The following is a 288,358-nucleotide window of genomic DNA, read 5'->3' on the forward strand; positions in this document are numbered from 1 at the left end:
TGAAGGGGGGCAGAGCCAAGATGGCATAATAGAAAGATGAACCTGTAGAAGCTCCCCCGCATAGCCCATAAAATATCTGTAAAAATGACTCTAGACAGATTCTAGAGAAGCAGAAGCCACAAAACGACAGAGTGAAAGAGATTTCCAGCCCAAGACAGCCTGGAAAGCTGACAGGAAAGGTCTATTGCACTGGGCACTGAGCAGAGTGCAGCCCAGCATGGACTGCATGGCAGCAGGGACAGGAGCCAGAACAGGCTTCAGGGTGCAACTGGCAGCAGTAGTTCTCAGATTGCTCAACCCACAAATGCCAAAGACAGCTTCAAAGGACAGTGAGAAAGCTCTTTCACTTAGAAGGGAACATGGTCTGAACCACCAGTAGCAGCCACTGCAGTGGCATCATCCATTTTAGGAGCCCTCAGCCTAAAGCTCCTGTGGGAACTGAGCAACTGATCTGAATCTCAGCCCTGAGCTGGGCCCTTGGGTGAAGAGGAGTGCTGGCATGGTGGAGTTGGAGGCAGTTGTGGAGAGGGAATTCTATTCATAGATCCTGGGAAGAAAAGTTTTTAGTTGCTCCCAGACCACAGCACAGGCCAGGAGAGGAGTAAACTCCTCTCCCTTGATTGTGCCACCTTGGAGGAATTAAGAACTTCCAGGTCCCCAGAATATATCCTCCTTTTGACAAAGGACTCAAAAGTCAAGTAACTGACTGGGAAAATGCCCCCAAAAGGGGAAAAAAATAAGACTATAGAAGATTACTTTCTTGGTGAACAGGTGTTTTCTTCCATCCTTTCAGATGAGGAAGAACAATGCATACCATCAGAGGAAGTCAAAACTTTTGCATTCAAAACCTCCAAAATAATTATGCAATGGTCTCAGGTCATGGAAGAGCTCAAAAAAGGATTTTGAAAATCAAGTAAGAAAGGTGGAGGAAAAATTGGGAAGAGAAATGAGAGCAATGCAAGAAAATCATGAAAAGTGAGTTAGCAGCTTGCTAAAGGAGACCCCAAAAAATGCTGAAGAAAATAGCACCTTTAAAAATAGGCTAACTCAATTGGCAAAATAGGTCCAAAAAGTCAATGAGGAGAAGAATGCTTTCAAAAACAGAATTAGCTAAATGGAAAAAGAGGTTCAAAAGTTCACTGAAGAAAATACTTCTTTAAAAATTAGAATGGAGCAGATGGAAACTAATGACTTTATGAGAAACCAAGAAATTACAGAACAAAACCAAAAGAATGAAAAAAAATAGAAGACAATGTGAAATATCTCATTGGAAGAACAACTGACATAGAAAGTAGATCCAGGAGGGAAAACTTCAAAATTGTGAAATTATCTGAAAGCCATGATCAAAAAAAAGAGCCTAGACATCATCTTTCATGAAATTTTCAAGAAAACTGCCCTGATATTCTAGAACTAGATGGCAAAATAAATATTGAAAGAATACACTGATCACCTTCTGAAAGATCTGAAGAGAGAAATTCCTAGGAATATTGTAGCCAAATTCCAGAGTTCCCAGATCAAGGAGAAATTATTACAAGCAGCTAGAGAGAAACAATTTCAGTATTGTGGAAGTACAATAAAGATAACACAAGATCTAGCAGCTTCTATATTAAGGGATCAAAGGGCTTGGGACATGATATTCTGGAAGTCAAAGGAACTAGAATTAAAACCAAGAATCACCTACGCAGCAAAACTGAATATAATACTTCAAGGGAAAAAATGGTCATTCAATGACATAGAGGACTTTCAAGCATTCTTGATGAAAAGACCAGAAGTGAATAGAAAATTTGATTTTCAAACACAAGAATCAAGATATCTTCTTCTGAAAACTGTCTGTTCTTGTTCTTCGACTATTTATCAGTTGGGGAATGACTTGTATTCATATAAATTTGACTCATTTCTCTATATATTTGAGAATGAAACCTTTATCAGAGACAGTTGCTGTAGCTTTCCAGCTTTCTGCTTTTTTTTTAAAATCTTGGTTGCATTGGGTTTTTTTTGTACAAACCCATTTTAATTTAGAATAATAAAAATGACCTGTTTTACATTTCATAATGCTCTCTATCTCTTTTTTGGTCCTAAACTTCTTCCCTTATCCATAGATTTGACAGGTAAATAATTTCGTGCTCCCCTAATTTGTTTATGGTATCACTTTCATGTCTAAATCATTATAATGTAAAGCATTTTAAAACAGGGAAATATTGTGTGAATAAAATCTATTATTAAAACAAAATTTATTTAAATTTATTTTAAAAACAGGCAGTAAAATACTTTTCTTTTGACAGAATTTGATGCTCACAAAATTCAAGCAATGAATGACTTCATGCTGCAGGAAAAGGTCAGAGAATTTGGTGTTAGATATACTTTATTTAAATCCCAGTTTTGCCTGTTCCCATCTGTATTATTCAAGTTATTCAACCTCCCCAAACTGTAGTTTCCTTATTTGGGGACCAGTTGATTTCTTTGGTTCTTTCCAGATCTAAAATAAGGCTAAAATTTCACGATTAATTTGCTGCAACCTCTAAAATATTGGGACTTTCTAGAAGATTTTTCAAATCAATTTTCCACCTCAAAGCTTGAGAGACTAAAAGATATGTGCTCATCTGGGAATGGGGAAGATGTCAAGTTATCCTTCCCAAGAATACTCTTTCCCTTGGGCCCACTGGAGTGGATGGTAGCCCCACCAAAGTAGCAGTAGGAATAGTTTCTTTATAGATTTCACAAGTCAGACAGACCCACTGAGGAATTACACAAGTGAAGTAACATGAAGAACATCATCAGAGAAATGTGTGATGGGGGTGGGGAATGAAGTGGTTGTATCATGGGAGTGAGGGATAACTGAAACACACCTACATGCTGTATTGGTATCCATACAATGTGAGGAGAATGAGGGGAAGGCCCTCAGCAACTTGGGCAGACTCTCTTTGGAAGTCATCCTGGAGCATGAGGACAGGGATAGCGTAGGATGTACAGGCATGGCTGTGGTCTGATTTGCATCATTGGTGGGGATAACCATATTAATGAGATCACAGATCCACTGGAGAGTGAATAAAAAGGATTGCTCTCTTTGGGTCTCTAAAGTCAGGTCTGAAGACTTTGGGGTGGGGGGCAATGTGAGACTTATTTTTCTACTTAGAGGAATTCATAATTGAAAAAAAAATGGAAGTTACTGACCTAGATCTCCCAGCTAAAATTATGGCTTATATGAAGCTCCTGACCCGAACCTGCCCTCAACTGCTTTCTGCAATCAGCTATGACTTCTCAAAGGACTCCTTCATATCTTCATGCTGTTGTCTAAACTCAACTTCCTACAGCTTGAGTAGTGAAGGAAGACAGGAATAGGAGAAGCCCTGGGCAGCAGCTCAAATACAAGATTGGTGCCTTAAGACAACTGCCTCCTCTGGCCCTATGGGCAGCCTGAAGGATTCTCGCTCTATACTTTCACCTGGGCTCGTAGTCATCCTTGCCCAGGCCGACCATGGTGGGCAGAGGTACCTTGTACAAGGTGAGGTAAGGATAATGCATATGTCCTTAGAAACCTTTTCTCCTCCTCTGCCATCCCCCATCTCAAACCCCTCTCTGTTCAGGATAATTGCACTCATTAATTCCTAATGTACACTAAAAGTATTCACAAACCTTGCCATCAAAAAAGGAAGTTAGCTTCCTTATGTCAACTGGGTTTAATACGTTTCTTTTAAAAATATAGAAGGCCCAGTAGGTCACATTATTATTTTTGTTTGTTTAACTAGCAAGTGGTAAATTTTCACCCATTGCAAGGGATAAGAGAACTTGTATCCCTGCCTGTTTGGTTAAGAAGTACTGACAGTGTAAACATTTACTGGGAAACATTAATAACCCTGAAAACTCACTTAAAAAAAGAAAAGGAAAAGGACTCTGCTTCTAAAGTTTTTGCCAGGGCTCCAAAGTGAGAAGCTCGTTGGTCAGCCATTCCAGTAAGGGAGAGAACACCAAGTCTTGCTAGAGTTTCTGAAAACCTTAACTGTTAAATAAATAGTTAAACGTTCAGTGCAAGGCATAGAGAATTCTTCACAGTGCTCTTGCATGCCATAACTCTTGAGTTTGAAGCACCACAGCAGCTAATAAAAAAATAAAATAAAATGGTATTAAAATGTTAATGACTTGCCAGTATTTCCATTTATATATACGTATGACAGTTTCTGAACCCACTGAATTGTAGAGAATGGTTTAAACCTCACCACAGTTGGAACAAAGTCATACTAAATGCCGAGCATTTCAAATTCAGAAGTGTCTTCCTTCTAACTTGCATTTAAATGAGGATCACAGCAGATGGAAAGATTGCATGTGATGTCAGGAGACGAGAAATCCAAATCAGGGAGTGCCTAGGAAGAGGAGGAAAGTTAGTAAGCCACCGGATCATTTGTTGTCTTATCTACCCAACAGGGATACATACTGGCATAGGTGAAGTGCTTTGACCACCTGGGAAGAGAGAGAGACTAGAGAAAGCCCAAGGTGTCTTTGAAAATCATTACCGATGCTTATGCAGTCTAAATTGGGGTGAGGGAGCCCAGAGAATCTCAAATTAGGCGCATTCATGTACTCGCTTATTTATCCAAGTTATCTATTTAGCTAATAAAAAATAAAATAAAATGGTATTAAAATGTTAATAGCTTGCCGATATTTCCATTTAGATATACACGTGATAGTTTCTATTTATTTATTTAGGAGAGCACAAAGTGGCATAAGAAACTCACTTGGCTAGTGTGAAAAATGCACAGCTCTAGGTTTTAGGTTTATGGTTAAAACTTCATTTGAGTGTCATTTGCCGGGCTCAGTTCTCCTCTTTGCCCAATTTTGGTTCCACAAGCAAGATTTTAGCAGGGGCTGAACTGGTAGATACCATCATCAATGTTGGCATCCAGAGTGAATGCCTGAATCTCTCCTACTTTCTATTTTTATCAATTATCACTTATAAAATGATGGTGAAAACTCATTTCTTTGTACCTATCGTGATTTTAATGAATTTGTCTTGAATACAGAACCAGGCTGGGAAGGGCTGGGAATTGGGATCTAGACTGAAGTTTCAACATGGTCGTTGGCTAGCTAGGTGATATTGAATAAGTTACTAGATCTCTCAGTGTTTCATTTTCCTTTTCTGTAAGGTTGCAATAGAAGCAGCGATGTGGGACAGTGGAGTAAGTGCCTGGAGTCAGGAAGACTCATCTTCCTAAGTTCCAGCGTGGCTTCAGACGTTTATTAGCTGTGAGACCCTGGGCGAGTTGCTTATCCCTGTTTGCCTCAGTTCCTAACCTATAAAATGATCTGGAGAAGGAAATGACAAACTGCTCCAGTATCTTGGCCAAGAAAATCCCCAATGGGGTCATGTAGTGTTGAAAATGACTGAAAAACAACCAAAGAGCAAGAAGAAGATGGAATAACAGTATCTGACCTCTTCTAGGACTATTATGAGAATATAATGAATTAAGAGGCTGTATTTGTATTTGCATTTGAATATTGGTTGAATACAAAATACAAAGTACTATAGGCATATAAACATATGCATTATTATTGATGGGACCACACCTCCTGGGATTTTGGCACCTCCATGTTACAAATCTTACCAATCTTTCTGCAACTGGAGGATTAGTAGTAGTAGTAGTGATACTGGGGGCCAGGAGACCAGGATGACAACAGTCATAGCTGCTGGCTCCAAGGGCAGTGGAATGAACAGGAAAAATATCCTAGAGTGTGTCTTCAGAAAAACAATTGACAGAGAGAGGGAAAGAGGGAGGGAGAGAGAGAGAGAGAGAGAGAGAGAGAGAGAGAGAGAGAGAGAGAGAGAGAGAGAGAGAGAGAGAGAGAGAGAGAGAGAGAGAGATGGATCATTTGCATAGTGAGTGAGAGATAACTGCTCCATTAGTATCCACACAATGTCAAAAGAACTAAAAGAAGGCTCTCAGCACATTGAATGGCACCCTTGTTGAAAATTTACAGAAGGGGGTTGGAGGGAATATAGCACACACATCCAAGAACTCAAAGATCTATTGGTTTTGAAATATGAAAGCAAGTGAAACTCTGGTTTTCAGCACCGCACTTCAGTTACCCAGGCAGGTGCAATCCCCAGGGATGAGGAGAATCAGCATTTTAATATCTTTTCCAAATGGCAATTTTTGAATGCAATTCAAGGTACATAAAACTGCCCCCAAACTTCTTGAAGAAAAGAAATCACAAGGCTAAGGCTACTTTCGGACAGCATGAGAAATAGGTGTAGCTATCTGCCTTACTCATAAAGACCTCAACTCTCTTCATTTCAAGGCAACCACTTTTTTCTCCCAGTGATTCTGAAGATACCTGAATTTGCATATTGCATTAAAGAGGCATGGTGTTCAAGAATGGTGTGGGAAATAGATTGTTAATTTATCCAAATCACTGGAACTTTATTTAACCAATATTCGCAGTATGGCATAGCTATAGCATACTTTTATTTCAACTCCTCTTACCACAACTCATCTTCAAATAAGAAGAGTTAGATAGAAAAACGAATTCATAGACAGCCAGAAAAGGAAAGATTATAACCAAAAATTAGGTCTTGCCTTCTTTAGGTTTTGGGTTATTGTTGTTATTTTTTTCTCCCTTTCACATTAACCCACATCTTGCAGTCCTGACATGAGACTTTTTCCTCCCCTACTCTCAAGCATCTATGTATTTATCTAGCAAACTGATCCAAATTCTTTAGATTAGGGAATACTTTTCCCAAAGATGCTCTTCTACCTTCTTTCTTTTATTCATATTTCATTTTTTCCCCAGTTATGAGTAAAAACAATTTTAAACATTTTAAAAAATTTTGAGTTCCAAATTCTTTCTTACCCTCTCTCCTGTTCCTTGATAAGGCAAGCAATTTGATATGGTCCATACATATGCAATCATTGTAACATATTTTCATATTAGTCATGTTGTGAAAGAAACCCAGACCAAAAACAAACAAGAAAAAGAAAGAAAACTTTAAAAAGTATGCTTCTACCTGTATTCAGACTCCACTAGTTCTTTCTCTAGAGGACAGCATTTTCCATTATCCTTTGGAATATTCTTAGCTCATTATATTGTTAAGAATAGCTAAGTCATTCACAGGTGATCAACACAGAATATTGCAGTTACTCTGTACAATGATCGATTGGTTCTGCTTACTTCATTTTGCATCAGTTCATGTAAATCTTCCTAGGTTTTTCTGAGGGCAATCTACTCATCATTTCTTATAGTAAAATAGTATTCCATCACAGTCATATACCACAACTTGTTCAACTATTCCCCAATAGATGGCCATCGCCTCAATTTCCAATTCTTTGCCACTACAAAAAGAACTGCTATACATATTTTTGTACAGATAAGTCCTTTTGGTCTTCTTCAAAAATATCCCAAGTTGATAGTCAAATTCGATTCCATTTTCACTACACCCTTACTTATCATGTTGTGGGATATGCTTGATGCTGACTTAGGTTATCTGACTTTCTGAACTCTGTTGGATATTTGTACAATGTTAGAGAAAATCTGAAAAACTGTGCATCATCTTCCTGAGTCCCACACTCACCTTCTCCCAGATTCAGCACAACTGTTTTAGGGGTTATATCTATTCATACTATGACCAAGTCCTCACCAAATGTGTCACACATCAGAAACATTTATATTTAATAGCAAAATCATATAACTGAGACATGAAGGAAGAAAGGAAGTAAACTAAGGAGTGAAACATATTCTGAATCCATACACAAAAGGATGAAAATCTGGTGTCTCCAGTTTATTTATAATATAATTCCACTTTAATCCCTCTAAATCCCTACCATAATAAGAGGGCATAGTAATTTTGCACCAGAAGTCTGAGGAGTTGGAAATTGAAAGTTGGAAATTTAAAGCTCTGTCTCAGAATTTTTCCTGAAGAAACTTCCTATAGGACAGTGAATCATTGACAGCTTTTGCCTCTTAACTATGCTGGGGTCCAGGATGTCATAACCCTTGACCCACATGGCTGTTCCTCCCTTCCCTTCTTTTCTTCCACATCCACCTCCTTCTCTCTGGTGGGGGAGGGGAAACAACATTATTGGTAACAAATAATCATTGTCAAATAAAATTCGCATATGGTCTATGCCCTCAAATGTCCATCTTATTCTGTATATTAGTCCATCATCTCTTTCAAGACATGGGTGACATTCAAAAATATGAAACCCTTCATAAATTTGTGTGCCATTTTACACAGGGGTACAACGCGAGCTTAGGATGGTTGTCAGTTCATGAGCTGTTTTTTAAAAATCTTTTTGGGAGTTCTGAGTGTCCTAGACTATGGAAACATCTGATGTTGCTTCATCTTCAGTACATAATTTCTATTTTGGAGAGAACTTAGAAATCTTGGGAATTGGGGAATGTTTAAACCTCCATATTGTTGATCCTATGACCCAGAAGGCCTGTAATTTGTTGTTAATGTATGCTTTTTTTCTCCTGGTTCTTCTCTCTTCACTCTTCATCAGTTTTATATAAATAAAAACATTCTTTCCTAATGTAAAAGACAGTCATGTATAATATATTCAGGAAAAATCTGCACACACATCCATTTCCCTTTTCTGCCTTTTATTTCCTTTCTCCTTTTCACAAAATTGGAACAAAATGATTATGTATCCATAGCAATTTAAATCCCATTGTTTAGCTTTTAAATTTCTACACAACCTAGACCAAATCTATCTTTGGATTTTCCTCCCCCTTTCTGGACTCTTGGATCCAGCCACAGATTTCTTTCTGCTCCTCACAAACCAACACTCAATCTTGCATCTCTGTACTTCTGCACTGGACAGCTCCCACGCCTGGAGTGCAGTCCCTCTTTACTGCTATCCCATAGAATCTCTCTTTTTTTTTATGATCTAGCTCAAGTATCACCTACACAAAATCTTTCATGATATCCTCAACCACAGTGCCTCTCTTATGTCATATTTAACCAATATGTCAATTCTCTTTGTGCTTACTCTGTTTACACTTGTCTTTCTGTTAGTATATAAGCTCTTTGAAAGGAGAAATGTTGCTTGTGATTAATATGGAAATATGTTTTCCATGTGTAATGGTATATTGCTTGCCTTCTGTATGAGTGGGGGAGAAGCTGGAAGGGAGAAGTGAATCAGAATCCAAAATTTAAAAAGCAATGTTAAATATTTTTAACATATTTAATTTTAACATAATTAAAATAAATCTTAGTTGTTTAATAATAATGTTCTCTAGAAATAAGACTATAGAATTATAGATGTAGAGTCTAGGTCATCTAGGTCTGACCTCTCCTTTTTATTGAAGAAGAAATGGAAGCTCTGGGAGTTATGTGACTTGCCCAAGGTGCTTCAGGTAGGCACTGTCAAAGCAAAGGATTTGAACACAAGTTCTTGAATTCTAGAGTCAGCACTCTTTCCTGACATAAGAACTGTTTATAGAGAGATAATTCCAATCCAGTAAGTATTCATTAAGCCTGTACTATGTGTCAGGCACTATGCTAAGTGCTGGAGACACAATTACTAAAGGGAAAGAGTCCCTGCCTTCAAGAGCTCACAGTCTAATGGAGAAGGGGTGGGGGGAGACAATGCACAAAAGAAGGCAGGAAAGTAGGGATGGGGACAACCCAGGGTATCCAGTGTGGGAGCACATTATTCTGTGGAATTGAAACCAGGCAGAGCAGCAAATGCAGAACAGAGTGGTCCAAAGAGTCCAGTTTCTGCCCTCTGTAAAGGAAGGCATTGGGAGAAGTTTACTACTCCTTCAATCAGAGGGGAGAGGAGACTGAAGGAGGTGTTGTGAGTCAAGGCTTGTAACGTTAGCAGCATGGTAAGCAGCTGCATGGTATGGTGGACAGTGTGGAGCCTGCAGTCAGGAAAACTCCTCTTCTTGAGTTCAAATCCCGGTTTCTGACACTTACTAGTGGTGTGACTGAGTAAGCCACTTAACTCTCTTTGCCTCAGTTTCCTCACTTGCAAAATGAGCCAATGAAGGAAATAGAAAACCACTCCAGTACCTTTGCCAGGAAATAGTGAAGGCTCCAAAAGACAGACAGGAGTGAAAAACAATAAGAACAGATGAGATAAGAGATGATGAGCTTGCCCTGGGAGGAGGATCTTGCTCCTTGGAGTGGAAACCTGGCAGAGCAGCAGATGTAGAGTGGCAAACATCACAAAAGATCATGACAAGATGGTCTTGTCTGAGGGGGATGGGGGATGGTTATTGTCTTTTACATCACGACTTGCTTATCTGACTGTTTTTGGCTCTAAACCTTAATTTGTTTTTTTGTTAGCCTGTGTTTCCTTTCTTTTGTAACAAAGAGAAATTGTTGAATGGCCTATCTGTCAGAGCAAGAGAATGGGGGCAAACAGTGGAAGCATCTGCTGTCACTCAAGGCCTGTATGGCTTCTACTGGGAAATATCTCTGTCGAGCAAGAGAGGAGCTTTGCATTGTGGCCCTCTCAGTTACTCCCAGAGTTCTTTCTGGTGTTTTCTGCATGGAAACACCATTGTATTTTTAATATACCTTATTCTATTAGGCTGCAAATTGCAATGTCTCACTGAATTTATTTGCAATGCCCTCATTAAATGCATTGTGTAGTAATTGGGAGAAAAAAATCCTGGTACACAAATAAGCTGTGATATTTTATGAATAATCATTATATTATAAATAATACTGGCTGCCAGAAATGAGAAGTCTGCCTACTCACAAATAAAAAATCAATTGACTTTGTGGCAAGGGAGGGAATTTGCTATGTGGTGAGGGGGAGGAGGAACAGAATGAATGACTTCAGATTTTATTCTTTTCTACAGGGAAGCATTTGCAAATCTGTGATGCATCATTCAGATTAAAAAAAAAGCAAACGATTTTTGATAGGTTTTGTTGTTTATACCATAGTCAGTTTTCTGATATGCCCGCACCTCCGGTGAATAAAGAAAAATGGTTTGTGAAACTGGCTCAGTGACAGAATGTGCTCACCTATGCAATAACTCCCCACCTGTAGCCCCACACCTCATTATGGAGAGGAAGAAGTTTTGTTTCATCAAATCCTCTCCAGGACTGAGAATAGTTACTGCAATCAATCTCAGTCTAGTTGCCTCTTAGTGCTGCCTCTGCTTACGTTACTGTGGTCATGGTATGTATTGTTCTCCTGGTTCTGCTCATTTCACTCTTTGACAGTGCACATGAAGCTTCCCACATGACTCTGATTTCATGAGCAAAGTGAAATTTTCTAAAAATAACCATATTTTCCAAGTATGACTTGCTTGAACTCAACTTTAAAAAGAAGAGCATTGGATTTTCCAAAATGGGTTGGAGGAGCTGTATCAGGCTAGCTTGGATTCAGATGTCTGCTGTATTGGGGGTAGGAATGAAGGAAGGAGAGGGCCAGGATATGAACTTGAATAAAATAGGTGAAACCTCTAGAGTCAATCACTTACCATCCCAGAGTCAAACATATTGGGGATGGGGACGAACATTGTATAGCCATTGGATCAGCTGCCAATGGGGCCCCTAAGTCTAAGCAGATATCAGTAGAATGGAGTGGAAGCAGATCTTGATTTGGAATCATAGGACCATGGACAGTATTCTGACTTTGCTACCAAACTACCCATGTGACCTTAGGTGAGTTTCTTAAGCTCACTGGGACCCTGCATCCAGAAAACAAGGAGGTTGGATTAAATCAACTCAAAAGCCTCTTTAACTTCTAAGTTTCTAAACAAGGCCTATATATAGGATTTATAATTCAGGTCCACTAATTCCAGCAGCTAGAGGCATCTGGGTAGTGCAATGGATAGAGCACATTGAGCCTGGAGTCAGAAAGACTCATCTCCCTGAGTTCAAATCTGACCTCAGATCCTTATCTGCGTGACCTTGGGCAAGTCACTGAACCCTGTTTGCCTTAGTTTCTTCATCTGTAAGGATGGAGAAGAACATGCTAAACACTCCAGTATTTTTGCCAAGAAAACTCCAAATGGTTTCACAAAGAGTCAGACACAATTGAAACAGCTCAACAACCTCTCATTCCAAATTCAGTGATCCAAATGAAGCATCATGCTGCCTTTACTCTGTACTAACAAGACATGTTTCTAATGCCTGTCAGTTTATGAAAAGGAAGCTTTAGTTCTGTGCAGAAATGACAAAGTGATTTAGGAAATCACTAAATCCAGATATACATCCAGCAATTAGACTTAGATGGTAATTACACAAGGTCAACTCCAGGCTTTTTGAAGCACTGACATTTATCAGTTTTATATTTACCACCCACTACATCCACTAAGGAAGTCTGATTCTTGTACGATTTGGGGCAGTATCAAGAAAACACTGAATAGTTCTCAATTTTGTTTTTGTTGAGTTTGAATTTTGCCTTCATGATACTTTTAAATAGGTTTCCACTTATCCATTTACTTTGTATTTTCCATGCTATCTCATTGTTCTAATTTTCTATTTTTTCAAATTCAATTTTATTTTATTTTCAGTTGCAAATTCTCTCTCCTTTCCTTTCCCCCACCCATTGAGAAGGTAGGAAAAATTAAAAAGCATTACAAATGTGTATGGTAATGCAAAACAATTCTCCATATTAGCAATGTCCCATCCCTCTATTTCCTCACTCTCATGAAAAAAATATATGAAGAAATAGAAGAAAACTGTGCTTCATTCTGCATTAGGACTCTGTCAACTTTCCTTCTGCATTTGGATGGCATGTTTCATCACGAGTCTTTTGGAACTGTGATGGGTCATCGTACTGATCAGTTACCAAATCTTTCAGAGTTGATGATCTTAATAACATTAGTGATACAATGATTCAAAACAATTCCAAAGAATGTATGGTGAAAAATGCTATCTACCGCCAGTGAAAGAACTGGTGGAGTCTGAATGCAGATCAAAGCATACTTTTTAAAAACCTTCCTTATATTTCTTGCATGTCTGCCTTTTTTTGTCTGTGTTTTCTTTTGCACCACGAGTAATATGGAAATGTTTTACATGACTGTACATGTATAATTTATATAAAATTGCTTGTATTCTCAAGGAGAAGGAAAAGGAGGGAGGAAGAGAATTTGAATGCCAAAATTTTTATAAACAAAATTTTAAAATTATTTATTGCATGTAATTGGAGAAAGATTTTTTTAAAAAAGTAATAATACTGACATTACGATATAAATAGTTCTGGTTCTGCTCATTTCACTTTGCATAAGTTCATAAAATCTTTCCAGGTTTTTCTGAAACCATCCCCTTCATAATTTCCTCTAACACAATAGAATTCATCATAGTCATTGTTCTTGTTTTATTTAATGAGTTTATCTATTATTTCTAGGGTTTGTTCTATGAGCCACCAATTCTTTAGTATTAAGTTGTCTATAATTATTTTTTTAATACTTTCTTCAGCAGTCTTTTACTGAATATAATTTTTTATTGTATTGTGATTAGTAAGGAAATGTTTAATTTTTTAAATGTTTATTTATTTATTTTTAGTTTTCAACATTCATTTCCACAAAATTTTCAGTTCCAAATTCTCTCCCCATTTCTTCCCTCCCCACCCCAAAATGTTATGCATTCTGACTATCCCTTCTCCAAATCTGCCCTTCCTTTTATCACACTCCTCCCTTCTCTTATCCCTATCTTGTCTTGTAGGGCAAGATAAATTTCTATACCCCATTACCTGTATTTCTTATTTCCCAGTTGTATGCAAAAACAATCCTCAGCATTCGTTCCTTAAACTTTGAGTTCCAATTTCCCTCCTTTTCTCCCTTCCCACCCATCCCCACTGAGAAGGCAAGGAAATGTTTAATTTTTCCTGCAATTGTTTGGGATGTTTTCATATCCTGATACATATTTAGGTTAATTTTTAAGGGTGTGGCAACTTTGTACATGCTCATAAATGTGATTATACTTTTCTACTCTCCTTAATCACCAAAGATCTATTACATCTTTTTTTTTTTTTAATCTTGTTTAGGTCTATAGCTTCTTTCTTGTTTATTGTTGTTTTTTTTTTTTTGTTAGATTTGTCTGTGTCTGAAAGGGAGAACACTGAGGTGACCGACTATTATAGTTTTGTTATATATTTCTCCTGTAGCTTATTTAGTTTTTCCTTAAGTATTTAGATATTATGCTATTAGCTGAGCAGTATATATGTGAAGTACTGATACTAATGATCTGTTGTTACCTTTTAGCATAATGTCATTCTCTTATTTACCTGTTTTAATCAAGTCTATTTTTTTCTTTTGCCTTGTCTTGATTTGCTATCTCTAGTTTAATTCCATGTTTATCTTTGTACTTCAAGTATGTTTCTTATAAATAACACATAGTTGGATTCTTCTTTCTAATCCATTCTACTAATCCCTTCACTTAATGTGTGAGTACACAGTCATAGAGTTGAACAGACAGTAATGAGTGTGCATGTGTGTATATATACATGTAGTCTGAACCTGTGATTACACTTGTATAAGGAACTCCCAAAGACGAAATTCCCTCTATCAATATAGACAGGAAGATATAATTTGTAGTCAAGGAAAATTACCTGGGGTATTGAGAAGGTAAGTGATCACACAGACAATATACGTCAGAAATGGAACTTGAATGCAGATCTACCTAACTCAGAAGCCAATTCTCTGTTATGCCACTTGGGCTTTAAAATAATGCTATGAATGATGATTATACTTACTTAGTGCTCTAAAGTTATAAAATACTTCATATATTTTATCTTTTTGGATTTTCTCAAAAACACTTTTAGAAGAGCCCTACAGGCAATAGTATAGCCACTTTATGGATGACGACACAGATGCTCACACAGGTTAATGTGACTTGTCATGATCATGAAACTAGTTAGTATTAGAGATGGAGTATAAACCCAGGCCTTTCCTACCTCAAAATCTCTGATTTTCCAAGGAGGAACATCTAAAGGTCAGGCTTAGGCTAATTTCTAGAAAATCCATGCTAAAATACTCCTCTGGCAAGAGGATTTCTAAAGTTATGACTGATTTCTTGAATAGATAGTCTCTCTATCTGGCCTAAGACCTTTACAATTTGGAAAATATTTCCTTGTTGTCTTGGATATTTTCTTTAAACAATAAGTCTTAAACCAAGAACTGTTCAGGAAGGGCAAGTGCTAAGTAGAGACAGTACAGTGTAGGGGACAGCCAGGGGTGAAAAAGATCTCTCCCCTTTTCCAATGCTGTCCTTCATCCCCCAGTGCTGATGCTTGAATTTATGCCAATGGCTGTGTTCCTTTCTAGTAAGTAAGGTGTTAAAGCATCAATATTTCCTGATGAGAAGGAAGATTCTTCCTATTAGTCATGAACACATAAGTATAAATTAGTTTATAAAGTCATCTCCAGTGTCTTGGCTGAGAGTAAATTTTGTTAAGGGGTCTCCCAGGAATCTCCTATCAGCTTAAGGCAGAGAGGCAAAGTAGAAGCCTGAAAATACTGGATGTTGGGGATAAACTAAGACAAATGTGGAGGAGAAAAATTGAAAGAAAGGACTTGGAGAAGAGTTGAAGACAAATTTAACTCCCTTCCAACTTGAAACATTATTGTTACTATAATTTTGCATTGCTGTTCACTGTTCAATAATACCCTTCTTCCTTGTAACAATGTAAAACAAACTAATGTTTGATAATGCTTGATAAGGTTTGCTTCATTCCACATCTGTATTCCATCACCTCTCTCTCAAGAAGAGTGAGGTAAGTCAGTTCTCTGGAGTCAAGATTGTTAGTATTGTTTTCCTTTATATTATTATGAAAGTTTTGTGTATTGTTCTCTAAATTCTGCTTTACTTTACTCTATCCAGTCATATAAATTTCCCTTGGTTTCTCTGGATTCCTCTTAGTTATAATTTATTATGGCATAATAATTATAGTCACCATGTCACAATTTGTTCTTCCATGCCTCAATTGATGAACATCTTCTCTGTTTCCAGGTTTTGATTCCACAAAAAAATGTTTATATGCATATTTTAGCATATAGGGAGTTTTCTCTTTCTCTGTGACTTCCTTAGGATATATACCTAGGCATGTCGTGGTAGGGTCAAGAATGTGATTGGTTTATCAAATTTTCTGGCACAATTCATATTGTTTTCTGAATTAGTTGGAGAAAATGTACAATTCTACCAATAATGTATTAGTGTGACTTTCCCATAGCTACTGCAAAGTTAACTATTCTTATTTTTTGTCGTCTTAACCAGTGTTCTGACTGTGAGATGACATCTCAGTTATGTCAATTTAAACTTATCTACTTCCTTATCATGTCATTAATAGCAATGTATCCAGTGTCTCAACTGCCATGTGGTATTCAGGAAGAATGGGGTCTTGAGATGGTAGAGAGAAGGAAGAACCTCTATTCTATTGTTTTAATTGCCTAATTCCTACTCCTTTGATGAGAGGAGAGAAAGTTGGGGGCCCAGGAGAATTAATGTATTTAATTCAGTCAGTGAATGGAACTCAAATTAGAGCTTGAGCAACACAGTCCCTATTTATATCTCACTCCAGGCGATGAAGGAACATGTGCAAATGCATAACAGCTGTTGGACCATTTTTATTTTGTTTTGATTTTCAGGGTGTTTTGATTTGTCTGCTTAATCGATTATACTGTGGTATTTTAAAAATGAAAATTTTTCACGGTTCTTGCTACTTTTCCTGTTCATATACAAGAAGCAACAATTGAGTCTTACAATGTTCCTTAAAGGTGCATAGGAACAAGGATTCTCTCTCCACTTCCTATTTCTTTTTTGTTTTTAATATTTTTTATTGGGATCTTTTGTTTTTACATAGCTCTTATTTCTAGATATGTCTTTACCTATCCAGAGGCAACAAAGTGGTCTAGTGGATAGAGTCCTGGGCCCAGATGCATGAAGATCTGAATTCAAACTCATCCTCAGACACTTCCTTTGTGACCCTGGGCAAGTCATTCAAGTTCTGTCTGCATCAGTTTCCTCAGCTGTAGAATAGGCATAATAATAGCACTTATGTCCCTGGGTTATTGTGAGGATAAAATAAAATAATTTTTATAAAGTGTGATGGGCACATAGTAGGTGCACAATGCCTGATGCATAATAAACACAATTATTACCTCCTTTTTTCCGTCCCAGATAGTCATTCTCTATCTCTTTCTGAAAGCAAGAGAGAAAAGGGAGGGAGGGAGAGAGAAAGGGGAATGAGAGAGAGAGAGACAGAGAGAGAGAGAGAGAGAGAGAGAGAGAGAGGGAGAGAGAGACAGACAGACAGACAGACAGACACAGAGACAGAGACAGACAGAGAGAGAGAGACAGACAGAGAGACAGAGAGGCAGAGAGAGAGGGACACAGAGAGACAGAAAGAGAGAGAGACAGAGAGAGAGGGAGAGAGAGAAGGAGAAGGAGGAGGGGGAAAGGAAGAGGGAAAGAGAGATAATTGATAGTTCCAGAAGATCAATACATCAACTGAATGTGAAAGTATATGCAATATTCTGAATTCACATTCCTCCACAGTCTCAACATTCTTTTATCTCTGTATGGTCACTAATTGCACAGTATCTGGGGGTTTTGTCATTTTCTCTCCATTAACATTGTCAATGTGTGTATGTGTGTGTGTGTTTGTATATGTGCATATATATGTGTGTTTATGTTTAGATATGTGTATGCATGTGTATTTCTATGTATATGGTATATATACACACCATATATCATGTATACATGTATGTATCATGTATACATATATGTGCTATGTGTGCATATATCACATATATGTATATGTGCTTATTTTGAATCACTTTATGTGTTTCTTCTCATGCTTCACTGTATCCTTCATATTCGTTGTTTCTTCTGGAGTGATAATAGCCCATAAAATTTAACCATTCCCTCAACCACTGGCCATCTACTTTGTTTCTATTCTTTGCTACTACAAAAAGTGCTGGTTACATATTCCCTTGTTACTTCAAAGAAGATAACATGAAATTAAGCAATCTTGTTGACAGCTGAAAAAGTGAAAATGACATTATAGATGATACATAAAGACTAATAGCCTTTGTCTCATACCTTCTATCCTCTATCCCAGTAGGGGGATAACTGTTTATTAGGTTTGGGATAAACTTGGGAATAAAGAACTTTGTCAGACCAGGACTAGGGAAGAATTTGATGATATGGATCCAACTCAGCTGCCAAAGGCCAGAGTAATAGCTCTGATCTTACATAAAATTGGGAAACAAGTAAATTATGTTGCCCACAGAGGAATACGGGGATGCTCTCTCCTTATTCAACCTCTACTAATCAACAGATCTCTACTAATGTAACTCTTCAAAAAAAGAGTTTGACTGGAATGCCTCACTGTGGTGAAGGTGATCCTGGGTTCTTGAAGGTTTGCAGAAACTTACAATGTAAGGTGTTACTAAATTGGAAAGATTTCAAGATTATATCCACTGATGAATTGTTTATATCTACAGTCCCATGATCAGCCTCACTAAGGTAAGGGAGGCTCACTTATTACCTGGGAGGTCACAGGGTGATGAATATTTTGTCCACGTCAATTTTCAAAGACCACTTATTAAATTATAGGGGGTCTCAATCTATATCAGGAGAGAAACGACCTTAAGAACAGATTATGGGTCAGCTAGGTAGTGAAGTAGTTACAGCATTGGGCTAGAATCAGGAAGACATCTTTCTGAATTCCAATCTACCCTCAGTCACTCATTAGCTGTGTGATCCTGGGTAAGTGACTTAACCTGTTTGCTCAGTTTCCTTATCTGTAAAATGATCAGAGGAAGGAAATGGCACAAATCACTGCAGTATCTTTGCCAAGAAAACCCCAAATGGGATTACAAAGATTCAGACATGACAGAAAAATGACTAAACTGAACTGAAAGAACCAATTAACTTCTTTGGTAGCTGTACAGTGATACTGACTCCTATTGAACTTGCAGTTCAGTATAACACCCTTGTTTTCCCCCATACTCTATTTTTAAAAGTAATTTAGCTTTCTGTTTTCCATGATTACATATCAATACTCTCTTTAAATCATAAGTAAAAATCATAAGTACAGACATAGGATCATAAGTCTAGAGTTGGAAAGGTCTCAGAGATCATCTAGAACATCCTCTTCATTTTATAGAAGGGGAAATAAAAACCTAGGGAGGTTAAAGCAAACAAAGAGGAGGAATTTGAACCTAAGGCCACTGACATGGGAGCAACCTATTCCTTCAAGCAGTTATCCATCAGCTAGTATGCATAAAGTCCTTTCCTAGGCATTAAGTCCATATAATGATGACTGTCACTTAAATAAGCTTCCAAGGGGAGAAAATCCTCAGCTCTTTCCAAGAAGTAGAGCAGCTCTTTAGTCACTTAACCCTGAAATGTGGGGGTGTCAGGGAAATGCTGGTACTGTGGATGGAGTTCTCACTCTGGAATGAGAGGGTATGGCTTCTAATTTTACCTTTGATGCTTGCGACCTTGGGCAAGTCATTGAATGTTTCTGAATGAGAGTTCAGAAAATATTACTATAAAGAAAATATTACTGTCAAGACCATGACAGAGGCTTTGTTTTCCTTTGCTTTTTGAAGAATTCAAATTCACTGAGTGAGGTTTAACAGGAAATAATTTGATTGCTATTCATACAAGTTTTAGTCTTTGTTCAATAGATTTACAGAAAAAGGAAAGTTCCAAGAAAAAGCAGCTTATATTGTCTTAAAATTGTATTTCAATGACATCTTTACACACTTGCATCATTTGATCTTTCTGTATCTGCATCAAATGTTTAATTTTTCTGAAGACTTGTATATGTGCTTACAATTAATGTGATAATTCCTGCTTAAGAAAGAAATGATAGGTGATCTAAAAAACCAAATACCTGAAGATAGTTATACCCTTATGTGCTTTATCATGGCGGTATGCTTTCATTTGTTTGTGCTGAAAAATGAGTACTTTATATAGATGTTGCTGTGCTACTATCTATTGTTGTTGCTTGTCCATCATTCTTGAAGAGTACCATGACATCAGATGGGTGATGTCTTGACTTGTAAAGAAATTGGATTTAAGTGAGGCAAGGCTGTGCATCCGCCTCACTTTCTCCTCCAGAATCATCTGAGTCCAGAGGCAAGACATAGGCCAGGACAATTGGAAATGGCTACAGAAGCAGCGGGAGATGTTGACTTTTTTAAGCTAAGGTCTTTCTCAGATTTCAGTTTCTCTGAGACAACACCCATTCAATGATTTAAGACTGATTTAAGTAGGAAATGAGGCAAAAAGTAGCCTGGTTTGCTTACTCAAAAAACAAACAAGCAATCTGGGAGGGGAAGATCCTCGGGGTTTCTAGCCAGAACAGACACAATTACTATTTACACTCATTGTGAGCCATCAGAACCTAAAAGTTGACCAAGTGAGGCTTGGACCAGTACCTATTATTGGCCAAACAGTGACAGCCAGAGTGATTTGGGTTTAAGGCAAAGTGAAGTAGCTCCATTAAGCCTGCTTTTCCAGAGGTCTATTTCAAGAAATCATAGTTGAAACTACATGGGACAGAAGAATTAATTGTCTCAGTTTAGAAAAAAAAGATATAATAAATAGGTAGAGAAGAGAGAAAAACAATTTAGCCCCCAAACCTGAAGCTATTTTGTGAGGTGTAAGTGATCAAAATTTGTATTGCTTTGTGCAGAATACAGACATGTAGAGGTATGATTCCCTATGTGTATTAGTTGTTCATCCTTCATTCTCAGAGAGGTTCAATGATGTCACAGGGGTGATGTCTTGACTTGTAAGATGTTGCTCTACCACCATTTATAGACAGAATTCCAAAGAGAAGTGGGGGTTGTTGGTTTTGTCCTTCATTTTCAAAGAGGACCATGACATCAGGGAGCTGATGACATGACTTGCAGTTGACTTTGATTTGAATGAGGGAGGGCTGTACAAGGTCATCAGCCTCATTTTCTCCTCCAGAACCATATGGGTCAAGTGGCCAGATATTTATCAGGATGACTGGAGATGACCCAGGATGCAATGGGAAACCCTGAGGGAAGAAGAAGAAGAAGGAAGGTCCCTTCCTTTGGTCCTTTGAAGCAGCTAGGTGGTCCAATAGATAAAGATCTGACCTTGGAGTCAGAAAGATCAGAGTTCAAATCTCACCTCAAATACTTATTAGTTGTGTGACCTGGGCAAGTCACTTAGCCTCTGTTTGCCTTAGTTTACTCATCTGTAAAACAGGGATAACAAAATCAATGATTAAACATTTATTAAGTGCCTGCTATGTACTAGACACTGTGTTAAGTTGAGGGGGGGAGAAAAGGGGATACAGAAAGAAGCAAAAGAAAGTCTTTACCCTTAAGGAGCCCACAATCTAATGGTGATAAAACATGCAACCAAATACATACAAAGCAAGCTATATATAAAACAATAAGGAAATAATTAAAAGAAGGAAAGTACTGAAATTAAGAAGGATCAAGGATCCTTCCTATAGAAGGTAGGATTTTAGTTGAGACTTAAAAGAAGTCAGGGAGGTCAGTAGTCAGATGGGAGGAGGGAGAACCTTCTAGGCATGAAGGACAGCCAGGGAGAATGCCTGGAGCTGAGAGATGGGGTGTCTTGTTCTTGGAACTGCCATGAGACAATGTCATTGGATCAAAGTACGTGTGTTGGGGGAGTGAAATGTAAGAAGTCTGGGAAGGTAGGAGAGGGGGTGGGTTAGGAAGGATTTTAAATGCCAAACAGAGCATTTTGTATCTGCTACTGGAGAGTTGTGAGGATCAAAGAGAAAATATTTGTAAAGCACTTAGCACAGTGCTTGGCAAGTAGTAGTGGTATACAAATATTTAGTTCCTTCACTGAGTAGTTAGGTGAGGAGAAATCAGCTTCCCTAGCCCACTAATAGGAATGGCAGTTGGGGAGAATGAGCCCAGAGACTGTACTAAAATGGAAAGAAATCAGAACACAAAATGGGACAAGTTAGTGTTACTTTGAAAAACAGTGTAGACTAGTGGTTAGAGAGCCTGTTTAGTAATCAGAAAGACTTGTGTTCAGATCTGTCCTTTCCATACTTTTGATGTACTTTTATATACCAATTCCTTTACTCCATTTTGGGGCTTAGGAACAAATTGTCACAAATCAGACAGTTATTCAAATGGGATCTGTTTTCTGGGCTTATTTTTCCTTTGGGGTGTTTGTCTACCAACTGTGACATCTGATCTATCAAATCACTTGTAAAGAATTTGAACAATCATGTAATAAGGTTCCATGTTCACAAATTGAGAAAGTGCCTAAGGGTCATCTACCCCCTTATTTTATATATAGCTTAGGGAAATGAAGTCTATCAAGTAGCAAAGGCAGAGTTCAAACAGTTCAGTTTTCCCTTTACTTTACTGTGCATTTTTTTGAGATCATTAGCTCCCATTCCTTAGTTCCTCATTATGTGATTTTAGATGATACGATTCTAGCAATATAAGGGGCATCTAGCTGGCACAGTGGACAGAGCACTGACCCTACAGGCATGAGGATCTGAATTAAAATCTAGTCTTAGACATTTACTAGCTGTGTGACCCCTGAGCAAGTCACTCAGCCTGATGGCTTCCAAAAAAAAAAGTTGTTTGGGTTTTTTTTTTTTTTTATCAATATAGAGGGATATTAAAGATAACCTAGTCAGCCTCCTCATTTTACAGATGAGGCCACTAATGCTCAGAGAAGTCAATTGATTTTCCAGTGGTCACACAGGTACTAAAGTGGCAGAGTCAGCAAGGATTAGAATCTTGAAGTTTAACTCTCCAGTCCAGGATGCCCTTTCCACTATGGTGAATTATGACTCCAGGTTTAATGACATCACCCTTCATGATGAAGCAAAGGATAAGCCTGAACTGAGTTGTCTTTCTTTTTTTTCCTATTAGCGCACCAACTTTCTCTGCCTCTGCTGGTTGGGTATAGGGGAGTAATTAAACATTTTGGTTTAATGATCCTTTTCTGTCAGTTAAATGTGAAATCATCAGAAGCATCACACCTGAAATCTCCTTCCTTCTGGCTTCTTGCCTGGTTGTAAATGTTGGGATTCAGGGTAAATCAATGAAGTTATATCAACAAAGGAACTAAATAAATAGAAGAGGTGAGAAATACAAAATAAAACTATTTCTCGCCTAAAATCCTTCCATGAGACTAGATTGACTAGAGAAACCAAGACTTTCCAAGAACAATCTGCTTACTGATAAAAGATAAAATGAAGGCTTACTGTAAATACAGTATTTTTGTCTCACTGTATACATTTATAACCAGGGGCTCAGACACACAAATACATAATACATTTATTGTTGTTCAGTCATGTCTGACTCTTTGTAACTACATTAGGGGTTTCTTGGCAAAGATACTGGTGTGGTCTGTCATTTCCTTTTTCAGCTCATTTTACAGATGAGTAACCTGAGGCAAATAGGGTTAAGTGACTTGCTCAAGGTCACACAGACAGTACATGTTTGAAGCCAGATTTGAACTCAGGTCTTCCTGACTCAAGGCTTGGCACTCTATTCACTCAGTCACCTAGCTGCCCCTCATAATAATATACATATGCAAATATACACGCATACATAATATATGTACATGTGTATTTATATATGTATATATGCATACAGATAATTTTACTTACGCCTTGTTTTTCCATCTTCTTTATTTCCAGCTGCTTCCCTCCCACTCTCCTTACCTACAGAATTATCCCTTGAAGTAAAGAATAAAAACGATAGAGGAAAAGCAGTACGGTAAAACTAATCAATACTCTGACAACACAAACATATGCAGTGTTACTTACCTTTAGCATCTCACCTCTGCAACAGAAGAGGGGAGATGCATTTTTTTCAGTTTTGCTCTGGGGCCACACTTGGCCAGTACAATTCCACAGCACACATTCTGCTTTACTTCCTGTAGTTCCTTCCTTTTAGATCATTGTAATATTTCTGTTTATTGTCTCGCTGGTACAGCTTACCTCACTTTGTAATAGCTCATCTAAGTATTCCAGGCTTCTCTGTAACCTTAAGTTCATAATTTCTTAGGGCACAGTAATATTCTATCACATTCATAGGCTGTGATTTGTTCAGCCATTCTCCAAATAATGAGCATCTTCTTTATTTCCAGTCCTGTGTAACTGCTTTTAAAAAAATGCTGCTATACATATTTGAGGACATGTGGGAGTCTTTCTACCTTTGACCTCCTTAGGATATATGCTTATGATAGGAACTAGGGGTCTGGTTGGGGTCAAAGGAGGACAGTTTAATCGCCATCTTAACATAATTCCAAATTGCTTTCCAGAATGGTTGGACCAATTCACAGTTCCACCAAGATGGCATTAATGTACTTATCTTCCCTTAGTCCCTGATGCCATAAATTGCTCCTATCTTTTGTCATTCTGGCCAATTTACTGGGTATAAAGTGAAAATTCAGGCTTGTTTTGATTTTCATTTCTCTTATTATTACCTCACTGTAAGTTTTATTAGCTCAATAGCCTGCTTGACTACCTAGCTAGTAAGGCAAATTAAGCATTCTTTACTATCTTCCTAGTACAGACGAATGGATGACTGACAGCTTCCAAGGTTAGTATAGGTAATTTTCCAGGTGAAGTTATTCTCTGAATACTGCTTTTCCTTTCTTTATAAAATGTAGCACTATACGCTCTTGTAGATAAGTACCAAAAAATGTACAAACCACAAAATACGTTTTAATGAATTTATCCTTATCTACACTTCTAAGTATGTTGCCTAAATATGTGCATATATATTTATGCATATAAACACATACCCATACATATGCATATACATATCACTCATCCAGATATATCTCTTGACACATGTATATGTATTGATACATTATATCTTTAATAATTTGTTTATTATTTATTCTGTTATATTTATATATCAGATTCATATATACACACATAAAGACAGAGAGTGTGTGATAGAGAGAGAGTTTTATGACTCTACGAAGTATAGAAAAATCAGAAATCTTTTCTACAGACCTGCCATGAATATTTATTGTTGGACAAAAAGACCTCATGTAAAATTGCTCTGGTCTGAATTTGATTCTCTTTCAGTTCTAACCCTAGTCCAAGGCTTCTCCACTCATTTCCCTCTTTCTATAAAAATGGAGATTAGGATAAGCCAGATTTTCCTCCTCCATACTTGACTTTCAGGGGGATTTAGTAGTAACTGCATGAAGGCTCATGGTTGGATTAATCTCATCTTTCTCTTGGTAATAGCTCTGTTTGGCCTATCAAACTAATGCATTTATAACCATTGCTAAGTCATGGATCTTATCCCAACACAGGATTTAGAGTCAGAAAGGAAATAGAGAGTACTGGTCATGAAATGGGATAATATAGGAGAGGGCTAGAAATGAATAAGTATCAACTCTAGGCCAGAGCAAGAATTCAAACCAAGGTCCTCTGATTCGTTCCACCATTCACTGGTTGCTGTTAAAATTGCTAGGTCAACATACCAAAAAATCGCCACAAGGTTGAGTGAACTTTTAAGATGATGTAGCATCTAACCCATTTTAAGATTTGTTGCACTGAACTGCACTGCTGACTTTTTCCAAGGCCCAGTCTTCCAATTGCTGTTTCAACAATTATTTCCTGATATTCCTTTCTTCTGCTCTTCATTTAAATCTCTTTTACACTGGAAATCAGAGTCACAGAAAATCACATGTGGAAGGCAGTGTGCTTAATTTGGAGTTAGAGGAACTACGTTCAAATTATACCACTATCTGCATGACCTTGGGGAAGTCACTTCCTCTGTCTTGGCCTCTGTTTTCTCATCTATATAATGTGGGGGTTTGACTCAAGGACCTCTGAAGTCTTTTCCAATCTAAATCCATAATCCTAAAGTCAAACAAAAGGACCTCTGTGATCATCTAGTCAAATTCATGTCTTTAAAGCATTTACTTCCCTCTACAAAATCCCAATGGATCATCTAGTCTTTGATTAAAGACCACTGAGAGGAAACCCACTGTCTCATTCCACTTTAAAACGGTTATAATTGTTAAGGAGTCTTTGCTTATGTCAAAACTAAATTTGCTTCTGCAGCTTCCATCTAGTTATGCCCTCCAGGACCAGAGAGAATAATTTAATTTCTTTTCCTTACTATAGCCCTTCCCATACCAAGCCAGCTATCTATCATGTCTTTTATTTTTCAGACTAAACATCCCCAGTCCTTTCAATCCATTCTGTTTTCTTAATTTATTTATTTAACTTTAAACATTCATTTTCGCAAAATTTTGGGTTCCAAATTTTCTCCCCATTTCTCCCCTCCCCCCACCCCAAAATGGCGAGCATTCTAATTGCCTATCACCAATCTGCCCTCTCTTCTAACATCTCTCCCTTCCCTTGTCCCCAACTTCTTTTTTGACCTGTAGGGCCAGATAACTTTCTATACCCCATTACCTGTATTTCTTATTTCCTAGTAGTAAGAAGAATACTCGACAGTTGTTCCTAAAACTTTGACCTCCAGCTTCTCTTCATCCCTCCCTCCCCACCCATTCCGTTTGGGAAACAAGTAATTCAATATAGGCCATGTCTGTGTAGTTTTGAAAATGACTTCCATAATAGTTGTGTTGTATAAGACTAACTATGTTTCCCTCCATCCTATCCTGCCCCCCATTGCTTCTGTTCTCTCTTTGGATCCTGTCCCTCCCCAAGAGTGTTGACTTCAAATTGCTCCCTCCTCCCACTGCCCTCCCTTCCATCATCCCCCCCACCCTGCTTATCCCCTTCTCCCCCACTTTCCTGTATTGTAAGATAGGTTTTCATACCAAAATGAGTGTGCATTTTATTCCTTTCTTTAGTCGAATTGATGAGAGTAAGCTTCATGTTTTCCTCTCACCTCCCTTCTTTTCCCCTCCACTGAAAAGTCTTTTGCTTGCCTCTTTTATGAGATAATTTACCCCATTCCATTTCTCCCTTTCTCCTCCCAATATATTTCTCTCTCACTGCTTAATATCATTTTTTTAAAGGTATGATCCCATCCTATTCAATTCACTCTGTGCTGTGTGTGTGTGTGTGTGTGTGTGTGTGTGTGTGCGTGTGTGTGTGTGTGTGTGTGTGTGTAATCCCACCAACTACCCAGATACTGAAAAGTTTCAAGAGTTACAAATATTGTCTTTCCATGTAGGAATGTAAACAATTCAACTTTAGTAAGTCCCTTATGACTTTTCTTTGCTGTTTACCTTATCATGCTTCTCTTCATTCTTGTGTTTAAAAGTCAAATTTTCTTTTCAGCTCTGGTCTTTTCATCAAGAATGCTTGAAAGTCCTCTATTTCATTGAAAGACCATTTTTTCCCCTGAAGTATTATACTCAGTAGTGCTGGGTAGGTGATTCTTGGTTTTAGTCTTAGTTCCTTTGATTTTTGGAATATCATACTCCACGCCCTTCAATCCCTTACTGTAGAAGCTGCTAGATCTTGTGTTATCCTGATTGTATTTCCACAATACTTGAATTGTTTCTTTCTAGCTGCTTGAAATATTTTCTCCTTGACCTGGGAACTCTGAAATTTGGCCACAATGTTCCTAGGAGTTTCTTTTTTTGGATCTCTTTCAGAAGGGGATCTGTGGATTCTTTCAATATTTATTTTGCCCTCTGGTTCTAGAATCTCAGGGCAGTTTTCCTTGATAATTTCATGAAAGATGATGTCTAGGCTCTTTTTTTGATTATGGCTTTCAGGTAATCCCATAATTTTTAAATTGTCTCTCTTGGATCATTTTTCCAGGTCAGTTGTTTTTCCAATGAGATATTTCACATTATCTTCCATTTTTTCATTCTTTTTGTTTTATTTTATGATTTCTTGGTTTCTCATAAAGTCATTAGCCTCCATCTGTTCCACTCTAATTTTTAAAGAACTATTTTCTTCAGTGAGCTTTTGAACCTCCTTTTCCATTTGGCTAATTCTGCTTTTGAAAGCATTCTTCTCCTCATTGGCTTTTTGAACCTCTTTTGCCAATTGAGTTAGCCTATTTTTAAAGGTGTTATTTTCTCCAGTATTTTTTTGGGTCTCCTTTAGCAAGGTATTGACCTGCTTTTCATGCTTTTCTTGCTTCTCTCTCATTTCTCTTCCCAGTTTTTCCTCCACCTCTCTAACTTGATTTTCAAAATCCTTTTTGAGCTCTTCCATGGCCTGAGCCCATTGAATATTTTTTTTGGATGTTTGGGATACAGAAGCCTTGACTTTTATGTCTTTCCCTGATGGTAAGCATTGTTCTTCCTCCTCTGAAAGGATGGGAAGAGGTATCTGTTCACCAAGAAAGTAACCTTCTATAGTTTTATTTTTTTCCCCTTTTTTTGGGCATTTTCCCATCCAGTTACTTGACTTTTAGGTCCTTTGTCAAGAGTAGGGTATACTCTGGGAATCTGTGAGATCTCAGTTCCTCCAAGGTGGCACAATCAAGCGTGTACTGGTCTGGATGCAGAGAAGAATTTTTGTGCCCAGAATCTTAGCAGATACCTTTTCATAGCCACTTGGCCTCCAGTTCCCAAGTCAACACTGGGGGCTGATTTTCAAATAAGCTGGATGGGCAGGGTCACCATTCAGTGTGAGACAAAGACTAGCTAGGCCAGGGCCTCCACCTGGAGTGGAGGCAAGACTCAGCTGTTCAGTGCACCCAGGGGTTTTTACACTCCAACAATGGAGCTTCCGTGTGGGCTGCTGTGCAGGCTCTGTGGCTGCTGCCTGCTGCTGGAGCTATGGGAAAGCCCTTCTCCCTTCCTGGCCTGCTGATTAAACCCTGTCACTGACCTTTGGCACCTGTGGGTTGAGGGATCTGAGGACCCGCTGCTGGGACTGGAGATTCCATCCCCGAGGCGTCCTCCTCCCAGAGTCTCCTTGTGTGTCACAGCTCAGCCAAGGCTGGGCTGGGCTGGGCTCTGCACTTGGCTCCATGTCTGGCACAACCAATGTTTCTGTGGGTCTTTCAGGTCACTGTGGGCTGGAAATCTCCTCCACTCTGTTGTTCTCCACTTCTGCTGCTCCAGAGTTTGTTGAGAGTTCCTCTCTACAGGTATTTTAAGGGCTATGGGAAGGACCCTGTGTAAATGTGTCTTTGTAGTCCATCATCTTGGCTCTGGCTCCCCTTCAATCCATTCTTGTATCTCATGAACTCAGGACCCTTCAGTGCCGCCTCTCCCTGCATAACCTCTGTCTTATAAGCATCTTTTCTAAAATGTGATTTTCAGAACAGAACACCATGCCCCAGATAGCTTAGTTTTCTCATCTGTAAAATGGAGATAATAATAATATCTACTTTCCAAGGTGTCAAATGAGATTATAATTGTAAAGCACTTAGCACCATTTCTGGCATATAGTAAGCACTATATAAATGTTATCATCATCACATGTGGTCTGATGAGGGCAGAATGCAGTGAGACTCTCCTTCATATTCCTGAATATGTTGTCTTTCAATGAAGTCGAAGATTCTATTTGCTTTCCCAGTTCTTAGATCTCACTGTTGACTCATAACAAGCTTGCAGGCCACTTTAAGTCTCAGGTTTTTTCAGAAAGGTTGATCTGTCTGCTTTCTTCTCTGCTTTGCTCTTATGAAAATGATGCTTTGAAAATGAGTTTAAGACTTTGCATTTATTCTCATTGAACGTAATCTTCTTGGATTTGGACCAATGTTTGAGCCCTGCAGTATCGTTTTTTGAATCTTGTCTCTTGCCACACAATGAGTTAGCTGTCTCTTTTTCTTAGCTTTGTGTCATCTGAATATTTGTTGAGGACTCCATTTTTCTTTTATCTAAGCCATTGATTAAATGCTAAAAATAAAAAAAACCAGACCAGCAACACAAAGTCAAATAAAGTTATAGTCCTCTGAAAAATTCATTCTGCATTGAAGTGGAAGCAATTATAACTTCTCTTGAGTCCTGGCTATTCAACTTGTCCTGAATCCTCCTAATTGTGCTATCATGTGGTCCATATTTTGTCATCTTTTTAATAAGAGTAGTATGAGAGACCAAGGAATGGATGGTATTGCACTAGAGGTAAGGCCAGTTTGGGAACACCAAATAGGGTATCAGTATTGTAGTCAGCGATGAAGGCAAAGACTGGAAGATGAGCATATTGGAGCTAGGGCCCACACAAGCATCTGCTGTGGTTCAGAATAAGGCAATTGGTTGAAATCAGGTTAAGTTAGGGACCGGACACAAATCTCGATGGATACAAATCTATAGGAACAAGAAAGCAGAATAAGTCAGAGGATTTAGAATTCAGATGGTTATTCTAGGGAACAGATCCAGACTCTCAGCATCTACTGAGCCTTGATGCAGCTGCTTTATCCTTGGGTGCAGAAACCTTTTACATGATTCCTGCTTCAGCAAGAACTAATCTCAGGATGTAAATTTAACTACCATAGTTTGATGTAGCAAGCAGGCCCAGAAATAGAATGACTGCAAGGCTCACCATACCAGGGAGCACCTGACTGTATTTTTAACACCACGAACTATAAAAACTTGCTGGGATTTACTTACCTGTACTTCCTTTCCTTGCCATTCATTTCAGTTCAGTTCAGTTATGTTCAGCCTGGTACTGGGCATACAAACACAATCTTTCTCCTCAAAGAGTTCATATTCTACTAGAGGAAAATAGCACAGATTAGAAAAGTAAATATAAGATGTATGCCTATACTGATTTTGTTGTTTAGGAAATCAGTTGTGTCTGACTCTTTGTGACTCTACTTGGCATTTTCTTGGCCAATATATTGGAGTGATTTGCTGTTTCCTTCTCCAGCTCCTTTTAAAGATGAGGCTTGAGTGATTTACTCAGAGTTACACAGCAAGTAAGTATCTGAAGCTGGATTTGAATTCAGGTCCCCTTGACTCCAAGGAAGGCATTCTATCCACTGTGCCACCTAGTCACAGATTCATATACATGCACACACACATATATGTTTATATACACAGGCATAAACACATGTGCATGTATATACGCACACATGTGTATATGCACATGTATACACACATGTACACACATGTATATGCAATGTATGTGTGCTTATATCTATGCATATATGTCTATGTATTTCTATGTGTGTATATATATATATATATATCTTTATGGGGAAGAAGTATTACTAACAATTGGAAGAATCAGAAAAAGGCTCTTGGAGGTTTTAGTATTAATGTAAGGTTAATAGTGGGTGGGAGGGAAGAGTTAAAGATCTTCCCTGCCCATTAATAGGACACACACACACACACACACACACACACACACACATACAAATATATATATATATATACTCTGAGGTGAAGTTTTACTTTGGGGCTCAATCTTTGGGACAGTGCTCATGTGATTAGGCCAGATGGTACTCTGGGCAGCCCCTAAGGAGCCCCCTGGCTTTGAAAACCCAGATGTTGGTGCTTCCCTTTCTAGTAATGATGCATGTATTGTCTATGGTCAGACAGTTGGAAGCCCTGTCTGTTGGTCTTTTTGTTGTAATTTCTGTTTGTATTTTCTCTGAAGTTCAGGGTGCTAACTTTTTCCCTCTGAACTAAGTGACTGATATATGTGCTTGATTAAAGTAGATTGTTGACCCCTCAAAAGTTGCTTTCCTTTTAGAAAAGCAGATCTAACAACCCATACAGCAGACCCTCCTGTGTATGCCAGGGTCCTTGCTGATACAGAGGTTGCATTTGAGCTGAATGCTAAAGGAATCTAGGGATGCTAAGAGGTAGAAGTGAAAAGGAAGCGCATATCTGACATGGGAAACAGCCTGTATGAAGACATAGAGGTATGAGGTTAAATACCACATTGGGGGAACAGCTAACAACAGTAATAATAGCAGCTAGCATTACAAAGTTCTCTAAAGTTTACACAGTACCCTATTCATATTACCTCATCTGATCTTTATGACTACCTTGGGAGGGAGGTGCTTTTATTATTCCCATTTTACAGATGAGGAAAGTGAGGCTAAAAGAGATTAAACACTTTGCCCATGATCACACAACTTACAAGTGACTGAGGTAGGATTTGAACTCACGTCTTCCTTGACTCCAAGTCCAGCACACTATCCACTGCATCACCTAGCTGTCTCAAATGAGTCACTTTGGTTGAATGTTAAGAGGGGAAATGCTAATGTTACATGTTAAAGTGCTGAATGTTAATGGGGAAAAGAAATAATACAGAAAGACAGGTTGGAACCAGATTGTGAAGGGCTTTAACTGCCCTAAGGAGGAGTTTCTATTTTATCATTAGAAGTGATAGGGAGCCATTAAAGTTTCTTGACCAGGGAGTTGATGCAGTTGGACATGTACTTCTTAGGTAGTAAAAATTTCATCTGGAGGAGAAAACGTCTTGCAAAGTCTCCAAGGTGTTCTGTGTTATTCACTGGGATTTTGCAATTATAAAACCATTACTCTATGTTCCCAAAGGCATTTCTAATGAGTGATAAAACATTCCCATTTATTTTAAATGAGTTGTATCAGATTAAAAGATCTTGAGACTGAAAAACCCTCACAAATAACATAAGACCAAATACCATTCAATACCTTGTGAACGCTAAAGAAATTGTCATTACGTTTAATAATGGTAACTCATGCAAATTGGAAAGGAGACAGACAAAGAAGGCTGGTTGGTTTGTTGGTTAGAGGAAATGGGGATTTGTTCACCAGTGGGTTGTAAGGTGTTTTACTGAAGATTTTGATGTTCTCAGATAAGTTTATTACTTCTGAATGCTCAAATTATTATTTTACTTAGAGACTTGTATAGTGGAAAGAATGGTAGACCAGGAAACCTGAGTTCAAAGACTGTTTCTTCCATTTCCTAATTAGATGACAATTCATTTAACTACTCTGAACTCATTTTTCTTGTGTCTAAATTTCCCCACCTCACAGGGTTGTGATAAATAATATTTCAATGCTTTGGTCAATATGTGATCTCATCAAAATAATTATTCCCATTAACAGTGAGAATTGTGAACTATTCAAACTCTCTCATCCTCTGTTATTTTTGACGTCCCATAAATATTCCATAGACGATCCACCCAATATGCCTTCCTTTGAGTATTTTTCTCTCTTTTCTTTCCTCTGAGTATTTAAAAAAAATGTTCCATGAGGCCCATTTTAACACTTGGCTTGTCCAACTGTTTTCCCTGACTCTAGCTGATTGTTATAAGGAATTTGCTTTGTAAGCTTCCTAACGCTATCCATATACATTTAGTGTTATTTTGTCAATAGCCAATCTTCTTTCTCTCCCTACATCTAGTTTTCTTTATATGTGTAATGTTAATTAGAGAGTTAAAGATCTTCCCCATCCATTTATGGGCCTGCCTATTAAGGGAAACTTGATTAGGGGAGGCCCACACCTTTTGTTAATTTCTAAGGCACTGGTTCTCAAGGGCTGTGATGCCCTCTGGCTCTGAAAAATGTATAAATACTATGAGGTGAGGTTTTACTTTGGGGCTTACTCATTGGAAGTGTTTGTTTGGCCAGATGAAATTCAGGAAGCTGCTAAGGAGCTCCCCTGGTTTTGAAAACCCAGATGTTGGTGCTTCTCTCTCTGGTAGCTACATATGTATGGTCAGACAGCTGGATCTGTCTGTTGATCTGTGATGTATGTATCGTTTATGGTAAGACAGTTGGAAGCCTTGTTTGTTGGTTGATCTTTGTTTCTCTGTTTGTATTTTCACTGAAGTTCAGGGTACTGATTTTTCTTCCTGAACTAGATGAATGATACATGTGCTTGATTAAAGTGGTCATTAACCCCTCAAAAGCTGCTTTCCTTTTAGAAAAACAGATCTAAGAACCTGTACAGCAGGCCCTCCTGTGTATGCTGGGGTCTTTGCTGATACAATAGGAAAACTCAAATAAGAGGAGATCAACCTGGCTTTCTTCTTTTCTTTATTTCTCTAGGTATTTGAATACTATTTAAAAATATAATAGTAATAATAATAATCTTACATGGCAATACTCTTATTCCAGCACAAAAACTAATCATTTTTATCATCCTGTATAATGGTCCAAAAAACAAAATATAAGGTGTCCCAAAAGTTTTAGTGCAGCTGTGTATTGAAAGAAGAGGTTTTTTGTGGCACAAAGAGGAAGGAATGTATTTCAGGCATGGGGAATAAACTCCAAAGGCACAGAGACAGGAAATTCAGTGTTCTGTGTGAGCAACAAAGAGAAATTCAGTCTGACTAAATCACCATAAGGGGATCTGAATAGATCTATTTTGAGACTGGAAAAATAGGTTGGGGTCAGGTTGTGAAGACTTTAAAAACAAAATAAAGGAAATTATTTTTGATTCTAGAGGCAATATGAAAGCACTGGGATTATTGAGAAGGGGAATAATGTGGTCATTTCTGGACTTAAGGAAAAATCACTTTGATAATAATGAGGAAGATGCTTATCTCAGCCACAAAATAGCTAGCTTTTGAACCCTTGGCAAATCATAGGACCATATTTAGTCTTAGTTTCCTCATCTGTAAAAATGTGGCTAGTATCTCATGGCTATTTAAGGAATCAAATGGGATAACATATATAACTTTAAAGTTCTTTGTAAATGTGGCTAGAATTATTATAGTTGTTTGCTTTTCAGCACCTTAGGTAATCCTTTAAGAAAACAAGCTGCAGAGAAAGTACTAATCTCTATTGGCAGAGAGAGTTCATCCTCAAGCTCTCCTTATACTAATGAAATCATATAAAAATGTCATGAAATAAAGAATATCATGGATCATATCAATAACTAATATTTAAAGTAAAAATTAAAAAATAAGCAAAACAAATAAATGGCAAATGGTGATTTAAAATTTGTGAAGTACTTTACATACATTTATCTCTGTCCCATCTGTTCTGACCAACAGACCCATGAAGGTAGGAGCCTAGTCAAAAGGTACTATATTCTCGCCCTGTTGATAGCAGTATTCATCCTTTGTCCCAGTGATACAGAATGATTGTCCAGAAGAGCACTTTTCCCCTCCTGATCCAGCCATTTATGCCTAGAACCTTTCCTTACTTTTTCCTCCCTATCTTCCCAGCCTCCTCCCTTTCAAATTCCTATTTGACTTTGCTCTTGCCTTCCAGCGTGTCTTTTGGAAATCCATCCTATTAGCAATCTTAAACTTTTTATTCTAGCTCCTATTTTTTTTTAACATTCAGAGAAACTTAGTTCCCTCAAGACAATTCTAAACTCCTGACTCCCCTTCTCAATACTGGATACATTTCTCATTTCCCAAAACATAGTGGGCCAGAAAAAGGGAGAAGTACATGTGGTCCTTGCTCCTCATTGGCATTTTCAGATCTCACATTTGCCATCATCATTCCCCAATCTTTTCTCCTTTGAAGGTCCCTACATCTACCTCTATCTACATCTATTTACATAACCTACAGAACTTACATTACTATTTCTATGCAGTTTATTTTCTTAAAGGATTACCCAAGGTGCTGAAAAGCAGGTTGGACCTGATTCAGGCTAGTGTCCTGGTAGTTTAGGTCTGATATTGGAATGATATGAAATAGATGCTGCTCATTGAATAGTTAATAAAAGGAGGTTTCCTCAGTCATTGCTTAGAAAGGATACTCAACAAAGTTTGAGCACTCTGCTTCAGAAGAGATGTTCCGCCCCTCTTTGTCTCCATATTGAAACAACTCTGGTCAGTGGGTTAAAGTATGGTAATGACTCCCATATTCTTGATACATCTGGTATTTTCTAGATTTTCTTAAGGAATTCAGCCCTTAGCTTCCAGTGCTTTGTGCAACTTTAATAATTCCTGCCCTTAGACTGTAATTTCAATAGACATTTCTGTCATCCCTTCAAACATCCTAGACTTTTCATTAGCTTTCTCCACTGCTATGATCTATATCTTCAATCTATACCAGGCACTCAAAGAATGGTCATATCTTTTTATCTCACTGGCATTAATCAGCATTCTACTTTCATGTTTGAGAATTATGAAATTCTATCATGATCATAACCTTCTATCCTTCCATTGTATTCTGGAATGTTTTCCATTATAAAGTGACCTACACTTTATAATCTCATTTTTCATCCTTATCATGGCTCTAGCTGTACCTCTCAATGATTTCTCAGAACATCACTCCTGCTTTGTCCTTACTTTTGTCCCTTCTCAGTCTTGCTCTAAGAGTGAATTAATACAACTCTGTGTTCTTTTCCAATCTCAAACCTCTTACCCCCCTCATCTGATCACCATTTATGCTTTCTCAAATTCCATCATTGGTTGAAATTTGCCTTTTCTGCTCTTATTCACGTACCACTAAATGGCCATAGAGGAAGCCATAGATCCCTGTATCCTGGGTCCACTACAAATCTGTTTTCTACTCTCAATGGGATCTTCACTGATGTATGGAAATCCTTTTATTTCTCTATTATATCCTTCCCAGTCATTTTCCTCAAACTTTCTTATTTTTTTCTCAATCCTCCTCTAACACCCTCTTCCATTCATCCTTTATTAAGATGGAGCAGCCATAGTTATGAGTTATATCTACTTCTCTATTTTATTCCTTAAAACCCTTCAATACCACTTTAATTCCCTCCCCCTTTTCTCTAGTTTCTTACAAAGAAGTAGATCTCTCCTTCCATAAGGCTTACAATCTACTTGTATCCATTATCTCACCCCCTTCCATATTATCTCAATTTTCCACTTCATTCATCACCATTGCCTACAAATATGCACACTTCCACTCAGCCTTAATTTTTTTTACTTACTTTTACTATCTCCTCAAGGTATCAGCTTTTATTGTTTTTTACCCTTTCATAGCCAAATCCTTATCAAAAGCAGTCTATATTTATTGACTCCACTTTCTCATCTTCTAGTCACTTTTTAATCTGCTCTTAAACTAACTTAAACTAACTCATTAACTCAAGTAAAACTCTCTCCCATGCCTAAAGATCTTTTTATTTTTGAAATTAAATGACCTTTTCTCATTTCTTATTTTTCTTGATTTTCTGTGGCATTTGACACTGTTGGCCACTTTTTCCTCCAGGATACCCTAAACATTCAGTGTTCTTATGATATTTCTTTCTTCTTATTCTCATTTTTCCTACCTATCTGACTTCCATCTCCTTTGCTAGTTTCATGTCTCACCCTCCAACTATGATTGTCCTAGATAGTCTCATTTTTGTCTCCATACTCTTTAAATTTTTTTATTTTATTTTATGGTGATCTCATTACTTCCCATGGTAATTTTTCAACTATCACCTCTATGTTGGTGACTCCCACAACTATATATCTAGTCCTAGTCTCTCTCCTCAACTCTACTCTCAATCATCAGCTGTTTGTTGGACATATTCAATTGGAAGTTCTATCTCAAGGTTAACATATTCAGAATAAATCCATTCTCCTTGAGGAAATCTTTCCTGATGAGCTCAGTTTTTCCCATCTCTTCCATTTTCAAATTATTTGCATTTCCTTCTCTGTGGACTTCTTGTCTTCTCTTGGTAGACTGCAAGTTCCATAAAAAAAAATGAATTTTTGTTTTGCCTTTTTTACCTCTAACACCGTGCTTTGTATACAGTGGATTCTTTCTTCATGCTTTTTTAATGTTGGAATGGACGTGAAGCTACTATGAATTTAGTAATATCTTGAAATTAATTTATATTGTATTAATTCCAAGAGTAGAGGCAGTGTGGTACTATGGTTAGTGAGACAGTATTGGAATCAGGAAACTTGATTTCACATCTGGTCTCCAGCATTTGCTAGCTATGTGAGTATGGGCCTGAAGGAAACTTTCTTTTTTTTTTTCCTTAAATAAATTTATTTATTTTCAGTTTTCAACGTTTACTTCCACAAAATTTTGGATTTCAAATTTTCCCCCCATCTTGCCCCTACCTCCAACCCTGGACAGTGTGTATTCTGATTGCCCTTTCTTCCAATCTGCCTTCCCTTCTATCACCAACCTCTATCCACTTCCCTTCTATTTTCCTGAAGGATAAGACAAATTTCTGTACCCCATTGTCTATATATCTTACTTCCTAGTTGCATGTAAAAACAACCTCTAACATTCATTTTTAAAGTTCTGAGTTCCACATTCTTTCCCTTCCTCCCTCCCCACCCATCTTCATTGAGAAGGCAAGCAATTCAATATAGATTATACATGTGTGGTCATGCAAAACACCTCCATAACAGTAATGTTGTGAAAGACTAACCTATATTTTCCTATATCCTGTCCCACACTCCATTTATTCAATTCTCTCCTTTGACCTGTCCCTCTGCAGAAGTGTTTCCTTCTGATTACCTCTTCCCTCAATCTGCGATCCTTTCTATTATCCCTTCTCTCTCATGCCCTTCCCCCTTGCTTTCCCGTAAATAGATAAATTTCCATACTCAATTGAGTGTGTATGTTATTCCCTCCTGAAGTCAAATCCAGTGAAAGGAAGGTTCACTTATTCACTCTCATCTTCCCCTTCTTCCTCTCCATTGTAAAAGCTCTTTCTTGCCTCTTTTGTGTAAGATGATTAACTACATTCCACCTTTCTCTTTCTCATTCTCCTAATACATTCCTCTCAACTCTTAATTTTCTTTTATAGACATCATCCCTTCATATTCAGCTCACCCTGTGCCCTCTCTCTCTCTCTCTCTCTGTCTCTCTGTCTCTCTCTGTCTCCCTCCCTCTCTCTCTCTCTATATATATATACACACATACACACATATATACACATACACATACATATATTTACATACATACATACATACATATATGTATGTATTCCCTCCAACTATCCAAATACTGAGAAAGGTCTCATGAGTTACAAATATCATCTTTCCATGTAGGAATGTAAACAGTTCAACTTTAATAAGTCTTTTATGAGTTCCCTTTCCTGTTTACTTTTTTATGTTTCTTTTGATTTTTGTATTTGAAAGTCACATTTTCTATTCAGTTCTGCTTTTTTCAACAAGAATGTTTGGAAGTCCTCTATTTCACTGAAATTTCATTATCCCCTCTGAAGTATTATACTCAGTTTTGCTGAGTAGGTGATTCTTGGTTTTAATCCTATCTCCTTTGACCTCTGGAATATCATATTCCAAGCCCTCTGATCCCATAGTGTAGAAGCTGCTAAAACCTGTGTTATCCTGATTGTGTTTCCACAGTACTTGAATTGTTTCTTTCTGGCTGCTTGCAATATTTTCTCTGTGACCTGGGAACTCTGGAATTTAGCTACAATGTTCCTAGGAGTTTTCCTTTTGGGATATCTTTCAGGAGGTGAGTGGTGAACCATTTCTATTTTACCCTCTGATTCTAAAATACCAGGGCAGTTTTCCTTTATAATTTCTTGAAAGATGATGTCTAGGCTCTTTTTTGATCATGGCTTTCAGGTAGTCCAATAATTTTGAAATTATCTCTCCTGGATCCATTTTCTAGGTCAGTTGTTTTTCCAGTGAGATACTTCACATTGTCCTCTATTTTTTCATTCTTTTGGCTTTGTTTTATAACTTCTTGATTTCTCATAAAGTCATTAGTTTCCATTTCCTCCATTCTAATTTTTAAAGAATTATTTTCTTCAGTGAGCTTTTGGACCTCTTTTCCCATTTGTCCACTTCAGCTTTTTAAGGCATTCTTCTTCTCATTCACTTTTTGGATCTCTTTTGCCATTTGGGTTAGTCTAATTTTAAAGCTCTTATTTTCTTCAGCTTTTTTTGGGGTTTCCTTTAGCAAGCTATTGATTCTTTTGTCATGATTTTCTGGCATCACTTTCATTTCTCTTCCCAATTTTTCCTCTATTACTCTTACTTGATTTTCAAAAATCCTTTTTTAGCTCTTCACTGAGAAAGTAAGAATTTGTAGTCTGTTTCTTTTCCTCCCATTTGCTTGTTTTCCCAGCCAATTGCTTGCCTTTTGAGTTTTGTTAAGTGGAGGTCTCCAGAAGCAGCCTCCACTTCAGCATCGGCTGCAACTGCCCTGGGTCTGGGGCCAGAGCTGGAGTTGGGGCTGGGAGTGGACCATGCTCCCCTCTTAGTCAAGTGAAAGACCCTTCCCACTGACCTTTGAAGCTCTCATTAGCATTTGTGGGTTGAGAAGTTTGGAAACTGCAGCAAGTGCCCACAATTCAGTCCCCTAAGGGCTGCTCCCAGTCCAGTGCAATAGACCATGCTGAACTGAGCTCTCCTCCCAGGCCAGTGTAATAGATCTTTCCCATCAACCTTCCAGATTGTCTTGGGCTGGCAATTTGCTTCACTCTGTCATTTTGTGGCTTCTGCTGCTTGAGAATTTGTTTAGAGTCATTTTTTTACAGGTTTTTTGAGGGATTTGGGGGGAGATGCTAGCTGGTCCTTGCTTCTACTCCACCATTTTGGCTCTGTCCCTAATGCTTGTCCAAGAAACTTTCTAAAATAAGTTGCTGCTCTGCCTTAGTGGAGAGAATTTTATACTGAAGAAATCATTGATCTAGACTCCAAAACCAAAGATATATCTCCTATACTACTATATTCCATATAGCAATACCAGTACATATGGAACTATTTATTAAGTCTACAATCAATTTGTTTATTTATTAAACCAAGTCATGCTACACATTTTGTTAGAGTTAAATTCAGATTCAAATGGCAAAACTCAGTGACTATGTGGATTTGTAACCCTCTTACAACAATTCTTCAACTCTCCAAGTGTTCAAGGTCCACATATTGAGATCCACTGGGTAAACTCAAAACATCCAGGAGTAAAGATGTTTCCAGTTCACTTCATTCCACAACATGACAGCATATTTGCTCAGGTAGGCACCAAGCTTTAGGTAGGTATTATAGTCACTTAAAAATGACTTTAAGAAGGCATGAAGTAGTTACCTGTTTCAGTCTCAATATGATAGTTTTTGGATAGAGAACACTAACAAAGTAGGTAGTTTTAACTAGCAAACAATAAGGAAAAATCCAATGAAAACCTGTAGAGAGGACTTTAGAGGTCATAATACTCATTTTCACTGAATACCAAACCAGAGAAGAATAGACACAGCAATTATTTCTGGAAATGATACAAATTTATTTACACCATATTCATCCCGGTAATTACATGATTATAGAATGCTTGATAATGAAAAATATGGTGAGTCAGTTCATTTCATTGTAGTTTATAATAAGAAATACTACTGTTTAGGATGTGTAACTTCAGCAATACACTGTTGTTATTAGGAATGAAAACAAGATAGTCTGTCTGTAGATGGAGTGATATTTGTGTTAATCCAAAACTGATTCTAACATTACCACACTCCCTCTGCTAGTATGATTAATACAATAAAAATTAATTTTAAGATATTCCTGAATTCATGATAGCTTTCTGTCCAATCCAACACTAAAAACTTGGGTTAGTCTAATTTTAAAGCTATTATTTTCTTCAGCATTTTGGGGGTTTTCTTTAGCAAGCTGTTGATTCTTTTGTCATGATTTTCTTGCATTACTCTTGTTTCTCTTCCCCATTTTTCTTCTACTTCTCTTACTTGATTTTCAAAATTCTTTTTGAGCTCTTCCATAGTCTGAGACCAATTCATATTTTTCTTAGAGAAAGCATATCAATGCAAGGACTTATATAATTTCCAGTGGTCTCTTAAGGCAAAATGCCTTCCACATCCAGGGAAAGAACTATGGAATTCAATCACAGAATGAAGCAGATCATTTTCTTTTGGTTTGTTTTATGATTTCTCCCATTCATTTTAATTCTTCTGTGCAACATGACTAAGGTGAAAATATATTTAATAGGAATGTGTGTGTGGAACCTATATAAAACTGTATGTCATCTCAGTAAGGGAGTGGTGATGTAGGGGAGAAGGGGGAGGAGGGAGGTGAAATATCTAAGATATATGGAAGTGACTGAAGAACACTGAAAACAAATAAAATAAAATAAAAAATGAAATTATGGTTCTTTGGAGGAGACAGAGCCAAGATGGTAGAGTAAAGGCAGGGACTTGCCTCAGCTTCCCTGCAAACCTCTCCAAATACCTTTAAATGATGACTCAAAAACAATTCTAGAGAAGCAGAACCCACAAAAACATGGAGTAAAACAATTTTCCAGCCCAAGACAATTTAGAAGGTCAGCAGGAAATGTCTGCTGCACCAGGGAAGCTCAGTCCAGCACAAGCTGAGCCAGTGCAGACTAGGCCACAGAAAACCAGGAACAGGCCTGGGGATGACTGGATTAGTGACAGCAGAGGTGAATGCCAGACCTTTCATCCCACAGATGGTAAAGGGATCAGAAAAATGGGTCAGAAGGAGATTTATAGGGGTTCCTTTGCTGGCACCAGGTGCAGGACTCTGTTGCACTGCTCATATTTGGACAAGGGTCACAGTCCTGGGTCTTGCTCCCAGTACAAGGAGGAGCACAAGTAGAGCAGATCTTGTGGCCAGAGGGGAACAGACACCCTAGTCATAACGTTTGTGATCATTCACAAACCAGCGCACAGTACAATAAAGTACTAAATATATCTCTCCCTAGATCATATCACCTTGGAAGAGCCAAAAACTTAAAAGTTCCCAAAATTACCTCTGAAAATAACTGCACAAAAAATCCTGAAGGTTGGAAATATGACCCCTCCTCTTGGGAAGCAAAAGTCAAGAAATAGACTGGAAGATGAACAAATAGCAGAAAAATATTCTTACTATGGGAAGTTACTATGGTGACAAGGAAAATCAAAACACATTCAGAAGAAAACAAAGTTAAAATTCATGCATCTAAAGCCTCAAAGAAAAATATGAATTGGTCTCAGGCTATGGAAGAGCTCAAAAAGGATTTTAAAAATTAAGTAAGAGAAGTAGAGGAAAAATTGAGAAGAGAAATGAGTGATTTAAGAAAAGCATGAAAAAAAGAGTCAACAGCTTGGTAAAGAAGGCACAAAAATACTGAAGAAAGTAACATCTCAAAACCCAGAACAGAACAAATGGCAAAAGAGGCACAAAAATCCAGTGAAGATAAGAATGGCTTGAAAAACAGAATTGGTTAAGTATAAAAAAATATATAAAAACAATTACTGAAGAAAAGGATTTAAAAAGTAGAATTGGCCAAATGGAAAAGGAGGTACATAAACTCACTGAAGGAAATAATTACTTAAGAATTAGAACTGGGCAAATGGAGACTAATGAAATGATCAAACAAAATCAAAAGAATGAAAAAATAGAAGAGAATATGAAGTAGCTCACTGGAAAAACAACTGATCTGGAAAATAGATCCAGGAGAGATAATTTAAGAATTATTGAAAGTCATGATAAAAAAACTGCCTAGACATCATTTTTCAAGAAATTATCAAGAAAAATTTCCCCAATATTTTAGAACCAGAGGATAAAATAGAAACTGAAGGAATCCACCCATCATTTACCTCAAGAAAGAGATTCCAAAATGAAAACTCCCAGGAATATTATATCCAAATTCCAGACCTCTCAGATCAAAGAGAAAGTATGGTAAGCAGACAAAAAGAAATAATTCAAATATCATAAAGCCACAGTCAGGATAACACCAGATTTAGCAGTCTCTACAATGAAGGATTGGATGGCTTGGAATATGATATCCCATAAGGCAAAGGAGCTAGGATTACAAATAAGAATCATCTATCCAGCAAATCAGAGGGAATATGGACATTCAGTGAAGTAGAGGACTTTCAAGCATTCTTGATAAAAAGACCAGACCTGAATAGAAAATCTGACTTTGAAATACAAGATGCAAAAGAAGCATAAAAAGGGAAACAGCAAAGAGATATCATAAGGGATTTGAATAGGTTAAACTGTTTATATTCCTCCATAGAAAAATGATATTTTTAATGTCTGGAACATTTTCCTTATTAGGGCAGTTAGAAGGAATATACATAGAAAGCAGAGATGTGAGTTGAATATGATGGTATGATTATCTGAAAAAATAAAATTAGAGGATGAGAAAGAATGCACTGGGAGAAGAGGAAAGGGAGAGGTAGGATGGGATAAATTATCTGACATAAAAGAAGCCTGAAAGAGATTTTGCAGTGGAGGAGAAAACGAGGGAGGTGGAGAAGAGAGTATATGAACCTTACTCTCATCAGAATTGGCTCAGAGGGAATAATACACATACTCAGTTAGGTGTAGAAATCTACTTACCACACAAGAAAGTAGGAAGGGAAGGGAACAAGAGAAACAGAAGAGATGGAAGCTAGAGAAGGGAGGGAACTTTGGGGGAAGTAAAAGTCAGAAGCAAAACACTTTTGAGAATGGACAGGGTTAAAGAAGAGACAGAGAGCAGGATAAATGGGGAAAAGAGGATGAAGGGAAATATATAGTTTGTAATCATTACTGTATTTACAGTATTTACAATATTTACAGTGAATTTTTCTGATAAAGACTTCATTTCTCAAACACATAGAAAACTGAGTCAAATAGAAATAAGAGACTTTCCTCAATTGACAAATGGTCAAAAAATATGAGCAGGTGGTTTTCTGACAAGTAATCAAAACTATCTATAGTAATATAAAAATGCTCTAAATCACTATTGATGAGAGAAATGCAAATTAGAACAACTCTGAACTACTACTTCACACCTGTCACATTGGTTAATATGGCAGAAAAGGAAAATGACAAATGTTGGAGGGGATGTGAAGAAATTAAATCACTAACATACTATTGATGAAGTTATATGCTGGTTGAACCATTCTGGAGAGCAATCTGGAGCTATGCCCAAAAACCTATAAAACTATGCATAGTCTTTGACAAACAATACCATTCTAGTCTATATCTCAAAGAGATAAAAGCAAAAAGAAAAAAGAAAAAGACTTATGTGTACAGAAATATTTATAGCAGCTCTTTTAGTGGCAACAAAAATTTGGAAATTGAGAGGATATACATCAACTGGGTAATGGCTGAACACGTTGTTGCATATGATTGTGACAAAACACTATTATGCTTTAAAAAACAACGAGCAGGATGCTTTCAGAAACAGATGGAAACAACTTACTTGAACTGATGCTAAATGAAATGAGCAGAGTCAGAACGCCGTACATGGTAATAGAAATATTACATGATGATCTGCTTTGAATATGTTAGCCATTCTCAGCAATACAATGATCCAAGACAGGTCTGTAGCACTTGTGATGAAAGGTGCTGTCCATCTCCAGAACAAAGAACTGAACCTGATCAAATCTCTTATGACTTCTCTTTCCTGTTTACCTGTTTACCTGCTTCTTTTGCATTGTCAAATTATCTTTTTTTCTTCTTCTCTTAAATTAAATTACTTTTTTTCAGTGTTCTACAATCATTTCCATATATCTTAGATTCCCCCCCCTCTCCTTCCCCCCTCCCTTCCCACACCCTCCCTGAAATGACATACAATTTTATATAGGTTCTACACATACATTTCTATTAAATATATTTTCACCTTAGTCATGTTGCACAGAAGAATTAAAATGAAAGGGAGAAATCATAAAACAAACCAAAACATAATACAAAAGAAAATGATCTGCTTCATTCTGCAATTGAATTCCATAGTTCTTTCCTTGGATGTGGAAGGCATTTTGCCTCAAGAGACCATTGGGAATTATTTAAGTCCTTGCATTGCAATGAAGTACTGTGTGCCAGAAAGATTCCTCGCACACTGTGGTTGTTGCTATGTACAAAGTTCTCCTAATTCTGCTCCTTTCACTCAGCTTTAGTTCATATAAGTCTTTCCAGGCCTCTCTGAAGTCTTCCTGTTCATCATTTCTCATAGCACAATAGTATTCCATTACATTCATATACTATAATTTATTCAGCGATTCCCCAATTGATAGGCATCCCCTTGATTTCCAGTTTTTGGCCACCACAAAGAGAGCTGCTATAAATATTTTTGTACATGTATAACCCTTTTCCATTTTTATGATCTCTTGGAGATACAGTCCTAGAAGTGATATTGCTGGATCAAAAGGTATGCACATTTTTGTAGCCCTTTGGGCATAGTTCCAAATTGCTCTCCAGAATGGTTGGATCAACTCAACCAAAAATGAATTAGTGCTCCAAATCTCCCACATCTTCTCCAACACTTATCATCTTCTTGTTTTGTCATGTTAGCCAATCTAATAGGCGTGGTGTGGTATCGCAGAGTTCTTTTGATTTGCGTCTCTCTAATCAATAGTGATTTAGAACACTTTTTCATATGACTATAGATAGCTTTAATTTCTTCCTCTGAAAACTATCTGTTCATATCCTTTGACTATTTATAAATTAGAGAATGACTTATGTTTTTGTACATTTGACTCAATTCTCTATATATTTTAGAAATGAGTCCTTTATCACAGACACTCGTTACAAAAATTCTTTTCCAGTTTTCAGCTTCCCTCCTAAACTTGGTTGCATTGAGTTTGTTTGCACAAAAACTTTTCAATTTAATGTAATCAAAATTATCCATTTTGCACTTCATAATCTTTTCTATCTCTTGTTTATTCAAAGATTTCTCCATTATCCATAAATCTGAAAAATACATTATTTCTTGCTCCCCTAATTTGTTTGTAGTATTAATCTCTGTACCTAGATCATATACCCATTTGGACTTTATTCTTGTGTACAGTGTCAGGCATAGGTCTATGCCTAGTTTCTGCTATTCTGTTATCCAATTTTCCTAGCAATTTTTGTCAGACAATGAGTTTTTATCCTAGAAGCTGGGATCCTTGGGTTTATCAAACAGTAGATTGCTATATTCATTGACTGCTGTGTCTTGAGTATTTAACCTATTCCACTGGTGTACCCCTGTGTTTCTTAGCCAGTAGCAAGTGGTTTTGATAATTTCTGCTTTATTATACAATTTGAGATCTCTTAGGGGTAGGCCACCTTCCCTAGCATTTCTTTTCATTAGTTTCCTTGATATTCTGGAACTTTCGTTCTTCCAGAAGAATTTTGATATAATTTTTTGTGCTCTAGAAAATAGTTATCTGATAGTTTGGTATGGCACTGAATAAATAAATCAATTTAGGTAGAATTGTCATTTTTATGATATTGGCTCAGTCTACCCATGAGCAACTGATGTTTTTCCACTTACTTAGATTTGACTTTATTTGTGCAAAAAGTGTTTTGTAATTATGTTCATATAGTCCCTGGGTTTGTTTTGGCAAGTAGACTCGCAAATATTTTATAGTGTCTACCTCAATTTTATGTGGAATTTCTCTTTCTATCTCTTGCTTTTGTGATTTGTTAGTAATATATAGAAATGCAGAAGATTTGTGTGGGTTTATTTTGTAACCTGCAACTTTACAAAGTTGTTTATTATTTCAAGTAGTTTTTTACTTGATTCTCTGGGATCCTCTAAGTATATCATCATATCATCTGCAAGGAGTGATAATTTCATTTCTGCTTTGCCTGTTCTAATTCCTTCAATTTCTTTTTCTTCTCTTATTGCTACATCTAACATTTCTAGTACCATATTGAATAATAGTGGTGATAATGGAGATCCTTGTTTCATTCCTTATCTTATTCGAAATGCATTTAGCTTATCTCCATTTTATATAGTACTTGCTGAAGGTTTTAGGTAGATATTGCCTATTATTTTGTGAAAAGTTCCATTTAGTCTTATGCTCTCCAGTGTTTTCAATAGGAATGGGTTTTGTAGTTTGTCAAAAGTTTTTCTGCATCTACTGAGATAATCATATGGAATCTGTTAGTTTTGTTACTGATATGATCAATAATGCTAATAGTTTTCCTATTATTGAACCATCCCTTCATTCCTGGTATAAATCCTGCATGATCATAATGTATTATTCTCATGATAAGTTGCTGTATTCTTTCTGCTAAAATCTTATTTAAAATTTTTGTGCCTATATTCATTAGAGAAACTGGTCTGTAATTTTCTTTCTCTGTTTTGGCTCTTCCTGGTTTAGGTATCAGAACTGTATTTGTATCTTAAAAACAGTGTGTTATGACTCCTTCTTTGGCAATTTTCCCAAATAGTCTATGTAGTATTGGAATCAATTGTCCTTTAAATATTTGATAGAATTCACTTGTAAACCCATCCGGCCCTGGAGTTTTTTCCTGAGGCTTGTTCAATTTCTTTTTCTGAGATGGAGTTATTTAAGTATTCAAATTCCTCTTCTGTTAGTCTGGGCAATTTATATTTTTAAAAATAATCATCCATCTCATTTAGATTGTCAAATTGTGGGCATACAGTTGGATAAACTAATTTCTAATTATTGTTTTAATTTCCTCCTCATTGGAGGTGAGTTTACTCTTTTCTTTTTTGATATTGGTTATCTGGTTTCCTTCATTCTTTTTTTAAAATCAAATTGGCCAAAGGTTTATCAATTTTATTAGTTTTTTCATAAAACCTACTATTAGTTTTATTTATTAGTTCAATAGTTTTCTTAATTTCAATTTTATTAATCTCTCTTTTGGTTTTCAGTATTTCTAATTTGATATTTACTTGGAGATTTTCAATTTATTCTTTTTCTGGCTTTTTCAGCTGCATGCCCAATTAATTGATCTCTTCTTTCTCTATTTTATTCATGTAGGCATTCAAAGATGTGAAACTTCCCCTAAGAATTGCTTTCATAGCATCCCATAAGATTTGGTAGGTTGTTTCATTATTGCCATTCTCTTGAATGAAGTTGTTGATTGTTTCTATAATTTGTTGTTTAACCCACTCATTCTTTAGCATTAGATTATCTAGTTTCCAATCAAGTTTTGGTCTATCTCTCCATGGCCTTTTGTCACATATAATTTTTATTGCGTTATGATCTGACAAGGATGCACTGACTATCTCTGCCTTTTTGCACTGGATTGTGAGGTTTGTATGGCCTAGCACATGGTCAATTGTTGTATATGTGCCATGTACTGCTGAGAAAAAGATATATTCCTTTCTATCCCCATTCAATTTTCTTCAGAGATCTATCATATCTACCTTATCCAGAGTTTTATACACCTCTTTAACTTCTTTCTTGTTTATTTTGAGGTTAGATTTATCAAATTTACAGAGGAGGAGGTTGAGGTCCACCACTAGCATAGTTTTGCTGTCTATTTCTTCCCATAACTCCCTTAACTTCTCCTTTAAGAATTTGAATGCTATACCACTTGGAGAATATATGTTTAGTAATGATATTGCTTCATTGTCTATTGTGCCTTTTAGCAGGATATAGTTTCCTTCCTTATCTCTTTTGATTAGATCTGTTTCTGCTTTTGCTTTGTCTGAGATTAGCATTGCTACCCCTGCTTTTTTCATATCAGCTGAAGTACAATATAGTCTGCTCCAACCTTTTACCTTTACCCTGTGTGTATCCCCCCATTTCAAATGTGTATTTTTATAAGCAACAGATTGTTGGACTATGGCCTTTAATCCTTTCTGCTATCCTTCTCTATTTTATGGGAGAGTTCATCCCATTCACATTCATAGTTATGATTACTGTGTCTTTCTCTCCATCCTCTTTCTCACTGCTTGTGCTTTTAGTTCTCCCTTCTCCCTTCCCCTCCACAACAGAGTTTTAATTTTTGACCACCACTTCTTGCAGTCTTCCCTTCCTTCTTTCAGTCCCCATCCTTTTCAATCCACTTTATCCTTACTACTTCTTCCCCCCTTTTTAGCCTCCTCTCTCTTTTCTTTCCCCCTTTCCCTTGTACTGCCTGTAGAGGTAGTTAGATTTCTAAACTTAACTGAGTTTGTTGTTCCCTCCTTGCACCAAATCAGATAAGAGTAATATATCAACCAATGCTCCTCTCCCTCCCCTCTTTCCCTCTACTGTAGTATAATTTTGTGACTCTTCCTGTGATGTGATTTATCATTTTCTGCTTCCTCCTTTTCACATCTGTGATTACAATCCCTTTGTTCCCTTAAATCGCATTTTTGTCATCACATCATTTACTTTTTGCCCACTCCCTCTATGCATATCTTTTTTTTTGTATATCTTGTGACTTGTGTTTGAAGATCAAATTTTCTGTCAAGCTCTGACCTTTCATCAGGAAGGTCTAGAAATCCCTTATTTCACTGAATGTCCATCTCATTGCCTGAAATATTATGCTCAACTTTCCTGGGTAACTGATCCTTGGTTGTAGTCCCAGCTCCTTTGCCTTATGGAATATCATATTCCAATTCCTTTGATCTTTAATGTAGAAGCTGCATGGTCCTGTGTGATGCTGACTGTAGCTCTTTGATATTTGAATGGTTTCTTTCTGGCCTCCTGTATTATTTTCTTCTTCACTTGATAGTTTTAGAATTTGGCAATCATATTCCTTGGTGTTTTTAGTTTGGGATCCCTTTCAGAAGGTGAACAGTGGATTCTTTTGATAATTATTTCACCCTCTGGATCTAGGATTTCTGGATAGTTTTCCTTGATGATTTGTTGGAGGATACTTTCCAGACCCTTTTCTTCATCATGGCTTTCTGATAGACCAATAATCCTTAGATTTCCTCTCCTGGATCTGTTTTCCAGGTCAGTTGTTTTTCTCAATTAGGTATTTTACATTTTCTTCTATCTTTTCATTCTTTTGATTCTGTTTGACTGATTCTTGATGTTTCATAGAGTCGTTAGTTTCTACTTGCCCAGTTCTAATTTTTATCAAGTTGTTTTCTTCAGTTAACTTTTGTATCTCCTTTTCTATCTGTCCAGTTGTCCCTTTTAAGGAGTTATTTCTTCCAGTTAGTTTTTATACTTCCTTTTCCATTTTTCCGACTTTCCTTTTTAAGGAGTTGTTCTCTTCTGTGAATTCTTTTTTTTTTTTATCATATTTTTAAAATCATTGGTCAGTTTTTTTATTTCCCTAATTTGACTTTTAAAATTCTTCCTGAGCTGTTCCAAGAATGTTATTTGGTCTTGAGATCAGTTCATATTCCCTTCTGAAGTTTCAGATAGGTGTATAGTCTCAATGCTGACCTCTTTGATATTTATGTTTTGGTCCTTGTCCCCATAGAAATATTCTGTGCTCTTTTCTGCTTTGATTCTTACTCTTTATGATCATACTTTTCCTGTTTTTTAAAGCAGATCTTTGCTTCTTGGGCACAAGGGGCTCTATCCCTCAGTTCTTGTGCCTTGCACTTGAGGCTTTGTGTGTTGAGACCTCTGGTTCTTTCAGCTAGAAGCTAAAATGCTGCAGCTTACCTTGTGCTGAGCTGGCTGGTGTGAGAAAGCAGAGGTCAACTGAAGTCTTTCTGAGTTTCCCCAGAATTGTTCTGAAACTGTGTTAAATGTGGGGGAGAGGTCGTTTGGCTACAACAGGTCTCCTCTGCTGAGCTAGAGCATAGGCAACTTCAGTGGTTGGTGATCCCTTCTGCGCTAGTGTCTTCCCGATTCCTCTGGGGTGCTGAGGCACGCCTGGGGTCCTGGTGTTGGTGGTTATGGGCTCCACCCCCACTGGGGCTCAGGATCTTTTCCCAGTTTGCTGAGGTGGGCCTGTCTGGGACAGCTCCAGTTCTGCACTGATCCCTTTCAGCTACAGCAAGAGGGACCTTTGTTAGTGATTCTCCTAATCTCATGTGCAAAGAGACATTTTGCCCCTTCTCCTGATCCCACTGTTCCAGGATTTTTCTGGGGAAATATTTTATACATTGTTCGAGGTCAACAAGGGGAGGGAAGAGTATTTACTGATCACTCTGCCCTCTTGGCTCTCAGAAGTTCAAGTAGGTGACTTACAGATGTTTAATCTGTGGGCTGATAATCTCAGGAGCAGTGTCTATGGATTCCTGGGGCTCTGCAGCTCTCACTCACTCGGTTCCACTAGACTCCCGTCCTTGGCTGATGTGCCCGAGATTCCACAGTATCGTCAAGTTATCTATTCATCTCTGGTCTTTTCATCAAGAATGCTTGAAAGTCTTCTACTTCATTGAATATCCATTTTTCTCTTGAAGGATTATACTCAGTTTTGTTGGGTAAGTGATTCTTGGTTCAGAGCCTGAAAGTATCAGAGATACCTTTTCTTTATTTTTCTTGGATTTTTTGTCTGTTTTTTCTTTCACAGATTGACTTACATAGAAATGTGTTTTGCATGACTACACTTGTATAACCTATGTCAAATTTTTTGCTTTCTCAATGGGAGGGAGAGGAGGGAACAAAAAAATTTGGAACTCAAAATTTGAAAAGAAAAGAACATTAAAATTATTTTTACATGTAATTGGGAAAAAATTAAACATGAAATAAGAAGTTCCAGTAGTTTTCTATTGCCTTTAGGACAAAAATATAAACTCTTCTGTTCAGGATGTAAAATTCTTCACAGTCTAATTCCAATCTATCCTTCTGGACTTACTACTGCTTACTAAGCTCCAGTAATCTATATTCCAATTCAATTGATCTATTTGCTTTTACACATGTATGACATTGTATTTCATCTTTCTTGGCCTTTGTATAGAGTATCCTTCAGCCCTCACTCACTCAAAACAAAGTCAAGTGCAAGTCATGTCATCATTCTCTGATGGCATGGTCTTCTTTGGCAATGAAAGATGAACACATACACACACGCACACACACATACACACACACACACATAGACTATCTTTCATACTTGAATTGCTTCCATCTTACCTTCAGTGCTTAGACTCCCTTACTTCTTTCAAGACTCAGCTTAAGGACTAACTCTTACTGAAAGCCCTTCCTTATCCTCCAGTCAATAGGGTCCTTCTCATACAAGCACCTTCCTTCCATATTACTTTGTACATATTTCTTATTTATATTGTATGTATTGCTTCTCCTTCTCTACCCTCTCTGCCTCTCCTTTCCATAAAATATGAGCTTCCTAAGAGCAAACATTAATTTTATTTTACTTTTTGTATCTCCAGTGCACATAACAGGCAAGTAATGGTTTGCTAAAGGAACGAACAAATGAGTGAAAGGCAGGTCCTTTATCCCTTGTACCACAGTGCCTCTTATTACAAGCAATATTATTACAATTTTGCAGATAAGGAAATTGAGGCCCAAATGAAGTCACTTGTCCATAGTTTGTAAGTAGAGAAGACGATACTTGAATTCAAGTGTTTCCCGGCTGTAAACTCAGTGCTTTCCCCACTATACTACAACTGATTCAAGTAACCCTTTGCCAAAATCACAAACTCTGATGAAGTACAATGAAAGAACTGATTTTCATCCCCTTCTCACTTGACAAAGTTTACCTATTTAGATGGAAAGGTATGTAAGGCATGTGCAAATAGAGATCAAGATGATGTTCTCTAAGCGAATGCCAATAGGAAGAAAGTTATTGGTAGTCTACCTAAATGTGAGCTTAGTTTCACTAAGTTGGGATGAGACCTCCACTGAAATGGGAAATCTCTGTTCAGGTAATAGTTAGTATTTGTATAATGCTTTGAAGTTTGCAAAACATATTACAAATATTATCACGTTTGATTTTCACAATAACCCTTATGGACGTACTATTACTATCTATTACTAGATGAGGAAAGTGAGGCACAAGGTTAAGTGACTTGCCCAAAGTCATACAGCTAAGGAGTGTGTAAGGCAGGATGCCAACTCAAATCTTCTTGAATCCAAGTCCCATGCTCTATCCACCTTGCCATGTAGCTACCAGGTAGACTTCTTGGCTGATCTACTATCAAGCAATGAATGTTGAGTAAGTGGAAGTCATGAACTGGTTATCAGGCTAATTCCCTCCCTCCCGCCCTTTTTTTAACAAAGAAGTAAATATTTAATATGTACAAGATAAATACAAAGCATCACAGATAGGGGAAGTATCACAATTGGGGAAACCAGGAAAGGTTTCTTTTAGGAGAAATCTCTTGAATTGAGTTTTAAAAAGTGTGAGTTGTTCCAAGAGAGGGAAGCAAAGAAAGAGAACATTCTGGACATTGAATACAGCTTGGCAAAGGCACAGAGACATAAAGTGAAATGTCAGGTCCAGGAATCAGTAAATAGGGCATGTGTCCAGAACAAAGAATATTGCAGTGAGATCAAAAGATGAGTCAGATTTTAAAATGTCAAATGGAGGCATTTAGGATAGAAATATATTTTATCCTAGAGATGCTAGGAAGTCACTGAAACTCCTTAGACAGGGAGATGACATGGTGAGAGCTGTTCTTTAGGCATTTCAATTTGGTAGCAAAGTGAAGAACTTGATGAAGTAGAGGTGGTTGCAAGGACACCAGTTAGGAGGCTATTTCAACAATCTGAGAAGAGATGAGGGCCTGCAGTAGGTGGTAGTCGTATGAGTTGAGAAAATGGGAAGAATGCAAGAGATACTACAAAGACAAAATCAAGCTAATTGCTTTTAGTGAACATGTGTCTTTAAATAATAGAATCTCAGAGCTTTAGAACCACAAGGGACCTCAGGAGTCATTTGTTCAACTTGAACCTGAGAAAGAATTTTCTCTGTCACTGTTCTGACAAGTGGCCTTTAAAACCTCCATTTTGTGGAGACCCTTTCATTACTGAGGCTACTTATTTTGCTTCCAAATAGTTACAACAGCCACAATTCCCAAACTAATGATTAGAAAATTTTCTCTTTCATTCATCCCAAATCTACCCATGCAACACAAATCACTTCTTTTAGTTCTGAGGCCTGGAGCCAAGCCAAATAAGCCTCCTCTCTCTTTCTTATGAGATAGGCCTTCAGATACTTGATGGAAGTTGTCTAGTTTTCTTTTCTCCAGGATAAGTGGCCCAATTTCCTTTAGCAGTTTCTTATATGTCATTTTCTCCAATCTCCTCAAAATCCTGGTTTCTCTCTTTGGTTCTTCACTAGTTTGTCAATGTCCTTCCTAAGATGTGGATTCCACAAGTGGATACAACCCTCCAAATGTTGTCTAACCAGGATGGATGTACAACTAAACTATCACCTCTATCATTCTGGACACTGGACCCCTCTTAATGGTCTTTGAGATTTTGCCCAATTCCCAAAGAATTCAGTTGGGTTTCCTTATGATCCATGACCATGTTGTTGCACTTGCCCATAATGGTGAACTAATGATGACATGAACTTAGGTGGAATCTCTATGTCTTCTTTCCAATAGGACAAGGCTAGGGCAAGAGATGGGCAATTATAGGAGAAAAGAGGAGTGTTTTCCTTATTTTAGATTGTATTAAATGCTAGCATTTTCCTTTTGAGCTTACAGGATCTTAATTAAGAAGCATATGTAGATGACAGTAGGTAGAGAACTAGATTTAGAGAAAAGAAGACGAGTTCAAATGCTGCCTTAGACATTTACTAGCTTTATGGGAAAGTACTCTAACCTCTTTCACTCTATTTATCTTTTGTAAAATGAGGGGGTTGGACTTCATAGTTTCTAAGGCTTTTTCCAATTCTAAATCAATGTTCCTATGAATGACTTTGTGTGATGAAAAACAAAACAAAATACTGAATTTGGGGTCAAAAGATCTGGGTACAAATCCTGATTGTCATGTATTGCTTGTGTGACTTGTTGTTCAGTTGTTTTTCAGTGTGTCTGACTCTTTGTGACCCTATTTAGGGTTTTCTTGGTCAAGATCCTAGAGTGGTTTGTCATTTCCTTCTCCAGCTCATTCTATAGATGAGTAAACTGAAGCAAACAAGGTTAAGTGATGTGCTCAGGGTCACACAACTAGTAAATGTCTGAGGCTAGATTTGAACTCAAGAAGATGGATCTTCCTGACTCCAGACTCAGCATTCTATCCACTGGGCCACCTAGCTGCTCAGGGTAACTTTGGATGTCATTTAATATCTTCCCATCTGGAAAATGTCCTGTAAAGTCTCTTCTATCTCTAGATCTGATTCTATCATCTCAACAACCTGCCTGTCCTCATATTTTCCCTTTCCTCCAACTTTCATCCTCTTAGTCCTAAATATGGTGGTGGGAAATGAAAGAGTAGTGAAGAAAAAGTAGGTCATTATGATTTTCAATCAGATATTCTGGGGCTTTTGAAAGCTCTGTCCCTTGCTTCATCCCTGACAACTTCTTATTTTCCTGAAGGGAAGGAGGGACGATTTACAATTTCTCTTAACTGAGATGCTATAAAAGACTCTACTTTCTCAGAGATGAAAAAATAATTAATATAGGGATGAGCCAGCACCATATCCTAATCCACTAGCAGACCACTATCCAGAGGGACAGCTTCACCATCTGAACTACATTGATTTTCTTGAGATTATTACCATTCAATAATAGTTATGAAATATCCTTTAGTACTTGGAGAAATCTCTTGAATAGACATTCAATAATAGTTATGAAATGTCCTTTAGTACTTGGAGAGCAGAGGTCAATAGATGCTGCTTTCAACCCTTGCCTTTTAATGACTATATTTTTATGAGTAAGTTTATGCTCTTGGATAAGATGAAATATATATATATACATATATAACACATATACACATATACATGTATGTATTTCTTTTTGGAATATGTTCCTGTTAAAAGATTTTTATTGCATTTTTTGGGGGAATCATTACATGGGCAATATACACACTGGTTTTATAGTCTATTGGTAACTGTTGCTGGGGGATGGGTAGGAGGGATGGAGAAGGAGAGAAAAAACAGCGTAAGAAATATTGACCTGAGAGGACCTTAGGGATCCAGTCTGGAACACTATGTGCTATTTGGAGTGTCTGCCCTCTGTGTCATTGTCAGTGCGGGAGGAATACACCATGGATATCCTGCCATTTTATAAAACTTAATAAGAAATAAACAACTCCCCCCCCCCCTACACACACACACACACACACACACACACACACACACACACACACTAGCTAGAAATATAATAACACACCCAGGAGAGAAAGGAAATTGGGAAAAATACATTACCCTAATTAGAAACAACACTTTTGAGAAAAACAAAATTAGTTTTGTGATTGCATTATGCCTATTACCTTTGGATTTTAAAGCAGTTGGACATTTTCATGCTTTTCTTTCTCTCTCTAAAATGTGATTTTGTATCCTTTAAAAAGGAACTATAATTCAAGTCAACTCAGTTAAAAAATACTTGACAAATGCCTACTATGATCACTCCATTGTGCTTGGTGTTAAGTGATAGAAAGAGAGAAAGGAAACAACTCTTGCTCTCAAGGGGCTTTTACTGTATATATGTGTATATATATGTATATATATATACATACTGTATATATACACACTGTGAAACAATGTTTCAGTATAATAAGTTTCATTGCAACCTTATATATTCTATTTTATGAATTTATAAAAATTATTCTGAAAGAGGATCCATAGGCTTCAATAGACTATTGAATGAGATCTTGACACAGAAAAGGTTAAGAAAACCAGGTATTGGGGAAATAAAACATTGCACTTAAAAATAAATATATGATAGTTTAAAGAGAGAAAGAATTGAGGGGATTAGGGAATGCTTTGTGAAGGACACAGCACCTGAGCAGAGCTTTGAAAGAGCAGAAAGATTCTGAGAAGGAATGGATTATAGGTATGGAGAAGCCATTGCAAAAACAGAGGGAGGGAATGGATTATGGAGTCAGGGGAGCAGTTCATAAATAGGAGTCAGTAAACTATAACCTGAGGGCCAGATTCTGCTGCTTGTTTTTGTACAGCCCCACGAGCTAAGAATGTTTTTTATAGTTTGAGTAAAGTTATGTTTTATTTAAAAATATAAAACCATTCTTGGCTGTACAAAAATAGGATTAAGGGCTGGATTTGGCTTACTGGTTATAGTTTGCTGACCCTTGATCTAGAACAATGTAGCGGGAATGTAGAGTATGTGGAAGGTTAGATAACACTTGATGGGTCAGTTGAAGGCAGATGTAGGAAGACCTTATTCATTACAGTGAAAGGAGTATAGGTGCTCTGGACAGGTTGTATCAAAACTCAAGGGAATAAAGAAAGCTGGAACATCTAGTTTGTTGTTCATTCAGTTGTGTCCAACTCTATGTGACCCCATGCACCATAGAACTCCGGTGCTCCCCACAGCGTTTTCTTGGTTGAGATATTGGAGTATTTTCCCATTACCTTCTCCAGTTCATTTTATAGATGAAGAATTCGAGGCAAAACAGGGTTAAGTGACTTTCCCAGGCTCTCACAACTAGTAAGTGTCTGAGGCCAGATTTGAGTTCAGAAACATGAGTTTTTCTGACGCCAGGGTCTAAACTCCATCCACCATGCCACCTAGTTGCCTTTTCTATGCTATTCCTAAGTACATCTCCCGTTTTTAACTGAAAAATGACCCACAAGTATTTCACTAAACTCCTCCCAATGCTTTCCTTTATAGCGGGTTGGAACCTGAACTTTCCTACTAATTCTCCACTTTCCATCTTCAGTTCTGCTTGGTTCAAACTCCACTGAACATAATGTTTCTGTACTAGGTACACTCTAGTGACCTTTCCAGCTTTCCAGCTTCCTCTTAGGTTCTGTTCCTTCATTAGACTGTAGTTCCCTAGAGGGAAGAGACTTTCTTATTTGTATCCCCAATACTTAGCACAGTGCCTAGATTATACTTAATAATGTCTATTGATTTGAGGTAATTTCATTCCAGTGAACTTGAACTCAAAGGGTATCAGCATGAGTCAGGTTGGCTGCCTCTAACAGGCAGATAGAAAACACATTTGGGGTTTTTAATTGTTTTTTTTAAATTTTTGACATATTGAGTTTGAAATGGGACATCCAGGAAAGAAACTAAGGCTGGACTTATGCATCTAAGGATCATCTGCATATTGAAGATAATTAAACCCATAAAAGCTGAGAGATCATCAAGAAAGAAAGAGCACAGAAGAGTAGAGATGGTAGAATATGGACAATGAACCATCAAGGAAGATCGAGAAGGAATGGTCAGATATAAAAGAAGCATCAAACTATAGTAGTTACACCGACACCCACCCATGCCCTTCACACACACACACACGCACACACACACACACACACACATGCAGACACAAACCATCAAGGAGAGAGTATCTAGAAGGAGAGAGTGGTTACCAATGTCAGGTGCTACAAAGATATCAAGAAGGTGAGCGATACACAAAGCCATCACATTTGACAATTAAGAGGTCACTGTCAATTTTGGAGAAAGCAGATTGCTAAGAGTTAAAAAGTGAGTGAGAAGAGATGCCATAACAGAAAGAAATAGAGACAGCTTCTTCTAGTACTTTGGGAAAGGAACTGGAGCCATCTGATGACAACTTAAGGAGATATTTGCTTAATTTTGGCAAGAAATAATATTACTTTTAACAAGAGACTAGAATAATGGAAAAAATAATGGAGAATGTCAAGGAGCCTTGAAATGTAAAGAAAGAGAAAAGAAGAAACTTATGGTAGAGGGGCTCTATTTCTCAGTAATAGATAAGGAGAGGTCCTTAGCTGAGAGGGCAGCAGTGGTACGGAAGCCTTGAGGAGAGGAGAGGCTTGGAATAGCCACTATGGGGAGTGAAATAGAGAACAAATTAGGGAGGAGTAAAAGTGAAGACTCTAGAAGTGAATGTCTGGTTGAGAAGATTTCTGGACCATGTTGTTAAATGTAAAAATAACAAGGCAAGGATAGAATGAACCTAATAAGGGTTGGTAAAATGTATTTTATGAGAGTATTGCCAATCTAATCAAAGGCCTTTAAAATGCAAAGGAGGGAAGAAGGAGAAAATTTGTCTCTGTATATCAAGCAAGCTAGATGTAGCATGGAGAGTATCTCTAATGTTACAACGTCAGTAAAGATGCCTATAAATTCACAGCCAAGAAAATTCAAGAAAGGATCCAACCATTAAATTCATGACTTCAGATGTCTAAAAACAACTGTATATAGATGAGTTATATGAAAGATGAATGAGATCTCCCCATGCAAGAAGGCAAATTTGAACTCATAAAGGTATAATTGAAGCCTAGTGGAATGAAACACATGACCACATGAGTTAAGGACAGTTATGGATGGGGTGGCCAGCCCTGACTCATACTTTAGAGCAGAAGCTTCAAAATTTGATCACTATTGCCACTGTTGCTAACATGGAACAGGGAATGTCCTCCAGCGGGCACCTTCACTCAGTTTCTGAATTTTATGTGAATTGAACTATAAAAGACATAAGCTAGAAGGTAGGAAAGGCTGTTGGGTTTTTTGTTTATTTATTTTTTAATTTTTGTCTTAGCTTCAATTGTCTGCAGGCCTCCTCCTTTGATGGATGGAATAAGCAATTAATGTGGCAGAAACAGAGGTGATATTGTCAATGAAACATGCTTTTCATTGTTGTTGTTTAGTTGTTTCATTTGTGTGTGATTCTTCATGACTCGATCTGGGGTTTTCTTGGCAAAGATATTGGAGTGGTTTGTCATTTTCTTCTCCATCTCATTTTATAGATGAGGAACTGAAACACATGAGGTGAATGACTTGCTCAGAGTCATATAGCTAGTGTCTGAGGCTAGATTTGACCTAGGAGCAGACTCAATATTGTCTCCACCACTCTACCTATTTACACAACTAAACAGAAGAGGGAAATTGATAAGGAATTCAGGAAACACAGTACATGCATGGAAACACAGTACATGCGTGGCATAGATGGATGATACAGTAGTTACAAGAACTTCAATTATCTGAAATCTGTTGCAGAGCTCTCTCTCTCTCTCTCTCTCTCTCTCTCTCTCTCTCTCTCTCTCTCTCTCTCCCTCTCTCTCTCTGTCTGTCCCCAAATAAGGGAAGCTAATAATTTCTCTTGCTTTAATGATAAATTCATCCTTCCAATGATAGAGGAAGCAATGAGAAGAAATGCTATTCTGGGTCTGATTCACACCAAGAAAGAATGACTTGATGTTGAAGTAAAGAAGATGGTCACCTTGGGGGTAGTGAACATGTCATCATAGAATTTGACATAGAAAAAGAAGAGGAAAAAAATGGACAGAGTCAAGGATTTACTCTGGTCATTAGAATGACATATTTCAAAGATTTCAGAGAAAGAATAGATATTTTATTGAAAAGAGAACTAATTAAGTTGGGAAGAGACAAATTGACTGTTTAAAGTCAGGGTGTAAGAGCAAGAGTTAAAACTTGAAATCAAGTGTTCTGATAACAAATCTAGGGCACTTTCTACTTGTACCATGTTGCCTCCATGATGAAAAAATAGGGAGTTGCCTAAAGAGACCAAGGTACTTACACAGGGAACTCATCAACCAACTTAGAAGTTGGTCATATATAGAAGATAGAAGTAAGAAGATAATTGAATATGTGTTAAAACAACAGACCATGATTTTATAAAAAGAGTATTTGAAGTGAAAAAGCCAGAATAAGAGGGAAGTTGGTGGGAAAACCTAACGGTAACAAATAATTTTGCAGTTACTTTCTTCAGTGTTTGAGAACAAGGGGATACAAAATAGAATAGCTAGGTGCAGTGGATAGAGCACTGGGCTTGGAATCAGGAACACACATTTTAATGAGTTTAAATCTGTTCCCATACATTTATCAGCTGTGTTACTCAAGTCAAATCACTTGACTCTGTTTGCCTCAGTTCCTCATCTATAATGAGTTGGAGAAGGAAATGGTAAACCACTCCAGCATCTCTACCAAGAAAACTTCAAAAATGGGGTCACAAAGAGTCAGATAGGACTGAAATGATTCAACAACAAGAAGAGATGGATCATGGAGTGGATGATGATAACAGATGATGGAGACTAGACAAAACTCAGCTTTTATTTTGCATCTATTTTCTTTGTTGGTAAGCTTGACTTTGATTACTGGCAAAATTTTGGAATAAATTATTAATGAGATAGTTAGTGAATGTGTAGAAAAGGAAGTGATCATTGCAAAGAACCAAATGACTCCAGAAAGAACTGGTCATGTCAAATTTCATTTCCTTTTTTTGACGTTACTAAATTGATAGATCAGTGTAATGTTGATATAATTTATTTCTATTTTTAGGCAAGCCTTTTAGAAAGTCTCCAGTGCTATTCTTTTAGACAAGGAGGAGAGATGCAGTGGCCAACTGTACAGGTATGAGGATCTAGAATGGGCTAAATAGTAAGACACAAAGAGGGAGATACCAATAGCTTGATATCAACTTGGAAAATTTTGGAGACGACTCTATTCTTGACCTTCTTCAGGATGACTTCCAAACTCATCATTCAAGTGAATTTGTCCTCTTCAAAATTACCAATGATCTTTTAGTTGACAAATCTAATGTTTTTTTCTCAAATCTCATCCTTCTTGATCTCTCTGTTGCCTTTGACACTGTTGATCACCATCTTTTCCTTTATACTGTCTTCTCTAGGTTTTCATGCTATTGTTTTCTCTTAATTCTCCTCTTATTCATTTGACACTTTCTTCTTTAGTGACACTTGCTAACCATGAATTTCCACCAAAGGTCCTTTCTGGATCTTCATCTCTTCTCCCTTTACACTTTTACACTCGGTGTTCTCATTAGTAACCATGGATCCAATTATTCTTGTGTAAGTGTAGGTGATTTTCTGTGCAGGTGATTCTCAGATCTATTTATCCAGCCCTAACCTTTCTCCTGACCTCCAGTCTTGTATCTCCAACTGTTTATTAGTCATTTCATCTCAACTGCATGTATTATAAACACATGAAGCTCAACATGTTAAAAACTGAACTCATTATTTTTTCTCCAAAACTCTCCCTTTTCCCTAACTTCCTGCTACTTTTGAGGGCATCACCAGTCTCCCAGTCATCCAGGCTCACAACCTAGCTCTGTCATCCTTGACTCATCACTTTTTCTCAAGTCCCCCTACTCACAAATCTAATTAGTTGCTAAGTCCTGTCATTTCTACATTTCTATCTTCTTAACATTTCTTATAAACTTCTTACTCTTCTATCACACTGCTACCACTCTGGAAAAGGTCTTCATGACTTCACACCTCAACTCCTTAATGGTCTTCCTACCCTAATATCCTCTTTATACTCCAGTCCTATCAAATTGATATTCCTAATGTGTCTGGCTTACCATGTCACCCCACCCATCCCCCCTTCAATAAACTCTAGTGACTCCCTATCACCTTTGGGATCAAATATTAAATCCTGTTTGGTTTTTAAACCTCTTCATAACCTGCCACTTTCCTATCTTTATAGTCTTCTTACACCTTACTCCCAAGATGCTCATCTTTTGATTTTAGGCATTTTCACTGGCTTTCCTTCATGTCTGGAATGCTCTCTTATCTAATCTCTACCACCTGAATCCCCTGGCTTCCTTTAGATTCAGCTGAAGTTCCACTTCCTGTAAGAAGCTTTTCCCCATCTTCTTTAATCTTAATACCTTCCCTTGGGATTATTTCTAATTAACCCTCTATATATCTTACCTTGTTTGTACACAATTATTTGCATGTTGTCTCACATTAGACTGTGAACTCCTTAATACCAGGGGTTGTTCTTTTTTTTTCCTCCTGCCTTTGTATCTCCAGTACTTAGCCCAGTGCCTAGCAAATAATAGGCACTTAAAAATATTTGTTGTCTTGAGTTGAGTGTCACAGGAATCCGTCCACGATCTTAGCTTTTTTCACATTTTTATCAATGACTTGGATGACAGTATAGAATAATGTGCTTATCTAATGAGAGAAAGCTAGGAAAGATGGCTAAAATTTGGGCTGACAGAGTCAGATCAAAATGCATCAATCTCTAGAGCTTAGAATATTGTACCAAATCAAATAAAATGAAAATTTATACTATCATTTCAGTAAAAAAAAAAATACCTCAAGACAAGAAGTACAAGATAGAAGAGGTAAACAAATAAATAAATTTAAAAAAGAATAGTAGAGGTATGCTTAGGTCCTTCTGAAAAGATCTGGTGCCTTTAGTATAAGCTCAAGGAGTCAAATGAGTGATATAAAAGGCAAAAAAAGCTATCATGTTCTTAGGCCACATTTAGAGAAATATGATGACAAGAACAAGGGAGACACAAGTCTCACTGTACTTTGTTTCATTAGACAACATCTGGAGTAATTGTTTATTAGGTTCAGTTTTGGAACTGCATTTAAGCAGGCAGGTAAGAAGGAAAGAAATGTTTTTATTAAGCACCTACTACTATGTACCAGGCACTTGTGCTAAATACTGTTATCTCGTTTGACCCTCACAACAACCCTGGGAAGTAGTAGTATATTATCCCCATTTCAGAATTGAGGAAACTGAGGCAAACAGAGGTTAAGTGACTTGCCTAGAATCACCCAGCTAGTAAGCATCTGAAGGAGATGGGAACTCAGGTCTTCTGAGTTCAACACGCTATCCATTGAACTGTCTAGCTGCTAGTTTCCTCAATTTCCTTATCTGGAAAATGGAGATAGTACTAGAACTTACCTCTCAGGGCTCTTGAGAAGATCAAATGAGATCATATTTTAAAGTGTTTAGCACATTGACTGGAACATAGAAGATAATTGATAAGTTGGGGTAGTTATGGGGTATCCTGAGGAGAGTAACCAGAGGGCATCAGTATTAAAAGGATCCATTGAAAGAACTAGATACTTAATTTGAAGAAGAAATAATTAAGGAGAGTCATGAGAGCTATCTCAAGTATTAGAAGTGGAAGTAGGAATCAGGTTGTTCTGTTTAGTTCCAGAAGGCAAAACCAGGCAAGTGGATAGATGGAGAGGCAGATTTACACTTGGATGTAAACAAAACCTCCTCACAATTTTAACTAATGGAAAGGGTTCCTTTAGGAAGTGAGGGATTCCGCCTCATTCAAGATCCCAAACAAAGACTAGAAAATGACTTGTGGGAAATGCTTTGGTGTCCAGGGGAGAGTTTGGTCAGATGGGCCTCTCAGGTTCCTTACAACACTGAGATCTGGTAATTCTATATTTCTGTGAAGAGGCTGAGGGTATGTTTCCCAAGAGTCAGGATCTCACCTCTAATCTTGGCATAGTCGCTTACTAGCTGGGTGACTTTGGTCAAGTCTCTTAACCTCTTAACCTCAGTTTCTTCTCCTGTATACTATGGATAAAAACACTAGTTCTGCTGGTTGTTGTGAGGTTCAGAGGAGGTTATGTAGATGAATCTCCTGTCCCTTCCCATTGCCAGTGCCTTTCTTCCTTCACTGCAGAGATCACCTTTCACCCACTCTGTACATATCTTTTATGTACCTAGTTATTTGCATGTTGTCTCCCCTGTTAGAATGTTAACACCTTGAAAGTGAGGACTATTTTCGCCTTTCTTGGTATCTCAGCCATTAGCACAGTGCTTGACACATATTATGTACTTAAAAAATGCTTAGCAAATGACAAACTATAAAGTACATCTGTGTACACACATACATACGTATATACATAGATATACGTATGTATGCATGCATGTGTGTGTAGTATATTATGTATGTGTGTATATATAGCTATAGATATATGTGAGTTTTACACCTGCCATTAGAGGACCTATCTACCTAAGTTCAGAGAGGTTCATTACCAGAAAGTCAGCCACTAAATGACATTTTTTTTTCTCTTGTGTTCAGTCACTCATTCTGCCATCTTCTAAGGGGTGAGTGGATAGTAGTGTAATTTGCAAAGGCAGTATTCATACCAATAAAGTCACAGATCCTTAAAAATTCAAGTAAATATCTGTGGTAGGCAAAATAAATAAATAATCAGTCCCTTTTATTTTGGCAGGAGGTAGGGGGTAAGAGAGGAATACTCTTTGGGATTCATAGGGGTTTCTAATAATGCTCTCCCCTCTCAACCCCTCTGTCCTTTGCTGAAATATTACATGCCAAAATCTTCTGTGACCCATGCTTATAGGAGTGGAATGAGGTTCGGTAGGGTTTACGTGTGTATCCCTCCATCTCCCTGCCTGTGACATAAGAGATGGGTAACAAAGACATATCTTACAAAACTCATAACCTTCACCTTCATCATTCTATCCTCATGTGGAGATGACAGAAGGCCTAGGTGTCTCCTCAGATCATTAGAGGAATGATAAAAGCTTAGTGGAAGGTAAGTATACCAACTCCAGAGGCTTATCTCTCTGAGGACAGTGATTAACACCTTTCCTTTACCTGTTGTGATCTAAATACTTGAAGCCCAATGGTTGAAACCTGGCTATATCCTTCCCCCCTCTGGTGATGTGACTTTATCCAATTGGGACAGTATTATTATTAAAATATGTCTTTGTGTTTGGGGAAGAAGATTAAGGTCCTTCCTGAATCTACAGAATATGCTTTCTTCCCTTGTGACAATTTTACTATAAAAAATATTATCATAACCAATAGCAGAGACACCCAATTTATTTTAACTTTATATAGCACTAAAAATAATGCCTCATTTTCCTTTGGTCCCAGTTACTTATGGAACGAAGCTCCCAGACACACATCAACAACTGTTTCTTTCTTAATATACTGTATATTTAGATACAATATTCTGTAATATAATTGTTCATCATTCTGGGACTATCGCCTTGCTAGGAAAGGTAATGAAGCAGATATTCTGTTAATTTTAATGAAACTGTGTATGGCCAAACTGAGTTCCTGTAATAGTGGCCCATTATAAAGTACTCAAGAATGGCTAGTGAATCGGATTACTAGGCTGACTCGACATTCCATAGACTATAATTTCATATGTTTTGGGCTTTAGAACGAAGCGTTCTCCAATTGTTCCATTTTTAACTTGTTGGATTGCATTCCATCTTGAGATCACACTGAGGGAGGGAAAAAAATCTTAGCAAAATTGTTGGTTTAGCTGCTTCGCATTCCATTGCTTTACAATGAAAGGATTTCATTTATGCTTCTTGGCTGTAGAGTACAATATGGTGTACTTAAATAGAGCCCTGAGGGCACTGCTGATTGGTGTTATTGGGTGAGTTATTGACAGGCTGTCTGCAAAAGACCTGTGCTCTATTTGACACCATAGCAATAATTTCCAACTCTGGTGTTTGGATTAGAATGGCTCATTAGGAAATAGGAGCCTTATAGACAGTGAAAAGGACGGTATGATGACACCTTGGGCCAAGAGACCTGAGGCTTTTTTGATTATATGGTTGAGAAATGGCCCTACAACATTAAACAATGTCTTTAGAATACTCTTTCCAGCTCTTTGCCTTCTAATAGCTTCAAATGAAGGATGACCCGGGGAAGAGAGTGGGAAAAGGGGGACCTCTATGTTATGACCTTATTTAATAAACCCCAGTGACTCCCAATTATGACCAGGATTAAATGCAAAATCCTCTGCTTTGCTTTTAAAGTCCTTCACAATCTGTTCCCTTCCTACCTTTGCATTCTTCTTATAGCATCATATATTCTTATAATGCCCTATATATTCTGTGGTGCAGCAACATTGGCCTCTGTGCTGTTCCTCACATATGACACTGCATCTCTAGACTTCAGACACTTTCACTGGGACTCCCCTCCCTTTCCCCATGCCTGGAATTCCTTCCCTCTTCATCTCTGTCTCCTGAGTTCTCTAACTTTCTTCAGTTCCCAACTAATATCTGGTCTTCTGTAAGAAACTTTTCCAATTCCTTTGAGTGTTCATGTCTTATCTTCAATTTACCCTGAATATGCCATGTATGTAAGTAGATTTTTGTACGTCTCCCTGTTAGACTACAAATGCCTTAACAACAAAAGTTTTCTTCTGGGGGTATTTCTTTGTATTTCTAGAGCTTAGGATAGTTCCTGGCACAGAGCAGGTCCTTAATAAATGCATGTTGACTTGAATTAACTCCTAATAAAGACAGGGTCAAAAGTCCCTTTCTGTAGCAGAATCGTTGTGATTTCCTCTTCTCCTGGCCTTTCTCCCCTCATTTCTTGCATCCCCAAAGTGCAACAGGAATATGCTGGGTCTGTATTCAGTATCCCAGTCAATAAACTAATTACTTTGTCTGCAAAGGAATTTCATAAGGGACTATCTATATTTCAAGTGCAAACTTGTATCAGACCAAGTATGAATTCCTATGTAAGCCATTGGCTTGTACTTTAGAACCCAAGAAGTCTGGCTAGTTTAGAAATGCTTTGAGCCTCTACAATCTGAATGGGAAGCTGACCTAGGCCAAGAAAGAATCTCTCTCATAGGTAATAAATCCCCCACAAAACCCCACACTGGACCTACAGTCCTTGAGGGATTCAGGAACTTTTTGGATATGTCATTCAGTAATAATAAGAAGAATAGTTAGCAATTATTTAGCACTGTATTTCATTTGATCCTTATAATACACCTATAAGGTGGGTGTTACACTATCCCTCTTTTGCAGATAAGGGAGCTGAGGCTGAGAAGGCTAAGTGACTTGCCTAGCTAGGGTCCAAAGTGGGATTTGCTTAGCTAGGGTAAGACCTCGGAAGGGTCCGAAGTGAGATTTGAATTCAGATTTTCTTGACTTCAACTCCAGGATTCCTCCTATTCATTGTGCTCCCCATAGTTCCTGGGGCCTCTTTAGATCTACCTTCAGATCTTGTGATATTTTGAAAGGAGCTTGTGGCATCCCTCCAAGATTATGACTGATTTCTCTACCTCAGAAGGTGAGATTAGCAGGGAGAGAAGTCTTCCATTTCATAAACATAAAGTTTATAATGCAAATTAACACTGGGAGAAGCAACCAATGACTTGGATTCAACCATAAAATAACCCCTAGAACTTAGTCTGAGAATAGCTTTTAAAGGAAGGTATCCTTGGAGGGGAAAACTCTAACTTGTTGGAGTCTCAAGGGGGAATCTGAGAAAGAGTGGGGAAGTGCCATTATATCTGTGTAACCTTGGAGAAGTCGTGTAATCTTCCCAGGTCTCAGTGTACTCATCTGTAAAATGAGAGGGCTGATATAGATGGCTTCTGAGGTCCCTTCTAACTCTAAATCTATGATGCTAAGTTAGACATTAAGATCAATTTGCTTCAGATCATCCCTATCCTGGAGGAATAGAGGTAAGGGGGAATGCAAGACACATGGCCTCCAGACAAAAGATGAGGCTTTGAAAGTCCAGGGATGACCTCCTGTACCCTGGATATGGATATTGTTATTGGTCAGCAATTTTTCAGTTGTTTCTGATTCTTTGTGACCTCATTGGGGATTTTCTTGGCAGAGATACTGGAATGACTTACCATTTTCTTTTCCAGCTCGTTTTAAAGAAGAGGAAACTGAGACAAACAAGGTTAAAGGACTTGCCCAGGGTCACACAGCTAGTAAGTGTCTGAGACTGGCTTTTAACTCATGCCGATGAAACTTCCTGACTCCAGGCCTAGCACTCTATCCATTGAGCTACCTAGCTATCCCATGAATAAGGATAGAGACACGTAAACAATTGGAGGGCTGTTCAGGCCAAATAATTTTTCATCTGGTACCTCTTCTAATCCTGTTGCAGTCTCTAGCAGCTATCAGAGCCTCCTAGCATAGGGCAATGTGCAGTAAACAGGTCTTCCCCTAATTAACCAATTAGAATGACTTGCTCAAGATGTAGAGTCAGCAGAAGATGAACCCTCTAAGTCCCTGACCAACCAAACCTTAGATTGAACTGCCCGATTGTTTTCTATCTCTTAGGTCATGTTAAGACTTTGGCTTCTGTCCAGTGTTTGGAAATCTCTGCCTCCTATAAAGAACTTTACTTTTAAAAATATGCCCTAAGTACATTGTCTGAAAAAGGCAACCCAGGCTTTGGTTGCTTTTGAGTTCAAATGAGACACCTGTGATCCTCCATATAGCATCCTACACCAAAGTAAAAGAAGATAAATATGGTAAGGAAAAAAAATAAGCCTTGCTGTGAAAGAGTCTGGAAGGAAAGGAGTTTGTGAATTGGAACTGAGGGAAAACCCAGGCAGCATTGGTTTACCTCAGAAGGCAGGCAGGAATTTGTCGTGTGGTCTGCAGGGCCTACTGTGCTTCTTGGCCTACTTGGAGGTGAGAGAAAGGTCAGCAATGGAATGTTGTTCTAGTAGTCTCAATGTAGTTACCATGTGAGAATCTTCATTATTCACTTCCATAAATATAATAAGAATGAATTTAGCCAGTGAATAAGCAAACTAGACATGGTATCAGGTAGACCTGAGTTCAAATCCCACCTCAGATGTTTACTTGCTATGGGACTCTGGGAAAATTACATAACCTCTCAGTCTGTTTTCCTCATTTGTAAAATATGAAAAATAATAGCATTTACTTCCCAAGGTTGTTGCAAGGATAAAATTAGATAATATTTGTAAAGTATTTTGTAAACTTCAAGGTACTATATGAGTGCTAACATTGCTAACTTAATATAATCAGTTAATTAACAAGCATTTAATAAGCCCTGGGTGTTCTGCTAAGCGTTGGGGATACAAAAACAAACAGAAATTGTCCTTTCATTCTCACAGGGAGATGGCATGTTTATAAATAGCTCCTATATACTAGATACATACAGAGAAGATTGAAGGTAAGGTTGGTGGCACTACAATGCATAGAGTGCTGTGCCTGAACTCAGGAAGACCTGAGTTAAAAATCTGCCCTCAGGACACTTTTTATCTATATGACTATGGATGGGCCATTTTACCTTGTTTGCCTCAGATTCTTCATCTGTAAAATGAACTAGAGAAGGAAAAGGTGAACCACTCCAGTATCTTTGCCAAGAAAACACCAAATGGGATCATGAAGAGTCAGACATAACAAAAAATGATTAAATAGCAACATTGGAGGGGAAGCCATTGACATCTCTGGGGACCTGGAAAGGCCTGCAGTCGGATGGTAGCATCCTACTGAGTTTTGAAGGAAACCAGGAATTCTAAGGTATGGAGGTGAGGAGAGAAAGTATTCCAAGGATGGGGAACAGAAAATGCAAAGGCACAGCAATGGGAAATGAATCATCATGTGCCAGAAACAGCAAGTAGGTGAGTACACCTGGAGCACAGAATTTGTGGAAGGGAGTAAAGTATAAGGAGACTGGGAAGGTAGGAAAAGGGACAGGTGGTGAAGAGTTTTAAACGTCAGAGGATTTTAAATTAAGCTATCTCAATATGTTAGGCACTGTGCTAAAACGTCAAAGACAGAACAAAGAGTCCCTGAACTCAAAGAGCTTATATTCTTCTGGAGCACAAAGAGATCTCGTGTACTTATATAAATATAATACAGGGTAGGGAGTGATAGTGACCAAAGAAAGAAGCCAGTAAAGTGGTCTAGAAATATTTGATGGAGCAGATAATACTTTCAGCAAGGAAAACCTGAGCAAAGTGAGGATGTCTGAGATGAGCTTTAAAAGGAAGAGAATGATTTTGCAAGACTGATTCCAGGGAGGATTGAACCCAGGTCTTCATGTTGGTAGTGATCGTCATCCAACACTTTACTCTAGCATGAAAATAAGACCCTAAAGCTCAGACATAAAAACACTTCAGGGAACTGATAAAAGATTGATTCTCACTGACATAAAGAAATGAAATAAGTGAGCTCTGTTCATTGAGGTTATCAGAAAATGAGAACTTGACCCTCTTACATAGGCACCATTAATCTCAGGTCATTTTCAGGATGTTACAGGTACAGAAATATCAATGCAAATCCTTTCCTTTTATATAATGTATAACTTTTTGATCCTTTTTTAACATTTAATTTTTATTTAACTTTTTCTTAATTATATATAAATCAAAAATTTTAACTTTAAAATAAACAATTCTGTGTTCCATATTCTTTCTTCTTTGAGAAGGCAAGCAATTTGATTTAGATTATACATATGTGGGCGTCCAAAACTTTAGCCATATTGCAAAAGAAAATGCAGACTGAAAAAAAAAACAACCAAGGATAATAACAAAAGTAAAAGTTTGCTTCAGTCTGCTATTCAGACTCCATCAGTTCTCTCTCTGGAAGTAGACAGTATTTTTCATCATGAGTCCTTTGGAATTGTTTTGGGTTGCTGTATTGCTGACAAGAGCAAAGTCACTCGTATCAAGTTGCTGTTACTCTGGACAATGTTCTTCTGGTTCTGTTCATTTCACTTCCTTTTAACCAACTGTATTCAAACAAGGATAAGGATAGAGATTGGACCTGAGATTGCAATTAGCATAGGGAACTGCCTAGCAAAGAAACTTCCACTAACAGTGTTCATCAGTACCTTCTCTACAACTCAGAGAGCTTTGTATATTACCGACAGGATAGGGATTTGGCCAGGGCCACACCACACACACAAGCCATAGATGGGACTTAACTCCTGGACTTCCTACCTTCAAGGCAACCTCTCTATTTACTATGACACACTGCTTCCTTTTCTTCATTGTTCATTCCATTTACTTCCTATATTTATTCTGCCTTCTTATTGAATGGGTGCTGCCTCACTCAAAGTGAGAACCTGAAAAGATCTTAGCCTAAAATGGCCAAGGTCTCCCATTGTACCCTGATGAATATCTGGTCACTGAACTCAGATGACTCTGGAGGAGAAAGTGAGGCTTATGACCTTGGCCAGGCCTCCCTCACTCAAATCAAAGTCATGTCATCATCTCCTTGGTGTCGTGGTCTGTTTCGAGAAAGAAGGACAAACCACAACTTTTAAGATTCTAACCATCTTGACTATTTTCTTACCTTAAAAAAATGTAACAAGTACTTTGGATTTCCAGCAAACTTTAATCCAAGAATGTCTTTGGAAACATTATTTTGTACATCTTAAGAACATAATAGCTGGCACTTAGATAATATGCTTGAAGGTTTGCAAAGCACTTCTCATATGTTATCTCTTTTAAGCCCCACAACAATTCTGCTCGATATAGGTGGGACAGATATTACTATCCCTATAGAGAAGCTCAGAAAATTTACTGAGGTTACTGAGGGTCGGAGAGATTAAATGACCCGCCTACAGTCATACACCTACAAGGTGTCAAAGGTGGGATTTGCTCCCAGGTCTTCCTGATTGTGGTGGCATGGATAGAGCCCTGGCTCTGGAGCTCAAATTTCACCTCATCCTCATGTAAAATGAGAATAATTGTAGCACCCTGGGTTGTTAAAAGACCCAAATGAGATAATATCTGTAAAGAGATTTACATAAGTATATGCTAGCTGTATTGTTTACTATTGAGCACATCCATTTCCCTGGGTCCTATTACCACAGGAGAATGAGAAGAAGTGAGAAGGGTTATCATCTTTGGGGTGAGAAAACTAAGGCTTCAGATTGTGTGACTTATGGGTCACTTCTTTGGTCTTCCCAACCTAGTGAACTAGAGTCATAACCTGGGAGTGTGGAAACAAAAAACAAAGAAAGCAAACTTCCCAGCCACGCAGAGGATTTCCAGAGAATACCAACAGCTGTGGTTACACTAAAGAGTATCGCCATGGAGTGGTTTAAGAATGGCCTTCCTGTGGAGAGTCTTACCGCAATCAGGTCAGGCCTGCACCTGTCTTAGTTCAGTACCTAGGCTTAGCACAAAACACACTGGATGCATACACAACCTGTCTAAGATGTAATATACTGAGGTATTCTAAAGTGGTTTACTTCTAACATTGGCTCCTCGTGGAGCATTTGTCTGGCAGAAGGACTAATAGCCTGGACTGAAAGAATGCAGAACCTTTTGGATACTTCTCATTCCCACTGTAGTGAGTAGATTTGGGGCACTTTCAGAAAATGTGCTTTCCATTAAGAAGGATGGTAAGCTAATGATGGTGGTCTCTCCACCCAAACTGGAAGTAGCACATGGCAGTTGGAGCTTTGCTCCAGGTGCCAACATGAGGAAGGAAGGGAGGGATGCTCTTTTATTCAGGGGAGACTATTCTACCTTCCTTCCCAAAGTTTTCACCATCCCTTTATCATTTTGGAGGTCTCAGATCAATTTCTGTAGGCCTTTGGGGTAAACAGACTCCCCTGCATCCCCCAATATATTCTTCCCCCACATGAATTTTCTTTTGCTTTCTTCCTGCCTTGTCCATGGCTAAATTTGTGCCCCAGGTATTGTCTTATCTAACTTTTGGCCTACTCACCATGAATAATTTTATCAACTTTCCTTGGTCTCATCCTCTAATGCGGTTTGCCTAAAGGCTCAAGGCCCTCCCCACTGTCACATCTTTGGCAGCTAATGATTTTGTAGCAAATGTCAGTGCAGAAAACAAGCTTAGCTTTGTCTCAGCAAGTCATAGGCTGATAAGCTACAGTGGAGAATCCCTAATAGCCCTGGCAACAAAACATGACAAGGTGCATATGACTGGAGACAATTACACACATCTCAGGGGCATTCATTAGACTCTTGGCTACCTTTAATGACCCAAGAATTCACTTGCCCTTTTCCTTCCCACTGTAATCTCAAAGTAATGAAAATATTGAAGTATGTTATTGTAACTATAAAATTGCCATAGAAAGTCCCTTTTCTTTTCTTTAATAAAGGTTGATATATCTTTCTACTTGGAAAACGGTTCATTATATTTCTCTTCAAAGGAAGTGTAAAATTGAGATAATAGAAATGGTCTGGCTGGTCCTGCCTTGGGAGCTTAATACCAGACTGTTAGAATATCAGTTGAGAATGACCAAGTTTTATATATATGTTCTGGAGTTTGAGGCTATTTCTAGGTTTGTTTGGGAGAATATCTCTTAATGTTTTTCTTCATTGGACTCAACCATTGTGGTTACTGATGTCAGTGACCTAAGGAGGCAATGTAATGAAGTAGAAGACATGCAGGATTTAGGGGCAGAATTTTAATCCTGTCTTTGTAATTTATGACCTACATGACATTGAACAAGTCACCCTGACCTCTCTGGATTGCAGTTTCCAAATCTGTAATCAGGAGAATGGACTCAATGACCTTTAATGGTCCTTTCTAGCTCTAATTAGAAGCAGAGCTAGAGATATTCAATGAATGTGTCCTAATGTGTTTGTATGTATATTAAAAAGAGAGACTCTCAGACATAGCAGGTGATTTTAATTCCATGGCAAGATCTGAAGAAAATTATTTTGGATTACTTAATTTATATTACTCTTGTCTCCATCCACCTCTAACACTCTCATTTCCTTAAATGATTTAAAGTTGATTATAAGGCAACTAAGTGGCACAGTGATAGAGTGCTGGACCTGGAGTCAGGGAGACTCATTTTCCTGAGTTCAAATCTGGCTTCAGATACTTACTAGCTGTGTGACCGTAGGCAAGTCACTTAACCCTGGTTGCCTCAATTTCTTCATCTGTAAAATGAGCTGGGGAAGGAAATGACAAACCACTCCAGTATCTTAGTCAGCGATATTTCAAATAGGGTCATGAGGAGTAGGACATGACTGAAAAAATAACCAAACAACAATAACAAGATAAAAACGTGTTTTTATCTATGTGTTTCATTGTGCTCTTTTTTGCATCTGGCCGGGGTGGAGTTCCCTAGGAGTGGAGGGAGTAATATATCAACCTCTTTGATCTGAGCAGTAATGCTGTCTGATGATGGATTTAATAGATACCAACTTAGGTGATTCAGGGCTCCAATTACAAGCAAGGAAGTCATTACCATTTCCCTTGACCCAACAAATCATAAAGTTGGAAGACAGAAAGGCACCCTGTTCATTGTCATTCAGTAACCCGAGGCAGAAAAGGATGAGTTATCTGTACATGACAACATCTTAATAGACTAGCCATCCTTACTGCGTAAAAATCAGGGCCAGCACCAGAGTAGAATGGAGTAATAGCCATAGATTTAAAATTTTTTTATTATTTCTTAAAATTAAAGTTTTAATAGCCATAGATCTTGAATATTTACCTTTACCCAGAGTACTTTCCTATGTATTTCCGTGTACTCAGACATCAGCACTCCTGGACTTGCTGAAGATAATGCATGCATCATAATTGGCGTTGTGTTGTGAGAGTAGACCATAGGTCCCAGCTGGTGATTCCTAGGCCCTTTTGTCAGTTTCCTGGGGGTGCTTGCTCATTTTCTGCTATGGTGGGCAAAGAAATCCTCTCTGCTCCAAGCCGTGGACATAAAGCTACATGCTCTGAGGTAGCAGTCTTCTAACTTTGATCATATATCCCATAAGTAAAAAGAATATTGTGCATACTCCCCAATGTGTGTGTATTTACTTGTTTATAAATTATATACATGAACTACCGTATGCATAATTTTATGCATTATAAAGCTTATACCACAATAAAATTTTAAAAGGATGAGATAAAGAGATAGTATTTGATTCTAGAGTTAATAGGGAGCCATTAGAGTTTATAGAGTATGAAAGTGACATGGTCATATCTACACTTTAAGAAAATCACTTTGGCAGCTATTTGGAGGATGGATTGGAGAAGAAAGAGATGAGAAAGGAGAGCAATTAGAAGGCGATTGAGTCAAGTGATTAATAAATCCCTAAACTAGGAGAACTGAGAGTGAACAATGTCATGATGACCCAGAGAGGAGAGAGAGAGTATCTAGGAAGGGAGAGTGGTCAATAGTGTGTAATGCTTCAGAGATGTCAAGAAGGATGAAAATTGACAAAAAAGACTGTGAGATTTGGCAATTTGGAGATCACTGATAACTTTGAAGATAGTATTTTCAATTGACTGAGGAATCAAGGATAAGGAGGAGGATGAAAAGAGCAGGGACTGGAAGGATTGTGATTTCCTCAGCATAAACAGAGAGTTTCAGAGAAGAGATAGGTTTTAGGGAGAGGGTAATATAATTGTAATCTAGCCATGTCTGATCATTCCGTACTGCTTGCTCACTTTTTTCTACCCCAAAATGAATAGTATGTATGTGAGTGGAAATGGGGAAGCTTACCCACTGATCACTGTTAAGAGTCTGACATTGAAAAGATCTAAGGAACAATGTATGGAAATGCTGGAGCCTAGCGGGTGGAAATTTGCCTTTGTACCTACTTCAGATTCCTGGGTCAAGTTAGGTTATATATACCCCAGAGCCTTATACCACTACAGTATGGAAAGTCAGCTGTAGGAAGGGGCAGAGTAGGGACCTAATGAAGAATGGTGGTGGACAAGCCCAATGTTACCTCTGGGGAAAAGGGTAGGATGTAACACCTATCTTCTCATCCTTTGATTGGTTTTCTCTTGAGGTTAAGTCACAGACCCCTTGGGTTCATTACACAATGCTCCTCTTCACCACCTTTTGGAGACTATTACATATATTCATATGGACATGTATATACAATATTACATGTACACAATATGTATATGTACACATATATACACATATAATATACATATATGTCTATGATAAATATGATCGTGTGTATAAAATGGTTGGAGTTTCTAGCTGAAAAGGTACATCAGAAATTCAAAATATTGTTTTAATCTTCTAATTGAAAAAGACGCCATCAAGGGTACATATCAAGACTTCTGGTAAGATGGCAAAATGAATGTTTATGTTTGGACAAACTCATATTTCTTTACTATTACCTCAAAAATTTGTTGCAACAAACATGAAATTGCACCAAATGAAGCAAAAGATGAACTGGAAGAGGGTAATGAAAAAAGATTCCTACAAGATAACCTCGAGAAAGAACTAAGGGAAGTATTATTGTCTCCCCATTTGTAAAGGCAACCCCATTGGCATACCCAGGATGACTGCTAACACAGGTTCTTGGATCTGTTTTACTAGGAAAGATAGCTTTTTTAAAGGGTCAACAATCCTTTTTAATTACATCCAGAAAACAGAAACAGAGAAAATATAAGCAGAGAAATAAAGACCAACAAACAGGGTTTCTAGCTGTCTGAGGATTAACAATACCTACATCACAGATCAACAGACTGCTCCAGCTGTCTGACCATTACGTCATTCATAGTTATCAAAGACAGAAGCACCAACTTCTGGGTTTTCAAAGCCAGGAGGCTCTGTGATAGTTACCCAGAGTCTCATCTGGCACATGAACCTTCTTCTAAAGAGTAAGCCCCCAAAGTAAAACCTCACCTCAAAGTATATATAACAAAGATTCAGCTTCTGATTGGCTCAGAGTTAGTAGGCAGAAAACCTAAATGACTCAGCACAGCTCTGAGTTATCAGGGTTCAAAGGAGATTGAGCCTTCAGATGCTCACAATTTAACATGAGTCTGGGAAACTGAACTCCCATAAGAAAACAACAAAAAATCCCACTTTGCTTGCTGTTACACCATTCCACCTGGCATTTGTCCCTAATGTCACCCTACACTGAAGGCTGAGTGCTCTCTGCAATTGGTGAACCCATTACAGGCCTAGTACTCAGGGCTGAGGGCTCCTTGCTAACTACACCTACCATAGTCTGAGGTTTCAAACTTCCATGTGGTTGCTCTTGTCTTTCCACTTGCCAGTTTGTTCTCTTGGTCTCATATTGAGGGCTGAGGGCTCTGTGCTGGGGTTCCATGATAAAGGTCAAGGGCTCTAGGGGGCTGCAAATAGTTCTGTGCTCACTATACCTTTTATAGGCCCTATTCTATGGCCCAAGAGCTCTGAACTGAAGGCTAGGGACTCTTTCCTTAGGTCTTGGTTGTCACTACCCCTTACTTGGCACCCTCCTGGATTTCTTCGTTGAAGTCTACATGAAACAGTGGCTCCAAAAGCTTCACTATCGAGAGAAGTTTGGAATGAAAAACTTGTGGGTTTGACTTTCATTAGCCACCTCCAAAGGAGTTACCCTTGAGCAGTTATTTCATCAGAGCCATCCAACCCTGAGTAATGAAAAATTCAGAAGTTGAAACTTCAAGGCAACCAGGAGGGATAGTAGGGAGACTAGGGTAATGAACAAAGAAAGGGAAACTTTCCATAAAGTGTAGAAATACTCGGGACAAAGAGAATCTCAGGTTTATATAAAAACAAAAACAATAGAAGAAAGGGAATAATTATATATCAATTACAAAGGTGAGTCCAGACCATTCAGTTAGTCAAAAAAATTTATTAAGTGCCTCCTATGTACCAGGTACTGTGTTCAACACTAGGGAAGAAGAAAAAGGTAAAAAACTTCTCCACCCCTACCCCCCACCCCCACAACCCTCAAGAAGCTTACAATCTCATGGAAGTTGATTTAAAAGAGAGTTGGAAAGCAAAGGGTAGTGGAAAGGGTCGTGGAATGGGGTCCTGATGGAGAAATACTGTTAAAATTATCTGAAATGGGCAAATAAATAATGACTTAATAGTAATGGTCAACAGGTTATCATTAAATCAGGTCAACTGATTCCTTAGTAATTAGTGACAGAAAAGCACGCATTTTTATAAAAGAAAAGAGCAACAAAAAAATAGGAGCTTGTTTTGAACAGAATTCAATTGGACAAGACAGATCATCTCACTAGTTTGCCTCTCCTAGGGTTTCTTAACCCAAATTTGTACTGTTGGCAACCTCTATCAAAGTGAAATTGCCCCAAAAGTCCTTGCCCTACAGGTGATGACTTTTTGCCACCTGAAAGCTCACTTCTCAGGGGAACTTGAGTTTTCTAGTTATTAATCAGCTCCCTCCTCCCCATCTTCCAGCTGCCAAGATTACATTACTCCATTTATACTTAACCTCTATCTCAAGAAAAAAAAGGAAGTTTGTCTACTAAGACCTGAAAGAAAAACTTATCCCTTATGCATCACCCTTACTTTTTCCAGTTGCCAGAAAGGGAAATCCTTTAAAAAGAATCTTATAATTCTATGACTGTTTTTATTCCTACAAAGATATATGTCTTACTCTACATTATGTGCTACTAACTGGTAAAGTCTTATTAATCTATCTATACACTAAATCTATAGATAACCTAGACTTAAGAAAATATCTGTATTAGTTTGGCTTAGTGTTAGGACTAGCTTTTCCAAAAGGAATATGATTTAAAGGATATTCCTTTCCAGCACAGAGGAGGGCAGCTGGGTGGAAAATGGAGAGATGGCAGGCCTTCTTAGATGGAGATTCTGGGAGACACCCTCCAAGTCCTTCAGTCAGAGAGAGGGAGAGGCCCAGGGCAGTGGGTATTGATGAAGTATGATTTTCAGAAGTGAGGTAATGAAGACCTTCCTGAGGCATAATAGAGTAGTCCAGAACAGAAGAGCATATGGATTGACCATGAGAAGATTGAGAGTGATTGGAAACCCTAATGCAATGAATGAAAGAAGAGATCAGGAATGAAATTAAAGATCTTGAAGAAAAATTCAAAATGAGGATAAACAAAAGTAATCTACACATCAAATGGAAAAAAAGTGATGAAAAAAGAATTTCAAAATTCAGTGTTACCCTTGTTCATTACCCATTACTCAATCACCTCAAATATAAAATCAAATCAAATATAAAATCTGATATTTATCAAATCAAATATAAAAATCATATATAATTTTTTTTATCTCATGGGAATTGATTTAAGAGAGAGTTGAAAAGTAAAGGGTAGTGGGAAGGGTCATGGAACGGGGTCATGATGGAGAAATACTGTTAAAATTATCTGAAATGATTATCTGAAATTCAGTGTAACCCTTGTTCATTATCTATTACTCATCAAATATAAAAATTCTCTGTTTGGCTTTTAAAACTTGTGGCAATTAATCCCTTCCTACCTTTCCAGTCTCTCAGTTTATTCCCCTCTACATACTCGCCAGTCCAGCAACACTTGTTTTCTTGCTGTTCCTTGTACACGACACTCAATCTCTGTAGTCCAGGTATTTTTTACTGGTTATCCCCTATACCTGAAACTCTCTTGCTTATAATCTCCATCTTCTGGCTTCCTTGTATTCCTTCAAAGTCTCAGGTAAAGTCCCAACATCTACAAGAAGCCCTTTTCTGTCTTCTTTTTTTTTTTTTTTTTTTTACTTTCCTATTGAGTATATTTTCACTATAGTCATGCTATGTAGTCAGACTAAGATAAATGAAAGAATCCGTATAACAAATCAGAACATGATACACAAACAGATACACATACACAAACATGATCTGCTACAATATGTGAGTGACTTCCATATTTCTCTCTCTGAGTGTGGAAGGCATTTTGCCTTGAAGTCCACCATTGGGATTTTTTTCTTTTTTTCAGGAGTTCTTGTGTTATTACAAAAATCTAAGTCTACCAGAAAAAACTCTCACACACTGTGGTTGTTGCTGTGCATAAAGTTCTCCTGGTTCTGCTCCTTTCACTCAGCATCAGGTCATATAAGTCCTTCCAGGCCTCTCTGAAGTCTTCTTGTTCATCATTTCTTATGGCACAATAGTACTCCATTACATTCATATACCATAATTTATTCAGCCATTCCCCAATTGATGGACATCCCCCTGACTTCCAGTTTTTGGCAACTACATAGAGTGCTGCTATAAATATTTTTGTACATGTGGGACCCTTTCCCATTTTTATGATCTCTTGGGGATATAGTCCTAGTAGCGATATTGCTGGGTCAAAGGGTATGCACATTTTTGTAGCCCTTTGGGCATAGTTCCAAATTGCTCTCCAGAATGGTTGGATGCGCTCACAGCTCCACCAACAATGAATTAGTGTTCCAACTCTCCCACATCCTCTCCAGCATTTATCATTTTCTTGTTCTGTCATGTTTGCCAATCTTATAGGTGTGATGTGGTACCTCAGAGTTGTTTTGATTTGCATCTGTCTAACCAATAGTGATTTAGAGCATTTTTTCATATGATTATAGATAGCTTTAATTTCTTCCTCTGAAAATTGCCTGTTCATATCCTTTGACCATTTATGAATTGGGGAATGCCTTGTATGATTATACATTTGGGTCAGTTCTCTATATATTCTAGAAATGAGGCCTTTATCCCCGAGCTTAGCTGTAAAAATTTTTTCCCAATTTACTACATCCCTCCGGATTTTGGTTGCATTGGGTTTGGTTGTGCAAAAACTTCTCAGTTTAATGTAATCAAAGTTATCCATTTTGCATTTCATAATGCATTCTATCTCTCCTTTAGTAAAGAATTCTTCCCTTCTCCATAGATCTGATAAATACACTATTCCTTGCTTCTCCAGTTTATTCATGGTATCAATCTTTATACCTAAATCATGTACCCATTTGGACTTTATTCTTGTGTACGGTGTCAGGTATGGGTCTATGCCTAATTTCCGCCACACTGTTATCCAGTTTTCCCAGCAATTTTTATCAAACAATGAGTTCTTATCCCAGAAGCTGGGGTCCTTGGGTTTATCAAACAGAAGGTTGCTATATTCCTTGCCTACTGCATCTTGAGTGCCAAGTCTATTCCACTTGTCTACCTCTCTGTTTCTTAGCCAATACCAAGTGGTTTTGATAATTGCTGCTTTATAGTACAGTTTAAGGTCTGGTAGCGCTAGGCCACCTTCCCAGGCATTTCTTTTCATTAGTCCCTTTGATATTCTGGACCTTTTGTTTTTCCAAATGAATTTTGATATTATTTTATCCAGCTCTAGAAAGTAATTGTCTGAGAGTTTAATTGGTATGGCACTAAATAAGTATATTAATTTGGGTAGAATTGTCATTTTTATTATATTAGCACGGCCTACCCATGAGCAACTAATGTTTTTCCACTTACTTAAATCTGACTTTATTTGTGCAAAAAGTGTCTTGTAATTGTGTTCATATAGTCCCTGGGTTTGTTTTGGCAGGTAGACTCCTAAGTATTTTATACTGTCTACCCTAACTTTAAATGGGATTTCTCTTTCTATCTCTTGCTGTTGAACTTTGTTGCTAATATATAGGAATGCAGAAGATTTGTGTGGGTTTATTTTGTACCCTGCAACTTTGCCAAAGTTGTTTATTAATTCAAGTAATTTTTTACTTGAATCTCTGGGATTCTCTAGGTAAATCATCATATCATCTGCAAAGAGTGATAACTTAGTTTCTTCTTTGGCTATTCTAATTCCTTGAATATCTTTATCTTGTCTAATTGCTACAGCTAACATTTCTAGTACCATATTGAATAATAGTGGTGATAATGGACAACCTTGTTTCACCCCTGATCTTATTGGGAATGCATCTAGCTTATCCCCATTGCATATAATGCTTGCTGAAGGTTTTAGATAGATACTGCTTATTATTTTATGGAAAGTTCCCTTTATTCCTACGTTCTCCAATGTTTTTAGTAGGAATGGATGTTGTATTTTGTCAAAAGCTTTTTCTGCATCTATTGAGATAATCATGTGGTTTTTGTTAGCTTTGTTGTTGATGAGATCGATAATGCTAATAGTTTTCCTAATATTGAACCAGCCCTGTAGTCCTGGTATGAATCCTACCTGATCATAATGTATTAATCTCGCGATAAGATGCTGTATTCGTTTTGCTAAAATCTTATTTAAAATTTTTGCATCTATATTCATTAGGGAAATTGGTCTATAATTTTCTTTCTCTGTTTTGTCTCTTCCTGGTTTGGGTATCAAAACCATATTTGTATCATAGAAAGAATTTGGGAGGACTCCTTCTTCCCCAATTTTCAAGAATAGTGTATGTAGTATTGGAATTAACTGTTCTTTAAATGTTTGATAGAATTCACTTGTGAATCCATCTGGCCCTGGAGATTTTTTCCTAGGGAGTTCATTGATGGCTTGTTCAATTTCTTTTTCTGAGATGGGGTTGTTTAAGTATTCAACTTCCTCTTCTGTTAATCTGGGCAATTTGTTATTTTTTAAAATATTCATCCATCTCATTTAGATTGTCGAATTTGTGGGCATAAAGTTGGGCAAAGTAGTTTCTAATTATTGTTTTAATTTCCTCCTCATTGGAGGTGAGTTCACCCCTTTCATTTTTAATGTTAGTAATTTGGTTTTCTTCTTTCTTTTTTTTGATCAGATTAACCAAAGGTTTATCAATTTTATTAGTTTTTTCATAAAACCAACTATTGGTTTTATTTATTAATTCAATAGTTTTCTTTATTTCAATTTTATTAATCTCTCCTTTGGTTTTCAGTATTTCTAGTTTGGTATTTACTTGGGGATTTTCAATTTGTTCTTTTTCTAGCTTTTTCAACTGCAAGCCTAAGTCATTGATCTCCTCTTTCTCTATTTTATTTATGTAAGCATTCAGAGATATAAAACTTCCCCTAATAACTGCTTTTGCAGTGTCCCATAAGTTTTGGTATGTTGTCTCACTATTGTCATTCTCTTGAATGAAATTGTTGATTGTTTCTATGATTTCTTCTTTAACCCAACCCTTCTTTAGAATTAGATTATTTAGTTTCCAATTGATTTTTGGTTTCTCTTTCCATGGCCTTTTATTACATGTAATTTTTAATGCATTATGATCTGAAAAGGATGCATTGATTATCTCTACCTTTCTGCACTGGATTGTGAGATTTTTATGTCCTAGTACATGGTCAATTTTTGTAAATGTTCCATGTACCGCTGAGAAAAAGGTATATTCCTTTCTATTCCCATTTAATTTTCTCCAAAGATCTATCATATCTACCTTATCCAGAGTTTTATTTACCTCCTTAACCTCTTTCTTGTTTATTTTGAGGTTGGATTTATCTAGTTCAGAGAGGGGGAGGTTGAGGTCCCCCACTAGTATAGTTTTGCTATCAATTTCTTCCTTCAACTCCCCCAACCTCTCCTCTAAGAATCTGGATGCTATACCACTTGGAGCATACATGTTTAGTAATGATATTGCTTCATTGTCTATGGTGCCTTTTAGTAGGATATAGTTTCCATCCTTATCCCTTTTGATTAGATCTATTTCTGCTTTTGCTTTGTCTGAGATTAGGATTGCTACTCCTGCCTTTCTTACATGAGCTGAGGCACAATATATTCTGCTCCATCCTTTGACCTTTATCCTATGTGTATCCCCCCGTTTCAAATGTGTTTCTTGTAAGCAGCATATTGTTGGATTATGGCTTTTAATCCATTCTGCTATCCATCTCTGTTTTATGGGAGAGTTCATCCCATTCACATTCACAGTTATGATTACAATCTGTGTATTTCCCTCTACCCTCTTTCCCACCATTTGTGCTTTTAACTCTCCCGTCTCCCTTCCCCTCCTCAATAGTATTCACTTTTCTCCCCCTCCTCCTGCAGCCTTCCCCTCCTTCTTTTAGCCCCCCTCCCTTTTAGTCCCCTTTACTCTTATTGCTTCTTTCCTCCCTTTTAGCCACCCTCCCCTTTCTTCCCCCTTCCCCTCCTACTACCTATAGAGCTAGTTAGGATTATCTGCTTAAGATTATTGTTCCCTCCTTTGAACAAATCAGATGAGAGTACCTCTCAAACAATGCTCATCTCCCTCCCCTCCTTCCCTCTACTATAGTTTTGTACTTCTTCCTGTGATATAATTTGCCATTTTCTGCTTCCCCCTTTCCACACCTCCTATTACATTCCCTTCTCATACTTAAATCATATTTTTGACATGACATCATTTACTTTATGCCCGTTCCCTCTACATATATCCCTTTTATCATAATAGCTGCACAGTTCTCAAGATTAACAGGTATCATCTTCCCTTATAGGGAGGTAAACAGATTGCCCTAATTGAGTTGCAAGTTTTTGTTTTTGTTTTTTCCCCTCTGTTTACCTTTTTATGATTCTCTGGAGACCTGCATTTGAAGATCAAATTGTCTATTGAGTTCTGGTGTTTTGGTCAGGAAGCTCTGGAAATCCCTTATTTCGTTGAATGACTTTCTCCTTGCCTGAAATGTTATGCTGAACTTTGCTGGGTAGTTGATCCTTGGTTGAAGTCCCAACTCCTTTGCCTTACGGAATATTGGGTTCCAATTCTTTCGATCTTTTAATGTAGAAGCTGCAAGGTCCTGTGTGATCCTGACTGTGTGACCTTGATATTTAAATTGTTTCTTTCTGGCTGCTTGTAGTATTTTCTCCTTCACTTGATAGCTCTGGAATTTGGCAACTATATTTCTTGGGGTTTTGAGTTTGGGATCCCTTTCCGGTGGGGACCGGTGGATTCTTTCGATGACTATTTTGCCCTCTGAGTCTAGTACTTCTGGGCAGTTTTCCTTGATGATTTCCTGGAAGATATTGTCCAGACTCTTTTCTTCATCATGGGTTTCTGGCAGGCCAATAATTCTTAGATTTTCTCTCCTGGATCTATTTTCCAGGTCAGTTGTTTTTCCAATTAAATATTTTAGATTTTCTTCTATCTTTTCATTCTTTAGATTTTGTTTGACTGATTCTTGTTGCCTCATTGAGTCATTAGTTTCTACTTGCCCAATTCTAATCTTGATCATATTGTTTTCTTCAGTTAGCTTTCGCATCTCCTTTTCCATCTGGCCAATTTTTCCCTTTAAGGAGCTATTTTCTCCATTTAATTTTTGTACTTCTTTTTCCATTCGACCAATTTTCCCAGTTAGGTTTTGGGTTTCCTTTTCCATCTGATCAATTTTCCCTATTAGGTTTTGAGTTTCCTTTTCCGTTTGATTAACTCTTCCTTTTAGGGAATTATTCTCTCCAGTTAATTTTTGAACTTCCTTTTCCATTTCTTCAATTTTCTTTTTCAGATTGATGTTCTCATCAGTGAATTCTTTTTTTATAGTTTTAAAATCATTGGCCAGTTTTTCTTTTATATCCTTCTTCAGACGTTCCAGGTAATCTAGTTGTGCTTGCGAGAAATTCATAGTCCCATCTGAGGTTTCAGATGGAAGTACAGTCTCAGCTCTGACCTCTTTGGTGTTTGTGTTTTGGTCCTTATCCCCATAGAAAGATTCTATGGTTTTTTCACTTTTCGTCTGCTTTTTTCCGATTCATGATGTTGGCTGAGTGTTGTAGCTTTTGGTTCTTTCAGTCAGAAGATACAGATCTTTTAAGTTGAGTTGATGTTTGTCTAGGCTAAAAGCAGGCTTTTTGTTGTTGTTGTTGTTGTTGTTGTTGTTGTTTCCCAGATCAACCCTGGAGTTAGCTTGATAGGTGTGTGGGAGGTGTGGTCTGGTCTCAGGATATCTCCTCAGCTGGCCTGAGGCAAAGGCAAGGTCCGGGGATCGTGATCCCAGCTTCCCTATTGTCTTCCCTTTCCCCTGGAGGGCTGGGGCACGCCTAGAGGCTAATGCGTGTTCCCGCCCCTCCTGGGGCTCGTCTCCCGGGCTGAGGCTTGCTTGGGTCTCAGTGCAAATTTTCTCTGCCCTGGGTCGTCTGTCCCTCCAGATAGCCTCCACCACGGTGGGAAGAATCCCCCTTTGCCACTTTTCCAGCCTCTGGTGTTATGAGACCACCCGCCCCCTTCTGGTGTTCCCACTGATCCAGGATTAATCTGGGGAAGAATTTTATGGTTCCCTCACGGTCATTGGGGGGGAGGGGAGAGCACTTACTGATCACTCCGGCATCCCAGCTCCTGGATGTTCAAGTAGTGACCCACTGAAGTCCCGTCTTTAGGCTGAAGATTTCAAAGGCTGTTGCGCTGATATCGTTGGCTCGGCCTGGCTTATCTCCTGCTCCGCTGGTCTCGCCCGCCACTCTCGGGCCCCTCGGGTCGCCTCCGCCCTGCCGCGCCGACTGCGCTGCGCTGTGCGCCGGGGTCTTACCCCCGCGGAACAGATCCCTCCCGTGGACCTTCCAGTCCAGCCTGGGCTCCGAATCTGTCAAAGTCCGTCTCCCACTGGATTCTACACCTCCAAAGTCTGGTCAGACTCTCCCCCCAGAGATATCCAAAGGAGTTTTTCCAGGAGCTTAGGTGAGTCGTTGCTTTCACTCCGCCATCTTGGCTCCGCCCCCCCTTTTCTGTCTTCTTTAATCCTAGCACCTTCCCTCTGAGATGATCTCCAGTTTGACCTGTCTGTATATGATGTTGCTTCTCCCATTAGACTGTGAGCTCCTTGAGTGAACAGACTGCCTTTTACTTTTTTTGTATCCCTAGCTCTCAGCACAGTGTCTGGTATATAGGAGTTGATTAACAAATTTGCTCCTGTTGTCATCCATCATAGTATTGGCTGTTAGGCAGCGTTAAATATATTTTTATTGACTTGATTCCTCCTATCCCTTGATACTCCTTGCCTCATACTCTTTTTACTGTCTCCTCCTCTATCCTTTCCTATTTAAAAAATAGGAAAATTAAAAATTTGAATTAAAAAAAATTTTTTTGATTTAAAAAAATGTTCTATTTGACCTAACTGGTTATTAGGATAAACTGAACCTAGGATAATTATAGAAGGTAATAGACCTACTGTATTTTGCCCTGATCAGATCACAGATAGGATATTTTGTTCAGTTTGGTGTATCATGTGTTAGGGAGAACTTTAATAGGCTAGAGAGTGTCCAGAGAAGGTCAGTCAGAATGATAAAGGGGCTCATATTTATCCAGATGATGAATGGTTTAAGAAACTACAATTATTTTGCTTGAGAAGACAGAATGACAGCTGTCTTCAAACATTGGAACAATTGTCACATGAAAGAAGGATTAGATGCATTCTGTTGGTTTTCAAAGGAGAGAAAAAGGGACAATTGTTAGAAGTTAAAAAGACACCAATTTAGGCTTGAAAATTTAATAATTAGAACTCTCCCCAAATGAAATCTCTCTCTGTTTCATAAGTATTGGTTTCCCCTCATGGGAGGTCATCAGGCAAAGACTCAGAATGTTTTGGGGAATGTATCAGAGAGTTTTTTCAGATATGTGTTGCAATAAAGGACCACTGAGTTCCCATCTAACTCCAATTCTGTGATTTTTATGAAGGTCATGTGAAGGCTCAGCATTGTTTCTACAGAAAAGAGAAAGATGAACACAGACCATTCAAAGCCATTATCTGGTCCTATCCATCCTTAATCTAATAGAAAAACAGCAGATGGCAAATGGGCTCTTTTTCATTCAAATCCTGAGCAGGCAGATACATCACCCAATAAGCCTGATCCAGCAAAGAACATCTGAGTGGTTACCAGATTGTCTTTCTACCTCCATAACATCACCTGCTTACACCCCCTTTTCTCCATACACATAAGCTACTGCTTCACAACCTCAACAAGTTTCTCCTGGACTGTTCTGATAACCTTCTAATTGGTCTCCCTGCTTCAAATATCTCTCTTTAGTATTCATCCTCCACCAAGCTGCCAAAGTGATTTTCGTAGTGTGTACGTCTAAGTGTGACCCCTTCCTCCATTCCCCTCAACACTCCCCTCAATAAACTTCAGTTGTTCCTCATCTTTAGAATCAGATAGAAACTCCTTTATTTGACATTTAAAACTTTTCAAAATCTGGTTATATCCAACCTCTCTGGCCTTCTTATACATCGCACTCCACTCCCTCCACAGATTCTGGACTCTTTGCTATTCCTCACACGTGATTCATTCGATCTCTTCTCCCTATGAGGTTGCCCTGGTTGCCTGCTGTGCCTAGAACATTCTCCACCCTCATTTCCATCTTTTGAAATTCTACTCAATTTAACTGATTCCTTCTGCAGAAGTCCTGCCAGCTGAGTCTCTTCCCCTTTAAAGTTACCTTGTAAAAGTTTTTATTTTATTATTATTTTTAATGAAGAGAGGGATGTGAAAAAGAGGGGCATTAGAAATAGAGTTTCCCCCAAATGGGAAGAGAAAAGAAAACGGCTACAAGGAATCATAGACAAGTACAATAGCTTTGAATGTTACACGTTGTGGCTAACATGGAAATATGTTTTGCATGACTTTACATGTATAATGGTTGTTACATTGTTGTTACATTGTTATGTTACATTGTTATATTACATTGTTATGTTACATTGTTTGACTTCTCAATGGAATGAGGAGGGCCTAGAGGGAGGGAGAAAATTTAGAACTCAAAATTAAAAAAAGAATGTTAAACATAACAAATAAACATATTTTTTTAAAAAAAAAGAGAGAAAGAAAATTACATGTGGATTTTATTTGTTGTTGATAAATCATTTTTTTTCCAGTTGTGTCTGACTCTCCGTGGCCCCATGTGGGGTTATCTTGACAGGGATATTGGAGTAGTTGGCCTCCTTCTCCAGCTCATTTTGCAGATGGGGAAGCTGAGGTAAACAAGGTTAAGGGACTTGACTAGGGTCACACAGCATAAGTGTCTAAGATGAGATATGAAGATGAATCTTCCTGACTCCAGGCCCAGCACTCTATATACCTAGCTAGATTGTATTACATACTTCAAAAGAAAAACAAGATTTCCATAACAGAGATTGGCAGCTTCATGTATTATCCTCTGTTGTTCTACAATGTGTGTGGAAAGGCCAATTTTTTTTTTAGTAAAGAATTTTTCAAAAGAGAAAAAATCCACAAAATTATTTGTATCTACTTTATTTCTATATTTCTATATGTTCCCCATGCCTGGAATGCTCTCCCTTCTCACTTCTGACTTTCCTTGTTTATTTCAAGATTCAGGTCAAATCCCACCTCCTGTAATAGGTTCGTCCCTCCTCCTAGGGCCTTTCCTTAGAAATTGCCTTCCATTTTCACTATAAACATACTGTACAAACATAGCTATTTACATGTTGTCTCTCTCTTTTGCCTTTTTTTATATCTCTAGTCCTTAATACAGTGCCTGGTATATAGTAAGCACTTCATAGATATTTGTTGACCGATTGATGGAGCATTGATATTGAACACCTCCTCAGAGTGTGAGTTCCTTTAAGGCAAGAACCTTTTCTTCTTTTCTGCTAGATCATCCCAGTTCTTGGTTGCATAGTAAGACTGAATCCTTATTGAAAGGGATTTTCAAGTCCTTCTAGTACCAATTAGATCTTCCCATCAGCTCATAGTAATCCCAAACTTCATAAATCAGAAACTGTCTGTAAATATACCACCAACCTCTATCCCTCTTGAATATCTCTAGCTTTACAGAACGGAAGTAAGCAAGCTGCTTTTGGCGATCAAATCTTCACAGAGTCTTCAGCAAGGGCTTAATGAGAAACCTCCCTCCTGGAGCTAGAGTTCAATTTGATGCCCATTTTTATTTTGCAAGCCTCAAACCTTTGCATCCTTTCCTCCCCAGCACTTCATTCCTTGCGCAGTGACAGTAATGAGGACTGCAGGTCTTTTGGAGCAAAAGACAGCCCCACCTGTTGCTTTGAGTTTCCATTTCAAAGCAAAGTCCAGTTTCATTTATTATCCCAAGGCCTTTGGGCCAAGTTTTCCGAGTAGAAGACTGCATGCATTAAATAAAATTCTTTTAGCACCAAGACTCACATACTCAATTAGCACTACTTTGGGCGTTGGCTTTTGATCTGGATGCTGAATGACAATAAATCAAAAGATATTTTCAAGAGCCAGAAACTAGAGGCTTATATGAAAGAGAAGTAGTGTCTTGAAACTGAAATAATATAGCCATGAAATACTCAATGAATGGTAGTCTTACATATATGTGTCAACTGTCGGGACATACTGAATGGTGCTCTGCATTGTTCTTGCAGATGGTCTTTTTGGGTCCTTAAAGGTTGCTATTTCACTACTAATGCTTTTGCTGAGATTTCAAATGCAAACGCAAAACACAGTGAATATAATATAATACTATATAGTAACTATATAATATAAATATACAATATAATATGTTACATATTATGGACTATATATTATATAACATAATATGTGATAATTATATAATAAAACTATAAAATATGATTATAATAGTAACTAGCATTCATATGGTGCTTTTAGGGTTACAAAGCACTTAGCAAATACCTCATCTGCTTCTCACAAGTACCCTGGGGTGGTCGTGCTATTGTTATCCTTATTTTATTGATGAGGAAACTGAGACAGACAGAGGTTAAGTGACTTGAACAGGGTCACACTGCTAGTAAGTGTCTGAAGCCAGATTTGAATTCGGGTCTTCCCTACTCCAAGGCCAACATTCTATCTGCTGTACCACTCAGAAATAAGAGTGTAAAGGGGGTGAGGGGAGTTATAAAAAGCTCAAAATGCATATTTTTCCTTCAGGTTTATATTTCATAAAAGAAAGGAAATAAAATACTCTTCGCATTCCAGCTGAGTGTAGCTGGTTCTCTCTCTTTTCTCAGTCATTCTTCCTGTTTCTTGAAGCGGCCCAACAGCTAAATTTTCAGTGGGACTTTCATTAGTGTGGATGATGTGAAACTCAAAACAACACTGAACTGATAACTTGGATGACCCTTCTGGGCGTTGTACCCCCGCTGACTGTAGACTAGGTCAGCCTCATTCTTTAGGATGTAGCTCTGACCAACCCACTATAAAAACCAGGGACAACACTTAAAATAAGAAGAAAGCATGACCAAGGGATTCAATTCATGAAGGGGTGGACTTAGGGTTTTCTACAGGACTTTGTACTAAGGGACTCCAGAAATTGCTATGAGGCACATACTAGAGAAAGTGATGAGGAAGGTGAGGGGGAGAGCCTACACTTGGGGCTAAGAAATCTTGAGTTGTGGCAATGTCCTCAGTTGCCCCACGTGATTATGACCCCCAAATGATTAGTAGAACAAGTGAGCTAAAAAGACTTGAGTTTTTAAGATAGTTATTTACTTTTTCCCCAACTACTTGTAAAGACAAATTTTCATTTTCATTTTTAAAGAATTTTGAGTTCCAAATTTGCTCCCTTCTCCCTCCCTCCCTAAGATGGAAGCAATTTGATATAGGAAATATACATGTAGTCATGTAAAACATACTTCTATATTAGTGATGTTGTGAAAGAAGAAAGAGATCAAAAGGAAAAAAAAACTCATGAAAAAAATTAAGTGAAAATAAAAATAAAGTGAAAAGGATTTTTTTAAAAAACAAATCAAAGCCATGACAGTATTTCTTTTTGAAAAATTACATTTTTTTGGTTTAATTCTTTTCATCCCAGCCCTAGCAAGAGAGGAGTCTCTGGAACTAAGAAGCAACATCGTTGAAAATCACTCTGACACAAACTGGATTAGATACAACTGTGTTGTCTCTGGGAGTCTGACTTTTGACTGATTTTGAATTTTAATAGGATCATCAATTTAGAGATGGACGGAGCCTTCAAAGTCATCTGGTATGTAAATTCCCTGAAAGTAAGGCCCATTTCCTTTTTGTCTTTGTAGCCCCTGGGACTTAGGACAGTATCTGGCACCTAGTAGGTAACTTAATAAATGTTTCCTGTGCCACTGATAGTCCAATCACCTCAATTTACAAATGAGAAGAAGGAAAAATTAAGTGCCAATGTCACTCAGGTTGTGAGCTGGCACACAGGAGTTGAATCCAAGTTTTCTGATTGAAACTAACTAGCTTTTGAACAGAATGCTGAACTATCAATCAGGAAGGCGTATTCAAATCCTGCCTGAGACACTAGCTGGATGATCCTGGGAAAGACAGTTAACATCTCTGAACTTTAATATCCTTGTGGGTAAAATGAGGGTAAGAATAGCATTTCCTTCACAAGGATATTACGAGGAGCGAATGAGGTAAGAATTGTAAAGTATTTTATAAACCTTAAAGCCTATATAAGTGTTAGATACCATATGTGGCACAGCTAGGTGGTACAATAGATAGAGTGCTAAGCCTCAAGGCAGGAAGACTGTTTTTCCTGAGTTTAAATCTGACCTCAGACACTTACTAGCTGTGTGACCTTGGGCAATTCACTTAACCCTATTTGCCTCAATTTCCTCCTCTATAAAAGATGGAGAAGGAAATGGCAAACTACTTCAGTATCTATGCCAAGAAAACCTCAGAATGAGGTCATGAAGAGTTAGATTCGATTGTACAATGACAAATATGTAATAGTGTGAAATAATATGTAAACATATGAAGTGTTTTGTAACTTGCTTTATAAAGGTTTGTGAAATGCTTTATAAATAGTAGCTGTTATTATAGACTACTTAGGAACAGAAACCTTGAACAATAAGGATGTGCTTACTTTAGCATAGATTTTGCTCTTTTGATGGGTTGTATATACTGAAAGTATAAGAAAATTACAGTGAGAGACTCTCTTTGCACCCAAGTGACCCTTCACCTCAGGTAAATCAATCTCCTTTAAGAAAAATAGCTTTTGAAAGGAATTTCAGGGAATTCCTCATATTAAGACAAATAGGCTATGTCAAGTCTTGTAGCCAAGTGCACCACAGTAGGGGATGACTTTCCCTTCTTGTTCCTTCAACTTAAGCCTATTTTCTTTTACAACTAGATTTGCTTATGTGATTGGTTCATTCATTCATTCATCCATTCAAAAAATATTTATGGACGATTAAGATGTCCCAGTCTTTCCAAATCTAGTTTTTGTTTTATCCCATGGTAGACAGGCCATGGCCAGATGGACCAGCTGAACCTGGTCTGCCTCACCATGATTATATAGACCCAAATTTGGACTCAAACTCACTCTATTGAATTTGGCAGCTCCAGAATTTGAAGCTCTACCTGCCACCGTCGTAAAAAGCACCTTTAGCCACACTGCTTGGACTGGCAATGAGATGAAAAGGCATTCTAAGAGCAAAATGAATCAGTGCTCAGTGACAAGTTATGGAGATCCAAGTCATTTCCTCCCCTTCTTGACAGTTCCCAAACTTCTTATAAAGAAACTCATAACTTGTAATCACTCTCCCACTCATTTTATATCATTGGCACTATCTGGAGCCTAAAATAAGTTCCACTTTTATGCTCATTGGCAATATCAAACAGGCTTTTTTGTGTGTGAAAAAAAAAATGTACACTTGTGCATTTATCCTCAGACATAACTTGGCTTCAATTCACAGTCAAATCAGCTATTCTTATTGCTTTCTACCCTTTTGTAAAAAGAAAACACCAAAGAAAACCACCTGCCAATCACTTCCTCCCATGCAGGAGCTGCTTTTGAAAAAGTAAATAAAGCAACAAGGAATGAGGAGGCTTATTGTGTTGATTTTGGAAAGAAAATGTGATAGTGGGCTCAGGACATGTTATTTAACTCTGAAGATGGATTGAAGTCAACCATGTAAATCAGAATGTGTCTGCATAGCCAGACCCAATCAGGAAACAGTAGAGCTAAGCAAAACCAAATTTAGCAAGCTCTGTCTTTCTTTTTTAAAGCAGTGCACCTTTATTTTTTTTTAGGTTTCTCTTAGGAATGTATTTCGGAGATCTTTCAGCACACTCATCAGAATAGAGTTTCTGGGTTTCCTTAGGAAGTGTCTACACCAAGTGTCTACACCAGGCAGTTAGATTAAACCAGAACCCCAATTTCCAGTTATTTGACGTGCCCCCTGAATACAAAGGGGTTTTCTTGTGGATTAGAATTTTCGTTATTCAAAATTGAGAGTGCCATTGTGACCTCTTCCTGTGATTCTTTGGGTCATACTGATTTTACAGGTAAAAAGGATAGGATCAAATTGAAAACCAGAGCTCATAGTCATCAATAAGCATTTTTCAGACATTCTGCTAAGAATGGAGAATACAAAGGAAAGCAAAAACAGTCCCTGCTCTCAAGGAGGTCATAATATGAGGCAGACAACTGGACAAACAACTCAGAGGAAAGACACTAGAATGAAGGGCAATTGGGAGAGGTTTCCTGTAGAAGGTGGGATATTACAGCTGAAAGAGACCTTTAAAGATTATCTAATTCACACCTCTCATTTTACAGATGAAAGTGAAGGCCAAAGAAGTTAAGTGATTTACCCATGGCTAATATAGTGATAGGGGCAGCTAGATGGTGTAATGGAGAGAGCACCGAGTTTAAAGTCAAGAAAACTCATCTTCATGAGTTCTGATCTAGCTTCATTAGCTGTATGACCTTGGGTGAATCATTTAACTCTGCCTCAATTTTCTCATGTGTAAAATGAGCTAAAGAAGGAAATGGCAAACTACTCCAATATCTTTGCCAAGAAAACTCCACATGGGGTCCTGGAGAACCAGACATGATTGAACAATACAAAAGACTGAAAGATAATGTCCCTGACTTCAAATCCAGTTCTGCTTTCACTTGGCCAAACTCATTGTCTTCTCATTTGATTGAATATTAAAATCATTGAAGAGACATGTAAACAGCTTTAGTCAGTTCAATCTGGGTTCAAACACTGCCTCAGACATCCACTAGCTACGTGATCCTGGGAAAGGCACTTCATCTTTCTGGTCCTCAGTTTCCTCATCTGTAAAGTTGGGACAATAGCACTACCTCCTTCAGAAGGTTGGTGAAAAGACCCTAGTATCTTCTATTTAACATTGGTAGATACCTTAGAAGTCATCTAGTGCAACTTCCTCATTTTACAGATGAAGAAACAGAGGCTTGAGAAAATGAAGGGTTTTGCCCAAGGTAAGAGATAGTAAATGGTAGAGCTGGAATTTGAAGCAGGTCTTTGGATTCTAAATACAGCATCCTTTCCCTTGTATTGGAAATCAAATGAGATAATGTCTGCAGAATGCTTCTCAAACCTTGTAGTATCACATAGATGAAATTTTATTTTTCCTTACAGAGTTATGTTGGGTAGGCCAGGGAGGGAACAGTTGCCTAGTCTCCATCTACCTTGAGAGAGGTGATTTGAGCTAATTCACATAAATAATAGTTTAATTTATTATTGACTTGGTAATTAACATTCAGGCAATCATTCAGTATCAGAGGAGAGGAGTAAAAACAATCCTGTTGACAAGTTGAATGAACTGATTACTACATGACATCCATTTTGACTTTATAAAAAAATCAAATTCATGAATCTTAAATCATTGGATTTCAATCTAATAGCAACTTCAGGGATTCTAATCTAACTCTCATTTTATTAGACCGTTGAACTTGCTTCCTATAGGTTACACTTTAAGTGAATCGGTTGTCCTTGGGTTGGGATTTCCCCTTTCTTCTTCTGGAACTGTAAACAACTTCAATTGTTGCTTAGAAAAACTGTTTCAAATTGAGAATAAAATGCCCAGTTGCTGATTTTCAAAGAGGACCAATGACATCACAATGACATCACATTCAACTGTTCTGATTAGGTCAGCTACAATTATACAACCTCTACTGAACTCTCACTGCTGCTATCAACTCACTTTTCAACTCTGTCATTCCTTTTCAAACCTCTCAAGGTTCCACCAATACTCATACACTCAACTGAGAATCCTGCTTCATCTTTTTCAGAAAAATATATGAGATCATGCATTGTGAAATCCTTCTTCCTTCTTCCTCATATCCTTTCATTCAGATACCTTCTACACCATCTGGATTTTCAGCCCTATCTTGTAAGAAGATCTAGCATGTGACTTGCATGTGAATTGGATTAAAGTGAGGCTGAGTTGTGCAAAGTCATCAGCCTCACTCTGTCTTCCAGAGTTGCTGGAATTTCCTAGCTTCAAGACCAGTTCTCTGTCTGTTGTATTATACTGTCTCAGTGCAGATGATTATGGAGCACTAGTATCTCACACATGAGGGAGCCAGGGTTTGGAGAGTAACTTGGCCATGATCATACAGCTAATAAATGTCAGAAATAGAATGTCAGTCCCAGTCGTCCTGACTCTAGGTCCAGTATCCACTGCCATGCCAATGTGTTGGGCTGCCAAGAGGTCTGGCTTTATAATAGGTTGAGTTCAGGGCAGTCCTTAGGAAAACTGGCAAGCAAAAGTTATCATTGTTACATGGCCCTTTTTCTCCCTTCTGCACAGTTCCTCTCACCTATATCAGGTACCCAGTTATTAGCTATTATCAATCTAGGAGTCCCTCTGTGCCTTTAGAAGGGCTGTCCCTCATGTCTGGAATGTTCTTTCACCTCTGCTTTTTAGAATATTTAGTTTCCTTCAAAGCTTAGATCTTTAAGAGGGCTTTCCCAATGTCCTCAGTAGTTGTGAGGCCAAGCAAAGTAGGATCTTCTTGCTATTTCTGCTTATGCCAAGAAGTATAAAGCCTCTGAATAATGTGATTAAGGAGGATCTTTCCCACCCATGGATGGGCCTGTCCATTGAGGGAAACTTAATTAGGGGAATTGCTTTGTAAGAAGGTCCTAAGTACCTTTGTTTTTTCTATTGAGGAACTAGGTCAGAGAGTCACGCCTTCTGGCTCCGAAAAATGTATAAAGACTCTGAGGTGCAGTTTTATTTTGGGGGCCTACTGACTGAAAGTGTTTGTCCAGACCAGGACTCTGGGAAGTCACTAAGGAGCATCCCCTTTGCCCTCTTGGAAAACCCAGATGTTGGTGCTTCCCTCTCTGGTAGCTACGGTCAGCCAGTTGGACCTGTCTGTTGAATTATAATGTATGTATTGATTGTGGTCAGACAGAGGAAGCCATATCTGTTGATCTTATTTGTCTGAAGTTCAGGGTGCTGACTTTTTCCCCTGAACTAACTGAATAATACCTGTGCTTGATTAAAGTGATGTTAACCCTCAAAAGTTGCCTTTCCTTTTACGAATGCAGGTGTATGAACTTGTGACAGCAGGCCCTCTCCTTCCCTCGCTGCCCCTTGTACTTTGGGTGCTTACTGATACAGTCCTTAATTCCTGCCTTTACCTAGTTACTTTAAAAATAGATTTTTTTTATGCCTGTTGTTATATTAACTTATATTTTCTCCTATATCTTTCCCATTACCTTCTCCCAGAGAGCCATTTTTAAAATTAGGAATTAAAGAAAAAAGAGACAAAATATTCAGCAAAACCAACAGACACATCAACTGGTCTGATGTAATCAGCAATATTCCCTACCTGTGGATCCCCATTTCTGAAAAGAAATGGGAAAAGACCCTTTTCCCACATCTTCTTTGGGGCCAAACCTGGTCCATATCATTTGGAAACATTTAGTTTGGTTGTCTTGTGGTGGTTGTTTTCCATATACGTTGTAGTTGTTGTGTATCGTTTGACTGGATCTACTTACTTCACTTTGCATGAGTTTGTAGCAGTTTTCCCATATATCTCTGTATTATGTTTGTTTCTTACACAACAATCACATTCCATTACATTCACACAACACAATTGGTTTATCAGTTTCCATTCATTGGGCTTTATTTGTAGGTCTTTGCTTCTACAAAGTTTTCCAATCAATATTTAAATCTTTCTTTTATCACTGATCTCTGCGTGGTGAATGCTTGGAAGTGGAATCCCATGTGTTTGAACATGGCAGTCATTTTATTTGCATAACTGCGAATTGTTTTATAGTAATTTCTACTGTGTGTATGTGTGTGTGTGTGTGTGTGTGTGTGTGTGTGTGTGTGTTCAGCAATATCCTGTATCAGTTCACAGACCTACCAACAACGCATGAGTGTTTCTGCCTTTCCACCTTTCTTCCAACATGGTTGTTCCCATCTTTTTGTCATCTGTGTCAATTTGCTGGGTATGAAGTGAAACCTCAGTTTTGTTTTGGTTTGCATTTCTCATATTATTAGTGATTGGAAGCATCTTTTTGTATGATTGCTAATAGTTTACAATACCCACTCCCCAGTTCCTTTGAATATATTTAATTTGCTTACTTATATGTAAACACATTATATTCCTCCAGTGGAAGGAAAATCCTGGAGGGTGAGGATTGACTTGTTTTTATAGTTATATCTCCAGTGTTTAGCACGGTGCTCGACAAATAGGAAATGGAGTTAAGACCTGTGTCCTGATATAGGAATTTTCCAGGTGAGGAAACTCCATCATCCAATGCACGTAGGCAACTTCCCTGTGATTCATAGTCAGAGAATAGTCCAAAGTGCTGTGAGTAAGTAGTCTGCTCGGGGGTCACACTGCCAATATGTGTCAGAGGAAGTGTTTGAATACAGGTCTTTCTGGCTTTGAGGCCAGCTCTCCACTATAATTATCTGCTTCTCAGAATAAGTATTAATAAATGCTTGTTGATGGATAAATGTAAAAATTGTTTTTTTTTAAACCAAAACAGCAAACAGTGAGAAAGGTTCTGTAGGAATAGGACAAACCCTTGGGACTTTGTATGAAGGAAAGCACTAATTCAATAAAAGTGAGGTTCTGAAAGGAAGTTTGGGTATTGAAAGGCACCAGAGTCAAATCTTACTGGCTTCCTACTTTTTCCTAAGGGCAGTTAGCTGGCACGGTGGATAGAATGTCAGGGAGACCTGGATTTCAATCTGACCTAAGACATTTCTTAGCTGTATAACCATGGGCAAATCACTCAGTTTCCTCATCTGTAAAATGAGCTGGAGAGGAAATGACAAACCACTCCAGTATTTTTGCTAAGAGAAAAAACCAAATGCGTTCACGAAGAGTTGGACACAGCTAATCTACAAAACAACACCACTTTTTTCTAAGGATTGACTTTGAAAGTAGCAAGACTAAGAAATGTGGTCTTAGTAGCTCTAAGGTGAGAGGGGAGAGGGAATATTATTTCTCTTTTGTTGTAAATCACAAAACCTTTGGGTGCCTATAGCTTTGCTCTCCACCATATGGAGTTACAACTCCACCAGTGAACTCAGACAAATTAATCACTTCATATCTCTTTGTTTCAGATTCTTCCCCTGTGAAACGGACTATGCTACTTCTCCTGAGAATGTCTTAAGCTCCATTAACATGTGTAAACTACTTAAAGACCCCCAAGGAGGAGAGATCCATCAATCCTATGGTCTATCAGCCTGACCACTATGGCCAGCCTCTAATGATCCAGTAAAGAATTGAATAGGAAATGTTCTCCTTCTGTGCATGGTCAGTGAGGCAAAGCAGTTTGTTTCTGAATCAGACCATTCTTGCTCCTTAGCATGAATCATAAACAGATATTTCTCAAACCACAGCACCCCCATTTTGAAAGAGATGACTGAATTTTCAGGCCAGAGTTGAGGAGGGAATGTTGTCAGATATCCACATAGCATAACAAAATGTCATTGCCAATTTGTGTTGCTTGGGGGATGTTGTTGTTCAATTGTTTCAGTCATGTCCAATTCTTCGTGACCCCATTTGGGGTTCTCTTGGCAAAGGTACTAGAGTAGTTTGCCATTTCCTTCTCCAGTTCGTTTGCAGAAGAGGGAACTGAAGCAAGCAAGGTTAAGTGATTTGCCCAGGGTCACACACCTAGTATCTGAGGCCAGATTGGAGGACATTGGGTGATATGTTAGACATCATTTTTTTTCAATATTTAAATTTATTTTATTTTTAGTTTACAACATTCAGTTCTACAAGCTTTTGAGTTTTAAATTTTCTCCCCCTCCCTTCTCTGCCCCCTCCCCAAGACAGCATACAGTCTGATATAGCCTCTACATATACATTCATATCAAACATTTTCACACTAGTTATGTTGTAAAGAAGAATTATAACCAATGGAATGAACTATGAGAAAGAAGAAACAAAAAACAAAACAAAAAAGAGAGAGAGAGAGAGAGAGAGAGAGAGAGAGAGAGAGAACAAAGAGTATGCTACAATAGTATGCTTTCTTTTGCATTCAGGCTCCATAATTCTTTCTCTGGATGTGGATAGCATTTTTCATCATGAACCTTGCATTGCTGAGAAGAGTCAAGTCTATCAAAGTTGGTCACTGCACAATGTGGCTGTAGCTATGTGCAATGTTCTCTTACTTCTGCTTCCCTCATTCAGCATCAGTTCATATAAACCTTTCCAGGTTTTTCTGAAATCTACCTGCTCATCATTTCTTATAGCACAATAGTATTCCGTTACATTCACGTACCACAACTTGTTCAGTCATTCCCCAATTGCTGGACATCCTCTCAGTTTCCAGTTCTCAACCATCACAAAAAGAGTTGCTATAAATATTTTTGTATGTGTGGGTCCTTTTCCCATTTGTATGATCTCCTTGGGATATAGTAGCCCTAGAAGTGGTATTGCTGGGTCTAAGGGTATGCACATTTTTGTAGCCCTTTGGGCACAGTTCCAAATTGGAATGATTGAATCAGTTCACAATGCCACCAACAATGCATTAGTGTTCCAATTTTCCCACATCTTCTCCAGTATTTATAATTGTCCTGTTTTGTCATGTTAACCAATCTGACAGGTATGATGTGGTACCTAAAAGTTGTTCTTATTTGCATTTCTCTAATCATTAGTGATTTAGAGCATTTTTTCTTATGACTATAGATACCTTTAATTTTCTCCTCTGAAAACTGCCTTCTCATATCTTTTGACTATTTATCAATTGGAGTAGACATTATTATTACTATGAGTATGAGTTAGTTCAGCAAATATTGTCCCTTTCTTGCCTTCCAACCTGTTTTCATGACCAAATGCAAAAGTGTAGTGTAGTTCAGGCTTTATGTAAATTTAAACTGCAACTAGAAGAATTTAAGATATGAATAAAAGTTCAATGTAAGTTGCTTTAATGACTACAACTATTACATTCTATACTACTCTGTTTTATAGGGAATGAAAATTTCTCTGACATTATATGAGGAAAAATCATCCAGATTGCTAAAGCATCTGCATTCTCCTCTTTTATAGTTTTGCTTATTTCAAGTCAATTCAGTTCAACAAACATTTATTAGGGGGAAGAGGAATCAACAAGCATTCATTAAATGCTTACTATGCTCTAGGCACTGTCCTGAGTTCTTTACAAATATTATCTCATTTAATTCTCACAACAACCCCACGAAGGGTATTTTTTTTTAAGGTTAACATGTTTTGTTTTGTTTTTCAGGAAAGGGAGGAAGGCAAAGCAATTGGAGTTAAGTGATTTGCCCAAGGTTACACAGCTAGTAAGTATCAAGTATCTGAGGTTAGATTTGAACTCAGGTCCTCTTGACTCCAGGGCTAGTGCTCTATTTACTGCACCACCTAGATGCTCCAAGAAGGTGCTATTTTGACCCTTATTTTTTATGGCTGAAAGAACTGAAACAGAAAGACATTAAATGACCTGCCCAGGGTCACACAGCTAATAAGTATCTGAGGCTGGATCTGAACTCAGGGCTTACTGATTCTAAGCTCAGCACCTTTACAGGGCTGTTGACTTCTCTTTCCTCTAACAAAGGCACTACTGCAGTAATAAGGGCATAAACACTAATTTCGTACTGGATGCTGTGATAAAAGATAAAAATGAAAATAATATCTGACCTTGAGAAGCTTTAGATTCTACTAGAAGGGAGATACTCAAACCCCCTCCAATCTTAGAAAAGGAAAGACCAACAACCACCACAACAGCATTTATCCTCTGCAGTGATTCAGATTGTGACCCAGATCTGCCTGCCCATCCTGTTGGTTGTGCCCTCATCTAGGTTTCCCCCAGGAGGTAAACTCAAGGTGTTGGTGGCCTCACATTAAAGGATACTCCATTCAGGCTGTCCACCTTATATTCCTTGATCTTACTAGATGACTAACTCACTATTTTTGTCCAGTCATATACTGCATGAATACCATCATTTTACTCCAGTTCGCCTTTAACCTTCTTCATTTCTCATATGTTGTAGCCTGTTCACACCTATCCAACACTAGTCTATCATTCTGTAGGTGAATCCATTTTTAATTCTTCAGAGGCTATAGGCCCACAGCCAGACAACAGGACAGATATTATTAGAGATGGCCATTTTATTTTTTTAGAAGTTTGAGTTAAAGAAGCTTTGCAAGTGCCCAAAGACAATTCACTTCCCTCTTCCTGCTTAATTCTGGACCTATCTCATTGTAATGTCTGTCCCATAAATGCATGTCAAATCAAATATTTTTCATACACTTTTTTTATTCTGAGTACATGGTTAGATTGAACTCTTTTAAGGGTTAGGTAACCCTTCAGGAAGCTTTGCTATGCTCCAGGGCTTGTGACAGCTAGCAAGATCTGGTGGATGCCCTCTTCAATTGAGAATCTGCAGTGGTTCTCCACCTTAATGATGAATACCTTTGGTGAATGTACATTATATTACTTTATGTTTCCCCTCATGATTATAAGTAGAGGGTCACTTAACAAGATTATTTTTATTGTTACATCTTTCAAGGAATCTTGACTAAATTTAACGTATGAATGGGAGACACTGATCTGGGAGAAAGTCTTTAAGCCATCACTTTGCTCTGCTGAATCAAAGGTTCTTCAAAACAACAATGACAACAAAAGTCAGTAATCATAGAATGACCTTATATTTTCTATAAAATTCAATTAATTGTGAATAAATAAAGTCTTTTGAAGATTTTTGTTCATTAAAACATGCCTGTTTCCTTCTAATATCCTAATTAAAGATTCCTTTGGTGCCTATGTAGATGATTTTCATTAAAAGTTTATGTAGATGAGAAAATAACTAGATATGTCAGTAGCAATAGATGCTTTCTTGGTTACCTTTTTTTTGATATTAATAAGTTGTGAGATTTTCATTTTTCTGAAACTGTAATTCTTATTCCTTACTCATGATCCTCTTTTCTACCTCTATGCCACTGTCCTTGCTCAAATGGAAAAGGTCTTGGGCAGAGGTTGGGAGCCTGTGGCCTTGAAGTCACATGTGGCCCCCTACGTCCTCAAGTGGGACCCTTTGAACTGAATCCAAACTTCATAGAAAAAATCTCTTTAATAAAAGAAATTGTTCTGTAAAACTTGGACTCAGGCAAAAAGCGGCACTCAAGGAACTAGAGGGCTACATGTGGCCTCAAGGTCTCAGTTTCCCTACCTCTAGACTCTAGGGGATGATTTTATATTTGCAAAAGTACACAGATGAGTAACTCCAGAATATCTAACAATTTAACATGAAACCATTTGATACTAGAGTGTCATCCACTCCTTCAGATACCTTGTGAACCAATACTTCAATGCCCTCAAAATTGTCACTCTTGGCATAAATTTATTTGGCATAAATCTACCTACACTTGGTCTACTTTGACTGCTTTCTCTATTTTTTTCTTTTTTGTGTCCTTTCTACCTCCTCTACATGCACATCCAAGACTGTGATATTGGCTTTCCAGAGCAGTGACTCTATGGTTCTTGACGATGAAAAATGTTTGTTAGAAAATACTTTGCCGATATTTCCATTCTTTTCTTTGCTTGTCCTTTTCCCATTTTTCATCCTTAAATGCCCCCAAGGATGACTTTGCATACTTGGGTTTCTTGCCAAACTTTCTTCAAACTGGCTTTACCCTCCACTGCTTCTCTCTGTTTTATGAGGCAGCACTATTCGTAGTCTTCCATCATCCTTCTCCATAATACTTTACAAATGAGTTTATCTTCTAAAGTATTGTTGCCTTTGGCTGCCATTTCTTTCCCCTTGGCAAGTCAGTGAGATGATTGCTGACTAGGACACTTTTTGTACTCTTTTGATTTTATTGCCACGAAAATTGATTTACATTGGTTAATCTTCTGATATGAATTGTAGTCTGTGTCCCTGTCCTTTTTTCCATCCATTACCTGCTGAAATTGGTGACGATTAGGTTGCTTCACTTGCATGCCATACTTTTCCTCATTTCTCTCTTTTAGATTCATATTAATTTTAATCTTTTCTCTAGCAAATTGATTGAGTATACACAAAAAGCTGATTCAGGAATGGTTCCCATATCAGTGATGAGTCATTTCCTTACTATTAATTTCATTTTTTATGTATTGTTATTTAGGTCTTCCTATGCCCACCTTCTGATTCTTTTCTTGAAGAAGATATTTTTTATTTATCTATCTACAATATATATACTACATATGTATACAAATATATATGCAAACATACGTTTGTATACAAACACATATGTTCAGTACATATATACATATATGTGTATATACATACACATGGCTCACATGTAATCTACATCTTTATCTTCTTTCATTTCTTTTTCATGACCTATATTTTCCAATGTTTTTTCATTATCTTCATGTATTCCCACTTTTGCACTGAAGTCACTGAGTACCTTAGTGTGTGTTGATTTCATTTGGAAGTTCTTACAAGAGATCTTCATAGAATTTTTTTAACTTGTCTTTTCCTATAATGCACCTTTGTACATAAAATGTAATTATTTTCATGGTAGTCATTTTGCAACTATTGATCATGAGCATTGAAATGTGAGACGACCAGATGCCCCATGAAATGATGTTTCTTGTTGTCTTTGGGCACACAACGAAATCAACTCCAGAAATTCCTTGATACACCTCCCTAAGGAAAACCTGTGAGTCACCTTCAATTGAACTACAAGTTCCTTCTCTCTTCTGGTTTCATTTAAAATGAGAATGTGAAAATTGAAACCATTAAATATCTTTAATAGTTTCTCCATTTGTGAGTCATTTGATAAGGATTTCACATTTAGGACACCATTCAGCAACCAAGTTAAAGCTTATAGAAGGTCTGAAAACTATGATTCTTAGTATTCATTGACCCATTCTGTATCTCTCCAACACTGTCATGCCATAAATGGAGGAACCCCTTCCAAGCCTTGTAGGATTGAGGACCATTGGGTCTTTGCCAATGTCTTTACAAGAATCTATACATACAAAAAATATACAAAGTCAATACAAAGCAATTTGGAGTGAGAGTGGAGGGGGTCCACATTAACCAGAACTTTCATAACTTATTATGAAATTCCAAAAGGGGTGACAATTCAATTCAAAAGTAGTAGGAGCAAGTTAGGTATTTAACAAAATCTTGTCAATCGATTAAATGGTGCCTGCCATATGTTAGCACTTTTCAAAACACTTTCATATTCATGGCCAAATCAAGTCAAGTCAAGGAATATTTATTAAGAAATTGATGTGTGTTAAGCTCTGGGGAAACAAAGAAAAGCAAAAAACGGTTCCTGATCTCCAGGAAATAACATGCAAACAACTATGTGCATACAAGATATATACAGGTTACACTGGAGACAATCTTGAAGGGAAGGCACTAGCAGGGGATGGGTTGGAGAGGTGGGGAGGTTAGGGTAGAGTAGGAACTGAGAAAGTTCTCTTATAGAAGGTAGAATCTGAGTTGGGGGGAGTAATGAAAACCAGGAGGTGAAAATAGAATGCATTCCAGACAAGAAGAACAGCCCCTGAAATGGGGTAGTTAGGAGATGGAGGGTCACATCCTAGAAATAGCAATACGACCAGTGTTGCTGCCTTGTGGAGTACAATAGTAGAAGTATTTAGAGTCAGAGAACCTGGGCTGTAAACCCCCCATCACCCTCCATTTAGTGATGGTGATTTTGATTCAGTCACTTCAGTTCTCTGGGGCTTTAGTTTCTGTACCTTTAAAATGAATTGAACTAGATGACCTCTGAAACTGCCAGACCAAAATCTATGATCATATGGTGGCCCACTCTTGTCACAGTTAGCCATTTCCATATTCTGGAGTCTGATATAAGCTACTGTCCATGGAGAGCAGAATTACTTCAGTCCTTCTTGGTTCCTAAGTATGAGTGGGCACAGTAGGGAGAAAGTGACTCTTTTTCTCATTCACAGGTTCTATGAGTATGTATGTAAGTATTCCTTTCATCATGGTTGTAAAAGGTATGATCTTCCAGTATGAGTTAGAATAGTGAGGCAGAGCCAATCAAAGAAGTCTTCCAGTGATTGAGGGACTAGGAGGAAGAAAGAGTCATGTTCATCAATTTCAGTTCCTTTACATGGGGGTGAAGGTTGTAGGTAGTTGTGGACATTAAAAGTGTAGCTAGCTTTCACTAAGGCAAAACATGAAGTAGGGGAAGGCTGTGTGCCTTTGCTCCTTGGCTGGCCTTTTCTGCGACCTTTTTCTTGCTACTGCCATGGAAGAGAGGCTGCCCAGATCCCCCTAGAAAGAAAGGTTCCTTTTAATGGTAAGGTTCTATAAATGCTCCTGTTTGCAGATGACCCTGGGCTGATTGAACCAAGGTTCAGCATACTACTGAGTCCATTTAATTAGATCCATAATTTGAATCCATAATCCATCAAATGAAATGGTCATGAATATGAATACAGAAAATATTTTTTAAAAAAACAATAACTATCACTTATACAGCAATTTAAGGTAAGCAAAGTGATTTAAATATGTTATATCATTTGGTCTATACAACTGTGTGAAGCCAGTAATATTATTATTCCTACCTTACAGATGAGGAAAGTGAGAGAAGTTAAGTGACTTTCCCAGGGTCATATAACCCTTAGGTATCTGAGGCAGGATTTGATCTTGACTCTGAGACCATCATGAAAAGCCACTGGGAAGAAGTCTTATTGTTTGACTTTGACATACAGTTGGATGGGCAATTGATTGAGCTAGTTAATTAGGGCTTTGGATGGAGACTTCAGATGGATAATGGGCTGAACCTAGGATTGGATAAAAAGAGGAGAATGATCTTGGTTGCCTTTGTGAAATTGATCAGTGCCTTCAATAATACCAAGATTTTCTCAAATACAAGCAAATAAACAAGTGAAGGGAAAGATAGAGAATAAGCAGTTAAAGTGCCTAGCATGTGCCAAGCATTGTGCTAAACACTTTTTAAGCAAACACATAACAAAACAAAAACAGAGCAACCCCAAACGAACAAAATAACCCATATCTATTTTAGTTCTTAACCCTTTTGTGTCACAGACTCTTTCAGCCGTCTAATAAAGTTTATTATTCTGTATTGTTTTTAAGTGCACAAAATAAAGTATATCTGGGTTACAAAGGAAACCACTTATATTTAAGCAGTTATCAAAATATTGAAACAAAGAAGTTTCCAGACCCTAGGTTAAGAATCTCTGATCTATCTGAATGATTGGAAGGGGGGAGAGTGGAGCAGTAAACTCCCAAAGCCTTCATTTATAGAGGGCTGTGAACTTTCCGAACTTTCCAGATAACACCATTTTCCATTAGCAACTTAATTGACTTTGACTCTATGGAACATCATTCTTCCCTCCTTCCCTCCCTTCCCCTCCCCTCCTCCACCCCAGTTCATCACCTCCCCATCCCCCCTTTTGTGCATCTTCTTTCCTCTGTAGATTTTAAGGTCCTTAGGGGCAAGGACTGTCTTTTTTTTGTAGTTGTTCCTATTTGTATCTCCAGTGCTTAGTACAGTGCTTATTAGGAGCTTATAACCAATAAGCAATACAACAATAGACTAATAAATAATAAACATTTGTTCACTGAATTGATTTGAAGGAGGTATTGCCTCTCTGTGGCTGATGGTCTTGATAGGTTGAGTGTGCTGGCATCTCTTCAGAGCTCTCTATTATACCAAGGCCAGCTAATTCACTAGCCCTGTGCATAGTTTAATCCACTATATCCATTTAGATAAAAATTTAACAGAAATTATGTGGGATTGTAAATGAATGGAAGAGTATATATTAAGTACTTAGTATATGCCAAACACTACACTAAGTGATGAGGATACACATACAAAAATGAGACAGTCCCTGTCTGCAGGGTGCTTACATTCTAGTGGGGAACGCAATACATACTGGGTAAGTAATGACAAGGGAGAAGTGTCTTGTTTGGGAAAATGCAAGGATGGCATGTGAAGACAGTCAGCAGTCCAACTCTGGAAAGGGGTTGACATTCCTTTTCTAGTGTCAGTGACAGTATTGGTTTTATTACAGTTCAAGAGCTAGAAGGATGAGGTGGGGAAGAGAGGCACAAAAGAGACTGTAGGATAAATGTCAAGGTTTAGTGGTCCAGAAGGTGTGATGATAGACAGGGTAGGTGGCAAGAAACTGGTTGAGGTGGAATGGGAAGCATGGCTGGGGATGGCTAGATATAATGGGCTAGGTGATTCATTTGCCAAATTGCCAGTCATGACAACAAGATGGAGAGAGTTCTGGAGCTAAAAGAGCTAATTCCCACATGAGGCCTCAGATGCAATGTAGATGACAAAATCTAGTTGTTTGCAGATTACAATGAATGAATAGACAAACAAATAGAGAAATGAGCAAATAAACAGATAAATAAATAAAAAGAATTATATCATGAGCTCACTGATGGTGCAAATTTTGTTTTTTGTCAAAGAATTGACCCTATGTACAAAGTGGATCTTCCCAAAATTGAGATCAAAAAGGAAGGAGGAAAAAAAAAGGAGGAAAGATAAGGGAGAATTTGTACATGTTTAGGACTGGTATTCAATATTACCCGAGTCCCTCCAAGGAGGAGCAGAGCTGGGCTTGACATGTGCAGTGACACTCTCTCACAGTAAGTGGTGCATAAAGCTTGCCAGTTATTTAGATCATGATGTATGCCAATTGTTGTGTCCCTGGTTAGTTACAGTTTACAAGAATGTGTGTGTTAAGGGTGTGTGTGTGTGTGTGTGTGTGTGTGTGTGTGTGTGTGTGTGTGATGCAGAATATTTTGCTTTGGTTCAAATAATCAATCGCACAAATATGGGGCAGAAGAAGAATGAAGTTCACATGAAGATCTGAGAGTTTTAGTAAATTAAGCTCAGTGAGCCAACAGTCAAAGAAATGCCCAAAACAAACAAAAAACTAACTCAGTCATCAAGGGATCATCCATGTCCAAAGCAGGGGTGATGATGGTCCCATTCTATAAAAACTTAGTGTATATTTAAAATATTGTATTAGGTTCTGGGAACTATTTTATGCCACATGGAGAACATTTAGGAGTACATTGGTGATTTAAAATACAGCCTTCTCAGGAATGTTCCAAACATCATGGGGTAATAATAATATGCTATAATATATGATAATAATGTTACATGTTATATATAATATATTATAACATATAATTATACATGTATATAATACATAATAATAATAATAATAATAATAATAGCGATAGATGGCATTGTAGGAAAAACACTGACAAGTTGGAAAGATTTCAGAGGAGAGACATCTAGGATGATGAGGGGACTGGTGACTAGGCTGTATAAGGAAAAGCTGGAGAAACAGAATTCATTTTCTTTCCTCCTCGCCCATTACTTCTCTATCTTCACAAAATCTTTTATATACAGTTATCCCTTCTACATCATAAGGCTTAGTGGTGGGGCACCCCCATGATCAGGCAAATCTATGTAAAGTTTCTTTGGCCCTCCAAAGAATTCTGAATTATTATGGTATTAAAAGATAAAATATGTTGATATTATACAATACTATACATATATTTTATGGATTTCTGAATTTCTAAACTTTTTCTATGTCATCTGCAGTTTCTGCAAAACTTCCATCAAATTCCCATTTAATTTTTATGCTAACCCTTGAAATATCAAGACTGATGGGGAAAGTTGAAATGTGGAAGGAATAATTGTACATCTCTTTCTACTCACACAATCACCACTTTCTTGTTCATCCTTTGTTTTAAAGAGGACCAGTGGCATTGCAGGTGATGTCTTGACTTGTGAGTGAATTGGATGTAAGTAAGGCAGAGCTGCACAGAGTTGTCAGCCTCACTCTCTCTTGCAAAGTCATCAAAATTTAGTGGCAAAAGTCAGGAGGACTATCCGTGGTCCAGAATGTAGGGGGTGACCTTGATATCTTTGATGTCTCTGGTCAAACTCTGAGCCATCTTTATGACTGCTGGAACAAATTGTTCCCATCTATATATTTCATAGGGAAAGGTCTTCACATGCTTGAGATGGACATCCCCCTAACTCACTAACAAATATGAGGCCTATTAGTTACCCTCAAACTTGGTTAGCCCGTCTACCTAGATAGTTTTGCCAGAGTATGGTTGCTGCACACGTTATGGTTTCTTGGAGCCACAGGTGAGAATTGGGTGAAAGGTGGACACCAAAGGTGGATGAGCAACCCTGAAAAGGGCTTTGTAAACCTTCGTCCCAGTGGTGCTAATCCTCCCTGAGTACCCTATATACCCTAAGTCACCACCTTAGTTTAGTCCCTCAACACATCTTATCAGAACTATGGAAATAGCCTTCTAACAGATCTCCTTGCTTCAAGTCTGTCCTCAACACAATCCATCCTCCACTCAGCTGTCAAAGTGACTTTCCTGAAGTGCACCTCCTCCTTCCCAATAAATCCCAGTGGCTTCCCATTGCATCCAGTATAAAGTTCAAACATTTCATCCTGATGTTTACAGTCTTTATCCATCTTACTTTTCCTCATTGCTACTCCATCACACATAGTATATGCACTGGTTAAACTAGACCACTTGCATTTTTTTCCAGATAAACCTTTGCTCTTACCTGGGATATCTGTCCTCTTCTAATTTGCTAAAATCCTCTTAGGTCCCAATAAAATACCATGTCCTTTCCAGTCTTAGTTTTATTTATTGGTTCCATAGTTTTCTTAATTTCAGTTTTGTTAATCTCTCCTTTGCTTTTCAGTATTTCTAATTTGGTATTTGCTTGGAGATTTTCAATTTGTTCTTTTTTCTAGCTTTTTCAGCTGCTTATTCAATTCATCGATCTTTCTCTATTTTGTTCACGAAGGCTTTCAATGATATAAAACTTCTCCTAAGAACCGCTTTTGTAGTATCCCATAAGTTTTGTCTTTCCTTTTCAGTCTTCCTTGATCTCTTTAGCTGGAGGTGAGCTCTTCTTTCTCTGGCCTCCATAGAGTTTTTGGTTCCTCTTGTGAATTTTTATTTTGTGTTGTAATTATTTGTAAGTGTCTTTCTCTCTCCTCCCTTTTAGGTTCTAAATTCTTGGAGGTTTGCGAATGATCTTTTATTCATTTTTGTATTCCCTGAAGGGCAGCTAGGTGGCTCAGTGGATAGCTTGCTGCGTCTACAATCAGGAAGACTCATCTTCCTGAGTTCAAATCTGGTCTCAGACACTTCTTAACTACATGACCACCCACAAGGGTCTCAGTTTCCTCATCTGTAAAATGAGCCAGAGAAGGAAATGGCAACCCATTCCAGCATCCTTGCCAAGAAAATCCCAAGCAGGATCATGAAGAGTCAGACATGACTGAAACAATGGAACAATAAAACTCCCTGAAATGTTAAAATCACTATCTTCACATAGGAAATACTTGATAAATAATAGTTGAATTGAATACTAAGTCAACATATGAATCAAAGAATTTTAGATTTAGAGCTAGAAAGGAACTTAGAGCTCCAACTTCAACTCCCCTATTTTATAAATGAGAAAACTGAGCCCCAGAGAGACTTGCTCAAGGTCATATAAGAAGGAATTCATGAAGTTGAGATTTGAATTTCAGTCCTTGGATTTCAAATTCAATATTCTTAGCACTGTTCCATGCTGTCACCCCAGACAATTGCCCATCCCTGGCCTCTAGGGCTCTTGAATCACACAATCAAATATGAAGAACATTTAAGACTTTATTGGTCATTTAGAAGATAACCTCCTTAGGAATGTTCAGAAGACCATAGGTGGATAATAACAATAACAGTATATATTTTATAAATGTATACCGTATTTAAAGGTTTGCAAAGTACTTTACAAATATCAAGTTTATCCTTTACAACCAACCTGGGAGGAAATTATCCCCCATTTTACAGATGAGAAAATTAAGGCTGAGAGAGATTAAATGAATTTCTTAGCATGATATAATTAGTATCTGAGGTTGAATTTGAACTCAAGTCTTCCTGACTCCAGGGCCAGCTCTCTATTTATCACATTATTTATATATAGACCTGAAAGGAAACCTAGATGTCATCTAATCTAACCTGATCCTTTTGTAGATGTGGAAACTGAAGTCTAGAGAGAGTAAGCGATCTTCCTAAGGCCACTCAGCTAGTTAGTGGCAGAACTAAGATACAAAGTAAGGTCTGTTCACTCTTAATTCAGCACTCATTCCATTGTACCTTACTGGCTCTAGTTCCATACAGGAAAATTGTGTTTGGCTATGTCATAATTGAATAAAAAACACCTTCACAGGCACAACAGCTCTGTGACTGATGCTGATTTGACCTCATTGCCCTTCTAGTACTTCTGGGCAAATATGTGATGGGAGGTAGGATCTCTCTAAAGCAATCAGAGGCCTCCCATAAAGTTCCTTCTGGATCACCTGTGTGAGTGTCAGCTGGCCCGATGGAGTTGCTTGAGACTAGAGCAAGCATTTTAATGCAGAAGGCTCATCTGTTACAAGAATTGGCAGATTACCACCCTGAAGAGTGTTAATTGCAGTCCCCATAGATGCTGCTTCTTAAAATCAGGGATTAAAGATGTCTGTAACCTGAACAATACTGAAGCCTGTTTCTATCAAACAGGTAATTTATTCCAGCTGTTTGGCACTATAATCTTCCAGAGCTTTTCCCCAAAGTTACCATTAGCTCCAGGCAATCTCAAAATTAATGCCTTGGTTAGAATGAAATGATTTTTTTAAGTCTCTCAAAATGAGTTGATGATTTCTTTGGGAGTAGGTTTCTCCATAACACCTGGCATTAACACTAGTTCACCCTGTTGTTTTCCTCTGTAGATGAGAAAACCCTTGGGTTTGTCCTTTCCCCTGTGGACCAGAAATAGTCCCATATACAGCCACTCCCAGAATGACCACACTCTCCTGAAACTAGGCGACTGCATAACATAACACAAAAGGCATCTGTACAAAATGTTTGAGGCCCAAGGGTCAGATAAATGTGGTCATGTCTGTTTTCTAGAATAGGAGTAAAGGGTGTTTGTGTGTTGAGAGAAGAAGTTAGGGATCGTGAGGCAGGAATGGGGATGAATTAAAAGAGCCTCCTAGGTTCAAATCAAGTTTACAGAAAATGAAGCAATCGGATGATCCATGTAGGAGAGTTTTCTTTCCCCCTTGGGGAGATATTAACCTGGTTCATTGCCATTTCTGTCTTTGATTGCCTCATAGTCATATATCATCTGACCATTTTATTTGTGTTCTAATGGATCATGCCACAGTGGACCTAGGTTACCAAGTTTGGTGATGAAGGTAGCTTACTGTCTTGGCCATATACCTTAGAATTGACAATGAAGGAACCTTGGGGAAAACATACAAGCCAAGAGGTAAAATCCAAAATTGATGGCAAATTATCTTAATCTTTTATTCTATTTTTAAAATTTATTTTATTTTTAATTTATGGAATAAAACAAACATTTCCATAACATAGGACAATAAAAAAGATGATTTCACATGAAACTGCAAATCTGCTATTCCTTTCAAATATACAACAAAATTATCATGTAAATTTCTTTTTTGCTTTTCCCTTCTGCCCCTGCCATAGAGATGGCTACCATAAAAAACAAATAGGTGTGTGTGTGTGTGTGTGTATATGTGTGTGTGTATATGAATGCTAAATAGTAACTGTTTCTCTTTTAATACAGGAACCCTGAAGATCTTCCCCTCCCAGTCTGATTTTTTTTAAAAAGAAGCCATTCCTTAAGTAATTACTTCAAGAGGCCTATTCATTGAATGAGTGTATCTCACTCAAAATGAGAATGTGATAAGACCTTAACCTAAAATGTACAGGGTCACACATTGCATCCTGGGCCATCTCCACTTGTCCTGATGAATATCAGGCCACTGGACCCAGATGGCTCTGGAGGAGAAAGTAAGGTTGGTGACCTTGAGCAGCCCTCTATCACTCAAATCAAGTTCAGCTTCAAATCATGTCATCATTTTGATGTCATGGTCATCTTTGAGAACAAAGGACAAAGACAACATACACACCCATACATACCCACACCACACAAACATATGTATACATATGCATACGTACATTAAATATATATATATAATTATTATGTACATATTTTTATGTATCAGTTCTTTCTCTGGGCACTGATAGTGTTTTTCTTCAATTAAGAGTCAAGAGGCATTAAGAGATGTCTACCACAAAACACAAATAGATGTGTGTATGCCTGTGTATATATACATATGCATACATACATACCCACACATACTTACATACCACACATATGCACATATATACTCATACATTATGCACATACACAAGCACACACATATGTATATATAAAATTATTCTATACATATTTTTATGTAGCAGCTCTTTCTCTGGATAGTGTCTTTCTTCATATGTTCTTTGTAGTTAATTTGGGTATTTATTATAGATAAAATAACTTATTTCCTCAATGTCATTCTTAATATTGTTGTTACTGTATGCAGTGTTCTCTTGGTCCTGCTCATTTCACTCTCCTTTTTGTGCAAGTCTTTTCATGTTTTTCTAAAACCATTTAGCTCATTATTTCTTATAGAACAGTAGTATTCTATCACAATCGTATACAACTTGTTCAGCCATTCCCTAACTGATGGGCACACCTGCAACTGGCCACCACAAAGAGAGCTGCTATAAACATTTTAAAACATATAGGTTCTTTTCCTTTTTCTCTAATTATCTTTGGAAATATACCAAGTAGTGATATATAGTGCAGCATCTGTTTCAAAAAAAAGCATATGGCCATGAAACATATCTATCTCTTCTTGGCAGAGTGAGGGACATGTATGGAAAAAGGCATGTTATTTAAGAAATGGGCATTGCATCTAATCATACTTATTCACTGTAATCATTGGAGATATTTTCCTTTTTGCCTTTGAATCTGTGTTGCTGAGCAGAAGGCTTTGTAAAAAATAGGAAGATTAGTGACTGTTAGCTGAATTAAAATGATTTTTTTTTTGTTACCTTTTACAAGGCAAGAAAGACAGAGCTGTATAGCAGATAGAGAGCCAGTCTTGGAGCTAGGAAGACATGAGTTCAAGTCCTTCCCCAAACACATTACTGCTGTGTAACATAGGCAAGAGAATTAACTTCTCAGTGTTCTAGGCAACTTTCTAAAACTATCAGTGTCTGAGAAGGTACCAATCTTTAGTAATAGAGGTCGTTTTCTAATCTGGGAGTTTCCTATACCAATGCAGTCACAGACTAGTCTATATCCCTTACAAAGTATGAATAATGTTTCTTGAGTGGAGGGACCATATCTTTTCCATGTTATAAAACTTAAAAAACAAAAGACTTTGGCTATATAAAATCAAAGCCTCAAGTCTTCAATCCTGATGTTTTGTCTACACAATCCATTGGAATGAAATTTTGACTGGCTATTTCATGCAGTCTGAACATGGATTATTATGCTTCTTGCAGCCAGTTTTTATGACTTCTATTTCTTTTCTTTCCCTCAGAATCACCCAACCCAGTGCCCTGCATGTGACAGGTGCTTAAAAATGCTGTTGACTAGCAAGTCAACACATAGTCAATATTTAATTTTGATGATCCTTAGGCATTAGGCATTTCCAGGAAAAATAAAATTTCAAGCTTCAAAGCTTTAAACGCAGGGGAAAGAGACTTTGTTTGCTAACTGCTTCACTGAGATGAATTTAGCATTTTCTTTCCTGTGTAACCATGGACAACTCACTTAACCTCTCTAACCCTCAGTTTTCTTGTCTGGTAAAAGGTAGACTTATAGCATACCTCACTTAAGCCCAGGAGTGTGTTGGTAACTATTTAACTCAGGAGTGTGTTGGTAACTGTTTAAACTCTCCAGAAAAGAAAGTAGTCAGGACATACTTTTGAGTTAAAACTGCTTTATTAGCATTTTATTCATCACTTTCTTAAATGTAGACAATCAACAAAATGATACATTAAGTCCTGATTTCTGGTGATTGCTGACTTCAACATGTAAGTATGCTGAAAATTTCACAATTGGCTCCAGAGCCAGTCTAGCTCCAGAATCCTGCTTGTATCAGTTATGAGGAAGATTCATTACAAGTTTCACTTTCTTTTGTAAATGCAAGGTAGCTGTGTTATTATTTTATCTCTCAGGGATATTTTGTTTCCTTCTGGATTTTGATTTCTTAGTACCCAGGAGAATGCTGAAACTATATACTAGGTAAAATCTTAGGCAGAGGCAGCTTGGCATATTTGATGTGAACTTCAGTCTCCAAGTCAGGAAGACTTGTATTCAGATTTTGCTTCTAACACATAATTTGTTGCTTGTGGGTAGGGACTTAACAAATGCTTGCTGATTTGACTTTACTTGAGTAAGTTCTAGTTGCTTGTCTGATTTGATGAGAAGGAGTTTGTACGCTGGGAGTTCCCTATACAGACATTATTGTAGGGTCAGACCAAGGAGGAAATAAAAGCTTTAGGACAGTACCTTCCAAGAAACAAAGTGTGAGCACCTTAATGAGTTGCTCCTTTTTGTTTTCTGGGAGCTATTTAATGATGAGTTTGTATGCCTTTCTCTCTAAATGGAAAGGATAGGCCTATTTAGCAAGCAGATGAGGTTGGGAACTCGGGTGGAGATATTCCAAAAATAATATCCAGATGGAAAACAAGATGTGAAAGGGCATAAAGCTTGAATTGAACATCCCCCAGAGAGAAAATGAAATAAGCTATTTAATGAGCCAACCAATTTCAAAAGGAAATTATTGAAAAAAGAATTTTTTGAAGGACACCTAGGGGCATTTCGGAGAGCATAGAGCCAAAAAAAAAAAAAAAGGATTCAGGAGGGAAAAAAAGGTATTGAGATGGAGGGAGGGAAAGCTCATTAAAAATACGACAATCCAGAGTTTTGACATCAATGATTCTCAGGACTCATGTGCCTAAATCACATAATACTCTCACAGATATATTTTCTAAGAGGAGTTACAGCATCTGCCTTGTAGCTCTGGGGGAACAAAAGGTCAATCCAGAAAGAATTTAGCGCTGGTTGTAGAAATGTGATTAAGGTCAAGGTAGAGATTGAACCATGTAACAGAGTGTATCCAAATTTCCCCTCTAGTCCCTCATCACTGAGACTGAGTAGTAAGAACATATGTCTTTCACACTTGAGGAATGTGCTGTGTAATTATCCATTGCTAATGAATTCTAAAGTGCTTTGGAACATGGGGATTCCTCCTTAAGATCAAAGGATCATCGATCTAGGGTTGAAGAGACCTTAGGGATGATTCAAGTCCTATTGTATCATTTTATAGATGAGGAAACTGAGGACCAGGAAGTGCCTTACCCAATGTCACAGAGACTGTAAGTGACAGAACAAGGACTTTGAACTTGGATTCCATGACTACCAATCCAGTACTTTTTCTGCCTACCCTTGTCCATGTTTTATGGACTCACATATATGAGAATATGCATAGTCAGACAAGCACTATGCATATATACATACATGTATATGTATGTATATACATAAACACATCTGCACCTGCACACACATGCACACACACATATACTCACACATTGTGTGTCAACTAAAGTCAAACCAGCACACATTTATTAAGCATCTACTTTGTGTTAGACACTCATGCATGTCCCTTGGTCATTCATATTCTCTACATGCATAGCTTCCATGTATATTCTATGGCCATGTGTATTCTCTTACATCCATAACTTTCCCCACTATTTTATGATAGCCAATTAAAGAATGTGACCAATGTGTTGGGGGAGGCAGGTCCGGGGATTTTTTAAACTGCCATTTCATTTGCTATGTTGTTTGATTGAAACTCCTTTGTTTTGAAGTCACGTGGCCTCTCACTTGCTGATACACACTGATGGGGGCTCACAGACTATGGTTGTGTGTAGGTGCTGACCCACAGGGGACCTCAAACCTCACACTTTTTTCTAGGGGCCCACATATAAATGGGGTGCCTCAGGAATTTCATTTTCACTATTGCTATTATTTACATTTTATTTATGCTTCATTATGTTTAACAAACAATCCTAATGAAGACCAAATTATTTCAAAATAAATAGGTGTAAAAACAATGAACTTATAAAAATAGTTAATACCAATAAAATCATAGGTTTTGCATAGATCTCTTCCCACCCCTCCCCAGACTGAGAAAATACCAGAAACAATATTAGGAGCCTTGACTCGAGTGTCTAAATTTTGGCCATAGACAAAGATATTCAATATCAGAATATTTTAGACTTCTTTAGTCAATGAATTAGAGACCTCCCTCATAAATTGATTCTACACTAAAGCAAACTATCTGGATAGAGAGTGGCATTTGGTCGATCATTTAGATGCCTCTCTCTTTGTGACACCATTGATTTGGATGTCTAACAGGAGGTACCCAGATACTTACTCTATGTGAGTGTTCAGTATATAGAAGATATGGGAGAGAGGCAGGAAAGTTGAGACAGTAGAATTGCCAATTAATTGGTCTTAGCAGATTTGAGTCAGTACTGAATGTATCTTGTACACTATGAATGTCGCAGACTGTATACCACATACTTATTTCCATATTTCCTCCTGTCATATCTATTGAAGATCCCAGGAAGAAATTTCTTATCATCCTAAAGTCCTTGGCACTGTCATACGGTTCAATATCAGAAGCCAATAGAATTTTATCAGTGGAGATGATATTACAAAGGCAATGTGCTTTGCCATTGGACTCTAAAGACTATGGAATCTTTCTATATGTCTTGCAGCTAAACTCTTCCATGTTTTTCTCCCCCATTAAAATGTGAGCTTCTTGATAGGAGGGGTTTTTTAAATTTTCTATGTCTTTAAGCACAACACTTGGTACATTAGTAAGTGTGTAATAAATGCTTGGTTTGAGTTGAGAAAATTGTATTTTCTTAATTGTGACCAAAAATCATGGAACAGGTTGGCTTTGCTACCATTAGGGTATGAGAAGACCCTTGGTATGAACTGGATTTGCTGAAGGGACCATTACTACCCTGTTGTATAAGAAGACATCAACAAGGGAAGTGCTAATGGCCAAGTTAGGTTGTCCTGTAGCTTACGGCTACATGTGTTTGTTTTCCAATAACAGTTACATGTTTCCCCACGAGACTGGAAAATCTATGTTGGACACACTTGCTGCCTGAATTTCACATTTTGGTCCAGCACAAGTAGAGGCTGATCCTAATAAGATATCACATCTGTATGCCTTGCCTGTCTAGGCTCTTTGTTTCCCAGGAGAGATTTTCAGAAACTATGAGCACAGAGGCCGTAATTCTGTCAACACCATGCACCACAGGAGCGGGGGGGGTTAGAACTTCATCCTTGGAAGCACCGCAATTCAACTGGTTTTATAAAACTGGACTGAAGAAAAGGAGGACTCATACTAGGCTCTGGCAAAGATACAGTTAAAATCTTGTTCTGAAAAGCTAATGAGGGGAACGGAAATGGATGACCATCTGACTGCCTTTGAGTCCACTCCTGATGTGTGCTGTATAGCCACTCAAGATCTACAGGGAAATAGGCCTGCCTCTTTTGAGAGGGAATATGACCTTAAGCAGTGTGTATCCCCCACTAGACTCCAAGCTCTTTTAGTATAAAATAGTTCCTTGAGGTTTTCATTTTCCAGTGATTGTCTTACAGCTTGGCTGGGATGAGGAGATCAAATCAAAACCAGAAGTCTAGTTTCAACCACTGTCAGCCTGGCCCATGCAAATTGGAATTTTCGCCCGCCTGGAGTGGCTCCACCCAAGACTTTTGGCTTCAGTTTCCCTTGGTTAAGATTCTAGTCAGTAAAAGAGAGGATAACCAGAAGCCTATTTAAATCAAGGAGGCCCCGTCTTCTTCCTCTGCCTTGTGGAGGGCAGGTTCTTCTTGGTTCTTTGCTAAAATATCATGTCAAAAATCCAACTTTATTTTGTGATAAGGTCAAAATGCCACTTATGGAGAGGTGACTGTGACATTCGAGCATGGTCCAATGATTATCCAGGGTTTTTCAGAGGTGTGACATTTTGTCACGACATTTTATGACAATTGCTAAGCCCCTCCAGTCTTCCTCCCCCCCAAAGTTGTTCCTGTCGGTCATCTTTCCACTTTCTCTGTGTCACTGAAGGCCTTCTCCCCACTACCTCCAACACACACACCTGGATTCTTTGCTGCTGTGATTCACTTATTTGCATTTGGCACAGTTGCCCTATTGTTTCCCTAAGAACCTCCCACTCATTCCTCATCCAAGGCCCCAGGTTTATACTGAACTCTCTACTCCACTGTGGGAGAAGACAGGAAGAACAACAGGGCTTTTTTAATGTATAGATGAAGAAACTGAGTCTCAGAGAAGAAGTGACTTTCCCAACCTCACACAGCTAGTAAGTGCCAGAGTCTGTCTTGGAACCTAGGGCTTCTGACTTTGAATTTAGTGTTCTTTCCATTAGAGCATCTGATAGGATGAGATTCATTGATACAATAGGTGGTATCTGTTACCCTTTGACTTCTCCCACCATGGGGCTAGATATGTCATAACTATTGGCATCCCCATTATTTCTGGCTCCAAGTACAAGAAAGTGACTGACATCTTTATTCCCCCAATGCCAAATGGACTATTTTGTGTTTTTGGACCACTCCTTTGCCTAAGAGTTCAAAACACAGTCAGCAGGCATTGTTATTGTTTACTTTGGCAACAGAGGTCAAAAGACTGGCTCAAAGTAACACACAGTAAGGCAATATAGTAATAGATCTATAGTAATGGATCTGCAAGGACATCCCAAGTGCTGTATTTTTTTTGTCTCATGATAGAATTCCCAAAGTTATTTTTCATTTCATTCTCATCAGGAGTAGAGTATACAGAGTGGCTGGAACACAAGCACCCAATATTTAGGAATGACTGAAATAGTAATGGCATATAAATGTAATGGAATATCACTATGCCACAAGGAGTGATGAATTAGAATTCAGAGAACCACAGAAAGATTTGTATGAAGTAGAGCAAAGCACGCAGAATGAAAAGAACAAGTTATACATGACTAAAACAAAGTAGTAAATAAAGCCAGCATAGGGAGGCCATGAAACTCTGACCAATTAGAATGAAAAATTCCATTACTACACTGTAAAAATGAAAGAATATATTGCTCTTTTTTGCTAATAATTGACAGTGTGACTTTTTTTGTGTGTGAGAGGGGGACATAACGTTTTGTTTTCTTCTCCTAAATTCTAGAGGCAGCATAGTGTAGTAAACAGAACTCAGAGTTCTGAGTCAGAAAGATGAGGTTTCAAATCACATCTCTGACACCTATTATTGGTGTGACATTGGGTGAGTCACTTACATGCCTCAGGCAACTCCCAGAGTCATAGACAAGTTCCTGTCAATGCAGGATTTCCTCCACTGACAAAATTAAAACTCCTCTATTATTGATTTGGAGTGTATTCAGAATTTTTACATAGCACATACTATAACAGGCCCTTAATAAATTCTTATTGATTGTTGGGAGGTATCTATTAGACCAAAATAATATATATCTATATCTTTCTCTCTATATAGATATATATGAGTATGTATATATACATTATACATACACATATGTACATATACTTACACCTACTCTCTCTCTCTCTCTCTCTCTCTCTCTCTCTCTCTCTCTCTCTCTCACCCTCTCTTAATTGAGCTGAATTACCTTAATCCCAATGGGATGTATTGTCTGATATATAATGTCCCATGCATAACTTTCTTTAATTTTTGTGTTGCTATTGAACTCAGCAAATGAATTCCCTTGATGATTGCTCTGTGTGTTCAATGTAGAATTAACATTTGGTGAAAAAAAGCCAAGTCCTGTGGATAAGGTTTGGGGTCTTGCTTTCCCTATAATTGAAACAACGATAAAAAGTTAGCTGGAATCTGAAAACCATATCCTCTACAGAAATAATATTTAGGGGAGCATGGAGATCTAACTTTAGCCTGGCAACCCCTCTCTCTGAAGTAGCAGCATGGCCAAATGTCTGACTTCTACCTCCTGCTTCCCGTCCTGGCAGAAATGAAAGTCACCTTTGGAGAAGGGTTGGGGGAGAATCAATCAATCAATAAACATTTATCAGGTGCCTACTATGTGCCAGGCATTATGCTAAGCATATGGAGAAGAGGCCAGGGATGTTTATTCCACCTCCTTTTGAGCCATACAATACATCCATGTTACATGTGGGGGATAACATCATCTCTCTCTCTCTCTCTCTCTCTCTCTCTCTCTCTCTCTCTTTCTCTCTCTCTCTATATATATATATATATATATATATATGTATATATATATATATATATATATATATATGTACAAACATACATAGATGTTTTTAGAAAAAAGTGAACAAATACAAAAAAGAGTTTGGAAAAAATAATAAAGTTATTTTAAGGGGATAAAAAAAGATGCTTAAGTAGCAGTCCTGCTGCTAGGGAGGCCTAGGCTGGTGGATTTCTTGAGTATGGGAATTCTGAGTTGCAGTAGGGTTAAAGCTGAAGGGGTATCTGCACTAAGCCTGGTAACAATATGTTGAGATCTCAGGAGTAGAGGGCTACTGTGCTGACTAAGGAAGGTTGAAAAGACCCCAGGTTGGAAATGCAGAGTAGATGAAAGCCTCTGTGCTGATTAATGCTAGGATTGGTGCTATGAATGGCTACTGCACTTTGAGTCTACTTGATATAGGAAGACCCCCCCCCCACCTCCAAAAAAAGAAAAAACTGATCAACTAACTAAATACATAAATAAGTGAATATGAATGTATAAATATGTATGTACATATACATACACATGCATACATGTATAAATGCAAACATACATATAAGAAAAATCTCAAATATTTGGATAGGTATACCATGTGAATTATTGATTGGGGCTCATTTAATCACGTTGAGCTGTCCCTAGCTTCAATTTCTAATCATCCATTGAATTTTAGAAATGTTATGTGAAAAACAAAATATACTCCTAGGCATTTTCAGAAAAGAGTTCAATTGTGACCAAATGTTATGTAGGCTTGTTTTATCTGTGCCACTGACAATGTCCTGCTAGGATCTGGCAAGAAAGCAATAGCAGCCTCCTATGCTAGTTAGCTGCTGCATAAAAGCATTCCTTATTGAATTCAGAGGTAGGAGGCACCTTCTGCAGAACCTGTTGATAGAAGGTGGTAATTTTGTTTCTTTTTGCTTTATGCCTTTGTATTTAAAAAAACATTACTTTGGGCTTTTCCTGAGCAATTTGAAGCAGTTATGGTTCTTAATAAATGGTCCTACCATTACTCTTTCAGCATTACAAAAAATTATTTCTTTAGAAGCACTAACAAATCTAAAGGCAGTAACAAGGGTTTGGGACCTCAGGGACCTAAATGCAGTTGAAGAACTATGTAGAAAAACCTTGACAACATCTGGCTTTTGTATGCTCAGCCTGTGCTGTGTTATCAGTTTGTTACGAAGTCATATGGGAAAAGAATCAATTTGGCTTCACAATCTCTCCACGTGTAGGAAAGATATTACGACATTTGTTTCTGAAAGAATCTAGTGTATGTCTTTACAGTTCAAGCTCATGGAAACAACTGTAAATACAATCAGTTATACTATGGGCCCCCCAAGTAAAGTGTTAACATAAAACTCCACCTCAACTCAATTCAAATCACTTCAACAAAAATCAGTCCAGTTCTAATTGAAAGACATTGTAACATGAACTAGGGATAAAAAGACACAAAAAAAGCGGTCCCTGTCCTCAAGAAGTTTACATTCTGCTATGGAGAATATACATGTACAACATACAAACGTATAAAAAGTTTTTTTTAAAGGAGAGAGAACTTATAACTGGGGAATCAGGGAAAGGTCTTGTGTAGGAAACACTTGGGCTGGGCTTTACAGGATGTTATGGGATCTATGAGGTAGAGAAGAGGAGGAAATATATTCCAGATATTAGGAAAATTTGTATGAAGGTATGGAGATATCCTCACTAGATTCTATGATCTTTCATAAGCTTGGTGGCAAAGGAGATTGCTACTCTCCAGGAGATTATTCATTGCTTCTGGAAGAAAACATTTCATTGCCTCATGAAGAAAGATCGGTAACTGGTATTACCTGGAAAAGATGAGAAGTAACTAGATCCTATGAGAGCCCTGTGGTCAATAGCCATGAGAGTCTACAACATTCCTTAACTATAGGACAAGGACAAATAAGTACATTGTTCTTGTCATTGTATAGTTTTCTTTCCTGGTTTTGAAGTGTCAGGGATTTTATTTATTGCAGACCAGGATGGAATTTGGAGCAGAAAGCAGAGGGGGAAAGGTTTCAGTCCATTCCTGGGAAGGTCCAGGACAAGAGGGATGCTATTAGTATCATGGAGACAAAAATGACAGCTTGACTAATAGAGTCACATGACTATAGAATGGGATCTGAAATGAAGATGTAGTTAATTCTTTGGCTGCTCAAATAGAGAACGGAAAAAATACCTGGCTAAGATCAAACTTGACTCTATGTTGGCTCTTGCCCAGAATACATCCACTAGCTGTGATATGTTTTCATCTCTACCTAATAACAGTCTAGAAATCTAAGAAGACAAAAGTTTGGTCAGCAAATGTCTTAAATTTAAAAATAAAGTATGTATTTATATATATTTGTATGTTATATGCAATATGATATACACATATTGTTGTTGTTCGTCCTTTGCTTTTAAAGAGGACTAATGATGTTACGGGTGATATTTTGACTTGTACATGAATTGGATTTAAGTGAGCAGAGTTGCACAGTCATCAGCCTTCACACTCTTCTGCAAAGTCATCATAGTCCAGGGGCAAGACAAAAATCAGGATGACTGGCAATGGGCTGGGATGCAAAGACGCCCTCGGTGTCTTCAGTGTCTAACCAAACTCAGAGCTTGGCTCCAGTAAGGATCTAAGAGTCAAGTTCCACTTTGCTCCAGGGCTTCACAGCGTCTGCTTCAGCTGCCATCATGACTATTGGAACAAATTGTTATCCACCCTTCCCGCCTGGCGAAGTCTTCATATGCTTGAGGCAAACCGACCTCCCAACTCACCAAAAGGTTTGAGATATCTCAGTTACCCTCATCTGCTGAGATAGTTTTACTGTGGTGTGGACTCTGCTCATGGCTATATCTTCATGGAGCCACAGAGGAGAGCTGGGTGACAGGTGGATGCCAAAGGTGGATAAGAAGCCCTGAAAAGAGCCTGGTAAGCTTTCACGCCATAGGTGCTAGTTCTCTCTGAACACACGCAAACATACACACACACACATACACACACACGTATATAAAATACACACAGCCTCTTATTCAAGTGACGTTCACTCAAATTCATAGATGACCTTTATTTTCCCCCCATTCCTGTTCAGTTTTATCTAATTTATCTTGCTGTTCATCAGTAATCACAATACTCTTCAGTATGGGGGGGGGGGCTGGGGCAACATTTGAGCAATACAGTATATCTTAGTTCCCCTCTCTTGTAACCAGTGTGTCAATGAACACTTATTTAGTGCCTAATATGTGCCAGGGACTGTACTAAGTTCTGGGGACACAAAAGAAGGCAAAATACAGTTCTCTAGCCCCATGCACAATGTGGTGTTACTTAAGGCAATAACTGTGATCACTTCAAGAGGTCCTCACTGTCCTCACTTACCACTTGGCCCCATTTAGTGATTTGTGCTTGCAGACTCTACCCTTGGAAAAGCTGCATTTACTCAGCATGGTACAGCATTGACTCTGGAGTCAGAAGACCTGGCCTGAAATCTGCCTGTGATGGTTACTACCTGTTAGTCAGCTCAGCTTCAGTTTCTTCATCTACAAGATGATCACAATGGCCCCTGAAGTTCTTCTTAGTTCTAAATCTTTTATCTTAAGAAACTATTTGACTCAACAACTATTTACTAAGCATTTACTCTGTGCCAGGAACCATGTTAACGTCTACAAAGAGGAAGAATATGAGATCTCTGGTTTTAAAGACCTTCAAATTCAGTGAGTGGCCATTGGGAGAACAGTTGTTGTTCAGTCATTTCAGTTTTGTCCAACTCTTTGTGACCCCATCTGAAGTTTTCTTGGCAAAGATATTAGAGTGGTTTGCCAATTTATTTTTCAGACACCAGTACCTAAACAGCTACAGTGCAAGAGAATATAGCTTAAGTGCTATCTGGAGTCCAGAGGAGGAAGAGATCCAACGGGAAAGACCATGAAAGTCTTCATGGAGAAGTCTGAGTTTTTGAGTTGGTATTGAAGGATAGGTAGGATTTTGATAGGTGATAGAAAGGGAGGGGGCATTTTGTGTGAAGAGAAAGGCATAAGCAAAAGGCAAGGAAGTAGGAAGCTTCAGGGAATGTTTGCTGAACAGCAAACAGTCCAGTTTGATTGGAGTGCATGGTATTTGTAGAGGAGTAGAGAGAGGTGTAGCAAGAAAAGTAGTTTAGGATAATACTGGAGAAGTCTTTGAATATCAAGTTGAGGGTATGAATTTTATTTAGTGGGGATGGGAAGCCTTCAAAAATTTTTGAGCGAAGAAGTATTTCAGGAAGGTTAATGTAACAGTTGTGTAATGTCAGTAAGGGTAAATCAAGGGGACATTATTGGACCATTGTTGTCTTCCACCTCAGCACACTTCCCATCTCCTTTACCATGTAAATTCTGTTATAATAAATGTTGCACTTGATGGACCAGGTGCTCTACTTCTGCCTCAAGCTCAGTGTTTGTGAGAAGAGGAGTAGGAATGGTAAGAACATGTTTGAAAGTTCCCAGCAGTCCTGGGCTCCTAGATTATAGCCACCAAACTGAAGTTGGAAACAGTGCTCTGGGAATTAGCATATGAATATGAAAGGAAGAGGAATTTGACTTAGTAAGGTAGGATGTCTAGGAATTTGGGCTTTGTTTTCTTTTGTTTCACTTTTTTTCATATTTAAAAAAAAAAAGTTTTGAGTTCCAAATTCTATCCCTCCTTCCCTGCTTCCCCTCTCCTCCCTGAGACAATAGGCAATCAGATATAGGTTATACATGTGTAATTACGTAAAACATTTCCATATTAGTCATTTTGTATATGAGGACTCAAATAAAAGAAAAAAATGAGTGGAAAATAGCATGCTTCAATCTGTATTCAATCAATAGCAGTTCATTCTGTGGAGGCAGATAGTATACTTCACCATTAGCCCTTTGGAATTTTTTTTTGGATTGTTGTATTGTTGAGAATAACTAAGTTATTCATAATTCATTGAATAATATTACTGTTACTATGTACAACATTCTCCTGGTTCTGTTCATTTGATGCATCATCAGTTCATGTAAGTCTTTCTTGGCTTTTCTGCTTGTCATTTCTTACAGCATAATAACTTTCCATTACAACCATATACCACAGCTTGTTTAGCCATTCCCCAATTGATGGGCATCACTTTGATTTCCAATTCTTAGCCACCACAAAAAGACCTGCTTTAAATATTTTTTTTTTTTTTTTTAACAAGTAGGTCCTTTTTTGGATGTCTTTGGGATTTATTTTCTACTGGTGTTAGTACAACAGGACCTTTCCATGTCAGGCATATTTCAGAAATTTTAGGACTGAGAACTCTAAGTCCAAATATGGAATATGGAATATAGAGAGATCTATTATTTTGCCTCCAGGAAGGAACCCAAAACAAGTCACAGGTGGTACTACAAACCTCAATCTAGCCTTTTAACTTCTAGTTGGAGTTGAAATGCTTAAGAAATTTGGAAAACAAAACTAAATCTGTTTCTAGAAAACCAAATGAGTTCTTTAATGACAAAGAACACTCTGTATCCAAATTCCAAACCAATTTCAAAAACTGATCAATACAGAAAAAAGTAAGCATTGTAATTATGCAGAATAAACCAAAAGGACTTGAAACGCAGAACAGTGATTGTAAGTGGGGGAGGCAACCAGCACCTAAGAGCCCAGATATTGATCATGACATAAGTGAAATGTGACTTATCTTTACATAAATTAAAAAGCCACACCTGGAGCTTTTCATTTCAGTGTCACTTGTAGAGAAATTGGTTGCACACGATTTAATAAAAAGTATTTATTCACAAGGTATTATGCTCAGCACTTGGGATCCATATACAAAATGAGAAACAGTGCAGTGGCAGATGGCAAGTGTCCATATGCTAAGGAGGCCAGATGCTAAGAAAGATATAGGAACGACAGCCAGAAATGGAAAGTCCATCTTTGAGCTCCAAGAGAAGGGGAGGAGGTTCTCCCTCAGTAAATCTTTCCTGGCTTGAGAAAGTATGTATGGAAAGAGGGGTCAATGCTGTGTGAGCCCATTAGAAATTTAGCTTTAGGTAAATGGGGCTGTCTCAAGAGATGGCAGACTTGGTTCTCCTAAAATTCACACATGCTGCCCAGAAGCTGCTGGGTTTCCCAGAATTACTATCAAGTATTCCAGAGAAAGATCCTAGTACTAGGACTGGAAGGGACCTTAGAGATCATCTAGTCCAATCTCTAGATTTAGTAGATGGAGAAACCAATGCCCAGAGAGAATATTCCCCTCCATTCCTCAAGGTCACAAGGCTACTTAGTGAGAAAACTAGGGTGGAAATACAGTGCTCCTTCTACCTTCCCATGATTCTGGCCACCACTTTAAATACCTGGCCAGGACAGAGATTTCCTAATAAACATTTTGGAGCCCCATGATCTTTGCCTTGTTTTGACTGTGATCTCACTTTTTTTTCCCCTTCTGTCTGACCTTAAGACCAGAAAAGAAAATTGGAATTTCCAAGCCACATTATTCACCCATGCAGCAGGTCCCTAATTCTTCCCTCAAGATCAATTCAGACTGAAAAATAGCCAAAAACCTCACCCAGAGGAACAACAAAAGACCAGTGGTCTGCAGAGGGTCTGCTGTCAAAACATCCCCATGCAAATACCCTGAGTCCAAGCAGCAGGGAAGAAAAAAAAATAATCACATTTGAGCAGTCTTTTACATACAGAAAGCAGAAAAGTCCATATAATTATACATTGAATATACAATGAAATTCTAAGCTTACAAGTACACATTCTCCAATCAACATTGACTCCAGATGCCCATCCACCAGTGTGGCAAAGATAGACTTTCTAAAGCGAGGGAGGCCTGGGCCCTTGAAACAATATGCCTGTGAAGCTATCAGAGAGGGGGCAACAGGAAAGGCAGATTATATGAACATCTGGGTAAAAGTACATAACATGAATCAGCAGTACTTCCCAGTGAGAGGCTTGGATTCCAACGTTGTGATATAATCCTATAGCCAAACGTGAACATGGGTCATTTTAATCACGCACATTTGGCTGGTAATTAAATCAGTTTTACTTCCAGAGTGTGGCTTTATTAGAGCCCATCAATTTGTCAGGTTACATTACCTCCTAAGAGGTGTTCAGTGACCTAAATGAAATGAGCTGGCAGACTTCAGGCCACATCCCCACATACTGAGTGCCAAACTTTACCCAAACAAAAAGAAAGCCTCCACAGAGGAAGAATGTAGGGAAAGGGGATTTGTCCTCATTTTCTCATTTTGCTCCTGTGTCCCAAGAGACCTTTTAGGACAACAATGCATCCTTTTTTCCCCTTCTTTTTTAAATGTGGAAATGGTAATGGGGACCTGAATTTTCATGATTGTTTCCTTGACAAAATAAGGGTGTTTTAGGGCAAGGATGTGATCAGTTTTAATGAATAACAGAATTTCAGTTGAATGAGACCTCACAGGTCAACAAATCCAATCTGTATCTGAAAAGAAATTACCCTTATTTCACCCCCAAGAAGTAGTCACTCAACCTTCACTGGAATGCCTCTAGTGGAGGCAACCAACTGTTTTCAGGAGGCAGACCATTTTGCTTTTGCATAGCTCTAACCAACAGGAAGTTTTCCCTTATAATTAAATCTAAATCTCTCTCTTCAAAAACTTTGGGCCATGGCTCTTAACTCTGTCCCCTAGAACCAAGTAAAACAAGTTTTATTTCTCTTCAATGAAGATAGTTATCATCTACTAGTTAATACCTATGGGATACTAGTCAAGTCACTCATCATTTCTGGGCCTCAGTTTCTTTATATGTAAAATGAAAGGTTTGGAGTAGATAAACTTTTTTTGTGTCCTGGATCTTTTTGTCAGTCTCATGAAACCTAAAGATCCCTTTCAAAAATATTTTAAGTGCATAAAATGAAATACATAGTATTACATCCTTTGTAACATTGAAATACAGTTATTAAAATATTTTTAAAATTATATTTGTGGACCTGGATTAAGATGGCCTTTAAAGTCTCTTTTAGCACTACATCCATAGTCTTACATTCTTATGTTACATTTCCCTTCTCTTTTCCAGGTTAAACATCTCTAGATTCTACATGAAATAATTTCTAGTATCTTCACAATCTTGCTGGTACCTCAGGTCATATTAGCTTGTCGAGAACTGAACATCATAATTCAGATGTGGTCTGACCAGAACAGAGTAGCAGGGATATTACTTCCACCTCAGATATCATGCCTCTGTCAATGTATGTAACCTTAGAGTATATTACTTTTCTTTGGCCACCATGTTGTACTGTGGACTCATATTGAATTATACTTAACCAAAAGCCCTAGATTTTCATTCCTGCCCATCACACAGATCATTGGTTAGTCATACCTACCCCAGCTTGAACTTGTGAAGTTGATTTTTTGAGCCCAAGTGCAGGACAATATGCATCTTGTTACTTTTGTCCCATTATAGTAGTTTGTCTATCTCTTTTGTATTCCGATACTTCTATCAATTGGGCTTGTGATTACTCCCAGTTTTGTGCCATCTTTGAATCTGATAAGCATGTCATCTATTTTTCCATATAAGTTATTGATTAAAATGTTGGACATAATACTGGAAAAGACAGTGGTCATGTGGCCCTGAATTTTCATGATTATTTCCTTGATAAAATAAGGCTCTTTAGGGCAGGTATGTGATCATTTTTAATGAATAGTAGAATTTCAGTTCAATGAGACCTTAGAGTTCAATGAATTCCATCTGTATCTGGAAATAAATTACCTCTAGTTCACCCCCTGGAGAACTCCTTCCAAGACAACAAAAAGTCAAGAAAGATTCCCACATGGGGCCAGTCATTCTACTAGCTCCAAATCCTCCTAACTCTATGATGGTTGGTGACCCTCCTTCCATCTTGTCCAGAAGGAGAGAATGAGAAGCTTTATTAACTTTGTCAGAGAGGCAACATGGAATACTTGTTATAGAGTTGAACTTGTAGTTAGGAAAATTTGTGTTTAATGGAAGGGAATTAAATTTATGTAGCATCTACTATATGTCAGAAATGGTGCTAAGCACTTTTAATGAATTTTATCTCATTTTATTCCCATGACAAGCCTGTGAGGTTGGTGCTGTCATTATCCTCATTTTATGAATGAGAAACCTCATCTGCAAAATGGGTATAATAACATTTTATTGATGATCAAATGAGATCAGATGGAAAGCATTTTTTCCAACCTTAAAATACTTTATAAATGTCAGGCATTATTGTTGTCTAAGATACTTTGCTGAAATTCAGGTGTATTATGTATAAGTTTGACGTAGTAATTTAATAATACTATCAAAAAGGGAAATGAGTTGCGTCTGACATCACCTATCTTTGATGACACCATGCTGGCTCTTAGTGATACAGTGAGTGATACCTCACTATCCCTTTACTAGCACAATTTATCATTTTGTCAGGAGACAAAGTCATTTCTTAGTCTATAGTTAGAAGACTGCACTCTCGTCTCTTTTTCTGAAAAATGGGTTACAGCTTGCCTTTCTCCAGCTTTCAGCACCTCTCCCGTTCTCAACAGCAATAATATTGAACTCAAAGACAAACTGGGGCCATTAAATAAATGCAAGGATCTCTGCAGGTGCTTATAGACTTAGAAAACTACACATTAACATTATCTATGTTTTATTGTATCTTTAATCTGTTTTAAACAATTGTTTCCCAAATACATTTTAATCTGATTTGGAGGCATTCTGTAGTGACACTTTTGCCCTCTAACCAATAACCTGCTCAGTAATCATATCTGTCACTTCTTTCTGTACACTGGATTGTAGTCTATATGTAATTTAGATTTATTAGTATTTAATGTATTTAGATATTTTTATTTATATATATATATATATTTATAAATATGTTTAGATATTTTTAATATAATGGCACATTTATATCAAGTCAGCATAAGTTATTCAGTTTATAAAGAATTTATCCACTATGTGAACTAAGAAGTAAAATGGCTCAAAGTCTGTGTTTGGTATGGTCATTTTGTTTTTCGTTTTTTTCTCTTCCCCTCCTCCTCTTCCTGCTCCAATTTCTCTCCCAGTAATTTCCTTCCTGACCCTGTTTTTAACTTTCTGGACTTCTAGATTAATGTTTCTACTGTTGTCTCATCCTGGAACTTCTTTCAGTATCTGGAGTCTCCTCACTCTGGTACATTCTACTTTCCATGTGATCAGAACATCCCTCTACAAGACCTGCTCAGTGAGAGAAACTGCGTTGCTAAGTTCCTCTTGGAATTTCCACTTTGTGAAGGAATCCAGGCTGCCTGCCTTTCTTACTCTCCCATCCCAATTTCAAACTTTCTGGACTTTCAAATCATGTCTCCCTAACTCTCTTTTCTTCTCTTTTTTTGTGTATTGTTTTTCCCTCATTCAGAGTAAGCTTTTTGAAGCCAAGAACTGTCTTTCTCTTTGCTTGGATTTTTATCCCTAGCACTTGTCACAGTGCCTAGCATGTAGTAAGGGCTTAATAAATGCTTGTTCCTTCCCTCTCTCCCTCCTTTCCTCCCTTCCTTCCTTTCTTCCTTCCCTTGCAAGTTTTTCACCCTGTGTAGTTAGTCAATCTAAATAAAAGATTTTTATTTTTAGCAAGTCCCATTGCTAAGTCCAGCAATTAGCAAGTCCCATTGCTCTAAAAATAAATTTGATATCTTGGAACTAAGGGTTCCTATATCCCCAGTCATTCAGCCTATATAGATAGTATTCATGGAGAGCCCTTTGTGCGGTAAAAATTTTGCCAAGTCTTCTGACAATTACTGAATCATTTTCATTCATTTTGTACTTATCTTCATAGTCAGCTATGACCTTTTGCCTAACCCAAGTCAGTCTCTGGTAAAGGTTAACCCTGAGACTTGTGAGAAAGTAGAATATAGCATAGTTGCTTAGTTGTATATGGGAGAAATCATAGGTATTTTTGTATAATTTCCTTTTCTTCCTCTCAGCTATCTCCTATTCCTCAGTTTCCCTTTAAGTTGCTTTCTCCTCTTGCCCTTCTATAAAGAGAAGCCTTGGGGGAAGGGAGGGAGGGCATGATAGCTTTTTCTGAGTATTTCAGGGGCTGAATAAATAGACTTCTTTCTTCCGGCTCAAGAAGGCAGAAATTAGGGACATGGGGTAGAAGGTGCAGAGCAGCAAATTTCCCCTTTGATGTCAAAGGGGAAAAAGATCCCCACCAACCATTAAAGCTTTCCAAAATTGGAATGGGCTGATTGTAAAGGCTGTAGAGTCCTCTTCATTAGAAGTCTTCAAGCAAATGCTGGATGACCACTTGTATGTTGTAAGGGGAATTCTTTGTCGGAGATAGGATGAACTACACGAGGCACAGGAGGTCTCTTCAGGATCTGAAATTCTGTGAATTCTTCTCACCCTACCCTTTCCTTTACTCATCTCTTTCTCTCTCTTGTCTCCCCTCCCCCCTACATTTCCCCCCAATGTTTCTCATAAACACTCCAGTTTAGTTCTCAAGTATCTCCAGGGTCTCCACTGCTTTCATTAGCTGTGACAAAGGGATGTCATTTAAAGTCATTTTTTTCAAAGAGATGAGAGCATTAGAAATGCACTCTCAGCCTTCAAGAAGTTTGTCATTTAGCAGGGGTATTAGATTGACAAATACTGATCTAGAAAAATAAATTGAACAGAATGACACAGAATATATTCACAAGTGGATTTACATTCAGGGTTATTTACACTGATTTTGGGAATTTGTTGTTGTTGTTTTGACCCAGACCTGCAATTTCATTGGTTTGGGGAACTCACAGCATGCAATCTTCTTTTGCTAATACAGGCCAGCAAACCCTTGGTAACTTACAATCTCACAGAGTTGCCTAGGGCATTCAGAATTGATCTGACTCTTGGATCATCATATAGCCAGTATTAAAGGTCGAGCACATCTGCTGAAACAGAAATTAGCATTATCAGTGTCCAGACAAACATAAATTTCGGACCAGTTCTGTGATTCTGCACAAATATTTTCCTGTGGCTGTAGATGAAGGGGTCTCCAGAGCACAGGTAGTGCTCAAAATGGTCTCTTTATATTGTATTACTTTCCCAACAAGATTATGTAAACCTTACAATCCTGTCTGCTTTTTTTCTCCAACATCTTTGTTTCATCAGCCACCAAATGAACCATTGTTCCATTTTTGAACTCTAGGCAGAGAGAGTGCTTTCCTTCTCTTTCTAATCTTCAGGATGGAGTGATTTGGAAGTTAAAGTTTTCTCCAGCCTTTTTCCCCTTGTTGTTCATGTGCTGCCGGTACCAGCAGGGGACCTGGGGCCCTTGCAAACCAGACTGGTGGCCACTGTGCACCAACACTGTCCCTTCCCACACCACCAGCAGGGCTGCCTATAATCCCCGTGGAGTTTCACGGTTTTCATTGTGAATCAGCTCCATTTTTCAAACCATAGAAATCTGATTTACAGTTAGCTGCTTCTCTTTCTTTCCTTGGGTTGGAGAAACCATCCTCAGTAGGACTGGAAGGAGCATATAAAATCTCCCAATTGGCTGAACTTTTAACTAGCAATCCACCCATGGGGGTAATTTGCATTAAAGATAAAGCAGAAACTCTGCAGGGGAATTTACAGGCATTTTTGATAGAAATGAAAATGTCATACATCTGACTAAAATGGGTTGAATGGTTCAGTGCGCAGAGTGTTTCCCCCAGTAAATAATTTGAAGAATCCAGCAAGTGAAAAAATGAAACCTCTCATATAAATTTAATACTTGCTCCAAGTACTTCAAAGACTTTTGTGTTGGAAATCCAGAGCTCTGGGCGAAAGGCAAGACATTAACAACCTCTCTCTTTGGAAGCAGAAAACATCATGATTAACCTAAACAAAAGTTTGGGGTTTCCTGGGAGGAGGGGGATGAAGAAAGACTGAAAACATGACCGAATCCTAAGGAAAAGTCCTTAAAATAAGCATCACTATTATTATCTTCATTATCATGCCTTTGTTAAATACCCAAAGGCAATGCAAGGTAAAAGATACATTTGGTCCAAAGTGCTCTTTGCCTTTGAGGAATCTATCAAAAACCTTTGTGGTCAGGTGGAGAGAGGAGGAGGGAAATTCGACCAGACCAAAAAACACCAATCTACAGAAATAAATAGAAGAAAAAGACACAGAATGCATAAAGAAAGAAAAAAAAGGATTGACATATAGTATTACTTATAGTTATGTTGGGATTTGTTTGGTCTAGGCTTGTGATTTGATATAGGTAAAGCACCCGAGGAGAGGAGAGGAGGGCAGAGGAGGGAAGGGGAGGGGAAGGGAGGGGAGGGAAAGAGAGGGGAGGGGAGGGCAAGGAAAGAGAGGAGAGGGGAGGGGAGAATAAGCCTAAAATGGCCAAGGTCCCACATTGCATCCTGGGCCATCTCCAGTCGTCCTGATGAATATCAGGCCACTGGACCCTGATGACTCTGGAGGAGAAGTGAGAGTGGTGACCTTGCACAGCCCTCCCTCACTCAAATCAAAGTCAAGTGCAAGTCATGTCCCCATCATGATGTCATGGTCCTCTTAGAGAATGAAGTACAAACAAACATAAGGCAATTGAGAAGTTAAGGCATTTGTTCATGGGCATATAGTTGATATGTCAGAGGCAGGAATTAATATGTGCTCTACTGTGGGTCACAAAATTCCAATCTGTAACAAAAAACAACTGAGGCAGACCTCTGGGTAAGTGTTCCATTTATTAGAAAGATAGGCAGTCCCTAGGGATGCCCATCAATTGGGGAATGGCTGAATAAATTGTGGTATATGAAGGTAATGGAATACTATTGTGCTATAAGAAATGATGAACAGGAAGACTTCAAAGAGGTCTAGGAAGACTTATATGATCTGATGCTGAGCAAAAGGAGCAGAACCAGGAGAACTCTGTACACAGCAATGACCACAGAGTGTGAGGATTTTTTCTGGTAGACTTAGAACTTCATTGCTATGCAAGGACTAAAAAAATTCCCGATGCTCTTTTAAGGCAAAATGCCTTCCACATCCAGAGAAAGAACTATGGAATTGTAGAATGTAGCAGACCATTTTCTTTTGTATTACATTTTAGTTTGTTTTATGATTTCTCCCATTCATTTTAATTCTTCTATGCAACATGACTAAAGGTGAGGATGTATTTAGTGGGAATGTATGTGTAGAACCTATATAGAATTGTATACCATCTCAGGAAGGGAGGGTGGAGGTGGGGGGAAGGAGGGGAGGGAGGGAAAAAAAAATCTAGGTTATATGGAATTGATTGTGTAACACTGAAAATAAATAAAGTAATTTTAAAAAAAGGAAAAAGAAAGACAGGCAGTCCCTAAACAATTGGGTCCAAGATTCTCCTCTGCAGTCAAAGACCCCTCTGCTCACCTTCTGAGGGGCTTTATTGACCTTCTAAGGTCAGTAATGGGTGTTACAAGTTCATCATTGGTCAATCCTAGAAGCAGGGGAAACTGTAATTAGCCAAGGGAATGAGTTGATCAATTACTAGTGTTTAGTTACCAGAGCTCTGTGACTTTCCACAAACACTAGGTGTGAAAGAGCAGAGAAAATGGGGAAACTATGTTTTTGGAACATAGCCCTCATAGTACATTCACAGGAGTGGGACAGGGCAAGATTGATAAACAAGTTAATATAAATCTTTATAATAGGCCTAACTACTATAGTATAACACTATCCAGTGAATCATTTAAAAGAATGTAATCATCAATCCATACTGAGTTAATTACTCCTAACTTACACAACTCCTATCCTACCAACGTTAACTAACTCTAACTCAATTCCATTCTACTTACCTCACTCAAGCAATCATTGATAATTACTAAAACACAGTAAACTGAGTAAATACTCCTCAAATTGAGGAGAGGTATCAAAATTGTTCTCAAGGCAGGATATCTCTTGTTGGTTGATATTTGTGCCGTAACAAAAGTTAGTATATTTATTTTTTCAGGATGTAACAAGACATTTTAAAATTATCCTACTATGTGCAAGGTTAAGATTGGAGTTCAAAGTACACATTGGAGTACACAGATGTGTGGAACTACTTTTGCCTTCACTATAATCCAGTGATGAAGATAAAACATGTAGACAAATAACTTGTCAGCTAGTTGATGTAGCAGTAGATAGAGGGTTAGACCTGGAGTCAAGAAGACCTGAAATTGAATCTTTTTCAGGTACACTATTGCATACTTTAATTAGGAGAAGGTAAAATAATTTAATTTATTAACATATAATAAACCTGGCAACGTTTTACAACTTTAAATAAATATTTTTGTCACAGTCACATGTTTTGTATGATTGTTCATTGAATTCTCAAGATTTTGACACATAGTTTTAATTTTTCATTATGAAACCACATTTTTATCACATTGGATATGAAATATACCTTTCACTAGTTTGACTATTATCTGTAGGCTTTCAATAGGATTTAAAATCAGGTAAGCTCCAAGGTCACTGAAGCATGTTTATCTCCACTTCTTGGATACATTTCTTAATCTTTCTTAATGAAAATGTGGCATAATACAAGGTGATGTTACAGTATTTCATCTCCATTTGGGAATTTCTATAAATCTGGAACAAGTCTGCCCCTCAGCGTATCAATATATTTATCAAACGTCATCATTGCCTAATGTGGACAAGACTTCCAGGCTCAGCTGGATTTTTAAAAACAAAAAAAAAAAATTGGGGGGGGGGCTGAAGATGTTCAGATATGCCTATTTTACACTTACAGTGGTTTAATATAGCTTTTAATGGAAAAGTGAGTTTGATCAACAAAAATTAGTTTTATCTAATCTTTAGTATTCCAGTCTTTGTATTGTTTCATGTCAAGTATGTTTCTTCCTTTCATAACAATGTTTAGCAGCTGACTATATAATATATGTATAATATATACACATACATATATAAGTATGTATGCATGTGTGTTTGCATATATGTGTGTGTATATATTATATGTATGTATACATATTATATATTATATATAATATTATATATATGTATATATACATTTTTTTCTACTATTCTTCCAACTTCAAGAACCCTACATGGAATAGCAGAGAAATCAGTAAGAACCCCCCATACATGCTTCCAGGTCCCTCTGAAGGGTATTTCTGGTTTTCTAAGGATTAATTAGGTCACTTCGCGACATTAGTTTGCTAGTTCTCAGAGTTTTTTTTGTTTTTCACCTATCAATCAATCAATAACCACCACATTTCCTTTGTGCTTTTGTGTGTTGGATTGTTTCATTGTGGGCTTGAATAATGCTTGAAAGCTTGTCTTTTGCACCTCAACAAGTGGTGAAATATTTGTAACAATTATTAAAGTGTATTCCTCAAGAATGACAACTTTTCATACCATTCCTTGAAATAACAACCGTTTAAAAAACATAGAATTAAAAACATAACAAAAGAGAGGAATGAAGAATGCATCTATGGCATAAAACCAAGCACTTGACCAACAGAGAACTAACTACAGATGGAGCAATCCGTTCAATATGATTTCATGTGACTTGAGTCAGATGCTGTGCACCAGGCCATGAGTTAACGGTAGCACTAGCTCATAAACATTGTTGTAACAAAATGAAACCAGGTAAAAATTATTATTTGTACCAAGAATTTTGTATATACCAGTACCCTAGTTAGATAGCCCTAGGCAAGTCACTTAATTGCTTTGAGTCTTGGTTTCTTATGAGGGGAGAGGGCACAATGACCTCTGAGGTCTCATTCATCTCTAATCTATGATTATGTATATATATATATATATCATATTATAAATATGATATATATATAGTATTATAATATAATAGATGAGACAACTAGGTGGCAGAGTGGGTACAACATCAGGCCTGGAGTCAGAAAAACTAATCTGAGTTCAAGTCTGGCCTAAGACACTTACTGGTTGTGTGACCCTGAGCAAATACCTTTACCCTATTCGCCTCAGTTTCTCCATCTATAAAACAAGCTGGAGAAGGAAATGGCAAACCACTCCAATATCTTTGCCAAAAAGAAAACACCATATCAGATCAGGAAGAGTCAGACATGACTGAACTGACTCAAAAACAAAAAACATACGAGAGGTATCAGCACAGTATATAGTAGGAAAGAATCACTTCTGGAAATGCTTCATGGAGGAGGTGACATTCATTCACATGGTTGTTAGCTATTATTATTGTTGTTATTAGACTCTTAGTAAGCATCTGAGGCTAGATTTGAACTCAGGAAGATAACTCTTCCTGATTCCAGGCCTAGCACTCTGTGCATTATGGCACCACCTAGACGCCCTAGAGCTACCTCAACACATTTGCTGTAGGATACTTTGGAGGCTGCAACTTCTTTATAGAGTTTGAGAAGTCTGAGGCTGTGCAATATCCCTGGAACAAAGGCAACATTTGGAATAAAATAGAGAAAACTGAGCGTATTTCCATAATGGGAAAAAATGAGCAAGCCAAGCGTGTGCTGAGGGGCTAAGGCTTGGAGAGACACTTGAGGGGCAGAAGGAGGTGAGCAAGGAAGTGGTAGATGACTGTGAACTCAGGATGTGCTGGAGGAGGTTTTTAAAATATATATATATTTTTATTTATTTAAGCATTTCCCAATTACATGTAAAAAAGTTAATATTCATTAAAAAAATTTTTGGAGTTCTAAATTCTCTTCCTTTCTACCTCTCCCCTGGAGGAGACTTTTTGATACTTCCCATTTTCCTTTCTCCCTCAAAGGTCAGGTTCTGCTTCCATTAATGTAGCGTCAGGTCTACAACTTTAGCGCATCTTTCTAGCAGACTTTTCTCCAACTTCAACCACGGATGCATACTTGGCTTATGCAGAGGTCTTGGCCACGATTCGAGTCATTATCTCACTTACTTGTCTTGCCCAGGTCTTTAGTAACTAGGGGCATGGGATCAAAGCCTTATAGACTGAAAGCTAGAGAGCACCTTAGAGCCCATCAAGGATAAGTCACCTCGTGTTATAGGTTAGAAGACTTAGAGATTAAGCAACTTGAGCATGTTATACAGGCAGCAAGTGGGAGAAGCAGGGTTTTGAATCTAACTGTTCATGCTTACCAATGATCAGAACCTACTACTCCTGCTGTTAGAGGGAGAGGCAAAAGAGTACTGTTCACTAACTTGCATGTCATGGCATCACTTCCCTGTTCTCATAGTCCTCTTCAAGAAATAAGGACAAATAACCTCTGTGTGTCAAAGTAAGTTCTGCTCTACTGGGGACCCAACTCGAACTAGCTCTCTCTCTCTCTCTCTTTCCCTTTATTTCTCTTCCCTCTGTCCACATACCCTTACCTGAGAGTGCTCAGCCCAAAGGAATATAAATTTTGATTGCTGAAACATTGTTTTCCTTAAAGACCATGCCTTAAACCCAAATCACTCTGGCTCAAATTGATTGGCTAATAATAAGTCCCAGGCCAAGTCCCACTTGGGTCATTGTTTGGGGTCTGATTGGCTCAAAGTGAATGTAAATAGTAATTGTTTCTGTTTTGACCAGAAACCTTAAGGGTCTTCCTTTCCCAGACTGATTTTTTTTGACTAGGTAAAGAGGGCATTCTCTGCCTCATTTCTTCCCTAGCCTTAATTGCCCAATGAGTGTTAGCTCACTCAAACTGAGAGCTGTTAAAGTCCTTAACTTAAAAAGGCCAAGATCTCTCATTGCATTCAGGACCATCTCTAGTCATCCTAATCTATATCTTACCACTGGACCCAGAAGACTCTGGGGGAGAAAGTGAGACTGGTAACCTTAGACAGTCCTCCATCACTTCAATCCAACTCACTTGCATGTCATGGTATCACCTCTGTGATGTTATGATCCTCTTTGAGAATGAAGAACACACAATAGCTGCAACCTCTACCTTGAGCTTTGCTTGTCTTTTCTCTCCCTTTCCTAAATGCTAGGAAGTTTTCCCTCTTTAGTTTGGGTCAGTAGAAAGAATAAATCTTGGAGTTAGGAGACCTGGGTTTCAGGACTGGCTTTCCCACCCCCACACCAGGTATATGACATTAGGCAAGTAATTTGATTTCTTGGTGCCTTAAGTTTCTCATCTTCAAAAAGTTGGAGTTGGACTAAATTATCATTTAGGTCCATTTCAAAACTAAGATTCAATTACTTGTATTCTTCAGTCCTTACATAACTGTCACCAACATCAAAATTTGCTCAAAGAATCTGTTTTTGTAAGCCCACCTCCATACTAGTTCAATTTATTTATTTTATAAATGAACAAAATGATGCTTGGGGAGATTAGGTGCTTGTCCATAGTCACAGAGCTAGTTAGTATGAATATATTTATGATACATCTTCAGAAAACAAATTTGGTAATCTGAAACCAAAGGCTGTCTGGCTAATAAAGTTGGTGATCAAGCTAGTGCACATCATCTTTTTTTTGTTCAAAATGAGATTGATTTTATTGTCTGACTGGCAAATGAACTCTGAATTTGATTCCAGAAAAAGAGGTTCACAAGAATGTTTTATCATTTCTTTTAAACTTTTCCTAGTGTTTTCAATGTTATAGTCTCCATTATGCCTCCCAAAGGTCCCTTATAATGAAGAAAACAGTCATGCAAAATCAAACAACACAACAGTCACTTTAGATAATATAGGTAGTATTCTACACCTATGTTCCCCAACTTGAATGCCTTAATACTTAATGTACTCAGTTTCCTCATCTTTAAGATAGGGACAATGAAACCTTCAAGTACCAAACTTAGTTTTCTTGCAGTCAAATGAAACAATGGATGTAAGTGATTTACAATCCTAAAAGTGTCACACAAACGTCTGTTCTTATTGTTGGAAATACCTACACAAATACTAAAATTCGTAGAGTGTTGGACCTGGAATCAGGGAAATAAATTTGCTTCCTGCTTCAGGCATTTACTAGCTGTGTGACCCTGGCTAAAATACTTAACTGCTCTCAATCTCATATTCCACACAATGAAGGGGTTGGACTCAGTGATCTCCAAGGTTCCTTCCCACCCTAAATCTATAATTCTACGAAGAGGCATTCTGGTACAGAGGACAGTGAACAGATTCAGAATTGTCAGGAGAACTGAGTTCAAATCCAACCTTTCATCCTTCTTAGCTGCTTCATCACGGACAAGTCACTTAACCTTCAAACCTCAGTTTCCTCATCTATAAAAATGGAAATAGAAATACCTGTAACACCTACCTCAGGGCGGTGTGAGGAGTGCATTTTGTGCTATTGAGATATGAGTTCCAATTAATAGTAACATGGTTTTTCCACTGAGCTGCTGCCAAAATGAACAAAGAATAAATAAATATAGATCCTTCATTTCACTGGGTAGCCATCAGACCTATCTCAAGTACCTATTGAGATAACCTGGAAGAAATATACTCATTTGCAATTTTTTTTTTAAATTCTAAAGGAAGAAATCAATCAATCCTCAAATATTCATTAAGTGCTTACCATGTAGTACAATCTACCAGACTCTAGAAATACAAAGACAAAAATGAAACAGTTCATGTCCTTGTGGACTTTATTATTGATTGAAGGAGACCAGAAGAGTACCAAGCCCAGCAGTATGAGAGATAAAAGGAAAAGTATGACCTAGGCATCTAAGTGAATGATATATATGGGGAGAAGAGGAATAATAGAATGAATTAGAAAAGCTGAATGAGTTGAGTGTATCTTATTTGATCTCCACAACAAACCTGTGAGGTATGGACTATTACTATTCCTGTTTTGCAGATGAGGCTGAGTCCTTGAACTAGAGGTAGGATTTGACCTCGTCTCCCTGATTCCAAGTCTACTACTCCTCTATCAACAGCACCACCTTGTTGCCTTGCTTTGGAGAAGTTGAGGATCATAGTAATGAGCTGTTGCTGGGAAAGTTAGGGAGGTCCTTGGGGGTGGGAGTAGTTTTCTTGAATCAAGAATAGTCCTTGACGAACATAAAAAAAGTGATTATGTCTTTGGGAATCCAAAGGGATTGAGAAGTGTTTAGCTTGGTCTGAGAGGGGAAGCAAGATAAAAATCTGAAAGAAAAAAAAAGGGACTTTTGGGACCAACAAGATGAGACTTCAACTTGGAATGGGCAGTGCCTAGGTGGCTAGATAGTATAACAATAATAAATCATGTTTATAAAGCACCTTCCCCACATCACCTCTCTGAAAGAGGAGTTACAAATATTCTCCTCCCTATATGACAGCTGAGCAAACAGGCTCAGAACAGGAAGTGACTTGCTGATGGTCACTTGATGTTGGAGTTAAGATGTGACCCAAATCTCCTGACTCTAGGTCTGGTACTGATTCTTAGATATCCGTAGGAGAGAATTACAGGACAAATGATACGAGAGTATTTTTGGTTGATACTTTAATATTGAGTATGGGAGCTATAAGCGGGAAGGAAAATGCATCCTTAATACTATCTCCCTCAAGAATGACCCTGGGCAAGACCCTGTTTGCCTTAATTTCCTGATGTACAAAATGATCTGGAGAAGACAATGACAAACTACTCCAGTATCTTTGCCAAGAAAACTCCAAATGGGGTCATGAAGAGTTAGATACGTCTGAAACAACCAAACAATAAGAAACCTCCAATCCCTGGACTTAAGATCCAAGGTGGAGAAAGGAAAGTGACATTGGAGGTCATCTAGTCCAGTTCTCTCATTTTACTGATTAGCAACCTGTGGTCCAAAGAGATCCAGTCACTTACCATAGTTGCATGAACCCATGTTTTCTTTACTGCAAAAACAGTGTTGAATCTGGTGATTAATGCAGAGAACCTGGGTTTTTGTTGCATGCAGGAAATATTCAGAGAAAAGGGTGGGAGGAGTTAATAACTTTGTGATGAATATAGAAATTAGTATTGCCATTGGTAAGGGCTGCAGGCGATTTCTATTAATTTACGTAAAGAAAGCAAACACTTATTGCTGCATAATGTTTTCATTTGTGTAATTTGCTGTCAGAGGATTATTGAAGACACACAACCAAAATACAATTATCCCTTCCACATTGTGACTTTCACCATGAGGGTTTTTGATATATCCCAAGTTAGCATAAGAAATCAAATGAGAATTTATGGGGAGTTTTGTGGAAGCCACAGACAACTTGAGAAGACCGGCAGACAACACAGAAGCTATGACCAAATACTTAACCCAAATTTTATAATAAGGTATTCTAAAATTCCCATTAAAGAAAAAGAAAAAAATTCAGACTTCTCTGATACAAAGAGAGGGTCAAAACTTTTATGTGGATCAGATTGTAGGGGTGCAGCACTCCTAACCCCTGCAATATGGAAGGGAAAACTGTGTATGGTCAGTATTCAACCAGTTGTAACCCTCTGTCTAGAGGGAGATGTATGCTGGTTGTTTTTTGCTTTGGACAACCTGCTTCAGCTGTCAAATAGAAGGAACTTTGAACTTTATTTTCCAATCTGAATTCATATGAACTAGAATTCTTAGGAGGAATAAAAGTGTGAAACTGTCCTAGGTTTCTGCAATGGGGGAAAGATTGTGGTCTCTGTCTAGTTCCTGACAATCTCTAACTGGGATTAATTAGTGTTAGTGTTGAAACGATGAGTACATTTAGAGGGAAAACTCTCTTTTTAGTTCAGAAGAGATTTTTGTCAAAAACAATGCATGGGCACATCCAGGAGTGTACTGGTAAAAATTTAACAATTGGATCTTGGAGTGCGGGGGAGGGTACACATGACACACTTTTAAATTTAATCTATTTTGTTAACATTTTTTCCATCACTTTCATAAGTCAATCAACAAAACAACAAATGAACCCTGATTTTAGCATTTGTGATTTCTGAAATGTAAATGCTACCACTGAAAATTTAACAGTACTTTCTTTCCTGAGCCCATTCCAGGTGACTGTAGCATACCGCTGGTACAAGCAGCTAGTCATTCATTCATTCATTCACTCATTCATTCAGGAAATATCAATTAAGGAAATGCAACTTGAAATTTCAAGGAAACATAGGTTATTTCATTTTTAAAAATAAAAGCAGCAGCTGCTAAGTAGAGGAAACACTACTAGAAGCGCATGATAAGATTTACTTTTTCCAAGGGCATGAAACCTCACTAATAGTTCAGGCTTTGTTTGAAGGACTTCTAATGAAAGGAGAGCACATTGCTTTTCAAGGAGCATATACACACATATATATGTATATGTGTGGATATATATGTAATACATACATATATATGTACATACACAGTTATGAGTCATATGATTAAACCAACAAGTCTATAAGGATTTTTTAAAGTGATTCCTATGTGTTAAGGACTGGGGATACCTATACAAGCAGAAATTAGACCTTGCTCTCAAGGATCTTATAATATCAACATATAAGAACATATGAACATATAACACATGTAAAACAGAGCTGATAAGAAGAGGGACAAATGCCTGTGAGGGGCATGGTGGAGAAGTTCTGAGAGTACGTATGGTAAAATGTTTATAGGGTAAAATGTTGATGGTTATTAAGTTAATAATAATAAAGGAGAGAAAAAAAGAGAAAAAATGTCCAGCATAGGGCAATCAAAATGCTCTAGTTCATGAAATTTGATGACTGGTTGAAAGAATTGGAAATCTTTAGCCTATAGTATCAGAACTTGCCTAGAGTCACACAGTTAGTGTCTGAGGTTGGATTTGAACTCAGGTTTTCTTGATTCCCATTCAGAACTACACTGCCAAGTTACTTACTGAATAGCTGAGGTTTGTCTAACGATTCAGTATACTCTAATCCCAAGGACTACTGGACTCTGGCCTGATGATCTGGGCTCTTGATGGTCTTTGTTTCTTGTCAGTCAAACAGAGAACTTAATGCAGAGAACTGCCCTTGTCCATTCATTCTATAACAACAACATGATGTTGGCTCACATAAAGTGATGTAGTGAATAGAAAATTACTTTGAAATGATAAAGACCTGGTTCAAGGTCTGCCTTGGACACATGCTGGCTGTGAGACCTTGGGCAAGTCGCTTGCTTCTCTCTCTAAGACTCTAAATTGCAGGGAAGGTGCATTTTTGAGAGTATTTCTTCATCTGCAAGTGCCTTATGCTAATGAATTTCCAGGTCTAGTTCCTATACCTCTCCTGGCCCAACAAAAACTTTCTTACGGTAGGTGGCACAAGTATTGTTATTGTCATAGTCTTAGAGTGAAATTAAGTGGCTTGTCCAAGATGGGGCTGCTGTTAAGTGTCAGAGTCTAGACTGAACTCACTTTATTTTTCTGTCCTCAATGAATGAGACAGTGTATGAAAAGCATATTGTGTACTTTGAAGCAATACAGAAATGGGAGTTATTCTCTTTCTTTCATTGGCTCTGTGACTTACTCAGATGGATGCTCCCTCCAATCATACAGATCACAACCTATTTACATTTTATCCTGGGCAATTTTTCTCTGTGTTTCCTCAGAAATCCTCCAGAGGTGGTTCATGCAGTGTCTCTGGAGTCTTGTACCAGCAGAATACACAGCTTTAGTTATCATGCCTTGCGTTTGCTCCAAGACATACCTCCTTCCTTTGCTGCCATACATTTCTTTGATGGAGTTCTCTCTGATAGAGTTCTTTTCCCTGCTTATCCCTTGGAATTATTCCTATCAAAGAGTCAGTGCTGCCTATTTCTACATTTTTAAGACAAATCAACCTGCAAATCCATCAGTATCAAGAGTTCCTAGTAAGAAACTCCTTCTCCTTCTCTCTCCTTTTTGAGACACTGAGGGCTATGACTTGGTCAGGGTGTCAGGTTGGACTTGAACTCAAGTTCTCCTGACTCCAGGGCCACTTGCTGTATCCACTGCACCACCTAGTTGCCCCAAATCTTCTCTCAATACAAATTCTCACCTATTCTGCAATTTCTGGGTGATTAATAAGCAACTTATTAATTAGGCTACGTGGCAATCAATAAATTCATAGTCAGTGGTTTCTCTCAGTTACCAAAGATGGGAGACCCTGAATTGCTTTAAATCCCTTCTGAAAGGGAACTCCCCTGACAGGTGAAATTCAGTCCTGATTGGTGACATTAATGAGGTAGGCTAAAAGTTTTGATCATTAGACTCAGCAACCTCAAGGCATCTTGGCAAGGGGAAGCCATCTCCATCCTCACCTCTCTAGCTAATTTTCTCCTTCATGAGCAGACCTAAATTCTAATAGAGGGGACCAAGGACAGGAGATTCCTCCTCCAGGCAAAGGTTTGTCTGGACTGGATTCTGTTTATATTTTAAATAGAAATTAAGTCTTCCAGTTGGGTGATGTCCTGCCCAACCAATGAACATGTGCCTTGAGGGCTAAGAGCAAATCTCATCACCCACCATGCCCTTCAGAGGCTGACTGACTTTTTCAGGAGATGTGTTTTTAACAGAAATAAGAGGAAAAAGAGTGGATCACAAATGAACAATTAGTTCTTAATATAATAACAATATTCATTTCTCTCAAGAGATAATTATACTTATCTTCCATTAACCTCAAAGTTGTTCATACAAAACAAATAGATGAGAGATGTGACAAGGATCTGAGGTTTTCCAAATAAAAATCTTATTGAAATGTAAAGCATCCCAATTTTCCTCAGTGCCCAAGTCATTCCTTAGAAAAAATTCTGGTGCAGTGCACTAACTGGTACATTTATGTGAAGCCAGCTTTTGGCAAAATTCTACAGTTGGTTAGTGGCAAGAAGCAGGCCTTCCTTTTCCTCCTGCCTCTCCTTTTCCTGTCCCCGATTCTGTGCTTCACTTTCTTAGTTTTCTTTTACTTAGGCAGAATCTTGTTCTCAGAACTAAAAAACCAAGTTCTTTAAGGATTTAGCTGATGATAGCACTTTAAACCTCAAAGACATATTTGCATTTTCACAGAGGACTCTGAAAAACCAAAAAACCCTCAAGACTCAAAAGAATGGGCCTAGAAAAGTAGAATGATGAAGAGTGGGAATAATATTTTAGAGAAAGGGGTTCTACCCGAGTGCCCTCTCAAATAACAGAGTAAGAAGCCTTAAGTAGGTGTAGAGAGTTCACTTAACACTGTGATGGCAAGCCTCCTGTAAGGGAGTGATTTGACACTGGGGAAAATACTACTCTATATTGGAAATTATAACCATCATTCTTGTCTTATAAACAGTAGCTCATCATGTAATTTCAGCCATTATATCATCAATTAATTTCAGGCTTAAGGCTCTCTCCCAAGGTCCCTAACTAAGAATAATATTTTTCTCTCCTTTCCCTAAACTCAATACAATTCAACAAACAAGTATGTGCTTTGTGCTAGGCACTGCGCAAGCTGATGATAGCCTCTTCCTCAAGGAGCTGACATTGCATTTGAGTTCTTGACGAATGAGGCTCCCAAGTAATAGCATGAATTTATTATTTTTCATTATGGTTACCCACAAGAAATAAAAGTACTTATACCCTTATAAAGTAATAAATAGTAAAAGAAAAAAGTATGTATTACCTATCATCTCTCTCCCCCTTTTTTCTTACTCTTTCCTTCCTTCTCTTCCCCTACACCCCCCTTATATCCCTATACTGTTTCTAAGAAATATTCCATTTTTATGGTGTCAAGTAGGCATGTTTGATCATTTGTTTTGGGTAGTTTACTTTCATTAAAGTACTTTCATGATTGATTATCAAGACAGAGAGACAATACTGAGTTCTTAAAAGCTTTGGTAGATATTGGAAGTTCTGTCAGGTCCTACCATGAGGAAAAGACTTCTAGGAGGGCTTTAGTGATGTACTGGATGTCTATTGTTGGGGGACCAGTTGAACAAAAGATGGTAGATGGGGTTCATCACCATAAGGCTGGTCACTAGGAGATAAATTTTGGATGACCACTGCAAGTAACAAAAGCTATAAGTCACTACCCAAGATTCTTCTTGTAAAGGGAAAGGAGAAGTATTCTCATTTGGGAAAACCCAGGGACAGAACCTTAATTCCTGTTGAAGGACTGCGATGCTCAGTGGTGGAGGAAGTGTCTATACTGATGAATCACATATCCCTGAAGGACTGATGCACTTGAAGTTCACTGCTGATGAAGGTCATTGTTGCTCTGAACAGTGTGCCCTTTTCACCTTGAGCTATTCTATCATTCTTAAGGGTTCAACACTGAACTCTCAAAAAGTCAACTAGGTGATCAAGGGAGGTGACAGAATCCCCTGCTCTAGAACTCTCTAAAGAAGAGACAGATATATAGGCTGGGGAGTATATGGCAATAAAACCTATCTAGAGGCAGGGGGACAAATGAGATGATCTCTCCAAATTATTTCCATTCTTGGTGGTTGTAGCCTATGAAGTTTGGAGAAAATAAAAGGCCTACATGGTGGAGTTAACTACTAGAAAACCTAGATTATAAATTGTAGGGGGGGGGGTGGAGGGGAGTAGGGTGAGAAGGAAAAGCTCAGGTATTTAACTTAGAAACACTATCCAGCAGTTCTGATGTCAAATATATCCATTGTAAATCTAGTTCTGTCAACTGAGTCATACATTTTCATTGTGAAATAAATCGATGTAACAAAAGAAGCCCCCAGATTTTGGTCCCTGGAGGAGGCAGAGTCAGTGCCAAAGTAGAATGGGCAGTATCTTCTACTTCCAGAGTAAATGCATGGTTTGCCTCTAGCATTAGCTGGGGACTTTCAGAAGTTTAAAGGATTTTTAGATGTTTTTCCTTTTATCATAGACACTGTCTGAATCTTTATATTGACTGAATTTTTTGGTTGAAACTGTGATTTCATCCATATAGGGAATTCCCAGTTGACATTCTTGCTATAAACAAAACCAGAGGAAAGAAGGAAATTGCAGTTAAATGAAAGCATGGCTTATAGGTACTTCTTGGAGATGTAGAGAAAGGAGTTGTTAGACTGGGTTTTATCATACACTTAAAAGGCAAAAAACCATATTTTTACAGGAAATTTGGCCATCATAGGTTGCAGTACTAAGGATAAGTGTTGGCAAAAAGACCACCAAAAAATGTCTACTTATGTTGCTGAGGGTGAACTGCTAAAAAAATTTTAGTAAGAATTTGCTATGGCCCTCCAAATTATATTAAAATACTCTGAGGTATGAGGTGACTTCAGTGCAAAGTTGGGAAAATGAAAGGATGAGAAGAAATATATGTAAATGTATGATTCAAGGAGAAGGAAAAAGAGAGGCCAAAGACTTGAAGATTCAGCAGAAGTTTTCATGTAGGGAATATTTTCTCTGAGAAAGGAATTGGTAGGCTGCAGACTGGTAACCATCAAAAGTCATAAAGGACAAAGCAGATCATATTTTAACAGACAGAGAGTGACTTCTTATTGATGTGGAGGTTATCCCTGAGTCAGCTGTTTGTTTACAGTTAGAACATGTAGTTTTTGAGCCAAGATAAACAGAAGCTAAAGGAAATATTTTATTATTGAAATCCAAGAGGTATATGGAGGTGATTCATACTGTTAGTGATGCAGCTGTGAGGGGGGTTGGAAGATCACTATACAAGTTATCTGAAGTAGAGAAAGATTCCAAAGGTGTGGGGGAAAAAAATTTTGAACTTTAACATGGTTTTAAAAGATGCAACTATGTGAACACAATCACTATGGAGAATATATCTACTCTCCTACCTATGCAAAAATCTTAATGAAAGTAATGAGCACAAACATGAAGGAAATTCACCAAGAGGGTACCAGTAAGAAAGAAGTAGACTTTTGCAACAATTTCACCAGTGGGCCACATCTTAATCACTGCACGCTTGACAGATGAAGAAAATATAAAGTTCCCTTGGCCTTATTTTTTGTTGATCAGAAAAAAGCATTTAAGTTGGCGGAGCAAAATACTTCTATATGTAGGCTCTTCCACAACAAAATTTCTCCCATACATGCCTCAAAATCATTGACGTTTCCTTGGAAAAATATAACAACAGAAATAACTCTGTCCAATAATTTTCTGAGAGCAAATATCAGAAAAAGGTATAAAACTGGGAGGTAGATCATTGATAAAAGTTATTTGCCACTGCGGTGGAGGTAATTCCATTCAGTATCCAGGTCAAAGAAGGACCGTTTAGATGGTGAGGTCCTCAAGATTCTTCTGTCTGTCCACAACATTGTGCTGATTGCATTAAGCCCCACAATGTTGCAGAGCATCCTGGGTGAAATTTGGAAACACTGAAAAGAGTTTGACTCATCCATCCACACTGGAAAGAATATTTATTGCCCATATTTCAACATGCATATGGATAGAACTTTGTAGAATAGCCCCATAAGTATATGGGACATATAGTACATATGGACAATGAGTTGGATTGAGTTGAACAGGAGATAGACTGGTTTGCTTTTGGGAAATTTCAAAGCTTTTTTACTAACCTCAAGTATCCCATAAAAGCAAAGATCAATCTTTTCAACACTAACATTTTACCAATGTTCCTATATGGCAGTGAGATAGGAAATACAACTACTTCCAAAGAATTAAAAATGTTCATCTGGATGAGAGTAGAATGAAACATGGAAACATGAATAAGGAAATTCAAAGAAGAACAGAAATACAAGATGTCATTAAGGAATTGTATAGGCTGGCTGGCTATTTATTAAGGATAAGAGATGGAAAGCTACAGTGCTGTATTGACAGCCTCACAATCTCAGAAAAAAGAAAGGAAAGTCTTCAACATTTTTGTAGAACCCTCTCCCAATGTCTACTATTACTCCTCCATGGCAAACATATGGGAAGACATAGACAAGAGTTACACAGGATGATCAGTCATGAAGAGGTTCTGATCTGTTTTTGAAGGAAAATCACAGTCAATGAGATGATAGATCATTCTGAATATTTGAAAGGGAACTCCTAGTGTGAAAGCTCTCTATACAGATTGTCAGAAACTGCTCCGTAATTTGCCTTTGGGAATTGTCTGGGACACTGAGAAACTCAGTTATTTGTCTATGGTCACACAGCTAGTTTGTGTCACAGATGGGACTTAAACCCAGTATTTCTAATTATAAGACCAGGCCACTTTGCACCCCATCATGGTGTGTTCCCCTGATTTTCTGCATTTTGTTATCTCAGTATTGCAAAAAAGTTTCACCTCCATGAAGATTATCCCAAGTTCTGAGGTTTGTCTAGTGTATGTCTGTATCCATCTATCTAATATCTCAGACGTTGGTCAATCAAATCTTACCTCATTAAGGTTCCAATAATACTCAAAGTGCAAGACTAGATGGCTTATTCTTACCTTGCCCTTCTGCTTTCCACCTTCTCAAGCAAATATTCACATATGAGATCATTGTACATCTTGGTGACGATGGCATAGCTCTCTACCAATTGTTAATAGTATCTAATCCTAGAAGGGTCTTTATCACTTGAAGATTCCTTGTACGAGGTCAGTCAATGAACACTTCTTTCTTCTCTAGTTCAGTATTCTCTTCCTGATGAGACAAAATGTAATCCAGGTTTTTGGCAGGGGTTCTGAAAAACTGGCTCCTGTCAATTTGACAATTCAACTGACATCTTCCATCTAACATCTAACTGGTTAGTTTGTAAGTTGCATGAGGGCAAGTTCTGTCTTTTGAATCCTTTTGTACCTCCAGCACTTAGCATAGTGTCTGGCACATAGTAGGTGGTGAATAAATATATAGATTGATTGACAACTTCATCAACTATCCAAAATAGCCAGACATTCCACATCTTCAGTCCTCACCACCATTGCTTTATGAGGTCTTATGATTCCAAGTGGAAAGGATATAGGAAAGAATGCTATGAGGAAATAGCTTAGGTTGAGAGTGGGGTTGGCACAATCCCCATTTCTTACTCCTTCCATGTCTGATCATATTTAGCTTCTGGCATCTCTCATTACCCACAGGAATAGCAGAATCCTACTCTCCTTCCCTGATTGTGTACTGCACTTGGTCTTTACTTGTCACAAACTCATTTTTTGGGAAGGAACCATTCTTCCCTTTACTGTATTACACAGCAGATTTCCCTGAGCTTTTGCCTTCAAATCCTTATACCCTGATGTGACTTCTAATTGCTCTGGAAAAGTTGGACCCAATTTTTTCCAGCTCTTACCTCTGTCTTTGTACTCTGACCTAGGCTACTAAAGTGTCCTTTCTGCAGCAAGCACTCATATCCTGTCTTCTCAGACTACAACCCACCTGAGACAGTCTGACACTATCATCCTCATCTGCCTTCATTTCTTCTTTGAAATAGTCTTTGCATATGCAACAAAAATTGCAAAGTCTTCTTGCTGGTAGGTATTCAGAAACTATGTTCGATCAGGTCAACAAATCAACAAGCATTTATTAAGCACTGCTTTTGTGCTTTTGTGTTAAGTATTGTTGTGTATTCCTCTACAATCCCATCCTATGGTATCTAGATCAGGCCACATTTGAGATCAAATGCAGATTTCTTCAATTAATTAATCAATCAGCAAGCATTTATTAAGTACCTACTATGTGCCAAGCAATGTCATAGGTGTCAAGAATACAAAGGCAAAAATGAAATAGGTTCTGTCCTCAAGAAGCTTATGTTCTATTGTCTGTGAGGGGATTGGAGATTCATCATGTACATGAATAAAGATATACAAAGTTTATACAAAAATCAATACAGAATTATGGTGGGAAACACTGTAAGCTATGGGAAAATAGAAAAGGTCTTATGTAGAAATAAGAATAATAGCTGGCATTTACAAAGAACTTTAAAGCTCACAAAGAGCTTGATTAATATTATAATAAAATATATAATATATAACTATATATACATATATGTGTGCATGTACATCCATCTTCTATCTACCTGTCTATCTGTCTATTTCTCTCTCTCTCTCTCTCTCTCTCTGTCTATGTATATATCTCTCTACCTAGCTCATTTGATCCTCACCACAACCCTGTGAAGTAGGTGCTATTATTATCATCAATATTTTATAGGTAAGGAAATTGAAGCTCATGGAGATTGTGTCTAAGGAAAGATTCAAACTTTGGTTTTTTGACTCCAAGTCTAGCAGTTTACTGTACTGTAACTACCCCTGTAATTGGTAGGAATGTGGGAAAGAAGGAAAGAAAATAAGCATTTATATAGCACTTATCATGTGACTATAGCTTGGTGACACAATGGATAGAGCTCTGGGCCTGAAGTCAGGAAGACCTGAGCTCTAACCTGGCCTTCGACACTAACTAGCTGTATGACCCTGGGCAAGTCACTTAACCCTATTTGCTTCAGTTTCTACTTCTATAAAATGAGTTGAAGAAGAAATAGGAACTATGCTAAATACTTTACAGATATTAACTCATTCGATCCTCATAACAATCTTGCAAGGTTGGTGTTAGTCTAATTTCCATTATACAGTGCAAGAGATTGAGGCAGAGGTTAAGTGACTTGACCAAGACCACATGGCTAGTAAATACCTGAGGCCATATTGAACTCCAGTCTCCATGACTCTAGGCCCAGGGTACTATCCACTGTGCCACCTTGCTGCCAGATTGCACTTGAACCAAGACTGTGCAAGTGAAAGAGAGTAAGGTTGGAAAGGTAGGTTGAGAATAGCTTTAAATGCCATGCAGAGGAATTTGTATTTGACTGGAGATAATAAGGGGTCTGTTTATGGATTAGGGGAGTCAGACCCATGCTTTAGAAAAATCACCAGAGGTTTTCCAATAGCCTCCTCTGCTTCTCCTTATTAGTTCTCCACCATTGATACAATGTTGAAGTGGCATGTTCTGTCTAACACTCAAAATGGCTCCTTCCCAGTGGGATACGGATGCTCCCCTGAGATAATTTTTTATTTGGGTCTCCCAATTTGTTGAATTTCCACTGCAGTTGCATAGATTGTTTGTAAAGGTTTCTAAGAGTCTCTGATGTTGCCCTCCCCTTACACAAGGGTCCCATTCTTTTTATTCAGACAATTCTACCTCCAGAAGGGGTTTGAGCCTTTTTATTTTCCCCATCTTTAGCCAGAAGTCTAGAGATGAGTTTTCAGGTATTCTTAGTGTATCTGTTCAGGGATGGAGCTAATTTGTAGAACACCAGCAGGGTGCTGCTTACCTCCTTGGACTTGTTACTTACCTACTTATCATAGGGCCTTCAGTAAATCCTTCACTTCTCCCTCAAATTTTACACAGCACCACACAATACACTTCTTTTTAAAAAATATATTGGTATCTTTTGTATTTATATCACTTATATTTCCCAACTATTTTCCCTCCTCCTCCTCAGGTCATTGTCTATAATGAAGAACACACACATATACACATACACACACACACACACACATAAAAAAGGGGGGAAATAGTTCAGCAAAACTAATATATCAAACTAGTGTGACATATGTGTTCCACAACTATATTTGATGAAAAGATTTTTCTCCCCAATGACTGTTTTTTAAAATATTACTTGTATTAATTTTGTTTGTGTAAAATTTTTCATTTTCGTGTAATTGAACTTTCTTTTGTGATCAAACCTATCCCTTCCTTACTCTTCAAGTTCTTTTATTCAGTCTCTAGACATTTTTTATGCAAAATGTCTGATCTGTTTATCTTCTAAGGTTTTTATTGCGTCATTTTTAATATTCATTTCTAGGTGGCAAAAGCAAAATCCAGGAGGAAATAATAGAAAGGGGAGTTTCATTCAAAATAAGTACAAAGTGCTTAAAATATCTAGTGTTAGCTTTACCAAAGCACACTGGAGACGTGAATAGACACATTTGCAAAATGACTCTTAAGGAAATACAAAATGACTTAAATAAATGGATTCAGTGCTCATGGAGGGGGCTATGCCAATAAAATGTAAATGATGATTACCTAAATTAATTTATAGACTTAACACTATGCAAATTAAATTTCCAAGGAGATATTTTATGGAAGTAGGTAAAATAATTACTAATTTCACTTTAAGCAGTAAAAGTTGTAGAATCTCAAGAGAAATAATGAAAGAAAAAGTAAGAATGAAAGGGGAATAGTACTTCTAGGCCATAGAAGGTATTATAAAGGAGGAATAATTAAAACTATTTGGTATTGATTGCAAAACAGAAAAGCATATTAGCAGAATAGATTAAATAAGGAAGAATCAGAAACAACTGAGTATAATAACCCAGACTTCAATAAACCTAGAACATAAATTATTTCAGGAAGAATGCCCTATGTGACAAAAATTTCTGGGAAAACTGATTAGCCATTTGGAAAGAATTAGATTTAGTCCAAGATCTTGCAACAATATCATAAGATTCTCAAAGTAGATTCATGATATGAATATGAAAAGCATTAACACGTAAGAGACATTCCATGTCTTTTTCGTCATAGTCAATGAGTACTCCTAAAGCAAAACAAAAATTCCTTATGAGGATTTAAATAGAATTCTTTTCATTCCTGCTGCAAATATTTAATAGCATTTTATTTATTTTATCTTCAATCATACACATGAATACAACAAATGTGAATGCTTAATTACAAAACTAGCAACAGTAATCAGTGACAATAACAGTAATAGCATAAAATTTAAGGAAAAAATGAAACAGCAGTTCTATGCAGGAAGGTGGTTAAAAAAGGAATAAGAAAAGTTTGAGATGCCAATACTGACTAACACATGAAAAAAAGGGAAAAAAATGTTTGTGTTCTAGAGGAAATATCCCTAGGACACACCAAATACACCCACACATGCAAAATAGACCCACACTGGTAAAAGAAAAAGACAACAAGCACCCAGGTGTAAGGGCACAACCAGCCCAAGCCATGGTTGATCTTTATTTGGACCCTGATGGACACCAAGTTTCTTCCAAGTTGCATAAGTAGATGTAGGCGCAGAGTCAGCTGCCATCAATTTTGCCTCACCCAGTCTAGTAGTTTAGTCTCGAACATGCATTTAGTCTGCCACTTGAATTAGTCTATCCACTTGTCTATTTCTATCCACTGACTCCTTCTCTGTTGCTTATAAACATGCCCAGATTGCCTCTTTTCTAAAAAATCAAAAGCACTTCCGAAAAAACCAAAAGCAAACCTTTCCTTCATCCTACCACCTTCTCATAAGCTATTCTCTCCTCCCTTTCACAGCCAAACTTCTTCGAAGTTGTCTACATTCACTGATTCCTCAGTTCATTTCCTAGTCTCTTCTCATACCATTGCATTCCCCACTTCTTGACTAAAATTGCTCTCTCCAAAGTTACCACTGGTCTCTTTATTGCTAAATCTAATAGATCCTCACAGCCCTTATCTTTCTGGAGCTCTTACATTAATAACCTTTATAGCATAACCATATTAATAACCAATATAGCATCTTACATTAATAACCATACACTCCTGCTCAACATTCCTAGGTCCCTGAGTTTTCATGATACTGCTTTCTCCTGATCATCCCCTTACCTATCTGATCACTCCTCAAATGCCTTCATTGGATCACCATTAATGATTTACCCACTTTGAGTAAGAGTAACCCAGAGCTCTGTCCTCAGCTTTTCATTCTTGGTTTTTCAGATGAGTCCTTAATGTATATATCTGGTCCCTATTTCTCTTTTGAAGTCAAGTCCTACATCGCCAATTGCCTGATGAACACTGCTACCTGGACTTCCCACAAACATTTCACATTCAACAGGTCCAAAACAAAATTTTTTATTTTTTGCTTCACCCATCTATCTTGCTAATAAAGCAAAACTTGTTATCTTTCCCTTCATTCACCTATCTTTTCTATTTCCATTGAAGGTACCACTATCTTTGCATTCCTTCTCAGGTTTGTAATCTCACAACTTTTCTTGACTTCACTTTCCCTCACCCCACCACCATACTTAGTTTCCAAGTTTGGCTGATTCTATGTCCAAGACTTTTCTAGAATCTTCCCTCTATTCTCATGGGCACCACCCTTATTCAGGCCCCTCATAGCCTTTCCTTTGGGTTACTGAAATAATCTATTGCTCCTTTTGCCTCTAAGCTCTGATCTCTCCAATCCATCCTCCACACAGGTACCAAATTGCTATTCCTAAGCCTTGGTTCTGACCATGTCAATTCCCCGTTCCAGATGTTTCTCTGGATCTTTTGTCCCTTTAGGATAAAAATAACAAACTCCTCTGATCCACACTTAAAGTCTCATACAATCTTTACAATCTTAAAGTCTCATACAGTCTTCACTTCTAAAGGTATTTCAAGTTCCTCCTCATACGCCCTATGTTCTAGTCAGATTAATTTATTTTATCTTCCATCATTTTGCAAGGCTATCTCCTCATGCCTGAAATACTTTCCCCCCAAATCTCTGTTTCTTGGAGTTCCTTGTTCCATCTGAGGTTCAATACAAGAGCCTTGTTCTATATGAGCCCTTTCCTAATTCCTCTTCCACCAGTTAGTTTTTAGTATTTCTTTTGAAAATACTTTAAATTTATTTCATATATTCTCTGTTTACTTCCTTATAGACATACTGTTTCACCCCAATAGGGTATAAAATCGTAGACAGAGATTCTACCATTTATTTATTTATTTTTTCCTTTGTATCTCCAGGGCTTAGTGCAACGCTGAAATAAAGTAGATATTTATGAATGCCTGTTAGATTGAATTGAATCAAATCTATACCTATATTCCTTTAGTACTGAATAAAATCTGTTTGAGTTTTCCCCAAAGCTGTCCAGAAATCAAAGATCCTTCAATGGCAAATAACTACAGGGGGCCAAGAAGGCCATTTCATGTCCATCTGCCATTGCCCTTCTCCGTCTTACAGTATTCTCTTACAGAATCGCCTGTCTTTTTTGTCTTCCAAAGACTTGTTCTCTGAACTCAGGGAAACTCAGGGAAACAAGGCTAGGTAGTGATACTTCCTCTATTCTGGCTAGAGGTTATTCAGCCTCCATGTGAAAACATGCAATGAAGGTTTCTGAGACAGTCCATTCTATTTTGGGATAGCTCTAACTTTTAGGGAGTTTTTTGTTATATTACTTTTAATAAGCTCTGCCATTATTCCTTCAGTTCCCAACAAGAAATATTTCTTAGCTTTCTCCAGCCAACAGTAACAGATTCATTATGTTCTGATCTACCCAGATTTGGTAGATTGCCCTCTGAAGAGACTTAGAACACTATACCACATTGGAATTCCAATGCACACCTACTGGAATATTTGGCCAAAAGGAATGTAGGAATTGGCTTGCAACTCAGAGATAGAGCAAGAAAGGGAGAAAGAGCATCTTTCACTTGGCCCAACAACAAAACATGCAAATCAGGCCCACTTTGGCACCAATGTGAAAATCCAATACGCCCTCTCAATGAAAGAGCCAGCCTCATTGACTCTGGGGATATGGGTTTTTTGCTTTTTGCCTTTAAAGATCAGGTTGAAAAATGTCTCATACTTTAACAAGACCCCACAAACACTGTGATTTTGCTGAGAGTGAAAATTCTTTTTCCAAATGGCTCTAGACTCTTGATTTACTTTGTGAGTAAGTATGCAACAAAAGGAAAGCTATTTCCAGGGCAGGGGAGGAAGGGGTTTGTGGAAGAGAGTTAACAATACGGACACAATGATAAATGACTTGACTTGAAAAGGCATTACAAAAAAAATCCCCTGAAATTGTTGTAATTTTGCTTCACATATTTAATGAATTACCTGTATTTTTTTTTAAAGATAAAGGAAGCAAGATTCTAACCATGTCACTCATTTATGCAAATTCTTTAATAGCATATTGATCACCTACTAAATGGAATCCAGACTATTTAGCTTGGTTGTTAAGTCCCTCTACAATGTAGTTAAAATCTACCTTTCCAGGTCCTTTAAAAAATAACTTTATTCCACATAGTTGATGTTTCTTGGCATTTCCTATACTTTTCAGGGTTATCTCTACCTCCATATCTGCCTTTTGAAATCCTACCTTATCCTTCAAGGCTAGTTCAGCCTTGAAGTCTTTTATGAAGTCTTTTATGATTTTCTTTCCCTCTGAAAAAATGATCTTCCTTTCCTTAAATCTCACATGATCTTTTGTTTGACTCTCTCAAGTATTCACCATGTTTTATTTTGTATTATGGTCATTTGAATATACTTTTAATATTCCCCTACTTCCAACTATATTGTAAGTTCCTCCAGGAAAGGGACAATATTTATTTTATTTTGAATCTCTATGAAAGCCTGACATAATGCCTTTCACCTTGGAGAGGGATGAGGCACCTAAATTTGTAATTTTATCAATGAGAGGAGCTCCCTGTTTTCTCTACCGAGGGCAATTCCTCCATAACACATATAGTCTTAGAGAGTTACATGGTGGGGGGGGGGGTAGGTTGTGTGGGTGGGAGAGTGACTGCGAGGTTAAATGACATGCCTGTGGTCACATGGACAGCAAGTGTTGGAACAGAACCTGAAGGAAGGTCTTTCTCATACTGAAGACATCCATTGTACCACATTGTCTCTCATCTTACACTTAGCAGGCCCTTAATAAAACTTTATTGAAGCAAAGTGAATATCATTCAATTGCATTAAACGATATGCAAATATTTCTTACAGCACAAATGACATTTTTCACCAACAATCATTTCTTCCCATATCACCTAATCTCTTTCATTTCTGTAGCCTATGACCCTATGAAGACATGTCCAAAGTAGAAACTATAATATTGAATTCTAGGTCTTTAATTACAATGGTAATGACAATAGTTAACATTTATAAAAGGCCTATTATGTGTTAAAGCTTTACAACTATGATCTCATTTGAGCCTCACAAAATCCTGTGAGGTAGGTGCTGTTATTTCCCCCACTTTACAGATGAGGAAACAGAGGTAGACAGAGATTAAATGACTTGCTCAGGGTCATATAGGTAATAAGCATCTGAGGACAGATTTGAACTCAGATCTTCTTGCCTTATCCACTGTGACACAGGCAATATAGGTGTGGTAATCAGTTAATCAGTCAACAAGCCTTCATTTAGCACTATGTGTTGTTACTTTGTTGAGTTGTATTATTCATGTCTGACTCTTCATGACCTCCTTTTCTTGGCAAAGAAACCATGGGAGTGGTTTGTCATTTCCTTCTTCAGCTCATTTTACAGATGAAGAAACTGAGGCAAACAGGGTTAAGTGACTTTCCCAGGGTCACACAGCTAGTCTGAACTATCTGTGAACTCAGGAAGATGAGTCCTCCTAACTCCAGGCCAGACACTCCATCCACTATGCCACCTAGCTGCCCAAGTACTATGTGCCACTATGATAAATTCTGCCTCTGTCATGTATTTGATTTGTCCATGGACAAATCATTTTATCTCTCAGTTCTGGAAGCAAACTACTGAGTAAATAAATTATAAAGGAATTGTAGATCTATATTGGTTGAAGAATTTTTCAGACTGGGGATTCTTCAGACCCAAGAAATCTCAGATCCAGAGGGGAAAAAAGCAACATAGATACTCCAATGACAGAGTTTAGGAGGTTGAGTTGACAGAGATTCTTATGTTACATGTACGCTTTATGTTTACTTCCCCCAATATATTCATTCCAAATGTTTAAAGTTTGGTTGGAAAATAGCATGCTAGAAAGAAAGTGCGGTACAGTCACCTAGATTTAGATTCCAAAGATATATGTTTGAATTACTCCCTAACTCCTACATACTTACTAGCTTTGGGAACTTGGGCAAGTCAAGTAGTCTCTCTTGTGAGTCTCAGTTTTTTCATCTGCAAAATAAAGATAATAATACTGATATCACAGGGCTTTTGTGAGGATCAAATTAGATTATATATATGTATAGACATATATACATATGCAATAGCTTTATATATAACACATACATAACAAACGTTATATGTATATAATATATAATAAGTACCATATATGATTATATATAACAAATAATATATGTTGTATGTATTTAATATATAACATATAACATAACTGTATTAACATATATGTAACTTTGTAAAATCAACTTTATTCGTAAACATTATGCAAATTCTGCATAAAGCTCTATGCAAATGTGAGCTATTATGCTAGGTTCAGTGAGGGAATAAGGTAGGTAGTGTAAGTGAGCAAAGCAGGAGCTTCCAGAGCAAGGACATAGGGCTTCTTTGCTGCTCAGTCACCCTGGGACCTTGGACAGATCAGTTCACTCACCCTCCCACACCTCCCTTCGTATTTCAGTTTTCTTATTTGTCAAATAAATGGATTAAAGTCGATCAGGTGATCTCTGAAGTTCCTCCTTGTGCTAGCATTCTATCATTCTACGAAGTGATCTGAGTTCAAGCACAAGGTCAATGTGACTGAGAAGCAGGAATTGCATTCTCTTCTCATATTAGAGAGAGCCAGAGGTAGGCAAACAGAGAGACAGGAAGTGAGCAAATCTTTTAACTTTTTTTTCCAGGGCTAAGGCACAAAGAAGAGTGTATAAGGAAACCATAAGATTTTTAAAATCTGTGAAGATGTGAAAAGCCAGTATAAGGTTTTAGAGACCCAAGGAATATTCAAAAGCTCAAAGTTCTTAACAGAAAACTCTGACAGAATGTGCAGAAGTTAAAATTGATGTGTTAAATGCTGTACATGGTGGGACTTTTGCATGGTGCAATGGGAAAAGCCTTGAATTTAGTGGGTTTTAGTTCTGTTTTTGACATATTATCCATGTGACTTCAGGCAAGTTACTTTCCCGCTTTGAGCTCCTAAATAAAATTGAGTTGGATTTGGTGACCATGAGGGTCCTGTTGAATTTTGTTTCTCTATAGTAATGGCTCACAGGTCACTTGTTCCAGAATCGGTCTCCATGATACAACTCTCTCCCCTCTCCAATCCATCCTTCACATTGCTGCCAAAACACTCCTCCTGAAGCCTGGTTCTGGTCACATCATATGCTGGAATTTCAGTAATTTATCAAAGACATGATAAACATGCAATTTCTATTATATACTAGAGATTGTACTGGGGGCTGGGAGTAGAAAGACAAAAAATGGTTCAGTGGTAAAACTGTTGAATTTGAAGTCATATGACCTGTGTTGGAATTCTAGTTCTGTCCTGTACTGCCTATATGACCTTGTGTTAGGTGATCATTAAGCTCCTTCCTGCTCTACATCTGTGATTCCAAGCTCTCATGTACCTTACACTGGGACTGGGTGGGATACCACATATGCTGATATAAATAGATATGATTTCAGAAGAGAAACAAAATCAACAATTGGCCTTGAGGGCAGAATTAGGAAAAGCCTGTGTAGGAATTGGATCCTGAAGGGATCCTTGAGGGATGCTTGGGATCCTGAGAAATAAAATAATGAGGAGAGAGAGAGAGAGAGAGAGAGAGAGAGAGAGAGAGAGAGAGAGAGAGAGAGAGAGAAAAGAAGAAGAAGAAGAAGAAGAAGAAGAAGAAGAAGAAGAAGAAGACAGATATAGAAACAGAGACTAAGAAAGAGATGGAAAGGCTAAGATAAAGAGAAAAAGCAAGAGAGAGGGAGGTAAGGACACACACACACACACACACACACACACACACAGAAAGAGAGATGAGGAGAGGAGAAAAGAGATATCTGTTTCTATAGATAGACACCAAGAAAGAGACAGAAACAGAGACCAAGAAGAGAGAAAGAGAGATGGAGGCAAAAAGAAAAAGGGAGGAGAAAAAGAGAGAGAATGGAAAATAATTTCAGACTGGAAAGCACTAACATGGGTGGGTGGTGGGTGGAATGACGTATATAAGGAATAACTAGTAATCTAGTTTAGCTAGGGCATAGAAAGCATGTAGGGAAGGGAAAAGGAATTTATTTAGCCTCTGTTATGTGCTAGGTACTCTGCTAAGTGTTTTACAAACATCGTTTCATTTGATCCTCACAACAACTCTGGGAGGTAGGTGCTATTATTCTCCCTATTTTATAGAGGAGGAAACTAAGGCAGATAGAGGTTAAGTGACTTGCCTAGGTAACACAAGTAATAAATGTCTGAAGTTGGATTTGAATTCAGATGTGCTTTATCCACTGTACCACCTTGTTGTTTCTGAAGTTGCATAATATAAAGACTGGGAAAATAGGTGGGAGCCAAATTGTCTCTATAATGTTGTTCTCACCAGACTAGAGTTCAGTATAAACCAGACACCATTTGGATCCCATTCAAAGGAGTTTCTGGTGGCAAAGAATTTCATTATAAGGTGTTTTGATGTTACTGACCCACAAAACAGCATTAGAATGAAGCATCGTAATAAATGGGATGAGAAATAGGAAAGTGGTGAGAGTGAACACTTGAGTTCATTATTTTTTAAGCACTGCACAGAAAAAAAGGTCATAGGAGAATCTAAATGCTGATATTTTATTATGGCGAGATTCTAAAATATAGGACATGCTTCTTTACCTGTTATTGGTGGACAGTCTTCTCATCTATTTCCCATCATAGCAAGGCCAAGGACAAAGACGGATCACTAGAGAAAACTGATCATGGCAATTAGTAGGGGTAGAAAAGAACATTTCCATAGGGGAAGTAATACGTAGTAATGTTTAACAACTGACAGCAACTTCTAGCAATTAACCACTAATTAAATTATTAAGATCCTGACTCTACTCTCTGAGCATATTGTCTTCATCTGTACAGGCAAAAGAATGTGTAGAATAAGGTAATTATCTGGATAATGTGGCACTAATAATAGCTGACATTTTGTAGTGATTTAATGTTCACAGTGCAAATGATCTCACTTGTCCCTCTCCATAAGACTATGTTGTAGGTTCTATTAGTATTCCTAACTCTCTGATGTAGGGACCAAGGCTCAGATAAGTTATGACTTGTCCAAGGGCCATTCAAACCTAGGTCTTCCTAACTTCACATGGAGCACTCTATCTACTGTTCCATATTCCATTTTTTGGTCACATTATATTTATTCCCTTTTTTGTCATGTTAAGAAAACCAAATGATAAAGAGAATAATGTGAACTTAGTAGGATGCAGGAAACATCTGAGATTTGATCAACATGGAGACTTCTAGGTTTAGAAAATCCCTTGGAAATCATGGTACAGTGCAGGCAGTGATGAATTTGGAACCAGAGAACTCCAGCTTGAAGCCCAGCTCTAACTATTTCTACTTGTGTGACCTTGGATAATTCTCTTAACCTCCTTGGACTTCAGCTTTCTCATTTGTCAAATGAGGGGACTAGACTAAATGATTGCTGAGGTCCCTTGTAGACCCCAATCTATTCTCCTGTGAACATTCCCAAGATGGTCACGTTCTAGATGAGTGTGCAGTTAAAGATACCAGAGGCAAAGATAGTTTAGGGAGAGAGCCTGATGCAGGAGAAAGTGTGTGGGATCTGGAGTCAGACAGACCAACAGTAAATCCAGACTCTGCAAGTCTATACCTCTGTGACCTTGAATCTCTCCAAGTCTGTTTCCTCATGGAGAAAGGTTCTTTAGCCTGAATTTTATGGTCCTATAATTTATGATTTGGATAAATGTAAAAGATTTCCCTGGGGCAAAAGGAGGCTAAATGATTTGCCCAGGGTCACACAACAGGTAAAGAGCCTCTCTGCCCCTTCCCATACCAAACAGGGGAAGAAAAGGACTTGATTCTATAACCTTCTCCCACCCTATTTCTTTTGGAAGTTCTAGATTGACTGAGTACTTTGCACCAAATTTCCTTATAGTGTTTGACTTCAGTTGACCTGTTTTAGACACTGCTGCTAATTCTGAAGGGAATTGTTATCCAACTAGGGACTGCATAATTGCAGATTGATGTGAATATTTGAGCAATTTACTCTAGGAGCACAGATCAAGCTTAATCTGGTGGTTGCTATGAGAACCTGGTGGATTTCACATGCTTATAACGGTCACCTAGCAATTACTTATAAAATCGTCTACCTTTTCCACCTATACTTTGCTGATTAAATGGGGGAAGGAAGCAATCCTGATGTGACATTCCCCTGTAAGTGGTGAATTCTCAATTCAATTCTCAATGTCAGTGGTGAATTTTCAATTACCTTCACTGGGAGCATAATTTCTTGTGGAGGCTGCCAGTAGCAGGCAGCAGGGACCACCCTGCAGAGTGGGAGCCTCTGAAGACTTGATAAGAGCAACTGAATAAACCTTAATAAAGTCAAGATCTCTTGCATGTACTTTCAGCAAATAAGTGTTACATATAGCTCTTACTTCTTCAACTGTTCCAACTGAGCCTTTCTATTATTTCTAGTGAGAACTGGGGGAGGAAGAAATTGTGAGAAGGAAAGCAAACTGTGTATTTCCTCTTCAAAAGTAGGATGAGGATGACTTTGGAAAAAACAGGTGAGTTTCTCTGAGTAAAACTTTTCTTCATTGTGACTATAGTCTTTATTTTTGACGGTACATATTTTTGCTTATTTTCTAAGCTGCTCAAATGCATTTATTTTAAAGCACATCCACTGAAAATGGTACAGATTGTAAATGACAATTATAAATGATAAGTTGAAGTACGGAATAATAATCATCAAAGGCAGCATCTCTGGAATGTCATACAGAGACCACTTGCTTCTCTAAGCATCTGTGTAGCGAGAGAGAACAGAAGCATAGGAAAATTAAGAACTCTCCCATGAGAGTCTCTGGAAGGATGAGCAAGAAAGCCCTGAATGATGTAAAGGAAAAGTCCAGGATCTGTGATTCAAAGCTTCTAAACCTCATATGAACAGACCACTTCATTCTTTGCATCCTGGGCTGTCTTCAGTCACCTGGATGAATATCTGGTCACTGGATGCAGATGACTCAGGAGGAGAAAGTGAGGCTGGTGATCTTGCACAGCACTCCCTCACTCACAACTAAGTCAAGTGATTGAAGGCAAAACTTCAAAAGAATCTAGATGTAAGTATCAGGCTTGACTTGCAAAAACTCTAAACAAGAGAAGCACACACCATGTCTGGGAGCCAATATGGTGGAGTGATCAGTAGTTGCTATCTCCCTCCCCTTTTTGACGTTGAAGAGCCCAGAGAATATCTCCCCAGGAAAAACCCTAAAACAGTGGGAGTAGCAGAAGGGGTAAGCCCCTGAGGCTAGGAAAATCGCTAAGGAGGGTCCCTTTTGCTGTGGCTGAAGGAGACCAGTGCAGGACTGGAGCTGTCCCAGACAGCCTCCCCTCAGCAAACCAGGCGGAGATCCTGAGCCCCAGAGGGGTGGATCTTGCAACCGCCAACACCAGAACCCCAGGCATGCCTCAGCACCTCAGAGGAATCTGGAAGGCACTATCACAGATGGGATCACCATCTTGCCTGTGCTGTAGCTCAGCAGAGGAGAACTCCTGTGGCCAGACCATCCCTCCACCACACAATGCAACTAGCTCCAGGATAACTCCAGGGAAACCCAGAAAGACTTCACTTGGCCTCTGCTTTCCAACACCAGCCAGCTCAGCATCAGGTAAGCTGCAACTTTTTAGTGTCTAGATGAAAGAATCAGAGGCCACAACACACAAAGCCTCAAGTTTTAGACACAAGAACTGTAGGACAGAGCCCCCTGTGCCCCAGATGCAGAGATCTACTTTAAAAGCCAGGAAAAGAGTGATCATCATGAGTAAGAAGCAAAACAGAAAAGAAAGACCATAGATTCTTTTTATGGGGACAAGGAACAAAGCATGAATATCAAGGAGGTCAGCATTGAGATTACTCCCATCTGAAACTTCAGAAGGGAATATGAATTTGTCTCAAGACCAAAGAGCATTCTTGGAAGAGCTCAGGAAGGATTTTAAAAGCCAAAATAGAGAAATTGAAGAAAAACTGACCAATGATTTTAAAAATATGAAAAAAGAAATCACAGAAGAATTTAAAAGGAAAATTGGACAAATGGAAAAGCAAGTGCAAAACCTAACTGGAGAAAATAACTCCTTAAAAGGAACAATTGGACAGATTGAAAAGTAGATACAAAAGTTAACTGAAGAAAATAATTTGATAAAAATTAGAATCAGGCAAGTAGAAGCTAATGTCTCTATGAGATATCAACAATCAGCCAAACAGAATCAAAAGAATGAAAAGATAGAAGAAAATTTAAAATATCTAATTGGAAAAACAACTGACCTGGAAAATAGATCCAGGAGAGAAAATCTAAGGATTATTGGTCTACCAGAAAGCCATGATGAAAAAAAGAGCTTGGACAATATCTTCTAAGAAATCATACTGGAAAATTGCCCAGAAGTTCTAAATTTAGAGGGCAAAATAGCCAATGAAAAAATCCACCGTTCACCTCCTGAAAGGAATCCCAGACTAAAAACACTAAGGATTATTGTTGCCAAATTCCAGAACTATCAAGTGAAGGAGAAAATATGGCAGGCAACCAGAAAGAAATAATTCAAATATCAAGGAGCTACAATCAGAATCACACAAAACCTTGCAGCTTCTATATTAAAAGATCAGAGGGATCGGAATACGATATTCCATAAGGCAAAGGAGCTGGGACTACAACCAAGGATCAATTACCCAGCAAAGCTGAGCATAATATTTCAGACGAGGAGATGCACATTCAATGAAATAAGAGATTTCCAGACCCTTCCTGATGAAAAGGTCAGAACTCAATAGAAGATTCAATCTTCAAACTCAGGTCTCAAGAGAGGCATAAAATGGTAAACAGGGGAAAAAAAAACTTGTTATTCAATATGGACAAACTGTTTACATCCCAATAAGGAAAGATGATACATGTTAATTTTGAGAATAATATATTTATTATGATATATAAAAGGGATATAAATAGAGTGAGTGATATAAAGTAAATGATGTCATGATAAAAATGTGATTTAAGAGTGTGAAGGAATTGTAATGGGAGATGTGAAAAAAGAGGAGTCAGAAAAAGGTAAATTACATCACAGGAAGAGGCACAAAAATATATTACATTAGAGAGAAAGAGGAGAGGGAGATGAGCATTGTTTGAGAGTCACTCTCATCGGATTAGGTTTAAGGAGGGAATAACAAACTCAGTTAAGTATAGAAATACAACTACCTCTGTAGGCAGTAGGAGGGGAAAGGGAAAAGAAAATGGAGGGGAGGCTAAAAGGGAGGGAAAAGTACTAAGAGAAAAGGGGATTAAAAGAGAGGGGAACTGAAAGAAGGGAGGAAGACTGAGGGAGGAGGTGGTCAAAAATTAAAACTCTATTGTGGAGGGGAAGGGAGAAAGGAGAACTAAAAGCATAAACAAGGGGAAAGGAGATGGAGGGAAAGACACAGATACTAATGATAACTGTGAATGGGAATGGGAATAGGAAAACTCTCATAAAGCAGAGAAGAATAGCAGAATGGAATAAAAACCATAATCCAACAATATGTTGTTTACAAGAAACACATTTGAAATGGAAGCATACACACAGGATAAAGGTAAAAAGTTGGAGCAGAATATATAGTGCTTCAGCTGATGTAAAAAAATCTCAGACAAAGCAAAAGCAGAAATAGATCAATTAAAAGAGATAAAGAAGGAAACCATATCCTGCTAAAAGACACCATAGACAATGAAGCAATTTCATTGCTAAACATATATTCTCCAAGTGGTATAGCATCCAAATTCTTAGAGGAGAAATTAAGGGAGTTATAGGAAGAAATACACAGCAAAACTATTCTAGTGGGGGACCTCAACCTCCCCTTCTATGAACTTGATAAATCTAACCTAAAAATAAACAAGAAAGACGTTAAGGAGGTGAATAAAACTCTGGATAAGTTAGATATGATAGATCTCTGGAAAAAATTGAATAAGGATAGAAAGGAATATCCCTTTTTCTCAGTGGTACATGACACATATACAAAAATTGACCATACACTAGGCCATACAAACCTTACAATCCAGTGCAGAAAGTCAGACATGGTCAATGCATCCTTCTCAGATCATGAAGCAATACAAATTTTATGTAATAAGGGCCATGGAAATATAAACCAAAAACTAATTGGAAACTAAACAATCTATTCCTAAAGAATGAATGGGTTAAACAACAAATTATACAAAAAATCAACAACTTCATTCAAGAGAATGACAATAATGAGACAATCTACCAAATCTTATGGGATACTGCAAAATCAGTTCTTAGGGGAAGTTTTATGTTCTTGAATGCCTACATGAATAAAATAGAGAAAGAGGAGATCATGAATTGAGCATACAACTGAAAAAGATAGAAAAAGAACAAATTAAAAATCCCCAAGTAAATACCAAATTAAAAATACTGAAAACCAAAAGAGAGATTAATAAAATTGAATATCATTGAATTAAATTGAAATTAAAAAATATATCAAACTAATAAATAAAACTAAGAGTTGGTTCTATGAAAAAAGCAATAAAATTGATAAACCTTTGGTCAACTTGATTTAAAAAAAGAAAGAAGAAAACCAAATTAATAATATCAAAAATGAAAAGGATGAACTAACCTCCAATAAGGAGGAAATTAAAACAATAATTAGCAATTATTATGCCCAGCTGTATGCTCATAAATTCAACAGTGAGATGGATGATTATTTTAAAAAATGTAAGTTGCCCAGATTAACAGAAGAGGAATTTGAATACTTAAATAATCATATCTCAGAAAAGGAAATTGAACAATCCATCAATTAACTCTCTAGGAAAAAATCTCCAGAATGAGATAGATTTACAAGTGAATTCTATCAAACATTTAAAGAACAGTTAATTCCAGTACTATAGACTATTTGGGAAAATTGCTGAAGAAGGAGTCATACCACACTCTTTTAAAGATACAAATATGATTCTGATACCTAAACCAGGAAGAGCCAAAACAGAAAGAAATTATAGACCAACACCTCTAATGAATATAGATGCAAAAATTTTAAATAAGATATTAGCAAAAAGAATACAGTGCAACAATAATACATTATGATTAGTTAGGATTTATACCAAGAATGCAGGATTGGTTCAATATTAAAAACACTTTTAGTATTATTGATCATATCAAAACCAAAACTAACAGAAATGACATGATTATCTCAATAGATGCAGAAAAAGCTTTTGACAAAATACAACATTCATTCCTATTGAAAACACTGGGTAGCATAGGAATAAATGGAACTTTCCATAAAATAGTAAGCAGTATCTACCTAAAACCATCAGCAAACGTTATATGCAATGGGGACAAGCTAGTTGCATTTCCAATAAGATCAGAGGTGAAACAAGGATGTCCATTATCACCACTATTATTCAATGTGGTATTAGAAATGCTAGCTGTAACAATAACAGAAGGAAAAGAAATTGAAGGAATTAGAATAGGCAAAGAAGAAAGTAAGTTATCACTCTTTGCAGATGATATGATGATATACTTAGAGAATCCCAGAGAATCAATTAAAAAACTACTTGAAATAATGAACAACATTGGCAAAATTGCAGGTTACAAAATAAACCCACATAAATCATCTGCCATTCTATATACTAGTAACAAAGCCCAACAGCAAGAGATAGAAAGAGAAATCCCATTTAAAGCTATGGTAGACACTATAAAATATATGGGAGTCTACCTGCCAAAACATACCCAGGGATTATATGAACAAATTACAAAACACTTTTTGCACAAATAAAGTCAAATCTAATTAAGTGGAAAAACATCAGTTGCTCGAGCTGGAAATTGTGGGCATGCTGAGCTAATATAATAAAAATGACAATTCTATCTAAATTAATTTACTTATTCAGTGCCATGCCATCAAACTATCAGATAATTATTTTCTAGAGCTGGATAAAATAATATCATAATTCATCTGGAAGAATAAAAGGTCCAGAATATCAAGGGGACTAATGAAAACAAATGCTAGGGAAGGTGGCCTATCCCTACCAGACCTCAAATTGCATTATAAAGCATCAATCATCAGAACCACTTGGTACTGGCTAAGAAACAGAGGGGTGGACCAGTGGAATATTTTAGGTACTCAAGACACAGTAGTCAATGAACATAGCAACTAACTGTTTGATAAACCCAGGTACTCCAACTTCTGGGATAAGAACTCACTGTTCAACAAAAATTGCTGGGAAAACTGGATAACAGTGTGGCAGAAGCTGGGCATAGACCAATGCCTGACACCATACACAAGAATAAAGTCCAAATAGATACATGATCTAGGTATAAAGACTGATACTATAAACAAATTAAGGGAGCAAGAAATAGTGTATTTGCCAGATTTGTGGAGAATGGAGAAATTTATGATCCAAAAAGAGACAGAGAACATTATGAAGCGCAAAATGAAGAATTTTGATTACATTAAATTGAAAAGTTTTTGGACAAACAAACCCAATGTAACCAAGAATAGGAGGGAAGTAGAAAACTGGGAAAGAATTTTTGAAGCTAGTGTCTGTGATAAAGGCCTCATTTCTCATATATATAGAGAACTGAGTCAAATGTGCAAGAACCCAAGTCATTCCCCAATTGATAAATGGCCAAAGAATATGAACAGTCAGTTTTCAGAGGAAGAAATTAACACTATCTGTGATCATATGAAAAAATGTTCTAAATCCCTATTGATTAGAGAGATGCAAATCAAAACAACTCTGAGGTACCACATCACACCCATCAGATTAGGGAACATGACAAAATAGGAAGATGATAAACTTTTGAGAAGATGTGGGAGAATTGGAACACTAATTCATTGTTGGTGGAACTGTGAGCTGATCCAGCCATTCTGGAGAGTAATTTGGGACCATGCCAAAGGGCTTCAAAAATGTGCATACCCTTTGACCCAGAAATATTGCTTCTGGGTGGGAAAGCTAGGTGGCACAGTTGATACAGTGCAGGAGTCAGGAGGACCTGAGTTCAAATCTCACCTCAGACACTTGACTCTCACTAGCTGTGTGATCTTGGGTAAGTCACTTAACCCCAATTGCCTCATCCTGGGTCATCTCCAGTCATTCTGATGAATATCTGGTCACTGGATTCAGATGGCTCTGGAGGAGAAGTGAGGTTGGTGATCTGCACGCCCTCCCTCATTTAAACAAAGTCAAGTGCAAGTCATGTCATCATTTCTCTGATGGCATGGTCTTCTTTAGCAAGGAAGGACAAAATACACATATTGCTTCTGGGACTCTATCCCAAAGAGATCATAGAAATGGGAAAGGGTCCCACGTGCACAAAAATTTTTATAGCAGTTCTCTTTTTGGTGGTCAAAAACTGGAAATCAAGGGAATGCCCATCAATTGGAGAATGGCTGAACAAGTTGTGGTATATGAATGTTACTATTGTACTATGAGAAACGATGAACAGGAAAGCTTCAGAGGAGCCTGGAAAGACTTCTATGAACTGATGCTTAATGAAAAGAGTAGGATCAGGAGAACTTTGTACACAGCAAAAACCACCATGTGCGAGGTATTTTCCTGGTAGACTTAGTACTTCATTGAAATGCATGGACTTAAAAAACTTACAGTGGATTCTTGAGGCAAAACAACTTCCACATCCACAGAAAGAACTATGGATTTGGATCACAGATAGAAACAGACCATTTTCTTTTGTATTATGTTTTATTTTGTGTTATGGTTTCTCCCATTCATTTTAATTTTTCTACGCAACATGTATTTAATAGGAATGTACATGTAGAACCTATATAAGACTGTACACTGTCTCAGGGAGGGAGTGAGAAGGGAGGGGGAAATGAGGAGCAGGGAGGGGAAACAATCTAAGATATATGGAAGTGATTGTTGAACACTGAAAACAAATAAAATAATTTAATTAAAAATTAAAATGAAGACAAAAAAAAGAAAATGAATGACCTCATATATTTCAAGGAGGTTAAAGAAACATTTCATAAGCACCAAAACATACACAAGAGCACTATTTGTGTTGGTAAAGAACTGGATACAATGTTGATGCCCATTAAATGAAGCATTGTTGAAACTACAATGGTGTCAGACTATAGTAAATAGCTACAACATAATAAACAAAAGTCAAGAACTACAAGGGAAGAAATGATGAATGGGAATAATTCAGAAAAGCATGGGAAGATTTATATGAACTGATACAGGAAGAAGTAAACAGAACTGGGAAAATGACATAAAAGAAAAATAATTATAAAAAAAGAAAAAAAGAAACAATTCTATGTAATTAAAATAACCAGGTTTAGCACAGAGAAGAGTTGAAAAAATTGCTGCTCCTTCCCTTTTTTTTGCAGAGGTAGGGAAATATGCATGTGGAACATTGAATTTTTGTCAGACTGAGTTTGTGGAACTGATTTTTCCTTCTTTTTTTTTTTTATTCTTTGTGAACAAGAAATGGATCTCTAAGGAGAGGAAGGGAAAGGATATATTTGAATGGGAAAGTGATGTAAAAATGAAAACTACCTAGGAAAATGTCTTTTTAAAGAGATAACTCAATTCAGAAATATCTATCATTTTCCATCAATTAATATTTTTATTAGCTAAAATAAATAAATGGATGAATGAACAAACCAACAAATAAGCAGAGAAATAGAATGACAGAAAGTCCTCTCAGTTTCTTTCTAGGCTAGTGCCCTACGCGAAGATTGTTCGCTGGTGTGGATGGGAGAAAAATATGTAAAAGACTTTGCAAATCTTAGCTACATTAATGCTAGCCATTATCATTATTATTATGATGGCACTATGATATTTCTTCTGGACTGCAATTTCCTACTTGTTCCTTTTTTATAGAATCATCTTTTGTCAGACTCCTCAAATTCTTTCTGCATCATTGTTCTCCAACTTTTTGGTACTATCCAGTTATTTTTCCCACTCTGACTTATTCTATATTTTTCCATCCTGCTATTGGTCATATCTCTCTGACTCTGTCTGTCTTTGTCTCCTCCTCTGTGTCTATCTATCTGTATCTGTCTGTGTCTATGTCTATTTCTATGTCTTTCTCTTGCTGTTTCTCTGTCTTTCTCTGATTCTCTATCTTTGACTGTATCTCTAACTCACTCTGTCTTTCTCTTTCTGACAGTTTTTCTCTGCTCTCTCTGCTTTTCTCTCCTATCCAAGGAGGGTAGAGTGGGAGTGGGAAGGGTTGACTGCATAAAGTTCACTTGGATCATCCAAAAGTATATCTGCAATTATACAAAACCTAGTTGGTGAGTTTGCCTTTGAGTCCATCTCATTTGAGTCACTCAAATATGTCAATTCACCCCTTACTCCTTGGGAAGGAAGTGCTTAATGCTCTGGGGAACAGATGAATCATGACCTTGGGTAACTCATTCTGGGCCTTATTTTCCTCATCTGTAAAATGAGAGGACTAGACTAAACAATCTTTGAGGTCCCTTCCAGCTATAATTGCTATGACCCATAAGAGACAGCTGATTGTACCAGCCCTGCTACTGGGATATTTGGTGATGCCAGATAAGTAGAAAAAACCTGGCATATTTTGGATCCAACTGGCTTTCAGGGTCATAACTAGGAATTCTTGTGAAATTGAGTTCATAAGGCAAATATGAAAGAGGAAAGGAAGAGAATAAGCAGTTATATAGCACCTACTATGTGCTCAGCACTGTGCTAAAACCTTTTTACAAGTATTTTCTCGTTTTATCTTCAAAACAAGTCTGAGAGGTAGGTCCTATTATTATCCTTATTTTACACTTGAAGGAACTGAGGCAATTGAGATTAAGTAATTTTATCAGTACCATGAGCCAACACCACAAAATTGTTCTCTCCTAGTTATAACTCTGTCAGTTTATTTTTTGTGGTTGGAGAAGATCCGTTAAATATATGAAATATACATACACACATGTGAAATGCATATGTGAAATATACCAATACATATATGTGAATGATATACTGTGAAATATACATTTATATGTGAAATAAAACAACATAAACAAATAATATATATGTGATAGATATAAACAGTTGAGACCAGTAAAAATGGTACAGCTTTGGTCCCCACAGAGTTTGGTTCTTTTGTCTTTGTGTAGTAATTGTACTGAGGGGGGCTATTTATCATAATCTGTGTCAGTGCAGGATTATGGCTTATGCTACTTAGGACTTCACTTCCCTGTTCCCCCACAGAATACATCAGAATTGTGGAAATAAAAAATTATGGAAGTGTGTTCTAGACCCAGCCTACTGTTCCTGATTTAAATTATGCTAGCTGAGCTCATTCTTGATTTCCTTCCCTTAGAGAAGGATGCCCAGTGGTAATCATTGGGGATACATAGCAGTGTGCAAATCAGTCACCTTTTATACAACTCAGTACAATTTTTAACCCATTATTTTCCTGATTCCCCTAAATAATGAATCCATAGATGTGGTTTTGCAATAAACCTCTCAATCAGGCTGTGTTCAAGGAGGTCTATTTCTTCACTCTTTGTGGTTCAATTCAGAAAACAGAAAACAGGATGTGAAAAGAAATCAAGAAAAACCTGCAGTTATGCAGAGATAACCATTTTCAGCAACATATAAGGTCAGTCAACTAGCATTTTTAAAGTGCCTAATATGTGCCAAGCATTGTGCTAATCCCTGTGTATATAAAGAAAGGTAATAATAATAATAAATTGTTTTGATTTCTTTACTGGAAAACTGCCTGTTTTTTCATATACTTAAAAGTCATGACAAGTCATACATAGAACATTTGCAGTTTTATGTGAAATCATCTTTTAAAATTATGTTATTGAAATGCTTGTTTTATTCCATAAATTAAAAAAATAAAATGAACAACAAAAAACTCGATCCTTGTCCTCAAAGAGATCACAGTCTAACTGGGGGGCGGGGAGAGCGTGGTAAACATGCAAATAACCATGTTGCAACAAGATATATGCAGGAAAAAATGAAATTAGTCTTAGAATGAAGGCACTAAGATTAAAGAAGACTTAGACTTCTCACAGAAAGACTATTAAGGTCCCTCAAACTGTCAATCACTCAGGTCTAGCTTTCCTTTTCAGCAAATTCTGACTTGAATTCAATGAGTACTCTTATAGTACTAGATATTGCCAGCTTGTGTAATTACCCAGAGTCAGGAATAAGAGCAGATTTCATAGAATCAGAGTCTCAGAGTTAGAAGAAACCATAAAGGTTTTCTAGTAAAACCCATACTTAACGAAGAACTCTTCCTACAATATACCTTGAAAAAGAGTCATTCAGTTTTTACTTAAAGATTTCCTTTTTCTTGATGTGCTTCCTATATATTAAGGATTTAGAGCTGACAGACAGCCATAGTACTGAAAAGGTAGCAAGGGAATGAACTCATCAGAGAAAGCTTGACCATTCAGGTTGAACCCAACTGTTTGTGCTCAAATCATGTTGGACATTGGGAGGCAAACTGACAAGACTGGGCAAATATTTAACTTTCATACCTTTTAGTGAAGTGTCTGTCAAATTGAACACCCCAGTGGGCTTAGATGTATTACAGGTTTAAAGTACAAAGAGATCTCAGAGGCCATCTAGTCCAGAATCATTAGTTTACCAATGGGGAAACTGAGACCCAGGAAGATCCAGATTAATATTTCCTGTCCAAGGTTGCATAGGTAGTCAGTCCCAAGGTGAGATTTGAACTCAGGTCTCTGACTCTAGAACCAGTGCTCTTTCTACTCACTGTAACTTTATTAGCATTTGATGACAAGATTAAGCAATTCTAAGTTTCTGAAGGCCTGAAATGATACTTATAGAAGATGCCACTTCTCTTAGTAATGACTATCTCAGAAAGGAAATGAAAGTCTTTTCTCAGAAAGAAATGATTTGTTGTTAAGAGCCTCTCCCAATATCAAGGAAAAAGGAAAAAGACCCACATGTATAACAATATTGATAACATCACTTTCAATAGGAATGACAAAATAGAAAACAAGAGAGTGTCCATCTGTTGGGACTAAACAAATTATGACATATTAATGTAATAGATGGAGAAAGAAATGTCAAAGCACTTCAATATCTTTGCCAAAAAAACTCCAAATGGGTTTATGAAAAGTTATACATGACTGAAATGACTGATCAACAACAATAACGTAATGGGATATAAAATGTCATAAGAAATGATGAAATGGATGGTTTTAGAAAAGAAACTGAGGAGATCTTTATGAACTGATGCCCTGTGTAATCCATTGAGCTAAGAGAAATATTTATAAAAGGACAACATTAGAAATAAAACCATCTTTGAAAGACTTTAGAACTCTGAGAAACTATACTTCCAAAGGAATGAAGACGAAGAACGATCTACTTTCAGCATCAAATATAAAATCCCCGCTTCGGTGTTAAAAGCCCTTCACATCTTGGCTCTCTCCTACCTTTCCAGTTTGCTTACATCTTACATTCCCCACTCCCTACACCTAATCATGTATTCTTCAATCCATTAACAAAGACCTCCTTGCTATTCCTTTAACAAGACATGACATCTACTGGTTCTAGGCATTTTCACTGGCTGTCCTCTATGCCTGGAAGTGTCTCCCTCCTCATATCTGCCTTCTAGCTTCCCTGGTTTTCTTCAAGTCCCATCTAAAATCTCATCCTCTCTAGGAAGCCTTTCACTATACCCATCAATACTAATTCCTTCCTTCTGTTGATTATTTCTAATACATCTTGTATAGTACTTGTTTGTATATAGTTGTTTGCATGTTATCTCCCCCAGTAGATTGTGAGCTCCCTGAGAGCAGGGTGTTTCTTTTGCCTTTATGTCCCCAGTGCTTAGCATAGTGCCTAGCACTTGGTAGGCACTTAATAAATGTGCCTGTCTGCCTGACTACTCACTTTCTTTTAGAGAGTGATGCACTTAAAATACAGAATGAGACATACATTTTTGCACATATTCAATAGGAGAATTTTTTGTTTGAATATGCATATGTGTTATGACAGCTTTCTTTCATATTTATTCCTTTCCTTCCTTTCTCCCATTTATAGAAGATAAACCTTCCTTTCTCTCATTTCTCCATTTCCTTCCATTCTTTCTTCCCTCTTTTCCTTTTTCTTTCTTTTTCTCCCTTCCTTTCTATCATTCTCCTTCCCTTTCTTCCTTTCTTCCATCTTTACTCCCTCCATCTCTCCTTCCCTTTCCTTCCCTCCTTCCCTCTCCCTCCCTTCCTCCCTTCATCCCTCCCTTCCTTTCTTCCTTCCTCCTTTCATTCCTTCTTTCTTTTTTCTTTTCTTTTCTTCCTTCCTTCCTTTTTCTTCCTTCCTTCCTTTCTTTCTTTCTTTCTTTCTTTCTTCCTTCCTTCCTTCCTTTTTCTTCCTTCCTTTCTTCCTTCCTTCCTTCCTTCCTTCCTTTCTTCCTTTCTTTCTTTCTTTCTTTCTTTCTTTCTTTCTTTCTTTCTTTCTTTCTTTCTTTCTTTCTTTCTTTCTTTCTTCCTTCCTTCCTTCCTTCCTTCCTTCCTTCCTTCCTTTCTTTCTTTCTTTCTTTCTTTCTTTCTTTCTTTCTTTCTTTCTTTCTTTCTTTCTTTCTTTCTTTCTCCTTCCCTTCCTTTCCTGTCTCTCTTTTTTCTATTTCTTTCTCTCATCTGCAAGGTCAAGGGGAGGGAAGATGAAATGTCATAAGTAGATGTATTTAGCTGGAATTTGTGGATATGAAAGGCAATAATAAGTAATATACTTGGAAAAATAGACTACTGACAGATTGTGAAGGTCTTTAAAGAACCAAAAGAGGAATTTATATTTTATCCTAGAGGAAACAGGTAGCCACTGGAGCCTTTTGAGCTTGGGAGTGAACTAAATCAATATATTCTCAAGACTTGGTCCCTTCAAAACAAAGGGAAAGCAATAAGAAAGTTAATAGGTCCAAGGCTTGTAAATGACTATGAAACCTGATGCCTGTACCTCATGAAAACTTTCTCTAAAAAGAAAATCAGAAGGAGGTGTTCATATTTAGTACCAAACAACATCATTAAAAATTAAATCGTCTCTATTTGGACAGGAAATGAATCAGTACAGACATGGTCGTCATTTCTGAATCAGTTGTTTGTGTGCAGATTAGTTGTTAACTGGCTGAAACTAAAGTCATCAAACAAGAAGAAATAAAAAGAAAGATTCTGTCTGTAATAGTAGTTCCTTTGACGCGAGCAGTTTAAACAGATTCATCCTCTAGTCCCAGAACTCCAAAAAGAGAAATAGCAAAAGCAAATACATTGATTCTAACTATCATCATTTTAAAAAGAGACATTTAATTGATACAATATGGTTTTCACAACATGGAAGCTGAAAGACCCAGAAACAACCCCAGTCGGTAATCATTAAATATCCTTGCCAAGCGGAGAGACATGGCAGCCAAGGACAACACCCCTTTAGAGTAAAAGTTCATTTACAAAACATTACAGAGAGGTGTGATGGAAGATTATGGTTATTTCAGACTCTCCAAAACAGAAAAATAAAATGTAATTGAAGAGAAAAGAAGTCTGCAAAGAGTTTGGCATGAAATCCAGTTAACCAAATCATCCTGAGAGCTTTTATACAAGTACCTAGAAGGAGCACAACAAATAGAAAAAAAAAACAAACCAGAGCTAATAGTATCCCTCTGGTGACCTTTGGTATCAGCTAAGATAATGAAAACTCCACACGGGGTCTCTGCTACCCCAAGACCCTTGATACATAATTTAACAACATAAATGGCACGTGAGAAGATAATATTGGGAAGAATCTGCTCAAGTACATAAAGAAGAAACTCATATTAGATACAATACAATTTCAGATGTACAAAGGATTGATTCTGAAGATTATTAAAAGAAGGGAGAACACAAGCATTGGAAAATATTCTAGATACCATCTTTACAAAAACAAAGAAACAATCTCCAAATCTAAAACTGCATCCTAGAACATATCAGCAAAGGTGATTCATGAGCCTTAATTTTTTTTCTCCATGAAACTTTTGAGGTGCAATGTGGTGTAGCAGATTGAGAGCTATCCTGCTGTAAGGGGCCTGGAACTCTCGGATTATCAGGGTCATGATGCCCTCAGGAGAAATCTCTTTGAGACGCCATGTCCTTGCATGATTTATGTGATGGACCACCCCTACGCAATTGCCAACCTTCACAATTATCTTGAGCAAGAATAACAACAGCCAAGAACGTAAGCATAGCAGACAGTATTTACAAACTTCTTGCTTGAATGGAAGTAGAATGGAAGTAGAATGCCTATATGTACTCGGATCTAGCTGAGAATAAATGGAGTGCATACCTTCTTTGCTCCTGCCTCATTCATTCACGCCTGGAAGAAAGATCTCATGCAGGCATGACATCTTTGGGAACTTAACATCCTGCAAATGAGGAAGATTTGAATTCATGTACCACTTGTAATAGTTGTGTGACCCTGGGCAAGTCATGCAAAGTTTCAATGCCCCAGGTAACTCTAGAAAGCTGCCAACCTATTATGGTAGAGGAATTTCCTCATCAAAAACCCCTTATGCCCATGAAATCACATATCTACTAAAATAAATCAATTAAAATCTTTCTTATGAATATACTACCTTAATATGCTGTTTATTTTCTTTTTTTAAAAAAAATAAAACATTTGACTCAACAGAATGAAATTTAATCTTGAAGGCTCTTCTCAAATCAGATGTCTCCAGAGAATGAGTTAAATTTATATGATTCTGTGAAGGATGTAACTAGAAAGACAAATTTGTTCAGTGATACATTGAGCACTAATACCAATCCAGGAGTAAAACAGGGAGATACATGCTTATCTAAGTGTATCAATAAGGACACTGACATACACAGGGGGACCTGCTATCACAGGTTCTTAAATCCGCATTTGTAAAAGGAAAGGCAACTTTTGAGGGGTCAACAATCACTTTAATTACATTCGACATATAGAAAATATAGAAGCAGAGAGATAAATGCGAACAGCCAGGACTCTTCCTGCCTTAATCAAAGCAATATTTCTATACAGTTTACATATATCCCTGGATCAAGAGAGTCTTTCCATCTGAGCAATTGGGTGGTGGGGGTGGGTTCTGAACATACAGCCACTCGGAGTCTCAACCAGGTAATCACAAGACCCTTCTCATACACAATCCTCCAAAGTAAACTACCAACCTACCAGTATATATACTAAAGACATGGCTCCTGATTGGCTCAGAGTCAGTAGTCATGAAACCTGCATAACTCAGCACAGGTGTGAGCTATCAGGGTTCAAAGGAGATTGAACCTTCAGATGCTCACTATTTAGCCTGAGCCTGGGAAACAACTACAAACAAATCCCACTTTGCTTGCCCCACTAAGTTTCATGAAAGATGTCTTACACAGCCTCAAAACAAAAGACAGTTTATGTATGGCTTATACACAAGCTTTAATAACTTGATTGACTTAAAATTGCACTAAGACTTTTGGAACACTCTCTTTCTATGTATATATGCGTATATAATCCATACATAGAGAATCTGTCTTTTGTTTGATTTTGCTTCATCAGCTGAATATTGCTGGAAGAAGTCACAAAATTGTGTCAAGTGGGTCATCATCATCTAAGCTCAAATGGGTCCTCTCTGCTATAAGGTAATACTTTTATTCACTTCCAGTACATAGTATCACACCTCCAACAATTACTGTTCCAAACCTCCTCTCTTCTAACACTACTCCCATCTACCTCTGTCTCAAAAGATGAATACTACTCCTTTTTTACAAAGAATATTGAGGTCATCCATTGTGAATTCTTTTACTGCCCACACTTTATACATCAAGACCTTGGTCAGTCCTGTGCTCCTAATGCCCCAATCTCAAAGGATAAGGTGACCCTTGTCCTAGTCTAGACTAAGCCCTTTAGAGGTGCCCTTAATTCCATCCCCATTGATCCTTCCTTCCTTCCTTCCTTCCTTCCTTCCTTCCTTCCTTCCTTCCTTCCTTCCTTCCTTCCTTCCTTCCTCTCTCCTTCTCTCTCTTTCTTTCTTTCTTTTTTCCTTCTGTCTTTCCCTCCTTCCCAATGGGCATTAGGACAAAGTGGGTAAGGAGAACTAGAAAAAAGTTAGGGAAGTCATAGCTCTCTCTTATTTTTCATCTTTGCTTATTTACTAGAAAACTTAATTTGACCTCTATTATCCTCTCTAGTCATTGTTCTATAGCTCTTTTGTCACTCCTAAAGTTAGAGGAAAGAAAAAGTAATCTAATTTTCTTCCTCCTCTTTATGCCCCACTCTTTCCTTGAATGTTTGAAATCTGACTTATGGTCCTGTCCATCTATTGAAACAGAAACTTTCTCAAAGGTTACAAAAGATAGAGATAGGGACTGGATCTGTGATACCATTAGTATAGGGATGATGAGAAAACTCTCAAAGTAAGTCTGCACTATCTCTACTACTCAGGGTGTTGGAGAGTTAATAAAGCCTTAAATGTTAAATGACTACCCTAGTATCACACAGATCTCAGGCATTCAAGATGGGGCTAGAATCCAGGTCTTTCTGGCTCAAGGGCAGTATCTCTATTTACCATTTCCACACTGATAAATTCAATGATTTTTTTCCCTCAATATTCACCTTCCTTAAATTCCCTGCCCAATATCCTACTGGATATTCTTCCCTTCCTTTCTCCTCATTTTCCATAGTTGTGTGCCCTGAAAGATGTCAAAGGAGTATCAAGTAAACACTTTCCAAAGTATGTTCAACTCATATAACCATTAAGGATGTTTGCTCATCTGGTGGAGAGACAGTCCTCTGAAGGAACTCTGTCCCTGTAACTCATGACCTGGCAGATGCACTGAAGATATAGTTGAACTTAGGAGAAAAAAATCTTTTATTTGTCTGAGAGTAAATCTAGACTCTAGAAGGGACCTCCAACCTTCTTTAGCCATTAGCTAAGACTTTAATTCTGGTGTCCCTCTCTCTGGTCTTACATGCAGCAATTTTCTGTTTCTGTGATTCTGTTACATCACTGCCTTACTCACTCCTCAGGTCTAATGTCCCTACTACTCCATGCAATGTGATGGCAGAGGTGAACAGCTAGAGTCAAGTCATTCCATAAAAACCCAGTCATAGTGCTTATGTACTGAAGATTTAAATTTCTTACTGAGCAAAGTTCAAATGTCTTAGGCTGATATTCAAATTTCTCCGCAATGCCACTACCCTACCTCAGTCTCACTTCTCAACCTTACTGTGGTTGGACTCTTTTTGACCACATATAGGGTTTTCTTGGCAAAGATACTGGAGTGATTTGCCATTTCCTTCTTCCTACTCTCCTTCATTTATTCTATACTTGTGTTATCCTGGACTGTTTGTTATTTCTGCTACACATTGCCACCGCCCCACCTCTCGCATCTTTATTCATGCTCACACCATTCCTTGGGTCTGAAATGTCCTTTCTGTGCCATCTTTGCCTGTACACCTCTTCCAGGAAACCTTCCCAGATCACTCTATAAGTAATAAATTTTCTTCATTTTCTTTTTTTTTGATCTTATGTATTATTTGGTATTGCAATAAGGTCTCTAATTGTGTAAATAATGATGGTTACATTATTTGAATTTACACTGCATATTTCCATTGACCTGGAACCAATGATCATATTTTGTATAATTGTAATGTAAAACAATGCAAGCATATATACATGTGACCACTTTAGGGGATTCATTATTCACATTCACTGGAAATTGAGTTTTTAATTATTTATGTGTCATATCTTTCTATTATACTGTAAACTATATGATAGCAAGAACATATATTTCCCATGATTTATATCTTACCCCAGAAGTAAGAACAACCTTCACAGCACTCAATAGACCCTTAACAAATGTGTGTTGAATTGAATTGGTTTGAAACAGGGTCTAAGGATTTGGCAATAGCTTTCTTTGTGAGTTAAAAACTGCCCATCTCTTGCTAGCAAACAATAAAATACGACATAGCATTTAGTGTTCTATTTTTCAGAGGAAAAGCTCCTTAATTTTATTCATGGAAAAGTTTTGAGCAGTGAAATTAGGATTTCTTTCCTAACATATTTCCAGAGAATATGATCCTCTTTAAAAAATTATTATGAACTAGAAAATCATCAACAAGCATGAACATTCCATATACAAAGAAAGCCAGTAAAAGATTATGCATAAAACTGAATTATTGCATACGACATATATTTATGTTAAATTTATATATGTAGCTATGTGTATATATGTGCATATATATCAGAAAAATGCTTGTACTATTACATTAAATTTGTATCTGTACAGATAATAATATGTAAAACATAATATATTCATAAAATAGATTTATATATACATTTAATGTGATAGTACTAACATTGTCCTACTTTTCTGTTTATTCAGAATTTCCTTCTACTTTCTTATCAATATTTTTAGGATTCTTAATTGATGTTCTTTTATTTTTTTTATCACTACCTTTACTATTACCCATTCTTCCCCAAAATCCTTGTACAAATCAAAGACCTCCTCTCTATACTAATCAAATAAGTATAGCCAAGTAAAACAATTTGTGCTGTATTGATCATAGCCAAAAATGTATGTTTCATGTTGTACCTATAGCCTATTACCTCTCCACCAAGATGTGTGAGGCATATCCATTATTAGCCTTTTGGAATTGTCATTGGCCATGGCATTAAGAACTGCTTTCCTTTACAATGTTCTGGTTATTATATAAATGGCTCTTGGTTTTGTTCACTTTGTTCTGCATTAGGTCATAGTCTGTGTTTCTGTGAATCAGTCCCTTTTCTACTTCTCATGGAAAAATACTATTCCATTATACAATAAATAATAATCTGTTCAACCATTCCTCAATTAATGGACATTGACTTTGTCTTAAGTTCTTTGGTACAACAAAAAGTGCTGCTATAAACAATTTTGTTGGGTTTTGTGTCTTGTTTTTTGGTTGTTTTTAGTTTGGTGCTTTGTGCTTGAATCTCTTTGGGATACAGGCAAGCTAGTGATATCACTGTGTCAAAGGGTGCATAGTTTAGTGACTTGAGGGACATATGTCCAAGATTATTTCCAGAACAGAGTTATAATTATATAATAATGTGCCTATTTACTGTTCAACATTTGACATTTTTCCTTTTGTGTGTGTGTGAGTTGGAAACTCAGTAATTTTAATTGGTATTTCTTTTATTATTAATGTAACACTTGGTTCAAAAGGTCAATTGCATGAGATTTTTCTCTTCACTGGTTCAGATTGATTACTCAATACTTTATACTTGCATGAGGGATGGGAAAAGTTGGTGAGAGCTAGAAGAACAAGAGATCCTGCTCTTAAGGCTTCCACTGTAAAAAGAGAAAGTGTACAGTTCCAACTACCTTTAGGTCACTGAAAAGAGAGAAAGATTCTAGGAAGAAGCTGACATGTAGAGGAGTTAGCAATCTCTAACATGTCCTGATGCCCAGCTTGCTACCCGAGAGAATTCAGATTATTTCCTCTTGGGCCAGATCTGGGATTCATTCTCTCTCTCTCTCTCTCTCTCTCTCTCTCTGTCTCTCTCTCTATCTCTCTCTCACTCTCTCTCTGTCTCTGTCTCTGTCTCTTTCTCTATCTCTCTGTCTGTCTGTCTGTCTGTCTCTCTCTCTCATTAGCTGAATTTTTTTGTTCCCAATGGGAACATTCAATCTATATTGTTTAATATATATATTCTCAGATTTATCCTTTCTCTCATTTGTGATTTGCTATTGACTTGGATAAAGTTAGGTAAAGCAGTAAATAGAGTATCTGGCCTGGAGTCAGGAAGAATCATCTTCCTGAATTCAAATCTAGCCTCACATACTTGCTAGCTGTGGACTCTAAGCAAGTCACTTAATTCTATTTGCCTCCATTTCCTCAAATGAGCTGTAGAAGGAAATGTCAAACTATTCCAGTTGTATAGCAGAGAAAACCCCAAAATAGGGTCACAAAGAGTTGCTCAGTCACTGAGCAATAACAGCTGACTTGGATAAATGAGTTTATTTGCTATGCTTAATGTGTGTTCATTGTGATACTGGCATATAGTGAGAAGGAAGTCAAGTCTTGAATATAGAGCTTGGGGATCTCCTTTTCTAAGTAGGAACCTAAAAATTACTTCACCTATACTAACTATTTAAGACAGCAAATAGATATAAATTCTAGCCTGATACTTCCTCTCTCTCTGAGGAGAGCAAAGTGGTCAATCTTAGACCCCAATCTCCTGTTTTTTTCTCTTGGCAGGAACCAAAGTTTCCTTTACAGAAGGGAGAAGGGAGGTGATACTGGAGAGAGCTATTCTTGCCTACCTATAAGCCACATATGAATAGATCCATGTGGACCACATAGCTTTCATACGCAAAAAAAAAAAAAAAAAAAAAAAAAAAAAAAAAGCAAAACAAAACAGTACCCCTTACTGTAGTGATTCAGGGAATCCCTACTCCACTTCATATATGAAGATAGCTTATATTTCTTTCCTTTAATAGTTTATTCATCTCCCTCTCTGAACTTGATAAATCTAACCTCAAAATAAACAAGAAAGAAGTTAAGGAGGAAAATGAAACTCTGGATAAGGTAGATATGATAGATCTCTGGATAAAATTAAATGGGGATAGAAAGGAATATATCTTTTTCTCAGTGGTACATGGCACATTTACAAAAATTGACCATGTTCTTGGGCATAAAACCCTCACCATCCGGTGCAGAAATGCTGAGATGGTCAATGCATCCTTCTCAGATCATAATGCAATAAAAATTATATGTAATAAAATCCATGGAAAGATATTATATTCCAAAAATTAATTGGAAACTAAATAATCTAATCCTAAAGAAGGATTGGGTTAAACAACAAATCATAGAAACAATCAACAACTTCATTCAAGAGAATGATAATAATGAGACAAACTACCAAATCTTATGGGATGCTGCAAAAGCAGTTCTTAGGGGAAGTTTTATATCTTTGAATGCCTACATGAATAAAATAGAGAAAGAGAAGATCAATGAATTGGGCATGCAGCTGAAAAAGCAAGAAAAGGAACAAATTGAAAATCTCCAAGTAAATACCAAATTAGAAATACTGAAAACCAAAGAAGAGATTAATAAAATTGAAATTAAGAAAGCTATTGAACTGATAAATAAAACCAATAGTTGGTTTTATGAAAAAACTAATAAAATTGATAAACCTTTGGTCAATTTGATTAAAAAAAAGAAAGAAGAAAACCAAATTACCAATATAAAAAATGAAAGGGGTGAACTCATCTCCAATGAGGAGGAAATTAAAACAATAATTAGAAATTACTTAACCCAACTTTATGCCCATAAATTTGACAATCTAAATGAGATGGATGAGTATTTTTTAAAAATATATAAATTGCCCAGATTAACAGAAGAGGAAGTTGAATACTTAAACAACCCCATCTCAGGAAAAGAAATTGAACAAGCCATTAATGAACTTCCTAGGAAAAAAATCTCCAGGGCCAGATGGATTTACAAGCAAACTCTATCAAACATTTAAAGAACAGTTAATTCCAATACTATGTAGACTATTTGGGAAAACTGGGTGAGTCCTCCCAAATTCTTTTTATGATACAAATATGGTTTTGATACCTAAACCAGGAAAAGACAAAACAGAGAAAAAAATTATAGACCAATTTCTCTAATAAATATAGATGCGAGAATTTTAAATAAGATTTTAGTAAAAAGAGCACACCAACCTATCATGAGAATAATACATTATGATCAGTTAGGATTCATACCAGGAATGCAGGGCTGGTTCAATATTAGGAAAATTATTAGCATTACCAATCATGTCAACAACAAAACTAACAGAAACTGCATGATTATCTCAATAGATTCAGAAAAAGCTTTTGAAAAAATACAACTCACATTTCTATTAAAAATACTGGAGAGCTTAGGAATAAAGGGAACTTTCCATAAAATAATAAGCAGTATCCACCTAAAACTTTCAGCAAGCATGATATGCAATGGAGATAAGCTAGATGCATTTCCAATAAGATCAGGGGTGAAACAAGGATGTCCATTATCATCGCTATTATTCAGTATGGTAATAGAAATGTTAGCTGTAGCAATTGGAGAAGATAAAGAAATTGAAGGAATTAGAATAGGCAAAGAAACTAAGTTATCATTCTTTGGAGATGATATGATGATATATTTAGAGAATCCCGGAGAATCAAGTAAAAAACTACTTGAAATAATAAACAGCTTTGGCCAAGTCGCAGATTACAAAATAAGCCCCCACACACCTGTATTTCTGTATATGTAACAACACCCAACAGCAAGAGATAGAAAGAGAAATTCCATTTAAAGGTAGGGTAGACACTATAAAATATTTGGGAGTATACCTTCCAAAGCAAACCCAGGGACTATATGAACACAATTACAAAACACTTTTCACACAAATAAAGTAAAATCTAAGTAAGTGGAAAAAGACCAGTTGCTCACGGGTAGGCTGAGCCAATATAATAAAAATGACAATTATACTTAAATTAATTTACTTTTTTAGTGTCATACCAATTAAACTATCAGATAATTATTTTCTAGAGATAGAAAAGATAATATTAAAATTCATCTGGAAGAACAAAAGGTCCAGAATATGAAGGGGACTAATGAAAAGAAATGCTAGGGAAAGTGACCTAGCACTACCAGATCTCAAATTGTATTGTAAAGCAATTATCAAAACCACTTGGTACTAGCTAAGAAACAGAAGGGTAGACAAGTGGAATAGGTTAGGTACTCAAGACACAGAAGGCAATGAATATAGCAGTCTACTGTTTGATAAACCCAAGGACCCCAGCTTCTGGAATAAGAACTCACTGTTCAACAAAAATTGCTGGAAAAACAGGATAACAGTGTGGCAGAAGCTTGGCATAGACCAATGTCTGATACCATACACAAGAATAAAGTCTAAATGGGTACACAAGCTAGGTATAAAGATTGATACTATGGACAAATTGGTGGAGCAAGGAATAGTGTATTTATCAGATTTATGGAGAAGGGAAGAATTTTTGACTAAAGAAGAGATAGAGAGCATTATGAAGTGCAAGATGGATAGTTTTGATTACGTTAAACTGAAAAGTTTTTGCACAACCAAACCCAATGCAACCAAGTTTCTTAGGGATGTAGAAAACTGGGAAAGAATTTTTGCAGTTAGTGTTTGTGATAAAGGCCTCATTTCTGGAATATATAGAGAACTTAGTCAAAGGTACAAAAATACAAGTTACTTCCCAATTGATAAATGGTCAAAAGATATGAACAGGCAGTTTTCAGAGGAAGAAATTAAAGTTATGTCTAGTCATATGAAAAAAAGCTCTAAATCACTATTGATTAGAGAGATGCAAATCAAAACAACTCTGAGGTACCACATCACTCCTATCAGATTGGCAAACATGACAGAACAGAAAGATGATAAAAGTTGGAGAGGATGTGGGAGAGCTGGAACACTAATTCATTGTTGGTGGAGCTGTGAGCTCATCCAACCATTCTGGAGAGCAGTTTGGAACCATACCAAAGGGCTTCAAAATATGCATACCCTTTGACTCAGCAATATTGCTTGTAGGACTGTATTCCCAAGAGATCATAAAAATGGGAAAAGGTCCCACATGTACAAAAATATTTATAGCAACCCTCTATGAGGTGGCCAAAAATTGGAAATATGGGGATTCCCATCAATTGGGAAATGGCTGAATAAATTATGTTGTATGAATATAATGAAATACTATTGTGCTATGAGAAATGATGAACAGGAAGATTTCATAGACCCCTGGAAGGACTTATATGAACTGATGCTGAGTGAAAGGAGCAGAACCAGGAGAACTTTGTACACAGCAACAATCACAGTGTGGGAGGAATTTTTCTGGTAGACTTAGAACTTCATTGTAATGCAAAAACTTAAAAAATTCCCAATGGTCTTTTAATGCAAAATGCCTTCCACATCCAGAGAAAGAACTATGAAATTCAATCGCAGAATGTAGCAGATCATGTTTTTGTGTGTGCATTGCATTTTAGTTTGTTATATGATTTCTCTTATTCATTTTAATTCTTCTATACAGCATGACTATAATGAAAATGTATTTAATAGGAATGTATGTGTAGAACCTATATAAAAATTGTATGCCATCTAGGGAAGTAGGCGGGAGGGAAGGAGGGGAGGGATCTAAGTTATATGGTAGTGATTGAAGAACACTGAAAATAAAATTAATTTAAAAAATAGTTTATTCATATCTTTTGACCATATTGGCTCTTTTTCTTGCACATTTATCAGCTCCTTATGTATTTTGGATGTCAGACCTTATTCAGAGGAATTTGCTGCCATAATTTTTCTGTTAACTGTTTCCTTTTTAAAAAAAAATTACTTCATTAAATTTTAGTTCCCAACATTCATTTCCATAAGATTTTGAGCTCCAAATTTTCTCCACATCACTCCCTTCACAGACCCCAAGATAGCATCCATTCTGGTTGCCCCATTTCCCGGTCTGCCCTCCCTTATATCAACCACCCTCCCCTTATCCCCTTCTTGTAGGTCAACATAGATTTCTATACCCCATTGCCGGTATGTCTTATTTTGCAGTTGCATGTAAAGCCAATTTTTAACATTTGTTTTTAAAAGCCTGAGTTTCAAATTGTGTCCTTTCTTCCCTCCCCACCCACCCTCATTGAGAAGGGCAAGCAATGCAACATAGGTTATATATGTGTAGTTATGCAAAACACTTCCATAATTTGTGTTCATCCTTCATTTTCAAAGAGGACCATGATATCAGAGAAATGATGACAAAGACTAATTATATTTCCCTCCATCCTGTCCCACACCTGACATTCTATTTTGTCCTTTGCCCCTGTCCCTTTTCAAAAGTGTTTGCTTCTGAATACCCTCTCTCTCAATCTACCCTCCCTTCTATCACCCTCCCCCTCCCCCAACGCTTTCCCTTTTATTCTCTAGTAAGGTAAGATATCCAATTGAGTACGGTTCAATCATTCCCTCTCACCTACCCCCTCATCCCTCCATTTTGAAACCTTTTTCTTGCCCCTTTTATGTGAGATAATTTACCCCACTCTATCTCTTCCTTTCTCCTCTAAATATTTTCTTCTTTCACCCCTTAATTTTATTTTTTTGATATCATCCCTTCATATTCAACTTACCCTGTGCCATCTATCTATCTATCTATCTATCTATCTGTCTATCTGCCTACCTGTCTTCTATCTGTCTATCTATCTGTCTGTCTATCTATCTGTGTCTGTCTGTCCATCCATCTCTCTCTCTCTCTCTCTCTCTCTCTCTCTCTCTCTCTCTCTCTCTCTCTTTCTCTATCTCCTTCAACTACCCCAATACTGAGAAGGTCTCATGAGTTACACATATAATCTTTCCATGTAGGAATGTAAACAGTTCAACTTTAACAAGTTCTTTATGATTTATCTTTCCTATTTTCCTTTTTATGTTTCTCTTGATTCTTGTATCTGAAAGTCAAATTTTCTATTCAGCTCTGTTTTTTTTCTTCAAGAATGCTTGAAATTCCTCTATTTCATTGAATATACATTTTCTCCCCTGAAGTATTATACTCAGTTTTGCTGGATAGGTGATTCTTCGTTTTAATGCTAGCTCCTCTGATCTCCAAAATATCATATTCCAAGTCCTTTGATACCTTAATGTAGAAGCTGCTAGTTCTTGCTATCCTGATTGTATTTCCATTATACTTGAATTATTTCTTTCTGGCTGCTTGCAATATTTTCTCCTTGACCTTGGAATTCTGAAATTTGGCTACAATATTCCTAGGAGTTTTCTTTTTGGGATCTCTTTCAAGAAGTTATTGGTAGTTTTTTTTTTTCAATTTCTATTTTACCCTCTGGTTCTAGTATATCAGGGCAGTTTTCCTTGATAAGTTCTTGAAAGATGATGTGTAGGCTCTTTTTTGATCATAGCTTTCAGGTAGTCCAATAATTTTTATGTTATTTCTCCTGAATCTATTTTCAAGGTCAGTGGTTTTTTCAATGAGATATTTCACATTGTCTTCTATTTTTTTGTTCTTTTGGTTGTATTTTATAATTTCTTGATATCTCATTAAAGTCATTAGTTTCCATTTGCTTCATTCTAATTTTGAAGGAATTATTTTCATCAGTGAGCTTTTGGACCTCCTTTTTCATTTGGCCACTTCTGCTTTTTAAGACATTCTTCTCCTCATTGGGTTTTTAACCTCTTTTGCCATTTGGTTTATTCTATTTTTTAAGGTGTTATTTTCTTCAGTATTTTTTTGGGAGTCTCCTTTAGCAAGCTGTTGATTCATTTTTTCATGATTTTCTTGCATCACTCTCATTTCTCTTCCTAATTTTTCCTGTATTTCTCTTACTTGATTTTCAAAATCCCTTCTGAGTGCTTCTGTGGCCTGTGACCAATTCATGTTTTTCTTAGAGGGTTCTGATGTAGGAGCTTTGACTTTGTTGTCTTCTGGTTGTATGTTTTGATCTTCTTCGTCACCAAGGTAAGATTCTATAGTCTGAGTTTTTTTTACACTGTCTGTTCACATTCCTTGTTCACATTGACTTTTTAACTCTGAAAAGATAGGACTCTGCTTCTAGTGGGCGTGAGGGTTGAGGTGTGTATACTCTTCCAGGCTTCAGGGCTTTTGTATCAGCTACTCAATACTCCATTGTCTGTGGACCCAGAGCTCTGGAAGCAGTTGCTGCTGTTGCTGCTGTTGCTGCTGTTGCTTCTGATGCTGCTGTCACTGCCACTGCCTCCCTTGCCCCAGGACTAGGAGTAGATGGTGCCCCTCCCCTACTCAGGTCCCAAAGAATTTTTCCACTGACCTTCAGTGCTGTTTTTGGTGTTCGTGAATTGAGAAGTCTGGAAATTGCCACAGGTGCCAGCGATTCAGTCCCAAGGCCTGGGCCAGCCCTGTCTGTTCTGGAACAGCCCATATTAGGCTGCTCCTAATCTGGTGTGATATACCCTTCCTGTTATCCTTCCAGGTTGTTTTGGGCTGGAGATTTGTTTCACTCTGGCATTTTGTGAGTTCTGTGACCCTAGATTTGTTTAGCATCATTGTTATGGGCATTTGGAGGGTTTTTTTGGGGGAAAGCTCAAGCAAGTCCTTGCTTTTACTCTGCTATCTTGGCTCTGCCCAAGTATTTCCCTTCTAATTCTAACTGTGCTTACTTTGTACAAAAACTGTGTAGTAGACAGAGCACTGGATTTGAAGTCAGAATGATCTGAGTTCATATCTTCTTCAGCTTACTAGCTGTGTGACCCTGGACAAGTCTCTTAATTTTTCTTTGCCTCTTTAAAAAGAAGGTGTTGGAATTGTTGGCTTCTAAGTTTCCTTCAAGATCTAAATATATTATCCTATAAATGTTATGTAATCAAAATTTTCCATTTTATCTTTTGTGATCATCTTTATCCTTCATTTGACTAAGAATTATATTTGTGAAATGTATTTTTTCAATCTCTAGTTTGTCTATGACATGATCTTTTATATATTGTTGTTTATATACGTATGTATGAATGAATGAATGCATGTGTATGTATATATTATTGTGTGTGTATGTACATACAGATGTCTATCTATATATTTGGAGCTTATTGTGGTATATGATGTGAGATGTTGATATAAGCCTAATTTGTCCCAGTCTATTTTTTAAAATTTTCCCATCAGTTTTTGTCAAATAGTGAGTCCTTACCATTACACCTTAGTTGATGTTCTTTGATCTACTAAGCACTCTGTTATTGTATTCAATTGCTTCTGGATTTTATATGTTTGATCTTTTCAGTTTATGAATTTTCTTATGTTTTTTTAAACAAGTACCAAATCATTTTGATGATCACTGCTTTGCAGTACAGTTTTAGGTCTGGTACTTCTAGATTCACTTTCCCACTTTTCCCCCATGATTTCCCATGAGATTTCTGACCTTTTGTTCCTACATGAATTTTATCATGATTTTGTTTAATTTTTTAAAGTAATTCTTTGATTATCTAATTGTCATGACACTGAATCCATAAATTAATTTAGGCACTATTTCATTTTTATTATATTAGTAGCCCAATCATGAGCAATTAATATCTTTTCAATTATTTATATCTTCCTTGATTTCTGCATTTTTGTAGTTGTATTGATATACAGTCAACCCTTCCACATCATAACTTTCCCACTCATGGTTTCGATACATTGCAAGTCAGCATCACAAATTAAATGGAAATTTTCTGGGTGTTTTGTGGAAGCTGAAGATGACAAGCCAAGGTCAGCAGATGACACAGAAAAAGTTTAGAAACTCAGAAATGTATAAAATATATGTAGCTGGTAGCTGATTGTCCTTCATTCTCGAAGAGGACCAAAACGACATCACCATGATAAAGTGAAATTTCACTGTGTCTATCCATGGCTGATCAGACAATATGAGCTCGGAATGCCCTACCACAGGTTGGGCATACCTAGTCCATGTGAATATATGGAGTGGATACTCCAAATTTGCACATCCTATGATTACTTTGTGCTGTCTCAATTCTGCTTTACTCATAGAGCACAGCATCCTTTCTGATGTGGGCATGTTGAGCAGTCCTGTGCCAGTGTCTCCCATGTTGCACAGTCAAATCCAAAATTCTTGAGACCTTGAGAGTATCCTTGTATAGCTTCTTCTGACTGCCATGTCATCTCCTGCCCCATGTGAGTTCTCTATAAAATAGTCTTTTTGACAAGCATACATTTTGCATTCGAACAGCGTGGCCAGCCCATCAGAGCTGTGCACTCTGAAGCATAGTTTGAATGCTTGGGAGTTCAACTTGAGCAAGGACTTCAGTGTCTGGTACCCTTTCCTGCCAAGCGATCCTCAGAATCTTTCTAAGACAGTTCAAATGGAAGTGATTCAGTTTCCTGGCATGGAGCTGGTAGACTGTCCATGTTTCACAGATGTACAACAATGAGATCAGCACAATGGCTCTGTAGACCTTCAGTGTGGTAGTCATTCTAATACATCTTCTCTCCCAAACTATTCTTCAGAGCCTCCCAAACACTGAGCTAGCTCTGGCAATGAGTGCATCAAGCTCATCATCACTGTGTACATCTCTGGAAAGTACACTATCAAGTTAAGTGAACTTATCCACACATTCAATATTTCTACATTTGTTGTAACTGATGGTTCCACATAAGGATGATGGTGTGGTGGTGGCTGATGGAGCACTTGTGTTTTTTTGGTGTTAATTATTAGGCTAATATTAGCACAGGAAGCAGAGAATTGATCCATACTTTGCTGCATCTTAGTTTCAGAGGCTGCATTGAGTTTACAATCATCTGCAAACAGAAAATCATGCACCAACACTCCCTGCACTTTGGTCTTGACTTGTAGCCTTTTCAAATTGAAGAACTTACCATCAGTATGGTAGTTGACCTTGATGCTTGTTCATCCTCATTGAAAGCATTTGACAACATGGCTGCTCATCTGGGTCAGAACACTCACAAACACCAAGACTGATTAGATGAAAATGATCTCATGATCTCAAAATCTGACTGAAATTTTCCAGGTTATATGGCAAGAGGAGGTTATCCCCCAGGAGTTCAAGAATGCCTCCATTGTCCATCTCTACAAAGGTAAAGGGAATATATCGTCCTGCTACAATCATGGGGGGAGAGGGTCTCTCTTAGTCGTTGCTGGCAGAATTCTTGCTAGAGTCCTCCTAAATAGGCTGATCCTTCACTTGGAAGATGGTCATATACCTGAGAGCCAGTGTGGCTTCGGTAAAGACTGAGGAACAGTTGATATGATATTTGCTACTTGACAACTCCAGGAGAAATGCCAGGAGAAGAATAATAGAGGTCTGTACACAACATTTGTAGATCTGACCAAGGTCTTTGACACTGTTAGTCATGAGGGCTTATGGAAAATTATGTCAAAATTTGGCTGCCCAGAGAAGTACATCAGTATTGTATATCAATTTCATGATGGCATGTTTGCCCGGGTTCTGTTAGTGGAAAATGAATGCTCTCATGCCTTCCCGGTCACCAAGGGAGTTAAGCATGACTGTGTGCTTGCTCCCATGCTTTTTAAAAAAGATACAGTTAGCATTGTGTAATACCAACCTATATTTTACAGTAAAGTGCAGTAAACACCCAATAAAAGAAAAAGAAAAAAAATTCAGACTTCTCTGGTATGAGGACTAAAAAAATTATGCAGGTTTTCCAGATTGTGGGGGTGCTGTGACCTTAACTCATGACGTGGAAGGAATTAACTATAGCTCCCTTTGTAGGGGTCTTTGCAAGTGTACTCCAATGATATTCTATAGCAAATCTGAATTAAATTTCTTTTTCTATCTCCTGATGCTGGATTTATTTTTTGGTAAATATACAGAAGTGCTGATAATGTTTTGATTTTATTTTATATTCTGATACATGAATCCATTATTCACATACTTCATAATGTTTTAAAATAAAGGGTCATATAGATCATCAAAAGCTTTATCTATACCTATTTATATAATAATGTAATTTTATTGTTTTTTCTTACTAATATGGCATATTATGTTTACAGTTTTCCTAATATTAAAACAGCACTGTATTCTTTATATCAATACATCATGTCATTGAGTATAGTATTTTAAATATGTTGCTGTATCTTCTTTGTTAACATTTTATTCAATATTTTTACATTAATATCCATTGGTGATACTGGTCTACAAATTTCTTTTTTTTTCTTTTGACTTCTCTCTCTCTGGTTTAGGTATCAGAACCATATTTGCCACATACAGGGATTATGGTAAAATACCATTTCCTCTAAGCAGTTCATTCTAAATCAGAGTACAGTGAGTTCGGGGGGCTGACTTTGTTCTTGCTTTTCTAATAGGCCATGGCCTATGTCTTGCTGGCTTTAGACACCAGGACATGGTACTGGTTTCCTCTTCCCTTGCCTTTTCTTTACTGGGAACACCTGTAAACTTCTAAAAGTCCTCTTACACAATCCTGAACTGGATAGAGGAGGTTATCACTAATTACTTTTGGTTTTCTTTATCATTCTTCATTCTGGTACCTTTTTAGAACTTTGATGGAGTGTTTGTGGGATAGCTGAGCACTTCTAGGACTTTTCACATGACCATCTTAAACATGATGGTTTTTTTTTTTTATCAGTAACTTTTCTGTTCCTTAGGAAATGAGTCCTGGGGACTGATGCTTAGAGATGTTGTTCTACCCCAAAAGATCATTGTCTAGTTAAGTCAACATCACCTTTCATTTGTGTTCAGAGACTTTGTCCTGACTCTAGGGATTGAAGTACTGGAATTTATTATATTCTTGAGAAGGAGGTAAAAGTTAAAGATATCAAGACATGTTAACCTGAAAAAGGTTTCAAAGGGAAAGGAATACCTTTACAGGGAATTACATATTGTGACACGCTAAACCTTTTATGAGATGAAAGGAAGCAACACAAAGAAAGCAATAATAAATGGACAAGCTAAAGTAGAGATGTTGGCCATGTTTCCTCACTCTTGCAAATGATGAAGTGATTACAAAAAGGATTGAAAGGTTTACTGTATCAGATGCAGTTTCATTTGTTACACTGCAACATGCACCGATGATACCCGAAGTCCAGAGGACCACAGAATCCCACACAAAAGGACAGAAGTAAACACTCCTCCCTTCTACACACTACACAACTGAATTAGTTGAATTACATTTTGTGTTTTATTTATTTAATTATCAGAGTTGTTTACAAAAGAGTTTGTCTGCAGTCTCCATATTCATTGTACTTAGGGCCTCATAAGTCAGTCCTGTTGAAATGGCTTTCAGGGAGGATAGAATTTAAAATAAGTCCATCTGTTTCATGGATCAAGCAGCATCAGGTCTGAAATCTATGGCACTATTTAAACCACAAGAATATAACTGTACTTAACACCTCTTTCTGTGCTATAAGGGTCCTTTTCCTGTCAGAGCCTACAAGAAAATCAACAATAACTTTTTTTTGGGAGGGGGGGAATAGCAGTTTTTTCAATTTCAGTTTTGTGCAATCTCAAACATCATCAAAGAATTTAGGCTGAAGAGTTTAAGTTCATTGCCTCTGGAGTCAAAGGCACTGGGTTCAAATATTACCTCTAATGTTTACTAACTATCAGACCTTGGGCAAATCGAATAAATTTATGGACCTCAGTTTTCTTATTTGTAGAACTAGAGAATTGGACTAGAAGGTCTCTGAGACCCCTTCCTGAGACTCTTTAGATCTTCATCACCACCACTGTCAAGAATGCAATATTTTAAGTATGGCAAGACACTTTACATACATTATCTCAATTTAATTTCACCTCATCATCTGAATTTTCATTTCTGTGGATAGGACAGGGAGATCCTTTAGATCTACCTCTGAAGACAGTAAGAATTAAAGAAGACATATGAGTACAGAGTACTTTGGGGAAGGTTTATTTCTTACTTATCCTTAATCACTTAATGGGCATTGCCTTGGTCAAACCAAGACCTGGGAAAGACCTTAGCTTACAAAGGCCGAGGTCTCCCACTGCATCCAGAGCCATCTCCAGTCATACTTGTCTATATCTTGCCCCTGAACCCAGATGTCTCTGGAGGAGAAAGTGAGGTTGGTGACTTTGTACAGCCCTCCCTCAGGCTGTAGGGTGTGATCAGAGAAGACTAGCACCTCTGTTGTGAAGGCTGCTGAGCCCTTTTCAGGACTACTTTCCACCTTTGGTGTCCACCTGTTCCACCTAACTCTTACTTGTGGTTTCAAGAAGCTGTAGCATATGCAGTGACCACACTCCAGTAAGCCATTGCACCAGGCAGGGTAATCCAGGTTCAGGGTAACTGAGGTGTCTAAATCATTGTTAAAATGCAAAATGTACTCTTGCCAAAAAGACTATTTTATGGAGAACTCACACAGGGCAAGTGTTCACTTGGTGATCAGAAGAATTGATACAAGGACATTCTCAAGGTTTCTCCTAAGAACTCTGGAATTGATTGTATGACATGGGAGATACTGGCACAGAACTGTTCAGTATGGCATGTCCACATCGGAGAAGGTACTGCGCTCTAGGAGCAAAATAGAATTGAAATAGCTCAAAAGAAATGCAAGATGCACAAATTTAGAGAAACTGTCCCAAATGCTCACATGGACTATTTGTGCATGACCTGTGGTGGAACATTCTGAGCATGTATTGGTCTGATCAGCCATAGGCGGACAGGATGTACTAGCATAGTGATGTCATTTTGGTCCTCTTGGAGAATGAATGACAACAAACAACCAAACAACCTACCAACAATCCTCACTCAATTACATCCAATTCACTCACATGTGATGGCATCACCTCCCTGATGTCACAGTCCTCTTTGAGAATGAAGGACTTCAGGGAGGTATGTGCCAATAGACTCTTGACAACTCCATCCAGACCACCCTAATCCATCCAATTCCACCTCACAGATATATTAACTCCATCATCAAGCATCCTTTTCTTCACAGGTGCCCGCCTCCCTCAAAGAGTCTACATAATCAATAAGCAATCCCGAAAGCAAGCAGTTGCTTACATCTGAGGAAACTCTGGATATGAACAATGGACAATAGCAACCAATCTCAGAAAAAGGAAGAAAAATTTAAAAGGGAGAAAGATTTGGTAACCATATTTATCTAGAAGCCTCCCTTCTCTCAATGTTAATGTGAGAAAAAAAGGATGTGGTATTTTTATTTTCATTAAAATTCAACAAGCCCCCAAGTTGGAAAATAGATCATCTTTGTTGGAGGCTGAAAGAAAACAGAACAGATGAGTCGCAGCAGCCTGCTGAGTATCAAAAGGGACTACTCTTTGAAACAAATCTTGTCACCAGCTTACCAGGAGGAAACGGTCTGTTGAAAATATTTGCGGTAACATTCCAAACAAAACACCTGGGCCTTGGGCTGAGTCAGGAGAAGTAGCTTGGGTAGAAAAAGACATCACCAGATTTGATAAGGGAAGTGAGTTCAAGTTCAAGCCCCCAGAATTAGAATCAGTCAGACAACAAACAAGTATTAAAAGTCTACCATTTTCCAGGTACTGAGTAGACAAAGGTAGACAAACCTATTCTTGCCCTCAAGAAACTCACTTTTTAGTGGGACTGAGACACATGCCAAAGCTATGCAAAGACAAATAAAGACTAATCAACCTGGAGATAATCGATAGAGGGAAAGGTAATAGCATTTAATTAGGTTGGGAAAGGCTTATTGTAGAAGGCAGAACTTTAGGTGATACTTGAAGGAAGCCAGGGAAGTCCACAGATAGAAATGAAGAGGGAGAACATTCCAGACATGAAAGGCAGTCAGAGAAAATTCCTAGAGTAGGGAGATGGAGTGTCCTGTATGAGGAACAGCACAGAAGTCAGTGTTACTAGATTGTAGAGTAGCTGGGGGTGAATAAGTCGTAAGATCTGAGTTCAAATTCAGCCTCAGATACTTCCTAGTAGTTTGATCCTGTGCAAGTCACTTAACTTCTGTCTGCCTCAGTTTCTTCAACTATAAAATGGAGATAATAATAGCACCTGCCTTATAGTGTTATTGTAAGAATTAAATGAGATAAAATATTCATAAAGCACTTGGTACAAAGTAGGTGCTTAATAAATGCTTCCCTTCCTCCTTCCCAATTGCACTGTTCCCCTGTCCCAATTTGTAACAAATGATAAAAAGGGAAAAAAAAAAAACCAATTCAGCAGTTGCTCAGTGGATAGAGTGCAGGGCCTGAAGTCAGAAAAATTCATCTTCCTGAGTTCAAATGTGGCCTCAGACACTTACCAGCTGTGTGACCCTGGGCAAGTCACTTAACTATTTGCCTCAGTTTCCTCTTCTGTAAAATTAGCTGGAGAAGGAAATGACAAACCCCTCCAGCATCTCTGCCAAGAAAATCCCAAATGGGGTCACAGAGAGGTAGATACAACTGAAGAATGATGGAAAACATCAACCAACACATTGCCTCTGTCTGATAGTATGTGTACATCTATGCAGTATCCTGTTCCCATATCCCTTCAGGAAGGGTGGCCAGTGCATTTTCTCAGTTTTTCTCCAGGGTGAGCCCTGGTCACTATAATTTTACATCGATGCTTCGTTTTATTATTCTTTTTATATTGTATCTATTTTGTCTGGCTTCTGCTTACTTCCCACTCTACCAGTTGAGATAAGTGTTCCCATACATCTCTGAATTCTTCATATCCATCATTTCTTATGGCCCAGAAATATTCCATGGAATTATATACCATCATTTGTTTAGCTACTCCTGAATCAGTGGACATCTACTTTATTTCCATAAGAAGTCTAGTATGGCTAGCATGGCTAACATAGGTATTTTTTGTGCATATGGGACATTTTTTTCCTTTGGCCTTCTGGGGGTGCCTATGTGGCTAGTTTAACTTGTGTTACATGGTTCTTAGTATCCTTTGTCAACTTCTGCATGCTCTCCATTTATTTTTAGGAGACCCTCTGGGTTAAGTGACTTGCCTGGGGTCACACAGCTAATATCTGAGACTGGATATGAATTCAGGTCCTCCTGACTCCAGCCCGAGTGCTTTATCTACTTCACCACCTAATTGCTCCTCTCTAATTGATTTTAATATCCATCCTAAAATAGGAGTTCTGTTCAGAACTGAACACAGTACCCAACATGTGGCCTGTTGACTGTCCTTCATTCTCAAAGAGGATTTATGATATCAGGAGCATGATGTCTTGACTTGCAAGTGAATTAGATTGAAGTGAGACAGCACTGTGCAAAGTCACCAGCCTCACTCTCTCCTCAAGAGTCACTGGAAGTCCAGTGGCCAGACATAGATCAGGATTACTGGTGATGGTCGGGATGCAGTGGAGGATCTTGGCCTTTTTAAGCTAAAGTCATTACCAGGTCTCAGTTTGTCTGAGGCAACACTCATTCAGTGATCAAGGCTAGGTAAGAGCTGAGGTAAAAGGTGGCCTAGTTTGCCTTCTCAACAGAAGCAATCTAGGAAGGGAAGTCCCTCAGTAACCAAGACAAGGAAGAGTGAGGGTATTGGTTCCCTCTGGACATTTCATATTAAGCAACCAAAAATTGCATTAATGTTTTGCCTGCCATGTCACAGCATCTAGGGCCCTTTGTCATTTTTTATGGACTGTTTTCCAGGTATGTCTCTCATCTTCTGTTCCTGTACAGCTGACTTTTAAAAACCCACATATAAGACTTTACATTAATTCTACCTTTTTAAAAAAAAATCTGAAAGCCTACAATGATGTATTATTTTTTAGATTTTAGAGTGAAAAAGGACCTTTTCTCTACAACTCCCAACCTCTACAACCCCTTTATTTTATATGTGGGCAAACTTAGGTCCAGGTAAGGTAAATAATTTGCCTAAGGTCACGTAGGCAATGGATTCAATATCTTCTGACTTTAAAGCCAATGCCCTTTTAAAGAAGCTTAGGGGACCTTAGAGATGGTCTAGGACCATGCTCTCCTTATACAGATAAAAAAACTTATACAGATAAAAAAACTGAGACCTCCCTTCAAACTGACGTCCATTCAGTAACTACTCCCTCTGCACAGGTTCCACTTTGTCAATGTCTTCCTTAAAACACGATGCCCAGAACAAAATTCATTGTTCTCTAGAGATCTGATCTGGCAAAGGCTCCAGAGAGACTATTACCTGTCTCATTCTGACTATCATGCTTTGTTTAATGCAGCCTAAAATTGTGTGTTGTTATTTTTTTAATCCATTGCATCATTCTCTTAACTTATTTAGATCTATGTCCAATAAAACCCCCCCCAAAATTTTCACTCCTTTGCTCAAGAATTTTCAGTGACTACCTATTGACTTCAGGATAGAATGTAAACTCTTCTAATGGATATTTAGTATCCTTCAGAATCTGATGTTAAAAGTCTATGTTTCTAGTCTCAGACCACATTATTCCCACTTTCAACCAGTCTGGCCTCTTTGCTACTACTCATATTTATTTTTGCTTCTGTTCTGTTTTAGGCAAACATTTTGTATCCCACAATAGATGTAAAATCTATGATATTAGGGTCTATCTCCTTTTTGTACTTGTATATCCAATGTACATCCAATGCCAACCAATTTTCTGTCAGCTTCAAATTACAAAAACACTTTATCATTGTCTTCTACTCAAATATTTGATAAAAATATCAGAGACAAGGAAAGATCAGTAGGGACTCTACTAGAGACCTCCTTTTAGATTGACATTGATCATTACCTATGGGTTGATCATTCAATAAGTTCTGAATCTGCCTAAATATACTATTATCTAGTCTGTCTGTCTTGCTTTTGTGGTCATAGCTATTTTAAAATCTTTTCAAGAATTTTGTCAGGATTTGAAGATGGGCCACTAATTCCCTGAATGTGAAAAATTCACTTCCCAGTATTTTCTGGGCTGCTTCCCGTGGCAAGTCCCTGGTTTTCAACATTTCACTCATCACTGAAAGACGCTTGACATTCATGTATGCAAAGCTTCTCAGAAACTTTAAATGTTGCCTGGACTTGGTGATTTGAATTCAGTGGAGAAAGCAAGGTACCTTCTTATATGCTAACTTGGGCTTCAATTACATGGTAACCAGTCTTTATTCAATACTTCCTAATCTGAAAGTCATGCTCCCTGATAGACAATACTCTGTCATCCATTACTACTGTTCCACAACCCAAAGCATTGGCCTTTGAGCCTACTTGTCTTCCAACATAGCTTTAAAAGGATCTTTATTTTGTTTTTAGCATTCATCTCACCACAGTTCATTTTAGGTTCAGCATCACTGTCATGTTTCGGTCTTATTGTCCATTTCTTGATCTTTTTTCTAGTGTTTGTGCATATCTTCAAAAAAAGTAAGTTGATTGATGAGTTTCTGTGCAACCACATTGGGCTCTTTGGACAATTGCCCATTTTAATTCCTCATTGGAATAATTAGCTTTTGTGTGGGCCAAATATTATTTTTAAGGGCTTCTCATTCCTTTCAAGTCAATATAATTTTTAGATTCATCTATTCTCTAAAGTCTTTCAAATTCTAGAATGTAGATTACATCTAAGTTGACTTTTCTATCCTTATCTCTTGAACTCCAAAATATAATGCTCATTTTTTTCTAAGGCTCCTATCATTTCTACTTCAGCAATAAAATATAAGTTCCTTACGGGAAAGGATTGATTCATTTTCTTGTGTTCTCGGTTCCTGGTTCAGTGATCTTCAGTATACTAAGCACTTAATATATTTTGTTGAATTAGCTATCAGTTTTTCATTAATGTTTAAATAGAACATTGTTGCTCAGACATTTTCAGTCATATCCAACTCTTCGTGGTACCATTTGGAGTTTTCTTGGCAAAGATATTGGAGTGGTTTGCCATTTCCTTGTCTAGCTCATTTTACTGAGAAGGAAACTGAGACAAACAGTGTTGAGTGACTTGCCCAGGGTCATATAGTCAGTAAGTGTCAAAGATCATATTTGAGCTCAGGTCTTTCTGACTCTAGGCCTGAACCCTTTATCCACCTAGTTACCAGTGCAAGAATTGCAGTTTTAAGTGTTTTTTTTCTATCTTTTGAAGGATAAAATTATTAAGAAGCCAAGAATTTACTTCTCTGCTTTGGTTTTAGCTAATAGAGAAGTTGAAGTCCTATATCCTATTATATCTGGTCTCCATACCCAATTTAGAATCTATTTTCAGAATTTATCATCTATTTCTTCCTTCTGGCCAGGAAGTCTATAGTATACTCCCACTACAATGCTGCTTGTTTCTCCTTCCATCAACCCTCATTTAATGGTCCTGTTCACGGACGTTTTCATGGGAGTATATATTTTTAAAATAAATAATGATCCTTTAATATTCCTTTACATTGGACAGATATATTTCTTGTTACTTGCCCAGGGCCACACAACTAGTAAGGGTCTCTCCAGGCCCAGCACTCTACCCACCAGCTGCCCTGGAAGGAGATAGCATGACAGTAGTAATGATAGCTAGTATTTACATAATATTTTAAGGTTTGAAAAGTGTTTTACAAATTTTAACTCATTATATCCTCACAAAAACCATAAGAAGTAGGTGCTTTTATTGTTCTCATCTTACAGACAAGGATACGGAGGCAGAGAGAGGTTGTGACATTCCAGTTATTAATATTAATTGTTATTAAAATTATTAACAGTCAAGAGGAGGATTTGAACTCAGGCCTTCCTGACTTCAAATCTAGTACTTTATCCATTGAGTCACCTAGAGGCCTATAAGTACATACAAATAAATACAAAACTGATTTTTAAAATTACTAGGTAATTTGAATGGAGTGGTACTAGCAGATGTTTTCTAGATTTTTTCTGTCATTGTATGAATCACTACAAATGGGTAATATTCATTGGATTTATGTCATTAAATTGCTCCCAGAATTCTCCAAACCAGGACACTTAAAGTTCCTTTTTAAACTTTGCAAATTTCCTATGCCAGTCATGGGAGTTTGAAGGTTCTCTCCATCATGTCCCAAATAAATGCCCTAGGGAGATAGCATGGTAGATTGACAGGTGGATTCTTTGATACCATTAAGAAGGAAAGAAATAAATAATCAAATCTTACTTCTCTTTCTCATAGCTAGTAATAGATATTAAACAGTAAGTCAATCAACAAACATTTCTAAAGTGCCTTCTGTGTTCCAAGTCTTATGCTAAATGCTTAGGACACAAGGAAAAGTCAATACAGTTCTTGCTCCCGCGAAGCTGTGGCTTTTCCTCCACATTCTTTTTTTGGAGGATTTGAAGGATCTACATCCTTCTAAAAGTTCTTTTGACCACTGAAAATTGCTTAGTTTTAAAAGGGTTTAAATACTATCCTTGATAAAGAAGGAATATTGGATTTGTAATGAGAAGACCTAGTTTCCAATTATTTTTTGCTACTTTCTGCCTATTTGACCTTGGGCCAATTGTTTAACCTCCCTTAGTCTCAATTTCCTCATCCGAAAAGTGAGAAGGTTGAATTTATAGCTCCTGAGGTCCCTTCCAGCTTGAAATCTATGTGCCTATGGTCCTCTATCTCCAACTATTACTTCTTAGTTTCTACATCTTCTTTCCAATCCATTAAATTAAGTGATTCTGTAGTTTTAATCCCTGTTAAAATATAAGTATACTTAGGAGACAATAAATGCTTTAATATATTATAAGCCATCAGTATCTCTATGTGAGCTTTAAATCTTTTTTCAATTCTTTTCCCTGCCCTGAGGATGGGCTGCTACTATGGTGATACCCATTGATTTTGCCTTTTTCACAATTGCTTCTGATCAACTCTCCTGTTGTCTTGACTTTTTTTTTTTTTTTAAGCAATAGTCTTTTAGTTTGGTATATGGTTCTCTTTTGTGTTTCTACTCAGTTGATGGTGGCCAGTCTGCTTGGATTTTAATTTGCCCTCCTATAAAAGAAACCACATTGGCATACCCGGGATGGCTACTAGCACAGGTTTTTGGATCTGCTTTACTAGGAAAGATAGCTGTTTATGGGGTCAACAGTCCTTTTTAACTACATTCAGAAAATATAAACAGAAGAAATACAGAGAAAATATAAGCAGAGAAATAAAGACCAAGAGGCATATACTTTACATACTCCCTGGATCAAGAGAGTCCTTATATCTAAGCAGTCAGGGGGTCTGAACATACAGCCACTCAAAGTTTTGACCAGGTAATCACAAGATCTTTCTCATAAGCAAACCCCCAAAAGACTTGACTCCTGACAGACTCAGAGTCAGTAGGCATGAAACCTACATGACTCAGCATAACTGCAAATTATCAGGGTTCAAAGGAGAATGAGCTTTCAGATGCTCACAATCCAGCCTAAGCCTGGGAAGCAGAACTCCAAAAAGAAAACAAAAAATCCGACTTTTCTTGCTGTTATACCTCCTGGGCTAATGTCTCATCCTAGTGACATGGAAACATTAGCCTTTGTCATTAATTCCAATTCTCAAAATAACTGTGATCTTATGGATAACAGATCAGTTATTTCTTCCAAAGATGTAGATTGCAACCCATCCCTGCCTTCCCATCCTATTAAATCTTATCTATGTACTTTTAAAAAATTTATGAAGGAGATACTTCCAAAAATCTGGGTGCCTACCTCACTTTCTCTAAACATTGCATAGAGAACCATAGAACTTACAGGTTATGCTTTGGTTGTATCAACACTCTTAATATACAGCCAGACCATCATTTATTTTCCCCAGACATGGTTTTCCCTAATGACATCCTTTACACCAAATTCTTTGTAATTTTTATTTTGTAATGTGTTACAGCCATCTTGTATCCACCAGGATTATTGTCTAAGAAAACATGAGTCTTCCCTGAAATGCTCTGGATTTGTGGCTGGAATCTTCAAGGGGAGGATGATCCCCCCTCCTCCATAGAGACAAAGGGAAATGAATAGCTTTCAGAAAACTTCATTTATGGATTAGGTTACTTTTCCAGAGCATATTGTCAAGGCATAACATGATAAGGAAAGGGATAATCAAAAGGAAATTATTATTTTAATTACCATCAGTATCCAATGCCCATATCATCAGGTATCCCTATGATGGTGAACCACATAATAAAGCTGGATGAGCAGTGCCTATAGGTAATGTGGTACTGTTGCCATTATTCCATCACAAATTTGCTTTCAGTTTTTGGTCTTCAGCATTGTAACCAAAAGCAACCTACGGACATGTTTCTCTGTACTGACAAATAATCCTCTCTGGCAAATAAAATGGGATGTGGAATTATTCTTTTCTTTCTTTCTTTTTGCATGTTGGCTTTATAGATTAGGTCTGGGTTTAAGACACCTGTAAATCTTTCCCCCCAAAAGGGACAGACTGCCACTCTGTATGCAAATGATATCCTTGCTTGCTTTAAAATTTTAAGCTTGACTTTGAATTGACCCCACACTTCATCCCTCAATGGAGCTCCATGGAGGGCTATTTATAATACCTGTGGACATTGTGCATTGTACCAGAGGGAGATTTCTTCATCAGTAGATGAATAGCAGAAACCTGAGGAGACTAGACCACAGCAAATATATGCAAAAGACAGATTGAATTTGATTTATTTAGCAGTCTATTATGTACTATAGCTTTCTTCGCTCTCTCTTTTTCTCTCTTTCTCTGGTAGAAATGACATTATTTTCTGTAACAATAAAGTATTAAACTAGAAAAGAAAATATATACTAAAATATCAGTTGAATTTTTTAAAAAATTTTCAAGTACAAATGTCATTTTCTACTTCTTAAATAGAGAATATTCTCAAGAATGCCTTCAGTAATTTTTATTGTTGCCTTTTCCCACGTGAAGGCAAGTAGCAGAAATCATGCTCACATCAAAAAATCTTGGGTTTCAAATTATGCCTTAGTGCATGTCAATTTATAGCTTTCTCAAAGGCTCTCTTTTTTTGTTTCTAACCCCTTTTCCACATTGCATTAAAAATTAGAATAGACCGAGCAGAACATTGACCTGGGATGAAATATGGATTTTTTTTATGCTTCTCCGCCTCAAATCTTATTAAGGTCTTTGAAAATAAGATCACTTCACTTAAAAATGCCAGAGAAACCCAAAGTATGAAATTGCTGGAGATTAACCTACCTCTTCTTATTCTAAAGCATGCCTACTCTCATTCCAAATCTTTAAGATTTATTGGATCCCATTGTTTCTATGCCACTTTTTTCCTCCTTAAAGTAATATTGCGTTAACTGTCCTGTGGCTGGACATTTATGGATGGTTTGAGAACACTGATATTCTCCTGCTTACTGTTCAGGCTTCTGTGTCCTAAAGGCAATGAACTAAGTCTCTTTTTTTTTCCCTTATGACTAATATAACCAGAATAAAATTAGAAACTGGGGGAGATTGTGAATTTGGAGAAGTTTGTCTCCCCAGATCCCCTTTTCCATGGACTTTTTCTTCTTTTATGACTTCCTCTCCCCATATATACCTAATCCTGGGTACCCAGGGCATGCCTATCTTCTCTCAATAGAACTGATAGTCAGGAATGATTTTAAGTTCTTTTCACGTTAATGTTTTCATTTCAATGCAGATGCAAATTCATGTGTTACCTCTCACAGTAGTATCTGCATTTTATTTCTCCCTTCCCTCATATCTAATTGTAGAATGAAATGTTTCCTCTCCTTTTAAAATAATTCTAGACATCACTGAACAGATGGGGAGATTTGGCAGAGACCACCCCCTCCCTTTTTAGTTCATTACTTCTTTTCCACATTGTATTGACAATTGCATAGTATTGAAAATTTAGAATTTACAAAGAAGAATATTGGTCCAGCACAAAATATGTGTATTTAATCCTTCAGTTTGACTCAGATTTCATTAAGTTTCTTGAAAATAAACTTACTTCACTCAAAATTTTAGCAGAAATAAATGTAAAGTGTTATACTTGGGTCCAAAAAATCTATACCCTAAACACAAGAGAGAAGAAACCATATGAAACAATAGTTCATCTGGGAGAAAAAAAAAAGATCTGTGAGAATTTAATTGGATTATGAACTTAATAAAATTGTATTTTTTTGCTGTATTCTGCTTTGACCATACCACATCTGAAATATTAGGTTCTAATCTGAGCACCACATTGGAGAAAGGATATAGATAAACTACGGGTTTCTAGAGAGGGGCAACTTTAATGATGAAGAGACTGGAGTTCGTGTCATCTACGAATTAACTGAACTAACTGGGAATGTGTAGTAGTCTAAGAAAAATAGGAGACTTAAGAGGAACATGACAATCTGTCTCAAACTATTTGAGAGATTAGTCTTGGTTTGCTTGATGATAGAGGGCAGATATAGAAGTAATGGGCAGGAGTTCCAAAAAGACAAAGTTATGAGTAATGTCAGAAAAAAAAAAATAATCCTCTTGCCTCTCTTCCTTCCACCTCTCCCCCAACCGTTAGAGCTATCCAGAAATGAAATGAGTTGCTCTGGGAGGTAATAGGTTTCTCCTCATTGAAAGTCTTCAAATAAAGCATAGATGAAAGCTTTTTCAGGATACTGTCAAATCAATTCCTTTTTAAGGTGTGGATTGGACTAGGCAGCTTCTTGGGTCTATTGCAGCTCTTAGACTTGGTGGTTGAATGCCAAAGAAATCACACCAGATAAGAATCCACCTATTCCACTTATTCATAAGGCTGGTCTCAGCCTCAGGAATCCAAAGTCACCTTTGTAGTCCCAACCTAGACACTGTGACTGCATCTAAGTTGGCACCACTATTCCTTGAGAGCTGAGATTTTGTCTTCAATTTCTTTTACATATTTTCATCAGATCTAATTGGATACACTTACCTTAGATATTCAGTGAATGTTGCTGGCTGACTGGAAGTTTGATCATTCTTGGTAGGGAGATTTACTTTTTGGGGGAAAAGCTTGGAGTAAGTAGGTATTTGTGAAGCACATATCTTAGAATTCACAAAGGTTCAAGTTAAAGGAATCCCTAGTTACATATACCTCTGTCCACTTAGAATAATAGTTCACATTATATAGTGACTTAAAGTTTGCAAAGTGCTTTTTCCATATCTCATCTGATTTTCACAAAAATCCTGTTAGAAAGGGGCTAGTATTATCATCATTTACACATGAGGAAACTAAGGTTCAGAAAAGTTGAATGACTTTCCCTGAGACACCAAGACTGGAAGTGTAGGTAGGGTTTTCCTGACTTTAACCTGAAAATCTAGGTGGCACAGTGGATAGAGCTCTGGGCCTGGAGTCAAGAAGTCCTGAATTCAAATCCAACCTCAGCTACTTACTAATACTCTGATATTGGTGAAGTCACTTAACCTCTGTTTTCCTGTTTCCTCACCTGTAAAATGGGGAAAAAAAATACAACATGTATGTCACAGAGTTATTGTGAGGTTCAGATGAGGAGATCTGTAAAGCTCCTAGTGAAATGCCTGGCAGATAGTAGGAGGTAAATAAATATTTATTCTTTTCCTTCTATAAGATAAACTTCCCTAATTCTTTTTACTATCTTCACATGGCAAGGACTCAAGTCCCTTTGTCAGCCAGACTGTCCCTCTCTTGATGCCCTCCAGCTTATCAATTTCCTTCCCCAAACAGAACACAATATCCCAGATGTAATCTGACCAGAGCAGTACTCTTTGGATTCCTAAATACTGCCCCTCTCTTAATGTAGCCTATGAACTTATTCACTTCTATTATTGGGATTCCCTTTCTTCATGAAATCATAGGATCATAGATTTAAAGCTTGAAGAGGCTTTAAAAGAAATCCAGTCCAGTCCTCTCATTTTATAGATGAGGAAATTGAGCTTCAGAGAGATTAGATTAGTTGCCTATGGTCACAACTAGTTAAGTGCTAGAGTCAGGATCTGAACTCAGTTCTTTCCAATTTCAGGTCTGGCATTCTACCTACTAAAAGACTGGATAGAGTCTAGGGGTGGGGAACCTGAAGCCTTGAGGCCACATGTGACCTTCTAGGTCCTTGGGTACGGTCTTTTGAATGAGTGTAAGTTTTATAGAACAAATCCTTTTATTAAGAGGATTTGCTCTGTGAAGTTTGGATTCAATCAAAGGGCCACACTTGAGGATCTAGAGGATCATGTGTGGCATCAAGACCTCAGGGACCATTCCCTGGGCTAGACTTTTATCATTTCTAAATGACTTAAATGAAGCCTACAGTATGGTATAACCATGGAAAGCTCCTTTCTTCTGTCCAGGCTTTACGATCTTATAAAATGATACAGGGTGAATTTTTTCCTCCTTAGGAATGCTGTGATTCCTCAGGAGACTTTGAGTTAAAGTTGGGCTATATCCCTGCAGCAGCCCAAATGGATGACCCTGTTCCCAAAACAGTGTCTAAAAATATTGCCTTGCACATGCATTTAGTGTGACTTGGGCTTTGGGAGGGTTTTTGTTGTTGTTATGATTTCACTGAAATGAAATTACAAGGAATTCATAATGCTTACCACCCACAATTCAGCCCTTGGTGAGGTTAAAGACAAGTGTAAAGAAGACAGCCTACTGTGTCTCTCTGAATTATGCTCTCCATGGCACAGAATCAATAGACTTGAAAATCAACTGGTGAATAGACATGTCTACTGGACCTCACGCTTTAACCTCCTCCAAAGATGGTTATTTGTTTTTAAGGATATCATCCAAACGATTTTTCTAGAGTGGATAACACCACTTGATAGACTGTGACTGTCTATTTCCTTTGGTTTGAAATAGACAAGTCGTTGAAGGAGACATTCCCATTTAAGATCCCATTCTTCCATTTATCTTTAAGGGAACAACAGTCCTGTCGAAGGGAAGAAAGGAGGATGAGAGGTTTGTATACTTTTAGAGAACACTAAAGCACCTAGCATATTTCTATCATAAAACAGAAACAGGTTGGAGTGATATTAATAATAACTGACAAATATGTAAACTGTTTTACACCTATATGAACTTCATGACAACTTTGTGTCATAAATTCTATAGGTCAAAAGGAAATTTGTTAACATGTGATCCACTTAAAGAGTTAGTTTCAAAGCTTTTATTTTTCATGGACAAAAACATGCTACCAGAATAAAAAAATGAATGAAAATGCATTTATTAGGCTCGTAGGATGAGTAGACCCCTTGTTAAATGAATTGGCATGTAACAGTTGCCCCTTATTCCCTAGGATTTCCTCCTTCAATGACTATTCAATGACTATGCTGAGGATACAAATGCAAAAATGAGGCACTCCCTACCCTGAAGGATCTGACATTGTAATAAGATGAGTTAACATGTATAGGGAATTGGTAGCCAGGGAAGACGGTTCAGGAAGTCAAAGGGCTGGATGATGGATTGATCCATACCCCAGTTGAGTGACACACTTATACTATGTTCAGTGAAAAAAAAGAGAAACATGTGTCAGGGGTAGGAGGCAAAAGGGCACATGCTTGGGGTATGCAGATGGAATGATAGCTCAGGAGGATGACTGAATGGGATACAATTTCTCTTCAAATCTGGGGTCAGTTACCCTTGATAAGCATTTATTAAATATCTATTTTATGCTAGGCACTGTGCTAGAAACCAGCTACAAGGGATTAGGAGAGTTCCTATTTGTTCACTGACCAATCAACAATACAACTCAGTGGTTTTTTGACTGACCCAATGAAAGAAGGAAGAATCTGAGGAAAAGGTCCAAATCGGGATAGTTGTGGGAGAAAACAGAATCTCCATCCTTCACACCTAGGACCCTGCTCTCTGTAATGGCAATGAAAATTGAATAAGCATCAAAATTAAAAATAAGAATGCTATAGATGATGACATTCAAAGTATCTTTCAGATTTTGTGGCACGTTGAATCCTTCCAAATATAGGTCCAAATTGATGATGACACACTGGGTGTTAAGCTATTTTGAAATTCAAAATATTCCCATCTTGGAATGCTTACAAGGAGTCAGCATATTTGATCAGGGTTTAAAAGGAAAAGAAAGTTGAATTTAAAATCTTGGGTCTTGATTTACACCATCTTTGATGTCTTTCTTTTGCAATTGCAAGTGGCAGACTTCTTTGAGGTAGAAAGATTTTGAGTATAAGTGGGATCCTAGATTTTGAGCATTCTTCCCCCATAGTATTGCTTACTCTCTCCATTCCTTGGTCCCAATCCTAGTTAAAAGAAAACAGAACCCAAAGAAAACGATGTTCTATATTTCCTTTCATACACATGCAGGGATATTGTAGCCCATTATTGGCCTGGACATTATTTTCTCCCTTTCTTTTTCAATTTACTGTCTCCTTATAGGGACTGATAATGATACTGGCATCTGGGTGACATAATTTCTTTCAGCTGTAGCTAGTAGCTGATGATAAAATTTTTACCTTCCCTGTAAGGGAATTTTTGCAGTCAGGCATTCTTTCTCTTCCTAATATACCAGAGGATGGACTTTATGTTCAGGCTTCTCTTCCTTTCAAATAAATCTTTCCTTATAACTTTTCCTGTTTGTAAGTTTTTATTGCTGTACTAAGAAAGGGACATAAAGTACAATTGTACTTCCTCTCATCCTACCCTTCACAATCATCCCAAACTCAGAAAAGAGAAGCCAAAAAGAGATGTGGCAGTGAGTAGGAAGATCACAGAACCATAAATCTAGAGTTGGAAGGTACTTATTCCTCATCTGTATCTTCAATTTACAGATGAGGAAACTGACACCCAGTGAAGTTACCACTTGATTGGCCAAGGTCATACACGTAGTAAAAATCGGAGTCAAAATCTGAACCCAAATCCACTGCCTCCAGGGCCAACAAGTGTTCTTTCCACTGGATGATATTAGTAAGAATCCTTTGAAGTCAATCCAACTCAACCTCTCTCATTTTATGGGTGAGAAAATTGAGGTCCAGACATGGTAACTGATTTGTTATGAGTCACATTTGGAACAAGGGCAAGATTTGAACTTAGATCCTCTGACTTGAAATCCAGCACTTGTTCCACTGCAGTGGTGTTGTTCAGTAGTTTTCAGTCATGTCTGACTCTTTGTTACCTCATTTAGGATTTCCTTGACAAAGACACTGGAGTGGGTTGCCATTCTCTTCTCCAGCTCACTATACAGATGAAGAAACTGAGGCAAACAAGGTTAAGTGACTTGCCCAGGGTCACCCAGGTAGTAAGTGTCTGAGGCCAGATTTGAACCCAGAAAGAGAAGTCTTCCTGATTCCAAGTCCAGTGCTCTATCCACTGTGCCACCTAGATGCTCCTGTTCTACTGTACCATGCTGCTTAATAAGAATCAGATGGTCATAGAACCTTATACCTGGAAGAAACTTTGGAGATTACCTCCACTCCTATCATTTAACATATAAGGAAGACCAAGAGAAGCCACGAATTTTCTAAGTACCTACTACTAGTTATTAGTAGGTCCAGAATTAAAACTTGGATCTCCTTATATCTTTAGCACTCTTTCCACTATAACGACTGAAGACTTCCAAGCGCCAGCTTAGTCCCTTATGTTCCCTGTACCAACAGACTAGACTTTTTTGACTAGTCATTACTTCCAGGGGCAGGTGGGGAAGATATTTTAAATATTTTTAAATGGAATTTTGTGAGGGTTTTCTTTGTCTTTCTGGGGGCAACGTAGGGGTTAAATTCTTTTCTATATTCCAAAGAGTATAGGGTAAAACAGCTTTGTAAATAATCCATAACAGGAAAAAAATTGATTTGGCCTACTAAATTTGTCTTGTTTACCTAGAGACGTAGGGAGTTGTAACTGCACAGACATAGATTCTGCAGACTATTTGTCCCACAAAGCTTGAGATAGAGAGCTATGCTCATAAGGAGACAGTCCTGACTGTCACATCACAGAATGAGATGCTTTGGGTGTGCATGACTTTATGAGCCTTGAAGGTTTTGAACAGATAGCTGAGAAGGAGAAGTGATAGTCACTGCTTCTTACCCAAGTAAGAAGCCTGTTTCAGGGAGAACCAACACTAGGTTCTCCACTACCTTAGGTTCCCCTTTTTGGAGACTTGTCCCTCAGCTGAAGGAAGACTATGTTTGGTGCAGAGTATATCTGCTAGAGATGACAACAGAAACTTCCACTCTTTAGTTACTCTTCCCATTTAAAGAAGTCATATTACTGGTTTGAGTTTACAATGTTTCACACTATTGCTTTGATTAATTATCAACTGTACATCTTGTTGCACTGGGGAGGAAGAGCTATTGGGAAATTAGTTCAACTGTCTAAAAAACGGTTTGGAAAAGCAACAGGAAAGGATACGAACTAGGCTTGAAATAGAGAAGGTGAGAGGTAGTATGCGGTGAGAAAATGAAGGTAAGTATAGACCTGTGAGTATGGAGAGAATTGCCCTTGTCATCTATTTTTTTTTTTTTTTTTGCCGTTTAATTAAATGGGTTTTAATGAAGAGATTTGATTAGATAATCTCTCAAATCCCTTCCAGGGCACCTAGGAGATGCAATGGATAAAGTGGAGTCAAGAAGATTCTCAGACACTTCCTCTCTGTGTGACCCTAGACAAGTCACTTAACCCTGTTTGCCTCAGTTTTCTCATCTGAAAAGAATGGCAAATCACTCCAGTATCTTTGTCAAGAAAACTCTAAATGGGGTATAAAGGCCCAGACATGACTGGGATGATTGCACACACATATATACACACTTGCGTGCGCGCACACATATATACACACAATCTCTTCCGGTTATGAATTTATGAATATAACTATGTAACCTAGAGGAAGTTACTTAAACAAGTTACTGGGCCTCAATTTGCCCTTTTGTAAAATGGGAATTTTAAAATTTTGTAAAATGGGAATAAAAATCATTGTGCTATCTATCTCATGAAGTTGTGAGGAAAGTGACTTGTCTTCAAATGATATAGAAATGTGGGATCTAAGCATCTGTTTTCAGATGTTGAAGAGTTCAGCTATTTCTGACGAGTTCTTCCTCTCCAAGAGGAGTACACTCGGTTTCCCTCATCCTCAAAAGATTCTTTTAGAGAGATCATAGGAACAGAGATTTAGAGCTGTGAGGGATCTTAAGGCACCTTAGATGTCATTGAATTGAACTTCATCATTTGACAAATGAGGAAATTGGGAAGGGAATTGGTTTGACCAAGGTTATTTATACAGATACTAAGCAGCAGAGCTAGGATTGGAACTCAGGTTCCCTTACTACAAATGCATTGCTTTTTTTTCAATATAGCACAGATGCCTTATATATCCTAGACGTTCATTCTGACAATTATACATACAGGAATATGGGCTCTTTAGTTTACTTGGTTAGCATATGGTACTGATTTGATTCAACTCAATTCAACAAGTAATTATTGAATACCTACTATGTACTTAGAATTGTGCATTTCTGGATTTGGGATCCTAAATATTTCCAGATAACTTAAAAAAAAGAAAGCTATTTGTCTTAATTTTAATTTTTTTGTTTTTATTTTCACAAGCTACATTTCTATTTCTGGTCCAAATGTATAAATCTTCCCTGGTCCTCTTGGAATGTTATTGTGGTAGCAGTGAAAGAAGAGAGATTTGAGGGAGTGTGAAAGTGTAGGACCAGAAGCCAGAGGAAGCAAGGGAGAAAAAGTGGAATGGATGGAGGGATGTGGAGAGAGAGATAGAGAGAGAGAGACAGAGGCAGAGAGACATAGAGACACAGAGAGACAGTGAGAGAGACACACACACAGACAGAGAGAGACAGAGACAGACACAGGCAGAGAGAGACAAAGAGAGAGTGAGAGAGAGACGGACAGACAGACTGAGACAGAGAGAAAGAGACAGAGAGAGGGAGGGAAGGAAAAAGGCACAGAAAAATACAGAGAATCCCAGAGACAGAGAGATACAGAGACAAAGAAGAACACATAGAGATAAGTTCATAGAGGCTAATAATAATTATAACATTATTAACTGCCACTTAAATCACCCTTTAAGGACTGCACAATATTGTATGTACATGTCTCATCTGAACCTTAAAGCAACCCTGTATGATAGGTACCCCAGGGAATATTTTGCTAAATTGAAACTTAGAGGAGGTAAGTAAGCAGCCCAGAGTCATGCAGACAGAAACTATCAAAAGAGAGTTTTGAACCCAGCACTTTCCTCACTACACTGTTATCCTGTTGCTATCTATTAGAACAAATATCCCAAATTCATATATTGTTCTGTCTCAAGGAACTCGGTTTAAACATAAGTTCAATTCAATTCTTCTTTTACAATTTCTTGTTTTTTAAAACCTTCTAATGCAACTGCAGCCAGCATAGTAAAGGACTTAATACATAGTAGGTGCTTAATATTTATTTTCCAAAATTGGATTGAACATAAAGGTTGTTCCATTCTGTTGTATTTTCTGGTCTATTCCTATGATCATCATATTAAATAGTTTCTCCTACTCAGCTAAAAACTCCAAGAGGACAGAAACTGTGTTTAATTTACCTTTCTCCTCTTCCTCCAAGCCTACCACAAGACTCTGTAGACAGCAGATGCTTCATCAATGTTTGATGAAGACTGAATGACAGAGCACTTGGAATTCCTTGGCCCCAGGACCAACCAGTTATATTTCACCATTGCCTCAGGCTTCTTCAAACCTTGTGAGAGTGCCAAGTTTTCTGACATATAAACTACTTTAGGGCCATGACTATCCATGCCTAGATTGCTCTAAAGACCTTTATCAAAAAGAACCATTTTATCAATAATTGTACAAGATATAGTTGATATGAGGGTGTCCTCTCTCTTCCTGCAAGTAGAAACTGTGTCAGCTTGACATTGGAGAGAGGATCTAGGGCCAGATTCTTTTCAAATCCTGGCAAGGAATAGTGAGTGGAGACAAGCAGAAAACCTTTGCTGCTTCTCATAAAACTCCAGCTTTCATGATGGGCTTGCTTTAGGAAACCTTTGAACTTTCTCCAGAGACATTATCTTAAAAGCACTAATCCAGGAGCACCGAAAACCACCCTAGAGCTAATGAATCTGGCTTAGCATCCCTCCTGAGCAACATTTGGGAAATGATGTCCGTAAGATTTTACTATTACTGATCACCCTGTACTCTTTCTAGAGTATTTGTCGACAAATAGCTCCAATAAAAGTCCTTCTAATAAGCCCCATGTGTTCTTCAGATTCATTGCCATGGAACTGCAATCTCCTTTGAAGATAATGTAGTTTGGTAGTTCAATGGGCTGCTCATTTAAACAGAAACTGTCAGAAGTAAAGAAAATATCCCACCCTCTGGAGTATTATTATGGGTCTGACTTCAATCCATAAAGCTCAGGGGTTGCTGGCATTCTTGTTTCCCTTTTGTATCTGTATTCTAATGAAAATCTGTTTACAGAAAGGTTACCAGCCAGGATCATGAAGGGTGTTCATAGAAACCATCTGATAGAATGAAATATTCAAGGCACTGGGGGCGCTTAGTCTAGAGAAGAGAAAAAGGGGAGATATTCTTTTGGCCTCTTTAAAAGTTGCCAATGTGGTCTGTCTCGTTCCAGAGGGAAGAACTAGGTAAGACCAATGGGTATATGTTATAAGAAGTCAGATTCCACTTTCTAATAATTAAAATTGTTAAAAAAAAATAGAACATTCTAAATAACATGAGAGGAAAAACAATGCATTTTGGTTCCAAAGAGCTGGATTCGAATTCCAGCTCTGCTGTCTATTAACTATCTGATCCCAACCAACTTATTTTCATTTTCTGGACTTCTTTTACCCTTCTGTAAAAAAGAATGGATAAGTGCCCAATGGATAGAGCATTGGAGGTGGAGTCAAGAAGTTGTCATTTAGTCATTTCAGTTGTGTCCAGCTCTTCATGACTTCATTTGGGGTTTTCTTAGCAAAGATACTAGAATGGTTTGCATTTCTTCTCCAGCTTGTTTTAAAAATGAGGAAACTGAGGCAGAGTTAAGTGACTTGGCCAGGGTCATACAGCTAATTAGTGTCCTAGGTCCCATTTGAATTCAGGTCTTTCTGATTCCAGGCCTAGTATTCTATCCAGTGTGCTACTTAGATGTATGTGTGTGTGTGTATGTGTGTGTGTGTGTGTGTGTGTGTGTATGTGTGTGTGGGTATCTTTATCTTCTCTTATTCTTTTTCATGAGCCATAATTTTCCAATTATGCTCATCGATTCCCATCTTTGCACTGAAGTCACTGAGTATCCTATTATATGTTGATTTAATTTGGAAATTCTTACTAAGAAAGCTGTGTGACCATGGGTGAGTCACTTAACCTCTGTCTGCCTCAGTTTCCTTAACTACAAAATGGGGATAATAATACCTACCACAAATGTTGCAGAAAGCTAGGAGGTAAAGTAGTTGAGTGCTGGACCTGGATTTAGGAAGACTCTTCTTCCTGAGTTCAAATCCTGCCTCAGACACTTACTAGCTGTGTGACCCTGGGCAAGTCACTTAACCCTGTTTGCTTCAGTTTCCTCATTTACAAAATGAGCTAGAGAAGGAAATGGCAAGCTATTCTAGCATCTTTGCTAAGAAAACCCCAAATGAGGTCATGAAGAGTTAGACACGACTGAAAATGCCTGAACAGCAACAAATGAGATAATATTTGTAAAGCACCTGGCACAGTGCCTGCCACATAGAAGGTATTTGCTCTTACCTCTCCTTTTCCCTTAGGTCTTCAAGCTCAAATCATGTGATCCTATTGTACCTTGGAAGGTGGTGAGCTCCATATCACTAGAGCCATTAATATAGAAACTGGATATCCACTTGTCAAAGACACAAAAATAAAGCGTTCATGTACTAGGTGAGAGGTTGGATTCAATGATTTATAATATCCCTTCCAACTCTAAGAGTCTATAATACAGGGAAACAAGATTGGAGATAAGAGCTTTATTTTATTGCTTGGTGCATTATATGCTTCCAGTTTATAGGCCTTATCATAATCATAGGATGAGGAGAGGCACGCAGAAGGGACTGGACAGGAAGCCAGGCTTGGGGAAACATGCAGAGAGTCAAAGTTCAGAGGTTCCATATGCCAAAAGAAGCCCACAGGATCCAAGTACTAGAGGGCAGAGGGAAGGCAAGAGAGCGAAATCCACACAAACATTCAGCAACTAAGCATTTTTCAGGAACTGAAGGAACAGAGTCATACAAGTGACAGTCAAATTGCCAGGGAGTGTGGTCAGCAATCAGGAGCTATTATTGGTTCATTATTATTATTATTTTTAGATATTTGTATAGATTTTACATTTTACAAAGTGCTTTCACATATGTTTTCATTTGATTTGTAGGACTCAAGTAAATGAGAAAAAAGCTATATGACACCAGTAACAAGGAAAAAATGCAAACTCAACTACCTTATTCCCTTGTCATTCTGGTAAGAATAATCCCAAACGAACCTGGACTTGAGACCTATAGGTGATGATAATTGGAAACAGCTGACTGGGAGGGGAAGCAAGGGCAGAGAGCAGTGATATTTCTTTGGCAAGGGAATTTCTTTGACAGGTCCCTTCTTTTCCTGTAACATTCCAGGGTAGAGTACAGTGGAAAGAATGCCAATTTGAGACTAAGAGAAGCTAGGGTCGAGTCCTGCATCTGGCATTTGCTATCTGTGTGACCTCGGACAAATTAATTAACCTTCTTGGACCTCAGTTTCCACATCTGTAAAATTAGTGGGTTAGTTTAGGTTGCCTCTACAATCTCTCTCAGTTCTAGGTCCATGATCCTCATAAATTGTCTTGAGTAGAAAATCTGAATGTAGAAATGAAATGTACCAACTTGAACACCAATTTTTGTCTCCACAGTAACAGCTCTTTACACACGTACCAGTTTTACACATAAAATTGTAAAGCAGGCAAAATTCATTTTCAACCACCTCCTCTTCCAGCCAACATATTTTTTATGTTTTAGCCAAAAAGGAACCCCCTATTCTGATCTTGCCCTCTACTGTCTCTTTGCATCCCCATCTCTTGTGCTTGAAAGGGCCTTACCTGTACCCTGCCAATATCTATTTATCAAAATTCCTTCCTTAAAGGGCCAGCTTAGTTGTCACATCCTCAATTATTCTGTCCCTAATTTCCCCTAGAAAACATTTTGTGAACTTTTAAGTGCTATATAAGTGTGAGTTGTTATTATAGAAAAAGCATCCTTCTCAATTGGTTAAATGTAGCTCCAATTAGCGATAGTCCTTTTCTATTCATCAAGTAGGTGATGTAATGGATAGAATGTTGGACCTGGAGTCAGGAATGCTTGAGTTCAAATCCAGCCCAGATACTTATTTGCTGTGTGCCCCTAAGTAAATAAACTCCTTCAGCCTCAGCTACCTCTTTTGTATAATGAGAATAATAATATCTGTCTCTTAGAGGTGCTGTGAAGATCAAGTAAGACAAGAAATGTAAAGCATTTTGCATACCTTCAAGTACTATGCAAATGCTACCTAGTTTTGTATATTATTCAAAACTCATTTTTTTGTAGTTAGAAAAATATTAAGAAGTGAGCTCATGTTCTGTAGGTTTACTGAAAGCACCATCAGTATAATTCTAGTAGCAAATAGTCCAGTGAGGATGCTACATAACCTCATCCTGATTCCATGTGATTTGGATCTCCTCCAGTATGTCTCTATTATTTTGAAAGCTTTTTGTTACACACACCTTGGAAATTATGGCCTTTAAAAATTTTGTTCTTAAGTTCTTAAGAATCAGCATTCAAATGTAAATCTTTGAAAACTGCTTAATTCCAGTATAATTTATTGGCAGAGCTTTCCAGGATATTTTGAAGCCTGGATTTGTAATATGGGGATTTTTCATCTGACAGTCCATGAGAGATAGTAAGCTTTTCATGCAGAATTCTGGACCTCAAGTCATTTCTTGCTAGGTATACTTATCTACAGTTTTCTCCTAGCTTCTTAAAGGCTTAATACAACTTAATTGTAGGTGATACCTTTCTACATTAGCTAAATTTGACCTCCAGATTCAAGCTCTAAGCCTTATTCTAATTGTCACAATTTTGTTTCTGTTGTTTATGGGGTTCAGGTAGAAGCTGTCAGAGGTTAAGTTGCTGTCCTGCTACATTCTTATATAGTTCACGTTCTATGGAATATTACACAGGTGAATTAAAATAACTGGGTTTTTTTTTTTAATGATCCAAGTATTTGGATGTAAGCTCATCTTCTGTCAACTGTCTGAAAGCATCTTTGGGACAAGTCCAGGAGCAAATAGGATGACAGAGATGACATATACCTCATCCTGTTCCCATATGGTTTTAATTTCTTCTACTAGAGCGCTATATTTAGAAAGCATTTTATTTCATGAGGTTTGGAAATTATGAATAGTAGCTATGGGGAGATCTACTTAAAATGTTGTTCTTAAATTTTTATGGATCAGTGTTATATACAGGCAATTGTAGACAACAATTTTTTCTATGATAGTACTCCAGTATGGTTTATTTCCTGAGTCCTTAAAAATATTTGGTGTTTGTATTTGTAGAATGGGATTTGTCATCTTTTAGTTTTTAAAGCAGACTAAGTCTTTTGGTGTATAATTATAGCAACCTGATCACATCACATAACTAGGTGTTATCCATGGACACCAAGTGATCAATATGATAAAATATTTTGGTCCAACTCCCTCTTTGACCCGGAAGTCATACTGAGTTTTATTAGGAAATGAAGCTAAGAATTTAAGACAATGCAGAAACATAGCAGATTTAAACTGTTTCCTTAGAAGATGCCACATTTTATATAAATTGCTCTTGATATAATTATGTAAGTGGTATGTTTCAGAGATGCTCTCCCTCTGCTTGTATCTATTTTATATATCTGTAAGACAGACAAAACCATGTGTGCAAAAACAAATGAGAAGCTTTGCAATTATGGGTAATATGTATATATATATATATATATATATATATATATATATATATATATAATAAAAATGTGATAGTGTTTCTAGAACGTCTATTCAATAATCACTGAATTGATAATAAGTTGACTTTTATTTCCTTGGCATTTTTTTTTTAGTACACTCTTTTTGCTTCACAGATGATATACTATTTTTTAAGCGCTTATAAAATTTTGAGTGATACGAGTTGTGAATATTTTGTGCAAAATAAACATTTTTTGATCCATATTTGGAAAGGTTACCAGGATTGTCATCTTTTGATAATAAATATGATGTTTTCTAATAAGAAAAATGAAGTCAAGGTTGCATCAGTGGAAACTGGTGAAGTGTTTTTTAGTAATTCATGCACCACCGTTAAGCATTCAAACCATAATTTATGAATCCTGTTTGACCTTCCTGTTTTCCAATTTTGCAGGGAAGTTAGCATTTCAGTCACCTACCTTGACAGTGCCCGGTACATATCAGGTACTTAATGTTTGTTTCCTGAATGGATGGATACCTTTCTGCAATCTCATTTGTGCCTCTTCTCTATTTTCCAGCATCTGGTGACTTTGGCCATTTCCATATTCACCCCTACTGGAACATGCTTGCAGGATAGGAATTTAAAAACTCCTTCATAATAAAATGTAATTAAAGAGAAAAAAACCTTCATTCAAATGAATGAATTTTCAGTGGTAAAATTGTAGCCACTGAAGTTGGGGAGCAGATAGGGAATTTCCTTTCTGGCTTCTTTTTCAAATCATACATATAGCAAGTGGAAATTCTAATGTATATAAGAACAGCCTTGCACCGGGAAGACATGGTTGTTGTAACTAGGCTGAGAGCAGAAGAAAAAAAGAGAGAGAGAATCTAGGCCATGGGGGAAGAGAAGTAAATGGAATCATTAGGGGTAGTCCTAGAGATTTAAAAGATATGTATGTATGTATGTATGTATGTATGTATGTAGTATATATATATGTATACACACATATATGTATAATACACAGTTCATATATATATATGCACATATATATATAATACACAGTTTTATATATAAATATATATAAATGAATGGACAAACACGGACATATGCTATTTTAATTAAAAGCAAATACAACAAGCATTCATTAAGCATTAGATTAAACAAAGCATTGTGGTAGGCACTGGATATACAAAATACTCATAGGGAATTCCTTGATTTTGGCTGCTGATGCAAATCGTAGCAAAGGTTTGCAACTCTATCTATTTCTTATTATTGAGATGTTTGGCAAGGTGGTCAGCAGCATTATGGGGGAGGGTGTTGAAAGAAATCTTACTCTAGCTCCATTTAAGTCTTTTGCATTTTTGCTAAATTGAGTTGCAGGATTATCTTAAAGGGACCCAGACCAGACACAATCTTTTTATGGTAGGAGTTAAAAAGGAGTTTTGGACCGTAAAGCAGATAAGGGTTTAGAGGAGGGATTCTAAGTGGTAGCCTGAGAAAAAGATTTAGAAAGACAGATTTAGTTTTGAGCCTGAGGGCTTCTTTTGGATTTTTACTATCTGCCTGTATGGGCATGGTTTAATAGCCCTGAGCTAAGACTAAAAGAGCTTTGCCCTCTTCTGGGAAAAAGGCTGCATAGGAATGCAGTCCAATAATATAGTAGCAGAACTTAGCTTTGTGGAGAAATCTATTAGAGAGCATCGGGTCAGAGAAAACAGGGTGGCGGAAGATCCTAGGGGCACTCTATAGTAAGAGAAAAGAGCTTACTGGTGTCATGGACAAAAGGACATCTTTGTTCAGTCATTTCTCAGTTGTGTCTGACTCTGTGTCCCTTTTTGGAATTTTCTTGGCAAAGATATTGATTAGAGTTACTTGCCATTTCTGTCTCCATCTACAGATGAGGAAACTCAAGCAAACATAATTAAGTGACTTACCCAGGATCACACAGCAAGTAAGTGTCTGAGGTTGGATTTGAACTCAGTAGGATAAGTCTTCCTGACTCCAGACCTGGCACTCTCTCCACTGCATCATCCACTGCCAAAGGGACATCATCACTTGATTAAATCCTAATTTATCAGTGGTTCCGCAAGTGTCAGAAAGCATTAGTTGCCCTGGTCACATATGTTCTTCATGCATGTCCCTTTTCCTACTGATGGTACAGCAACATGTGGGAGAGAGTATCCAATTCTAATACATAGTAAGGGGGAATATTTCTTGTTACTTTTATATATTGTTCAACTATATTTGGATTTGAATTAATACTGTATTTTCTGCTTTGTCTATAAAAGAAACACATCAGTGGGGGTTTGTGAACTAAGATTGCAATTGGATTTTCCCTACAGATCTATCTTGACTACTACCAGTTCATTTCTGAGTAATGGAGTTTCCAGATTCCCTGAGAATTTTTGTCATTGGTAAAGAATGAAGATATTGAAAAGCTTCTTAGTCATAGTTTGAAACTGTAAATTTCTTGTTTTTTGTTTTTTTAATTTGAATGTTCCTATTTTCTTGATATCACTACAGTTATCCCTTCTATAACATAAGGGTTAGGGGGCACAGCACCCCTACAATCTAGAAAATGCCTATACAATTTTTTGCCCCTCCCTTTGTACCAGAGAAGAAATATGATTTTTTTCTCTTTTTCTTTTCTGGTTTATTTATAGTACCTTATTATAAAATTTGAGTTGACATCATATAGTACTGTACATATATTTTATGCATTTCTGAGTTTCTAAACTTTTTCTGTGTTGTTTGCTGGTCTTTGCATGTTGTCTGTGGTTTCCACAAAATTCCCCCCAATATTCCCATTTAATTTCTTATGCCAACCAATGATACATCAACGTGGAAGGTTTAGTTGTACTTTATATCTTTTTATTTGGCAGCTAGGTGGAACAATGGATGGAGTGTCAGGCCTGGAGTCTTCCTAAGTTCAAATCTGACCTCACTTCCTAGCTATGTGACCCTAGCCAAGTCATTTAACCCCGTTTGTTTCAGTTTCCTCATCTGTAAAATGAGCTCGAGATAGAAATGCAAAACCACTCGAGTATCTTTACCAAGAAAACCCCAAATGAGGTCACGAAGAGTCGGACACAACTAAAAAACAACCAAACAAGAATAGCAATCACATTGCCTCCACTGGTCAATATATCTTTTTTTGTTTTTAAGTTTTACTGATACATTTTTACTAATACTATAGTTGACATATTATATCAATATAGCTTATATTATTTATATATATTATATCAGCATGTCAATATTACTCCTCTTCTCTAGTGTGCCTTCCCTCTAATAAAGAGAAGTTGAGCCAAGTCAGCTAACAAAACAAGAGTCTAACGGAATATGCTGCATTCTATAGTCATATTACTCTACCCTTTAAGGGAGAGTAAATATGTGTCAGCGTCTGTTTTCTGGGACCAAGACTCGTCATTGCAAATAATTTGAATTGAGCTGCCTTTTAGCATTTTTTCATTTACATTATTTCTGTCTTTGTGTATATTATCCCCCCAAGTCTCCTGTTTGCCTTCTCATCTATTCACACCAGTCTTCCCACATTATTGAATCCCTTTTCAGAAGAGAGTTTTTACCTCTAATTTTTCTAAACTACCTTAAAGAACATATTAATGTCTAAAAAGGAAAATAACAAAACCTTAGTGGCCCCATTTGATACAGGGTATAAAGAGAATTTCTTTAAGGAGACTTCAAATACTTCCTAAATAGCTAACTGGCCTATCGCAAGCTTAAAGGGAAATTGAATGAGACCAAAAAGGCTTGAAAGACAAACACTTACGGGCAAAGAAAGTGGATTTCAAGAAGCCAGCAAAATTCTAATCTATGCAAGTAGAACAGGTTTTATAGAACCAAAAATGAGGTGAGTGACCTCAGACAAGAGGATAACCAGTAGAAATCAGAATCAAAGGAAATGCTGACTTGATCTCCATGTCACTTTGCAGTAGATGCCAGAGAGGAAGCAAAGGACATTAGAATATGATGACTGAGGTGGCAGGCAGAAAAGGAAGGATATTGAGCAAAAGTCTTCCTGAGAAAAGATTTTGAAAGCATTGAAGTGATAACTGAGAGAGCAAATTTCCCTGTTACTTTCTCCTCACCTCCCACTTCCCTGAGGGAGGTAACATTTTATTTTTAAACATAGAATCAGTATTTGCTCAGACAAATGGAAGAAGTCTAAGGTTTGGGTAGTTTTCTGTAATTCAGACCAAAATCTTCTGAGACTGAGATAGAAAGATTTGGTATTAATTTTTTTTTTGCCTAAATGATATAATTTTACTATCTTTGATCAGCCAAATCAATTCTACCTAGACTTTATTCCTGCAAATACCTCAGCCAAAAGAATGGGAGAAAAATGATATCAAACACCAAAGTGCTGACTTTTTTATTAAGCAAGCCCAGGCTTTTCAAATTCAAATCAACATTATTTAGTACCTCCAAGGTGCATGCAGTATACTAGGCTATGGGACAGACAGAGAAATATAATAGTATTTTATTTTACTTTTTCTAATTACATGTAAAGATAATTTCAAAGTTCATTTTTTGAAAGATTTGGAGTTCCACATTTTTTTCCCTCCCTCCTTTCTCTCCCCCCTCCCCAAGACAGCAAGCAATCTGATATGTGTGCAGTCAAGTAAAACATTTCCATGTTAGTCCTGTGGGGAAAGAAGAAACAGAACAAAAGGAAAAGAAAATTTAAAAAAACAAAGTGAAAATAGCATGCTTCAATCTGCATTTAGATTCCAGCAATTCTTCCTCTGGGTGTGGATGGCATTTTCCATCATGAGTCTTTTGGAATTTTCTTGGAAAATTGAGACAGAGAAATATAGAGCTAGGTCTTTGAGGAATAGCAGCAGGACCTGTGATTTCATTAGTATAAGGAAACTACCTATGATTGGCATCGTCACTGCAAAGAGTTACCTGGGACACTAACGGGTTAAGAGACTTGAGACTTGCCCAGGGTTACAGGGTCGGTAGGTGTTGGAGTAAGGACTTCAAGGCCCTCCTTCTAGCTACTATGTCACATTGCCTAGTTATGGAGGAAAGGTTGCTTTCCCCCAACCCCCAGTTTTTAAGCTTTTTAAGCTTCCTTTCAGCACTGAGTTCTGTCTTTGACTATAGAGCTTTTCTCATACCCAGTTACCACAGGTAAATAGCAGATTCTACCTCCACAAAACCTCTCAAGTCTTCTGATTCCTTTTTCTTGTCCGGTAATTTCATTCGCATAGGGCTTCCTGGTGAGGAAAATCCCTTTATCAATGCAGATTTACCAATGCAGCTTCACTCTGTAATCTATCATGTTAGAGACTTGCCTTAGGCATGAGAGGTTAAGCAACTTGCCCAAAGTAACAAAGCCAGGATGTGTTAGAAGCAGGACTTGAACCCAGGCATTCAGGGATTTTTATCCCTCACTCCTGCAATGTCAATAAACAAGCATTTATCAAGCACCTACCATGTGCCAGGTATTTTGCAAGATGAAAATGAAAGTTCCTCCTCTCAAGGAGTCCTCCTCACCTCTGTCTCTCAGCAGCCTCTGCTTCCTTCCAAATCTAGCTCAAATCCCACCTTCTGCATTGTTTTTCCTGATGTCCTCAGGTACTCTGCCAATAACCTTGTATTTATTTAGTACATAATCATATATGCTAGCTTCCTATTGGTTGATTGATTGACCACGTTGCCCTTCTTTCTCTTTCTCCTTATTCCCACTCCTATTACTCTAGTACAGGTATCCATTACCCGTCTAGACCCTAGCTTCTTAATAGCCTGTAAGATGATAAATAAAATGTATAACTATGAAAAAGAAAGAAAAGGAAGAGTTGGGGTCTTACAGATCACAATTTCCTCATTTTACAACTGAAGAAACTGAGGTCTAAAAAGGATAAATGACTTTATCTAGATCACAAAGACAGTACAGTTCTTCTTAAAACAAATCCAGTGTGCTTGTCACTAACATTTGTTATGCTGCCTACGTTCTTTCTCCACTTAAGTCCATCCTTCAAATCTTATTCCTACATCAATTGCCCTGTGGAACATGAGACATGTTACAGTCTAGTCAGGCAGTCAACAAGCATTTACTAGGCACCTTCTACGTGCTGGACATTGTGCTAAGTTCTGGGGATACAAAGAAAGGCAAAAGAATGTCTACTCTGTTGAGTTACAACAGTCTCTTGATTTGGTGGTGATATGACCATTTATCTTGAGTAATGACTTTTTTCCTGAAGGCAAATTCATTCAATGTCTCCTCCTAAAGCTAGTCTTCAACATATAATGCTTTGATGACCCACTCCACTTTAAAGGAACTTAGCACCAAATGGAAATGTGGAGATACTTGACTTCTGGGCTCGGCCCCATTATATCTCTTGGGATTTATATATATATATATATATACATATGTATGTATGTATATATACATATGTATGTATGTATGTATATATACATATATATATGTATGTATGTATGTATATATACATATATATAATATTATATTATATTAATGATATCAGTGATATGATATGATATGATATTATGTTATATCTTCTCACAGTTCCTTTTCCCTAGTCCAGAACTCAGGGCTATCCAAAGTGTTCATATAATGAGAATTGCTGAGAAACCTCTTCCCTCCCCTTCACTTTCTTCCCTCACATCTACTAGGAAAGTTCAAGTTGGGAGATGCTAACCACAAATGTTTCAAAAATGTATCGTCTAATTTCGCATGTACTGAATATATCTGAACACTTTTGGATTAGTTATTTAAGCAGTACTATTTTCTTGATGATCTTATCTTTTTTCTTATTGTTTAGTGTCAATTTCACATCAAGTGCCTCCTTCTGTCTATCACAAAGTTCCTGTCTTTTATGACATTCAGTGGTATACCTCCTATGGAGTGATTTGAGCTCTGTTTCTTGCATTTTTTTGAAATGCTACTTAGTAAAGAGTGAGAAAATTATGGATGTAGCATTAAGAGATTGTGCGTAATGATGAATCTGAAATTTGGAAAAAAGGATTCTGGTTGGCATATTTTTCAGACAGCCATGACAAGGTTACAAAAAAGCAGAGCCAGTAATTGGAAAACATTTGCATGTACATAATTCCAAGCAGCTCCTAGAATCTCTGGGGGAATCGAATGAAAGGTGACTTCCCAGGATGCATGCTAAAGGCATTCTGGGATTCTTGTAAAATTTGACTTGAGACTCAGAAATTTAGAGCATTGTACCATCTATAAAAACTAAGTTATTAGAACGTAAAGACATTATCAATTGAACAACCACAAAGATAATTTCAAATGTTCATTCCTGCATCATATTGCCAAATTCTGAAAAAAAAAAAAAGAGAAAATGAGAGAAATAGAAAGATTTCAAATAGGGAAAACTCAAATTTATATAACTGTTAAAATGCTTTGTAGAGATCTTATTTGCCCCCTTACAACACCAACTAAGTATTGTTATTTTTATTTTAATTGATGGGCAATCTAAAACTCAAAAAACTTAAGGGATTGTCCCACCCTTCCAAAGGATGCCATAACAGAAAAAGCACTCAATTTGGAGTCAGAGGACCTGAGTTCAAATCTCACCACTATTGCTTATTTTCTTGGACAATTCTCTATACCTTTCTGGGCCTCAGTTTCCTTGCCAGTAAAATGTGAATGGTGGACTCTAAATTCCCCTCCAGCTTTAAACTTATGAACCTATTGTAGCACGTTGTCTGAGATATACCCCTCAACTCATGCTTACACTTGGGAATCGGGTCTTCAGAAGGCTTCAGAAACTCCTAGTGTATAAGACTGGACCCAATCCACTGAGTGTCTATCTGTGGGCTTTCCATTAACAATCAGACGACAGATAAAATTAGTTTTTACCAAAGGCATTTACTAAGATGGCATAGTAAAAAACAGCAGCTGTTAGAAAAAAAAACAAAAAACAAACCTGGGGTACATTCTCCCACAAATACACATGACATTCATTGAAAAAATAGACTCAAACATGAAGTACAGTGTCAAAGAGATACATGCATAAGACACATGTGAAGCCAAGGCAATTCAAAACTCCTGGTTCTGGGGCTGTCAGAAGTCTTAGGGTCCTCATGCAATTCCCTGTGTGTATAGCTCTGCCAGGTTATTCAGCTGAATTCCCAGCATCTGCTTCTCTCTCCAATTTGACTAATCATTGCTAGGGCCACCTCTCACTATAAATCACAGCTAACCAGTCTTCTCTGCTTCCAGAGGCCCCATTCCTCAAAGCTGCTTCCTCCCTGAAGTGGACTGACAATGTATTCATGTCTGTCTGCACTGTGCAATCTGCTTCCTCAAATATACCTTGAACTTTCCCAGACCGATAATTTCTCAGATTTCTAGTTGAGGTCTTCCTCTCTGCTTCTAGATGTCACAGCTGATGGAAAGTGGGGAAGAGAATTCTCTACATTCCCTTGCACGAGTCTTTTCCACAAAACACTCCTAAATGGAACTCCTAGAGACCCAGCAACTCTTAGTTTTCATGGACCTCAGAAGTAGGGCCAGTTTTCTGCTCAGTCAACCATGTTATCCTTTCTGATTCATTCATATGACTTGCTCCTACTGCATTAGAGCATGACCTCCATTTTTCAGTACTTCTAATACCTTGTTACCACATTAAAACTTCATTAGTTGTGACTAAATCTTGAGATTACATCAACCAAATTGGAGAGAGAATTACATCCCCTCTCCTTTAAACTTTCTCCCTACTTGAATATTTGCTGTCACCAGCAAGTCAATGAGAGTATTTTCTGCTTGTTTGTTCATTTTGTTTTGTGGCAAAGGCCATGTGGCACAGCTCACAACAACCTAGGAATTAACATTCTTCCATGAGGATACTACTCTACCATATCTATTGGGCCTGGGGTTACATTCCTTTCCAAATTAATGGTTGCACAGTATTAACAAGTATACAGTCTTTTCTTTTTTCTTAATTAATATCCTCCCCCCACCAATTACATGTAAGAACAACTTTTGACATTCATTTTTAAAATGTTCAGTTCCAAATTCTCTCTTTCCCTCTCCTTTTCCCTCCCTGAGACAGGTTACATATAGGTTATACTTGATAGATATAGGTTATATATAAGAATACATTATTTTTCGAAATTATCATAGGTTATGGCCTATCCTAGTGCTTACAAAGGCTTTGCATAAACTAAAGTTGACAAAGAAAAAGGAAAAGTAAAATCTAGAAATTCAAGATTCTCTCTTCACAGCAAAGGTCTGGTCCCCAAAGAGCTCACAGAGGTCTCTTCATACTTGGCTTAGGAACTTGATGTCAATGGGAAATCATCTCCCTCCCCTTTTAGATGAGCAGGGACTCCATTTCTCTGGACCAACAGGAGCAGAATGAGTTTAATGCAAGAGGAGGAGTGTTTATGAATATGCTTCCAGGTCTCTGTAACATTTGGGAAATTCAAGTAGAGTTCCACACTTGCCCCCTTACTAGGACAAGTAGGGTAACTCAAGAAGTAAAACAAACTCAGAAAAACTTCAGATTGGTCTGGGATGCCTCAAAAGGGATTAATCCTTTGAGGTTGATTACTTAGGATTTCTATGTCAACAGGCATATCTTGCCCTGTGAACCTAAGTACTATAGCAATCTCATACAAGCTGACTATCATGACTGTCATGTCATGGCAAGGCAAATAGTCTATATCTACTCAAAATATTTAATTGAAAACAATATATAAGGTAACCAATTTGGTAGTTTTTTCTAACCATGCTGATCATAACCCATGCATGCTTATCCTGAATAGCTTTAGTCCAGGTCTTTCCAAATGTCCTTACCAATATTAGTATACATCTGATCCACTGGAGGTCTTCCTCGTTTTCTCCTGACATGAGGAGAATACCTGTGGAGCAGGCTATCTACCTATTATCTCTCTCTTGGTACATGACCCATCCATCTTCTCTTCCTGTCATGCAATTTTTTGATGGCATTCTTTTCTATTCTTCTTTAGAGTTTCTTGTTGGTTGTTGCCAGCTCATACCCACCATGCCCTTTGTGTGATGTTCATCTTCAAATGAAGTGGTGTTTCATGTCTGTAGCCAAATAGCAGTGAATAAAATATTTGCATTGCAAAGCTGGGTCTTTGCCATTATGAGAAGCTTAGGGTCAGGAAAAGTGCTTCACAGTTTCTAAAAATCAATTCCAGTTTCTTGCCTTCTTTTCAAGTCTAGATCATTTGTATTGACTGCTCTGAATGTTCAGATTCTATTAGATGTCCATTAACATGCTTTGAAATCTAGGTGAGAATAGACCTTCTTCATCCATTTGGTCTTTCTAGTAGATAAGGAGAGGCCAAACAGCTTTGAGTAAATAAAGATATCCTCCAAAAGGCTGTATTATGTCTTGGGGTTTGATATAATTAATATCAATCTCCTTTACATATAGTAACAAACAGCACCTTGCCATTAACAGGGAGTCCCTCTTTGACCTAGATTCTATAATGAATTTCCTGTATCACAGTGCTGAATACTTGCAACAAGTACTTATTTCTTTGTTTTATGCCTTGATGTTGTTTTTGAATGGGGTTAGGTATATTGTTACATCTTCCAAGAAATCTTGAATGATCTTCATATACGAATGAGAGATATCTTACTGCACAGGAGCATTCAAGATGCTATTTTGTCTTCTTGAATTGATTTTTTTTCATAGTCAAGAAACAATGAACACAATGGAATTTTATATTCTCTACATCATTATAGAAATTGTGTGATGGTGAAGATGTAGCCCATTTTTTTGTGAAAACTTGCTTATTTCTTATTAATATCCTCATTACAGATGGACTTGGTTGATGTATAGATGACCCTCATAAAGACTTTGTATAGTTGGGAGAGTAGGTCTATAGGTCAGCAGCTGTTGATGTTCTCTTGGTCACCTGTCTTTGATATCAATAAAGTCTAAGATTTTTTTCCCACATGCTTTATGGTCCCCTTCTTTAGATTCTTCATATGTTGGTCTCTTAGTGCCTTCACAGTTCAGGCAATTGTGAAACACATCTCAAGGAAAGCTCTTCTTTCTATATTTTATCCAATCTTTAGCATCCATGTGTGCTTAAAAGTTAAAACAAACAAACAAACAAACATTGACAAGCTCTTCTTCGTTCCAGACTATTAGGTAGTTATGAGTATGCTAGGGATGCAATATCTATACTACTCATATTAGCTTCCATATTAAAAATGAACACAGTGGTATAGTAGATATCAGTACATAAGTATTCACCAAGCAAAAGCTGTCTCAAAGAAAGTTGCCTGACTTTTAAAGGAAATCCAGTGAGAAGATGACTGATTACATATTATAGCAAAAGAAGAAAAGTAATCCTAATGTTTCTCTAGTGGATTCCTGAAAAACTAGTGTATCCAAAGGAGAGTTCCAGATGGAGAATCTCTCCAGTGAACCTCTGAAAATGTGAAAGATGCATACCCACACCCACATGTATGTATGTATGTAAAATATATACACATATATATATGCATATGTGTATGTATGTGTGAAATATATCTTGGACAAGCCCCCACAGAATAGTGCCCCTATACTTCCTCAATATACTTAAATTAAAAGGATGGGTCCTAAGAGAATGGCTTCTAATTTCAGGTCCTAGGGTTGCCCTGTAACTACCTACTTTAATATTACATAGCCCTTGAAGCCCCCACCAGTGTGCTTCCCATTAATATTCAAAGTGTCTAAGGCAGGATTAGAATCTAGGTCCTACTGACTATAAGTCAAAAGTCCCTGTATCTACTGTACCATACATGGCACAAGTGAAGCACTTCCTAGCTGGATGGTGGAGTGAATCAGGGGACTTCAATTTCCTTCTACACCTTTGATTTTATGCAATATTTTGTTTACCTTTTCTAAAAATCATAACATAAAATAAAATGCAAAGGAGAGGAAAAGGAGTCACAATAGTGAAATAAGTCAGATTTCAACATAACTCCCTGATTAATCAACATGTCATGCTCCAGGTAAATAGTTATAGCACAAAGACAAGATGATGTGAAACACATAAAATAAATAATTTTTTTAAATTTGCTTATTTTTTCTTTTCTTTTTTTATTGAAAGAAAATCCTGGACCAATGTGAAAAATCTATATCACCAGGCTTGATTCCACCTCTCCTCCTCCTGACATATTTCATAAGCAACTGCACAGGCTTTTGTTCATTGAATCCCTAGCTTGGATAATTTTTGCACTTTTTTCCCTGGCTATTAAGTTGTCTAATGTCACTCCCACAGGGGAGATGAGAGAACTGAACTAATATAGACCTATGTCTGGATAGGGTTAACAATTGTGGGTCAGAAACATACCCAACAGCATGGAGTGCATCTATGCAGAGAGGAAAAGTGGAGAGGGTATAAACCCAGTTATAGGCAGATTCCTCTCCAGGGAACCAACCAGAAATGCTCTCCCCCAAATTCCTAGTCCATAATTTATCACCTAGATCAGAGGTGTCAAAAGAGTGGCCAGGAGGCCACAGGTGGCCCACAACACTCCAAAGTGTGGCCCAAATCAGATTAAAATGTAATTGAGAAATATTTTACAAAATAAAGAAAAAATAATGAAATAAATAAAATATAGATAATGTTAAAATGTAAAACTAAAGTAATATGCCACCTGCATGGATCATTATGTGCAGATTAATGCCCCTCTCCTTTTTTTTGAGCTTGATACCTGTGATCTAGACAAGAGAAATGTTAAGATAGAAGCTCAGCTTAAGACAGACTGTGGAAATTCCTAATAGAATATGTCTTAACCAGAAGGCAATGGAAAGAGAGCAGAAATGTCAACAGATAAAGTTTGGGGACATGTTAAGTTCACAAGAAAAAAGCCAAGCAAAGAAAATCATAATGAAAGGAAGGGAAATGAGCAGAAAGATTGGGAAATGTTAATAAACAACAATGAAAATACATGCTTCAATGGGATGGATGTGAAAACCCCTACTTTAGGTTCTTACAGGTCCTCCTTAAAAAAATGAATCAAGAGCAAGGAATTTCAGAACGATTCAAATGAGAAATGGGAAAATTTAAAAAGAAAGAAAATTGAAACTGAAATTCTAATGAAAATTAGAGCTCTCAAAAAAAAAAAAAGAGAGCAAGGTAATCAATGGAAGTGGTAATTTAAAACATAGGTCCAAAATTGTCTTTAAGATAAGTAAACAAAAATGGGAAAGAAAATGTAGTGTCCCATTAGGGAACCTCCCTTCCTTGAATGAAACTCACTCTATCCTTACATGTGCTTGCCTGGAAAATCCAAGAATCATGGCTTGGGGGTCCCGTATCCCCAAGAATGTAGCTTAGAGTCCCCAGTGGGACTTTTCCAATGGTAAAGATCTTTCTTTATGGTAGCAGATGAATAGAAAGAGAAGAGAAAGCAAAAGAGAGAAAGCAAAGCTGTTGTTTCTACACTGTATGAATATCAGATTAGAAAAAATTAGATTTAAAATACTCATGACATTTTCTGCATAAGAGCATTAAAGAATACACATATATTTTTAAAAATTTTACAAAAGTTTTATTAATTTTTAAAAATGCAGTCATTTTCTTATATCCCTCCCCTAACTCATTAAAACCTTTTGATAGTACATGCAACTTTGCAAACCCATAGCCCCTGTCCCCACCTCTCTACGAAGAAGATGGAAATGTGTTTCATCATTTAAGCAGAGAATTGCATTTAATCCAAGTCCAGTTGTCTTTTACTGTTGTTTTCATTTGCCTTGTAATTGTGTATACTGCTATCTTACTTCTCCCTTTGTTCTTTTTTCTTTTTTAAAAATTATTTTTAGTTTCCAACATTCATTTCCACAAGATTTTGAGTTCAAAATTTTCTCCCCATTTCTCCCTTCCACTCAGCCCAAGACACTGTGATTCTTATTACCCCTTCCCCCAATTTGTTCTCCCTTCTATCACACCTCTCTCTTCCCTCATCTTCTTCCCCTCTGTTTTCTTGTAGAGTAAGACATATTTCTATACCTCATTTCTTATATGTATTATTTCCCAATTGCATGTAAACAATCTTTTAGCATTCATTTTTAAAACTTTGAGTTCCAATTTCTCTCTCTTCCTCCCTCGCCACTCATCCCCACCAAGAAGGCACACAATTCAATACAGGTTAAACATGTAGTTATGCAAAACACTTCCCTAACAGCCACAATGTGAATGACTTACTATATTTCCCTCAATCCTATCCTGCCCTCCCATTTATTCTAATTTCTCTTTTGATCCTGTCCCTCCTCAAAAGTTTTTACTTCTAATTATCCCCTCCTCCTATTTGCCCTCCTTTCTATCATCCCCCCACCCCCCCACTTATCCCTTTCTCTGCTACTTTCCTATAGTCTAAGATAAATTTTCAAACAAATTAAACCAAGCCCAATGATAATAAGGTTCACTCTCACCTCCCTCTTCTTTCCCTCCATTGAAAAAGCTTTTTCTTGCCTCTTCTATATGAGAGATAATTTGCCCCATTTTATTTCTCCCTTTCTTCTCCCAATATATTCCTCTCTCACCCCTTAATTTTACTTTTTTAAATAGCATCCCTTCATATTCATCACACTCTGTGCTGTCTGTCTATATGTATATAATCTCTCCCACTACCCTGATACTGAAAAACGTCTCAAAAGTTATAAATATTATCTTTCTATGTAGGAATGGAAACAGTTCAACTTCAGTAAACCTCTTATGATTTCTCTTTCCTGTTTACTTTTTCATGCTTCTCTTGATTCTTGTGTTTGAAAGTCAAATTTTCTATTCAGCTCTGGTATTTTCATTAAGAATGCTTCAAAGTTCTCTATTTCATTGAATGACAATTTTTCCCTCTGAAGTATCATATTAAGTTTTGCTAGGCAGATGATTCTTGATTTTAATCCTAGCTCCTTTGTCTTCTGGAATATCATATTTCAAGCCCTGTGACCTCTTAATGTAGAAGCTGCTAGATCACGTGTTATCTTGATGGTGTTTCCACAGTATTTGAATTGTTTCTTTGTGACTGCTTGCAGTATATTCTCTTTGACCTGGGAACTTTGGAATTTGGCTACAGTATTCCTAGGAGTTTTCCTTTTTAGGATCTCTTTCAAGAGGCGATTGATGCATTCTTTCAGTATTTATTTTACCCTCTGGTTCTACAATATCAGATCACTTTTCCTTGATAATTTCTTGAAAGATGATGTCTAGGCTCTTTTTTGGATGGTGACTTTCAGATAGTTCAATAATTTTTAAATTGTCTCTCCTGTATCTATTTTCCAGGTTAGTTGTTTCTCCAGTGAGATATTTCATATTGTCTGCTATTTTTTTGTTCCTTTGATTTTGTTTTTAATTTCTTCATTTTAAGGAATTATTTTCTTCAGTGAACTTTTAGACCTCCTTTTCCATATGGCCAGTTCTGCTCTTTAAGGCATTCTTCTCCTCATTGTCTTTTTGGATCTCCTTTGCCATTTGGGTTATTCTATTTTTTAAGGTGTTATTTTATTCAGCATTTTTTTGGGTTCCCTTTAGCAAGTAATTGACTTTTCATGATTTTCTTGCATCACTCTCATTTCTCTTCCCAATTTTTGCTCTACTTCTCTCGCTTGATTTTCAAAATCCTTTTTGAACTCTTCCACGGCCTAAGATCAATTCATATTTTTCTTGGAGGTTTCGGATGTAGGAGCTTTGACTTTGTTGTCTTCTGTTTGTATATATTGATCTTCCTTGTCACCAAAGTAAGATTTTATGGTCTGATTCTTTTTCTGGTTTTTGCTCATTTCCCCAGCCATTTACTTGACTTTTGAGTTCTTTGTCAAGGTAGTTGACAAGTTCCAGTCGGAGTGGGAGGGTTTAGTGTCAGCCACTTAATTCCTACCCACAATCTGTGGGCCTAGAGGTCCAGAAACAGGCACTGCCTTTGCCCCTACTGGGGCTGCTGAAGCTTCCACAGGCTCCCCCACCCTCTCTGCTCCCTCTGCAACCCTGGGGCTGGGGCCTGACTACTCTACTCTTTCATATAGGTCTGACAGGTTTTTTCCACTGACCTTCCAATTTGTCTTCGGTGTTTTGGAGTTGTGAAGTCTGACAACTGCCACAGGTGCCAGAGATTCAGTCCCCCTGAGGCCTACTCAGGTCCCATCTGTGTCAGTCAAGCCCATGCTGGACTGTGCTCTGCTTCCTGCACTATGCCATAGATGCTTCCCTTCAACCTTCCAGGCTATCTTGAGCTGGAAATTTACTTCACTCAGTCATTCTGTAGGTTCTGCAGCTCCAGAATTTGTTTAGAGTCATTTTTTTACAGGTATCTCGCTGGGCTTGGGGGGAGAGCTTCAGGAAGTCTGTGCTTTTACTTCATCTTGCCTCCACCACTCCACGTCCCCCCATAGAAATTCCTTTGCTTAGCATTTAAAGCTCTTTGTAACTTGACTCCAAATTACCTTTCTAGCCTTTGCACACATAACTCTGCCACCTTCCTCCCACCCCTTCTGAACTATATAGTATATGTATTTTTATTATTCCTCACACAATATCTCTCAAATCCAGACTCTTCAGCTCTCTCACTCTGTTTTCATGTGAACTCTTGCAGTACATGCCCATTGGCCTCTTACTTCTAGTTCCTCCCCTCTCTAATCTATCCTCCACAAAATTACCAAAATAGAGTTTCTCAAGCACAGATCTAAACAAGTCACCATTCTTCTCAAAAATCATCAACAACTCTTTATTATACCTGGGATGAGAACCAAAATATCCAATTTCACATTTAACTTTTTACCTTCTCATATTTCAGACATGTCACATTGTTCTCCTATGTTCAATCTGTAGATTGGTTCTGCACAAATTCTAGACAAATTCTAAACAAGCTGACCTGCTTGTTGATCCTTAAATAGCATTTCCTTCTTCCATATCTTTGTACAGTCTCTTCCCCCATGCCTGGAATGGGCCCCCCTACCCACCTCTGGCTTATATAATCTTGGTTTGCTTCAAAATCTTACTTAGGGGCCAAGCCCTCATCTACCCTGGTTGAGAAGAATCCTGCCATCCCTGTTGCCACCACCATTACCAATCCATGACAGTGACCCTGAATGGCAAAGAAGCCCAAGAGCCCTAACCCCTCCAGCAGAGAGGCTCCAGACCACCACCCCTTCTTCCAGCCTAGCATCCACAAATGAAAGAAGAAACCTTGATAAAGACTTGACTGGTAGCTTTCACTATAATTGTTATAACCCCTGCCTCATTAGCATCCACAGTTCATGAAGACCTAGAATTGAAGTTTCTCACCACCAAAGCCCTTGGTACTATCAAAGATTCAGCATCAGAAATGGATATGGTTTTATTAATGAAAATTACACTAAGGAAGATGTATTACTGCCTCCAATGCACCACTGGGCTAAAGACCATTGCCTTTAAGTCATTGGCACTGCAGTAAGCTTATACATGTTATTTTCCCCTATAAAAATGTGAGGTCCCTGAGATCAGGGGTGTCTTGATTTTGTACTTATATAGCCAACACTTAGTACTGTGTTTTGTACATGAAAAACTATTAATCAATACTTTTTTATTTGTCTATTTATTCATATTTGCTTTTTGTACAGGAAACTGTACCAGACCCTGAGTATACAAAGACAAAAATGACAAACAATTTCCACCTTCATGGAACTTGGATTGGACCATAGATCATATATATAGAGAGAGATAAGTAAATATAATAAAAATTGAGGAAGGAGAGAATAATGGCAACCAGAAAAAAGCTATAGACAGGAATTAGCCTCCAGATTCAGGCATTACTATTCCCAGGGCAAGATCCAAGTCAGTCTCTTTTATTAGAATACTATTTATTTTACAAAATATTACTTTACTAAAATAAATGTTCAACTCAAATAAAGGTAGCGAGTATTACTGTGATTCAAGAGATATTAAAAGATATAGAGAGTGGTGATGATTTCCTAAGCAGGCCAAATGGATCAATCAACTGAGAAATGTTAAGCCCTACTAAGTATTAAACACTAGGCTAGACACTGGAAATTCAATTATAGAAAAATGAAGGTCTTTGTTCTTAAGAAGCTTGTAGTCTATTGAAAGAGATAACTGAAAATATGAATATATGTATTTATATCATATACAGATATAATATTTATGCCTCCACAGATGTAAACATGTTCATGTATGTGTAGAGGTGTGTGTGCATTTCATATATATATGTATATATATACATATATATGTATATATATATATATATATATATATATGCAAGGAGGTTAAATAAAAGGTATTTAAGGAAAGATAAGAATCATATGGGATGATAAGGCAAGATGCTGTTGATGTTCCCATAATTACATATGACATTTGCAGTGATCAAATCTATTGAAGTATCAAAGTAAATACCAAGGAAAGGGCAAGGAGTACAATTTAAGAGCAAATGACTGGCCACTAGGAGGTGCAGTGATACTGAACTTTATGTTTAGGAGGACTTGAGTTCAAATCCAGCCTCAAATGCTAGTTGAGTGAACAGGGAAACGTCAGTTAATTTTTGTCTGCCTCAGTTTCTTCCACTATAAAATGTGGCTAATACTGGCACCTATCAACCTGACTTGTTGTGGGAATAAAATGAGATAATACTTCTAAAGTAATATTTACAAAGGAGGTACAGTGAATAGAAGTCCAGGTCAGGAGTCAGGAAGACTCATCTTCCTGAATTCAGACACTTACTAGCTGTGTGACCTGCGGCAAGCCATTTAACCTTTTTTGCCTCAGTTTCCTCATCTATAAAATGAGTTGGCAAATAAAATGTCAAGAATAAAATAAATAAAATAAAATGTCAAGAAAACCTCAGATAGGTCACAAAGAATCAGATACAACTGAGAAACAGCTGAGCAACAATAACAACAAATATTTACACACTTTAAGGTACTCCATAAGTGCCGTTTTTATTATTGCTTTTATTATATTAACAATAAATTCATTGGTAGCTTTGTCTTCCTTACTAAAGAGCACCAACTAAGCAAATAACAAGTGAACATGACACAAGAGCCCGCCATAGTGTCTCTATAGATTGGAAATATTTCCTCAACAAAGGGGCTAAATGAATTTCCAGTCTATCTATTAACATAAAGAAATATGAAGTTAGAAACTTGTTTCCTAGTTATTAAAAAAAAGGAACAAAAGTGAAAAGAAAGCTCCAGGAGATAGAGAATCAGTAAATAACCAAAAAAAGGAAATTAGCAAGATGAAGGATAAACAAAATTTATTGTCCTAAAATATTCTATGGCTAGAAAAGCCACACCAACTACGATGTAGCTGGGAGGCATTCATAAATGTTTCTTGCAACTTGTCCAAATCTGATATTTCTTCGAACTGGAGAAAAAAAAAAAAGGAAATTTAAGGAACAAAGTTGTAAGAATTGTTGCCCTTAAAATCTATTAGACATGTAACAGAGTGTGCCTGACAGAGAAGCTGGTTAGATTAGCTCCCCCACCCATCTGGAGGAGACAGAGTCATGTAGATAGAGACAGTCAGAATGGATGATGAATAACCATGAGTACTGCCTCTGACTCTTAAGGAATCCTAGCAGCATCTGTGCTTCGCATTATCAGACCTAATCATGACTGATGTAGTCAAAGGCACCTGAAGTCTGCTCATCCTAGATTAGTGCATTTGGACGATGCTCAAACTTTCTTCATCTACCTAAATAAAAAACCACACAGCTCTTAATATCCTCAAGTCATCTAGCAGGCAGGAAAATCATACAGCACTCTCTGGAGTCCTATCTCCCTCTAAGTGAGTACCCGAAAAGGCCTAGCCTAAAAAGACCAAGGTCTCCCATTGCATCCTGGGCCATTTCCAGTTATTCTGATGAATATCTGGTCACTGGATTCAGATGGCTCTGGAGGAGAAGTGGGGCTGGTGACCTGCACAGCCCTCCCTCACTCAGAACAAAGTCAAGTGCAAGTCATGTCATCATTTCTCTGATGGTCTTCTTTGAAAACGAAGGATGAACACAACAGCAACAACAAACCTGTGAAATAGGTACTATTATTTCTATTTTACAGGTGAGGAAACTGAGACAAAGAGAGGCTAAGTGACTTGCCCAGGGTCAAACAGCTAGTAAATATCCGAGGCAGGATTTTAAGTCAGATTCTTCTGATTCTGTCTAGTGCTTTATCCACTATACCTCTTATCTGACTCAGTTAAACTCCCTAGCTAGATCAATTGAATCTCAAAGTTTGCCTCTTTTCCCATTAAATCTCACTAACACACTGTTGAATGTCAGAACCTCAACTCACTTTCCCGTGAAGTTCTTGTCCCTTGAGGACAAATCAGAGAGTGGGAGATCATCAGGGATATGTCCCTAGGCTCTGAAAAGTTTAGACCTCTGCTTTCTTCCTTATTCAGAAGACTCATGAAAGAAGAAAGTTATAGGCAAACCATTAAGATACTGAAATTCTTCAAGTAGTGCAGGATAGATGACCCATGCCAAGGACAGGCCCACCATCTTAAATAGCTATATTTCACAGCAAGACTCCATAAACACAACTCATTTTTGGTTACTGTTATTGCCTTTAGTACAATATTATCTTGTCACTCTTTCTCTACTCATGATATTGATGACACCTTCCTCTCTTAACTTGACTTTTTGGTGAGCCGATTCAGCTCTGCACTAGGCTTCTTGACTCACTTGCCTCCTTGCCCTATCACTGATCCCAACATTCTCTAGGTTTGTATCACTCCCATTATCTGCTTCCTTTGTTACTATTCATGTGCTGCTGAATGGAACCAAAGGAAAACACCACACACACACACACACACACACACACACACACACACACACACACACACACACATGCTGTGTCCACAGTGCAAGGCAATCCTTCTACCTTCCTTATAGATTTCCTAGTCTTCCTACTCTTGTCAGTAACTCCTCCAAATCTATCCTCAAGCCTTCCATGGTATCCCCTCACTACTCTCAACTGAGAACTTCACTTCGTATCTCACTGAAAAATTGAGTTCATTCTCTGTGAACTCCCCTGTCTTACCTATCTCATATCACTCAGACCTTTCACACTATCTTCTTTTTCACTCTAGTCTCTAATGAAGAAATAGCCTTTCTCCTTCCCAAGTTCAACTCTTCTCTTTACTTGTGCCCTTGATTCTAGCTTCTTCAATCTTCTCAGTGTTCTTTGGAAGATGACCCCATACATCATTCTCTCTCTCTCCCTCTCTCTCTCTCTCTCTCTCCCTCTCTCTCTCTCCTTTTTCTTTTTCACACACACACACACACACACACACACACACACACACATTTCTCTATGTCTCTGTCTCTATGTCTCCCCTCCCTATCTAATTTATTCCCCCTTGTACCTACAAACATGTCCATGTCTCCTGTATCCTAAAAAAACCTTCACTGATCCCACCATCCCTGAGAGCTATTGTTCTATATCTCTCTTCCATTCTGACAAAGTCATATATACATTATACCTCTACTTATTTTCCTTTCACTCTTTTCCAAATTCTCTGCAATCTGGCCTTCCTACAATAGAAACCACCCTCTCCAAAGTTGTTAATGATTTCTTAATTGCCAAATCTAACAGTTCTCTCTTAATCCTCATTCTTCTTGACTTATCTGAAGCATTGGAGACTGTTCACTATCTTCTCCTCCTGTGTATTTTCTCCTTTCTGGGTTTTTATAACCCTCATCTCTTTTGGTTCTCCTCAGTCTTCTGTACCATTTTTCATCCATATCATTCCACTAATTGTGACTCTTTCCTGGGCCCTCTTTTTGTTTTCTACTATCTCACTATCTCATAGTGATCTTATCAACTCCTATGAGTTCCATTTCCATTTCTATGCAAGTGATTCCCAGATAGACCAGTATTAATCTCTCTCCTGAACTATAAATACACATCACCAATTTCCTTTTAGACATCTCCAGATGTCCCATAGGTATCACAAACTCAACACACACACAAACAGAACTCATTTTTTTCTCCCTTGCCCCCAACTCTCTCCTCTTCAAAAGTTCCCTATTTTTGTTGAGGATATTAACATCCTCCTAGTCACCAGACTTACAGCCTTGATAACATCTTCATGTCTTCATCCCACATATCCAAATATTTTGCTAAGTTTTATCATTTCTGCCTTCATAAAACCTTTCATGTACATCCTCCTTTCTCCATTCACACAGCCACAACCTTAGTTCAAACCCTTAATACCTCTTGCCTAGACTGTTACAATGGTCTCCTAACTAGTCCTCCTGTTTCAAGTCTCTGCCCACTTCAATTCATCCTCCATCTAGCTGCCAAAGTGATTTTTCTAAAGCACAGATAGACCATATTATTACCTGTCTGATGAACTCCAGTAACTCCCAAGGACCTCCAAGGTCAAATATAAAATCCTCTGTTTGGCATTTAAAGCTCTCTATATCCTGGCCCCTTTTACTTTTCCAGTCAACTTATGCTTTATTTCTGTCCACATATTCCACAGTCCAATACACCAATCTTCTTGCTTTTCCTCAAAAACAGCATTCCATCTCCCACCTTAATGCATTTTCATTGCCAGCTTTCCATACATGGAATACCCTCTATCCTCAACTCTACCCTTAGCTTCCCTGGCATTCTTCAAGAGTCAGCTCAAATCCCACCCTCTGCAGGGAACTTTCCCCCATACCCCAAGTAGCTAGTGCCTCCATTCATAATGCATGAATATCTGGTCACTGGTTTCAGATGGCTCTGGAGGAAAAGTGAGGCTGGTGACCTGCACAGCCCTCCCTCACTCAAAACAAAGTAAAGTGCAGGTCATGTCATCATTTCTCTGATGGCATGGTCTTCTTCGGCAATGAAGGATGAACACAACAACAATGTGTCTTGTATTACACAATTATTTGCATGTCTCTTCTGTCATAACATGAAGTCCTTGAAGGCAGAAACTATTTGTTGGTGGGGATGGGCTTTTTTTTTTTTGCCTTTTTAAAAATTCCCAGTGCCTGGCATGTAGTAACTTCTTAATAAATGCTTCTTGGTTTGACTACACTCAATTCCCTCTTAATCATTTGATCCAGTCAACCCTTATTCTGTCCAAAACTTATATGACCTACTACTTCCCTCCTCTCACCTTGGATCCTCCCAGCTTCAGCTCTTTGACAATAAGCCAGTTTTTTCATCTGAACCCTGTACCACTAGCTACTACTGATGCACTGCCAATTCCAATCCCTACCCTTGAGCCTGAGTTGTAATCTACAGTCACCAGCACTTTCCTACTGACCCTGTCTACTTTGTAGACTCTGTCTACATTTTTCACTTGGTCAAGTTTAGTCAACTCAGCATTGGGCCTTGGATATGGCTCAGGGTGATTGAATGTGATTTGAAGAATTGAATGTCTGATGTCAAAAGCTGAAGCCATTTGATTTTGTAATGTTTGATATTATTATTTAATGTAAATCAATAGCACAGCAAATACCTGTTCAAGAAATAGACACAACATATATTTGTTGAATTCTTATACTTCAAAATTCATTTCTCTGCACCATCAATTTTTAGGGCTATCTCCTGCCTCAGGAGGCAGCTGGGTAATACAGTGGATATTCCAAGCACTGGAGTTGGAATCAGGAAAATTCATCTTCATGGGTTCAAATCCAGCCTCAGACACTTGCTAGTTGTGTGACCCTGAGCAAGTCATTAAATCCTGTTTGCCTCAGTTTTTCATTTGTAAAACTGAAATGGAGAAGAAAATAGCAAACTACTCTAATGTCTTTGGCAAGAAAACCCCAAATGGGGTCATGAAGAGTCATTGTTCATTGTTTTATTTGTCCTTCCTTCTCAAAGAGGACCATGACATCTGGGAGATGATGACATGACTTGCACTTGACTGATTTGAGTCAGGGAGGGCTAGACAACGTCACCACCCTCACTTTCTCCTCCAGAACCATCTGGGTCCAGTGGTGAGATATAGATCAAGATGACTTGAGATGGCAAAATGTAAACTGATAGGAGTTATACCTCCATCCACCTCAGAATGAATATCAGGGGAGAAAGTATCCCTAAGGACCATTGGAGGTAGGGGATACTGCTTTTCTTAAAAAAAGATAGTAAGAACTCATCATCCAGTTGCAAAGAGTCATTAATCCCCTTCAAACAACAGTTCACCATTTTAAGGGTTACAGAATCAGCAGTCATTTTCAAACCTTGTTGCCTGCCCTCTGGCTGCCTTTCTCTCCTCATTCCTCTCCCACAGGAACTCAGGTCCTACCCCTGGGACATGCTTACTGTTTGTCCTTTGTTCTGGAAGATGACCATGACACCAGGGAGGTGACACTATGATGCAAATGAATTGGATATAAGTGAGGCAGGGCTGTGCAAAGTCACCAGCCTCACTTTCTCCTCCAGGTCATCTCAATCCAGTGGACCAATGAAGAGTCAGACATGACTGAAATGACTCAACAATAACCTGCTCAGACTATCTTATACTAAATTTACTTGTGTTAATATTGAATCTCTCCCCCCACCAGAACATAAACCTCTAGAGATCAGGGATTATTTACTTATTTCTTTGATTTTTAGCATCAAATACAGGTCTCTACACATTTTGTTGAATAGAATTGGACTGTAGTTGTCCTCTTAAGTCTCTCTCCTGGTCCTCTTCTATGTATATTATCTCTTGGTTATCTCCCCAGTTCCCTTCATGTTGATTATCATCTCCATGAAGATTAAGGTCAATCTACATAATTAGCTTTAATCTCCATCCTGAACTCCAGTCTTGTATTTCTAATTGCATACTGAAGATTTTCTGGATGCCTGTATGCATCTCAAACCAAAAGAGACCTCACTATCTTCTTTACTAAACTTTCCCAGACTCTAAGCTTCCTTATTTCTATTGAGGTCACCATCATCCTTCTGGTCACCCAGGAGTGCAACCTCATAGTTATTCTTGAATCTTTTCTCTCTGACTCTCATAACCAAAACATAACCAGTTTAGTATAAGCAATGCTCAGGTCCAGGGTATGAAATTAGATGGTATTGAGAGCAATTATAGTCTTTCAGCAGCATCAAAATAGAAGAAATGTACTCGGTGAGCAAGAACAATTAATTAAAATGGGAAGCTACCAATTGATATATTGGGGTAAACTTCCCTTTCCCAAAAACCTAATCCTCCCCCTTCTCTCAGCTGAGAGTACATTTCATGCCACTTTTCCCATGCAGTTTATTGTACTTGTCTTGGATTCAATAATTCCTAGCTATGGCTAGGTCTGTATCCAATCTATTGAGAAATCTTGTCAATATATATCTCCCTATCTTTGGCATTCATCTCCTTTTCCCACTCTCATGGCTACCTCTTCTCATTTGGACTGTGATGACAGCCTCTTTTTCAAATTAAAATTTTATTTATACTTTTTGTTTTTATACCACTTTCATTTTCCATCATATATCTCACCCAACCTTTTCCCAGAGAGTCATTTTTTACAATAAAACATTTTTAAAAGAGGAAGCAAAAACTACAAAAACAAAAATAACCTAACACTATATCAAACAAGTCGTGTGTTAAATGAAGACTTTTACACTCACCCTGTCCTTCTTCTCCTCACGCTATTGTAAAGAATCAATGGGAACTATCTTTTTATGTCTCTTCTTTGGGACCAAGCTTGGTCATTTTAATATCTCAGCATCTAGTTTCAATTATTTGGTTGTTGTTGTTTCCATTTACATTATTGTGGTCACTTCACATATTATGGATCAGTTCATAAAGCTTTGCCATGCTTCTCTATTTATGCTATTTATCATTTCTTACCACACAATAATATTCCATTAGATTCATGTACCACAATTTATTTAGCCACTCCTTAATTGAAGACGACCTTCCTTTTTTTCCCTTTATTTGTTAGAAAAACAACTATTACAAATATTTTGGATGTACAAGACCTTTCTATTTATCACGGACCTCAAAAGAGTACTTTGTAAGCTACAGTAATTACATGAGACAGGTCAAGGAAGGGATAGCAGACTGTGTTGCTCAGGATGGGTGGGCCAATAAAAATGGATGAGAGAAAGAAGCCAGTTCCTCCTTCCAAGGTCTCTTATTTTTATCCTGTTTTTTCTCTGCCAAGGAGAATAATCTTTGTACTGGAAAAAACTGGACAAATATGGCTAATAAGTAGTTTAAAACCCAAGATAAATAAGGAAATAATAAGAGAACATCTGACTGCCTATTTTAACCTCATGGACCAGCCATTCACTGCTCAGGTTCATCTTGCAAAATACTTGAAATGAGTCATTTGAGAGACTAGAGAGGTTTATTGGAACCATACAGGAAAAGGTGGAAATTAGCAACTTCAAAGTCCATTTCTGCTGTGCCTGAGGTAACAACCCCTATTCAGTACAGAAAGCCCCATGCCTCAATTTCATAGGATCATAGATTTAGAGCTAGAAAGGAATGGAGCTGGGAGGTCATTGATTACAACTCTTCTTTTTCACAATTTTCAGGGCAGCAGTTTCAGTCAATAAAGTGCTGGGACTAGAGTTATCTTTCTGAGTTCAAATCCAGCCTCAGATACCTACTGGCTATGTGGCCCTGGGCAAGTCACTTCACCCTGTTTGTATCAGTTTCCTCAGGTATAAAATGGAGAAAGAAATGGCAAACCACTCCTGCATCTTTGCCAAGAAAACCCCAAATGAGGCCACAAAGTTTCAGACACAACTGAAAAGGACTGAACAATGGCTACAGCCACATTTTACAATTGAAGTAACCTAAGCAAGAGAAGTAAAATGACCTGCCTGTGGTCAAATACCTAATAAGCCTCTGAGACAGAAATAGAACCCAAGTCTTTCTGACTCAGAGTCCAGCGGTCTATCCATTATGCCACACTGCCTCCTAAACAGTGCTTCATTTACTCTGCAGTACATCATATATAAAAATACAAGGTAACAAATAAACATTTGCCCCAATATCAAGCTGACCTACAGCATCTTTCTGGGAAGCAGGCAGCTAGATGACTCAGTGGGTAGAGTGCTGAGCCTGGTATCAGGAAGAGATAAATTCAAATGTGCCTTCAAACACTAGTGCATGAACCTGGGCAAGTCACTTAACCCTGTTTACCTCAGTTTTCTCATCTGTAAAATGTGTTGGAGAAGGAAATAGCAAACGACTCCAGTATCTCTGCCAAGGAAATCCCATGGACCGTGTTGGTGTACTATGGTTTGTGGGGTCATGATGAGTCAGACATGACTGAACAATGACAGCTCCTTCTGGGATGGAGGGAAGTTTTTATGCCCCAAAGGAGGGCTAGATATAAGAGCAATGACAGTGCCTTTACAACTGTCTCCCAGGATGGTCTTATCTAAGTTACTTCAGTGAGAACCAGGCAGAGAAGAGAAAGGTCATCTGAAGTCCATGACTTCTCTCAGGGAGGGGTCTCTACAGACTTCACAGGAACTAAGGGGAAATAGTATGTGACTTCTACACTAAGGATTATGTATTCAAATCTGAAAGCTAGCCAGTAGGCTACTAAACTTCCATAGCTTTCTAGATTCTCCTAAATAAATTCAAATTATCAGGGCCACATGACCCATATTTCAGGGGACTGAAAGATGTGATTACTGAGCCACCGTTTATCATTTCTGAAAGATCTTGGAGAAAGGAGGCAGTGCCAAAGAAATAGAGATTATTGCCCCAGTTTTCAAAAAGAAAGAAGAAAGTACACTTTGTAAGCAATTGCCAGTAAAATTGATTTTGATACTTGGTAAATCTAGAACATACTATTAAAGGGATGGTTAGAGAAGACCTATAAAAGGAAGTGATGAATACAAAAAGTTGGCACGAATTTTTCAAGAATAGATATGACTTTCCTTCCTTCTTCCTTCCCTCTCTTCCTTCCTCCCTCTCTTCTTTCCTTCCTCCCTCCCTTCCTTTCTTCCTTCTTTCCTTCCCTCCTTTCTTCCCTCCTTTCTCTATTTCATTTATTCTCTCCTTCCTTCTTTCCTTTTTCTTCCTCCCTTCTTTTCTCCCTTCCTTCCTTCCTCCCTCTCTCCCTCCCTTCCTGCCTTCCTTTCCTCTTTATCTCCTTCCTTCTTCCCTCCATCTCTTCCTTTCCTCCCTCCCTCACTTCCTTCCTTTCATGTTATTACACAGAATTATTTCACTGAATTGGCATTACTTTACTCAAAGTGAGAATCTGAAGAGGCCTTAGCTTAAAAGGACCAGATTCCCCCATGGCATCCTGGGTCATCTCTAGCCATCCTGATGAATATCTGGGTCATTGGAACCAGGTGACTCTGGAGGAGAAAGTGAGACTGGTGACCTTGCACAACCCTCCCTCACTCAAATCATAGTCAACTGTAAGTCATTTCATCATCTCCCTGATGTCATGGTCCTCTTCAAGAATGTTGGACAAACAGACAACAACAACCTTCCAGGTTATTACACAAGTAAGCTGGGATTGTAGTATAAAACTCACATAGAATTGGGAGCCTCTAAACCATACATAAGGATCTCTTCAGGACACATATTGACTTAGAAAAATATACATGGTTATGTAAGTCCTTTTTAAAAAAATAATATATCAGCACATTAAAATCAAATAGGAACTATATTTTAATTTGGTTCAAGCCCTGCTTTAGAGTATTGTGGACTACATGTGACATGTGATCTGCATATTTGACCCCTCTGGGTTAGGAGAATATTTTAGATATACTATGTTTAAATTTTTAAAAAAATGAACAAAATCTCTCATGGGAATGAACTTTATATTTTTGGGAATGATAGAAAACATGTATACTAAATGAAAGTTTAGTTAGATGGATTTAGAATAGATTGAGTAGTCATTAATTGGTCAATATCAATGTGAAGAGAGATATCCAACAATACTTTGTGGACCTATACTGGTCACATGATAGTATTTTTGACAGTGATTTTAATGAAGACAAAGATGGATATATTTATCAAATGTTCATAATCACACAAAGTTGGGTGGGATAATTAATGTATGTGATGACTAAGTCAGGATTCAGAAAAATACCAACCAGCTAGAATATTGAACTGAATCTATTAGTATAATACTTAATAGAGACAAATGTAAAGTCTTATATTTGGTTCAAAAAATAAATTTCACAAATGCAAGATGGGGAAGGCATTGCTAGATGACTGACAATTCATTTGAAAAATATGTGGGAGTTTTAGTTGATTGACACTTCAAAATGAATGGCACCCCAAAATCTACTATTGAGTTGAAGAAGAAAATCCCATAATACTCTGCCCTAATTTGAAGTATTGTGCTCATTTCTAAGCACCGTCTTTTAAGAACTTTGGTAGATTGGGTAGAGCGTAAAGAATAGTAATTAGGATTCTGAACTACCTTCAATCCCTCAGTAGCACATAAACAACTGAGCTCAGCTCCTAGTTAGCAAGGGTAATTAGTTAAAATAGAAATCATAAAGTGGGAAGTTAAAACCAATTCATTATTTGATAGGTTGGATAATATTAGCCTGAATAAGAGAAGGTTTAGGGAAGACATTTTAGCAGTCTTCATATATTTGAAAATCTAAGGATGGAAGGAGGGATTATTCTCATTCTGCTTCAGCCCAAAAGACAGACTAAGGAATAATGGCTGAAAGTTATATAAAGGCAGATTTAAGCTTAAAAATCACTAAAATATATACATATGCATTATCTATATATATATATCGCATATATTGTATAGATAATAGGGATAATTATCCTCTCAGGTTAATGGATGAGGCAAGAGAAATCTAGAGAAGTCAAGTGATTTGCCTAGGGTCATAGAGATCATAAATGTATTAGGTGGGATCTGAACCCAACCTTCCATACCTCAGGTCCAATGTTCTGCGCATTATACCACGTAGATATTCCCTGGCAGTAAGGAATGATACACAAAGATCTGTGGCTTAAATTAACATCAGAAAATTTGAAAAATGAACATCTGAAGCCCATTCACATTGCAATGGAGATCCCCAACTGGCAGGTTAGTTGTTCTTTGTTCAAAGTCAACGTTATATGATCAAGAACTCAAATGCTTTATCTTTTACTTCCCAACCTGTCCTGTAAATGTGAGAAACTGGAAATGTCTTTTTTGAGCTCTAGCTGGAGAACTTCAAGAACTGCCAACTTCTCCACTCCTACTCTCCTCATTCCAACGGGCTGCTGCCTTTTGCCTCTTCTTGCCTGTCTCCTGATGGCCCTCCACTTAGACCTGCTGGTATTTAAACTTAAAGACTACAAAAGTATCTGGGGTTTTTGTAGAAAGCTGATCCAACTATCAAACCCTCTTGATTTTGGCATGGTTCTTCAGCTACAGATTTGCAGTCATTTTCTGGTATCTGGCCTTATACTGTTCTCCACCTGACTGCTTCTACCAACACTTCTCCTTCTTCCATTGTACACATGTGACTTTGACTTTCTCCTTGTCTGAACCTCATTGTTTGTGATCTTACTTTGATTTTGCATTGCTGACTCTTTTAGCCAGACTATGACTCTTGGTTCCTGCCTGGTCCTTTCAAGCTTTATCTACAGTTTCGTCCCTTCTGGATGCCAATCTTGAACTCACCAACCAGGTGAAGAATGATTCTTGGTTGCTTCTCTTGCCAGGGATTTATTTTCATTTCAAATGCTCTGATAGCTTTGTTGCTATCTGAGACTCAAAGACTCAGACAGCTCTTTGTCACGTAGGCTGGAGATTCCTGTTGCTAAATTTTTTGTCTTTGTTCTGTTGTTTCAGTATTGTGTGATGCTTTGTGACCCCATTTGGGTTTTTTGTTGTTGTTGTTGTTTTGCAAAGATACTGGTTTAGTTTGCCATTTCCTTTTCCAACTCATTTCATGGAGGAAGAACTGAGGTAAACAATGTTGAGTGATTTGCCCAGGGTCACACAGCTAAACAAGTCTGAATCCAGATTTGAACTTAGGTCTTCCTGACTCCAGATCTGGCACTCTATCCACTGCTCCATCTAGTTGCCCTCTCCTGTGACTAAGAGGAAAAGGATGTCATCCACTAGTTAATGCTCACCAGCACACTTTTATCACTCTTTTTGTGAATATCAATCAATCAGTAAATATTTACTAAGATCTACTTTGTGCTTGGTATGGTGGCAAAGAGGCAAAAGATAGTCTCAAGTAGTTTGCTCTCTAAAGGGAGAGGGAACATGGAAGCAAACATATACAAAGCAAACTATATACAGGACAAATGGGAAATAATTAACAGAGGGAAGGCACTGGAATTAAAAGAGGTTGGGGAAGGCTTCTGCTAGAAAATGTGATTTTAGCTTTGATTTAAAGGAAGCCAGGGAGGTCAGTTGTCAGAGAGGAGGAAGGAGAGTATTCCAGGAATGGGGGACAGTCAGAGTAAATACCCAAGGCTGAGAGATGGAGCATCTTGTTCATGGAACAGCCAAGAGGCCAGAGTCACTGGATCCAAGAGTACATGTCAGGGTGTAAGATGTAGAAAGACTAGGAAGGTGGGAGAGGGCTAGGAATATTGAACCTTTCCCCTTACCTAAAACGACACGTTATTATACAAAGAGATATCACTGAACACATGATCTTGGAAAATCTTTCTCTCCTCAGTGATACCTACATGTATTTGGATTTAGAAAGGGCCTTTGAAAGCACTGAATTTAAATCCTTTCCTTCATGAATAAGGAAGCGGAACTCCAGAGACTTGAAGTGACTTATCAAAGGTCAAACAAGTAGTAATAACTAGAGGAAATCCTGACCCCCCCCAAATCCAATACTCTATCTATCATTCCACTTTCTCTTTCCATTAATTCCAACCCTGTGTTTCAAGTAGTCATTGAATAAAATATGCCAAAGTGAATGCAATTTTAGACTCAGGGAAGTCAAAGACAGGATGTTTCAGTCCTCAGTTTCAATATAATACATTTTCAATAAGGCAACACAGAGGCTCGGCTTGGTTGTGAATGGTTATTATTACTCCTTTTGCATTAGAAAATAGGCAGAATTACACTCTGCATCCTATTTTCAACTGCAATATTTTTGTAACTTCATTATCTAAGCATCTTTTTTAAAAAGACAGAAATATAAAATGAAATCACTGAGAAGAGGGTATGAAAGTTGACATGACAACCAATGATGTTAGTATATTGTGGACGCAGAAATTCAATAAACGCAAATGTGTGTGCTTAGGCAAATTTTCGAAAGCATATTATTTATCTTCCACTTTATATATAATAGCAAGTCATTTGGAATTTTTACAGTCTTTTATGATAAACTATATTAAGGCCATTTTTGAAGAAATGGATTTTTATTCTTTTAAATTGTACAGCTTCTTCAGACTCATATCCTTTCATATTAACATGTTGCTGCTCTTAGCAGATGTTCCATCTCCCAACTGCATTCCTTTTCAGTCTCTGCTCTCTAAGCCTTATACTCCATTGGCCAACTCTTTGACCCATAGTCTTATTATTTTGTGGTAAGTAGTGCTCTGTTTGTGTATGATTAGATGATCATAGGTATACTGAATAGCTATGATACAGATCTAGAATATGGCTAGTTTGCCAAGGGCAGAGTCATAAGCAGAACAATTACTAGGTTTGCCCTTAGGTACCAAATTCAGAAGGTGTTGAATTTATTTTGTTTTTTTTTAACTTTAATTAATTTGTTTATTTTTAGTTTTCAACGTTCATTTCCACAAGATTTTGGGTTCCAAATTTTCTCTCCTTCTCTCCCCTCCCCCACTCCAAAACGATGCATTCTGATTACCTCTTCCCCCAATCTGCCCTCTCTTCTATCACAATCCTCCCTTCCCTTATCCCCATTTTCTCTCTTTTCTTGTAGGGCAAGAGAGATTCCTATACCCCATTATCTGTATTTCTTATTTCCCAGTTGCATGCAAAGCAATTCTCAACATTTATTCCTAAAATTTTGAGTTCCAACTTCTCTGCCTTCCTTTCTCTTATTCCACTGAGAAAGCAGGTAATTCAATATAGGCCATACTTGTGTAACATGCAAAAGACTTCCATAATAGTCATGTTGTGAAAGACTAACTATATTTCCCTCCATCTTATCCTGACCCCATTTATTCTATTCTCTCTTCTGAATTTGTCCCTCCCCAAAAGTGTTTACTTCTAATTACTCCCTCCTCACAGTTGCCCTCCCTGCTATCGTCCCCCCACACATCTCACTTATCTCCTTCTTCCCTACTTTTCTGTAATGTTAGATAGATTTTCATAACATTTTCATGTTATTCCTCCTTAAGTCAAATGTGATGAGAGTAAGCTTCACTTTTTCCCTTTCACCTTCCCCCCTTTCCCCTCCATTAAAAAAGCTTTTTCTTGCCTCTTTTATGAGAGACAATTTGCTGCATTCCACTTCTCCCTTTCTCTTCTCAATATATTCCTCCCTCACCCCTTAATTTTACTTTTTTAGATATCATCCCTTCCTAATCAACTCACCGTTCTCTCTCTCTCTCTCTCTCTCTCTCTCTCTCTCTCTCTCTCTCTCTCTCTCTCTCTCTCTCTCTATCTATCTATATCTGTATCTATCTATCTATCTGTATGTATATATATGTATATATATATATATATACATATATATATATATATGTATGTATGTATGTATATAATCCCTCCCACTACCCAAATACTGAGAAAAGTTTCAAGAAGTACAAATATTATTTTTCCATGTAGGAATGTAAACAGTTCAACTTCAGTAAGTTCCTTATGATTTCTCTTTCCTATTTACTTTTTCATGCTTCTCTTGATTCTTGTATTTGAAAGTGAAAATTTTTATTCAGCTCTGGTCTTTTCATCAAAAATGCTTTAAAGTCCTCTATTTCATTGAACGACCACTCTTCCCCTGAAATGTTATACTCAGTTTTGCTGCATAGGTGACTCTTGGTCTCAATCCTAGTTCCTTTGACTTTTGGAATATTGTATACTAAGCCCTTCAATCCCTTAATATAGAAGTTGCTAGATCTTGTGTTATCCTGATTGTATTTCCACAATACTCAAATTATTTCTTTCTGACCACTTGCAATATTTTCATATTGACCTGGGAACTCCGAAATTTGGCTACAACATTCCTAGGAGTTTTCCTTTGTGGATATCTTTCAGGAGGTGATCAGTAGTTTCTTTCAATATTTATTTTACCCTCTGGCTCTAGAATATCAGGGATGTTTTCTTTGATAATTTTATGAAAGATGATGTCTAGGCTCTTTTTTTGATCATGGCTTTCAGGCAGTCTCACAATTTTTAAATTGTTTCTCCTGGATCTATTTTCCAGGTCAATTGCTTTTCCAATGAGATATTTCATATTGTCTTCTATTTTTTCATTCTTTTGGTTTTGTTTTGTAATTTCTTGGTTTCTCATAAAGTCATTAGCTTCTATCTGCTCCATTCTAATTTTTAAAGAACTATTTTCTTTGGTAAGCATTTGAACCTCCTTTTCTATTTGGCTAATTCTGCTTTATAAAGCATTCTTCTCCTCATTGGTTTTTTGGACCTCTTTTGCCATTTGGGTTAGTCTATTTTTAAAAGTCTTATTTTCTTCAGCATTTTTTGGGTTTCCTCTAGCAAGCTGTTGACTTGCTTTTCATGATTTTCTTGCATTGATCTCATTTCTCTTCCCAATTTTTCCTCCACCTCTCTTGCTTGATTTTCAAAATCCTTTTTGAGTTCTTCCATGGCCTAAGATCACTGCATATTTTTTTGGAGGTTTTAGATGCAAAAGCCTTGACTTTTACGTCATCCTCTGATGGTATGCTTTGTTCTTCCTCATCCAAAAGAGTGGAAGAAAATACCTGTTCACAAAGAAAGTAACTTCGATGTGGTCTTATTTTCTCCCCTTTTGGGGCATTTTTGAGTCAGTTACTTGACTTTTGAGTTCTTTGTCAAGTGGAGGATATACTCTGGGGACCTATAAGTTCTCAATTCCTCCAAGGTGGCACAGTCAAGGGAGAGTTTACTCCTCTCCTTGCCTGTTCTCTGGTTTTGGAGCAACCACAAACACTCTTCTGCACAGTATCTATGAGTAGGATTTCCTGTCCAGAGCCACCACCTGCTCCATCAGCCAGTGCTCCTCCTCACCCCAGGACTACCAGTCAGGGCTGAGATTCAGATCAGTGGCTCAATTCCCCCAGGGTGTTCAGCTTGAAGACTCCAAAAATAAATTCTGCTACTGCCTGGGGCCAAGGTTGGTGCCAGACCTTGCTTCTTTCTCACCCAGGTGAAAGAGCTTTCTCACTGAGCTCTGAAGCTGTCTTTGGCATTTGTGGGTTGAGAAATCTGGGAACTAGAACTGCTGCCCATGGTTCCGCACCCTGAAACCTGCTCCAGTACTGTCCATGCTGTGCCGTGGCCAAGGCTGGGCTGCACTCTGCTCTGAGCCCAATGTGATAGACCTTTCCCATTAGCCTTCCAGGCTGTTTTGGGTTGGAAATCTCTTTCGGTGATTTTGTGCCTTCTGCTGCTCCAGAATTTGTTTAGAGTCAATTTTACAGGCGTTTTATAGGTTGTGGGAGGACAGCTACAGCAGGTTTGACTTTCTATTCCACCATCTTGGCTCTGCCCCCTATTCCATTTTTTAAAAAAATGTTTATTGAAGCCTTTTTTTTCTTTACATCATAATAATTTTACAAATACATGCACAGACCCTGAATGAATACTCACTTATGATAAAGGAAAATATTTAAGCAAAAATATTCAATACAGGGGCAGCTAGGTGGTATGGTGAGTAGAGTACTAGCCCTGGAGTCAGGAGGACCTGAGTACAAATCTGGCCTCAGATACTTGACACACTTACCAGCTGTGTGACCTTGGGCAAGTCACTGAACCCTAGTTGTCTTGCCTTACCCCCTCCAAAAAAAATCCAATATAGAGATTTAAGTCTAAAAATGTATACACTATTCTCTCCTACTAGGTCCCCTGCCTCTCAAATTGAAGAGCAGGGGGGGAGGGGCAAGTGTGATATAGTTTCATTATCTATTCTCTATGGCCTCCATTAGTTTTTTAGTAACTCAAAATATTTGTTTTAGTGATTCTTTCATTTACTTCTTTTAAAAGTAATTATGTGTCATATCCTTTAGCTTCTGCATATTGTACTTTGTATCAATTCATACAAATCTTTCTCACAGTTCCTTCATATTAATCATCTTTTATTGCACAGTAATGTTCCATTATATTTATATACATTAATTTTTGTCCCCTCCCCAATTCCCTACTCAAACATCTATTTTGCATGATAGAGGTCACATTTGTCTTATTTAAAGTGGAGTGTGGATAACAGTGTGGCAGAAACTAAGCATAGACCAATGCCTGACACCATGCACAAGAATAAAGTCCAAATAGGCACATGGTCTAGGTATAAAGAATGATACTATAAACAAATTAGTGGAGCAAGGAATAGTGTATTTATCAGGCTTATGGAGAAGGGAAGATTTTTTGACTAACCAAGAGAGAGAAAACATTATGAAGTACAAAATGGATAATTTTGATTACATTATGTTGAAAAGTTTTTGCACAAATCAACCCAATGCAACAAAGATTAGGAGGGAAGCAGAAAACTGGGAAAGAATTTTTGTCTCCAGTGTCTGTGATAAAGGCTTCTTTTCTAAAATATATAGAAAATTGAGTCAAATGTACAAGAATAAAAGTCATTCCCCAGTTGATAAATGGTCAAAGGATATGAACAGGCAGTTTTCAGAGGAAGAAATTAAAGCTATCTATAGTCATATGAAAAAATGCTCTAAACCACTATTGATTAAAGAGATGCAAATCAAAACAACTCTGAGATACCACATCACATCTATCAGATTGGCTAACATGACAAAACAGGGTGATGATAAATATTGGAGAAGATGTGAAAGAGTTGGAACACTAATTTGTTGTTGGTGGAACTATGAGCTGATCCAACCATTCTGGAGAGCCATTTGGAACTATGCTCAAAGGGCTACAAAAATGTGCATACCTTTTGACCCAGAAATATCACTTCTAGGACTGTATCCCCAAGAGATCATAAAAATGGAAAAGGGTCCCACATGTACAAAAATATTTATAGTTGCCCTCTTTGTGGTGACCAAAAACTGGAAATCAAGGGGATGCCCATCAGCTGGAGAACTGCTGAATAAATTGTAGTATATGAATGTAATGGAATACTATTGTGCTATAAGAAATGATGAACAGGAAGACTTCAGAGAGGCCTGGAAAGACTTATATGAACTGATGCTGAGTGAAAGGAGCAGAACCAGGAGAACTTTGTACACAGCAACAACCACAGAGTGTGATTTTTTCTGGTAGACTTAGAACTTCATTGCATTGGGACTTAAAAAATTCCCAATGGTCTCTTAAGGCAAATGCCTTTCACATCCAGAGAAAGAACTATGAAATTTGATCACAGAATGTAGCAGATCATTTTCTTTTGTACTATGTTTTGGTTTGTTTTATGATTTCTCTCATTCATTTTAATTCTTCTACACAAATGACTAAGGTGAAAATACATTTAATAGGAATATAGAACCTATATTAAATTGTATGCCATCTCAGGGAGGGAGTGGGGAGGGAAGGGAGAAGAAGGGGGGAAGAGGGGAAATAAAATCTAAGTTATATGGTAATGATTGTAAAACACTGAAAACACATAAAATAATAATAGTAAAAAAAATAAAGTGGAGTGACTTCTCTTTAAGGAGACAAGGTGGCCTGAATACCTGAGGCATCAAAAGTCCAACCTATAGGAAAATGGTGCTATACAGGTTTGGCAGACTCTTCCACTGCCAAGTGAGTTGAAATATTTTTCTGATTGGGTGTTGTTACCATGACAAATGCAGAGGGAAGGGAGTTGTATGTCTCTGGATCAGTGATCACGTCTTTTTAAAGTCTTTTTATTATTAAGTAATTTTTTTAAATGAATTTTATTTGGTCCACAAGTGTTAGAATTAGGTCCAACTGCAGATAATTTAATCCCAGTAGTGGGATTAAGGTGTCAAAAACTATGGAAAACATTGAGATTTCTAACATAATTCCAAATTAAAAACTTGAATGGCTGGAAAACTGTACAACTACCAATAGTTCCTCAATGTGCCTACCTTACTAATGCATCTCCAACACTGATTCTTCCCATTTTTTGGTCAACTTTGCCAATTTGCATGGTGTGAAGCAGAACCTCAGAGTTGTTTTAGTTTACCTTTGTCTTATTTTTAATCATTGATTTAATAAAGAATGATAATTGGTGTAACATGTTTGTGTCAATTTCCTTCATATTTTTCAGATTAGTAATATTCACTACAAATATTTTTCCCCATGTTGCCATTTTTTAAAGAGGGTATGGAATTTAGAAGGTGCTGACACAGCTCAGAGTCCTTCAGTAGCATAGAAACAATAGAGTTTAGCATCTAGTTAGCAGGGATAATTAGTTGTAATAGGAAGATACCTGAGGCCTGGGATAAACTACCTTACCCCACCCAGAATGACAACCCAGATTGCACTGGCCTTAAACCAGGATCCCTTAACTTCTGTCCTGGCAATGAAATGAATGGTTTCCTATATTTCCCAGCAAATAAGTGTGTTCTTTGTTCCATTTACCCAAGAATGCCTGATGAGACTTGCCATAGGAGCAAAAATTCCTGCCTGTGTCTGATCAGGGGCAATATAGTTTTCAGTACACCTTATCATACTCTGCCACATGGCTGGAATGCTCTCCCTGCTCACTCACCTCCACTTCTGGCTTCAAGACTCAGTTCAAACACTACTTTTTCAGAAAAAAGGCCATTCCTTATGACAGGACTACTGCCTACTAGCCCCTCCAAAACATGAGTTAGGTTAGCTTTTCTCTTAAAAAGTGACAAAGTGGTCCTGGTACCTTGATTAACCCAGGTATAAAGGCTTAAGCTTCATCTCCCTTGGCAAAACATCCTGGTAATTTCTGGCTGGACTGATGAGGCTTCCTGATTACCTAAGGGCATTAAAAGCACTCCCATCCAGGGTTAGGGCCATTCATACTTAGTAGATGTCCCAAGACCTTGGAAGTCACTGCACACTGCCCTACTGACCTGATGCATTTCCATATGAAGGGTGGCCACATCTACCCAAGTAAATGCTAGAGGATCTTTACTGAACATATTTCCTGTTCTGTGACTAAGTAACCTTCCTTTTGTTAATTATTGAATGTCCTACAAGATCCTTATTACTAGCCTGAGTCATGCCCACCCCTAACATTTGGTGTACTCAGCTTTATGAAACCCTGCAGAAAGGGCCCTTCTGGTAGTGTATGAACACTTCAAAATGGAACAGAAGGCAGTTCTCCACTCAAGAGGAGCAATTAGGTATTGGAGGAGGATTCCAGTAATATTAAAGAAAGCAACTCATCCAGTATTCTCTGATTGCTGTTGACCAAATTGTAAAAGTTGGTTTGCTAACAAAGTAAGATTGAATGTAGATTCGATCAGTATATTCAATAATTTGATACAATGCTCTTGGCTTTTAAGCAGTATTCAATGAAAACCAAGGGACTGGTAAAGAAATTGGCAGCCATGTTAGTGAAGATATATCTCTTCTCATTGGAATGGGGGCTAACATGTCACATGTCCCTGGTGGATTGGGATGTGTGGATTTTGCTCCATCCCGCTGAGACTGGAACCATGAGATAGGAGAATGAAAACAGAAATAAGAATGAGAACTCTCATCAGTTAAGAATGCCCTGGGCTTATTCTATTAGTATTTCCTGGAGGATAGTGATTTCTTCCACTGAGGGAGCAGTGGGATAAGCCAGCCCACCACCAAGAAACTGAGGAAATCACAACCTGATGAATCATTGTAGTAATGGCTCATGTAGTCATAGTCTAATGGAGCTAGTGTGAAGAATCTCTCCACAGCAACATTCTGTGTTGTTTGTTATTCAGTCATTCAGTCATGTCTAATTCTTTGTGACCTCATGGACCATAGCACACCAGGCCCTTCTATCTTCCACTATCTCTTGACACTGGTCCAAATCATTGTTCTATGACACTATCTAACCAATTAATCTTTTGCTATCCCTTTTTCTTTTTGCCTTCAATCTTTCCCAACATTAGGGTCTTTTCCAACAAATCCCATCTTCTCATTATGTGGCCAAAATATTTAGGCTTCAGCTTCAGCATTTGACCTTCCAGTGTATAGTCTGGACTAATTTTTTCAATGTTCCAAAGGCTTGGACAATTCTCTAAGTCTTACTTTGCTGACTCAACCAATCAATAAACATTTAGCCGGCTAAATAAATTAGAGACTCTAGACAAGAATTGTCCTTTGTCTATTTTTAGGTTGCTGAGATGGTGAGTTTTTCATATCTGGCCCAATAAAGATTAATTCTCATCAAAACCCATTCCCTGATGTAGATCTACGGGAGAGGGAGTGGAGTTCTGGAAGGAAAAGAGTTTAAAAATTGAATTCTGAACCACTCTCTTCCTTCACTCATAAGTCTTGATAGTCAGAATGTAAGAGTGCTCTTTTGTCAATGGATAAATGGAACTTAGAAAGTTTCCTCAATAATCCTAAGTAGTTGACAACAAACACTGGGCTCCTCCCGAGGTGAGGGGAAGGCAGTGATGGAGATTAAGGAAGCTAAAATGCTTCATTATATCAGTTTCCTTTTAGAACCCTGTATGATCTATAAAGAAGGCAGACAGTAGGAGAAAGCTTTCAGTGGACTCTAAGTAGCTGAACCAGGTCACCATGCTCACCATAACAGCTATTCTGAACCAAAATCTTGGACCAGGTAGTACAGGTCAAGAGCAAGTGGTATAGGCAAATCCCCACCCCCTTTTATTCCTGGATGAGATTAATCAGGAAAAGTTTGCTTTCATCTGACAAGGAGTCCAACATATATATGTTCATTATCCTTTCTGAAGGATATCTGAATTCTTTTCCATATTGTCACATTTTGATGGGCAGATAACAAATAGAGGCTTTCTTTACAGATTATGTTATGTACCATTGAGGATATAATATTATTTGGATTGGATGAATTCATGATAGCTGATGTCCTATATTAGATGGTAGACCAAGTAAGAGATATGGAGTGGGAAATCAACCCTGAGAAAATCTAGGACTCAGCTTGATCATGCAATTTTGGAGGAGTATTGTGGGTGGAGACAACCAGAGGTTTCTAGGAACAATCTAGAATAAACTACTGATATGCACTTCCCCATCACCTAAGAAGGAAGTACAGAGATATATTGTACTCTTGGGGTTTTGAAGAACAAATATTCTTCTTAATTATCCTGTTTAAATATCCTTAATTATTCTCCTCTTAATTATCTTGTTGGCCCTCAATTACCAAGTCACCCCCTAGATCTGCCTTTTTCAAGTAGGGCCCAGAACAGGCTATGTCCTGAAAGATCTAAAACAGTATATCCACAAGTATGTATCCTTGGACCTTTCTAACCTTGTAGGGCTCTGTATTTTCTGTTCATAAAGATTAGATTAAGTGGAGTCTTTGGCTGGCATAAAGAAGCGGAAGGAGTAAACAATTGTTAGCCTTCTGCAGTTGCAAACTTCTCAAAGCTGCTGCTAATTATAAAAAGCAATTGATTAATTATTTCTGGGTCCTAGTTATTACTGAACAGAGGAAGAAGGGTCACAAAAATCACCTTTTTTTCCAGAGTTTCTGATTACAGGTTGTTTGAGGCAAGGATTTCTCTAATGAGTTGAATTAGGCACAAGAGGCTTTCGTGTTAAATGGGATTGGCATATTCACTTCAAATAACTTTTCTGGTTCTCTATGATATTAGTGTCCTTCATAAATATGTCACAACTGTGCCAGAGATTGAGGTCTTCAGTGGAGGTCCTAGAATCATGCCTCTTCCATCAGCCCAATGGGTCCCTACCCATAAGGCTCTAGCTCCTGAGAAACATCATTTTGTCTAGCTTACTTACGGCTCAATCCTCTGTGAGAGAAGCATCGACAAATGGACTTCAGGAGCCACTAATATTGTGACATGGGAAATAGTGGTCCTGGTAAGTTCTATTCTTTCAAGGCTTTCTTACATGCCAACCATGTAGTGGGATGAGCATCAAGATACATGGTTGACATGTTGTTGTTTGTAACACCAATGTAATATTCAGAGTGTCTATGGTGGCTATGAATATGCAGTGCAATTCTGAATCACAAAGTACAACAGACTCACCACATGGAAGACAGAACCAAAACATTTATTTAGACACCAGAAAGCCAAGTCCCAACTCCAAGCATCCCCAAGCCTTCCCTCTGTTAGGCTTCCCACAAACCAGTTTCCTTAAATAAAATCACAAACAAGTTCTCTCATGCTAGACAGTTGCCTGCTTTTCTCTCTTTCTCCCTCAATTCTGATTGTTTTGACCTAATTTTCTCTCAGTTCTGCTCCAGCTCCACCTCTTCCTGTTCCACCATTCCTGCTCCACCCCTTCCTGTTCCACCCATTCAGCAAGTTCCTCCCACCACAGGCTCCATATGACACAGACTTCTATGTCACCCAGGTAGGTCACATGGACCTATTAATGAATGGTAAAGATCTTCCCATTTAAATTACTATTACATTTGGCCCCAAGATCTTTCGTATTCATTATTATATGGGTTGGTAGGGCAACTGGTATCAACAGAATTGTAACAGGGATAACAGAAAATAAGCACATAAAACAATATCTTAGGGTGGGACTTGAGCACAAGCATTCCCATCATTTCCCCCTTTGAATGAATGGGGCCAAAATCTTGGGGTAAGGGGCCAAGGTCTCTTTTTCCATAACTAATTCCTCTTGAAATTGGACATAGAGCTGTCCCTGCCCCAAAAGGTCCCATTTGAGAGGTGAGTTTTTTAGCTGGCATCCAGAGCTTGGTTGATGCCAGGTCCAGGGATGACACATCACAGTTGTGGACAGGGAATGATATCCAGTTTACCCAATCAAGCATCTGCAGGTAGAGGGTATTAAGCCTGCAGAAAACAAATCTGACAAACAACGTGAACAGACAAAAAACCAGAAAGAAACAAAGAGACAATAACCAGAAGCAGGATAGAGATAGAGTTAGTCATGCTTCTGGAGTCCACGAATCCTCTATCATAGCCTCATTCACTGTTGTTTACTGTTTTCTAATTTGAAGTTTTGGGGTCATCATTCTGGCTAGAGACATACTTTCTTTAGTCTGAGCTGGGGCCTGACCAACTTCCTGTTCTTCCTTCAGTTGTGACAAACTTGGATACAATGTTTCAGGAGGATCTGTAGGGGCAGTTGTTGTTTCCCTGTTCAGTTTATTATCAAGCACCCTTTCTCCATGCATTTTGTATAGTTCATTAGTTGGAATGCCATCTATTATTCCAAAATCTACCCCTGATCTCATTGGGGTAATAAACAATTCTTTACTTGTCAATCTATTCTGACTTTGAATCCATTGGCTATTTACTCTTCTCTCTCCAGGAAATTTATCTTTTTCATTGGTTCTCATCATCCAAGATATTAACGATTTTCCCATCCTTTGGGTAAACCAACTCAAAATATCTGTGACCTCTTACTGAGTAAAATACTCAGTCATCTCCCTAAACACTGTGTTACCTACTTGTTTTCTCTTTAGTATGGGGTGAATTTCTGCCTGAAAAGCCTCCCACGCATCCTGCTGGCAGGTGTTTGGGCCCTAAGCAACCCTCTTGTTACTTGTTTCCTTCTTTTTGTGAACTGAAATAACAGATTTTTCTTCTACCACCTGAGACTTTATAGCTTGCTCTTCTAATGGAGAGCTTGAATGCTGCAGGATAAAAAGTGGCTCATGCAAATTATCCATATCCCTTTCCATCTGAGCTTTCTCTTCTGGCAGCTTGTCTCTGCTTTTACACATAAGGCAATAATGTGTTAACAAGACCCAACCTCTCCTACATACCCCTGACAGCTCTTTCCCTGGTTATATTAGTATTCCTTGCAAACATCTTTCCAAATCTCTGGGTTCTCTCTTTCTGTAGCCTTGGTTCCCAGTTTTCACAGAGTCCTGTACATTTAGCCCATTCACTCACCAGGGAGGAATAAGGTAAATCCTCCCAAGCTCCTCCCACCACAGAGTCCCTGTGACTCAGACTTCCATGTAACTCAGGCAGATCACATGGGCCGATTAATGAATGGGAAAGGTCTTTCCATTTAAATTACCATTACACTGTCATTTATTTTTGAAGAAGACTAATGACATCAGGAAGGTGATGTCTTAAGTAGCAAGTGAATTGGCTTAAGTGAGGCAGAGCTGTGCATAGTCACCAGCTTCACTTTCTCCTCTGGAGCCATCATGGTCCAGTGGCAAGATATAGATCAGGACAACTGGAGATGGCCCTGGATGCAGTAGGAGACTGTGGTCTTTTTAAAGGTAAGGCCTTTCCCTGGTCTCATTTTATCTGAAGCAATGCCCATTCAGTAATTAAAAGTAGGTAAGAAATGAGGTTAAAAAATAGCCTGTTTTCCTTAGTTAAAAAAAAAAAATCAATCTGGGAGGGGAAGACCCTCAGGGGTGCTGATCAAAAAATAAATAATTGCTGTTCATACCAGCTGGCATGTAAGAAAACCTTAAAAGAATGGGACAAAAAAATATTTATCCCTAATGCTTCTTGGATGGGAGCCATCAGGCTAGCCAAATGAACTGGAGCCTGGAAAGAATGAGATTGGACAATCAGAGGGTCAGGACCAATAGTGGTATTTTGATGATGCCTCTCAGTGCATCAGTTGCTTGTGAGATTGTCAACACCTATAAGGGATAGCATATAAGCTTGAGTGAATTAAACAACTAGACTAGGGCCATTACTAGAACAGCAGAGATTGGAGAGAGAGTCTATTGCCAATTTGTACATTGGGGTGATCATGTCTTGTTGTTCTGGGCATTGAAAGCATATTATTCCCCTAAGGAAAAGGAATTGGATCCTACCCAAATGCGCTCTTTCTGCCATTCAGACCATTCACCTAACACATGCTTTTTTAAAAAAAGAATAGTGATTTGGAGCTGAGAGAGCAGTGGTTATTTTTTTTCTGTGATTAATCTTCTGCATCTATTTTTGTTTCTTTGTTTTGTTCCTTGTCTCCTCTTAGTATGTAGCCTATGCCATGATGTTTTTCCAGCAAAAGTCTTAAAAGTATTTAAATGGTAGAAGGTCCTCTAGAAGATTCTTAGAATCTTGCCACCATGGGATGGTACTTACCAGACTTGCCCTCTTCCTTTGTTACATAAGTTAGGACATTTCTTTCCTGAAAAATGGCAGAGATGTTCCTATGACTTGATTGACTCTGTATCCATGTCTCAAGCTGTACCACTCGATGTAGCTTCCAGATAGTTTCTAGCCCTATTGACTTTGCTTCCTAATCCCCTAAGGGCATAAAAGCCCCCTCCCCCCATTGAAGTCAAGGCTCTTGAAACCTCGGCAGATGTCCCAAGACCTTAGGAGTCTTCACACCCTTCCCTGCTGACTTAATAGATTTCCATATAGAGAAGGCAGTCACATATACCCTAGCTAAGTGCTGGAATTTCCTTGTGGAGCCTCCTTCCTATTGTGTGACTATTCTATTCCGTCTTCTGTTACCTACTGAATGACCTGTGAGTGTTTCATTTTATTCCAATATCAAATCTAAGCTAAACGGCCTGGGGTCAGGCCTGCCTTTAATATCCCACTATTAGTGCCTTCCCTCTGAGATTACCTCCTATTTGTGTGTGTGAGTGTTGTGTGGTTGCTGTGTTTATCCTTCGTTTTTGAAGAAGACCATAACTTTGTTTTGAGTGAGGGTGACCTTGCACACCCTTCCCTCACTCAAAACAAAGTCCAGTGCAAGTCATGCCGTCATTTCTTTGATGGCATGGTGTGTGTGTGTGTGTATGTATATATGTATATACATATGTTTGCGTGTATGTATGTATATATGCACCATGCACATGTGTATATGTACATATATACATACATATGTATATTGTATGTATGTATATTGTTATTTGCATGTTGTTTTCCCCCAAAGAATGTGATTTTCCTTGAAGTCAGGGACTTTTTTGGTCTTCTTTTGCATCTCCAAAGCTTAACACAGTGCATGGCACATAGGAAGTACTGGCCAACTTCCACAAACCTCACTTACCCAAGGTAAACTGAATTAATGCTGGGTAAGGGAAAAAGATTCTTGGTTTCTTTCATTTTACTACCAATGATGCCTCCATGGAGGAAGGCAAGTGGGCAAAGCATTTATGAGGGATGGTAATGTTATTTGGCACATTTCTGTATTTACAAGTTCAGTCTGTTGTGTTTTAAAACCCAGTTCCCCAGTGGCCAATTTAGAGATCTGATTTTTAAAATATTGAACTGCTAAAGTCTGGGCCATATCCATCTGAGAATAAAATGGCTTGTTGAATGTAATTGAAAACAGGAAGGGGTGTAGTTAATGTTGTCTCTTTATGTGCACATGTGCATTACAGCCCTGCCTGAGAAATGAGGCAGGGGGCTTTTCTGCAGCAGCAGTGGAAAACCAGTGGAGAAATGAAAAAAAAATGAGTGAAATAATCTTTTTAAAAAATTTAAAATTTGATCATTTAATTTCCTAAATTAATTTTTTAAACATTTGACTTCACTTCTCCATCAATGATTCTTTGATTGGGTTGTTTCCACCACTAAAACATATCTTAGTTGCCTGAAGGAATCTTACTTTGGATTCTGTTGTATGTCTAAAGTATCCTATAGCTTATTTCTCTATGTATTACCTCTGTTTTAAAGTTCTGAAGTAGGGCATCTTAAATATTTTTGTGCCTTGGACCCAGTGGCATGTTGGTAAATGTTTAGCAACCAGTTCTATGGGGGGAAAGGTATACTCACAACACACTCAAGTTTAATCTGCATTATTAATTTTCTCCATCAATTTTGTAAGTCTACACAATCAATAATAAAGAAAGCCTTCATTTGCAGTGTTTGCAAATTTTAAGGTATAAATGCTCACAGTGAAAATTATACAATTGGCTTTTATGAGCCAGTATGAGTGGGCTTTGGCATACTCTGGCATGGACCCCTCTGGCAGTCTGGTGAAGCCTATGGACCTCTGCTCAGAATAAGGTTATTAGATGAATAAAGTTGAAGACATTGAATTACAAGTAACCAGTTACATTGAAATGCAGTTGTCAAAATACTAAAAAAAAAAGAAGTCATGGACTCTACACTAAGAATTCTTGTAATCTAAATATAAAAAGGGTCAAAACTACATTTATTTTATAGTGAAGAAAAACATTTTGTACCACAAAATCATGTAAAAATAGCCCCAAAGGCATATTACTAAGAAAGTAAACTTCAGTACTGTATTAGAGGTTTGGGGTAAATTTTAAAACCTAAAAATTAGAATAAAAAAAATAAAAACAGCAGCAGTCTAGGGTTTATTTATTTGTTTTTTAGAATTCGCTTTCTGTTGAAAGCAAAAATGTTACTGCTCTCTGAGAAAAAATCTGCCAAGTTTCTTCTCTGAGTCAGGTTTTACAGACAACTTATTACCTCCTCTCCTCTCCTAAACTGCAGGTTTACATGAGAAAAAAAAGAGGTTTTGGTATAATAAGGAAGCTGACAAATTTCTTAACCATAACAAGCCTAGTGAAAGTTACCATAATTTATGCACAGATCCTGATTCTAATTAAGTAATAGCAGAGGTTGCTTTTGAATTTATAAGGCTATAATCAGCTCCCCTGTGCTCCATTAATGCCACCGCTCAGTCTGTGGTGTTAATTTCACACTACAGTGGGAGCTAGTGGTTGTTGCCAAATATACTCATAAGTCACAGGCAATTTGGATTATTACTGTAGTGCTCTCTGCATGGAGAAATGAGCTAGTTCATAATCACTTTTTAAAGTCATTATTGAGTATTTGAGAATGATAGCTCTTCTGACTTTGATGAAGCAGACTGGGGTTGCTTGGTGTTGGCCAACAAATCATCTCAAGATGTGGTAAATACAGGTAGCCCTCAAGTGCAAACATCACAGATTAAATTTTTCCAGTACTGTGGTCATCTCTAGGATTTGTCCCATAAATGACCTGGTGTAGGCTGAATTGTCTAATGGCAGCCTGGAATCTATTCCTTTTGGGGACTTTGAATGGAAGGGAATGTCTTCACCAAATACAGTCAGTTTGCTGGTTAAAATATAACTGGCTTCCATTGTCCTAGATTGTAGTTTCAACTGGGGCAGTTTCATTGTGTGACTTTTTTTAAAGGAGAATTTACCTAAAGATATCATGGAAAAAGAAATGGGCAAGCAAACTCAAATAAACACACAATCTGCTCTGTTCCCCCATCCTAGTACCCATTCCTTTCCTATTTCCACAGCAATAATAGAATTCAGAGAAACTACCCAGAATCATTGATTGGCATAGGGTCTGGACTTGTGAATTCATTGGTATATGGAACATCTCAATGGAGAAATGTGCTCTTTCAACATGGATTGAGTTCTTCTCTGCAACTTAGAAATTTAGAGAATTGTATCGATCACTGAAATGTCAACGGACTCTCTCAAGGTAAGCTAGTGGCCCAGTGGATAGAACACTGAATAGTTCTAATCTGATCTCAGACATTTACTAGCTGTGTGACCTGGCTAAGTCATGTAACTGTTATCAGCCTTAGCTTCTTCAACTTTAAAACATAGACGATCGCACTAAACTCACAGAGTTGTTGTGAGGACTAAATGAGATAATATTTGAAAAGAGTTTAACGCAGTGTCTGGCATATGGTAGGTACTTAATAAATGATTGTTCCCTGTGAGGTTCATACAACCTTCTGTGGCTAAGGCAGGACTTTTATGTGAATCTTCCTGTCTATGAGGTTGGCTCACTATACGTTATATCACTTTACCTCTCTTACTCAACATGTATTTTGTTCTGCTTTGTTTCTAATGGAAACTACCTTCTGGAAGAGCTGATTTATTTGGTTACCAGTTAATTAAGGAGATAACTATTTCTAGTCAGTCATGAGATTTCAGACCTTGCTCTGAGGCTCCTGAGCTGCCATAATATTGACTTGTCTGGCAGTAACCCTGGGTTCATTTTGCATTTTAGCATGATTTCCTTAAGAGGAATCAACCAGATTCTAATAATAGCAATATATATATATATATATATATATATATATATATGTATATATATATATATATATATATATATGTATATATATATATATATATATATATATATATATATATATATATATATATATATATATATATATATATATATATATATATGAAGGGAGAATTATTCAGAGCTTGCAATGCAAATGAAGGAGGCTGCATGCTGCTCACTGACCTCTTATAGCTCCTCCTTCCTCTGTCTGAAGTCCATCATATCTTCCCTAGAAAGGAATGAATGGGCACCTACTTGACTTAATTTTAGGGTTTTAATTCTTTTACTTTCCTTATCCATGATTCCAACTCTTTCCTCTTTTTCTCTCTAAGATGCCTGATGTCCACATCCTCTATTTACCCATTCATTTTGCTATCCAAAATGATATTCAAAGAAGAATATGATAAACTCATTTGTACTAATGTATAAATGACTGATAAGGCAACCTCCTCTCCTAATCATATTTCAGTATGGAATAAAACTGCAAGTCAACTACTTTCTGTGAGGCAGTGAGAGCATTCCTGGTATCTATTGACTCCTTATGCTTTATCAAGGTTACATTTTTATCTACTGATTTACCCAAGCACAAATAGATTCTGAGAGTGTGAAGGCAACAGAAAAATGAATTTATGAATTTCTATTTGAGCAACAGACCCTGGCAGAATCTGAGGTAGAGTGTGAATCCTGGAATTTACTTGTTTATCACACACATTTTTTGTTTACTCTGATAACAACATTGCAACTCTTACTTTTTTGAATTCATCTAGTTTCTCATTTTTATTTGTGTATATCTTTAATTTTTAGATACTTTTAAATCATGAGAGTTAAATCTATATTTTCCTCCATTTGTGTCTCTTATAGTCTTTTTTTTTTTCTGAATTTGGATTGCCCCCTCTTCCTTAAAGTCAGAAATATTTGACTTGAACTATTTACTTAGGGATATTTGCAATCTTTTAGAAGTCATTTTTATTCACTTTCCCTTCTATGCTTCCTTGTTAATTTACACACTCATGATCTATGTTTTTAACTGAATTTTTTCCCCTCCTGATGTTTTTTGTGGTTTTCTAGTTAGATTTTTGATTCCTTCCCCTTTGATGGTAGTTTTAAACCCAAGGCTGAACCTCAATTTTCAACCCTCTCCTACTTAGGGGAATTGACTTCTTTTTTAAAAAAAAAAACAGCTTTGGTTCTAACCTCAAGTGACATCTAGGACAATAGGACTAGCCTCAGCTGAATTCCAGTCTTTTTTACTTCAGAGACAGTGCAGCCTTCCATGCTAGACACTTTCCCCAGTTCCCTATGTTCTTTGGTTCTCTGTCTAGGCTGAGTCAATGTCTGCCACTTTTGGAAGACTTGGAGCAGGAAGAGCAATAGAGTAGTTGTTCTGGTGGAGGTTCTGTTACTTTGAGATTCTCTAACCTAAAGACCACCCTAGCCTTGACATAGTCCCACTCTCTTCTCCACCCTCCATATAACTGGGTAAAATTGAAGTCCACCACTTGTTCCAATAGAAGGTAGAGGTAAAAGTAAGGGCTGCATGTGCCAACAGAGACTACAGCATTGGGAAAATTCCTTAGTGGGTCCAATAATAGAAGACTATGGATCCAGTTGTGTTCCCTGATATCAGGGAATTGCTAGTAAGTGAGCACATTAGGGACTATTGTTGTCCAATGTTAATTCATAATGCCATTGTCTTATTTAGCCTGTTGGTTTCTTCTTCCATAGAGACAGCTATAATTCTCCTACCTCTGTTGTATAATTCCTCCATTGAGGGTTTCTTGACAGTTACTGAGAACTGGAAAAAAATGTCTAGTCATTCAAATTTGTGGTCACATGACCTAGAACTCTGATTCAGATTTGTTAGACCTTGTTTTAGATACAATATCATATTTATGTTATAAAAGGAATTTAGTAGGATTCTTTCTTTACCAATTTTTAAAAAATAGTCTATATTGTATTGGAATTAACTGTTCTAATTCTACCAGGTGGAATTCACTCGTAATTCTATCTGGTCCTGGGGATTATTTTCTTAGGGAGCTCATTTATGGATTGTTCAATTTTTTTTTCTAAGACGGGGTTATTTAAATGATCTATTTCCCCTTCTGATAATCTGGACAATTTATATATTTGTAACTATTAATCTATTTCACTTAGATTGTCAATTTTACTAAAATAGAATTAGGAAAAATAACTCCTAATAATTCTTTAATTTTATCTTCATTGGTTGTGCATTTACCCTTTTCATTTTTGATAATGGTAATTTAATTTTCTTTTTTATTAAATCAAGTTAGTCATTGGTTTATCTATTTTGTTAATTGCTCATAAAACTAGCTTCTAGTTTTATTTTAGTTCTTTTTTAAAATTTGATTTTATTAATGTTTTCAATTTTATTTTATCAATATTTTATAATATTTCCTTTTATTTTCAGGATTTCCATTTTGATGTTTACTTGGGGACTTTTAATTTGTTGTTTTTCTAGTTTTTTTTTTAATTGAATGCCCAATTCATTGATCTGTTCTATCTCTCTTATATGGAGGCACACATTTACTGCTTTGGCTGCATTCCAAAAATGTTGGTATGAGTCTCATTGCTGTCATTATATTTAATGTAATTATTGATTGTTACTATGTTTTCTTCTTGGACACACTTATTCTTTCCAATTAATTTTCAATCTATTCTTCCATGACCCTTTAAAAATAAATAAATTGGAAAAAAAGATTTGAATTCAGATCTTCCAGACTTTGGGCCCCTCACTCCATCCACTGTACAACCTCATTCCTCCTAAAATTGTACATCCATTGAATCCTTCTTTGTAATGAAGAAAAAACATTTAAGTGAAAACAACCATCATGTCTAACAAAGTACCATAGGTGCTCCCTTCTAAGTACTTAAATCTATGTTTCATAGGCACATTTGTAGTTTTCACCTCTTTGCTGTGAGGAGGGAAAACTATCATTCCTTCTTCAGGACTGAGATTGGTCATTTTGATCACAAAGAGTCTGACTGTCTCTTAATATTATCTTCATTTGCAGACACATTTATAATGAGAATATTTCTATGTTCTTCTCTTGGTCTTCAATTGCCTCTACATCAGTTCATATGTTTTTTCCACTTTTTACAAGGCAGTTAAGCAGTGCAGGAGAGAGAACATTGGACTTGGAGTCAGGCCTCAGATACTTGCTAACTGCGTGGCCCTGGGCATGTCACTGAACCTCCGACTACCTCAGTTTCCTCATCTGCAAAATGGAGATAATAATGGCACCTACCTCCTGGGATTGTTTTGAGGATAAAATAAGACAATATATGTACTTTGCAAGTTTGCAAGTTATAAGTTATAACTCTTCTTCTTCTTCTGAATCCCTCATATTCATTATTTCTTGTAGCACAATAATATTCTGTTACATTTACACAATACAATTTGTTCGACATTTATGATGGGCACCTACTTTGTTTCCATTTTTTTGTTATAGCCATAACAAAATAATATGCATGAAGTGTCTTGGCCCCATTTGTGGGGCTTTTCTTTCTGTCTTTAGCCTCCTTAGGGTATATATGCCTGCTAGTCAGATCTAAGTCAAGGTAAATGAACAGCTTAGTGAATTTTTTGAATAATTTTATTTTCCAGTCCGGCTTTACCAACTCACAATTCAATCAGCAGTGTGTTTATGTGAGTTTGGTTCATTTATCTCACTCTTGAGATGCTCTCAGGAATCTGAATCCTCTGAGTCTTTCTTCTTCCCACACAAGGCTATTCCCAGGTTGTATGTGCTTGGTTGTGGTTCTTCGGAGATAATTGGCAGGAGTTAGCCATCAATAACATAACCTTAGACAACGGGGAACTGCTCCAAAGGGTGAGTTCTCTTTATCTGGGATTAACAAATAATATTTTGAATAATACATGGTCCCAGATGGAAAGGTAGAGTGTAATTCAATCAATTATTTTGGATGATGTCATAATCCACAATGCTCTTGAATAGCAGAAAATCAATCCTTTCTTGCACTCCTCTCTTCTCATGATAATTAGCAGTGATCCAAAGGCCTTCAACATAGCCACTGATTTCTATGTTCCTAAAAATTTGATATTTGAGTTTATAAAAAGTTGACCCTAAGAGTTTTAGTAAAGAATTAATTTTCTTATTAAAATTGCTTAAAACTCTATCTACAAAGAAAGAAGGATTCTGGGAGACAGGGGAAGGCATCTAGAGTTAGCAATGGAGGTTATTACTACTGTTCTTTTAGTACAGGGTTAGACTATTGCAGAAAAACCTTGTATCTCCCTTTGTGTGCTCTGATGAGTTGGCCAGCAAGCTTTTCCAAGCTAAAAGAGCCAACATAAACTACCAAAGGCTGAGATCCACCTCCAGCCTGCCCCCTCCCTAGAATTATGTACTACCTTTTCATCATGGCTGGCAAAAGAGAAGTAGTCAATGCCTGTTTAAATCCTTTGTCAGTGGGGTTCTCAGCATGGGAGAGAGCTGGTTGATCTTTACAGACATCATAAGGACTTAGAGCATCTTTTCCCTTCTGCGTTACTACCTGTGGTACCTTGGTCATTTCACATTTAAACTCCCTCATCCTTAATTTCTTCATCTGTTAAATGGGAATAATGTACAATTTACCTTGTTAGTTTAATGAATCCTTTGACCTAGTCATCCAGGTTATAGAGTTTTAGCAGTGTGACACATCTTAGAGATCATCTAGTACAACTCCTTCATTTTATGGATTAGAAAATGGGACCACGGAGGTGAAATGACTTAGCAAAGTCCCCAAAGCAAGTTACTGGTACAACTAACATTAGTCCTAAAGTCTTTTGTCTTTCATTCTAGGACTCTTTTCACCAAACCATATTATCTTTCTGGATTGTTGTCTTTAGGTGATTCTTTTCTTTTGAATTTGTTTTTCTTCTTGGTTACTGATTGATTTTTTGAAAAATCAATGTCATTTCTCAATTGCTTGCCTTTCCCCTCAACTCACAGAAATCTCCTTTGCAATAAATAAAACAAATTAAGATATAGGCCATGTTAGACAATGTATGTCCCATTCTACGCCTATAATATATCACCTTGCTGCCAAGAGGTGGGAGGCCCTATTACTCTAAAGTCAGAAAAGAAAACAATGTTTGAAGGTCTTCAGAACTCTGATCAGCTTCAGAATTTCTCTTCTTATTATAGTTACATAGATTTTTGTTTCTGCAACTCTTTTTAATTTTTTCTAAACACAATTGTTTAACTTTTATTATGAATCCCTTTATCTCATATTTAGCTAAAAATTCTCCCTTAACTAAATTTGCTTAGAGTAACTCCTCTTCACTTCTAATTAAAATAAAAAAAACTGATCTGACTATTATCAAGTTGTATAAAAGTTTGGTGTATATTATATGACATGAGATGTTGGTATAAATCAAAACTTTACCAATTTACCTTTTAGTTTTCTCAGCAGTTCTTGGTGAAAAGAAAATCCTTACCCCAGTGATTTACATGTTAAAGAGTTTGTTGAACACTAGGCTATTATATTCAAATACTTCTTGATCTTGTTTTCTCTAAACCAGTGGTCATTTTTTTTTTTTACCAGCAACAAATGATGATACATATAATATAATATAACTAAAGATCTGCTAAAGCTGAGCCCTCTTCATTCCTATGATTTCTCTTGAGATTCTTGTTTTCTTCATTAATCTAGATGAATTTTTGTCATTTTTTTTCAGTTCCACAGTCTCTTGCCACCTTATTTTGATCAGTATGACAATAATTTGTAAACTAATTTGGTAAGTATTGCAATTTTTATTATATTGGAAAGACCCAAAACATTTTTATAGCACCTGCCATGCGTCAGACACTATGTTACGCTTAGTGTTTTACAAACATTATCTCTACTGATTCCCCAAACAACCCTCTGAGGTATGTACCTCAGAGTATGAACCCCGCTTTAAAGATGAAGAAACTGAGGCAAATGAAAGTTAAGTGATTTGCCCAAGGTCGCAACTCTAGTGAATATCTAAGATTTGAACAGAGTTTCCTGACTCCAGGTCCAGAGCTCTGTCCACTGCACCACTTAGCACTTATTTACCTTGGTATATTTCTAAAACTAATGTATTGAAATTGTGTTCATGTAAGTCCTGAGTATGTCTTGGTTGTTAAAACCCAAAAATTTTATTCATTTTAATGATGTTTCTTTTCCCATCTCCTCATACTGGTTTTTATTACTAATATAAAGGAAGGCTGATGATCTTGTAAATTTGCTTTATATTCTGCTACTTTATTTTGGAGAAGGAGCCAGTCATCCCCACCATCTGGTACCTGGGAGACCAGCAAGTCACCTTAACTGAAATAATAAGGTTTTTTGAAAGACAGAGAGAGAGAGAGAGAGAGAGAGAGAGAGAGAGAGAGAGAGAGACAGACAGACAGACAGACAGACAGACAGACAGACAGACAGACAGACAGACAGAGCTGCTTCTGCAGGTACTATAATCTCTGCTTCCTCAGTAGTCACAGCTACCAAAGACTAGAAAAGAAGGTTCATGCCATCAAAGTCTTTGGTAATATCAAATGAGTCAACATCAAAAATGTCTACAGTTTTATTATTAGAAAAAATATTAAAGAAAATAGATTGCCATCTGCTTTGCCCCTGCGTCTTAAGCATCATGGAATCTTTCCATCAAATGTACAGTTGGAAACTTCTGTCTGTGCTGGGTCTTTCACTGAATGGAATTCCTTGAGAGCAGGGATAATTTCTGATTTTATATTTTGATCCTTATCACTTAGTACAATGCTTTATACATATTCGTGCTTAGTGATTTTTCATTTATTCTTAATTATTTCAATGAATTTTAATGGAATCTCTACGATTCCTAAATCGATCTTATTTCACCTACAAGTAGTGATAGTTTTGTTTCCCCTTTGCTTACTACTTCAATTTCTTTTCCTTGCCACCATAGCCAGATTTTCAAAAGTAACTTCAAAAAAAATGAATAACAATGGATATATTTGCTTTACCTTTAATATTACTGGAAATGCTTCTTAGTGTTCCTACTTTGAAGGTAGCACCTTTTGTTTTAGATGGATACTGTATTAAAGAAAGATCCACTATTCCTTTGCTTCTTAATACTTTTTTTTTAAATATAAGTGAATGCAGTTACCTTATTAATTGGCTATTGATAAAACAATGAGATTTAATTTTTTCCTATGATTTATTGTTTTGCTCTTCTCTTTCATATATATAGCTTTCAGAATGTTGAATTGTCTTATCTTTGTTAATGTAAATCCAGTCTGGTCATATTGGGTAATCTTTTGGCATATTTTTACTTTTGCTAATATCATATTCAATATCTTCTCATTAATGATATTGATCTACAGTTTTCTTTTTCGACTCTTTCTTCCTCTTTTTTGTATCAGGACAATATTTGTCTCAGAAAAGGCCTTTAAAAGGTGATTTCCATCCTTCTTTTTGAAATTTCTGTGATATAATTAAAGTAGATCAAAGCTCTTCAAATATTTGATAGGATATATAATACTGGTCTAGGTTCCCCCCTTCCCCTTTTGGGAGTTCATTCAGGTTGTTCACTTGCTTTTTCTCAGACCGAGTTGTTTATGGTCTTCATTTCTTTTTTTCTCAATCTCAGTATTTTACATATTTTAAAATGTTCATCTATTTCATTTAAGTTTTCAGTTTTGTTGGTATGTAATTGGACATAGAGTTTCAGATTCTTCTTTATTTCTTCTTTATCTGTTGATTATTCCCTTTTGTTCTTTTTTTAGTACTTTGGTTCTCTCTTTAAAAAACTTAAAATTAGCATGTAGTTATATTTATCATCTAAGTAGATGAACTTTTGTTCATTTGTTTCATTTTCAGAATTTCCATTTTTGTATTTATCTGAATATTTAGATTTGTTGCCTTCTAGATTTTTTTTCAGTTACAGATTCAACCTATTTCTTCTTTTTTGTCATTTGCTGATGAAAGTGTTTAGAGATATAAAATTTAAAATGGAGCCTGTTTAGGTGAAGTGACTTTCTCAGACTCACACAGGCAATATATAGCAGCCACTGGATCTGAACACAGATCGTATTGTACCATGATGGAAGAAAAACAACTTCAAAAGACTTGAGAACTCTCATCAATACAAATACAATACAACACAAAATACCAATAATCAATCCAGAACACTGATGATGAATTATATTTCTTGCCTCTTGCCAGAAAAGTAAAGGACTGTAGATTCAGAATGAAACTCATATTTTCTGATACAACTGATGTATGAATTTGTATTATTTGACTATACTTATCTGTTACAAAGGAGGATTTTTATTGTTTGATGAAAGAATTATTAAGAGTATGAGAAGACTGCTACTGATACAAAAAAATACAAATTCAAAAAGTGGCAATAAAGTGTTTTTAAAATTATACAGGGGAGAGTAGAAAGAGATTCAGAAGGGAATGCATACAACCAGGGCAACAATGGTGTTGTTCAGTCTCTGTAACCAGTTTTAGGGTTTTCTTGGCAGAGATACTAGAGTGGTTTGCCATTTCCTTCTCCAGCTTATTTTACAGATGAGGAAACCAAGACTAATAGGTTTTGGTGACTGGTCCAGGTCTGAGGCCAGATTTGAACTTAGGAAGATGAATCTTCCTGACTCCAGGGCCAGCCACCTATCCACCATACCACCTAGATGCTCTATTGAGCATTATCTTGTTACTAGCTTGTTAAATTATGTGTATATATATATATATATATATATGTATATACATATATACATATATATATAATATATAAGATATATATGTGTGTGTATACATATATATGTATATACACATGCCAAGCTGTACATCATGGTATATGTATGTGTATATATATGTATATATGTGTATGTATATATATGTGTGTATATAAAAGCCTTTTCCCCTTATTTTTTGTATATGATTCTTGTATTTGCTGATATCTGTCAAATTTATAATTTTGAAAAGAAAAACAAATTAGAGTTTAATTGATCTATGTCCACTGATTGAAATCAATTATTCTATCATATTTAATAGGTGAAGACTATTTGGTTGGTTTCATATTATAGATAAGAACATCTGAGATACAAAAACCCTCACATAAAGACCTTTACCCAACTAATCCCTAAGGGAGTCATGAGTCTTTTGTTCGATTGCAAATAGGTCAAAACATGAGGGCTCTTCTCTATTTGCAAGTTTTCCCATTAGTCTTGAAATGAAAAAAAAATTCTTCACAGAGAACAGACCGTAGAATTCTATCCTTAGAACAGGAACGGCTTCAAAGGTTATCTAATTCAATCTGTAAACCCCCAGTTTTATAGGTGAGTAAACTGAGGCACTGAGCTCAAGTGACTTGTCTGGAGGTTAAACAGCGAGTAATTTACAAAGTAATTTACAAAGTGGTTGGGGGGAGGGAGGTGGTGCTGAGATTTGGGAAGCACAAGGGAGGGAATGAATGACTAAGACTGAAACCAAAAGGTTGCTTGTACATTTAGCACTTGAGGAAGGGATAGTAACACAGCCTTCTGAACTAGTCCTTTGATTCAATTTTCAACATCTTCCTCTTAATGACCCATGCTGTGCTAATGAATGAAGGCAATGATATTTACGATGCACAAAGCACTATGTCCCAATGGACAAGTCTCTCTTTCCTAAGGGGCTGAGATGGCTTCTGACCAGAAGCACAAGTTGGAATCCTCATATGAGGCAGTGAGGTGACTCAGTAGATAAAGCACCCCACCTGGAGTCTGGAAGACCTTAATTCAAATGAGACTAAAGACGGTTGTCTGTTCCAGGCAGGGCAAGTCACTCAACTTCTGTCTGCTTCAGTTTCCTCATCTGTAAAAATGGGGATAATCATAACTTCCTGAGGTTTCTATAAGGATCAAATGAGATAATGTTTGCAAAAAACATAGCATACTACATATATATTTATGCATATAATATATATTATTAATATATTATATATTTTACATATAATATATTAATTATATAATATATACATAATATGCACATAAATATATATAGCATATAATAGACCCTTAATAAATGCTTCTTTCCTTTCTCCCTTCATTCATCTCAGGCTAGGGCTGAGGGAGTTACCTAGTGCAAGTATTCTTATATATGCTGTCAGCTCCCTCAAAGAGATCTGCCTAAACTTTACCTCTGCTAGGATAAGGAGTGGGAATCCAGACCCCTGGAAATGGAGTATTATGGTGAAGAAACAGGTAAATAGCTGGTGATGTTGCCTGGTATAGCAATCCAGGGATTGGAACTCTTTGTCCAGACTTTATCCAGACAACCTGTAGAACTTGTTCATCAATATATGTATAAATACATACATATATATTGTGTGACTGAAAGAGAGAGTAAGGCTGATGAGTTTGCACAACTATGCCTTTCTTCAATTCAATTCCTAGCAAGTCAAGACATTACCTGTGATGTCATTGGTCCTCTTGGAAAACGAATAGGGTATATATTTCCCCTCAACTAGATTAGAGGGTTATTATGAATAGCAATTGTCTTATTCTCTGCACTTGTATACCCAGAGTCTAGCACAGAGAAAGTATTTAAATACTTGTTAATTTATGAGGCATGTAAGTGACATAGTTCTGGGCCTGGAGTTAAGAAGACTTGAGTTCAGATTTGACCACCTACACTTACTAGCTGTGTGAATCTTGACAAGTTACTTAACCCTTGTCTGCCTCAGTTTCTTCATCTTTAAAATGGGGATGACAGCAACTACTTTTTAGGATTGTGAGGATAAAGTTTAGCACAGTGTCTTCTACATAATAGGGACTTAATAAACATCGATTGATTGAAATAATAGTTGTAAAGTGCTTTGCAAATCTCAAAATTGTACAAATTTTAGCTATTATTATGTACATACAGATGTTTATATGTTATTTTGGACAACCACTGCAAAGAGACAATGACTAAGCCCCAGAATGAAGCAGCAATGTGAGCTGGTCACTTGGTGAGGTTGAGGGATGACCAATGGAAGGCCCACGAGTCCCATTATTCCATTGCTATCATTACAATAAGAGGAAGTGAAGAAGAGTCCCTCATATCCCCCCGGCATGTTGAGAGGACCCAGTGTGAGAATAAATGGGAAGACATGGGAACATGGACAGGCATCAGAAGATAGGCAGGTGTGGATGAGTTCAATCTCACTAACTAATCCCAACATGGATATGATCACAGCTCCACTGGATTATTTGGTCACATCGCTGATGAGAGATACTATCTGTAGAGAAGTATAACATATCACCAACATAGTGGGTGAGTCAAGCCCTGCTTCCAACATTTACCAACTGTGTGTTGCTGGCCAAATCACTCCATCTCTCTGAGACACAGTTTCCTCATCTGTAAATTAGAAGTCATAATAGCCCCTACCTTACAAGGTTATTATGAAGATCCAATGTGATCTCTCTCTCTCTCTCTCTCTCTCTCTCTCTCTCTCTCTCTCTCTCTCTCTCTCTCTCTCTCTCTCTCTCACACACGCACACACACACACACACACACATTTGGTAAACTTTAAGGTGCTATATAAATGTTAACTTATTACTTTTGTTAATGATAATAACAATAAATTTAAAGTATTTCTCAAATTAGGGAGCTAGGTGGTATAATGGATAGAGTACTGAACCTGGAGTTAGGAAGACCTGAATTAAAATCTGGCCTCAGACAACTACTAATTATGTGACCCTGGGCAAGACACTTAACCCTATTTGCCTCTGTTTTCTCATCTGTAAAATGAACTGGAGAAGGAAATGGTGAGCCACTCCAGTGTCTTTGCCAAGAAAACCCCCAATGGGGTCATACAGAGTCAGATGTGACTAAAAGGAACTGAACAAGTTTCTCAAATTGAACTTAATCTGGGATAGACAATTTAGAACACTTGAGCAACTTCTTAATGTCTTCTTCCCATTGGGTGTCCAGGGGGCTTTGCTTGTGTTGTGTTTAAGTCTGAAGCATGACCTAAAAGACTGCATACATATAATATCAAAGCATTAAGAAAAGATGGCATTGTCCAGTGGAAAGGGTCATTGGATTGAAAGTCCGAGGATCCAGGTTTGAATCCTGTTTCTACTACTTCCTAACTGTGAAGCCTGGCTTAAGTCACTTAGCATCCCTAGGCTTCTGTTTCTTCATTTGTAAATATAAAGGAATTGGATGAGATGACCTGTAAGGTCCCTTCCAGCTCCTGAGAGTTGATCCTATGGTCTATTCATAGAATCACCTTTGAAGAAAGGATTCATTTCACACAAGACAAAAAGGGCAAAGCTCTTGACCTCTACTTAAGAAAACTTGAGGCTCTTATCTGGGCTATATGTCACTGACTTGCTAAGTAACCTTGCCCTTTGCTTTGTCTCTTGGCTCTGAAATGAAGATTGATAGCTGTGGTCTCCCTTGTAGACACTGGCTAATAAGCCATCGTAAAACATTTCACAAATGTAAAATATCCCAGGAATTCTGATGAGTAACAAAGTCTTTGAGCCTGGAAGGAGATTGCCATCTTCCAGTTTAAAAAGGACCACACCACTTAAATAATGACTGATTGATTGACAGATCTCAGAAGCAGATTGTCAAGTCAATTTGAGCAGGGACCACAAAGGTGTAGGGAGGAGAAAAATACCTATCAGCAAATGTCACAGGGCAGGTCCACATGTCTTACTTAGCCTGTTTGCCAAGTGCACATAAGCACAAAAGGGCAAATTGGGATTCATTCTGCCCAAGCACATGGGGACAAAAGAAAGACAGAGGCATTTCTGACATGTCTATAGTCTTTTCTTTTTTAAATTAATAATTTTTAAATTTTCAACATTCACTTCCATAAGTTTTAAATTTTCTTCACTTCCCTTCCCTACCCCTCCCCAAAACTGCATGCAATCCCATATAGGCTCTATATATACATTCTTATGTATACATAACATTTTCACATAAGTCATGTTGTATAGAAGAATTAGAATAAATATGAGGAACCACTGGAAAGAAAGAACAAAAAAAAAAAAAACCAAAGAGAACAAATAGTATGCTTTGATTTGTATTCAGACTCCATAGTTCTTTGTCTGGATGTGGACAGCATTTTCCATCAGGAGTCCTTTGGAATTGTGTTAGGCCCTTGCATTGTTGAGAAGGGTTAAATCTATCAAAGTCAGTCATTACACAATGTGACTGTTACTTTGTATAATGCTCTCCTTGTTCTGTTCATTTCACTTAGGATCAGTTCATGTAAGTCTTCCCAGGTGTTTCTGAAGTCTTCCTGCTCATCATTTCTACATTCATATACCACAACTTGTTCAGCCATTCCCCAATTGATGGGCATCCCTTCAATCTCCAGTTTTTAGCCACCACAAAAAGGGCTGCTATAAATATTTTTGTGCATGTGAGTCCTTTCCTCATTTTTGTGATCTCCTTGGGATACAGCCCTAGAAGTGGTATTGCTGAGTCAAAGGGTATGCACATTTTTATAGCCCTTTGTGGGTAATTCCAAATTGCTCTCCAGATTGGTTAGATCATTTCACAACTCAATTTTCCCACCTCCCTAGTATTTAAAATTTTCCTGTTTCGTCATGGTAGCTAATCTGATAGATATGATGTGGTACCTAGGAGTTATTTTGATTTGCATTTCTCTAATCAGTAGTGATTTAGAGCATTCCTGTATGATTATAGATAGTCTTAATTTCTTCATTTGAAAACTGTCCGTTCATATCCTCTGGTCATTTGTCAATCGGGGAATGACTTGTATTCTTATGGATTTGACTCAGTTCTCTATATATTTTAGAAATGAGGACTTTATCAAGAGACACCGGTTGTAAAAATTCCCAGTTTTCTGTTTCCCTCCTGATCTTGGTTGCATTGGCTTTGTTTGGGCAAAAACTTTTCAATTTAATGTATTCAAAATTATACATTTTGCATTTCATAATGTTCTCTGTCTCTTGTTTGGTCATAAATTCTTCTGTTCTTCATAAATCTGACAGGTAAACTATTCCTTGCTTTCCTAATTTGCTTATAGCAAATATGCCTTTATATCTAAATTATGTACCCATTTGGAAGTTATTTCAGTCTATGTTGTAAGATGTTGGTTTATGCCCAGTTTTTGCCATACTGTTTTCCAGTTTTCCCAGCAGTTTTTGTCAAATAGTGAGTTCTTATCCCAGAAGCTGGGGTCTTTAGGTTTATCAAACAGTAGATTACTATAGTCATTGACTACTGTGTCTTATGTACCTAACCTATTCCACTGATCCATCACTCTATTTCTTAGCCAGTACCATGTAGTTTTGATGATTGCTGCTTTATAATACAATTTAAAATCTGATATGGCTTGGCCACATTCCCTAGCATTTCTTTTCATTAATTCCCTTGATATTCTGGACCCTTCCAGATGAATTTTGTTATTATTTTTTCTAGCTCTATAAAATAAATTTTTGGTAGTTTAATTTGTATGACACTGAGTAAGTATATTAATTTAGATAGAATTGTCATTTTTATTATATTAGCTCAGCCTATCTATGAGCATCTGATGTTTTTTCCAACTGTTTAGATCTGACTTTATTTGTGTGGAAAATGTTTTGTAATTGTATTCATCTAGTTCCTGGGTTTGTTTTGGCAGATAGACTCCCAAATATTTTATAATATCTACAGTAACTTTGAGTGGAATTTCTCTTTCTGTCTCTTGCTGTTGGACTTTTCAGTCATATATAGAAATGTCAGTGATTTATATGTGTTTATTTTATGTCCTGCAATTTTACTAAAGCTGTTTATGATTTCAAGTAGCTTTTTTTACTAAATTCTCTAGGATTCTCTAAGCATATCATATTATCTGTGAAGAGTGGTTGACATGTTTATTTTCATAGGATCCTAGGGTCCTATATGAACAAAGGATCCCTACCCCTATTGTTTTGTCTATGGGGATGATATATCTGTGTTAAGGTGGCACTGGAAGTAGAAAAAGATTGTGATAAAGAAAAAAAGGTGATAAATATTAATAAATAAATAAGATAAAAATAACAAATAAGAAATATAAGAAAGAGAATATATTTAAAAGGAATAATAAGTTG

The sequence above is a fragment of the Notamacropus eugenii genome, chromosome 3, assembly GCF_028372415.1.
Source record: "Notamacropus eugenii isolate mMacEug1 chromosome 3, mMacEug1.pri_v2, whole genome shotgun sequence".
Classification (NCBI taxonomy): domain Eukaryota; kingdom Metazoa; phylum Chordata; class Mammalia; order Diprotodontia; family Macropodidae; genus Notamacropus; species Notamacropus eugenii.